Raw genomic sequence first — 252,599 nt, 5'->3', positions numbered from 1 at the left:
AGCCTCGCTGCCGGCGGCGGCCACCTCCGGGCTGCTTCCCCCCTCACGGCTCCCCCCCGGCCCGCGCCGCCGAGAGGCCGCGGCGTGCGGGGCGGGCAGAGCGCAGGGGCTGCAGTGGCCGGCTGGCTGCTGCTGCTTCTCCCTCCTCCTGCCGGCGCCTCATGTGCCCTCCTCCTCCCGGGACTCTGCTGTCAGGTCGCCGCCGCCGCTCCAGCTCCCCGCTCTCCAGCGGCGCCCGGGGACCGCTGCGAACCCCTCCGGCCGGGCGGCAGCGCACGTGCGGCGGTCGCCGGGCGCTCTCCGCCGCCGCTGCCGGGCGCGCGCGGGGCTCCTGCGGCCGCGCAGCCTCCTCAGGAGGCGGGGCGGCGCGGACACCTCGGGGCTGCGGCGCCGCCCGCCGCCGGCGGGGCAGCAGGAAGGGGCGGGAGGCAGGGAACGCCGCCGGCGGCCACCTCGGCGGCCGCTGGCTCGGTAGTCGCAGCGCTCCCTTTCCCGCCCCCCGGAGGCCATTACCTCATGGCCCAGCCCTGCCGCGGAGGAGGGGCCGAGCGTCGCCCGGCAACCGGCCCCTGCCGCGGGACGGGCTGGGCCAGCCGGGGCGAGGATGTCCGCGGGTGGCGGGAGAGTTTGGCGGCGTGCGGAGCAGCCCGAGCGCGGCCGCGGGCAGCGCTGCCCGCCGCTGCTCCCACAGCTCCCGGGACACGCACAGCCCACCTGGGCTGGCTCGGGAGGCGGAGAGGGCAAGAATGATTACAGGATGTGTTAAACAGCAGAAAATCCTCAAAGGAAGTATTTGCTATGAATGCCCCATATTCAGGGAAATGTCTCAAGTCCTTTTCCACTCTTTTTGGGGGTGCCCCGCGCCAGGACAAGGAGCAATGGCCATAAACTAAATCACAGGAAGTTTCAACTCAACGTGAGGAGGAACTTCTTTACATTGAGGGTGGCAGAGCACTGAACAGGCTGCCCAGGGAGGGCGTGGAATCTCCCTCACTGGAGACATTCAAAACCCTCCTGGATGTGTTCCTGTGTAACCTGCTCTTGCTCACCTTGCCTTGGCAGGGGGTTGGACAAGATGATCTACAGAGGTCCCTTCCAAACCTATCCTGTGATAAATGTAATAATTATGGGGAAAAAAAAGGGGGGGAGAAACCCAGAACAAATCAGGACTTCATATATTTGTAGCTCACAGAACTATTTATTGGAGGAAGGTTTGACTGTTTTTGTCCACTGGCAAGGGAGGAATAGAACTGCGTTCAAGGTCACAGCTGGTACGACAAAAAAAAAAAAAAAAGTTGCAGTCATGCTGGTGGTGACAGGATTCCAGAAGCATGGAATAACCTCCAGAGAGTGTAAATGAATTCAGAGCTTGACCCCGAATAACCCATAGAAAGAAATGATCCAGCCCTTCACAGATGCAAACAAAGAGAATCCCTGATGGGAATGTATGCTTTTGAGTGGCAGAAAAGAGAGGAGAAATATTGCAAAGGGCAACAGGATTCTCAGGCAGCCGCCTTCTGAGCAGGCGTGTCTACAGAGCAAATCCCCTGCTAGTGATGTAAATGGGGCATGTGAGTCAACCTAAAAGCTTGCTGCTGCTGCCAAAAGGAGCAGGCTGCTCTCCCCACTTCTCCAGTGGAGGACCCAGGTACTCCTGGTTTTCCCAAGGGCTGGTTCTGCTTCTTAGTGAGTGACTCAGTTTACTAACCTCACACAGAACTAACTTTATTTTTTCCTTGTTGGTTTTCTGCCCTGTTACTGAACTGAACTGATTCACCCTAACATCACAGAATTATGGAGTAAGCACAGAAGATGAGTTGAAACCATTAGTCTGGGAGGAAAGGGACCCACCCCTCTGGTAAACTTGCACTCTTAAATCATCTCAGTAGTCTCATCTAAATCCTCCCTAAAATAAAAAGTTCACGTTACTGCTAAGAAGTCTAACAAAAAGGTTGGTGCCTTCCACTTCTCACCCTTAGCTGAGTCCTCCCATTGCTTCCTTTGTGTTAAACCTTGAATACGTGTGACCCTTGGCAGTGAGCACGTTAAATCAGGAGGCTTTAAAAAAGGGTTGTTTTCTGATTAATAGTGAAACAGCTAACTCTGAAGTCAGATGAGTGACAGAGGTTGCACAAGAGAGGAAACAAGACTGCAAGGTTGCAAAAGATGGATGGAGCCCCAAAGCAGCAGCTGGGAACTTATTATAATGTGTAACATAAGGCCCAGAAAGCAGTGAGGACTAATGGTCTGTACAGTGAAGGAGAAGTAATTTTGCGGAACAAAAGTTTTCTCTGTGCTTTACATACTATAAATGAGAAGCAGAGTGGTAAAAAAAAAGAAAAAAGCTTTCAGTGCCAGAAAAACAGGGGAAGACACAGAACAGAAGCACCTTGGAATCCAGCCCAGGAAGAAAATCAAATGCTGAGGGAAAAAAAAAAAAAGAAAAAAAAAAAGAGAGAAGGCAGAGGAAAAACCAGGAAGTAGAAAAGTGAATATTCGCACCAAACACAGCAAGAAACAAGTGTGCATGGTTGTAGGTTTCTTATTGAGAAGAACCAATTGACCTGTCACGTCTGTAAGGAACAAGGATTTGAGATGTACTGCTGAGACTGAAAAGACTTGTTAAAGTGAGCAGAAGTCCTTCACAGTGGGAGAAATGGCAATGACACACACTATTTACACTCCAACACAGTATGTAGAAAAGAGAACTTGGGACTATGGGGTTGCCAAGCCCTTGCATGCTAGGTGTGCATCTGTACACTGGTCATATGGCATGGTAACAATTGTTTGGTAGTGCTGTGCCAAATCCTCCTGATGATTTTTTGGTCTTGTGGTGCTATGGTGCACATAAGCATACTCCACTGCATACTCCACACCAGCTCAGTTTATCCACCTAATAATTCCAAAGCTGGCAATTGATGCAGTAACCAAATACTTGCAAAAAGTTTCCTAGATTTCTCTGCTCTCCTTCTGTTTTCATTATCTTTTCCATTTTCTCTCTCTTCTTGATTTATCATATATGATATTATCATCACATGATATTTTCATATTCATTCTCAATTTTGCTTCCTTGATTACGTCTCTAGAAGAGACTTTATTTCCACCCTGCTAAAATACAGGACCTTTCAAACGTACTTTTCAGCAAGCATGCTGTTGTTTTTCATGTAATCCTCACCATTCACTGTCTGTAGAACCTCCTTTATAGGCCCTGTAGAGTAATCAAAGAATACAATAAAAGCTTTAAAAGCATTTGAAACCAGTTTAAGAAATGTCTGATTAGTTTGCCAGCTGAAGACTCCAATTGCAGCTGCAACTGTGGGACAAACGATTTTAATCTCAGAGAACAAACTAATTCCAGTGGGCATTAACGAGTGTTTGGAGAGAAAAAAAAAAGTCTCTAAAACATACCCTGGGTTTCTGAATAGCTGCCATGGAGTTAAGAAGAAAGGAGTTGCAGTGCTTTCTCTTTTTGTTCTTCCTGCTGTTACCTGGTGTTGCTGGCCCCATTTCTCACACTTTTATGTCAGTGTGAACTAAGTAATGCTGCAAATTCATTAAAAATATCTATCAAGTGTCCACATAACACTGCCTTTACAACACAGTTTCTTGTTTAAATGGTGCTTTTTTGTAAGGCTGTCATTGCTTTTACCTGAATCCGTATCAAAACACACAGATTCTTGCCAGTTGTCTCACAGAGCACGTGAAAATTAAAAATGTAAGTACTTTTGACTGATTTTTTCTTGGTGGATGTTTGGGGGTTTTGTTTGTTTATTTGTTTTGTTTTACAGGATGTTATTCAATGCTACTTATGCTGGAAGAATTAAATCAGCAGAAAAGCTTTTCTTGTTCAGAGCTTTGTACTTCTTTTAGCTAGCATCAGGCAGCACCAATGCCTTCCCCTTCTACAGCTGCATCTCTGCTGGAAATTTCTTTCCTGTATAGGGGCTGCATCCTTCAGAATTATGGAATTGGCCTAAAGCATTATTGTGACTGTGACCTAAGGAGAGCTGATGCTGATTTGAGCAAAACCACATGGAAAATGAGAGGCTAAATAAAAATAAAATTAAAAAGTAACTTTATGGACCAGCTAAAGCATAAACACAAGCTGAGGAAAGAAATAAAATGAAGATGAAAAGATTTTAAGGAGAAAACTCATAAAAATTTTCTTCATAGTGGATCATAAATAATAATTATAGCAAAAGAAGCATTATTCCAGATCTTACAGTTTGAGAGAAAAAAAAATGGAGGCAAACAGTGACTCAGAGGATGGGGTTTTGCACATATTTTGCATTAATGAGATGCAAGCTGGAATAAATAGTTTGTAAAGCTCAGATTAGCATTATAAGTGAAGTCAAGTACACAAACAAAGAGGAAATGAAATGCTAGATAGTGGGATAATGATAAATGTGCCAGGCACACGTTTTGCAAGAAAAGGAAAAAACACATGTAAGTAATCAAGCAAAGTCAAATGAAAATTACACCATGGAATGAGGATAATACTTCTGACATTGTGAATTTTAATCAGAAAGCAAAAGATTTTCTGAGTATACAGTCTGAATCGTCAGAATATGCAACATAAAAGCCACTGCTTGCTGCTGAAACAGTGAATTTGTATATGTGATAAAGAAGCATGAATCTTGTGTGAGTACAAACTGCTGGATGTACTTGAAGAAAATGGGATGTTCTCCTGCCATGTTACACCTAGAACAGATGAAAATAATTCAACCAGCATAACATGCTTTACACACTATCTATTGCTTTAGAACAAGAAATGGTTTGATTATTGAAATACACACAAAAATAAATAATTTTACATAATCTCAAAATTACATAAGCAGAATGGTAGTCACTGAAAAAAACAAAATATTAACAAGTCCTCTTGTGCTTCCCTGTCTCAGCAAGACAGTCGTCATCATCTTATTTTGGAAGCCAGCAAGTAGGCTTAGGTGTTGAGAATGCTGTTAGTAGTGAACCTTTCAGCAGAAGAGTATCAGCTCTGCCAGCCAGGCTCACAAAGCCAGTATCAAAGCTGATTATACTCAGGAATGTGATATGAGAAATGCCTGGCAGAAACTGTGTAATCCATTGCAATTAACCCCATCTCCATAGCAGTTAATACATACAAACAAACAAACAAACAGACAAACAAAAAGGAAGTTGGTCCTGACTGCAGTATCATATACAGAGCAGTTGTTGATTTCCCAGGGAAACCCAATTATTTTGGGAAGGTAAAAATACCTGGTAATATGCCAACCTTTAAAGGTATTAATTTAGAGAGTATTAAAATTTTCAGCATATCTCACATCTCTTTCCAACCTTAGGCATATGCAAAGCACTGAGACCATAAGAGAGAAAGAGGAAGCACAAGCATGGCATACATGTAGTATTGGAGACCTTGTGAGTTGATCCAGTGAGGTGAGGTTTGGAGCCTTTTTATCTTACAAGAAGCCACTAGTAGTTTTTTTGCCTCACCAGTGAGGCAAAACTTTGAACTACCGCCTCACCGGTGAGACAAATTTTGAAACATTATTTCAAAACACAAACTGTTTGTAATAATGTTTCAAAAGTGTAAAGGACAACGCTTTGTTTGAGAAAACAAATTTTCAAACAAGAATCCAAGAAAGCACCTAAGAATTTGAAAAGTCATTGTTATTTCCAAATATCAGAAATATATGATACTAAAACAGTAACATTTGAATTTATTTAATGAATTTGAGCTGGACCAGTAAGTACAACAGACTTGTACCAGAAAACCAAGGCGACAAAATCATAGTATCATATCAAAATGATATCATAATCACATATTAATGTTACCACAGAAATACAAAAATAAAGAACAAAGTTTCACTCAAACAGTAAAAATATGTGCCAGTTTCAAGAGGACATTAGAAAACAATCTGAAAATAAAAAGTACAATATAAAGATGTGCCCATGTACACCAATCTGCCAAAAAAGGTCAAACACCAGAAAAGTGGCTCTGTGCACTTCCCAGGAATGACAGCACTGTCAAGCAAATGGAACATAAGAATATTTTATTTGAGCAACTGAATCATCATACCCTAGATGCCGAGAATAGAAATTCTCTTGAGAATGGGGTCAGTCTGGAATGGAAATAAACACCGTGTACTAACAAGATGGGATAGAGCATGAGTAATCATGATATCTGAAAAAGAAAGAAAAGCTAGTACATATGGCGAAATAAAACAACTGTATAGCATTTTCAACAGGCATTAGAGCACACTGAAGAACATGTCTTACAAAACATGGAAACACATGTTAAAATTAAAGGCTACTGGTCAGACTTTTGAGAACCAGGCAAAATGTCAGAGGCTTACGCAGTACCCATTGAGGGTAGAGCAGTGAAGTGTTTAAGCATGCCTGAACTATGTGCTTGCAATCACGAGATCTCAGTTTGCCTTAAATTAGATCATATATTTATTTGAGAACAAGAATTTGATTACATCTGACTGTCCCATCTAATAGCCAGGCAAATAGCAAGGCTGAGTTTGCTGCACAAATTGCTAAGAGTATTGAAATGGTGCAAACAAGACAGAGAATATTTTGCATTCCGTTCTTGAATGCTGAAAATATTTCCATAGAAAAGTTCACTGCAGTTGAGTACAATGCTTGAAATCATGTTAAGTAACAGGATAAAGGAGTAAGAGACTGAAACAATAACTAAAAGGCCAAAGATAAGAATCTTTTAATTACCACCCTGATCTGTATTTGTAATACTTTATTTCTGCAAGATTACTCTCATACCTGAAGCAACATGTTTGAAGAGAGAATCCTCCATTCTTTCACCAAATCAAAGGGAAAATTCCCCATCTGGAGTATATTGAAACTGTGTACCCAGGTTGTAAAAAACATGCAGACATGTAATGAAATATGTATCAACAATAAAAAAGTGCCTATAGTTCCCAACAAGGAGGAGTTGGAAAAAAAGGTGATAAAAGTCAACATGTCTCCTTATGTTTGCCTTTAATTATACTGAAATATTTTTCATCATGGAGACATTTAATTTCAAAAGCTATAAATCTCTGATTCAAGTGTTACTAAACTTTTTAAAATGTTTGTTTTAGTATGTTTCTCTCGCTCTATTTTGTAGTGCTATTGCCACTATTATATGAAGATTTCAGCAGACTTCATTTATGTTAAAGTTCATGTAACCTCACTCCCCCAAAATGGGGTATTTACCCCCTTTGCAGAAAAACAGTCTTAACCTGGACTAATTTAACAGAAAGTGTAGATAGGATGAAAAATGAGAAATCTGGAAGAAAAGACAGTAACTTGATAGTTATTGTGGCTTAGTTTTATCTTCTTGGACCCGGACAATGAAATTGACTTATTCTAAGATGTGCCATTGAACTGCTGCCAGGGCTTGTGTGCAACTGAGCTAATACTCTATTCTTTCTTCTTTATATCAGTCATTCTTATCACAACCACAGATAAAATACACATTTTTTTTGAAATCTAAATAAATTCCTCTTCAAAGCATACTTTTCTTGTGCTTATTAATAGAAAGTGATGTCTACTTACGCATTTGGTTTATTTATATCTAGTCAACTACTCATTTACATTAAAAACAGAATGGAAAAATTATCTTACTTGTGCAGCTTCAAAGCTGTAGCTTTATTGATAAATTACAAGTCACCTCTGCAATTACTGAAAACTTACAGTGTAAAATGGGACAGAGCACCTATTTTCTCAGCCTGTCTTCATAGGAGAGGTGTTCCAGTCCTCTTAGCCCTTCATGGCCTCCCCTGGACTTGCTCCAACACTTCCATGTCCTTCTTATTTTGAAGGCACCAGAGCTGGATGCAGCACTCCAGGCAGGGTCTGACAAGAACAGAGAGAACAGGGACAGAATCACCTCCCTTGCCCTGCTGGCCATGCTCCTTTTGATGCAGTCCAGGATACCTCTGGCTTTCTGGGCTGCCAGCCCACACTGCTGGCTCATGTTGAGATTTTTGTCAACAATAAAGAGGGGTTTTGGAGTTTGTTTTTTTTTTTTTTCCTTTTTGATATTACAGGGGTTTAAAATCATGCTGAAGTCCCCTCGAGAGTGGGAATAATAAAACTGACCATCTGTTATGCTGCCTAGAAGAAACATTGACTCCTTCCTCTAAGTGTACCATTTCTTTTTTCAGTACTGGTTGAAATGCATCAATAGGTTCAAATGTGTTAGGAGGTCAAAATAAAGGTGAGACAAAATGAGAAAAAAACGAATTCTTTACAGCTTGCTCTAGAGCAAATGCTTTTAAATGTTTTGTAGAATCACAGAATGGTTTGTGTTAGAATCACAGAATGGTTTCTTTTGTAGAATCACAGAAGGGTTGGATGTGTTCAAAGACCATCTAGTTCCAACCCCTGCTGTGCCCAACCCTTCACTATACCAGGCTGCTCAAAGCCCCATCCAACCCGGCCTTGAACAATTCCAGGGATGGGACATCCACAGCTTCTTTGGGCAACCTGTGACAGTGACTCACCACTCTCACAGCAAAGATTATTTTTTTGCCTAATATCTAACCCAAATCTACTTTCTTTCAGTTTGAAGGCCCTTGTCCTGTAACCACAGTTCTGGATGTTGCCCAAAAGAAAAGGGATTTTTCAAGGGCCTTACAAAAACAAAAACAGACAAGAAAAAAAATGAAAACAAACAAACCAACAAAAAATCCCAAAAAAAATCAACAAAAAACCAACAAAAAACCAAAACCAAACCAAACCAACAAAAAAAAACCCCCAAAAAACCAAAAAAACAAAAAAAAAAAAACAAACAAAAAAAAAAAAACAACCAAAAAAAAAAAAACCCACCCCAGATCCCCAATGAAAAAATGAAAACAAGTTCTTGAAAACAAGAATGAAAAAACGAGTGAAAACTCCACGCTGTTGTTAAACATAGAAAACCCTTGTTTCAAGGGCTAAATTTTGTCACAAGAAAAGCATCCCTCAGCTAGGCGCTTGCAGAAGGGCACGGCAGGGCTGAGGACGCCATGTGCTGTGTGACTGCGGAGGTTGCCCAGAGCAGCCCCCCCAGCACAGGCTGCCGGCGGCACCCGACCGTTCCCGACGGCCGCGGAGCCCCCGGTGCTCCCCACATCCGGGAACTCCCCCTTCCCCGCTCGCCGCCCGGTGGTCCCGCCCTGACGTAGGCGCCCCTTGGTCCAATGGGACTCCACTCTGCTTCCGGCGTCCGGCGCCGTCTCCTGGAAACGGGCGCGGGGTGGCGACCATCCGAGTAGCGCGCGGGGGTGCAGGGACGCAGCCCGGTGGGATCCGGCGGTGCGTTCTTCTCCTGGAAACGGGCGCGGGGTGGCGACCATCCGAGTAGCGCGCGGGGGGTGCAGGGACGGAGCCCGGTGGGATCCGGCGGTACGTTCCAGCCGGAATAAAGGACAGCAAAACGCTCCGGTTCCCGGAGTCACCCTGCCTGCTGAGCCGGTGCTTTTCCCGCTTGCCTGTATTTTGTGGCACGCAGGGACCAGTGTCCCGTCCGGACACTGCCTCCGGGGCTTGGGAAACTCCGTCCCGGGGGCGGGGCTCCGCCGTTTCGGTTGATGGCGGCGGCGTGGCCGTGATCCATCCCGCGCCGCTCTACGGCTCTCGTTCCCCTCCCTTCCCGCCGGCTCCATCACCGGCGCAGGTACGGCTGTCGTTCCTTTCCTGCTTTCCCGCCGAGTCCATCACCGGCACAGGTGCGGCTGTCGTTGCCCTCCTTTCCCAGCGGTTGCATCCCCCGCACTCAGGGGCGGCTGCCGTTCCTCCTCTTTCCCGCTGGTTCCATCCCCGCACACAGGTACGGCTGTCATTTCCCGCCGGTTCCATCCCCGCACACAGGTACGGCTGTCATTTCCCGCCGGTTCCATCCCCGCACACAGGTACGCCTGTCGTTCCCATCCTTTCCCGTCGGCTCCATCCCCGGCACAAGTGCGGCTGAAGTCCCCATCCTTTCCCAGCGGATGTATCCCCCGCACACAGGTGCGGCTTTCCCATCCTTTCTCGTCGAGTCCATTCCCGGCACAGATGCGACTGTCGTTCCCACCCTCTCCTGCCGGGTCCATTCCCGGCACAGGCACGGCTCTCGTACCTTTCCTGCTTTCCCGCCGGGTCCATTCCCGGCACAGGCACGGCTCTCGTACCTTTCCCGTCGGGTCCATTCCCGGATTCCCGGCACAGGCACGGCTCTCGTACCTTTCCTGCTTTCCCGCCGGGTCCATTCCCGGCACAGGCACAGCTCTCGTACCTTTCCCCCTCTCCCGCGCGCGTTCGCGGCCGTTACCCGGCGGAGCGCGCGCGCCCAGCGGTCCCTCACCGCTCCCTCACCGCTCCCTCACCGCTCCCCCCATCCCTCACCGCTGTCCCACGCCATCCCTCACCGCCCTCTCGTTCCCTCCGCCGCCGTCCCTCGGCCCGAGTGCGGGAGCGGACCCGGGGCAGGGCTGGAACCCTCGTCTGGAGCTCCCCCGGGACCCCACGGCCGCCTGTCCTGCGCTGCAAGTGTGTCGGGAGGCGGCTGTGCTCCGCGCCCGCCGGGCAGCGCCTCAGGCCTGACAGCCCACGGCAGAGCGGGGAGCGCAGGAGATCGCGGGTCGTGCACGGGCTGCTCCGTTCGGAGTGTTTGGCCATCCCCTCGTAAAGAGAGGGAACAGCGTCTCCTTGGTGTGCCGGTCCTGTGTCCAGCCCAGAGCAAATCCGTTCCCTCGGTGCCTGGAGGCTGCCGCTTTGGGTGCTTCTGTGGAGGTTCACACCTGCTTTGTTACAGGTGGTGGCTTGGGAGGCTTCCATGATGGCCTTCTTACTCACCTTTTCACCTTTTGTATCAGTTTATTTGATCTCTTTTTTCTTTATCTCAAAATCCATGTGTTTAAAGTCCGTTTTGTGTGTCAGAGGAGCTGTGGGTGTCCCATTCCTGGCAGTGTTCAAGGCATGGTTGAACGGGACATTGAGTACAGTGTTCTAGTGGCCCACAGCAGGGGCGTTGGAACAAAATGATCTTTAAGGTCCAATCCAACCCAAGCCATTCTCTGATTTTATGATTCTAGGCTCCATTGGTTTGTGTGCTGGAATAAAGGCATAGCCATTACTCTTGAGAATCAGAGACTATTCTGTTTTCCCTGTAGCCTCTTGCATTTTTACAGATGGTACCATTTAGAATTTGTATCTACTAGCCAGTCTATTACTTTTTGAATAAGATCTTTGGAAGTGTAAAATTCACCTTTTCAAAATTTTGATCACATGTCCTGAGAGGAGGTCTTCTGCAAATCAATTATATTCAATCTTTCTGGAAGTATGGAATCCCTATTCATGGTAATGGGGAGGGTGACTACTATACATGAACGGCCATTAAATTTGAAGGCTTCCCCTTTCTCCTCCTTTCTTTAGGTTTATTTGCTTATGAGACTAATGCCATGTTTCCAGTCTGTTGCCTGTGAAACATCCTAAAGCATGGAGAACTTCGTTTTGTATGAGGAGATTGGAAGAGGAAATACAACAGTTGTTTATAAAGGAAGAAGAAAAGGGACAATTAATTTTGTTGCCATTGTTTGCAGTGATAAATGCAAGAGAGCTGGAGTAGCAAACTGGGTAAGTAATAGGGTTTCTTTTCCTGCTGAATCTGGGAAAAAAAATACAGCCTACAAAATTCCGGTTGCACAAGTTACAGAAAAGTGCCATGTGCTGCTTTAGATGGAGTTTGTCACATTTAGACCAGCTTCTCAAGATTTTAAGTTCTTATTCTTTAAATACAGTCTCCTTTTAATGTATATATTTCTTCATGTGATTTTATTGGTTTTTAGATTGCATGCATTAACACATGTTTACGGTCTTATTGTTTCTGTGATGTGTTAGTGAACTTGTAAAAATAGTTACATGTGGTGGCTTGCTTTATTTAGTTATTGGTTGTGCAAATCCAGGGGTAGCAGTAACTTCCAGTAAACAATCAATTTCTTGCTTAGCAAGAAGAAATTATTTTTGATGAAAGAATATCATTTAAGCTGAATCAATTCTGGTTTGTAAAACCTTGGAAAAGCTTTAAATATGATACTGTCTGGAAAGGAAACTGATACAGTTATACAGTTCAAATATTTTATTTTTCCAGTAGGTACGTTTTGTTTCTGTAGTGGGTTAACCTTGGCTGGATGTCAGGTTCCCCACCAAATCTGCTCTATCACTCCCTTCTTCACCTGGACAGGAATCAGAAAATACAATGAATGGATCAAGATAAGCGTAGGGAGAGATCACTCACAACTTGCCTTCCCAGGCAAAACAGACTCAATTTACGGAAAGTAATTTAATTTATTGCCAGAGTAGGATAATGGTAAATAAAACCAAATCTTAAAACACCTTTCTCCCACCCCTCCTTCTTCCTGGGCTCAGCTTTACTCCCAATTTTCTCTCTCTCCTCCCTTGCCAGAGATGCAGGGAGATGGGAAGTGGGATCAGTTCATCAGATGCTGTCTCTGTTGCTCCTTTCTCCTCGTGCTCTTCTCCTGCTCCAGTGTGGATGGGAGCATCCTCCACAACCTTCTTCAGTGTTGGTCTTTCCCACAGGCTGCAGTTCTTCATGCCCTGCTCCAATGTAGGTCCCTTCCATGGGGTGCAGTCCCTCAGGAACAGGCTGTTCCAGTGTGAGTTCCCACAGGGTTACACATCCTGCCAGCGACCTGGCATGGGCTTCTCTCTCCATGGGTCTGCAGGTCCTGCCAGGAGCCTGCTCCAGCACAGACTTCTGAGAGAATTGCAGCTTCCCTCAGGTTTCCACCTGCTCTAGGAAACCACCAGAGGCTGCAGGTGGATCTGTGCTCTGCCATGGACCTCCATGGGCTGCAGAGGGACAGCTTTGCCTCACACTAGGGGCTGCAGGGGAATCTCTGCTCCAGCTCCTGAAGCACCTTCTGCCCCTCATTCTGCACCGTCTGCAGGGTTGTTTTGTTGCACATTCTCACTCCTCTCCCCTGCTGCTGTTACATGGGAGTGTTTCCCCCCTTTTGAAATGTTATCCTGGAGGTGCTGCCACCGTTACTGGTGGGTTGGCCAGCAGTGGGTCAGTCTTGGAGCTGGCTGATATTGGCTCTGTCAGACACAGAAGAAGCTTCCAGCAGCTTCTCACAGAAGCCAGTCCTGTAGACCTCCCCACCTGGATACCAAAACCTTGCCATGCAAAACAGATACAGTTTCATATTCTCTCTTATTGTTTCAAAAATAATTTTTGGGAACTTTTTTGTTCTTAGGAGTGTATTGGCCTTACAAATCTCTTGGGGATGCCTTACATGCTACTCTAGCAAGAAACAGACTTCTGTAGATATTAGGCCATGTAGGTATTATAGAAATACAGATTTTCAGGGTCTCTTGAATGGTTTTCTTTGTCTGATAAGATTAAGAATGATGGAAAAGCTTCTTTTCACTTCTTACTGTATTACCTCTCATTTGTATTATTATTGAAAAAAAAAACAGTAGGAGTGTAAGTTTGACTCTAAATTTGGATTTCTAGTTTATTATTTAGTGGTGCAGGGAGGCTAAATAATATTTATAATTTTGAGTTGGGAATTTACTAGGTTTTTTCCTGTATTTTAAAAACAGGTGAGGTGGGCAGAATCTGTGAGGAAAGTTATCTTTTCTCAACATACATGTAACACTAAAATACTTGAAGAATAATGTTAGTGCACTAGGAAAGGCAAGAGAACAGGTAGCTAATCTAGAGTAGATTGTATTGTTTCTTGTTCCCATTCCTCAAGTCCATATAAATACATTTATGTCTTTCCCCTACTTAAGCATGTTGAAAATGTCACTCTAGGTTCGTCTGACTCAGGGACTCACACATAAGAATATAATGGCATTTTATGAATGGTATGAAACAAGCAACCATCTCTGGCTTGTAGTGGAATTATGCACAGGTAAGATAAGCTCAAAGGCAAATGTTTATAGAATGAGTATTTATAAGAGACTTCTTGCAGCTTCTCTACAGCAAATGCTTAGACCTTTGAAAAAAGTGTAATTATCTGATTATTAACTTGAGAATCCTGTTTATATATAAAAGTGGTTTTGCTCTTGGAAACATTTTTAGAAATCAATTGAAATCATGCTTCTCTGCTTCACTGCATTCATCTTTGAAAAGTTAGTCGAGTTACATAATGCTGGTTTTTAGGAACTGAAGAGAGAAGGCTAATCAGGGAACATAAAAGCAAATTGTGAATAGTCAGAAGGTAGCTCAGTAAAAATTACTTGAGAAATTTTCTAAGGACTGGCAGCTTTGGCATTCTCTTTTAAAAGACATCAAGGAGCAAATCAGTTCTAATGACAATATTATTCAAATAAATTTTTATTCAAAGGGCAATTCAGCAGCTAAAGTGAATGATTAATTTTTTTTCCTATTCAGTATAAGTATTTTGATTTTGATGTTAAAATTATAATTTGGAAACTGAGAACCCAGAACTGCATTAAGTTGTTCACTTAGTTTTGATAAGTTCTTATCAATCTATTAAAGGAGTCTTGTAAAGCTTTCTTTAATTGTGATGACTACATGTTTTAAACTTCTGACAGCATGCTTTCCTCCATATGGAAAGGAAAGAAAAGTGAGCCAATATGTATGTGATGCATGTTAAACTTTTGGAGTTTGTTTAATAGTAAAAGTCTGTGTTACATGCAGCCTTTTTATTTATCCAGAATTCTGTTTGAAAAATTACTGAAGAAGAGAACTTACAAGTTCTGAGAAAAAAAGTCAGGTCATTCTTTCAGTGATTAAAAGTAATTTTAATGGCTCATATGGAGGCTTTGGTCTACTTGCTTAGTCTAACTTTGGGTATGTATAGACAGGCAGCCTTTTAATGTTGAGCAATTATCAGGTGTTTTACCTTGCAGTTTTATAATTTGCTGCAAGGTGAGTGTCTTGGAGCTAACTTACTTAGAATAACATGTGGATTTATTCTTAATATTGTTGAGACTTGAAAAATACTTTTGAAATATAGAAGATTTCTTTCACTTGTCTCAAAGATAGTTTCTGTTATCAGATGCAAAATTTTTCTGTGTTGCTGGTTTCACTGCTTTTTTTCTTTGTGTGTTTTTTCTTTGTGTGCCATAGTATGGAAACAGTTTAACTGGTCTGCCCTTAGTTTTAGCAATTGTTCTTAGAAGTTGATAGCCTGCTGTTGGTATTATTTATTCTTTTAACCTGAGCAGCAGGAATCTGGTTAAGGAATTTTAATAAAAGCATGGAGTACTATTACACTGTGAAGTGACACAGTTTCTGGATTTCCTTTTTCCCTTCTGTTTCCTTTGTAAAATAATATTGAAGTAGTTTTGAAGTCATGCAGTCAGTTTTATTCCAGATAAAGGTAAGATTTTGTCACAGTATTGAAAATAATTTTTGTACATCTTAGATTTTGTAACTATTAGATATCAATAAATATTTTTAATATCGACTGATACTGGTTTTTGATTGACATCTTTTGAAGTTTATGTAATTGGGCATTACTTGTGTGACCCCTTCTTTACATGCACTTGCTGACCTTGTGTATTTCAGGTGGTTCTCTAGAATCTCTCATTGCTCAGGACCAATGTCTACCAGAAGATGTGGTGAGAGAATTTGGTATTGACCTGGTTACTGGTTTATATCATATTCATAAGCATGGAATTATCTATTGTGAATTGAAGCCTGGAAAGGTGAGGAGGGGTATTATCTATAGGACACTGGATGTTACTTTTCACGTCATCAGCATTTATTTTATTATTTGTATTTTACCGTTTGGAAGAAGCTTACCTCACTTGTGAGGTCAGTTGAGTTTTGTAATATATGTGAAGACAATCAGAGACAAGTCTGTAGCTTGAATATTTTATTATAGAATTGATTTCTTTACTTGGTATATATCTGATACAAATGATATATTCCTTTTGATTTGGTGTACTGGTTTAATTTAATGAAAGATTTTAGTTTTCTATCCTTGGAGACATACATTTGTTATTATTCTATCATGCTGCAGAATATTTTGCAGTCATAGAAAATGCTAATGATGGAGTAAATTTAACTAAAGTTTCTTTGTTAATCATTTTCTATATTGTTTGCACATACCATGGAAATTATCATCTTGTTCCTGTATAAAAATACAAGTCTTTATGTAGTTTCTCATTTTGTGTATGTCTGTAATTTATGTAAAGGTTTGCTAAAGTCTGTGTTTGTTTTTAATTCATGTAGTCACCAGAATAAAATTGAGTATAATAAAAATTTTTTGCTTAATAGTAATTGGTTTTGACCTTGATCTGTAAGTGATCAAGTTGCAGTTTTGTGAATCTTTGGTAAAATCTTCCATGATTCTACTCAGTTCCTGTCATTTGTGGACCCAAAAGCACTAAAAATATGTGAGTTAAGCATAGTGTAGATGACTCAGTAGTCTTCCAAAGAAGAGTGCTGCTGTAAAGTGCTCATTTCAACAGAAAGTAAAATGCTAAAGTTAAGGCTTCTTTTGTGCCCTGCCCCCTGCTTCTGGCTGAATGGGCTATTTCTCTAAACAAGGTTTTTTGGGATTATGAAGTTAGTTTCGAGACTAAGCAGTGACTGGCCAGACTATTTCTCTAAACAAGGTTTTTTGGGATTATGAAGTTGTTAGTTGCGAGAATAAGCAGTGAATGGCCAGAGAAAACTGTCATCGGACAAAATCTGTGAAAGTTTCTGCTAATAAAATGAGAAAAATTCCTTTTTTTTCCCCTCTCAAAGCCCTGCTTGGTTTTACTAGACTTGCATTTTCCTGTGCAGTTTTACTCTACTTTAACTGTCTTTTCTCTAGTATCATCATTTTTTATTTAGATTTAATAATGAGTAAACAAAAGTACACATTGAACCTCTTAAGGGCTCTATTGGAGTACCTTTGGTTATAAGAAGAAAAACAGTATCGGCATTAAAAGAAAAACTTGACTTAAAAGAAAAACTTCAGTGTTTTTGGTTATAGTGATCCACTCTATGTACTTAAATGGTTTGAGATTCTGATTATTTTTGTAATAAATTATTTTATGTTGGAAATGTCAGTTTTAGTATATAATACTTGCATATTGGATTTTGTTTGTTCTAATAGATTCTACTGGAAGGGTCTGGCACTTTGAAATTCAGTAGTTTTTGCCGGGCTAGAGCAGATGGTGAAGACTTGGAAAAAGTTTTTGCTTTAGCTGGAGCTGAGGAAGGTGAAGATATTAATGAAAACAGTCTGCAAAGATACTTTAAAAATATGGATCAAGGTATGAGATTTTTACTATCCAGAATTAACTTACACCAGAGACAGAATGAAAGTTGGAGTATCAGTGATTATGATAAAGAGAAATTATTTAGAATTAGTCCTGTTTTGTCTCTGAAAAAAATTGAACTATGGAATTATTTATAGACTTTTGAAAAGATTGTGCTGCAGGTGCTCTCTGAAAGACCTGGAACTAAATTCCTGTAAGTTAGAGTTAAAAGTATAGAGAAAATTCGGGAAGTACTACACAGAACTACTGCTTCTTTGATTGGACACTGCACTGCTGTACTTTCAATGTCCTTTTTGGTGCACATGGTCTAGGCTATTTCTAGTTTGAGGTCAACTCTTTCACTACTTTAAAAATGATAATTTCATTTTAAAGTCTGAGAAAGTTACTGTGCTTCAGTTTCAACAGGCAAATCCATGCAAATGCAGTAGACTGTAAATACTATGGGGTTTTTTTCATTAAATCAGAAACTTGGTTTTAATCTTCTGAATCTTTTATTAGTCATTACCTTGGAACATCTAATAGACCTCTGTTTCTAAGATAATGATGTCCCATATATCAGTTACTTTTATCAGAAACAAGAGAGTTCTTTGTCATTTTTTATGAGAACAAAGAGAACTCTCCTTGCTGTCTCCTTCTGAAATTCCACACTGGAAATAGTAAGACCAAGATCAGATCTTTATTCAGGAAGAAATACAAATCTAATCTCTTTCCTGTTGCTCTTTGGAACAGTTTTGATCTGTATGGTAATGACCTTTTGTCACTTAAAAAAATAAAACCCAAGAAGAAAAGAACCCAAAATAAACTTTTTAAGGGGCTATGGATTTGGCACTTTTACTGAGTTAGTGTAATTTCTTTAAAGATTTTTGAAAACTGATGTTAACTACTGTAGAAATAGGAACTGTATATTTTATTCCTGTATCAAACAAAAGAGATTGTGGATAAGCTGCTATAATTTAATATGTGATGTTTTAATAGTGTTTTAGTGGTAAAAGAGCCATAACTGTTTAGATCAGTGATTTCATTGGCTAGCTACCTTGGTTTTTGTAACAGCATTTACTAAGTTTGTGAAGGTTTATTTCTTGGGATAGCTTTGAAAAAAAGAAATCCCAAATCTAATGCAGTGTAATTATTTCTGTTACTCACATTAGAATGATTTAGCATTCTGCTCAAATTGCTTGGCTCTCAAAGCAAATAAAAAATTCTTTGCATTAATCACTATGTTTGAAAAGTGCAGCACAAGTCAGTTTGGTAATTGAAGTGAAATAAACAACAAAGTAGCATATATAATCCTACATAATCCAGTGAAAGTATAGCAGAGAAGTTCCTTGGAAACCACTTACATTTACTATTTCAGTTTTCTTTTATGTTGAGTGAAGATAATCTATAGCTCAGTGAAGTTTGACAATGTATAGACAAAGTTTGACGTGTCGAAAAAGAAGAATGCTGAATGAAGAAGCAAAGTGTATTAATTATACATTCTGTATTTTCTAGGCTTTCCGTTATACACAGCTCCTGAAGCAATAAAGGGAGACAACTTCTGCAAAGCCAGTGATCTGTGGTCCCTGGGATGTTTACTCTATGAAATGTTCTCAGGTTGTAAGTTTGTAAATCTATTTAATATCTGTGATAATGGAAACATAGTTCATCGTGCCAGAGTAAATTCTTCTGAACTTTCTAGGGAAGTTAGGACAAAAACTTGAGGCAGGTTTTGAAGATTTCTTGAAGAACATAATAACTGTGCTTAAAAGACAAAAATAAAAGTGTCTTTATCCAATAATCAGGTAAAACAATACTGTTAAATGGTCCTATTGACAACAATACTAACCAACATGTAGGATATAATACTATTATTTGAAATTATGGTAGCCCTCAAATTCTGATGGTATAGTGGTTTTTACCTCCTTGGTATTAAACTCTGTGTGCATTATTTTAATCTTTGAAAGAGAAAACTGCCTCACTATTGTAAAACTAGAGTAATTTGGTTCCCTTCCCATAAAGCACCCATTAGCTTCAGCTAGAAGGAAGCTTCATCATAGAAGAGAATTACACTGCAGCCTTCTTAAACCTCAAGCAAAACACTGATCTGTTGGTTCAACACAGTAACACAGATACAGAGATTTCTGTCTTTTCCTGTTGTCTCATGTCTGATTCATACAGGGCAGTCATGGTTATCTCCATCAAGCCATCTTTGGTGCTTCTTCTGTCTGTAGTTTCTTTTGCTGCTCATGATGAAAGAATTTAAAAGAGGTTTGAAATTTAAATTGACAAGAAAACTTGATAAATAGTACTCAGACTGAGGTTGTTTATTTCTTTGGATGCTTTCTCAGGAAAATGAGCTCACGATAAATCATTGTACCTTGCAACCATTTTGAAGTTTGTCTGACCTGTGAAATCCACTTCTGTTTGCTTGTAGGAAAACCACCATTCCTGTCAGAAAGCCGTTCTGAATTAATTGAAAAGATTTTATCTGAAGATCCATTGCAACCAGGACCAGAGAGTAGGCTTCTGTTATTCTTTAATGGATCAAGTCACAGTAATACTTAAAAAGTTAAAGCTTTGGTTTGCCCTTTTTCTTCTGAGGCTTGTTGCAGGAATCAGCTTTTTGTCCAAAGTGAATGTTAGCAATGCCTTCCTGTGATAACTCCCTGTTAGTGATGGGTGCTTGTTTCCCTTTTCATGGTGACATATATAATTTACTTTTAATTGTAAACATTGAATCTACCTTCTGGGGTGGAATGGGTGGAATTTTTGATCTTGGTCATTCTGGGCATCAGTGTTATTCGCAGAGATACTTACACATTAGTGGCTCTTTTTCAATTCAAGCAGATTTTAGCTCTATTTAATTTCTTCCTGGTGGCTATCTGATAATTGGAGGGCACTTTTTTTTTAAAGTTACAAATTAAAAAAATAATTAAAAAATTATTAGTTTGGTGACGGAGCATTAGTAGTTTGTTTTGGGTTTGGTTTTATTTTGAGGATTCTTTGAAATGCAAAGAGTGTATATTTGAGATTCTTTATACATTGAGATTTGTTTTCAGATTAAATTACTATCAAAAAGTTTTTTAGCATGATCTGTAGATAATAGTGTTGTTTACACTGGGGGATTATTGCTTTTGCTGTCCAATACTGATCTTTAGAGCTTTTCTTTACAGGTTCTGCTTTTCACAAATCTTCTGCTGAGTTCATCAGTTTGCTTGATGGGTTACTTCAAAAGGATCCTCTGAAAAGGTAAACTGCCTAATTCATGACAACTGTTTGTATTGTCACCTCTGCAGAAAATAATTATTATGATACTGTAAGTATAGTATTTTGTAGATGACAAAGAATGCAAAAAGAATGTAATCCCTTATATAAAACAGCAAACTGCTTTTTCTTGGATGAAGATATATACAATTAATGTTTTCATTAAATGCATATTTTTTTGTGTCTGTATCTGGTGCTAAATAGGTAACTTTGTAACAAAATGATAGCCGGTTTAGAATTGGATGGCTTTGCTTTTCCAGAGCAATGGGCGCATGTATTTCATTAGGATTTAACTTATACCTGATACAGTTCCATTGTTAAATAATTTAGGGCTATAAGTTTTAGGGTATGTCAGATAATTTACATTGACTCTGCAGTTTCCTTCATTCTTATTCTCATACCTCTCTTGTGTGAATTTCCTATTATGATTTAAGGCAAAAAGGTTTGTCCTGTAAGAAAGCTTACTTGTTGTCCAAGAAAATCAAACAATGGAATTAACTGCTCTGTAGTGTCACTGTGTTCAAAACCTAGTCGGGCATGTCTCTGTGGAGTTGTACTTAGCCACTGCTTTTACAATTTGTTTGTTGCTTTTCCAAAGGCTGAATTGGACAGACCTATTGCAGCATCCATTCTGGAAACGATCCCTTAGCCATTGTGATGGTGGTTCTGCAGATAGACAGGGCGCAAGCTTGAGGTACTGAAAATTTGAGGAAGATTTCTCTTAGTAACTATAAGCAAAAATATTTTATTGTCTGTATATTTTATAATTTTTGAACTTTTCTTAGAATTTTCATGAGATAATGAATGGAGTTTTACACCATTCACTAGGTGGTTTTGGATATTTTGGAATTGTATTATCCTATTAGTTTGTTGCACAGTCCATCCATTTTCAACTGACTCTTTCCTGCTGGCCTTAGAATGTGTTGAAATTCACTTCTAAGCTAAATGCTCTCATTTTTATTTATATTTTACATAATATTGTTGTATGATTCTGACTTAGATTTTTTTTAATGCTTTTCTAGAATCTTATAAATATGGGTCAGTAAATTTTTTTTGTTTGCTTTTATACATTATGCTTAGAGCCTCACAAAGCCCATCAGTGTAACATCTTAGAGCTATGGTTCAGCCTTATAATCTTGCAAATGCAGCTGACCCATATTCTTTGCTTATGACATGATGCATTAATCTAATAGTGGAGATTTTTTTCTATATATTTAATACTCTACACTGCTACATATGCAGAAACGCCCAAACCTGTTGTGGTTTTTATGTATTAAAAAGTTAGTTTTCTTCTAGACTCCTGTCGCCTTGCTGGTTTTTGTGTTTTTAGTTTTGAATTAGGACATTTAACATTGTTTTTTATTTAACTTTGTTATAAATGTTTGAAAAATACTTCAGGTTTCAATCTGGGGAACTAATGTCAAAATAGTTTTAGAATTCGGAGTGGTTTTTGTTATATCTACTTCAATTTTCTCTCATGTTGTTTAATACCCATTTCTGGTACCAGTGCTGCAGTATTTTTGTTATTAAGGTTTCTTATAGTTTGAGATACAGCTCTTTGTCTTCTAGTTGTATTACTGCTTTTACCTGCAAAAAAATTTTATATTCAAAGTTTATACTGTGAACTAAGATTTTTTTCAAATTTTAGCAAGATTTACGTCAACATCCTGATAGTGCTAATTTTGGGGAATTTTAAAAGAACCAGAGGAACCTTAATCTCCTACAAAATATTGGGCTATTTGATCATACTCTTGAGGTTTTTCTAAGGCCTCTGAAATATCTGGTGATGTATGCACTCACTGACAAATATGACAAATCTAAAACATTGGCTTGACATGCAAGGAAGCTCAATACTCTCTCTTCCAACTGTGAGGCCTATGTATCTGTTTTCTTCACAGTGTGGGTTGGATTAATATTTGATATCCTGGAGAGACTTCATTAAGGTTTTATGACCCAGTTCCATGTGAATAATACAAGGACATGTTAAAAAATGCCCAAACAACCAAAACCAATAAAATTGCATTCAAGTGTGACAGTAAATCATTCCACACACAAAAACGTGGTTTTAATCTTGGCTATGGACTTCATTATAGGAGATAGGTATCTTGTGACTTTCTCCTGTGAAGGTTAAAATGTCTGTAATGCTTTTAGTATTGCTTTAGTATCTCATGTATTATGGGATAACAATTTAACTTTTTTAATGTCTTTCATTTAAGTTCTAATAATATTTGTCAAGTTATTTGCTGTAAACTTCTTTTTCATCATTGCCATTACCAATATAAAAAGTGTGTGCAACACATATTTAAAGAGTATATAGTTCTAGGAAATGACAGCTAAACTGTATGCGAACAACTGCAACAGATAATGGATATAATAATTTTTTTTAATAATCAATCCTCTTTTTTAAAAATCTGTAATTAATATCATTTATTGAACAGCAGAGAAGACACAGAGTCATCAGTTTTTTGTAGTGCCAAAGAGTCAGTGGATGATCATGAAAATATAGATAACCCGTCATCCTCAAGGGCAGGTCTTAAACCACCATGCAATTCTTTCAAAATAGGTAATATTGCTCATTTTTTAATTTTTTAAGCTATTTTATCAATTCTACCAATATATTTACTCCCTATGTTTTATTTGATTTTCACCTGTGAATGCAAGTTCATGTTCTCTTTACGGTAGAAACTCAGACGGAATTGCGGCCCAAAAGTGTAGTTGATGGTGAATCAAATGAATCCATATTTCTTCTCAGGTATGAAAACCTCCTTGTAATCCTGTATGTTTGGTGTTGGTTTTTGTCCCTTCAAATATTTTATTATTATTGCTATAACACAGTGTCTGTGTTGCCTTTTAAATTTTCTATTACCAGTTAATAAATACTAAAATACATTTGAAGAGCTGTGAAAAGCAGTGTGTGTACTTAAAGTTTATATGACTTTCTTACCCTAATTTTTGAAAGTAAAGCTTTGATTACTTAACTCTCTGTCTAAACAGAAAGCTCTGATCTAAAATTTGGTTAGATCTCTCTCTCTCTCTCTCTCCCTCTCTCTCTCTCTTTCTCTCTCTCTCTTTCTCAGAGTACAATTGCTTAAAATACATAAGAATAAGCATTCAATGTATGATCTGTTAATAAATTCTTCCTGCAGCTTTTCATTGCAAGGTATTGGTAAGAGTCTATTGAGTACCATATGTGTATTAAGTAAAAAAATAGTAATTGATTTAACAGTGATTTGTTCCAGTTAAGCCCTGATTCTGAAACTTTATACTAGCTTTCAAGCCAAGAAGATTGTCTAGTGAAATACTTTTCTTGTCAACATCAAGCAGAAATATTCCAGTTTGAAAATACTCTTTTAAGCTTCTTGCATAACCTGAAACAGGGCTTTTGTACATCATTCTGTGTACAAAAGTGATTTTAGTTGGTTTTAATAAAGTATTAATTATCATCTCACTTATAACTTTTATCATCACAGCTAAACATATATCATTAGTAATTTCAGGTAGCATTTAATTTAGCAAGCTGCTCAGAAGACAGGCTACAATGGTATTAAAAATGTAATCCAAATAATATTTTTAGCAATTTAATTTATTTATAGGTACATTAAATATAAAATTTGAAATGTAATGCAAACAAATTAAAAAATATCTGTTCTGAAATTCTCTTTGCTTCAATGATATAACTTCTGAAAGCAGTGTATGTAATGTCTAGTAAAGTATTAAAACATTGAAGTGAAAGAAACTTGCTTGCCTGGCTCTTGGCATCAGAATTTAATTAGCTCCTGGGGTGGTTAATCAGCTTTTAACAGCAATGGCTTTTTCTATTTGTGCAAATGGAATAGATCTCATTCATTTTAAGTAGTTTGATTCAGCAATCTCTTGTTTTAAACTGAAAAACCATCTGTGAACTGAAAAAATAGGTACTATTATCTGTATCTTATATATGAAAGCAAATTAGTTGAATTGATTTGAAAAAAATATATATTTAACAAATCTATACATTTGGAAGCATGTGTCAACTTAGAATCATTTTTCCAGCCTCCTCGCTAGAAATCATGGGATTGTTTTTGTTTGTGAACTAAAATTCCAAGCACATTCTGATACACTTTTTTACCATAAATTTCATGTGTTTACCAATATTTCATATGTTTTTATGTAGGTAATATTTTAGCATTCCTTCATTGTGCACTTTAAATTTAAATTTCTGTTGAGAATAGATGGAAGATGAGAAGAGTTATGTTAACCATTTGACTGATTTTCTGAGGGTCTTTAATTTTGTTTGGTATTTGTATTTTTAGTTTAGTTGTTTTTTCTAATAAAGAAATCTGATTTACAACTAAATGTTTCTATTACTTTCTGCTAATCAAGAAAACATGTTCCTTTGAAGTTGTGGGTTTAACTAGTTTCCTGGCTTGCCAATCACGATAATTCTAAAGTTGATTTTAAATGTTTTAATTTAAATTATGGTGTACTATAAACCCCATATTCACTAGCAGCATGATGACAATTGCATATTTGCAGTATGCTGGTCTTTCCTTTCTTAATTTTCTAATTAGCAGACAAAATTTTAAAAAGGAAAAGCAAAAGGTAAACTCAGTTCACAATGATACGCAAAAATTAGGAAGTTTTTAATTCTCATTACTTAGCCAAAATTTGGCTGTAAGAAGAGAACAACATAAAATAAATGGCAATTTTTTGTCAAGGTAATTTGCTTTGTATGTTTCTTTTATTAGGAGTTAAGACAATAATGGTTTAGCTCCAGTTTGTACAGTCATTATGGCTGAGAAAATAATCAAATTACATTCATTTAATAATTACAACAAAATACCATGTTTCCTTTTCTAACCAGCAAAGAAATCCTAACTTTGTCAGAACACATTTTAAGACAGAAAATTGGTGTTTAATTAAAGGATCAGGCAGAACATAGTGTAATTTATGTTAGTCAGCTTTGAAAATTTGCTATATGGCATGAAAGTTTCAAAAGAGCAACAAAAAAGTAGTTTGCACTGAAGCTTAATCTGTAGTCTTTATTAGTTTTTGATTAGTTTTTTCTTTCTTTTGCTGAAGTTCTCGTCCCACACCTAGAACTAACTCTGCAGTAGAAGTATGTGATGCTACTACTGTCCCAATCAAAAATTCTTCACAAGGAGATTCGTGGTTGAAAAAAGTGAGTAAAAAGTTTACACTGAGGTGTGATGGTATCTCTACAGTTAGAATATTAACCTGAAGTCTGTGGCAAAGTTAACTTTCTTTTGCATCCTTCCATAATTAAGTGTGCCAGTTGTTTGAAAAAATACTTGCAGAATTTCAGAGGTAGGAGTTAAGAAAGATTCTTAGTGTCCTTTTTTTTTTTACCCTAGTGCATAAAAGACAAGTTGTCTTCTTTCTTCTCAGTCTACATTTTGGCCTAATAGTTTTTCTTCCAATATGTTTCTCTTACCATAATTTGTAGTTGGTCCTGTTTGCTATTATTTAAATAAAAAACAAGTTAGAATATGTTTCCATGGCCAGATGGCTTGGTATAATGTTGAAATTAAATATTTTGTGAATAAACGTGATTAACTCTTTTTTGGTACAAAACAGTTTTTAAAAAACTTTGTTCTTCTTCTAGGCTGAAAATGTGTGCTCAAGTCAGCAGGATATGGAGTCAAAATTGAAAGAGCTCATTTACACTGAATCTGATCTTGTCGTGACACCAATCATTGACAATGCAAAGGTATATCAGAATAAAATATCCAATTCAGGAATTTGTGGTTGAGACTTTTTTGCAGATAAATTTTTAATCAGGGTGAAACTCCTTTCCTGTATTTTATAGTTCTCATTTTAAAGCAGTTCCACCCAGTTATCTGGCAAGATCTCATGCAATTTTTTGGCAGTCTTTATAATCCTATTGTGTTGTGTATTTGGAAGAATGAGTTATTTTGGGCTGAATAATAGTATTAAATAATATCTTGCAAGAAATAGGAGCTGCTAAATGCTGTGTTCAGTGCTTTGGTATATTTGTTTTCTGATAACCCTCTTTGATATCTGTTACTTAAATGAACACATAACTTTGGTTTGTTATACTCTAAAACAAAGTCATCTATGAATCCTTCTAGATTAGGAGTTAGACAATTACAGAGTAACATTTGTTACTCTTTAGTGTGATAATGTTTCTATTCAACATAAATTTATTGTCCCTCTTAAAGAACACCTGAGGTTGCAAGAAATGTCCATCCTATTTCTGTTGTATGGATTCTAATGTGCTAACAGTTTGTAACAAGTCTCCTCTTTACAGTCAAACCTAATCCACACTTAGGTTTGACTGTAAAGAGCAAATAAAAAAAGAATCAGTGCTCTGCACTGCAATGACAATGTAATGTGTATTTATAGGTAGATGTATTAATAGAAAGAATGATAGGCAAGAGTTGCTTTCTCCTTTTGTTTCTGTGCCAGAAAAAATGAAGCAGTCTTAACAACTTGACTCAGTAAATTGCTGTTGTGGGGAATGCAAGATTTTTCCTTGGAAGTGAGCATCTAAACTCATAGGAATGTCTTACAGGTTTTAGTTGCTGTATTGCTTTAGTATTAACAGTTCTTTTGGTTTGTTTTAATGGATTTCTTAACACTTTCAAAAAACGAAAAATCTTACATAAGTAACTAGCAAATAATATTCTTTTAATATGTTTGGGGTGAGAGACATTGTTTCTAATGGAGACTTTTAAAGGTAGCTATATGTTTGAATGCTACCACTGTTAATTTCTCAGTCTGTCTCAGGACTTTGACACAAAGCCCCAGTCCACTGCTTCTCTTCTTACTACTGGTATAAGAGATGAGATTAGGGGTAGGTGCACATACTGATGTGCACATGTAGACTAATCTCCTTAGCATGCAATGCCAGACTCAGAATTAATGCAAAATAGCCCACTAAGTTCCAAGGATATGTAATCAGAGTCACTGCCTGCTTGGTGATGACTCTGTAGTCTGCTTTTCAGACTTAAAGATGATACTGACACCTGGTAAATCTGAAGAGCTTGCAATTTAATCTCCTGGAAAGGGATTTGCTAGATGCTGGCAGAATTTCAAAAGCTGAAATGTCAGCTTAAATTGTAAAATTTCCCTGTGTTCTGCAGATCTGTGGAATTGAAGACCTTTTTAAGAAAATAGCTCTCTACTTAAGCTTAGACTTCTTCTGTCAAAGGTTGAATTCCATTACACAGTTGCCTTTTTAAAAGTTCTTTATTTATGAAAATCACACTCAAATGTTCAGTTACTGAGCAGTCATCCAATTTAATGATCTACAAGAAAATTATGGTTTTGCAGGCAAAAAAATCCCTATACCTTATTAATGATTAGCTGTTGATAAAGGACTTTTTATATTCACGAGTGGTTTAGTGTATACATGTATTTACTGTACGGAAATGAATTGCTAAAACATTTTATGAGCTGTCACCTGCATAGTTCCTTTTGGTAGCTTTTGAAACCCAAATGCAATTATTTTTCTTGCGTACAAGTAAGATAAAAATGTAAACTGAAAAAATCCTATAATTTTGTAATCCCATTTAAAAATCACTTAAATGGAAATACTAGCAATATAATTATATAAAAAAACACAGAGTTAAATCTCAGATATTTGCTTGGAAGAAAATACATACCAGAAAACAATGGAAAATTCCTCAGTAATGAGCAGTAGCATGTACACCCATCCTGTACAAATTTTGCATGTTTGTATTCTCACGTTCAACTACTTAGAGATTTTCTAGGAATGGATTAAAACTAGTTGTAAGATGTTTGGGTTTTTTTCCAGATAATGAAGCAAGTACCAGTTAGATTTGACCCGAAAACTTTACATATACCAGCATATTCAGGTATGGATCTGCTGAAGGTTCTAACAAGCTCTGCATGTGCTGCTGTAACTCATTATTGCAAGACCTGTAGCCTGCCCATGTAAATTATACATGGTCACAGTTTCAGAACTCTTAATTATTCTGAAAGTATTGTTGTGTATACAATGTTTTTAGCTTGACCAATTTTGAGTAGTCTTTGCAAGTACAAACTCTTAAATGATATTCCTTTCTCTTCTGCTTTCTTGAGTTACAAGCCCATGCTCAAAACTTTTGCCATGAGGCAGTCATCAGTGTTTAGTGTAGGAAAACCAGCGTATCTTTCTTCAACTGAGAGATTTAAACTGAAATATTCAACCAAATATATTACAGTTTGACAAATGCAGGCGAGCAAGTGAGAACAAGATCTTAAAATGTGCAGTGTTTATCAGCCACAATTCTAGGCAGCCTTGCCAGTCCCACCTTTAATCATGAAATATTGTGGCACTTATGTCCAAAAGGATAATGTGAAGTTGTTTGAGGTTTGTCTTTCTGTTGTTAATTTTCAATGTCTAGAAATATTTCTGAAAACTAAAATCAGCTCATTGTCATGACTGTAACAATTGTTCCCTTGGAACATTTGCTCTAATCTTTTTAAGAAAAATACTGAACTGTGCTTGAAGAGTTACATCAGTCAGATATGTAGTCCTTCTAGAATTCACATAGCACCTCTTCCTAGGCATAAGAGTTCATCTTTCCTTTCTATAGAGTATGTATTTTGAAGAGTTAATTTGTAGAAAAAAATTTATATTTGGAAAGGAACACAACGTCCCTCAATCTCCCAGTCAAGACTGTAACCAAAAATACTTTTAATTTGGTAATTGAAAAATGATCAGATTCCACTGTGTAAGGGGAATATTATGTTTCATATTACCTTTAAGTAGTTATCACACGATGTTCTGATGTTTAACTCGTCATTTTTTATGGTTGTAATGCTTTCAGAATTGTAGCTTTCTTCTGGGCAACTTTCTGATTGTTTTCGAAGATACTGAATTTGACTGCTTGTCAGTAAAGATTAAAGACAATATGAAAAAATTTAAATTAATACCTGAAAACCAAACCTGTTTTCACCTCTGCTAATGTATATTTACCTGCATTAGAAGGTGTTACTGAGGTGCAAATTGGGCTAAAAGTTGGAAAACATGTTTTTAAACAGTCTAAACTGGAGCATATCAGATAAGTTATTAATAAATAACTACCAAAACAGAGGGAATGTGTGACTGCTAGATTGAAATTAACTGTTGAGACTGATAAGGAAGTCTGAAAAAAATCTCAATTCTTGTGCAGTGGTCAATTAATTGAACCATAGGGTATATCTTCATTGTTCATGTGACTTGGTTTCTTTGTGCTCTTTCAGAAGTCATCCATGTCCTCATTTGCTAAGGCTTAGCTTGGTGGATACCTACCTGAAGGAGTGACTATATGTGTTTTCAGTTTATTTATTGTTAGTAGATTTCACTGATTTTCGCTAGGTTTTGCCTCAAATTTACTTACAGGAAACTGCACTTACTTATTAAGAATTAGTAATGATGAAGGACAACTGCTACCTTTCCTTAATATAATGCCAATAAATGTTTCCTTAAATGAAGGACTTAGCAGGTTTACTCTTTCAAAAATGTTTTGAGGCTTTAGTTGCTGAATTTTCATCCTTTATTTCTCTTCTTGCTTCCTTTTTGATTTCTGCTATCTTTAGACATGAATTCTAACATTTAGTATTTTAAGTCCTAAAATCATAATTAGATTCAAACTTCGGAACTTACTTATTCATGGTGATTTTACTTAGCAGTGTGCTAAAGCCCTATTAAACATCCACTATCTTTAACTACTTGTTTTCCTCTCATGGTTAGTTGAGAAGTTGTCCTCTATGAAAGATGTGGACTGGAATAACTTTGTGAAAAGAGTGTGTTCCCTGCTTGAATCCATCGAGAAGAATACAGGAGCAGCACGTTCTAAACTGAATTTACTGTACTATCTGTGCACTTTGGTTGTCCACAAGGAGATTGCAAACAGGCTAATTAGCTCTCAGCTTGTAAGTAATAAAGCTTTGAAGTAATCAACATGGTTTACATATTTGCCGTTGTATCAAAAATTAGCTGCTTTTAGTTATATTTGAAAAAAAATCAGTGGTGTACTGACAAAAATATGATGTTGATTAAAGTAAAAAAAAACCTAAAAAAACCCAAAAAATTACATGTTAGGTTTTTCAAAAGAGCTGAGGAAAACTAATTCTTTGTCTTAGATTTCACATACTTTTACATATAGTTTTGTTGTAATGCGGAAAATGTTGGAGTAAAAAGTAACCTTTATAAAGAGTGTAAAAAAATTTATAATGACAAGTTAGTCTTTGTAAATCATTAAGTGGCAGAGGATACTGTAAAGAGTTCATGTATGAATTATTAAATTAATTTATTTTGTCATATGTCTGTAAAGAATAGCAAGAAAGCTCTCTAAAGAACTGGCAGTAAAATTTTAAGTAAACTGGCCATCATAGAGTGACCATGCTCTCTGAAGGATCTGTTTTGGGGTTTCACGTTTCAAAAACCATTTTCTACCAGACAAACAATTTTTCTAATATGCTCCATAGTGATTTGACATATTTCTTCCAGTCTTACATGTGCAGAAGAGAAACATACTTATTTCCCCCTTATCCTTATATAAAGATATTACAGAAGCTACCCTAAGATGAGCACTTTTCATTTTTTTTAATAGGAAGTAAACTACTTTGCTCTCTTATATTTGTAATAGGGTACCTAAGTTAAAAACTGAGACATGTTATTGTTGGATATAAGATACTAGAGGCAAAATTGCTCTACCAGAAATCTGGATGAAGAGCATTTAGGTTGGAAGCAGTGGTAGGTCTTATGCTATAGCATGGAAGGTGTATTCTGTTATCACTGGAGCATTTGGAGCAAGGGGAGCAATTGTCCAGTAACTGAATAGTCAATTAACAGAACATTTTAGAAATTAGTTAGTAATTATGCAGTTTGGTTCTTAAATGTCTGATTATATATGTTAACATTCATTATTCTGGTATTTGCCAACTACTTTGGTACAGACTCACAAAATCATTTAATATTTGTTTTATAGTTAATAATTTGTTTAAAAATAAATAATTATAAAAATTAAATAAATAACAAAAAATAAATAATTTATTTTAAAATAACTATATGATGATCTCTGTGTTTGTAAGTGAAAGAATCAGACCTTTTTTCTCCAAATAGTATTATTCAGAATTAAAAAAAAAAAAAATCTGACATTCAGGTATATGTTTAATAGTTTAGTTTAAGGCAAAAATATAGAAAAATATTCATATTTTTCCATTCAGGCTTTTTCATTTTTATTTCTTTAATCAGTGTTTGCACCATATCTGCAGTATTTGTCTGTGATAATTCTCTTAGCAAATGTTATCCAAATACATTTTTATGAAATTACTGATATTTTGATTTCTTGTTTATCATTTGGAACTATCAGATCATTGAAATTCACTGATGTTTATTTGTCTTCTTTAAACTATAGTTTCCTATGTTGATACAGCAGTTGCGTACAGCTGCCAACTGGGATATGTAAGTAACAACTATTTTAAATTAATATGTTCAAATACAGACTTGTCACCGAATTTTACTAAAGATATTTGTTAAAAGGTTATTTGAGGAGTTTTTTAGCCTGTCAGACTGCTGTGGTATCTGACTGGGTGTATGATGATATAAAATTGAACCTTTTCAGCATTGAATTAATGTATTAATTCTACAGCACCAAAGATTATAGAAAATCTCTAAAATTTTATGTAGATAACATAGAACTTAGTGTATCAAATAGAGTTACTTAAAATCACTGAATAGAATAACTCCATACCACAACAGAGTAAAAGAACTATAATAATAACAACTCTTTTTTCCCCCATACCTGTCAGGAATAGTTCAATGTGATAGTGCCCTCTGCTGTTTATTTCATAAACATTGATTTTATTATTCCAATTTTTTCCATGTTAATGAAACATTGAAAACTGATTTGCTGATAGAGGTTTAATTTCTGTTTTGTCAGCCATCCTGAGAAGTCTAATTATCTACCTCTAATATAGAGGTTTTCTGTATTATATAAATACTGAACATGAGCATGACTATTAGTAATCCTAACAAACTAAAGAACCTTCGCATTTCAGAACCAGGGAAAGAAATGTCTTTATGCATATATTTACTGCTAAAATGGCCTGAAACACTGAAATAACTTGTTGATACAAAGAAAACAGAAATAAGAAGAAAATATGAGCTGTAAATAGGATGTCAAATTTTTCTGCCCTTAGCAACCTGTGTAGATTTTAAACAAGATATGATTGTTTTTGTAGTATTTTATAAATATATTTCCTGAACCTACAAAATATTTATTTGATACACAGACGTGCAAACATTGCTCGAGTGATTGGTTTACTGGCGTTACACACATCTGAACTTGAAGAAAATGTACCTGTTTCTGAGGTAACTTTCCTTTTTTTTTCCCAGCAGGGAGTTTTTTAATGCTTTTACTATTCACATCAGAAGCTTTCACAGTGTTTTTTGTGTTGACCCCTGCTTTATTTTTAACTCATATGTGTAAAGTGTAATATAATCAATTAATTAAATGTATAAATTTACAAGCTTATTCTATGCAGTTGTGGTTCTAATCTTTACTAACCTATGATAAAACTTCACTACCCAGTGATAAAACTAGCATTTTTCTCTCCTTTTCATAAAATCAAGTAGTCACAGTCATACTTTTGTGCATGTGGAAGAAGAAACTGTTGACACATTTGGTTATCCTGAAATGTAATTATTGTAATTAGTATAAAATAGTACAACTGATTCTTAGAGATTTTTTTTCAAAAAAGAATTTATTGAGATGGGACTAATTTGAGGTTTCTCACAATTCTTGGAGAATGTGTGTAACGAAGGGGAAGTAATTTTGTTTGGAGAAGAAAAGCATTTTTATTTCTTGTTTGATATTACATGGTCAGTAGTTGACTTAAACAGGAGACTGGTGAGATTAAGTGTCTTACTGTCCTTTTCTTGCATGTGACACATGCACACAGATTGCAAAATCTTGACAGAATGTGCTATTTAATGTCTGTTTCAAGTGTGACTGTGACATCATTTCTTCATGAGGTGAAGCCACAACTTCAGTTTAGTGGGTGTTTGAATGTAAGACCCAAACTGCTAAACACAAGCTGTAAATATGCCTGCATGCTGTGCAGATTTGGTGTAGAAAAATACAATTAGTGGTTAATACCTGACTCTTTTGGAAATGCTGCTAAGGAAGTTTTTGCTGGTTTAATTCATTAATATTCTTTTTAATGAATATTAGAAATGATTGTGATTATCTTGCTATGTTGCCATTAATGTTGCCATTCTGTAGTGAAAGCTGAACTCAAAATATTATTATTGTTAGCTAGTGTTTGCTGTTTGTTTTGTGAAGTTCCAAAGTGGGGCAAAAATCCCTATATTACAGTCACTGAAGTTTGGTAAAAGTCTTTCAATAGTGACAGTTTCACAGCAATTGAATTCCAGGTCACAATTTAAGTATGCTCTTTTATGTAGCAGATTTCTTGTGATATTTAACATTTTAATGTTAAAATACTCAAAAGTAATTTTGAGATGTCCATATGGCTTTTAGCTTCAGGTGTTTATTCAGGTGGTTAGCAGTAATATGTTTAGCAATAAGTAAACATAACAACAGCTAAACATATTTCCATAGCTTCCTAGTTTCCATCAGAAAACACATACCTGAGTCAGCTTTTGTACTTAAAAGCAATAGATTGAAGTAGTTATATGTCACCACAGGCCCCCATCTGGGTAGTAATTAGCATTGACTCCATGATTCTCAGAAGGCTGATCAATCACTTTATTATTCTATACTTATTAAGAAACCCATCGCCCTTCCAGACAGTCATGATACAGGTGGACACAGTTGGTCCTTCCATCTAAACACCATCACCATTGGCCAATTAAGAAACCACCCTTTGGTAAATCTCCATAACACATTACACATGTTCACAACAACAGGTGCAGCAAGTGAAGATAAGAATCATTCTTTTATCATTTTTTTTTCTGATCTTCTCATAGCCTTCCCCAGGACAATGCCTGGGAAAGTTGTGCCTGCTGCTCTCTGTGGCCTGAGAATTGCTCTCACAGTTATACATTGACCTGTAATATTATTTTGTTCAAAATGTTTCCAGTGCTTTTTTATTTGAACATACAAGTATCCACAAATGGAATTTAGCATTTTTAGGTGTATACATATACATCAGGAACCAAGTTAAGTCCAAGACCAGTGACATTTAAACTGAAGGACTAGAATGGAAAATTAGCTTTCATTTTAACTTTCTGGCCCCATTCTTATGTTAATTAAAATTAGTTTTTATATACATTCATTGAGAAAATAAGAAATTTAAAAAAAATTAACAGGTCTGAGTTAAAAATGCATCTACTGTGCTTTATTTAATGACATTCATTCCAAATTTTTTTCTCTCAAAGTAATATCTCTGAACAAAAAAAACCATTTTATTGTTTCCACAAAAGTAGAATGAGGAAAAAAACCCATTGAATTCTAATATTTTCATGTGTTCAAATTTATTTTTGCATATATAATGTAAAATCAAATAACTGTAGGCAGTACACAAAACTCAATAGTTCATTTCTAGGAAAAATAGGAAGGAGTAATTTAGGAATTTCTCATCTAGAGATGTATTCCCCTCTGCTCCCTTCAGAGGAATCTGTGGGTTGGTTGAACATTCCTGTTAACTGTCAGCTATTTTATATGGTATGATCCTTAAAAAAACCCCACCACAAAGCAAACCTTTCTATCACCATTATATACAGCATTAAGTACAATGCTGTAATTTATCCTCTCATATGAGCCAACTGATGCTCCAGGTAAAGTTTATTGGTGGCTGTTGTGATTTGGGAAATGTTAGAATCAAGTGTCTTGAGCTGAACAACACAATCTAAAATGACACTCTGTGATCCAGATCTTACAGTCTGAAGATATAGGAGATCTGTCTCTTGGTATGGCTTTTTGTGTTTTCTTTCCTCTTCCATTCCTAGTACCTTCTAATTTGATTTGATAACTGCTTGATTTTTTGACCTGTTAAATAGAAATGATCTCCTTCAGCTCCTAAAGTGAAAAGGCAATTGAGAGCTTGTGAATATGCGATTCTGGAATTATTTTTGCTCTATATGTGTACTGTGCTATTTATATCAAGCTTTCTTTCCAGTTGTTATCCCTCAGTCATGGCCCCTTTGCAGTTTTTTTGTTACCTCATTATACAGTCATCACTTACTTGTGATTTCTTTTGTACTTTCAAAGCAGCGCAGGACCTGGTAGAGACTCGTGCAGGTTGGCACTGCTGGCCCTTGCATATTAAAAAGATAACTCTTTATTTCTACCCCCTACTGCCTTCTACCCACTTAGACATTTATTTAAGGATAGTTCCTCTATCCTTGAGGTTGAATCTGTACCATTACATTTTTGTTGTTGTTGTTAAAATGGTTTTATAAATAGTAGTAGCATTAATCCCTAAAGAGGCAGAAAACACTTTAGGAAAGAAAGAAGGCTCAGCCTCATTCTACAGGCCAAAGTAAATTTTCACATAATGCATGGCAAAAGCCTTTAATTTATTTGTCTTTGAAAAATTAATGTTTTGTATTTTTAAGTTCTTTTTCTTCAACCAAATAGGCAACAACAGTTTCCTTTGAATATAACCAGCAGAGGTCACTAAAACACAAAATAAAATGCAAGTAAATGACTGTTTTACAGACTAGGGAAGCGTGGAACTATGTACTATCTTTATTCTGCTGATGTATTCGAGTATCTAGGTCATACTAGAAAGAATTAGAATAAATGAATATTTATATCTATTGATCTATTTCCAGTTAAGCATTTTTAAGAAGTATATTGCATTGATTAGAAAAAATGACACTGATCTTAGAACACAATAGGGGAAATGATCTCTTGTATAACTGCAGATGAAGACATTTTATGTGCAATTTCTTCTATTGTGCAAGTGCAAGAAATGATTTTAATAGGTCATATATTTTTCCCTGACTTAATACAATTTTTTCCTCCATGGAATTGCCCTTTATAAATCTGAAACATAATTTCCTCTTATTTATTGCTAGTTATCTTAGGAAAACACCTGAACTTTAAAGTTTTATTTTTGTATTTAGATTTTAAAACTGGTTATTAAAATTCAGTGAAAAAAACCCCATTCTTTCCAGGATTCTTTTCTTCATCTTACAGGAAAAAAATTCTTCCACATTTAGGAATTCTTATTTTGATGTATATCTAATTTGGTGTATTTATTAACAGAAGCTATTGTCCTTCCCTTTCTGTGAATATACTGGGCTCTCTGCCACCTAGGATGCAGCCACTCTGATGTGACATTTCAGACTCAGTCTATTATTTTACTAAGAGATGATACAGCAGCTTAACAGTTTGCCTCCATGTCAGGGAGCAGTGTCCTTCTCTGTCTGGAAGGACACCACCCTGGAGTTGTTCTCTGTCTGGCCTTTTTGGTGGCAAAATCTTTTCCTTACCTTTCTCAAATTTGCTAAATGGGAATATCAATCGCACCCTATGGCCTGGGCAGTTGTGCCTGTTTTTTAACAGATCTCGAGTCACTGCTCTACTGAGTATTTAAAGGGTTCAGAGAACCTTGTGCAGCCTTCACACTGCGAGCTTCTTTGCAAAGCCTTTGGCTTAATGTATTCCATGGCCAAATTAATGAATTACATAGCCCATGAAGGATGACAGCATATCAGAATACCTCCATAATACTGAGCTTTGATTCCTTTGTCAAAGTGGTGAAATATCCAGATTTCTGTTTTCATCCAAACTGAAACTCCATATAATTTGAGCCTTTTAATTTCTGCCTTTTTATTAAAGTGCAATTTAGTGGTTTTTTTCCATAGCTGGAAAGCAGCTGTATTACAGGTGTAGTTTTATGACCTGTAACTCTTATACATACTCTAGCCTGGTCATTGTGTCTACATTGCTCAAGGTCTACAGTTTGTTGTCAAATTCTTACAGAAAGCCAATTTTAAGTCGATTTCCTAGCTTACCTCTCTGATAACTCCTGTTTCTAGGCCTGTCATGTCTGCTCATATTGTAGTGATTTCAAATAAAAATGGTTTGATTTGGCCATTTATTCCACACCTATTTAGTTTTAATGTTGTTTTATTGTAAAATGAGTTTATAAGAATTATTATAATTTTACTGTATCCTTGTTTTCTCCAAGGGCCCTTTCCTTGCTTTGATCTGATATGTCTTACATGGAAAAAAAAACAACATTGAACAAAACCCACCTGAATTTAAAAAATCTGTAGTCAGGAGATAGAATCTGTGGAGAGTGTGTGTGTGTGAGTATTTACACATGTTCATATACACACATATTTTGTAACTCGCTTAAAACCTTACAGTTATCTTTCTGATATAATCAGGATTGTCACTTAATATTTTGGTAACAGTGAGAGGGTTTCCATTTAAGTTTTTTGAGTGACTGCTAGTAAACTTTCAACCTATATAATAAATTTATTCTGTTTATTTTCAACAACCTGGTTCATTGAATTATAACTTGCATACTTACCTGGGGCATGTGGCAGGAAAACAAATGAAAAATTGACATTTCTCAGGTAAATTAATAGAAACTCATGGTGTGTTTGAGAAAAGTCCTTCTGAATTAATAAACAGAAAATTGAAATATAATTAAATTAACAGTGAATATATCAGCAGGGCAATTCTGGATTATTGGAGAAAATATTAAGACCTTTTATCATAACTGAAGATCCTTCTTTTTCCTCTCTCAAAAAATTATTTTTATCAATCCAATTAATTTGGCTTGCTTTATGTTTGAAGTCCAAAGCAGGCTAGTAGTAGAAAACAAGGAAATTTTCACCTAGGAAGGAGAAAACATACGTTGCTGATTGCAGGATTAAATAACTTTTTGCAATTTTCTTAAACTAATTGCCTGACTGAAGCAAGGACCAAGGACTCTACCATTCTAAAGAGATTAAATCACTTTTTGCAATTTTCTTAAACTAATTGCCTGACTGAAGCAAGGACTCTACCATTCTAAAGGTATTTAATTGACACTGTTTTCATAGTCCATTAAATTTACACAATTTTCTTTGATGGGTGAAATAGTACATTTTTCCATTAAAATTATATCAGTGCTGTACCAGTAGTTACGTTTACAGTTATTTTCAATTTAGTTCTTATGATAGTAAAACTGCTGTGTTGTTTTTAATTTTTTGTACAATTCTGTTATTTTTGGGATGATGATCTGTGCCTCAAGGATCCTTTCCTTCAGGAGATAAATGTTTGTGTCTGGAAGTGATATGTATATATGTCATATTTGTCATACACACTGGAGATGCGTTTGGGGTGTGAAAGGCTGGATGAACTAGATGGAATCGAGTTTCTGTAGTTAAAATAACTTAGCAGGAACATTTTTTTTTTTTCCTGTGGAAGATGTGAAATATTTGCTTTCCTTACATTGCTACAGTGTCACCAGAAGCACCAAATACAAACAGAAGAAGAAATGTGCAGTTGTCATTCTGTTCATGAGCAAGAGAGACCACATGGAAAAAAATTTGTGCCTAAGCTTCTTGACATAAAACATATTATTTTTTCTATTAGCTTCAGAAGACACATATCTGTGTAAGGCCTTAAATATTTCCTGACATTACTCTGATATTGTTAATGTTTGCAAAGTCACATCATATAATATTGCAATTCTTTGTGGCATGCTGTAAGTTCTTTTTTTTTTAATTTGATTTTGACATAGCTGAGAATTTGGTTTTAGTATATTTTTGGTACTTTAATTTTCTTTTACATCAAGCAACTTTGTGTCTATGGAAGTTGTTGTACAATTTGCACACTGAACTGTTTAGTTCTTAAAACAATGTGCATACCTTAAAGAGCTAACCTGAAAGAGAGCACTTCTTCCACCTCCATTTGTCTTGCACTTGTGAATTGATCATATCATAGGCTAGGAACTGAAGAGAATAATCCAGCCTTTTCCTCTAAAGCACTTGCTTGATTGACACTTTTAGGCTACAGCATGTTTTTGTGATAGAGATTGCACAATGGTGGTAGATGAAAAGCCTAATTTCCTGCTCCCTTCTGATTACTGCACTAAAAGACACTCAAACCAGGCTCAGCGTTAGGCAAGATCACTTGTATATTAGTTGTAGTCCTAGCTTTTCTTCTATGTACCAGACCTTTTAGCTATCATCTGGGGGGAAAAAGTTATTTTAGTATGAAACACATTTAAAAAAGAGTTCTTTAGGGAAGAATTGTTGTTTTGTCCAGTTTGCATCTTCACTGAGCAGAATGAAATAACTTGCAGTACTCAAAGGGAGCTAATTTCAAAGAAAATTTGTGGAAAATCCCCTATAATTTTTTCTTAAATATGAGATATTGTAGAAATAATCAATTATACATATGAGATATATGTAGAAATAATAAATCTAAAATATTCTACGGGTATATTTTATTAGTGGGCATTGGTCTTTGAATGTTATCAGCAGGGTTTCTAAAAAGTGGATAAAAGGCCTGCTGCTTGGAAGAAGACGATTTAGAGTAACTTCAAATCAATTTATGAATAGAGTAAAAGCGAGAAAGAGGAGAGAAAAAAAAAAACCAAAAAACGGAAAATACCAGTTCCTTGGATGGTCCTGCCAACCCTTATTCTGTGGCAACTGATTTCCAGTTTGAGTTTGCATTTTTAGATGTAAACCAGCTTCAGCTGGTTGCCACTGACTTGAGTTTTGAAGGGAGAAATCTTTGCTTTTTAGGCTCCTAAGCGATCTTTTTCTTTGCTTGACTTTCACAAAACTGAGAACAGAGTCTCTTTGCTGTTAGAGGCAAGCATTTTTACCTGGTCCTTCTTGTGATTAAAATGCTTCAAACATAAGAGCTGGGGTAGAAATCAGATGTATTCATGAACATCTGCGACTGAACTCATGTGATCATATGACTGTCATGACAGATTGGGAGAACTAATAACATTTTTTGTCCTTAAAAATAAACCACAGCACACAAGCAAAACTCCAAAATTGTTAAAAGTACTTTTACATCCGCTTTTGATTTGTTGGTAAACATACCTGAGTTATAATTTTATTGCTTATATTTGTTTCTGATTTTATTCCTTTGGGAGCTTGAATTGGTTCCAAAGCATCTTGAATCTCCTTTTGAATTCATGATGTCTGGTTTGACTATTCATCTACTAAGACCTCTTCCTCCACCAGTTGCAGAAAAATTGAAAAGTTATGAGTTTTCATAATGAGTCAATTTTGCATTGTATCCACCTGGAAAAACATTACACCTCCATGTTATATTTTTTCCTAGAGGAGTTCTAGAGGAGTTGCAATATGTTGTTGTTGTTGTTTTTCTCCCTACATTCTGGACAGCATTAATACCACATCCATAGTCTGGTAGTCAGATTTCTCTTCAGTCCTCCTTACTTCATGACCCAGTTTGAGTTCAGAGAAAGCTGGTAGGTTTTTTTTTGTCCTATATCCTTTTAAAGATGAGTACTTGAATATTACCCTAGATTCTTTTCTGGTTAGTGGCACTAAAACCATGGCATGCTTTCTCAACCTAGCAAGAGTGCTTTTCTCAGAGGAAAGTCAGATTGCTTTGCCATTATTTGACCACATTACATGATGCGTACTCGCAAGAAAATGAACTAAAATATAATTTCCATTATGCTTGAGACATAGATAGCTTTTATCACTGTAAGGGTTTTGCAGAATTACAAAGATATTTTAACTTCCACTAATACTTGCAGACAATCATATTAATAGATCAAAGATGTAGTAATGTTGGAAATATGTGCATTGCCATTCTACTACTTAAGGTATAAAACACCTTTTTTGAATATGCTGTAATTTTCACTTCTGGACACTTGAAACAGCAGGGAAACTTCTGGATACAGCTTGAAATAGATTGAGAATCTGCCACAGGTAATAGATTAATTCTACACACTATTGTTGTAAATTAAGTCAACGACTGTCCAGATATGACATTTTCTTCTTTCTTTTCTTTTTATGACTATACTATATCTGCTCAGTTTGACAGCTAGGGTGAAAGGTGTAGGTAATTTATTAAATTTAAGATGCTTTTAATAGACAGTGTAGGACTTGCAGTTCATTACTATTTATTTCTATGAAAGGGAAAATATAGGCAGGTTGAAAAGAAAAACAATGTACTCTAGGTAAGAAGGAGACTTTGTCAGTCCATAGTTAAATCTGATTTTTCTGTTGTGCATTTTCCCACATAAACTTTGTTGCTTTCTTTACCTAAAATTTATACCACCCTTTAATATTGAATCCAAGTGTCCAAGCAGATTTTTTTTTCAAGTCTTATATTTTTTGTTATGAAAGGATGAAAGAATAATTTAAATCTTGTGCAAATCAGTCTTGTCAAGATTAGAAGTGTCTTGTCAAGAGCAGGAAACAGTTTTGTCTTCCTTGTTTTAGGTCATTTAAAATGTGTTTGTGAAATTATGAACACGTTATATTATATAACATTAAATTTATTTTATAAAAATATTTTTATTTCCATATAAATGTGCTTATAATACAGACAATACATCACAGGTTCCTGTTCCATAGTTTCCATTGCAGAGGACACAAGAAGATCTTAAATAAGTTATTGGCACAGGCACTCTGCTAGTTCAGTATGTGACATAGTCAGTGAACCCCATTTCCTGCACTTGTAAAATATTTGATTATTTAATTGTGTTCAGTGAAAGGAGGGAAATCACAGGGCAATTCTGTACTCTGTGTGCTCTCTAGAGAAAATGAGGCCATTGTCTGAATGTGGTAAATAAAGTCTCGTATATAAGAGATTATGAGTGTCATCTTTAATGTGTGGTGACTATTTCATGTTCAGTGCCTTCTGCCATAGTACTTAGTTCTTCTTATGGATCTTATTACAGTTACCAAAATTAACCCTTAATGGAGAAATTTATTGTAATATATGAAGATAAGTACTGTAGAATTTCATGCTACTTCCGTTTCTCTTTTACAAAGATGTAACAATTTTAGCACAAGTCAGTCACTAACAGCTCAGATTTCTTCAGACATATCTTCACTCTTGTTTAATAAAAGTTTTTTTTTCAAATAAAACTTGAATTTATTGCAGTGTTGACTAGATTTTTGGCAAGTTTTTTTTAGTGCACAACAAGGAAAATTACTTTTTAATTTGAATTTTGTTAACTCAGTTTTACCTCTTTTTTCATTCATTTTTGAGGAAAGAGAAGGAATTGGATTATGATTACTTCCTTTTCTTATCACTTTAGAATAAAAATAATAACTAGAATATCTTCAGAATAAAAATAACTTGTCGTAGAATCTTGGAGGAGAGTTAGAAACAATAATTTCTGTTCACCAATATGAAATATTGTTCTTGGATTTAATCTTCATTCATTTTAAATCTTAAATTCTTAATTTTAATTACAAACAAACAAAAAAACCCCAAAACAGAAGATGGATAATCTACCCAGTATATTTAATGTTAATGACTGTTTTGTTAAACTTCAATTGAGCGGTAAGGCAGCCAAACAGAACTTGTGAATATAGTAAATATATAATTTACTACACACAAAGGTTAATTCATAGTTCTATGTAATAGAATGTAGGATTTAGAGAATTGCAGGACTGCACACATAAATGTATTTAGATAATGTGTCATCAAAATTTCTCAATATATTAACCAGGCTTTGAGAAAACTAATATTGTAGGTGCAAACCAATATTAGTATTGATACAGGGTTGTCTGCTGGTTGAGATTTGTCATTAAAACTGGTAATTTTGTGCAGACTGCCCTGATCCTGTACAGCAGATGTACAAATTGATTTGTACTTTCTTCAAGTTCTGACTGCAAACAAGTGTAAGTTAGGTGTCATGATGGTTTGATGTGCCTAGCTAGTCCCTAGCTGGAAATATTGTCAGCAGCTTGTGTTATCATATAGTTCATCAATTTTGTGTAGTTAAATACTATCTCATGGTGGGTTCACCCTCAGTCTAAAGAGGTGAAGTTGAGGGATGTTAACTGGGTATGTGTAATCTCTGTTAATGCCACAGTGACATAATAGTGACACGGTACTATTAATGGTATTGATTCCACAGTCAAAGAAGTTCTCAAAATATATTTCATCACAAGAGCAAGAATAATTCTGTATAGCTGTAGAAAGAAAATATAATAAAGGTGAACATTATGTGTTCATCATTTAGTGCAGAGTTGCACTTGAATCAACTTGACTACTGCTTTCTCATGATGACATATTTAGCATATTTGAAACCTACTGATACATTTGTTTCTTAAATATGAAAGTAAAGCTCTCTCTGGAATGGCAGGCTAATTAAAGTTCCTGAATAAAATTTGTAGAAATGCTCTGAAAACAGTTTAAAAAACCAGTTAATGAGCAGAGCACTACTTTTAAAAAATGGGGAGAAGGTCAAAGTTTGTTTAGTAGATTTTTTGCTTTGATTTGAAGACTGCATATCCAGTTTTGATATGATTTTGCTGTACATAGATTGGAGTTATCAAGCTGCTAAGGTCAGAAGGTGAAGTAAAACAAGGGAAGTTAAGGATAAAAACTCCTTGGTGCTCCAAAGAAGAAAAAGTGCTTTGCTGCCAAATACTTTTGCATGGAAAAGTGATTTCTTACTAGGTCACCTGCACAAGATGAATCAAATTTTCTAATTTCCTTCCATCTCATTTTTATAAATAACATATCTATCTATCTATCTATCTATCTATCTATGCACACACATGTGCATATGTATAAATGCTTTGCATACAGAAGTGCATGAAATACAAAAAACTACAATTACATGTCCAGTTCTTACACAGTAAGTCACCTGTAAACTTAGAGATCAGTAGACAAATCTTAAATAGTTCTTATCCTTTGATATGATATCTACACAAAAGAAGACATCATTAGAGGTTTCTTGTTGTTTGTTCTTTTTGTAACCTAGTGGTGAGAACTCCCAGATCTTCTGACAGAAACACAGGAACTGCAAGTAGGCTTTTCTTTTGCTGGCAGATCTATTTCTATTGTCCTGAGGGAAATGAAAGAAGAGATAGCTGATAATTTGTCACCTTGACTAATTCCTTATTGCATTTTTCTCCATATTGCATATATAATTTTGGAATAATTATTTTTTCTTTCCTTCAATGCTTACTAAATCCCTTGCAAATGTCTCTTCAGCATAAGTGAGGAGTGCATCAGTAAGATGGCATTTGAGATAAAGCTTTTTACCTTTAGCAGTACATTTTGCTTGACAAAATACATGAGTTGATCTATTGATTGATTTTTTTTTTTATTTTAGGCAATTACACTTTTAACCGAGCTAATCAGAGAGAACTTCAGAAACAGCAAATTGAAGCAATGCTTTCTACCAGCACTTGGGGAGCTGCTTTATCTCATAGCCAGCAAGGTAAGACTGCAAGTGATCCTTACAAATTTGGCAAATGTGAAAAAAATTCCCATGGAAAACTAGACCAAAAAAATCAAATTACTTAGTTATTTGTACAGTCAACAATTTCTTATCATGTCTTCTCTAACACTTACTCTACTGTAAGAAACATGCTAATCCAATAATTTACTTCTTCGGAGATTAATTAATCAGCATTTTTCAAATGTAGAATTTTAATTTCATAAAAGGATTTAATCAACCACAATAAACATTGCTGGCCTCCAAGTCGCAGATCTAAGGGTTCAAACATCTACGCTAGAGATGATGATTAAATAGGATGTATGAGGACAGTCTATAATATCAATAAATTAATATATTATTGTATGTATATGCCTAGTCCATAATAAATCTTATTGTAGCATGGTTGGATTCACAGCACAGTGGAAAAGGAAATGAAATTATCCTGACTAATTTCAAATGGGCTTGTGTTTATTCCTGGTTAAAACTGATTTAAATCTTCAGTCTAGAAGTAGTAGATTTGCATTAAAAGTAATCAGAGGTTTTTTGCAGAAAAGAAATACTGTCAATGTTAAGAATTGGAGTTGACAGATCCCTTAAACCATCACATATGTGTTTCCTTATTCTAAGAATAAAATACTCTTTTACTTAACAGAAACAAAATGTCTTCAAGAAGAAGTATAACCTTGGCTTCTCTGAAGCCTTTGTATTATCTGCATCATCTAATAGCTCTGAATGCTGACATGTTTGTTTAACAAGGCAGTTGGTAATGGAGCAAAAGTGGCAAATGAATTGTTACTTTGGCTTTAGTTATGGCTTTCTACTGAATTTCCAGGTTTTATTTTCTTTATCTTCTAGCTCATTTGCATGTTCCACAAGATGTAGTAGTTGCCTTGGTTTTTGTAGAATAACAAGCATTGTCCTATTTTTGTTGGACAATTGCCAAAGTATTTGTCAAATACATTCTCACAGAACTTATAATGTGAAATTATGTTCTGAAAAAGGCATCCACAGTCACAGTTTATATGTTTTAATACTTGCTCGGTTTCCTCAGGAGGAAAGATTTCTACTTGCTATCATCAAACAAATGAACTTAAAATTCCAACTTGAAAATTGCATTTGGCAGGAATGTTTTGCATGGCTTGATTTTATTTTGAAATTAAACTCTGATAGCTTGAACAATTCTGTTAACACTGGTTGTATAACACCAGAATGATTTGCACAGGTTTTTCCATCTGAAAATGTGACCTGACAAATTTTTCAGTCTGTGTATGAATTTTATAATGTTTGAAGCATTACAGCTTGCATATGAGTGACAAGTCTGTCATGTTTCAAGGTTGGTCATACATACACACAAACACACAAATATTAATGGGTTGCATTATGTTATAGCTAAGAAATTAATAAGAGTATAGGAACAAATATTTGGACACATATGAGCTCAAGACACCATGTCTTGGTAAAATTTCAAAAATATCAGTGTGATTTGTATGCTTGGAAATACTAACCATACAATTGGTTTTAAGAAAAGCACTTTTCTATACATATTTAACTTCAGAATACTGTAGCGTTGTAGGCATTTTGTAGCTCATTAAACTGTTAAACAGTAGTGCTGAATGACCTTGCCAAGATCATATAGCAAGTCAGGGGTAGTATAATAAGTGGAAACAAAAAGTTTATTGCCAACTTATATCTTTAAACAGCAAAGCCTTATGACTTAACTAATAAAGAAAAATAAATCATAACTGCCTCTAATTAATTAAGGACTATACGCTTGGTTTTTTTTTAGTTTCCATGCATTTTGTGCTTTCTCTGGCGTGTTTGATTGTTTTATCAAAGTGCTAAGTATTTTCATTTAAGCTGTAAATTTTTGAGGGCATGTCTGATTTTATTTATTAATTTATTCCCTCTGGGGTTTTGTGAAGTGTTTCTAGGTCCAGCCACAATTTTTATATGAAATAATGGTAAAGTTTATTTCTTTTTCATGTTAACATTTGGTAAATAATAAATTATCAAATATTTCAAATCAAATTCAGCTGTTTAGATGGAGGATGATTAATGAGGTAAAATATAAGATTACTGTTTGGACTTCTATGGCTCAGAAAATTCTGGGAAATGTCCAGATAATCTTAACAGTCCTGTGCATTCCTAAAGTCTGATATTGTATGTGTACTTGCTTATGAGATCTCATAAGTAAGATCTTACACTCCATCTCTGCATTTTTATTCCAAACAGAAGCCAAGAGCAATTCACAAGTAGCATGAGCAGACTCCAGGGAGCATGTTCTCATACTCTTGAGTGGATTGCCTTGGGGGAAAACTTTCAAGTTCTATGTAATATTTTTATTAATTTTGTGTTGTTTATGTTATTAGGGTGCAGAACCTAAAGTTTAATCAAAATCAACATGGGCTGTGAGCAAAAAGTAGGAAGATTCCCCAGTGTTTGATGATCTATTTAAGTTTATTAAGTGTCAAATGCTGTACGTTATGTTTATGTAATTAAGAACAGTACTAAGGTTCATACTCCCTTTGCATTTTTAAATTTCTAAATAGAGATTAAACCTTGCAGAAAGTCTCTTTAATCAGTTTGAGGAATGGAAGAACTATTAATGTTTTAGGATTGCACAATTTCTTAAGCCTTTTTATTTTACATCACATTCAATATGTATGGTTACAAATGACCTTGAAAGAATTTCTGGTTAAATTAGGTGAATACAATGAGAAGTAGATCCATGCCAGTTCCACCATAGATTGTCATTTTAACTCTGTTTTGACTCTTAGTCTTGTCCTGCCTCTTCCAGGACAAGACTGTTTGAAAGTAATCTACCTTTACTTTCTTGGAACTTGGGCTGTGTTTTCTTAAACTTACAATGCCTTGGAAGGCAAATGGTGATTACTTGTCAGCACATTCTTACTCACATAAGATGGAGGAGATAGAATGAAGTGGATTTGATGTGTCTGTTGGATGTCAAGCCACTCTTGTTATTACGGTTTATATTGTCCCATACATCCTAATACAAATTAGCAGAAAAAAAGCTTACAAATGGGATATTTAACAGACTAATTTTCTCTCTAGCTATATGTGGCAAATAAAGTTTTGTTTTCAATAAAGAAGAAAAATTAATTTTACTAGACAATTCAGTAATAGTCTTCCATGCTAATGTGCCACGCTTTAATTAAAGGCCTGATGTTCATATTGTATATATGTTGAATTACTGTAAGCCACACAGAAATCAGCAAATTTAGAAAGTATAATTTATTTCTGCATCATTAGCCCCCACTTTGCCTATCCTATCCCTTTTATTAAAACCAGTTTATTAGAATGCTAAAAATAATTTGAGAATATAACTAATAGAGTTCAAGAATTGTGTAATTTCTGAAGAAAATTACTGTTTGTCATCCTTTGTCTACTTACTAAAACAAGTTTCTCATGATTTCATGGCCTGTCATCTTCACATCGTCTAATGCCTATTATTTCTCACTTTCCCAAAAGAGGCTATATTTTTTCCTCTTTCTAATAGCTCTGTTATTAGCCTGGATATGGAAGTTATTGCAGTTAAATCTCAGTGATATCCAAGTGTCCCCTTTTAAATTTAAAATTTTGCAATAGGCTATTGCAGGGACAGAGGGACGTGAAGTTCACTTGTAATGGAAGAATTAAGCCCTAATTCAGCTAGTAATTAGCCTAACAGGGTGATTTCAAGGAAATATACAGTAAGATCATGAAACAGTGTTTATATGTACGGAAGGCTATAGCCTACAGTAAATTTTCTTAAACACTTGGTATCTCTTTGTATGGCTTTGAGCATTTTTTTCAAAAGAAAGTTGACTTTTTTCTTTTTACCTACCAAAAAAATTAATTTTGTTTTAAAGACAAAGACTTCTGCTCTTAATAGTCATTTATCTCTCTGAAGTACTCAAAATGGTTGAGAGGAATGAAAGAACAGACACTTTTTTGTGTCTGTATGAATTAGAATGAATTGATGAAATGCAGAAATATTAGGACAAACTCTGTTATGGATTTTGGAGACTACTTAAATAAGCTAATGATACATCAATCTCTGTGCTGCGCATGAAATAACATGAAATAGTAATAATGTCCTGAAATTTAATATACTTGATTGCATATGTTAATTTGAAATGTGTATAATATGAACCTTATTAAGAACATCCTACCCATTTTTTATGTGACTGAGATTGTTGTGATTTTTTGATTTAATCAGTTGTGCCGTTGGCTTCATTTCAGGAGGAAAAAGGGGAGCACCCCAGGGAATGCTGGGCTGTTCCCTCAGCTGCTTACACTGTGCTAATGAGGTGTCTTCGGGAAGGGGTAAGGCTCTTTCATGGTCCTCAGTAGAATTTCTCCACAGTAATAACCCTTCAGGCATTGTATGAGGATTGTAGCCTGCAGCATTGCAGTACCTTGTCAACCAAGCATTGCTCTTGAATTTAAATAATCATAAGACCATGACCTAAGCAGGAGATTAATGCAGTGTTGTTCTCTGTACATTCAACATTTATGTATTGCTGCTTGTGTTGGGGGAAATGGGATAGTAAATATAAATTACTGTTAATAAATGTGAAATTTATTAATGATGTAGGCATCTTTTGAGAAATGTTCTGACAGTTTGTGCTGTCCTCTTGCAATCTGATTTTCATACATCTTTGTAAATTTTTGAGCAGGATTTAAGTTTCTTTCTTGAAGTGGATGATATACAGTTTTTTAAAACTGCATTGTTATCCTACTGACTTGTCAGCAGTCTTTTGAGGCAAAAAAGTAGTAATCAGGTTTATTCTCATATGTGTGCTTTACTATGTTCTTCATTGGTTTTGGCAATGGCTTAGCTGTGCTAGAAGAAGGGAACAAAACATGCATGTAGTTCCATTTTGAAAATGAAAAAGAATTGAGTGGAGGGTTTACATTCACTGTTTGTATGAGACCACATTATTTTTGCCCAAGGCAAAGCTCAAGGCAGAAAACATGTCAGAGGTTGCTAGAAGGTGGAAAGCAAGAGGAAATACCTTTTTTCCTTCCTTTTTGAGCTCTTTATTGCCTACAGATTGTGATTAATAAAGGAAGAGCCTAGATGCATTTTAATATCTTCAAACCTTCATGTGACCAAGAACACAAAACTAGGTTTGTATTGTGTACAATTTCCAGCTCATAATTAGAGTAAGATGTCACTCTAAGGCACAGTAGTGAGATGCTATTTAATTATAAATTTAGTAATGGAAGACTTGCTGTTTCTGAATATACACTGTGCAGAAACTAAATCAAGACATCCATAAGACACTAATTTATTCCTACAAAATAAAATCACTTCTTAGTCCTGAAACATGTCAAATTTTTCTTATTAATTTATCTTGATATATTTTTTCTTGAAAAAATGACACAAAATAGAAGTACATTTGCTACGCAATAGTTCAAATTAAATTTAATTAAGCATAAATTTAAAATTATGTCTAGGCTAGCCAACTACTTCTGTGCACTTCTGTATTTTCTGTTTGTGAGTATGCCAATTTTTAATGTATATATATATATTTAAAACATGTTTGAAGCTGTAAAACTCTGCAAGAGTTGAGGATGGAATGGACCTCTGGAGGTCATGTAATCCAACCTCCTCTTCACAGTAGGTCTAAATAGATCAGGTTGCTCAGGAACTTGTCTGTTTATGTCTTAAATGTCTCTAATGACTATGGTCCCACAATCTCTGTCAGCAATGCCTGCACATCCTTCGTAGGAAAAAGTTGTTACTTGTTTGTGCTTGGAGTTTTCACTCCTGGCCATTGCCTCTTGTCCTGTGGCTATGCAGCTCTGAAAAGGTTTGTCACCAGCTTTTTGCTATTAAAAGTCATAAGTTTTTAATTCTTATATTAATAATTTTTATAAAATTATATATAATTACATAATGAATTAATTGTAATTGTTCTAAGCCCAGTTGTGAGTTAAGAAAATTTTACATCAGGACGTTTGCTGAAGTGATTATGGACATATTGTCTCGGTATTTATGAAAATGGCAAACTAACTTTTTGTAATAAGGTCTGAAGTACCACAGTGCATTGCATATGCATTACAAATACTCACTTCTAGTTTTAATTTCCAGTTAAGAATCTTTATTTGATGTATTTAATAAAAATTCAAGAAAATAAAACCAGCTCATGTCATTAAGTATTATGGTTTATATAGTTTTGATCTTTGTAAGCTAAGTTCACTGTTCCTGAGTTTTATTATGAACTACTCTGAAGTGTTCTTGAACTTCTGAAGTTTTATAAGATTTGTCATTATCAAAGCAGAATTGCCCTCTGAAACAGAACAATAGAACAGGAAGAAGTTTGAAATAGGTGTATGTCCCTTTTATTTGCGTATAAAGGAACAAAATGTTCAGAAAATGCAGGTAGTGTCATTTCCACATACCTTCTGTGCCTGAAAATCTAACAGTGATAAAAAAGTGTATGGGTCAATGAAAGGAGTTTTAGGGTGATGGAAGCAGAAGATTGGGAAAGCCTTTTATGTGTAGGGGAGCACAAGTTCAGATTTCCTGCATTTCAGAGTTGTTAACTTGACATAGAAGCTGATTTTCAGCTCAGGCAAAGAACAGTTGATTTCCATTATGTGTCAAAATAAGGGAATTGGTACACTTATAAATAAGTAAATGATAAGCTTGATTTGACATGTTTAGTCTTGGTATAATGTTGTGGTCTGTCAGAATGGATGTAGTAAATGTTCCAATATTTATTTGCTAATCTTTTCCAACAGCTGTTTCCAACGGTGGAACAAAATGCCTGTTCCAGGCATCTGTATTTGTTTAAGTTCAATTTCTAAATGTTTGTGTGCAATCTTTAAGATAGGAAGGTCCTGATTTCTTCTGCTAAATTGTATAACTGTTAGAGTTCCTATGTTATCCAGTCATGGAAGATGCTTTCTATTTCAGAAAGGATATTCCTGTTTAATAGGTACCTATGTGAAAACCATTTTCCTTTTATGCATTTTGCTTCATTTATTCAAAACCTTGTCCGTACATCCAGAGTTGTCCCAACCCAGGTGCAGAATCTGGGACTTGCCCTTCTCAAACTTCATATGGTTGGTCATTACCCAGACCTCTTAATTTGTCAAGGTCTCTCTGCAGGGCCTCCCTGTCTTCAATGGGGTCAACAGCTCCTCACAACTTAGTTTCATCAGTAAACCTACTTTAAAAGGATCATAAAATATTTTATCCTAACTTCTAGTAAAATGAAGTTATGCTATTTTTTGGTAGTATGTTTGTTATCATAGTGACTGTAACTTCAGTGCTTCCAAAATTTTTGCTGCACTATTAAATTTATAACAGTCAGAAAAAATATCCAGTAGATTCAGTTATTTCAAAAACATGGAAGTAGATTTTTTTGTGATGTTGATTTCCAGCCAGTCCCCCTCCCTGCTTCCCAATTAAAATGTAAAGACTTGATTAAAAAGAGTTTCTTTTTAGTAGTTTGCAACTTTTTATCCTTCTGGTATTTGCATTTTCACTCAGGGCTCTTTTCCATTAAGCATCCCTGACTTCACTCAAAACAGATATATCTGCAAGTGTTCAACATGACTGAAAATTAGGAGCTTTAAGTGCACTTTATAAAACTAGTTGAAACCTAAACCTATTGAAAATAAAGTATGTGCTTCTTCTTTTATGCAGTTCTATTCATACTTTTGGATTTCATGCAGTTCATAATGTGGACAGAGAGTTACTGATATATGGAACTGCTTTACTCATATCTTGAAGATCCATTTCTGTTCATTACAATAGCTTATGTGCTGGCAACATCACTGGATGACCCCTTTCCTTTAGTTAAGAGGACAAATATTAGTTTAGATCAGGCCTCCCTTGCAGACAGCTAATTAAGCAGAACATGGTGCAAGTCTTGTTGCTTAGATAGTGCTCAGGAGCAGATACCAGAGGAGCTGAATGGAAGGTCTCAGATGGCAGAAAATAGAATTAATTTGGCAGCATCATTGAGTTTTAGAGCACAGTGATGATGCATGACCATTTTCTAGTCAAAGTAGCAGGACAGTCTGGAACAGGGTATAACTCATCTCATCAGTGGCTTGAAAGGAAATAAAGCACATGTTCAGGACCAAATTTTGCGAAAAAAAAAAGCTGTAATTGTATCTGGAAATTTGTTAACATTAATAATCCACTATATGTTCCTTTGATTATGATTAATTAATGGGATTATAGTTCATTTATTAAGTGTTTATGCCTGCTTAAATTAGGAGTGGAGTTCCAACTGACAGTCTTAATAACCACTTCATATGTAAGACAGACTTAACTTGGCAATTATGTTTCAGTTACGGATTTGATTGTTAAATGCATCAATTTAGTCAATTTGATAAATGCATGTATTTTTCCCCTAACTGTACCCCCCCCAAAAAAAAGACTGAAATGCAGAAGCATAATTCACAGGAAAAAAAAGATTAAAATTGGACATTATTTTGATAAATGCATGTATTTTTCCCCTAACTGTAACCCCCCCCCCCCAAAAAAAAAGGACTGAAATGCAGAAACATAATTCACAGAAAAAAAAATATTAAAATTGGACATTATATATAAAATGTTTTAAGAACTTCAATTTTAGTAAACATGTATGAGTATCTGTGTGTTTAGGTCTTTAGTAGGTCAAAATAATGCAATATTTTGCAGTAATCAAAACTGTAAAAAGAGATAAGCCTAAAGTCTCTTTGGTTTTATGGCTGCAAATAAGCAGGAAGACCACAGAATTCAGTGGATTTTTTAATATAAGAGTGTAACGACTTTAGATGGAAATTGACTTTGGTATTTCTGTTAAATATTTTGAGTAGAGCTGCAGTTCTTTGGAAGAACAGGAAGGATTATAATGAAAATGATGAATACAGCCTTACTCTTTTTTTGACAGCATTATACTAAGTTTTCAAATATTTCTACATCTAAAATCTATATTTTAGAGCTACTAAGTCAGTGGAAGGAAAAATGGATATTGAATGTATTTTAATGAAGCATAAGTTCTCCCCTTCTGCAAGTTCTACCCTTTTGTACTACTTTCTGAAAGGTTTAATTATCTTGCTCACAGTTGTTGGTGGCTCTGATTGTAAAGATAACTCTCAGAAATCCAAAACTTAGTAGGCTAAAGTAGAGATCAATTTAAGAAAGAAATCAATTAGATATTATGATGAATTATTTGAGAAGCCAGACTATAAGGACAAATTGAATTATAAAAATTATATTAAAATTCATTCTTGCTAAATTCAAGATGCTATTAAAGACTATTGTTGAGACTTCACTTTTTTTGTAGTTCAAGACTGAGATGAGGTGAGGCAATGCACAGCCAAAATAACACCAGTGATTTATCTTCCAGTTAAAGGCTCTGATTTTAAGTGAAAATTTTTGGGTTAGTACTAAAAATATAAAGGATTCTGAATCTCCTATGGAAATTTAGGACTTCTTGTAGTAAATGGGACCTAATAGTTTGTCTTAAGCAGTGGTCAGGGTTGTCTGCTTAGAAGGGAGTTATGGAACAACTTAATTTACAAGAAGTCTTTATTCAAAAGAGTCAACAAATCCTGGGATAAAGACAAAGAGGGTTTAGTGTAATTTTTTTTTTCCAATGTAACTGAATATCTCATAATTGTACTATTTAGAGCATGTTCTAGTAATGAGTGTTGACACAAATTTGTTCATTTATAAAGCACTGATCATGGAGCACCTTTAATATAACAAAAGCTTTTAATTTGTAAAGACTACATTTAATTTGGGGTGATTATTTGGAGATTAAAGGTTTTGTATTAAATTATGCTCGTATTAAATTGTTTTTGCAGTAGAAGAGAAAGTGGGGGGAAGTATGACCTGTGAACATAACTTTGTGATGAGGTGAGGTTTCTTGAAAACTTTTGCAAGTATCTGGAAGACATAAGAAACCACACCAAGACAATATACATTGAATAAAATGTGAACACAGGCAGTAATTTACAAAGAAATTAGAAACATTTGCAAATGCATTATCCTCCTTCTCCTTCCTACAGGAAGAGCGGGTAGTGAACCATATAGCAGCAAAGATAATTGAAAATGTTTGTACTACTCGTTCATGCCATGCACAAGGATTTATTACAGGAGAAATTGGACCTGTCTTGTGGTACCTTTTCACACATTCTACGGGAGATTCTTTGAAGATAACTCCTATTTCGGTAAGGAATTTCCTTTTCTGGTAGTGTAATGCTTTGGCCTTTAGTCTGAAAAACCTTCTGAACTGGAACTGAAATGTATTTGAGCATGTTTGCAGTAGGTTTGTGTTTTTTATATTTCAGACTACATTAAAACATATTTGAAAAATTTCTGAAATTGAAAAATGCATTTATTACAGTTCAGTGCTTAGGAATAGTTCTGGTGATTCATCATTTTCCAGAACATATATTTCCTTATGCTGATAATAATGAGTTATGTTTAAAAATTTTAACCTTTCAAAGAATCTATTAAATTCTTGCAAAATTGAAATTTCTCTTTTTCGATGATGTTTCAAACGAGAATTGTTTATTCTTTTTATCAAAGACTAGTTTAGAAGTATTAGTTGAATTAATCAAATTTCTTTTAATAAAATTGTCAGGGCCTAGTCTTTGCCCTGAATTTTTAAGGCAATATAGAATGATAGCAAGACAAATAAAGTGATGGTATGCAAGGAGAAGGTTTGGAACAAAAAGATTTATAAGGTAGAAAATACTTAGCAGGACTGTGAATTTAACCCAAGAGCATGTAGTGACAGGACATGGGGGATGGATTCAAACTAAAAGTAAATAGGTTTAGATTAAATATTGGGAAAAAATTCTTTATTGTGAGGGTAGTAAGGCATTGGCACAGTGCCAGTTTTCTCCAGAAGAGTTGTGGCTGCCCCATTCCCGGGCAGTGTTCACAGCCAGGTTGGATGGAGCTCTTGCTTTCCAGATGGAAAATGGTAGAGTCACAGCTGCAGCAGTATGCACATAGACACATCTAGCATAAAGGCAATAAAAGAGAGATAAAGGCAATAAAAGAGAGAAATAAAAATTCATTTGATGCGTGGCTGAAGAGGTAAGTGGTATAATAAATTTATAATTAAAAAAATATATTTATTGATTGATTTTTTGTCTTAGTGTATATATGTGACAGAGTCTTGCCTGTAATATAAACTGCTCAAATATTTGGAAAACGTCTTGACTTTTTAGAACAGGAAACCTCTTTAGTAAGATAAAAACCTTTGCTCTGTAGCATCTGAAATTCTTGGCAAAAACACTCTTAGAACTTTCATAGATACAAAATAGTCTGTCTCTGAATATGTAAAGTGTATGTGTGAGTCTGGCTATTAGGCTGCTTTTTTAGAAAGTGTCTTTTTGAGACTTCACCCATTTGATCTGCGAGTTTTATGCTTAGATCACAACTGCCTGTATGGGAAAAGGCTGGACATAACAGTTATGACTTCCTTTTCTTACTGAGTTTTTTAAGTAGCCTGCTCAATCCTCTCTCCTATCACTACTTTTGCTATAAGAGTTGTTTTGTATAATGTACTTTCTACTCTTGCCAATCATTAGACTGGGTAGTTGTTATTTGTTTGCTACTAGGTCATAGTATTTTATTTTTTTTTATTTCTTTCAACTCATGATGAAAATTCCCTCTTGTTTCTCTGCTATCTGCTTGGAGAACTTCGCTTTGTCATTTACCATTCCCTTGATTCCTACAGCAGACTCCCAGCAGCCTTCCAGGGCCTGCTCCATTTGTAGGGGCCAATTGGCCAGTTATGGCTACCTTGTGTACCACAGCAAACAGCATATTCTGGAGAACCCGTCTGTCTCAATGGCATTCAGACACTGAGCTAAAAGAAATCACAGGAGGAACTATCAGTGGGCTTTTTTATTATTTTTTTTCCTTTTCCCCTCCTGAAAACTCAGTTTCTTCTTGGACAATACAGTATGCTTGAGGTGGGCAGAGCTTTTTTCCCTGCTCAGTAATATGCAGAAGTTACATATTGGATTGTCAAGAATAAACTTGTCATCAGTGGAGATTCACTACGGCTTTCTGTAGCTGTGGGCTCAGAGATTACTGTCATCAATACCACATGGTTTGCTCACCTTGCCCTTGGATGATTATCAAGAGACTATGAGAGGAGTGGGTTGTTGTTTGTCCCTCTGTATCCTTTGCTTCTTTTGAAAACCCAGGTCACTGGATCCTCCCAGGTTCAGGTGAACCACTAAGAAGCCTTTTCTTCATCACAGTATTTATGCTATGGGTATCTAGCCTCTTTTAAGCACTACTGATGAGAAGAGAATTTTCCTGCTGGAAAACCTGGAAAGTTGCAAAAAATGTGTAAGAGGAAGGTAAAACCTGAGGAGCTTCTTGTAGCCTAGTTTGCTCCCCCTTTTTTTTTTTTCTTTTTGTGTCTATTGAGAGCTACCACTATGTACTAGTCCAGTGAGGCTTTATGAATTGCTCAGTGCAGTTGGTCAATGCTAGTGTTTGTGTGATCTTTTCCAAATGAGTAGACTGAAAGTATCACAGATTGTGAGTTCCTCAGTTCCTTCACCTCTGGTTCCTGTAGGTGTGATACAGCAGCCTGATTTTTATGGGCTTCTTGTTCAGCTAGGCCTGTTAAATGCAGTGAGTTTTACTGCAATATTTATACTCCAAAGTTGAATCATCTGGCAGTCATGGGTTGACACTGGGACGTAGAATGAATTGGTTTTGCCAAGCTCTTACTTCCCGATTATTTTTCTTGTGTTTGAAATCTTTGTATTATAAAATAGATTAGTCTTCAGAAGCTACTCTAGAAGCCATCTTGCAGATGACATCTGTTAGGATGAAGCGGTTTGTTTTAGGAGGTCATGATAGCTGCAGTTACCAAAATTTCCTAGAAAAACTCAGCTGATTTTTGGGACATCCTTTCAATAGCAATTGACAATCTAAGTAAGAAAGATGTTTTTTATCATTCTGTTACCTTTTCTTTCTCAAAGTTGCTTAGCAATGTGTGCTTGGGTGTTGATACCAGCATTTTAAAAAGACAAACGAGTGTGCACATGAGAAAGATGTTTTTTATCATTCTGTTACCTTTTCTTTCTCAAAGTTGCTTAGTAATGTGTGCTTGGGTGTGTGCTTGGGTGTTGATGCCAGCATTTTAAAAAGACAAACAAGTTGAGTGTGCACACTGAGATCTGCTAAGGTAAAAATTTCTTCAATATTTTATGTATATCTGTGGTATAAATGTACATATGGACAATAGAAACAAAACCCTAACTGTTCCCAACTAATGTTTGTTTCCTGTGAAGGCAATAGGCTTACTGGAGATCATACTTTTCCCTTGTGTACTTACTGAAATTTCAGTCATGCTGGAGGTAGGGCTTCTTCCAAATTCACATATTGGAGAGCTTTGAATGACAGCAGCTATGAGGAGAGTTGCAAGAGTAAGACACGTTTATTGTTTTATACCCTTGATGAAACTGCTTTCTTCTAGTTTTTCTGGTCTTCATGGAAATTATTGCTATCCATGTAGCTGAAGCCATCTTCTTTTTCAGTCAGATCGTTTTACACAAGTGTTATTGGGTCTGAATGGGCTTCTGGATTTTCCCCTCCACAGTTTCGGGGATTGTTTCCTTTATCAGAAGACTGAAGTTTAATACTTTTATGAAGTGAATTAAACAAGGAACCTTCTAAAGTAGGATGCTCTAAGGTGATACTTTAATCCTTTTGCTGCTTTGTAGTGAAACACTAAACTAAGAAGTAGGTAAACTTATTAGTCAATGCCTGATATAAATCATGGTTGTGTATTAATGCTGCTGTGGCATTTAGATATATAACTTCATTTGCTAACAATCAATTGATATTGAAATCTAGTGCAGGAAGATCTTTTCCCAGCTAAAGTTGTGGAGGTTTTAGTGCTTTGCTAACTTAAAAAATAAAATACTAATGTATTCTCCAGTTATAATGTACTGTATAATTTCTACATTCATTAAATTGTTGCTACAGATTTGTAGGCATTTTTATCCTGCATGACCACAAAAATTGACATCATCAGTGTCCTATTTCATTTTATTATGCAGTCATTCCTGCCTTATTTGAATGTATCCTGAAGAATTTATTCTTAACTGACATCTATATTAGAATGTAAAAATACATTTCTGTTAAGAAATATGTCTGTCATATCTTGACTTGGAGTTAGCAGTCTGTCTGCAAAGTGTATCAGCAGTAAAGGACTATGGAATTCTACTTATGATTATTTCAATCAATAATAAAAATATATCAAGGAGATTCTCTGTCTTTAGTCTCTGGAGTCAAGAAATGACCCTTCACTTTGTCCTGCCTATCAGAGGTGGCAAATTTGGATTGTGTTTCAGTATTTTTTTCTCACTTTGGAGTCTAACATGCCTCAGGTAAATATCACAGATTTTGCCTGTAGGAAAGCTGTGTCTTTTTATCATTTTGCTAGACTCAGAAAAAAAAATCTGTAAGATGTCACAGCAATATTCTGACAAGCTCAGCAGCAGGAAGAATATTTCTTTCCAGTATGCTGAAAGTTTTCTAATTTTTAAAAAAATAACTTAATATTTTGTTTCTAGGAGATAACTTTTTCTGCTGGAAGAGAAGTAACAAAACATAAGCTACTTAAATGGAAACTAATTTGGGAAAGCTCATGCAGTCTTTTTTGGGGATTGGGTTCCTTTGTTATTTTCTTAAGTAATTTGTATTGAATAATTTCTTTCAGAGACTTGTGTATTGCAGATTCTTTAGTGCATTCATTTTCAAACTTGAGAGTCATGGAAGATATCATGAAAGGGTGAATGTTACTGAGTCACATGTAGCATGTAAGACTAGAAGGATATGGCAGAGATGATCATAGAACCCTGGAGTATCTCAAGGTGGAAGTGACCAATAAGAATTGTGAGGCAAAGGTAGGAGCTGCTGAGAGAAGAGGTGCTGGTTAAGGCTCCAGCAGAGAGCAGGGTTGGAGAAGCCAGTTCCAGGAGAAGTTCTGCTGAAGCCTTACTCTCACTAAGAACATTTTATGTTCCAAGACTGCTGCCTGGAGATGGTGGTGTGAGCTCTAGTCTTGCATCTATCATCATCTGTCTCCCCTTCCTGCTCCACCACCTTTTGACCTATCTCCATCTGTTTTCTCCCAGTATTGGATCTACTGAAATAATTTAGAGTTCTTTGTACTCTATTCCACGTTCAAATTCTTCTGCTTTTCTGCTGAAGTGTTAGGTCCATTTAGCAGAGAATTCTGTGATGTACCAACTAATGGGCATTTAAAGCTTCTCCCCTTGGCTATTGGTGGCTTTTCTGCTACCTCCAAAGCTGCAGTATTATACTAGAAGACAGCCTATGATGTCTTTCCTATGAGGTTTGCCTGGAAGTAATCTGATGGCCACCTTTGTTTGGCAAGATTTATAGCAGAGATCTAAGGCAGTGGAAAATCAGCACACACCAAGCTAGCTCCATGTTGCTTTGGCACACCCCGTCCCTTGGTCCCAGCAGTTCATTGGTAGTATGACCCTCAAGGATGCTTTTGGTGAATACACATACCTCCTGCCCACTCATTTTGAAAACTCTGAATAGAGGTGAAGAGCTGGATTGTTTCCTGGGAGAAACAGAGCATGCTGTACTAAGGAACTGAGATTGAGTGTCTGTGTTTAAAAAGAGAGCAAAAAAAAAATAAGAAAAGTAAAAGGCTGCAATCGATGTGGTTCCTGGACCAGAAAGGACAAGAAAGAACAGGAGCAGAGTAGATGAACAGCAACAATAAAATGTCTGTCAAGTTTGTGATTTACTCTCTTTTATGCCTCTTTTCTTCTTTTTCCTTCTATTTTAGTTTGTTTTGAGTAATATTTCTAAGGGCACTGGTGAACTGGACAGTTTCTGATGTTCTTATATGGAAAGCTTTTCTCTGGTTGTATTCTGTGTAATTGACTATAGTTTCTCTTAAATGAGACCTTACTATTGAGTGCACACTAAGTAAACAGCAATTTCTTAGTGTAGCTGGTCTAAAGAGAACAAAGATATCATAAATATTACTTACATTTCACAAAAGGGAGTCACCATCAAAGTTTCCTGAATACCAATTCAGATTTTTATCTGAATCCAATATTTGACATAAGCTGTTCTTCTATGCTAACAATATATTCAGGCCAAACAAAAAGAAATTTTTAATGTTTAAGTAAGGAGTCTTATTTTCATTATCTGGTGAGAACAAATGCAGTTACAGTATCTTCAGGGTTGCATTTTTACAGGTATCAAAAGGAGATTGATTTGGGGATGAAGCCATCCTGAAGATTGTTTGGTAATGTTTGCTAGGAAATAGCTAAGTTAGTAGACACTGAACAGGTTTGTGCTTTACTGGAGCACTGTCAGTATCTACATTTTCTATTAAAATTATTTTAATCACTGATACTTGAAAATCAACCATTTGGAGAATAGTTTGCAAGTTGGTTATGTTAATCACTGTTTCCTAATAAGTACCTAGATGTGAAGTAGTATCTAGAGCTAAGGACAGACTTTAGACACTGAAATACTACAAACCTCATTATTGTCTATGAGAGGGAGAGAGAAGATGCCCACCTTTATAGGCGCCCATAAATACTGTGTCATATGCTATGTCTGTATTTTCTCTCCCTGCACTCCTTTCTAGTACAGTGTTATCTGATGCTGTTTGTATTCCGTGCTTGACAAAAGACTCAAGCATGGGCTGTGGTGCTACATCATTATTGTTCTATAGAGGAAAAGAGTTATGTGACTTTTTGATGTGGATGTTGCTGTATAAAATATTTGAATTTCAGATGCACAGAGTGTATATCAATGCATTTAGAAGAATTCCAGGTCTCTAAAAATAAGTGATCTTTTCCCCTAATATTTGTCTTAAAAAAGAATCTGTATGCATTCCATATATTCCTAAACTATTGGAAAACTTACCACATGCTTTTATTTTCCAGTATTTTTCTTGAAATAATAGTATCATTAATTTTTTTTTCACTTTTGTAGGCTTTGTGCAGAATTACTCGTTCCTCACCTAATGCCTTCCAGAGTGTCATTGAAAAAGTGGGATTAACAGCTGTACTAAATTCCTTGGCAAATGGAATATGCAAAATTCAGCAGTACATGCTTACGATGTTTTCAGCAATGTTGTCATGTGGGATTCATCTGCAGAGGCTAATTCAAGAAAAGGTTTGACTTCAGATTAATATTTAATTGGCATGGAATTTAATGAAAGGAAAAGTTAAAATTGACACTGCAAGTGGTTTTGGGTTTTCAAAATATGTCTCGGTGACATTTGCATATCTAAATAGCAGGAAATGAGAAATGTGTTTCTTTTATATTTCTGTTTGTTTAAAATCTAAATTATAAGGTGTATAGTTTTTCTTTCTTTCATGAATCTTCAAGAAATTATACTAATAGGTGTATAAATTGTTCCTGCAGCTAGGATTCAATTCAGAATACCCTACTCTGACCATAACTGATAATGGGCCCTAAGGAAAATCAGTAACGAATCAGTAAAGACAGCTATTTGACATAGATCTCTTAGACATTTAAAAGAGAAAATAAGGAGTGTCCTGATTAAATCTGAAACTGTGCTTTGTGCTCTCCTTAAAGGTCCTTAAGTCAATTTGTAAGTGAAATATCTTGCAGAAATTAGCATTTTAATACCTTAGATTTTTCTTATTAGTGTCACTGAATAAAACAACTGGTTTTGGTTTATGTGTAATATAATTTTTGGTAGAAGTGGTTAAATTTTTCTATTTTGATTCCCAAATTATTTTGTATTTAGAGAAAGAGTGTTTCTTTTTTGGAAGTGTATCTGCATAGTTCATAAATGAAAGTAATAATCTCCCTCTATTTGGAAAGGATAAAAACCACAAAGAAAGAAGGAACTGTAGTTCTGTTTTCCTCAGATACTCTGTTGTAATGTATGTTGTAATCTGACAATCATCTTGACGATAATAATCTGTTGGACATTAGTTGATAGAGTTTTATTTCCCTACATATTGTTTTAACAATTATATTTAAATTAAAATATAATCCTGCCCATGTGGACTGAAATCACTCATTCTTTTCCTAAAATTAATTTCTGTACCATGTCAGAATTGCCAGTGTGTTTTTGTGAGTGCATGTCAGCTGGCCTTAAACTTTCTAGATCCCACAACAACAGCGCTAATAGGTGGCAAATTGTCCTGTAATGCTGCACTGACAGTGCACATTACTGTGAGTTGATGGTCTAGTCAGAGGAGCATGGTCAAAAATCATTCACTTGAACATTCAGCAAAAGAATGCAATGTGCAGCTAGCCTATGGCTACAGCATGATGTTTTCTGTGAAAAATTTCTTGTTTATGTAGGACTTACATTGCTAAAAGAAATCCCATACTGATACTGAATTTCTTACGGACAGTGGCTAGAATTCCCTTTCTGATACTGCAGTTCTAATGGGCAATTCTAATCAAATTTTACGGATAAGAAAATTGAAATTCAAACAAATGTAGTCATTCTTTCAATAGCATATATCAAACTAATGGTAGAAGTGGGAATAGTGCCCAAAGCTGTAAGTAAAAACCACTGTACTGTAAAGTAGGTCTGGTTCTATCGCATGTGCCCAGATTTGGTAACTGTACCTGCATTATAGCTGAGAAAAACTAAAACCTCAGAGAATGTTTTTTGGTTTTTTTTTTAATTGAGATTACCTCAGTTCGTTAGAACCTGGTGGTAATAACACCCAGGTTGTTGGTTTGATCCTTGTGTGAGCCATTCACTTAGGAGTTGGACTTGATGATCACTTCCAACTCAGAATGTTCTGTGATCTGGAAATTAGATTGTAGGATTTTGGAAGCTGAAACTAAATTTCTGTTTTTCTTGAATAGAATCTAAAAATGCAAACATGCTCCTGTATTGAATTTCCAGGTGCTATCACATCACATGGAGTGATGTTATTTTAGCTCTGAAAAACCAAATTTAATAGTCTATGCATTTTGCAATATTTCATGCTCATGGTGCCCAAGTCCCTCTTAATGAGAGAAGGGAAGAGTGAGTACTGTTGGCCTACAGATTATTTTGCATTCTGTAAAATTCTTGTGTAGCTCAGCTTAAGAGGCAGAAGGACCTCAGTGTCACACAGAAGGTAGTGACAAAGAAGTGACTCTGTTTAATATAGGCACAAGCAACATATTAAAAGATACTTAAAGATATAAATTCAAGATAGAGATAATTTAGCTTTGTGTATGTTATCTGGAAACACCCTTAGGTTCTAAGAATTAGGACTGCCCTTGTTTTCTTCAGTCTTCAAGAACAGTAGTAAAAACCAGTAAAAAACAGTAGGTACGAAACAAAAGCCAGAATTGCAGTTCTGTGATCATCTACACTAATACAAAACTTCAGAGAACTACAATAGCCAGAAGGGTCTGGGTTTTGTACCTCTCTGATACCGAGACTTTTAGTTTCCTGTTTTGGAAACAAAATAGTTGAAAATATGTTTTTAAAATAAAACATGGAAAAAGAACTCAAAAGCAAGAATCTTGAACACATTATAGCAGTAGATTAAAAAAAACTCCACTGCCAATTACTTTCATCTGGCTGTCAAGATTCACCTTTGGATTAGTGAAAATCAGTCATAGCTTTTTGAATGCAATTAGGTCTTCCAAAGGTCAGATAATGTGGCAGGGTGGTTTTTATTTGGTTTCTTTCTTCCTCAACTAGTCATAAGTAAAATAACTCAAATACTTACAGCAAAATATTGTCACAACTGCATTGTAAATACATTCTAAGCATTGTTCTCACGTTTCAGTAACAGTTTTCAATTCTTTATCTTTTACCTGAATGTGGACAAGTAATTACCACTGTAGATAGTTTTGTCAATATCACTAAGAATGAATGAAAAGATATCTTTAACAAAATCATTGTAACTGTAAACTTATAATACGCAGATATTTGCAAATCATTGAAGGGAAATTTGAAAATACATAGCAATCTAACAAATGTTTGCTATTGTAATTTCTGTTCTTGTATAGTGAGATAGTGGTCTAGCTGTTTTCCTGTTGTGTAGCCAATTCAAAAACATCATTGCTTTTGTTTTAAACTTGCTTTGCAGTATTACTCTCTATCCAATATAAAGCCATAATCTTGTTGCAGTGTGTTCACTTGAAATGAAAAGATTGTCCTGTCCTGTGGAGTCTCCATGGATACATCAAACATTTGTAGGGGAAGGAGGAAATATAGAACAGAGAAATGATAAATAATGTATTTGGCAGTATTTGAGTGATTTTTGGCTTTTCTGATACACTAAGTCCTGCAGGTCAGCAAAGATGTGCTTAAAGTTTTCTTTGGATAAACTTTTGCAGTTTTGCAGTCCTCAAACCAGCCAGAAAAGCAAATTCCAACAGGCCACATTTATTTCTTAAACCAGATTATTAGAACATTCCCAGATAAGTCTGATGTAACTAATTTTAATTGTCTTAACCTATGTTAACATGGGTTAACCCAGGTAGCATTGAGATAGTCTTGCTTTCCAGAGTATGAGGACTAAAAATAGATGTGCTTTGGCTTGTAATTGCGTGTGTCTTTGTCGTGGTGTCCTTGTGCATGGTCTATCAAGTCCATTTATGCTCGCACAGTCATTGTTACATTATATAAACTCTTTGACTATGTTTGAGGTTTTATGGGATTTCTGAATATAAAAACTTTGTTGTTGCTGTTGCTTTGTTTTTCCAACTAAAAAAAAAAAAACCTTGAAAAACCAAACCTTAATTAAAATTCAGCCTTTTCATTTATTAGATTGTAATTTAAGAACTTGACTGCTGCAAGTTCCTACTGGAGGAGCTACAAGCAGTGGTCTGTGAGCTGTTGAAGTGTTTAAAGCAGTAAACTTTTAAATTCCAAGACTGAGAAATTCTTCTATTTATGAAGTAAATTATGAAGTACAGCAGGACAGTTCTAGAATAATTAATAGCAGTTTGTTTTTTCTGGGGTTTCTGTAATTCCTGAATGACCACTGCTTTTGAAGACAGGGTTAAAGTTGTGTCAGAATAAAATCTGATGGTTTCTTGGACAACTCTTATACTGCTGCTCTTTTTCCATTCTTGGTAAAGATGTATAGTTAGTTGTTGCCAAGGATGTCTCTAATAAATTACAATCAGTGTTGATTTGCAATTATTCAGTCAGCAAATGAGGAATTTGGACAGTAATATCTATGTTAAACGCGCATCACACAGCAGAATTTTTACTTTGTATATAACATGCATACAGTAGTCCTGTATCCTATAGTGTCACTGCCTTGAGAATTTTTGCATAGAACCAGTTGACACAGTTTGTAAATTCCAATTTAGTTTTTAGTTCTGATTTTGTTTATCCTTCTTTCTTTTCAAGTCCTAATTTTATTTTTTCCTTCAAAAGTTGTTGTTCACTTTCTGAACTCAAAATAATACTAGATTAGATAAGAACAATCAGAGAAGGTGGAAACAATTTTACCATCTATTTGGAGCATCTGGTATAAAATTTGGTATCTGATGTAGATAAGATTTTATCTAACTAAGGTGTAGTTTTTAATATTCCTTCATGTAAGGGAATGAATAGCTAGAAAATCTAATAATATTTGTGCTTAAATACATATGTATTCTGAAAATAATTCAGCTTTGTTTTAAAATAAATGTATTAAAATATCCTGTTTATGCTTATGGTAAGCCCTTTAAAAATATAAATTTTATAATCTTTTGTAATTGATTTCACACTATTTTGGATGTAATACATTAAATAGTGTTTAATTTTACTTTATCACTTATGAAGATGTTCAAAACAGCTTAACACTTGGCCAGTCTTGAACAGTCTTGAATTTATTTGTTAGTGTTTTATGGATTTTTTTTCCTATGAGTGACATGAAAATGAGCAAACTTCTAAGTGTATACAGTCTTACGATACAGTGCAAGTAACCTTAATGTCTTTGTGTTTATTTCCACCAAGGATTTTGTGACTACAATTACTCGTCTACTTGAAAGTCCTTCAACTTTTATTCGAGCAAAAGCCTTTCTGGTCTTGCTACAAGTTTTAATTAATAACAGGGAGATGTTGCTCCTCAGTTGTCAAACAAGGTAAGGTGATAATGGAAGATAATCAAAGATATTAAAGTTATACCTGAAATACTTGAAAATGTGTGGTATTTTTGAGCCAGTGTTTTAGAATTTAATTGTTTTGTGTGTAATAGTAATCCTTTTATTCATGAGATTATTTTGTCTGGATCATCAGGTGACAGTTATTCACAAGGGGAAATCATTGTCTTGCAAGGAGAACGTCTTTTAAATTAACTCGTGGTCCCAGTGAGCATTTGCATTTTTGTGTGGGGCAAAAGATATACTGCAACAGTGAATTGTTGGTATGGTGGGAAAGCAAAATAAAAAGTTCTGCTATGTACCTTCCTCATCTTGGGGTTTGGTATAGTTCATAATCTCTTCCAGATAGTGACTTTCAAGGTAAAATAATGTTTTTTAGCCATATGTGTTGTGGGAGTGATTTACATAATGACCAATAAGTTCCTGTGACTTTTACATGAAGTATTTAATTCTGCCATGTTTTAGAACTCTTTGCCATAAATTACTGAATCACCAGGGAACTGTTATTTGATTTTTTTTGTCTTCTGTTGGGACTGAAGCATTCATGTATCAAAGAGGAGCAAATTAAAATATGAATTGTCACCATGTTTCAATGTGATCGGAGAAGTAGGATTAACGAAATTTTAGTTGGGATTTATATCTTCTACTGTTCTGTAAGAAGAAGAGTAAAATGAAGTGTAAATGTAGTTTTTACAATATTGAAATAGAGCAGGTTTGAAACTGAAAGTAAAAAAGGATGAAGCTTGTGGGTAGCTGTAAATCTAACTATATCTATAGCAAATATAACATATCTTATATTCATGTTTGAGAAGAATTAGGGTGCATACATTGGGGTTAAAGGAAGGGGCAGATGAGTTACACCATGAAGCCACTGTGAGAGAACACCTTGTGGGGTGATAGCATTATACATCTGTTCCACCACTTGCAAAGCTGTAGGTATGCCAGTATTTGTAGAATCATGGAGAATAAGTACAGAATCCAAGGGCTTTTCCATGTGTACCTTTTTACACTTCCAGAAACGTTCTATCAGATTATGTGTTCTGGTTAGTGAAAAATGCCCCTAATGATTTGTAAGCGACTTTTTGAATGGTTACATTTTTAGTAACTCCTGCTATTCATGTGCCCGATGTACCACATAGGACTCTCCTGTGTGTTTGGGGAAAAGTCTGACAGATACCCTGCACAGACAGTTACTGCTTGTTTATATATATACCTAAGATACTATGTGAAGGAGAATAATAATAATAACAACTTCCGTGATTTTCTTGATTTATAATGCTTTCCAACCAGCTATCTTTTTGAAGAGAATGTGTTGTGAATTTGGAATATGATTTTGTATTATGACTTTTGGCTTTATCCTGCTGTTTTATTGTCACACTCCAGACAGGGCTGATTAGACACCAATACATGTAATACATTAGGTAAAACAATAGGCAAGCCTTATAGCAGCTTTATTGAGCTGATAAAGTGTTTTTCTTCATTTGCTGAGTTTTCTTTATTATTTTTCTTTAGTGAACAGCATTTCTCATGTCAGTATAGATAATTTAAAACCTTTCTCTTACATCCAGAAGGTAAGATAGCTACAGAGAGGAGAAGTGACCCATTAAATCTGGGGATAGTTGCATTCATAACATCACTGTATAACTCTGGAATAATCTTGAACACAGCAGAGATACTGGATACTCATTGACATATAGTATGGAATTTATTTAGATGTCTTCAGTTATCTGACAGAGAAGTTTCTTCAAAATTAAGACTCAAAAATTCTATATTGCTAGCACAGGAAGCAGAAATCTATTGAAAATATTTGATATACATGACTTCTCCTTCTGGAGATGTTTGATTTGAGAAATATAAAGAGCCTGTAGTAAAATGTACATAATTCCTGGTAAAGAGTTTGTCTTAAGCAGCTGCAGCTAAAGCCTGTAATAGGATTTATATTGCTTTGGATGATAAAATCTGTTTATGATAATTATAATCAATATAAGGCAATTTTTCAGTGTGCATCACTTAAAGAATGATGCAGATGATAAAACAATAATAACTGTTTCATGGCAACACTGCACTGAAAAATGCTTTTGTTTACTTTGGTAATTACACTGGTTTTGGCTGAGTTAGTGTTAATTTTCTTCATGGCAACTGCTATGAGGCTGTTTGTGCTGAAAACAGCCCCCTGGGCCTCATGAGCATGGGGACTGCCTCAGGGCCAGCATCCCAAAGGCCTTGCTCTGGAGAGCAATTCTTCCTTTATTTGGCAGCAAAGTTGGGGCAGGGTTTGGAGTGCAAGTCTTATGAGGAGGAGCTGAGAGAACTGAGGTTGTTTAGCCCGGAGGAAAGAAGGCTCAGGGGTGACCTTATCACTCTTTGTAACCACCTGAAAGGAGGCTGTAGCTAGGCAGGGGTTGGTCTTTTTTTTTCCAAGTAATGAGTGATAGGACAAGAGGAAATGATCTTAAGTTGTGCCATTGGAGATTTAGATTTGATATCAGGAAAATTTTTTTCACTGATAATTCAGACAATAAAATTCTGTTCCCACCGGTAACCTTTGTGATATCTGTCCTTGGAAGTGGTTTTGGAGCTGAAAATGCTGTGCCATGTGAGGAAAATAATAGTTTAATCTGTTTTCATTCATCTTATTAGGAGGAAAGGGCATGGGACAGGGAAAAGAGGGGCGAGAAAGAAAAATGGAAGGAGTAGGGAAAGAGGAAGTGGAAGGGAGGGGTAATGGAAAGCTTATTTTAGCTCTGCTGGTGTTACCAAAATAGATTTCCCTGTGTTTTTCTTCCAGTGTGTGCACAGGTACCAGGAAATAAAAGGCAGTAGAAGTAGGTACTTGCTGAAACCCCTTATTATTGCAAGCAATAATGATGCCTCAGGGCTGGGAACTTGAGAAGTATCCAGTGTTACAAGTCTTAATTCCTGGAATACAATCTTAAGACTACCTGCCTATTTGTTTTTACTGTTTACAGAGTCTATTGGCTTTGGCCATGATATCAGCAGTTGCTATTCACTTTTGGAGTATTTGTACACACAGTCCTCCATACATGTCCCTGTAATGCCTATGGATTAGCTGAGTTTACACAATCTGGTTGCAAGTTTCTTTTTCTACTTCTTTTCAAAAGTCTCTACTTATTCAAAGAGTAAGGAAGCACCTTTATAATTCCAAATAAGAGTGGAGAAACAACTGATCCCAACTGATCAAAGGGATATCCATACCACATGGCCTCATGGGGGAAAGAAGAAAGGAATGGCAGGGAAGACATTAGGAGTGATGGCACTTGTCTTCCCAAGTAACCATTACGTGTGACGGAGCCCTTTGTTCCTGGAGATGGCTGAATACCTGTCTGCCTATGGGAAGTGGTGAATGAATTCCTTGTTTTGCTTTGCTTGTGTAAAAGTTCTAAACTAAAAGTTTTTAGTTCTGTGGATGAAAAGTATTTTTTATATATATATATATATATATAAGAAATGTAATTTTGTAATTTTGAAGTGAATTCATTGTTCCACAACATTGAGACAATTCACCTGTTTTTTCCTACCTGTTCCATGGTAGGCGATTACAGTTCTTCCACATGTGATACAGTTAGAGACCCTTTAGACTGAAGTAGCACTTGTTTACTTACACTCTGCAAATTAATTTATTTTGCTAATCACAATGAGTTTTCTAGTCTCCTTCATTTCTCCTTGATTTGCAGAGGCATGCTACCTGTTCTTCAGGGAAGGGATATCCTGAAGTTTTATTGAGGCTGTTCATTTCACCCTTTTCAGAGGTAGCAGTAATTTCTGATTAGTCTAATTGAATTGTTCTTTTTGTATCTAGATGGTTTCAAAGAATTTCTTAGGTAAACAGAGACTGACTTGGAGATTGAACTTCTCCTCCTAAAACAATTTATTCAAACCTCTTGTTTGCTACTGTGTGCAGAGATGGACCCTTGTGGAAGTGTCCATCATCCACAGGGTAGTATTCCTGACACATTTCACTCTGCAGAAATGTAACCATGCATAATGGCATAACCTCTGAGCAAAATCTTTCTCTGTTTCCTGAGGCCACATCCCATATTTATTAACTTTTCAAATCTTATATGTGCCCTGAAAGGAAAAGCTTTGCCTGGAAACCTACTACAGTCTCACATCTAGCATAGCGTGTTTGCTTTATATGTCTTAAGATTGATCTAGAAAAGTAGTGACAAAAAGAACTGAAAAGCTTAGTGCTCAGTCAGGTGGGGAAACATGGAAATGGAGGGCAGGAGGAAACAATGATCTAAGTCAGTGATTCCAAGGAAAAAAAAAACATCTAGCATAGCATGTTTGCTTTATATGTCTTAAGATTGATCTAGAAAGGTAGTGACAAAAAGAACTGAAAAGCTTGGTGCTCAGTCAGATGGGGAAACATGGAAATGGAGGGCAGGGGGGACAATGATGTAAGTCAGTGATTTCAAAGAAAAAAAACCCCCAGCAAGCTGGTATCAAATTAAAAAATAGAAAAAAGTGATGGAAGGCAAGAAGTAGAGATTGACCTATCTATTAGCATGATATGCCATCTGATATTACATCTCTGTAAAATAAACAGTGTATCTATATTAAATATCTTTTTAAATCTTCCTCATTTTCTGTTAGCAGAGATTGACTAATAACAATAATAAATAAAAATAAAACTAACAAATAGTCTTTGATTTCTTGGGGTAAATGGACTGTATATGTCCTCAGAGTATGCATGACCTTCTTTAGTTTCAGAAGGTCTGTCATTCTCTGTGAACTTAGTGTCTTTTCTTCATATTGATGATCCTGTTATGAGAACAGATCTTATTTTTTTAAGTAATAGACCTCATTCCCCTTCCTGTTACTCCAGACCATTAACTCTGGAATTTTCCCTTTTCGGCTCCACTCTTTCACTTTTTTTTTTTTTTTTTTTTTTTATTTCAGAAAACTTGGGTTGTTTTGCTTTTTTAGTGTAAAATTTCACTTACGGCCATATCTTACAACACAGACACTTGAACTTAATTTTTTTTAAGCCAAACCTTTGCTTCATAGACAGTGGTCTCATCATATTTAGCTTATTTATACTGACATCTTCATATTTTATCATGTACTGTTGAGTGCAAGACAAATGTGCCACTAAATGAATTGAATAAATGTATTTCTATAGGCCTGGTTTTGCCCACTAGAGAGAACACTGAGATTCATCAGGGAATAAAAGTAACTGATGAATTGTTCTACGTATGACTGAGGAATTTGTCAAAGGAAAATAGAGATGCTAATGCTTTACTGCCTACAGAATTTATATCTGTACGGCTTTCTTGATACAATGTTTAGTTGAACCGAAATATCAGGGAAAAAATAGTTATGCATATTTTTAGAAAATCTATGTGAAAGACAATTTTGTGAAAGGAAGAACAACATAAGGGAGAGAACTCGTTTATCTTTCTCAGAATAAATAAACCTACTTTGTATCCTTCTCAAATGTGATTAAGTAATAGAACATGCTTTTATAAAATAAAAGAACCTCCTTCACCCAAAGAAATAAAACCACTCATGTTGAAGTCTATTGGGCCCATTTTAAGTAAAACTCAAACAGATCTAAGTGTGTTTCCATATATAGTCAGATGATTGTTAAATCATGGAAGTGTTTTCTTTAAAAAAAATTAATTCAAGCTCTGATATTTTGTCATTTTTTTAAAGTTAAATATTTTTAGAATAAAAATTACTTGGTTGTCTGGAAAGGCTAGAAGTCCATTCTATTTAAAGCATTCAAATTTTTATATTAAAAAGTGTAAAGCTTATAAAAGTAAAATTCTATTTGTAGCACAGTGTCAGATTTTTACGTAGTTCTTTTCTAATAGACAGATCAAAATTCCTGTAAAATAATGCAATTTCCAGACATTAAAAGAATTAAAGATGTCCTCATGGTCTCTGAGAAGAGCAGCTGAATGTGTTGCATCTGGGCTGTTGCACAAGTGAAAAGTAGTTACTCACTGGGTCTTTTGAGTTCTCTTTTTGTCTCTGTAGAATAGGTTAGGAAGGATAAGAGTGCAGTATTCAATCATATGTTATTCAATCAGTATTCAATCATGTGTTATTTAGAGACACAATCCTGTAAAATATATTCTTAAGTAGTTTTTACTTTGTTGACTATATAATCTTTTTGATAGAAGGATGTATTTCCTAGTAGCCTTGTTATGAACACTTGAGGTAAATAAGTAATTTTTGTAGTTCTGTAAAAGAGCATTGATTATCAGAAGGGTATTTAAAAAGATAGTACTGAAGTACATACTTAAAATCCAGATAATGGATTTCCCTCACCAGTGATTGATGGTGCTTTGCACAGGACCCGGAGGGAGTTCGAATGTGAAACAAAGATGTCAATAGTATGGCCCTAAAGGGAAGTCTGGCCCTTCTGTCTATTCAAATAAGCATTTTAAAATTTTGCCTGAAGCATTCTGTTACAGGTGTATTATTAAAGCAATGTCTTGTAAGTTAGCCAGTGGCTAATAAATCAGTTACCATTTCACTGCAAGAAATGTCATTCTTCAGAATGGCACAACCACAGAGTACTTACCAGTTGGAATGCATGCACTGAGTTTGTATTTAGAAATCATGAGCACCAGATTTCTAGAGACAGGATGTAAGACTAGTTTGGGCTTTTATCTCTTTCAATATGGCTATTCCAACTAGTGCTTACATTTTAATAGGCTGCAGTGTGATCTGTGTAGTATGATTTTTCTGGACTGAAAGATTGATCTCTTGTTACGTTGACTTTAATTATGCTTTCTTTTGGAATTCTTATGAGTTGAAAATTAGTGTCTGTAGTCTTTCACTTATATTGCACATATTGACTACCTATTTCAAAATAAAGTGGATTGTAAAATTAGTCTCTCTCTAAGTTTGCAGAAAGATTCACTCCTTATGTTAATGTCACATAGTCATTTAAACTAGTTGAGTTGTGCTTACTTAAAGTAGCTTAAGGGTTTCTTTCCTTGACTCAGTAATTTGTGTTGGTTTTAGAGTTGATTAACAGAAAAGTCTAAAATTTCAACAAAATTGCAGAGCCAAAACTAATGTATCATCTTCATTGTAATCACAGATACCAGAAATGTCTGGTTCAATAGTTTTTTTTGAGATATAGTGTTATTTTCTTTAGTATGAGAGTTAATGTTTTGCACTTGTTTAAATGTAGACTCATGATGTATATTGAAAGAGACAGCAGAAAGACCATGCCAGGAAAAGAGCAGCAAGGTGGCAGTGAATACCTGTCAAAATGCCTGGATCTTCTCATCTATCACATTGTGCAGGAGCTGCCAGGAATTCTAGGTAAATTCAGTTTGTTAACCAAACAGATCTTACCTTTGCTTACTCTGTCAAGAAACAGGTATCTCCTTATGTATGCAGGTAGAAAGACTGTATTTTCTGAATGCATAAAGATGGCATGATATCAGCTTCTTGAAATATTTTAGATATGTCATGATCAGATACTTTGTAGGAATGCGTGATTTCCTGTATGAATGTTTTGTGTTTGTGGAATGGTAAGCCTCACCAGCTCAGTCAGGAATGAAGCCCAGAGGTACAAGAAATCTTATCAATGTTCTAAAGATATTGTAAAATCTATAAACGTTTTGCAATCTAAGAGCAAATTTGACCCATAAAGCAGAGGCCTGGGAGAGATGCAACAGGGCGTATCTCTGAGTATATGTTAATTGCTTACACTGAAATTTATATATTGAGTATTTGCTACAGGCAATATTTCTGGAAAATTTCAGCTTAGATACTTCAGTTGTTTTAGATGCCTGAAACCGATTTGCTCATGCACAAGGTTTATTTTCATAAAATTATTTTCTGATGAGATGATACCTGATGTATTTTTCATCTTTTCTACATTATCACTAGCATATTGAAAATGTAATGGTAGTACTGCAAAGGTTAGTAGACCTAAATGTCATGCTGCTATTTTAAAAGAAACTTTACTTCCTTTGCTAATGCAAATTTTTGCCTTGCTGAAAACACCTGATCCCTTTTTTTCTAACTAAATATCAGGTTTGCATATTGACTATATTTCAGGATGGAAGTCTCAGACTATAAATGTTTGAAGCACAAATTCACCTCTTATTGTTTATGTATACTATATGCAACTGATGTAGTAGACTGATATTTCCTCAGAATCTGAAAGTTTCAAATACATAGTTACTATTATGATACATCAATTGCTTAGACATGTAATTACTATTGATTTACAGTTAGAATACATTTTTGAGAACTGATATCAGGCATAATTTCTACACTTTGTTTTCTTTTCCAAGCTGGATCTGTGTATTGATTGTTTTCTGTAACCTGAAGTTCTATCTCTATATTTGTCCATATTTGTCAGTAGTCTTTTTCTTTTCATTGCTGTATGATGAAGGAGCATGTACTGCTCGAGGTAGTGAGAGCTATGGGCACCTAAGACTAATAAATAGATTTGAAAATTGAGACAGTGAAAAGCAGTTTAGCGGTTAATTTAGAATTAATCCTACCTTGCTTTTTTAATATGTATTCATGTAAGCTCCTTACTGATCCCATCTTCTTCCACCAGATGTAGCTATAAACCAAATAGATTAACCAGTTGTAGAAACTGACCTTAAAGATACATTTAAACAAAAGAAATAAATCTTTAATCTTATGGTTAATTTAAAAAGTTTTTGGTTGTTGTAAGTAAGAAAGTAATTTTATTTCTGCATTTATAATATTTTACCTGTTTTTAGGAAGTAGATATAAATTGTTTAGATCATGCTAAAATTAAAGATAGCCATATCTATTTATGAAATGCAAAATTGCCAAATGTTATGGTTATGTATTCTTTAAAATATAGAAAGAGAAATTGTTCACTAAATCAGTTACTAAAAAAAGATTGTGTGTAATTCAAAACAAAAGGTATTAATGAAAAAAGTGTTGTGTTTTATGTATTTGAAGAGTTTTAAGCAACACTTTCTTTTCTTTACCAGTGAATGAGTCAAATCTTTAAGGCCTGCTTTAGTGCTAGGCTCTATCATTTCTGCTTATATTGAAAACTGAACTCCATGGGAACAGAATAAAAGCATTGATATTATTCAACATGATTAAATTCTGAGTTACTGTGAAAGGAAAGGCCATTTCTGGCCTGAAAAATCATATAAAATATGGAGTACCATTCTTTATTTGTTTAACATATATGTGAATACCCTTTTACAGTTTTGAGCAGCCATCTTTTTAGGGGAAAAAAAATATAACAGGTGGTCTTTCAAGACAGCATTGGTATTTTCAGGTTATAGGGACAAAATTTTCCTTCTTTTTATATGAGCTAATTTTTCTCATGCTGCTTCTGTTCTTTATTCCACACAGAAGAGGTCTTGCTTTTTGTAAACAATAGGAAGCATTCCACAAAGTTAGCATAATGTTCCTTGATTTTTATATGTCTCTTCTGAGTCTGAAGCATAATTTTCACTATTGCCATTAAAATTTTGTTAGCTTATGTTAGCTAAAATTTTGTCTGAGGTTTGTAATGGAGGCCCCTAAGTTCTCTCATTGATCTGTTGTTATCTCTTTTATGAGAATTCCTGTAGATTTAGGTCACTTGTGTCACAGTTAAATCAGTGCATAAGGATGTGTGTGTGCACAGCTGGTAGAAGGATCTCTTTTCTTGGTGGAGAAGGATGTTTGGGGTTTTTTTTTTCCTGCTGAACTGTGCTGCAGGGGAAACATGCTGCTTCAGCATTATGTCACCCACTAATCTTAGTTCGTTCAGTTCTTGGTTAACTGAAAGCCATGAGAATTTCACTTTTTACTTCACTGAAAATAGAACTTCATCCACATAATTTAGCCAGTATAAGTCCTCTCTGCCAAGAAGGGGTAGTTCTATCTTTACTTCAACAGTTACCTTATACTTCTATCCTCACTGTTTTGCCAGAGATGACCTCTGCCTGTCCCTGTAGCCAGAGTAGGGAATTGTTCTGGTTGAAGACAGAGCTAGGAAAGAAGTGCTGGATTCATCATGAACACTACTTCTGGCAGACAGAGAAGACAGGAGTGAACAGAGACTACTGGAACAGAGATGTTTTGTATGTCATTTGCTGTTTAGTGATGTTTTTATGTTGGATCAGCCTGAAATGCTGTTTTCTGTAGGTGATATTCTCAGTGCCCTAACTAATGTCTCTGGACGTAAGCACCCATCAACAGTTCAGGCCAAACAGCTGAAGATGTGCCTTCCTATGATGCCTGTAGTGCTTCATCTTGTGACATCCCAGGTAGATTCTTGTTCCCCCAAGATTTGTTACACAGAGGACAAACTCTTACAGTTTCCCAAAATCTGATTTCTGTCAATCATGATCAGAATGAGTAAAATAGAGGTTTTGTTAATGTATAGATTTGTTGATGAGTATTCCAGCTATGAAGCAGCATTTGATAAATGTGCATTCTGTAACAATGGTAATGACAGAAACAAATGCATATTTTGTCCTCTTTTTTTGTTTTTCTTAACATGTGAAACAACTTTTTACTTTTTCTGGTCATAAGATGTGCATTTAATGTAATTTTTTTTTCTTTGGCTAATTTCAAATAGGTATTTCGTCCCCAGATAGTCACAAAGGAGTTTCTTTTCAACTATGGCATCTTACTTGTGAGTATAAAATACATGTTAAATATTTTTACAAGATATACTTATGCATAAAATTTTGAAAGTTACTTTAATGAAATAAAATTAAATTTCTAAATTGGAGAGAGAAGTTTATTCGGAATGTATATTTTAAGCTTTGGTTGTATTCAAAACTTTCTATATAATCAGAAAATATTTTCTGTAGTAATCTATTTATTCAAAGGGAAACTCTGTACATATTTGATAAACTGAGAATTTCCTGTGTGCTTTATTTCTGAATCACAAAGTTTATTTCTAAATTACGTAGAATATTCTCTCTGGAATTTCCTACTAGTATTTTATGAGCAGAAATGAAAGAGAAATTGTAATTAATCTGTATTTAAGGTATTGTTTCTTCTTGTCACCTTTTATTTCTTGTCAGTACTTCTAAACTGTGTTTAGTTTATGGAAATCTATGGAGCTAAGATACTGAACTTATGTTGACATTTACAACCTGTTTCTGACATTACCCATAGAAAACAAACTTTTTAGCTGTGCCATTGGATAGTACAGGAGAAATGAAGTAGTACAGTTCTAACATAATTTCCTCATATAAAAACAATTGTTTATGCTAAATGAGAAAAAAGGGATATTCTAAATTGCATATCAGAGTTAAGCCAATACTTTTAAGTGCATGAGTTCATAAATGACAGCTAGGTATTTATCTCCAAATAGCATGAAGAAATGGTTTGCTACAAACAATTAGATTCAAGTTCTCTTTCTCCTTTGACTCTTTATTCCAAGAAAATGGGGTTTAATTTAGCTCTACTAAAATATTTGTGTAAAAATTAGCATTAGAATGATGAAAAAAAAATTGAAACTGTAGATGTTGAATTACAAAGCCCTTTCTCCCTTTGAAGCATTTCTAACTAGGCAGTAGATTTATTAGTAGTTTTCAATCAACCTTCTAGAAGGTGAAATTCTTCTGTCAACAGTATAGGTACAATGAAAGTTTTCTTTTGATGTTACTCCAGGTTGTTTGAACTACTGACTGAGGAAGTCAGGCTAGTTATAATAGCACAGCTTTCCTCTGAAATCAAGGAGGAGCACATTACTCAATGTATCCTATGTCTTGTCCTGTCTCCATTGAAAAAGGCAATTCAGGAACTTACATACACTGTTTAAATTTGTACATGAAAAATGGAGGGAAAGTAGTATATCTGAAAAATTAATATAAAATTTTAATCCATTGTATGTAACTGTGTTATTATATAACTAATATAATTACATCTGGAAGGGTAACTATCCATTCTATCAGGTAACAGCGTACTCTGGAAATTTGAGTTTAGCAACATTCCCACTGACACCTATAAAGGGACATTCAGTCATTACCCTGTACTTTTTCAAAATACTGTGCTACAACTGAGGCCCCTAAGACATTAGCAAGGCAGTATTTTTGTTTATTTTGTTCTTTTTTTCCTGATTTATTCAATAGTCTTGTTCTTAACAGTAAGAAATTATGCGGAGTGGAAAGATGTGTGCTTGGGATCTGGACAGAAAAGAAGAGTTATTTTCCTGTAGTGGTTGTTCATTGAGAATTTTTTTTCATGCTGCTTTGAAGTTACTTCCATCATCACTGTAATTTTCAGTAGTGTTGAGCAAAGAAATTGAGAGGGAGTCAGGACAGTCCTTTCATGTTTTCTGCTGTGAACAGAAGTACACAGAGGACACGCCATGCCCACAAGGCGCAGCTAATAGCAGGCTCCTGATGGTGTGTGCAGGGCATAGACTCACTCCTAGCGATATGCACATACACCATTTCTCTCCATTGCTTGAAAAACCCCAGATAGTTGCATTTCTTTAAATCACACATCTTTGTCCTGTGTTTCTAATATACAATCAATAAGCATTAGTAGCCAGAACAATATTTGCACCAACTATTTTGATGTTTTCAAATCAGTCTTGAGACTATGGTTGTATAAAACTGTCTAAAAATGAGCAAACAAAATTATTTGCTCCCTTCCAAATCAAGTTAGACAATACCTAGTAATTTTCTTCAAATTATCAAGAAGATAACTTTTTTTTATAGAAGCACTTATTTTTTATAACTCTTTCTGAGGTGCTTTTAAATAATGAAGTATATAATTGGTTTCTCTTTTTTTAATTAGAGAAGAATCCTTCAGATGTTTCTTACATATTGTGAAAAAGATAACATATGTAGAAACTTCTTCCATTTTAATATGTAATAAGGAAAATGTAATTGGTAGTGAAATATACAAGAATGCCATTTTCCTTAATTTTACATTAGTAAAAAAGAGCATACTACACATTCTGCTGAGAATTTTCCTTCCTTAACAAGTCTTAACAACATCTTTTGCATCCAATGAAATAAACAGCTATGCATAAAAATGAAAAGAGAAGAACAGTGGGTATAATTGTACAATATTTACTTAATCCAAATTATTAATATTTTATTAATCCTGTTCCTTAATATGATGACTAATTTAGGTAATTTATAATAGAAAGTTATATATGCATTTTTGCATGTTCTCCTGAGTGTAACTGCATCCATAGCATGCATTGTATGCATGGAGATCAAAAAGATGGTACAATAACAGAAAATTGCATTTTCTGAAGGGTCCTTGGTCATTTTAGTGAGTTATTTTGACATAGCCACAGCCAAAGTAGTTCAAAGTTTTCTAAGAAATTACAGTTTTCTGTTAACAGTGAAAACATTTAATTACTGTCTATTTAGGCTAGAAATGTTATGATTTCTGATACTAGTCAGGGCAATAATCCTTACTGTACTCCACATTGAAGATTCTAAGAGCATTAGAGACTTGCAAAATTATAGCATCTAGATCATTGGTACTTTCAGTTTTAGTTAATTATTATGAATGTTTATCCAAATGTAGGTACAATTATATTTTGTATTTACACAGTTTTTCAAATAATTTCTTGTTGTAATTATTCAGTAATTATGCTTTTTAATATTTTTTCCCAAAGTGTTTTAACATAAATGCTGCTTCTTTTGCAGGAGTTCATCAGATCAATAGATTCAGGAGAAACAATCCTGGATAGAGCAATAGGTGTGGTAACCTATGTTATTGCAGTACTTTTAGACACAGATATTCTAACCATTGAATTTTATGAAGGAATGTGATTACTTTTACCAACAGGGCAAGCTGCATCAGAAGAATTGATTAAGACTACTTTATTGACCTTTGAAGCAGTAACACAGCATCCCAGCTTGCTGATGACCCATCGCGTGACTGTAAGTCTGACGGCAATTTAAATAGTTGCAGGCTGATAGCCTAATTCAATTTTAAATAAAAAATTTTGAAGATTTAGAAAGAGTTTAAAATATGGTTTAAATATATTGTGGTTCTATTTGACAGGAAAAATGCTTAATGTTTATAGAGAATTTTCAAAGAAGCAGCAAAACATTCAATTTACTGTATTTAGTTGAGAAATTAGAGGGAGAATGTGAAAAACTTAGAGTTTAGAAATAGTGGTTCTTGATTCTGAGTTTCTTCAACTTCAATGAAAATTTGTTGCTATATATTAGTGAAACTACCACCACTATTTATGCTTTCTACATAAACATGCTTTTAACAACAACACCTCTGAGGATTGATCCTATTCTATCTAGATACCAGTAGATATCATATCATGTCATATCATGTCATGTCATATCGTATCATATTATATCATATCAACTGATGAGGTCGTCAGTAGCAATTATGGTGTTGGGGTTTTTCTGTTGTTGTTTGTTTACTTTCTTTTTTAAGTCTAACAGATTTCTTACTTAAAAATTTCATTAGAATTATCAAGCATACTGTAAGCTTCTTACATCACTGAGTTTTGTTTTCTTTGAAGTTCTTGGCTAAAACATTATAATGTGAGCTAAGCTATTTGAAGGCAGAACAATTAAGTTGTAAAATGGTTGTCAGCAAATCTGGAGGTCTGAATGGTTAAATCAAGGTTTGACAAATCATCATAACCTGTTCCAATGCCTTTTTGTGTTCGAACTTTCACCAAATTACAATCCACAATATTTGCTGAGATGACCATTTGATTCAAATTGAATCTTATGTGTTTGTATTGGAATTAAGTTAAGGGCACACACTCAATATAGCACTTACATCAAGAAAGACATCAGCAAATAAATAAGAACGAAGGATGTTAGGCATTGTGCTAGGTAAGAATGGGTGATCTTAGAAATCAAATGGTTTTAGAAGTTGAATCCTAATTGGTGTGTGTGTTATTTGAGGATTTAGATAATAAAGTCTTAATAAGTGAAAATAGTAAAATGAATCCCAAATATGAATTGGAATTTTAAAAAGTTTAATAGGATTTTTTTCATGAATGCTCACAAGAGTGGTATTCAAGAAAATGATCCTTATGCAAAAAAATCTAACCAATTAGTAGTCAGAGGGGAAATAGTACTGTTCAATTTACTTTAATATGGCAACAATGTCCTAGAAATTAAATGTTAGGTGTAGGTGAAGTATGAATGCCTACTGATATCTCCCTACGTGCCTGTCACCCTGATTCTTACTATATCTGTATCCTTCTAGAATCACCTCTGTTTTAAAAAATAATTGCTTTACTTTTGTGAGTTACCAGTGTGTCTTATATTGACAGATATATGTACCATTTTTTATGAGGGTCCATCAGCACTGACTGAAATTGTGATACCTTGTGTCAGCGCATGAAATGAAATTCCTCTACCTGTTTCAACTTAAATGGTCTGGGGAATTTTTCTGGAAGAGACAATTCCTCTTTACAACTCTTCTTCCCCTGTGCCGATTTCCACATTTAGCAGAACTTTTTCCTGAAGCCAGAGACTATCCTAGTCTCTGTTGGGTAACCCATGGGTCACAGTAGGGGAGTTTTAAAGTATCTAGATTTCTGGGGAGCAGTTTACTTCAGTTCATGTATAGGAAGCTTTAGATGTTTATTTAAAATCCACCTCAACATATCAGTTATGTAGTTAGAGATACAACTTTCTTCCTGACCAGTGATTGTCCAGTAATTCTGACACATACCACTTTTGTAGTTTCCCTGGTTTAGGTATAAAATTGTATCCTTGTCAATGCACAGCTTTTTTTTTTCTTCTTTTTTGTTTTTTTTAAGAAAATCTGTTACTTCACTCATTGACTTTCATAAATAACAGTTCTTGCTAATTTAAAAGAGCCCTCTTGACACTCAGCAAATAGTCATTCAGACATAAAATAAAGTGGAGAAATTGCCTTGCATTTTGTATGTTAAATTCAAGAAATTGTCCATTGTAATTAATAATCTCTAACCACATCTGCCACTAGTGGTGCAAACAGTAATTAGTTTAATACTATTTACGAAGTCTAGTGTGCTAATTATACTTGAATGTACAGCATACATTACTTTAGAGGAAAGTGGTACTTCATCTTCTATGATGCATACAGACTATTTTTGGAATTGCTGTTGCTCGAGGGATATCTTCTAATTGCTGCTGGCTGAGCATGACTTGAATCTATGAATATAAATTCCAGCACACAGCAGAATGTTATGCTTTTTTAAAATGTTGAAGCAAGACATGTTCAATCTTCCAGATCAATATTTAAGTATTACAGTGGTTAATAGGACACTCTTTTACTGGAGTGAATTTGAAATCCTAGGCTGAGCTAGGAAGGATGAGCCTGGATTGCCCATTTAGTCCAAGTTGTTTACAAGCAGGAATTTAGGGAGTGAAGCTGGGTGAAGGCCAAAACTTTCTTGAGAGGATGCAATTTTTTTCTACTCTTACTGTGACATTGCTTTAAAGTCTCTAATCAGAAATTAAATGCATTTCTAATAAAATTTAATTAATGCAATAAAAAGTGGGGCTGTAATGAGCAAGCAGAACCAGAAAGTTTTTCATTTGAGTTCTGTTTTTAGTTTAACTAAAGTGAAAATTGTTTAAACTAATAGGAATTTAAGAGCAGCACCTCAGTTTCATCCCCACTTTGAGAAGAATTACTTGTTCTGGGTTTTAGTTCATGTTTGATTTACTTTTGTATTCATACTTTTAACAAAGAAAATAAAATAAATTGTGGGTATTTGTGGTTAAATTTCTGATTACCATCAACCTGAAGTCAATTATTGAGGAGATTAATTTCTGTGGAGACTGACTGTATTACATATTGCAAAGTGTGATAAAGTCAATGGAAATTAATTGACAGTGCTTAAATGAAAGCCAGCAGTGAGCAGTAATTTCATTTTGCATGCAGATGTGTGCATTTCTACAAAATATAAAGTAAAGAATAACAGTAAGTGTGACTTGGTAAATTTTTACAAAACCAGATTTTCAGGTGTGCAAATATGATGTTGAAGATCATTAAGAAGAGTCTGTATAGACTGGACTGAAATATTAACCTCAGTTTCTCAAACTGGTACAAGTCCAACTCCTTGTTTCTTCCACCTACCTAAAATGTGAAAATACTTACTAAATTCAGATACTAAGTATTATAATAATATTGATTTTCCAATTTCAGTTAAGATTTAGATATAATTAACTGGAAGGATTTGTGCAGACTCTATAATTTGCATTTTTCTATTTTGTTTAAAGTACATTTATTTGCCTGAAAAAAGGACATGTGCAAATTCAGAGCACTTAAAAGAGTGAAGAAGCTCATGATGGCAGATGATTCCTGTGGGAGTCCTTTCTATACTCCAAGTAGCTCCCAGAAGTAATCTGTGTACTACACATATAATCTACCCAAAACATTAAAGTTCTTCTCTGGTTAAGGCCAGAGTTGTCAGCAGTGATTCTCTTCCTCAAGGTTTTAAAACTTACTTTTAAAAATCAGACCAAAATGAAAGCACCTAGAACATGATGAGTTGCTTGATGGGAAGTCAAGGGAAAAGTCATATGGCAGGGAAACCTACTGTTTGACAATATGGGAGTTATTAGTTTCAATAAAGATGACAACACAAGGGTTAGAAACTTTTGGAAGTGTTTTTTTCTTGATTCAGCATCAGTGTTCTTCATCCACAGGCTATTCTAATCTAACCACTGACATCTTCATTTTGTCAGTGTAGGATGTGACTATATGGACATATTGTACAGAAGTTTTTCAATCACATTCCTTTTTAAGTAGATTAAAATACTATACTGCATGTGGCTTTCTGTCTATTAAGCTAATCCAGATGACATGAGACTTCTTCATGAAACCAATTCTCTACTAATTGACATATTGAGTCAGTCAATCAGTTCTGTCTTTTCCCAGAAGAAAAAAGCCAAATCCTCAATGAAGATTCTGAAGACTTTTAAAAAAAAATTACAGAAGTGTCATCTTTCTTCCCAACCCATTCTAACATGCATTAGGTTATTTTTTCTGTTACATTTTGAGAGATTACTGATGATATTAAAACACTGAGGAGTGTGCTGTGCTTCGAGCAAATGCTTTGAGAAGTTTGAAGGCAGGAAGAGAGGTGATTTGGGGTTGGAGCATATCTCTCATGAGGAACAGCTGAGGGAGTTGGACCTGTTCAGCCTGGAGAAGACAATTGAGATGAGACCTCATTAATGAGTAAAAATATATAAAGGGGGGAGGTGGGGGGGTCAAGCAGATGGAGCCAGACTCTTGTCAGTGATACCCATACCTCACTAGTCAAGTTTTCTTTGCAGAAATTACTCAACATTATGGAGGCAGATGTTCTGGTTCTGGATAGAATACTTGTATTTCCGAAAAGGTTTTGAAAAAGTCATGCACCAAAGACTTAAAATTCATTAGTGGCCCTACCGTCTTACCCACAAGCTAATCAACTTCTAACTAGTTAAAATTTGCTGAGTGGAGAATAGAGATCCGTTTTTGAAAATTTAGGTATTTTAAGAGTGGAGTCTTAGAAAGGTTTGTTGGAAAATGTGCTGCTAATTCCGAAAAGGAAATGAATAGGAAGGCGACAGAACTGACTGATGACACTAAATTATTCACAGTAGTGAAAATTAAAACTGACAGAGAAGTTGCAGAAGGGTTTTAGATTTGACTGAAAGGAAAATAATGACATGCAATTCAATACTGATAAATGACAAGCAATGGACATGGGGAAAGTAATTTCTACTGTACATATGCACTGTCAAACTCTAAACTACTTGTAACTCCTGGAAGTCTTTTTGGCATTATTTTTCTATGGAAATGATAGCTTTATACTAAGCAGTGAACAGAAAGACAACTAGATTATTAGAAATGACTAGTGAAAGATGAGACAAAAAACCAGAAAATGTTGTGCCATGGTGCACTCAGGTCTCAAATACTGAATGCAGTTGTGGTCATTCACTCTCAAAGGGAATGAAGTATATCAAGAAAAAGTACAGCTTGATCATGCAGGAAGGGTCTGAATACAAAAGAACTTCATATTGGAAACAAAATACTCTGTAGTATTATGGCATGAATGGCATGGGAAAGACGAATTGGAAATAATCATTCATGCTTTTTTAAAGTAATAATATGTGGGTATCAAGTTAGCTACTCTAAAAATAAGCAAGGATATTCCTTCATAAGGCATAATTGAAGTGTAAAATGCAGTGCTATTAGTATTGCACATGCTAACAGTATAAATACAGTATAAAAGTATAAATAACTTTAAGATAGGATGGGACAAAGATATGGGAGAAAAGGGTAAACGCAAAAATACAGATGCAACATCAGCTTAGGAAGTTTCTTAATTCAATAGGTACTTTTCTAGAAACTAGATGTGTGTTTTATGCTTGGTTTATTTCTCATACTCTTCTTCTACTCCATTCCAGCTGTCAGAAACAGGATTACCAGGTTTGACCTATGTTTTTTTGGTCCTGTACATATATATTGTAGCTGGGACATGTGAATGTAGTGTGTTTGGAAGTTTCTAGAATTTCATTGCTGTTTTGTGTAGATGACACCATGGTAGAAGGCAGCATTGCCTTGGAATGCCAGCCATCATTACAAAATTATGCAGTGGTGGTTTTGTGCAGCTAGGGATGTATAATGAACTGAATGTCAGGCTATTTAAAAGGTGGTGGGAACTCACCTAGAGCTATAATCACATTCAACCTATTTAGTCTGTTTAGACTTAAAATTAATTTCCTTTTTTTCTTAAGCAATCTTAGTGATAAAGACTGAGACAAAAAACCCTGTATCTGATTTATCTTCATGCATATACGGAGATTTCATTCCACTCTGATATCAGCAGCCATTCAAAAGATGAAGAAATAAGTCCTTGTTTGAATATTCTTCTATTTATTTTAGTGCCAAAATACTGGTACCATCTTTCTCTATACATAAATGACAGACACATTTGCAATTTACTGGTGAATTTGTTAAAAATATTTTATGCACTGTTGCGCCTCAGATTATTTCACCTCAGTACTCATATACAAAGTTCATACATTGTTTACAAGTTTATATACACATTAGTGAAAAACAGTGACCCAAATGGCATGCAGAGAAGATTAGGGTTGTGGAGTTAGAAAGTATCTAATTTAAGGTTCATTTAACGTTTAATATATGCTTCCCCCTTCAGCATGTGCTTTCTGATGTGCTCTTACATAATAAAATAATTTTCCATAGGATTAGTTCTTCATTTAGTTGATCTCCCCACCACACTGAACCGACATGAGGCAAACATCTTCTATGGAGAATTCCTTTCTAAACAGTTTGTTTACTAAAACTGAGGTTTGTGTTAGAAAAAGCTCAGAATAAGCTGCTACAGTCATTTAAGAATCTTCTTTAAAGATTCTCTAAAGAATCTTCTTTACAATGACAGTTGAAAATATATTTATCTTAGGAAAGACTTATGACTGGATTAACTACATTCACTAATGTGGAAAGACTACTGTTAATGCTAGATTAAAGTGATAAAAGATTTTAAGTTTTAGAAATTGAAATTGCATCGTATACTGTTGTATACTGTCATCTTAATTGGTATAAGTCTGAATCAATGCTCCTGCTGTTGAGTGTTTCATAATATCCAGGGACTCTAGGTTGGTTCAGATAATCGAGAGCTACTTCTTTTCCTCTCTTCTGTTTCACACCTTTAATTTGCCACTCACATGTGCTTCTTCATTTGAGAAGCTTTGCAGTAGTTGAACTGGTTTCTTGGACTGAAAGGTCTCAAGTATACACAGGTTTTTTTCCTACCTCACTGGTATGTTATAGCTGATGCATTATCATTTTTAGAACAGCTTAGAAGACTGCACTAATTGAGTTGTTGGAATGCAGTGCAGTTTTATTATTTAACCAAAAAGACAATGAAATATTTAAAAATTATGAAATGTTACAAAAGTCACTGCATCTGATATATAGCATTATCTATATAGGTATAAAGGCTATTTGTACTTGCAAGAATAGTTTGGCTTCCCTACCTCAAGCAGAATCCTTTTACTTTTTTTATTGAAAGTCTGTAACAAAAGCATTTTGTAGTAGTTTTTTTCAGAAATGAAAAAAGCTAAGGTAAATGAGTCCCTTAATGTGAGAGATTGGTTTAACAATCCACCAACCAGCAGTGAAATAGTTGCTAACTGCAGTTATTGCTGGCTAGAGGCTGATATCAGTTATTGACCCTTTTCATACGTACTTTCAACTTCTATAGATGTTTCTTATTAGTAGCTGCATGTATCTACAGAAATTTTATCTTCTCATATTAATTACTGAAACAAAACACATGGGAAATTATAGCGCAGTCTTGTTATGCCAAATCCTGTCCATAGTGCAGTGAGAATCTACACAGCAATTTTCTTTGTGTAAGTAAATCCTAGGACAAGGTGTGCATCCATGATACATGCCTAAAAATTGCAAGGCTGTCCATCCATCCTCTTCCCAAAACCCAAACCTGTCTAAATAAATTATATTTTAACAGTGATTTAAGAATTAAAAACTCTCTTATAGAGAAGACTAATAATACACTATTTTTGTAACTGAGCCATAGCCTAGTTTATCATCAGTTGATTTCAAATGGAGCTAAGCTGACTAGTGCTGTGACAGATGATAGATTTGTAATAATACCCTCATGGACTATAAAAAGTTGACTGGATTGTATTTTTTATCATGCAAGTCTTTGGTAATGTAAATTTACATTTTAGTGGAGAACTGTGTATTACTGAAAAGAAGTCAAAATATTTTCAATACTCTATATTAAGCTTAGGGACATTTCCTTAGAGGTAATACATCTTTTCTGATGTATTTTAATTCTATGCCTTTCTGGTTTTGATCTGAACTCTATTCAATGATTGGTTTGTAGATTAAAGCATCAGGATTAAGATACTCTAATACTCTTTTTTCTTAATATCTTACATCTGCACTGAATTCTGTACTTTAAATTAAAAGTCCCTGTCAATGAATTATATTCAAGTTATTGGTTTTTCTATATAAAAGTACATTAATGTCTGTAATTGTATGGCAGTTTACCAGAGAACGATTAACTTGGTGGCTTTATAAGAGTGATTATGGCTGAATTTCCATGATTATTCAACTCTTTGTTTAAGGGCTCTAGCAGCAAAATAAACATAGATGATAGTCTATCTCTGTTCTATCTTTTCCCTCTGTGAATGATCTAAGCCACATCTTTCTAACTCTCTGTTTTAGGTTGAAGACTCTATTGTCCCACCACTTATTTCTTTGGTCCACAGTCAGAATGGTAAGTATAAAGACATATAAGCTACAGTTTCCATGAATTCCACAGTTTGTTTAAATTAATTTTCAGTGTGGTTACATTCTTGGCACCTTTATTTTCAAGTGGAATGGAGACTCTTCAGCTTGCGGTTGCTCTCAGAAACCACATCAGTGCTTTTAAGCCACGAAGTCATGGGTGAGGAGAAAGGGGAGAGCCTCAACTCAAACAGCAAGCTTCTGTCTCTCATTAGGGATTTACTGCTTCCTCAGTAAGTATAATATTGCTCCTGTAATGGGGAATAACTCAATATGCAAGCCATTTTGACAGTATATTTGTTTTAGCCATCCTTTCTATGTTTAAATGACTAAGTCAAAAGGGGAATAGCAATTAACTGCTGCCAGAGTTCTTTGCCCAACATCTCCTCCTAGGTTCATTTTGGATTTCATATGCAACACAAACACAACTTCTGTGTGACACTCATTTATGATACTGTGCCTCTGGCTACTTTTGGAGCAAAACAGGATTCCTTCTAGCTTTTGGGCTGTGATTTAAATACTTCTCTTTGTTCTTCTAATAAAGTCAGAACATTCTAACTACATCTTTTTTGTCTATTTTGGATATTGTACCTTTATTTAAGATGTTCTGAAAGTGTATGGAATGACATAGAAACTTTTTTTAAAGGAACAGTACATCAGGGATTAATCCTGCATGGTCCACCCAGAGGCTATTGCCTCTAAATTGCTGTCCTTTCCTGCTGCCCCAAGCAGCAGAAAAAACGTACAGCAGAGTAGATGAAACTACAGCCTGTAGGCCAGATACGGTCTGGAACTTCATTTACATGGTTTTGGGTCAAATGAAGCCTGTCTTTTCATACTAACTTGCAGTTGTGCATAAAGAGAGCTCTCTTTGTTATGCACAGATTGACTGAGCTGGTAACATCTGTGAGTGGAGGGAAGGAACATGAGACAAGTACAGTAGTGATGAGTCATCAGTTGTATTTTACATTATTCTAATAACGCTGCAGTGTATTTTCCTATGTGGTCCTCAAAAGTTAGTAATGGTCAATACTTAGCTGCCCTAAGTGAGAAAATTGTTCACCACCCCTACATTATATAAGTGGAAAAAGGCTGGAGGAATGAATGTTGGATTATGATCAGAAACCCGGTGTCTTTTCCAAATATGAGACTTTCTCTGCTAATTGAGTAATGTTCTTACAGTTTGAGGACCAAAGTTTTATCCATGGAAGGTGTGTAGACTTTTCTCTCTAACAGAGAATTGGATGGAAATCTTGCAGTTCTGAAGAGAAACTTACTTCAATACCTTCCTTCAAATTTTTTTCCTCTGGGAAATGTAGGATGCATCAGTACAAATTAAAATGGCAACTGGAAATATTATTTTTAAAATAAAGTATATTTTGTTATTAAAAGCTGTCAGATAATTTTCTTCAGATACAAGAGACCTATAGTCAAAGGAGACAGAGTTCTATGCTTGCTCTGAAGCTTCCCCTTTGTAGACATGTCCATCTTATACAATGTTTCTCATTGAACAGGGAGATGTGTTTGGAGGGATATGTCATGCTAATTACAAACTAGAAGGAAAACAGCCAATTGACTTTTGTCTCCAAGCTTTCTAGCTCAATGGAGTGGAAGGGCTTTTTGGCCTGAGACTAAATATGATCCCATGTTGGGGACTTCAGAGACATGTCCATCTTATACGTTTCTCATTGAACAGGGAGATGTGTTTGGAGGGATATGTCATGCTAATTACAAACTAGAAGGAAAACAGCCAACTGACTTTTGTCTCCAAGCTTTCTAGCTCAATGGAGTGGAAAGGCTTTTTGGCCTGAGTAAATATGATCCCATATTGGGGACTTCAATTGTACCATCTTAGCATGTGCTGTGTGGCAGATGTATGAAAAATGGTCTTACAGCAGCTCAGGATCTTGAATGCAGGGTTTAAATAATTCCTGAATCAGTTTCCCCATCTCATTAGTAGAGACGAGAAGGAAGGAGTTCTGAGAGTCAGTGTAATCTACTTGTGAAGATAATGTAAAGCTCTATCCCAAGAAATCTCAGAATTTCTGTGGTTTCTGAAATCTCTTGAAACTGAGATAGAACATTGGAGGCTGAAGAGCTTTTTGCTGATACTGTTTAGTCTTTCTGTTGCTGGGTAAGGGATGGGAAAGAATCTGACTCAGCTGGAGGACAGTCAAAAGAGGGGGGGATGTGATGGTCATTTGTTCATGGGCAGTCTGTGGAGGGAAGTAGATATTTCCACTCTTTTTGAATCTACTGAGAGCTGTTGAATATGGAAGGGAGTGACATCCAGTTTTAATATGGGATGTTCTTTTTAGGGAAGATGGTAATCTTAACACATTTGTGTGTATATTTTATTCCTATGGATATACTTCTCAAATTAATTTGTTTAAATGTAAAACTGACCCTTGAAATAGATTGTGGGTCACTATGCATAAAATATAAGTAGACTTCATTTTGAGATAAATGCAGGAGTGCAGTGATTACTATTTTTTCTCATCTTCTGCATCATCAGTAAAGTGGTAATTCCATTAAATATTTGTGCATTTATAGATCACAAAGTTAGCTTCCTCATAGGATTTTGATTAAATTGAATGAAACTGTGTCATTAAATTTCAGTTCATTGAAAGATTATTTTCCTGAACATTTCATAACCAAAATGAAACCTGCAGCTATAGACAGTGAATAGATGGCAAATGCTTTATGTCTAGATTTTTTAATCAAAAATTGAAACATCAGCTCTATTTCATTTTAATTTCCAACATTCCTAGTTATCTAGCATTAAAAATTGAGCCAGAATCAGCAGAAAGAGAAAAATGTATAAATAAAGTTATATTTCATTTGAAGGTTTGTATAGCTTGTTCTCAGTAGACTACCAAGCCAGTTCTGAAATTATGAAATGCAGGATACTTGACATAATATTCTTTTTTTAAGAGCTTAAGAGAGTCTACATCCCTAAATCTTTAGTTCCTTTTGTCAAGGTTGTTTAGAAAAGATTGACAAAATAACTCCTTACAATGTAGTACCTGAAGTTCACAAAACCCTTATAAAATGCCCTCTACAGCTACTTGTGGGGAAATAGAATGTAGGAAAATAAAGACAGTGTAGAAAGCAATCTCACTCCTGAGGAGTTACAGCTGTACTAATTATCAAAGATTAAGATTAAGCCTGCCCTTAATAGGCCACAGCTGTGTCCAGTAAGGATTAGTGCTATAAAAGAGTGGGTTAGCTAGCTGAGAAGTGGGTTGGTGTTTGTTTGCTGTGCAGAGGAAGGAGTTAGTGTGGTGAAGGGCTGCCTATGAGAAATCACTGAGAAAGTATGGGACTTTTGCAATAAGATAACAGCTACAGTCACTAAAGTGTTCTGTGTTAAGTGGCAGTGAAATAATTTGATGACTCATTCATTTAAGAAAGTATCTTGAGCATGGCATATTTTCCCTTCTGAGAAGATTCATATATTCATAGCTCCTAATGGACTTTATTTAGTCAATGTGTTTATATTAATTGCTAAGACATTGACTCTAGTTACCCATGTTTTCTCACATGGCATTTGGTTTGATGGATCACTGCACCTTCCCTCAGAAATATCCTCTCCTAGTATTGTCTTGGGGGAGGCGAGAAGAGAGTTTCAAGGAAAAGGAAGTGAAGTGAGACTTTTTTATTTAACCTCAAGAAACTAGAATGGTAAGTAATAATAGTGTCTCTCAAGGGTAATACATAGAAAGCTTAAAACTGTTAAGGTGGAGACTGTTTAGGGATTATGTTGATGTATGTATATGAACAAGTATATTGCCAAGTGTCAGATTTTTAAGTGTGTATGGCTGATTCATTTGTTACTACTGTTAGGAATTAGTTTTGGAGACTTAAATTCATGTCTTATCTAATGAAAGATGACTTCTGGCATCTGAGTCGTCTGATAGCATCTTTGCCTCAGAAGATTTAGTTATGGACTCTGGAAAAAAAAAATAAATTGCAAGTCCCATTATGTTTGGTAGGAGTATGTATTGCTCATATGTAGGGCTCTTGGAATCAGTGTCTACTAGAGTATTACAGTATTGTCCTCTTTTATTAAGAGACTTTTTATTGACCAGTGAGAAATGGTTTTCTTTGGGGAGCTGGAATCTGTTCTTTGTAAAAGAGGGGGTTTAATCACTAAAGACCTGAAGCCAACACTGACTTCTAACTGATAATTTTGTATATCCTCTAATGTGGTTTGCAACCCTACAGTAACACATTGAAGTATGTAATAGCCATGATGCATGCCCATAGGCTGTGTGCTTGTGTGTCATTGTTAGCCCTTGTGAGGGAATTCCCACTGGCTACATCAAGACTGCATGGCTGGTGTGCTTGTACCTCCTCATCATAGGCAAGCAAAGCATCTCCCTCTAGATTTCCTTCCTGCACATGTCAGAGTGCTGAGGTGCAGTGCCTACACAGAGGGAAAGAGCTAACACATGGTAGGTACATGCTAGTGTGAAGGTGGTGGGAAGTGATCCAGATTGCTCAGTTCAGACAGCACTAGGGATCTCAAGGTGTGGAGTAAAATTTTCAGTGATTTGCATGATTTCCCCTTCCTCTACCAGAACCGTACAGTTTATTTTTGTGGAAGCATTTTGTTGCTCATAACATGGTAACCTGCCATGTTTTCCTACAATTCATACTTTCATTTGTTCTTGATTAATTCTTCATGGGTTTTTTTTTGCAAATTAAAAGATTTACACTTCCTGTTCTATTACATCCACGTGTTTGGAGTAGTTGAAATCAGACTGTGTTTTGACATAGTTTAGTCTGTGATTTTCTATGCTTGTATATTCCTCATTTCCATCATTGCATCCTACTGCCATCCACATACATTTGTGTTGAAATACAGTAAAATTAGCCTCGTGTGTTGGGTGGGCATCACTAGAAGGTTAGTAGCAACAGCAAAGTCCATTTTGATTTACAGCAGCCTGTTTTCCCTTACCAAAGATTTCCATGAGGTGATACTCAGAAATGTTTTGAAGAGGTTTTTCTTGGTTTATTTTCTGTCACGACACTCAATAAACATTGTTTTGAAATATTTTATGTTCTTCTGATCGATATGACTTGGAGAATGAAAGTATGCTGCAGTGAAAGCAATATTGTTTGGAATCTGAGATAAAATATAAACATCAATGTGTGTTTAAATTAAAAAAAAACACCTATGTATACAAAATATAGAGCTTAATAATATATAATTTGGTTGATCATATTCCTAAGCACCCCATAAATCTTCTACCTGATATCTTGAAGGTCATTTACTACTTGTCTCTTGAAGAGTAGAATTTTTATGTATAAAATAATATAGATCAATAAAGAAGTCTTGCACCTCTAGACAAGGTCAATATTCTATAAATATATTTTACCATAATTTATAGTTATAAAACATATAGTTAAATACATTCATAGTTATTTACAGGTTATATAGTTATATAACCTGCAAATCTATATATGTCCGTGTATACACATAGAAGCATGTGTATATGTATTTTATAATTCTCTCTCTAAAAATGTGTTCTCTTATTAATGCTGCTTTTAAATTTAATCTGATTCTGGTTTTAAACTACTGTTTCTGAGTGAGTCTTGTTTCTTGCTTTGTACAATTTGAAACAGCCTTGTATTTCAATTGTAGTTATAAAGTTTGGAAATGGGAAATGATACATTTTTGGTATCAATTTTTGATGTGTATCTCTTGACATTTTCCCCCACTTTTTTTGCCCGTTTCCCACCTTGCCTTTCAGGTATGAGCACATTCTGCTGGCTCCAGACCCAGTGCCAATGTATGCTCTGAAACTGCTGGTGGCCCTGACTGAGCGCAGCCCTGCTTCTGTGAGGTGATACAACTGCACATTCTCTGTTGCTCTCAGTTCCTTCTGTTTCAATTTCTCCTTTCCTATTAGGGATCAGCAATAACAGCTCTCACTGTTGTTCTTCTTTGACTAGCACTATGATTTAGAAAAATGATTGGGGAGTATTTTTTATAGGACACATATCTTTTGTTTCAATTTTATATGATTCTGTTTTTTCATCTGGATTTAGCCAATGAACCACTAGAAACAAAATCTGAAGAATTTTAACATTAAAATTATCTTTAAAAATGTAAAAAAAACCCCAAAACAAACATAAAACATTATTAACATTGTTGTTCAACTAAACATATTTGTGACTAGGACAAAGGTGGTGTGTTTGTTAAATGTTTACACTAGTCAATGCACTTGAAAACTGGTCAGTTCACCCACAAATATATCTACCCTTAAAATTCCGAAATACTAATTTTAATTTTAGGTATAGGTAGACTCACTATGTTTAGAAGTATCTTAATATCTCTTCCTTCTTGTTCCAAAATTTAGACTGTGATGGACAGAAAAAAAAACCAAACTGTGTCATACAACTTAAACTGTGTGAGTTTATAGTAATAAGGAAGGATCTCTCTATCTTCCTGGATATACTCGAAAAATGTGGTTATTCTTGTCATTGACCATTGTCTATTTGTGATGTCTGATAGTGTTATGGCTCAGAGGTTGCTAAGTATTGTACTGTCTTGCTTTGATTGATTGAAATGAGCACAAGGAAAAAAAACAAGGACATTTAATTTGTTTTCCCACTTTTTATTATAAAAGATGAAACACCCTCTTTTAATCTTTTATGATGCTACAGGGAATGGTGCTTTAATATGCTAGTAGACTACAAATTAACTAGGAAATAGGAAGACGTGAGATTTTAAAATGTTTTGAATTGTATAAAACAGTTTTAATTGTAAAGAAACTGTTTCTGCTACTGTAGAATTTTATGTATTCTAGAAACAAGTAGAACAGCTTTTCATTTTTAGATTTAACCCACAGATATTCTAGTACTTTAAGAGTTATGAAGAATACTTGCGTAACCAGAATGCTGGTTATGTTAGCAGCACATTTGCTCTTCCTACTGAATTTGCTTTATTTGAGAAATCATACATATTTGCCATTATGTATGGCACAATCTACCAATGTAGGTAGATTGTGGATGCACACTCATCCTCATGGTCATCTGGCATTGCACAGCATTTTTTTTCTTAATATTATTCAAGAGCAGCTGTGGATATTCAATGAAATACTATAATTTGAAATACCAGTATGTCCAGCACTCTTACTTAAGGACTGGCTATTGGATTCGAGATTCTAACCCATCTGTAATTGTTGTGTTTCTCAAATACTTTACAGGTCCTCTTTTACTTTCACTAAATCATGTGTTTGGCTAGGTTTCTAAAGGAGCACAGTTTAGGCAATTCCCTTGGTCTATCTTTTTCCGTATTCTTTGGCTTCCCAATAAATTTTACAGGAAGTAGCCAATGCTTCAAAGCACGAGAGAGGTGAATAATATATTCATCGTCATACAAATTGCTGGTGAACAAAATGGAAACCAGGGACATGCTATGGTGAATGCTATATCACAGTTGGTTCTGTTTTGGTTCAATGAGTAGTTAATCAGTATTCATGAAGCTCAAAATTACTCAAGGCATATGCTCTTTTTTGCTCCTTTCATTAGACAGATAGAAAGTATCTGCAAAAATTGTGATGGGGAGTAAATAAATAAGACTGGACACAAATCCTGTGGGATTTAATTTGTTCTTGGTGGAAAAATTGTACTGCATTTTAGTACTGATGAGAGTGATGTAAGTCGCTGCATTGAGTCTGTGTGGCTTCTTCAAGCTTTCATTTTATGCATAATGCCTGGTTTTTAAGGATGGATTCTTTCTCCTGCAATTTTAAATGAATGAAAGTGGAAGTAGCAAAAAAGATTTAAAAATGATGAAATGTTAAATTAGTATTTACCATGCTGTTGCAATGTCTTTTGAAAATAGTTAATAATAATATTATTTTGATGTAAAGAGTGAATTAGGAGTAGGACAGGGGCTAGTGTGCTTCTGTTTAGTTTGTTCCATATGATAGCTTGTTCTCAGACATGTTCACCTAACACATTCTCACTTTCTTGCTCTCTCTTTATTAATTCTACCAATTTTCTTGCATCTCATTCTTCTTACCATCATCTCAGGATTTACCTGTGTGCTCCCTGATAGAGGCATCTGTGTTTGAGCAGTTCTTATTTTAGCACTTGAAAAGAGACAGATGCACTCAAATTTTTTGTTTGTTTCCTTTTTTTCATAGTTGATACTGTAAATTAGCTAAATTGTGATATCAGAGGACAGAGATTTCATCTTCCTTCTACTATTTTTGGGCATTTCTGTTTTCTATTACAGGTTGTTTGTTATATATGGCATAGACACAGATACTAAAATAGTTATATTTTTGATGTTTTTTAAGCTTATGATAAAATACTGTAGTTACAATACATGTTTTGAATTCCTTTAATTAGCATTTTATAAGAATACAAGAAAATACTTTGTACTCTTTGCCATTGCTGCACCGTTGAGGTAGTTTTTAATATTCTCTGTTGTGGGAGCTCTTCCACTCCATTGCTTTTCAATTTAGCAGTGAAAAACTCTAGTGATATCCCATTAGTGTGTTGCTGAATTAGATCTCTCACCAACATAAGTTCTCTCTTGTGGAAGATGGTAGCTTTAAAAAACCCCAACTTTAATCTGCTCTGTGGACGCTTTAAATTATTTGGACATCTGATCATGTGAGCATCCACAGAAAGAAAATCCAGAAAAGGATGAGTGTTTTCCTGTCTGTTTTGACCTGAATGGGTTAGAGTATAATTGAATCAGGTACCTTTTTTCACCTGCTTTTGCATCACACAACAATTGCTGTCTGATACAACCTTACTTAGAGTTTGTTTCTAAGAAAATAGTGGATATTGGAGGAGTGACCTTTGAACCAAATTTGTCCATCGGTTGCCTGTTTTATACTTGGCTCAAAGCAAACAGTCTGGCTTTAAACCTTCTAGTAATATTCTGTTGTGGCTTTCCTAAATACCTATTGTCTTGTCTTCTTCAAGAATTTTTAGTGTTTTGTGGCAAGAAAAATCGTGACCATTAAAACCAGTGTGAGAATTAATAGCAGAGTTCATATTTAGCTATATTGAGAGCGTTGATTTCTAAAGAAATCACTGATATTAAGTTAAGCTTCAGTTAATTATTAATTTCTGGACTACTGTAAATTTGCATTAGTTTTTTTTTCCTTTGCGTTAATTTCTCTTGGTGAATTGTAGCTGTTTAAAGATTTTTTGGAGGAGTGAAACTTCTCACCATGGGACCAAATGTCTGCAGCAGGCTGAGGTGTGATTTAACTATGCAAAGTCTGCATTCAGAAAGAACAGTATCATAAGTAGTTTGTCCTTTTGTGTGTTTACCAATTTAATGTATGGGTTATATGTATGGATAGGAAGTCAAACACAATCTGTAAAGGGTAAGGGGTTTTTTTGTTCCTGCTTTGAGTCTTTTATGCTCTTTGCTTGGTCTGTACTGATCAGATTGCTAGGTTTTTTTCCTAGTACTGAGGAGTTTATGTGAATTTCTTTGTTTCTCTTTAAACTATGATATACCTATTTAATATACCAATTATATATATACACCAATATACTGATGTTGTAATAGAATCTATACTGTGCTACTTCAGGAAACTTTTACTGGATCATGATTCTTAAGCTGCCTTTTTGCTTTACAGGCCAATTGTGAAATGTAGCTGCGTGCTCTTAGGCAGCCACTTGTCTACCTTTAGTCAGAAAGTCATAGCATTTGGTGACATTAATGTATCTGAAAGCTAAACCTTCTGAACTATGGAGTCTGAATTTTAGGGGTTGCTAAAATAGACAATTTTGGTTTCAAGGAAGAGAGACAGTAAAGGTAATAGAATAGAAGTGGAGGCAATGTCAGATATTGTATCAGATAATGATCATGGAAGTGGGACACATTCCAGTATTCTATTAAGGGCATTTCCTGAGGGAGAAACACCTAACTAAAAACTAATAGTAAGGCACCCTTCTTAGATGTGTGATGAAATCATACCAGGGGACCAAATTAAGTAACCTTTCTCACCTCCTGTCCTTAAAAATAAATCTTCCAGACAAACATTGGGCTGCACTAAAAAAGATGAAAAAGCATCGGAAACAAAAACAGGAAGGTGATGAAGAGCAACAACAAAAAAATCTGCTCCTTCTAAATGCCCCAGATCTAGTACCTGTGAAGATGATAGATGGATCAACCTCGTATGTTCCAGCATATTGTCCTGACTAATCAAAGTAACTGTCATAGTGTCTTTGGAATCATCCAAGAATTGTCCAATTTTCAAACTTTCTTTATGCTACTTTTTGTACCTATGCATTATCTAATAAAGACCATTAAAGGCACTTTTTAGGGTCACTGTTAGGAGTAAGTTGATCATCTTTTCATACACTGTTATGATCTATATCAGTGTTTAGTTAAATTTCACTATATTCTGAAATGGTCTAAATTCTTTACCCTTGATTTCAAAAAACAAACAGTAAAAAACCCCAAACAAAGCCCAAACCAAAACCAAACTCTTTGAAGTTCAATGTGATGTTTTTAACCATTTGCTGGTGTTGTGCATAGATTGTCTTTGAACCTGATGTAGTTTCTTTGCCATTATACTGGAGGTCTAGTGCTTTAGTGCTTTCCTTGATTAATATGGGCTTATGTTAATTGCTTTAAAATACTTTGTTCTTCTCATTCGTCATTTTAATTACCTAGTTTAGGGTTGAAATGCTTACTTTAAAAAGTAGGTCTGTTTCCTTCTATATTACTTCTCTGGTTTTATGTCATGTTTTACTTTCTGTAATGAATGTGAATAAAATAAAATGGAGTTGTTCTGATAACAGGTAAGCCTTAGGGCCTAGTCCACCTCAACTGAGCAGTAGAACTATATGTTAAAAGTGTACAACATTAGTGAGAAAATCACAATCCAGATGGATGGAGAGAGATTGCCAGAGGATTAAACTGTTTTATTAGAACTTTAGGGAATGTTTATATAGATTTAGAACCCGATTTTGATTATGCTAGTTTCGCATCTAAGGAAATTGAGTTGTAAAAACCCAGATTTTCCTTTTAGAGAAGTAGTGCTAATATAAAACAGCACAGAATTTTTATGATCTTGCTGTTCCTATTGTTTAGTGTAATGTTTGCATATATGCTGCTTTATCGAAAAACATTAGGCAGGAAGACTTGCCCAGAAACAGACTCTTGAAATGTTAAGTTTTGTGTCAGCTAATAACACTGTTGTCAAGTTGCACATCATTGTAATTCATATCAAAGGCTGTGGTCAGAGTTCATCATTGCAAGGGAGTTCTCATAGTCTAGTCATGTACAGACTGTAATATTAATCACCATTTTTAATGTAAAACACAAATCCTTAGTGTTACATTTTATAAAAGCTCCCCTTTAGTAAAGAAATAAGCTATTAACCTTAAACCTGTAATTTTGTTTCCTCTTTCGTGTTGCTGATCAATTACTGCATCTAACTTGTAAAAATGTGAGAGAAATATTTGATGTTACTGTTAAGTGAATTTTTGAAAAGTCATGTTGGAAGGTTCAAATGATGTAAAGCATTAAAAAGGAGCAAATACCATTCATTTTTGGGGTTTTTTTACTTTCAATAGTGATTTTTTTTCCTTTGTAAATATAAGTACCGAATGAGGAAGAGCGAGCTGTTTGGGCTGCTACAGCTGGAGCTGCAGACTTGAGTGAATTCAGTTCTGCCATGAATTGTCTGTTCAGCGTGAAACAAATCTAAACCACTGTCTAGTCCATTCTCTTGTGTTCAATAGTAGGTGCCCAGAGAAGACTACAGGAAGGAGTCAAGTGCATGGGAATACAGTGGAGGCTTTCTTAGCCACCTCTGAGGTTTTTTTCGGAACCCATGTAAGATGATGTTGTGTTCTGTAGATGGTAGCTATTGAGGAGTAATCTTCATTTCATTTATGTGGACTGAAAGAGATATTTCACAAGTCACTTTCAGTATAAATAGTTATTCTATAACATAGCCATGTGTATATAAAGATTTATCATCTTCAGGTATTTTCTTTTTATTTCTTTGTGTGATCTGATCACTTGCCATTTAATTTTGTGCCATCATCTTACAGTTAAGAAGCACGCTACTTCATAAATTTCTGGAATGTTTTCTCCTTTATCTGTCTCCCTTAGCCTATGTAATGTGAACAGTGACGCCTATTTTTAAAGAGCCTGAGTAGGGTTCAAAAATCTGTCATGGATTTGACATTTCATCCCTTTAAAATTAGTGTCTTGCTTTGTGTGTCCACCAGTTCTGTTCTGCAGAATAATGTCTACTCATTTGTTCAGCTTAGAATGTAATACCCAGATTTTCACACCCTCCCATCCAACTTTTCTCTAGAGATTCTCTCTGATAACACATTTTCTGTCTTTTTAAGGTATCAAACCTGTAACAAAACTCCTTTTGTGTTTAGTGTCCTGGAGTAGGCTTTTGTATTGCAAGAAAGCAATTTTGCATTTCTTAGAAAAACAGATCTCGCATACTGTTGGAAAGCAAAATTGGAGGCACAATCTCATTCAGAAATTTGTTAGTATATTAAAAATACACATTGTACTGATAGCAAGTCTCTTAAAATCAGATCACCAGTTATTTTGAGCCAGCACTGCTTATTTGTATATAGTTTTAAATGAAATGGAAATAGTGTGGTTATCTGGTATTATCATTTACGTAAGTATATCATGATGATTCTGTATGTTTTCCAAACAGGGTAGGACCTAATTTAATACAAATTATGTAACAGTCTATGAAGAACCAAAATAATTCTGCTTTAGAATAACATTCTATGAAATAAATCCCATAGCTAAACTCCTCTTTCACCAGGTTTAAAACAGTTCCTTTGTAAAACTATGTAATACAGCAATGAAGAGTGTGATAAAGTCACTCTCTCGCTTGAGCACATATATGCAAAGTTGGGATAAATCAGTTTTAAGCTTTGTCTTAATGCAGTGCTTGATGTGACTTTATGCTTTAACTAAGTTATGTGTATAATTTTCTTTCAAGCCTGCAGCTTTTTATTGTTTCAGTCATGGGTTGGCAGGTGACCTTTAAGAACAGACCTATTGGCTCTAGTTTTGTTTCAGCTTATCTCAGCAGAAAGTATAGCTGACTTTGTAATGCTGTAACAACCAGGACCACTTCCACTGTTTGAAAAAAAATTGTTTCATAATTTACCTTCTACCACACAAGCATTTTTCTAGGTTCCAAACTTGGTTCTAAACTAAACTAGTTCTAGGTGCCTAAACTAGGATTGCTTAGCTATTCTTGGTATTTGATTGTATTTTACTGCTAATGTGTCCACAGTTTAAATTCTGCTTATGTAGCAATGTGAGCAGCTTTTGCTGGGGTAAGTAATTCCAATAAGCCCTAAGAGCAAGTAGGCTTGTTCTGGCAAAACTTACTTTGTCAGTGTGATTGCTATTACAGTAGCTGCTCTTTTTGGGAGTCTGTGGTGTTTAAATGACTTCCTTTACATTCAGTATTGTTATATCTACATCAGCAAAAATTCTGTTTTGCAGGCATAGACTAGGCTTTTAATTTAACTAGTAGATTTGGCTCTGGAAATTAACCTCAAATATAATAAATTCTCCTATCTATAATCCCAGGACTCTCTTATGACCTGGCTGTGTCCAAGCTGCCATAACTGTCTATTTAAGGGTTATTAGATGGCCCACAGGAGATTAGCTTTCATGTTCTCCTGACCTATTAAAGTAATTTGTTTCCATTGCATATAGAAAAAAAAATTCCCTCAATTTAATAAAAAGAAATTGTCCTTAAATTTAAGCTTCTAAACTTAGAAATAATGAGTTTCTTTCCTTACCTAAACTTTTTCCCTCTGTTGAGTGTAACATTTCTGTATGCAAGAAAAAATGAACACATTACTTTGAACAAGGCTGTTACTTAGTTTTGTTAAATGTGGGTGCATAAAAGGCTTTTATGTTTTGTTATATTTTGTATTTTGTTATATTTTGAACAGTTTAGTGATGTGTTGTAGACCTTGTCTCCAGGTCTGCATGCCAGTACTGTACAATGCAACAGATCTTCTTATTCCCACCCTTAACTCATATAGATTCTGTATCATAAAATCATTATTACGTTTAGGTGAAGGGAAGGATCAGAGAAATAGAAAAACAGTATGAAAAAGTAAACCATTATTCATACATAATGCATATATCTGTGTTACTTAGAAGTAATCCTGAGTTATTCATAGATATTGTTGTTCTCTAAGCATGGCTTTCATTCCTTATTATATTTCCTTTACAAGACATGATTTCAGCAAATATGAAAAACCAGGACTCTTACAAGTAATATTAATCTAAATGAAGCATTTATTTTATAGCCTTTGGATGTCTGTTCTAGCCCCCTCTAATTTCTTTTCATTAAGTTTGTAGAGGAGAATGTGAAATTCCTTTTAGCTGCTTCAGTTCACTGTCTAGTATTTTAGCTTATACTATCCATAAAAATAATGCCTTCTCTTATCTTGTTGGAAACAAATAAAAGCTCTCAAATGGAACTGTGTGATTCTAGGTGTATATGAGTTCTTTTTAATAAATAGCTTACCAAACAGAATCAATCTGATTATTGTTTTACAAGAAGCCAATATAGAGTTTTATACAGTAAAGCTTCAAACATGAAATTAAATACTTATTTTAGTAAAATATAACTGCTGTTTATTCACAGTGAACTGTGTAATATAACTTGGTATTTTTGACTGACATACTACTGGCAAGACAACTTTGTAGAGTTGTACACTGAGATCCCAGACATGCTCTTGGTGTTTGAGTTCTACATTTGTCACGTGGGCTTCTTAATGTAGTCTTATCTTTGCTGTGTCACAAAGCTAAACCTACCAATTGTTTAAGAAGCACTTCAATGACATTGTGGTGACACAAAAAATTTTTGAAGCACACAATTGGGTGTTCTCTGTGGTGTTTAGTGAATAGGCATTTAGTATAGTGTGTAAGAAAAGGTGACAATCATTCTTCCAATTAGACAATATAATACAGTAAAAAGCGTGTAATCATGTGACTCATATGTCATCATAGTGTATGAGACAAACATGCTTTACGAATACAGTGTTTTGTGCTCCAACAATAGAAAACACTGAATTAACGTAAAGTATTACTGATTTTTGAGATTTTTCTTTCTTTCAGCATATGTATGCTGGGTCTTGTCTGATTTTGAAATGCAGAAGAATATAGGTGACTGCTTTTGAGCCACTACTACTCAGCATTGTCAAGTATCCGACAAAAGTATCATGTATAAATATGTTAAACCCAAGAAGTTAGTTAACGTGGCATTCTTTAAAAAAACACAGCATATTTGTAATTTCATTGTGTGCTGAGTCTAATTCAAACAGTTAATGCTGCACTCTGTTTCATAGTATGTATAGTACTATAGCTGTGTTTTTTTATTAATTACAGCCATTAAAAAATGCCAAATGAATTGCTGTTCTACCCACTTGAAGCAGACCTAGAAGTAATTTCCAAAGCAGTACAACATTGCTGTTTCTATTTAATATCTGAAATAGAGGTCATTTTTGTTGAGAGGTAGTCAAAGGCTAAGGTTCTGGGTCATGGATCTTGGCAACAGCTATTCTACTGCTCTGTTCCTCTTGTGAGTTTAGTGTGTTAAACAAGAATTCATTTCCTCTGTTATTAAATAAATCTCAAAATATGTTTTTACAGCCTCCTGGAAGAAATCCATCTTTTTCCAGTTCTTTTCCAAGTCATCTTGGTAAGAAAAATTTTTAATATAGATATATACTCTAATAGATAAATGTCCTATCTCCCAAATCATATCTAACAAGTAAGTTTCATTAGCAATGTTAATAAAATAATAAGATGTTTGTAAAATCAAATGGAACAGTTTAACAAAACAAAAGAATCTTGACTAAGCAGACACTGGGGAGGTTCTCACCAACTAGTCCAGCTGTATAAGATGTTTCTTCAAGATAAGTACTTTTTTCTTTCTTGAATCAAAAAATCCCCTAAAAATAGAATTAATGAGCTTGATTCTTAATTAGAGCTATATATTTGCTGAGTCCATACAAGAAATGCTGAGGAAGTTGCATTTCATTTAAGTGCATCAAATACAAATTTGATACTGTTGGCATGATAGTCTCAAATCCCACTATTTGCTTTTAAAATTTTTTTCAACATAAAGTATCAAGGATGTGATTTTGGGAGGGTCACATGTGGAACTTCCATCCCTAAATAGACTCTGCCACTTATAAAGGTCATGAAAACTTTTGGTTTTGTTTCTCTGAAATGTTGCAAAACAAATATGTTAATGAAGAGAGATCTTTAGGCTAGTTTGGAAGCTGGGTACTATGCTATCCATTAGCCTTCTTATTGTTAAATTCCAGTCTCTTGCTAATTTTTTTAATTTCTAAGCTCATGGAGTTGTATCAGGTAAGTGTCCTGTCTTGTAAGCATACCCCTGATGAATACCAAATAAGCATTATGAGTAAATACACATTTATGTAATGCAGACAGATTGCATACTTGCTTTTGTATCATTCTTGAAATTGTCTTATTCAGGGTAAATGAGATTCATAAATGGGATTCTGAATCAACTTTGATATTCCTTTCTTAAATTTTAGTATTTTAATCTTCACTCTTCCTTTACAGTGATTTATTTTACTGCCTATCATTTTGAATCTCTTTAATACTGCATACCTAGATAAGCTATTTTTTATTAACGTAACCTTGTTAGTGATGATAGATTTTTTCCAGCAGCATACAGAACACAGGCTTTATGATATTTTTTGTACATATATCTACAAATCACTTTTTGTTATAAGTATTGAGAATAAAACCATACCTTTCACTGTGCTTCACAGATAATTTTGACCTAGGATGAGTATAAATTTTAAGTATTAATAAAAGAACTCAGTAAAATATGGAAGTAAAATGTTTCATATTAATATCCCTAAATATTTAGTTAATGTTTGAAATATCTTCAGGTGCTAGAATCTTGAAATTTAAATATATATATATATATATAAAAAAATGTCCACAAAACAATATGTGAGTCTTAAGCTATGAGTATTTGAACATGGTTATGATCTTTCAAAATATTCCCAGGTATTGAAAATTTTTGTATAATATATCTGTAGTCATGGAATTCAAAATGTGTGTGTCATATAGTGTAAGTATGACAAGCTGTTGTCAGTCATAAATGCTTCCTCCTTACCTCTCCACATACAGTTTGACCTCTCAAGTTCTAGAAATAGTTCTGTGTTTTTTTAGGGAGTAAAGCAGTTTAGCTCTCAACTGTCTGCAGTTGTCTCTCAAGGTTTCACAGCTCTCTTGAACCCCTATGGCTGTCTTTGAGCCTATGGTTGGAGTTGGGGAAAAATCATTTAGATTTTAGGGAAAAAAAATTCCCCTTTCAACATGCTTTGTTCAGAGAGGGCACCTGTAACTGCTTCAGTTGCCATATACAGCATTTGAGCTTTAACAGTACACTGGCTGTGAGCTGTGGTCTTGTTTGGATCAAGGGATGAGAGATGTTAACAACAGAGACAGAAAAGGAGGGTGGCAACCCCTTCCTCTGTTTTTCCTACAGAAAACTGAATTCAGGAAAAGAGTGGTAGGCAGTTGGGAAAACTCAGGAGCCAGGACTAAATCAGACTGGAAGGATTAATCATTTGGCTGCTTTTCTTTTGAACAGAATAGATTGAACAGGACAGATTAACAAACTTCTTCATTACAGGTTTCTGAAACAATTTTCAGTCATATGGGTGAAGGGAGTTGCATATAATTTGATTCCCATTATTCTCCATAAACTAGTCTTTGTCTAGGATTTTACTTTTATCGGTTTCAAGGATCAGGACAAATAGTAATGTTGAGATCTGTGTTATTATACATACTTCCTTATCAGACCCTAAACTATTGAATTATGCTTCAGAGTCAATACTCCATTTTATTCTGACAGTAATTTAATGTAGAGCTATTACTATCGTGCTCATGGTTTATTACTAGTACCTAGTGATTTCTATGCCAAGACTTAATAGCCAATATGTATTTTCTGTGTATCATTAAATATAGTTCATGGGTTTTTTCTGCAATGCAACTGACAGTACGTTGACTCTGTTAGACTGCTCCTGGAAATACTGTGGGCTTAAAATTGAAAAGCATTTCCAGGAGCAGTCTTTGTTTCTAGGCTGTGCTGCAATCCAAGTGGGATTGAATGTACTAGCTTTAATCTACCTGGCACAGTAGCAAGGACATGATGGCTTGCAGATACTGAGCAATTCACAAGAAATAAGTTTTAATATGACTGCTTTACACTGCTCATCAGTGTAGAGTTATATTACCTCTTATACTGCACACTACCTGATGTTGTGGTCTAAGCAGTAACACTGAGATTTGGCAAGTTTTTTTATCCTCTGTCATCTCTCTGGACCAGTTAGATCTCTGAATTCAAAGCATAGGAATAGTATCCTTTCATGTCACTTATGACTACAATTTTGTAAATGTTATAGTTGCCAAGCAAAAAGACCTGGATCAGTGAAAAAAAAAAATCTATTACTGTCTACCTAAAAAGTTGTTCTAAGAGAATAGCCTTAATTTATCTTCACCTGGACTAGGGTTTAGTCACTGAGTTAATTAGTAAGAGGCTTTAAATAGAGTTCCAGTTCCCCTGGAAACCCTCTGCACTCGTTCATCTCTCAACACTCAGTTGCATTTAGGAAATGCACATTAATGATGTGGTTTGTGAGTATGTGAAAAACCTGAATACAGTTCTTCATTACAGAACTTCAGGGTGAATTTCATGGTTTACCTGAATGCAAATTAATTTCATAGTGCCATGATCCCAGATTCTGATGCTAGAGGTTACATAGATTATAAGTAGTCCTACAAAGCAATATGAAGGTGTGACTGCAATATGAGTAGACATCAATCTTGCAATAATGTCTAATGTGGTCTGTGAAAATGTAGTGATGTGTATCTGTGGAAAAAATGGAGACATATTGATAATTTACGAGTATTTTCAGGACAGTAAGGGATTGAACAGCAGAAGAAAGCTGATATCATAATGTGAAAAAATTAAAAGGTTCAAACTCCCCTTGGCAGCAAGATTAAATATAGTGAACTAAATTCCATGGTTATGTAAATAATGCCAAAACTTGGGTTGATATAAGGTATAAATATGAAATGTTCTTGTTGAATTAAGAAGTGGTTGTAGCAGGAAAAGCTGCTGTGGGATATATTTAATGTTGTGCTTTCTTACTGCTTTTTACTGCTACATCCTTAGTATTTTGTTTCTAATTATTTTGCAATGTCAAACCTATGCCATCTGCCTTCAATATCAGTTTATAATTTACAAAGTATTGATTTTGATTATTATGCTATGATGCTGGAATGAGATTGATAAAGGATTTGGAAGTGTTTACAAAAAGTACCTTTTTTTTGTAAATTATGGCTATTTGTATTTTAGATTGCTACCAGGATTTTGCTGAGTAGCAAGCAATGAAGTTGACATAAATGTTATTTTTTGTGTTATGTTACTTTTAAAAGGGTAACATCATAAATATTAACTGGTCTTCACTTAGTGTTATCTGAATGTAAGCTGTTGCACAGAAAAGAAATTCCATGTAGTTGGTGAAATTCTATTTTTCTGCTGCTAAGTTTTAAAACTAAAGTTAATGATGCTTGTGATTAGGAGCTCAATGCTACTTTGTTTTTAAATCCCAGTAGTCAATTCTATGCTTATCCTAATAAAATTTCTGATGTAGCTTTTAGTCACACCAGCATATTATCACAGCCATCAGTTTTTGCTGTAAGTTTTTTCCAAATTTCTGTATCTTAGCAGCCAGTTAAAGTTTAAGGCATATTATTTCAATAAAAATTACTTTATCATAAGATTAAAGTTTACTGTTTAAAAATATCTTATTATTAAATATGATCTATAGTAGATAGTGTGTTCATGTCTAAACTGCACAGGCTATTCAAATACAGTGGTTGTTTTTTTTTATATTTTCATTCTATTCTTAACACAAGCTAGTCCCCCTCTTCTGTTTGCATTAGTGAAATAATTAAAATTAATTTGAAAATTACATATTTTAAATTATTTTCCTTCAAATACAGTGGAATGTTCTTTGCATGAAAATACAAAATAGATTTTTCTTTTGCAGTCCTCTTTGTGTATTTTTGTTTATTTTTCTTAGTTGTGTATAGGTTTGAAGGTTTTATGCTGTCTCTGTGTATCTTGGGATGGTTGTATTGGACATCTTAAATTAGAGGCCCATATACAACTCATGGTTTTGTAGATTACAGTCAGCCTATGCTTGGGCACTCAAAAAATGCTTCAAAATCATTGTTATGGTGGCAGTCACCCGTCCTTTTAGAAGGTGTGCTTTGCTTACTTTGTTGTAATTGCAGTTGAAAATAGAGTTCAATATTATCAGTAAGGGAGAGAATATGAGCTAAGCATAATTAAAAGAAAAAATGTAATAGTTACATTAAAAATAGATAAACATGTACTTTAAAAGAAGAAGCAAGCCATGCCAGCTTTCTTGTGTAGCAACTTCTTTCCAAGAAAGCTAACAATATTGTGGAAATTTTGTCTGAGTAGAGGATACATAGCCATGTATAACTAGATTCCTTTGATATAGTTAGGTTACTTTTTTTTTAGTTTAAAATAATTCTAACCAAAGTATTTCAAGTTAAAAAAAAAGTTATGAAAAATAAGTTGTATAGCATCCAAGTGAAAGCAATGGTTGGATTCTTTATTTCATTTTGAATTTTAATAGGAGAAAAAGGCCACAGGAAATGGTTATGGTCAGAGATGCCACTCCCTGTGATTCAGTTAAAGTAACAAAGCCATCCACTTAAAATGTTTTAAAAATAATAATTGTTTTATGGAAATCTTAACCTGTGACAATACTATAAAAATGAAGAAAAATAATACTGGAGAGGAAAAAGAGGAGCCTCATCATTCCTCTTTTGTTTAGTTTCTACTTTCTGGTGAGGGATTACAGTCATATATCATTTGAGGGAAGAGGTAGAGGTATTTTGCTGTCTAGCAGCCACATGGATGATAAGTATAGAAGAACATGGATCAGAGGTTATTGCAGCATTTAAAGCATTCGTTTACTTGTGTCTGTTAAGGAAAGCACCTCCTAGTCCAGTGTAGTGCACATCTTGTTGGTTGTCTGAAAGAACGGGAAGAATGTTTCTAACTCTTGCAAGTACTCCTAAGCCATCCAGGATGAGTACTTGAAAAAAAAAGACTAGGAGACTCTTTCTCTTATATTCTGTAAAGAGTACAAGTTTATGCTGTGGAACTCATCTGCTGGAGAAAATTAGCATAGTAAATTTGGCAAATAATAAAAGCTCTAGCATGTAGGGTGAATGGGCCCTTGGTCTTCTATGCTGTAAATGAGCTTTGACCTAAAGTCAGCTCAGTGCTTGCATGAGGAGATTGATGCTGATTGATGGCTCTGGACATCTTGCTCCAGGCTGTAGTCATACTCAATCCTTAATTTAGAATCAACTCTCTAGTAGAAAAATCAACACAAAGGTATCTGGGAATGCTTAGTCTACATGTGTTTTAAAGATCAGGAAATACTATTTATTTTAATACCTTAGTGTGGGTTATTCCTATTCCTCTCTGTATATTTGATGCTGTTACAAACATGTTCAATGCAATGGCTCTTTTTGGTGTATTTCACAAATTCATTACTGCTGTTAGGGAAAACCTGCATTTAGAAGGTAGGTGAAATTAGATTCTAGAAGTGATTTTTCTGGCTTCTACAGGATGGACATTAGTTAGAAACTTTAAATGTATCCATAATGAATATCTCTGTTTTTTTCTTTCTCTGAAGTATGCACGTTTTCTCAAATCTGCTATATTTAATAGTCAAATTTTATGCTGTGGCAATGTATTTAAAACTACTATGACAGATTAGGTGTGTAATCTGTGAGGATTTCTGAAAGTGAAAATGCCAAAACCCTATTTTAATGGGTAGTTTATAAAGCAAAATAATTGTTCATTTTGAAAGGCATTTAATATCCAAAGATGGGTTTAGGAGAAACTAGTGAAAAAGTGTTGAACTGTCTTAGAATTTATGTATTTGGAATGAGGAAAAAATTACAAGATATTATTTAAAAAAGATAAATGTAATGCAAGTGTAAAATTTACTATGAGAATGGTTTAAATCCTTTCCAAACTGACAAATTTCTTACCAATGCATTGAAGTCTTGTGTCAACATTCAGTAAGGTATTATGTTTATTCTCTTTTTAATGTAAAATCAAATTAATAGGAGTGCTTCTATACACCAAATAAGACACTGTAAAAGGCACTGTAAAACTACCATATGTTAATTTCAAATTTTCCAGGAATCAAATATGGCTCCTCTGGTAGGAATGTTAGGATTTTTCATTACCCTATTTAGTTGCTTAAGCACTTTCAGTTTTAGAATGAGATTCCTGACACTACTTCTCTCTTTTAAATTGCTGACTTGAAAATAGTGTATACTTAAAAGGGATAAGCCTGCACATCTGAATTTGTCCTCCTGGAAATAAACATTTCTAAGTGGTGCTCTCCTGAGAATTTTCTATCAGGAAGAGGAATTCTGCTGATAGAAAGTTTTATTTTCAGAAACAGATTATTTTTTCTTTTGTTTTAGTGATCTTTAAGTCAGGAGTTTCTGAGGAAGTGTTTATACATATAAATGATTAGTGCTGAATTGGTTGTTAATCTGTTATGGTCAACTGATCCCTCCAATTATTAACACTGTACATGAATGAATTCTTAACAGTTATTCATGTGTAACTATTGTGTTCCTAACAGATGACAACAAAATTATTAGAAGCCAAAATGCTTGGTATAAACACAATTTCTGATTGTGATTAATAACAAGGATCCATGACATTTGATTTCTTTCCCCAGATGTCATGTGATGTGTGGTGGTTTTGCTTATGCATAGAGCAATCACAGAACAATCACATAGATTGTCTGCAGTTGGAAGGGACTAGTAAGGATCATAGTGTCCAACTCCTGCTACATTCGGAACTACCTTAGTAATCATACAACTAAGAGTGTTGTCCAGATGCTCCTTGTACTATGTCAGGTTTTGTGCTGCAACCACTTCCTTGGGGAGCCTCTTCCAGTGCCTAGCCACCCTCTCAGTGAAGACTCTTTTCCTAATGTCGAATCTGAGCTTTTCCTGAATGCAGCTCCATTCCATTTCCTCCTGTCTTATTGATGGTGACCAGAGAGAGATCAGCATCTTGGCTCTGCTGCCTCACTTGAGGAGGTCATAGACTGTGATGAGGTCTCCCCTCAGCCTTTTCTCCTCCAAGCTAACAAGCTAAGTGACCTCATATGCTCCTTGTAGGTCTTCTCTTGAGACCTTGCACCGTTTTATCCACTCTTCTCTGGACATGCTCTAATAGTTTGATGTCCTCTTACATTGTAGTGCCCAAACCTGCCCCCAGCACTCGAAGTGAAGCCACCCCAGCACAGAGCAGTGGAGGACAATCCCCTCCCTTGCCTGGCTGGAGATGCTGTCCCTGATGCCCCCCAGGACATGCTTGGCCCTCCTGGCTGCCAGGGTGCTGCTGACTCATGGTCAGGTTGTCATCAGCCAGGACCCCAGCTCCCTTTCCATAGCACTGGTCTCCAGCCCTTTGTTCTCCAGTGATAAGGTCAACAAAAGTTCCTTTTTGCAGAGGCATTTTACTGTCAACGATGGAAGAAGCATTTTGTTTTTTCAATATCATTGTGATTGTATGCTAGACTTTCAGCGTTTGCTACAACCACAGAGCTTAAGAGTTGTCTGTGCTGCAATCAGTGTGTGGCAGCAATTCGTGAAAATGTCTCCACCTAACTCTGAGCTAACAATTGCCAGCTTTAAACAGAGCAGGAATTATTTACTTTCCATCTATGACATTGAGAAAATTATTGTTATTGGGGTTCGATACTGGGTTTGAATAGTATTAGTAGCTGGTTTTCAGCCTTTCTTGTAGAGTTGCTTGAGTTAAATAATTTTGGCTGTCTTTTATTCAGCCTTCTTTTTGAAGTAGTTAAATGTGTATTTTTTACAAATATTTTTAGAACAAGTTCATGAAAAAACTGAGAACTTGAAGTAAGTGATTTTTGGGATGAAAAATGGGCTTGTTGATAGAATAGTGAGAGAATTGAGAGAACTGCTTCCTATTCCTGCTGCTGATCCACATTTATCCTTAACTCTGGGAAAATTGTATAACCCCTCCTTTTCAGCATATGCTTGTTATGCTTCTGGCCTTTGAGTGTCCAATGAACACCTTTACTCTGAGAAAACTCAGCAATTGGTTCTCAGCGTTCTGAAACTAAGCTTGTTTAAGATCCCAGCTGGACCTTATTCAAACAAAATTCTTTAATGATTTTTTTCTTACAGTAAGGTGATGTGTAAACTATAAATGTATATCACAAGAACATAGGGAAGATGAATTCATTAATACTTAGAAAGTATTCAGGTTTTTTTATGAGAAGCATTAAGTAAATATGGGCAGCCTATTTTATGCCTGTATGTCTGAGTAGATCTATCCCCAGTAGAGTTGCTGATGGAGAAAAGTGAGAGGAAGCAGAGCCATCCTTTAAATAATTTTAATAGTATAAATTAGTATTCTGCATAATAAAATGGAATTTTAAAAAGGGAGAAGTATTGATAAAGCATATTCTTCTATCATTCTCTTTCTTATCTGCAAAATTACTTTGAACCAGTGCTCCTGTTAGGGGAGGGAATAAAATTATTTACTAAATCACCTGGAGTGCCACTTCTGAGAGAAAAATTGAGTCCACAGCATTTGTGACAGCATTATGTTCCTGTATAGGAAGAAAATTCAGCCACTTACGTCTTAAAGGAATTGCTTTCTAATGCTAGACACTAATATTTTAGTGTGTATGCTACCCTGCTGGGTTGGTTTTTTTTTTTTCATTTTATATGCAGTGCTAAGGGACATAAGAAAACTCATGTATAAACAGTATTCTTATGTGTTTGTTAGTAGTTATTTATTTATCCTGTCCTAAAAGTTGAAAATTTTACAGATAATAAATAGGAATCTAAAAGGCTGTAGCAAGATCTTAAAGCTAGCTGTAACATACTGGGTAAGAAAATCACAAACAGGGAGTGAAGTTCATAGGTATCTGTACCTTGCAAAAATAGTGACCATGATTACTACTGATACTAGAACACATTTCTGAGTTTTATGATGTTGTGACTGTTTTCCATTTCTTTGATCTCTCTCTTCATGTTATATATTACTGGTCTTCAATAAGCAGACAAACATGTAAAGGTGGGTTTTTTCATAAATGTTTCTGCAGTAGTCCAGAGTAGATAGTTATTTTGTGTATTATGGTATAATATCTTACAAGTTGTCTTTTGAAAGAAAATATATTCACAATTTCAAAGAAAATGCTGTTACAAAGTAATGATCACTGTTGTTCCTTGCATGGCAGATCTATGTATTTATCACATGGTTACCCTGACCAAGAACAGTTCACAATGTTGCTCTAAGGTAACCTGGAGCTCAGCTGGGGTCTCTGGTCTTTTTGCATCTTCTCTTGATTAGGACAAACAGGGTGCTGCAGGGATGCATGGTGATGATGCAGTTTAAGCTCTTTTCAAAGCAATTAATGAGTAACTGTAACATTTATCCAGAGTTATGGTATGAGGTATGGAATGATCCCTTCAGGGATGACTTAAGATCCAGCAAAATTTTTTGTTTTGGAGGTCTCTGCACCTATGAAGGGTAGAGCTTCTGCTTGTTACTGTGTGCTGGCCCTTGGCTGTTGCTTAGAATCCACAGGGTTTGTCCTGTATTTAGAGGATTGCCTGTTGTCCTTTGGACCATGCTGAGTTCTGGTAGTTGGCACTTCCCTTAAACCCCTCCCACTACAAATGTGGTAATAGTGGTTATTCTGAGCAACTTTTAAAAGTTAGGGTTTTTTGGAAGGCTGTACTTGTTTGGAATACCTAGTTTTCAAATACTCTGTTCAGAGAAAATATTAAAATATATTGTAAAATATGTACTAGTGCTTACCCTGAAGCTTTGACATCTTGGAGCAAGCCCACCCTGATAACCAGGAGGTTTGGAGCACATGGCATCCATGGAGAGGATGAGAGAATAAGATTCATACAACCTTTGCAAAGAAATCTTGAGGGTATCTTTTTCCTGCCTGTAGCAGCCTCATGGGACAGTACAGAGAAGATGCAGCCAGACTTGATTCAGCAGTGCACAAGGGAGGGACAACAGGATGAATACAAGCTGGAAGATAGGAAATACAAGCTTGATATAGAAAGTTTTTGCTGTGGAGGAGGGTGATCAAACACTGGAATGAGAGGTGAGAGAGATTGTAACATCTCTGTGCTTGGAGAATCTATGCAGCCTGAGCCAAACAGCCAGCTAGACTGGAGAGCTCCAGGGGCACCTTCAACCATATGTTATTCTGTGGTTTGATTGTCCCAGTCCATCTTCCTAAAAATCAGCCAACTGGACAAAAATTACACCACAGGTTATCTCCTAGCATTGTAGCTGCCATACAGTGAGCTTTATTGAACTTAGAAACATTAACTTCTCTAGACTAGGATCAAAGTCAGTAGTCTTTCAGGTGAGTTTGGGTTTCTGAGCTCTTCATCTTTTTCCTGCTTCCTAATAATTTGTATGGTTTGACCTTTATGTAAGAAAAGTGGATGAACTGAAGTGGTAATGCTTATTCAGCTAGCTTGGCTGTCCTCCCATTTCTTCTTTATCTGAGCCATCTACATTTTATGCTGCATGAGGGTGGTGTTTTATGAACCAAATCCAAGGCAGACTGTAGGTCAGGGTTGAATGGATGGGTGTATAAAGTCACTGTTTCTCTCAACTTGTTTTGTCTCTCAGTACACACGGACATTTATGCAAAGTTATCTGAAATGAGTTGTGTGGTTTAACAGTGTTTTAAACAGAATTTTTAAATTTTGGGATTGATTAGTTTGACTGTTATTGTGGAGAAATTTTCCTAATGATTATATTTTTACTTACAGTGCTGCTCTGACCTTTAAGGAAACATGCTAACTTCAGCTTTCCACATGACAGATAAAGCTGATGATATTGGATTTTATGTCTTGGAAAACAAGTTTACTTAAATGTTAACTGAGACCTTTTTTTTTCCTTTTTTTTAACTCTATGAGCTTTAAGACAGTTAAAATTTGTAGAATATTTGAACTGGGTAGTAAGAAGACTTTTATAGTATTTAGGTGAAGAATTATGTGTGAAAAACCCCCCAAACTTCTAAAAGTATGGAAAATACATGACTTTTTGCACTGATAAGGAAATTATTTTTCTTTTATTTGTCACTTTATATTGATAGAAAACTTTAATAAAAATACTTCAGTCCTTCATTTTATAGTACTTTGTTCTATCTAGCCCTTCTATCAGGAATGATTCTGTTATTGTTCCCCCAGTCCAGCCTGAAGGAAGAGTTTAAAACCTTTTTCCATGCTCACTGAACACTTTATCAGGAATTTCATTTTAGATGACAGATCAGTCTGTCAGCCTTGGGAACTTAAGGCAGAAGGGTATTGAACTTATGTTCCTTAGTGATGGATTTCACTGACAGCACCATGAGCGAGAGGTCTGGACTGACCATCACTATGGACAGCCCTAAGGCTTGGATAGAAACTTATGTTCTGCTTATGTTCTCTCCCTCTCACTTTTTCAGCAAACATAGTCTTTTAAGAACTTACAGAGTTCACAGTGCAGAGGTTTTAAAGCAGGGTTTTCTCCCTCTCAAACAGTATTTGGTTTGGTTGGTATTGGTTTAGGTTTTTGTGTAGTCATAAACCTGTTCAGCATTCACGTATTGTTTCATCACACTTGGTTTGTGCCTTTTTTGATAGAAGTTTTATGGATAACCTCCAGGATCTTGTGATTATTGTGTAATTAAAATCTTCTCAAGTTTTTTTGACACCTAATACTACTCACTTTCAGTTTCATTTGCACCCCTTTTCAAAGCAGATATGAAAGCTGTATGTGTTCTGAAGTATTGCACAATGTGAGACTGCTATCTAGGGTCACAGCTCTACATGTGCAGTCATGCAAGATGTGTCGCCATTATCACTCAGGAATGAGATATTGTGGTTAGATAAAAACAGTCTAATAAAAACATCTGTTTAATCCTTTGTCCTCGTCTGGAAAACTGAGTGTTACTCATTGTAAGATGAAGTATTGCAATGGTAAGCAGAGAAACAGAGTATATGTTACTCCATGTGTGGATTTTGGGTTTCCCATCTCAAAATGTTCACAGTAGAACTGCAAATAGTGTAAAGAAAAAAACTAGAGATGCTTCAAGGTCTGGAAAGGCCATTGTGAAAGAGATGATCCTTCTGTATGCTTTAATCTGAAAGGTGGTGGTTGACATGTATGTACCATAGTCAGGTGAATAGGGAGCAGTATTGCTGCTCACTGTCTCCACTCACACAAGATCTGTATTATAAGAACTAAAGAAAACTTGCAGTTGGAATCTGAAAAATTGACAAAAGGTTAATTTCTTTTTCCTGTAGAGTTATGTTCAGCTTTCAGCTCTGCTGGATGGCATCCTCAGTTTACTTGAATTAAAAAATAGAACGGACAAATTAATGGACCAAAAATCCATTGAGAGCTGTTATGTGTATAAACTCTGCATCTGGCTCAAAGTCCTTGGGCTGTGAATTCCTGGAGGCTAAGGAAAGTGTTCAGTATACCTGTATGTCAGGCTTCTTCTGTTGTTGAGTGTTTTAGATATGTTGTTAGGGTAGGTAGACCTTTTATTTGAACTGAGTCAGATTCTGCTTTATATACTAAAAATAAATGCATGGGAACATTTCTGTATTGTGAGATTTTAGTTACTAGCTGAAGAAATTTGTCTTAAAATTCCCATTTTTATTTGAGAAACCAGTTTAATTTTTTATGACTTAAACAGATTGACTTGTTTTCTGAAACAAGTTGTTTCTTAGAAAAATTAGCTAGTTAAAAATACACAGCTTTGAGTTATGAGGTTAATTTTTGGTCTGTGCTGTTTATTTGGCTGGCTGTGGAGTTAAAAATTCACTCTAATTTGGAGACTTCACAAAGAAGTTTGGATTTTCTTTAAGAATTAGTATTTAGCCATTGTTTATGATCAGAGTTGTCAGTGTTTAATGTAGCACATTTTTGCAGAATTTTTATTACATCAAAACATCACTCAGTCATTATAATTAGACTATTTTCCCACTTAGGGAAAAAATATTTAGGAGGTGGTTTGGGATGGGTAAAAGGATAATTGTGCTCTTTTTAAATTAGAGATTTAATGATGGCATCATCATCTTCAGAATCCATCTTACTTCTGTCACACCCCTTTCCTCCAAAAGTTCATAGCATTTACTGCCTTTCTCCTACATTTTAATTTAAGCAATGCAACTAAAGTGGTTAATCTTCTAGATTGGTGACTGGTTCTGCTGTGAATAAGATTAAACAAATTAAATTCTTTATCTTTTGTTGTTCATCCTATCCTACTTTTATCAGTAACTGATAAATCTTACCTCCCATTCTTTAAGCTTTTTTCCTATTCTCAGTCTTGCAGTACTCACATCTTGGACACATTTCATTTTGTTTATTTAGTTCTTTTCCCATAGTCAGATTGTAATTTTGTAATATTCATATATATATATGTATGCATGGGTGTGATAAATAAACCCATATATGTGTGTGTGTGTGTGTAACAAATAATTTCTGTTAGAAATCTTGAAGTCTTTGTTACCTTGTAAGTGTTCTTTATACTGTATTGTGCGATGGAAAGAAGAAGAAATGTTCCTGGTCCCAAGAGCTCTGTGGCAGTTGATTGCGAGCAGCAGAGGAGGGAGTGGGAGAGCAGCCTGGAGAAGCCAGCAGGGCTACTTCTGTCTGTAACTGCTGGCTGGGGCACAGCCCTGCAGCATTCCCTCACTCCCACCCCACTCGTGGGTCACAGCTGAAGGGCGCGTGGAGACCTATGGAAGAGGAGAGGCTGTAGCACCACAATGTGGTGCAATGCAAATGTGTGAAAGTCGGGTGCTGTCAAAGATTATTTCTAACATGAGACTTCACAAGTCTAGTACCAAAGTGTGTCCTCTATGAACTTTAACTATCAAGTTATAGGAAGAAATCATGACCTTACCATAGTTTCTTTGAATTTTATGAAAAATTTTAAATGGATGATACAGAAAGGAATCACCAGCAAAGTTCATGCAAAGTGATTAATGCCTACATTTAAAAATTAATTTATTTTTGCTGTACAAGCAATATCAATGCAAACTCTCACTTCTTCCACACTTCATGTTTGTCAGGCTGATTAAAAGCAAGTTGCTGATTTATTGTTCCTCCTAATGTAAATGTCAAGACAAAGAGAAAGCATTTAAGGAAAAATGTATATTGAAGTAAATCTGAGATACATGTTTTTCAGGGTAAGATTTAATGATTTTGTGACGAGAATTTTACTGTGACATGATCGCTGTTCTGTCAAACAGCTGAGGTACATCTCTTAATCCCATCTAAATAAATATTGGCATAGGAATGTGGCAGTTGCTGACTGTACCTTTATTGACCAGCTGGATTCTGATGAGTAAGGTACTGAACTATTGTGTGCTTCACAATGGAGTTTGTAAAAGAATATTGAATGTCCGTGAAAGGTTTCTGGCTGGCAGGGGTTTCCACATTATGCATCTGAACTCTGATCATTTATCTAGAAATTTGTCTGGTTTGGCCTCAGCCATGTATTCTTTATGCATTCCTTGGGTTAATGCCTTCCTGAAGAGTTTGTATTGCAGGGTGATAATTAGATTTTAGAATGTCTATCTTCCACAAAGCAAAACAATTTAAATCTTAATATTCTACTTTTTACTTTGTTTTTACTTTGTTTTTTAGTCGTTTACTCATTGTAGTAGATGTTTAGGTTCTAAATATATTTTGTTTTGTATAATGATTTTATAGGCAAGCTTAAAAATCATTGCTTTGCTAAGGTAGATTCATTAGCCATATGTATGCAAAAAGATTACATCTACCATGACACAATCTTAGTTTACCCACTGTAACTTTCTAATTACAATTATAATAGAGCATAATCTCAAAGACTCAGCTGAAATTTTGGTAATTTTTTTTCCTTTCCTCTCAGATTTCTCTTTTGAGTCCCCTGTTTATATTACAACGTTCAATTTCTGCCCATTGGATCTTTTGATCAAATATTTCTTTACTAATCCTATGGGTACAGGAAGCAAAGTTGTGCCCTACAACTCCTTCTTTCTGTTTCATATACTGGGTTCCTTTCAAACTCCTGACTACCAAATAAGATAATAACCTGCTCAAACCTTATAATGCTAAATATGGTGACTGCAGTTTAACCGGGGGCCCCAAATTTGGGGGCCCCAAATTGATCCCTGTGGCAGATACTTAAGCACTGCTTGGTGGGTGACATTGCTTTTAATTTTCTGTGGCTGTCAAGTTATTTGATATGAAGTTTGGCAATAACTAAGGTCTTTACAAAGGAAAAACAGATTTCTTTCAGTTACCTATTGGAGTAAAGTGAGATATTTCTCCTTGGTGCATATTTAATTTGACTAAAGCAGAAAGGATGAGGGCTGATAGCTCCTTTCACTGCTGCAGAGAGCCGGGGATTATTCTGTAAACAATCCATTTCTGACTGTATATTCTCAAGTTCTACATTTGCTTGCCCTGTGTCAAGTTCTGGAGCAGGATTTAAATTCCCTGCACGTAGCTATCTTTAGGGCTCACATCTGGATGGCACTGCAGGAGCATATTGCTGAAAGCAAACAGACCAGCAGTTCTGATGGTAACAATGGAGTCTGAGAAAATACTGCATGCATGTATAAGGTTCCATTAAAAAGCAGAGAGTGAGAGGGATGTCTAATGCAGTCCATTTAATGCAGAACTCTCCAGAGAATCAAGTGGGGATTATGCCTGCTCCTGTGCTTTTTAAAGACTAGTATAGAGGATGCTTGTTGGGCGAATGGTATCTCCATAACAGACGCTCTGATACTCATGAATACATTTCTAATTATATCTTAATGATCTCAGCCACAAATAGGAAAACAAAAATCTTTGTCTCCCTGAGTGGTTACCTTAGTGGCTGCAGGATTGGCAAGGTTTAGATTTTCCATCTCCTCTCACTAATCCCAGGGGGCTTCATTGTGAGAAATGAGACTTGTTTATGATGGTGAATTAGATTGCTGTAAAAGGTTATTTCAACAGACAGTTGGGAAATCATAATAGAATAATTTAGTAAAAATGGGAGCTAAAGTATGCTTAATGAAACATGATTAGATTTAATTTTCTTGCTATTTCAATCATTAAAGGTACATTATGCTTTCTCAGACCTCATTTGGGCTCTTTGCCATGGACCCACTCTTAGTAACAGACTGAAACTTGCATGTTCCATTAGGATATGAAAATGGCTAATGATACTCTAGTCTCCTCTCCCTGGCTTTTGTAAAATTTCTGTTACCAGGTTTTCAGCTATATTTTAGCTGTTTTCCTCTTTGATCCTTTTATTCTCTCACATCTATTGTACACATTTTTCAGTATGAATAACTGTTCAGGGAGTATAGATTGAATGGAATGAAGTCAAAGACTAATATAGCTACCTAATAATTGTGAGGTGGCTTATTATGAGTAATTAAAAATTGTTAATTTAGTTATTACTAAAATTCTGTGTTCTAACAAAGTTAAAATTTTAATTTCTCCATCTAAAATATGTTTCTGTGCTGTCTTAATCCAGTGGTACAATTCTTGGGGTTTTTGTGGACTTTTTTTGTTTGTTTTTTGGGGAGATTTTTACTTGGATTTTGGTTTATTTTTTATTATTTTGCTTTATTCTTTCCTTTTACACTGCAATGACACATTGTGTGCCACCACATATGGGCTAAAATTTCTGTCTGGCCTCTAGTGTTATTAAATTTAGTTCTTGATGATATTTTATGACTCTCTCTTAGTATCAAAATGCTACTTTGATCTAAAAATATCCAACTGCTTTTCAGGCTATCAATTCATATGAGAGTAAAGCTGCTCTTTGCTGGTAGACAGCTTGGGTAGAGCAGCAGAACCTTGCTGATCAGCTCAGTGGGAAAGAGCACCAAGGTTGTGGGGCTGAACCCTATATGGGCCATTCCCTTCAGAGTTGGACTCAGTGATTCTTGCAGGTCCTTTCCACCTCAGAATATTCTGTGATTCTGTGATCATGGCTCCATTTCTTTTCAGGATTCCAGTCTGTTTTTTGGGGGAGGAAATACAGGGGTTATTTCAGGGTTTCATTATGTTATTCCAAGTTGGATGCATATTTCACTGGGAAAGGCTTCTTTTGTTCAGGATGAATTTTCTGCCTATACTTGCATGGGAGGTAAAGGAGAAAGGCAGATCTCAGGGTAGCCAGTGGCATGTCAATCAGGAATGCTTTAGGGGAAGGGCCCATGTGCAGATCCAAGTTCAAAATCATCCTAGAGGAAACGGCTGACTATGGGTTTCTGAAGCTCAAAATAAATATTTTGACTACTAAGCGAGATGTTTTACTAACATCTTTCACCATCTCCTACTGAAGTTGATTCAGTTTGTATACATTAAATTTTCCTTGTCACAGAGCCTACTGATGATCTTTCTGATGGACTTTCACTAAAAATGAGGAGAAATGAAAAAACTGAAATCCTCTACATTTCTTGTAAGATAGCAAACTGCTGTGGGATACAGGTGGTGTGATAACCTAGCAAGTGTGTCATGCACGCTGGGAATGTTTGTTTGAAGTCTTAAATATTTAAGGAAACTGAAAGTCTAGCTCCATTTTGAAACAACAGAGAGTCTCAAGTCATCGATTTTTCAGCACTGCTAAATAAGTTTCATTTGTATTTCGTATGTCATAGTTGAGATACGTTATAAGAAAATGTGTGTATGTTCATGTGTCTGTATATACATATTTAATGGATCCTGTCTTCCTTATAAAGTAATAAATATGAGTTCTCATATAATCATTTAGTGCCTGTTTACCACTGAAATGAAGGTATATGAAGGACAAAAGGCCCTCACACTTTAGGGGGGTTGAAGGCACTTAGTTACACTCTGAAGGCAATGGTATCTCCTATCTTTACAGGCAATAATTGCCTTAACAGTGAGGAAAATCAGGTTCAATTCAAATCTTTCTATGTCCTACATATTGATGACGGAAATATATCTCTGTCATTAAGTGGAATCTATTTTCATAAGCTATAACAATTTTCAGACCTGTATTCTTAAAGTTGATTTCTTGAATCTGTAAGTAGGTATTTAAATAGAAATTGCTTGGGGAAAGAGATGGGGTGAGACCATGAAGAAAACTATAATAAATTACTTGACGATTACCCTGGAAAGATGTGAAAAGAGAAAAATGCTGTTCAATACATTCTTACCAATTGTAGTAACAAAATGCAGTATAACTTCCTCTGTCTTTGAGAAAGTGGGACTTGCTTAGAAGAGCCCCCTATTTTGCTGAACTTAGCCATTTCTGATTCTGTCTTTGAACCATCTGTAAATTTCTGACTCAAATGGAATAAATTAAATGTGATATCATATTTAGCAGCAAGAGATATACTTTTTTCAAGTCATAGCATCTATGATCCAGATACTGTTTCACAAGTACTTATGAGAAGCAGAATTGGCTTCCTTTCCTTGTGCTCTTCTAGATGCGAGTTAAGTTTTTAAATTGTAAGTTGTGCCATTTCTCTTCTTTGCAACGTAAGAATTGACTTTAGAACAGGTGAGAGTAAGAGTTTTCAGAAGTGGTGCTTGGTTGTGCCAAGCAAGTGCACAGAGTGCTTCAGGGAGTATCAGTGGGGTATCAGGTGACCCTGTTGTGCTGAGTGACTGTAAATTTTTCAAGCTGTCTACTGGCTGGTGCTATTGAGACTGCCATCATGGGAACAAGGCTCAGGCTAGTCCAAAATTAATCCAAAATGGCTATATTCTTATTTATATACTCAGTGGAGCAATTACTGTTTTTTGTCTTTTCTTCTCAGTTTAATATTCTGAGTGGTAAGAACTAAATCAAAGAACCATAGAATAGTTTGGGTTGGAATGAATCTTTAACTATCCTCTAGTTCCACCCCCCCTGCCCTGAGCAGGGATGTCACTCACTGGACCAGTTTGCTCAAAGCCCTATCCAGCCAGGCCTGAAACAGAGGGATAGGGCATCTATAACTTTTCTAGGAAAACCTGTGTCAGTGTCTCAACACCCTTGTCGCAAATAATTTCTTCATTATATGCAATCTATATCTATTCTCCTTTACTCAGATCCCATCTTAAATTCACAAGAATAATGATCAATTAGCACATAAAAATTTATTATAAAACTCATATTGTAAGCATATTTTGAGTAATAATAATTGCTGTAAATGCTATTGTTGTTAGCTGTCATTTCTTTCTCCATTTTACTTCTTTCTCATCAGTTCTATTTCAGATGCTGTTCTGTGGCCTAGCATCATCAGACTGTTGCTGGCTAAGGGAACAGCTGTCTTTCAGTATCCGTGAATTCCTGTGACTGACATTGCAATTATGCTGTTAGTATTTTATACAGCTAAAATGAAGCTGTCACTTCATAAGTGTGTTTCTGAAATGTATGTACCTGAAATACAACCTACTAAAGTGAACTTTGTGTTCACTTTTTCTAGGGTCACAGATAGAGATAAAATAAGAATTAAATGCAAAGCAGGAGAAGACAAATTAAAGAATAAAAATCACAATGTAATGAAAAAATGCTATTTCTGTCCCAGACCAACCTAACCAAGATACATACTTTGTCTTTGGTTCTGGTGCCACAGGCATAGCTAATATAAAAGCAGACTCTGGAGATTCTGGAAACTGCAACAATATCCTGGGAAAATTTAAGCAAGGAGAAGGTATTGTCATTTAACCTTGCAATTCTCTCTTTCTAGTCTCTACATGAATTTACTTGTTCTTTTTAATTTTTCATCTTCACTACATCCTGCTCCTTCTGGTAAACAGTAACAAAGCAAAATTATGTTACTCTTGCACAGAATTTAATTAGAGAATGGGGTTAGTGGCTCATTTGTTGGACACCAAGTTAAGCTGATCTGTGGTTTGTATGTCTGTGGGAGATTTTGGGATAACAGTAAATTTCCTTCCTGTTGTGTATACAAGAGAGACAGTATTTCTAGTATTTACATAGAATAGGAAACTGTACTTCCTTTTGCTATCTTTTTTATTATTATTGTTTGTTCCAGTTGAGAAGTTCTCTGGCTGTGAATACAAACTGCTCCTTCCAGATGTACCCAAACATGGCTCTTAATACCAGATTTATTTCCTTTTTCCTCTGAAAGTGATGAAGCTTTTGATGGCCATATAAACACTGTATTTTTAAGGCCTGGATTGTAAAAATACCGATGTTTGTAAACTGACTTTAAGAGAGGTAGCAAATACTTCAAGCCTTACTTAGCTTAAATATGTGTATCAAATCCACTCAGAAGAGTTTTAATCACTGTGGTGCACACACAGTTAGGATTACTCTGAATTCTAACCTTGCTCCACTATCATAGTTCAGTTCTGTTGTGTTCTTATTCTACTGAATCCACCTCAGCTCCTCTTATATTTCCACAGCCTGGATAAGAAGAAAATACATCAAGTTCTTGAATAAGTACCAAGATAACACTCAGATGATAGTGTGTTTGTGTAATACACATACTGTTTATCAGGAGCATTAACTTGAGATAGAATTGGGAATAAAAATTATATACCAATAATTTATGGAAGAAGAGACTTTATAGAGATAGTTTGTCCGTAAACTCCATTCCTGTAGTTCACAAAGATTCTGTAACATACTAAAACTGGGGTTTTTTTCTGGATTATTGGTATTTAATAATGTGATTATGGTAACACATTATGATAAAGATTTGTTAATGTCCATGGTCCTTAATTAACTGATCAAGAAAATTCCAATCCAACAAACCCAGCGCATATGTTAGTATACTATGCATTCTAATTTTTTCAGTGTTTAGTCATCTGGAAACAAAAATGCTGAAATGGAGGAGATACCCAATTCTATAATCTTCTGCAGTGTCAGAAGGAAAGGACAAGACTAGTGATTTTGAAGTTGCTGAAATTTAAGTATTGAATCAATCATGACTTGTCTCATCCTGACCATGAATATTAATCACAGAAAAGTCATGCCAATTAAAATCTCCCTATAATATTTCCTTAGAGTACACATGACTTTCATTACCAAGCAAACAGACTTACTGTTTAAGAGATAGTATTTATAGCACCACAAAAAAACCCACTGTAGTCATTAATAGACTCAATAATTTTTTTTACACCTAATAAACACAGTGTTTTGCAATGTAGAGTTTTCATTTGTAGCAATCAGTTCATAATTTCTCTTGCCTTGACTGCGTAGTGTCCTAGTAGGAATATAGTTTGCTTAGAGTATAATTGGACAGAAACATGAAAGAAATGCCCTATCTCTCATGGGATAATAATGCTGGCTGTGTTACTTTCTAGCATTTCTGCCAGTCTGTTCACTGAGGAATATTGTTAGTGCTCCCCTGTTTCCAGCCATGTGGTTTGGTGCCTTGGTATCAACTAACAGATACAGCAACTCTAGGAGTACCTTGAGTGGGGAAAGGCTGGAAGATGAGTTTCCTAGGACCTCCATGCACAGTAGGATGTGTACTTTGAGCTCAGTAGATCAATAGCTGATAGAGCCTGGTTGTTGAGTATGCTTGTTTTTCAAATACATGTCTCTTGGGAATATGCAAAATCTATATGACCAGGTGTCTACAAATGAGATGTACAGACTCACTGTAAAAAATAAAAATATATAAAATATAAAGAGAATTTCCTAATGTCTTTCAGACTAGTAATCATCTACTTAAGTAATTCCTAAAATAAGTAATAATAGAAAGTGAGGAATGATGTGTTTGAAGGTGCCAAATGTAATCAGATTATACAATGATTCTAGCAAGAGAAGATTCAGCAGACATTTCCTTTTGATTTAACAGCTCTTCATTGTTTTCAAGTTTAATGTAACTTGATAAACTAGTTATCAACTTTCTCTGTTGCGATTACAGATTGAGTAAATGTGAATGTGTGGGGGAAAAAACAACGCTTTTCAAAGTAATTAGTATTTTGAGGGTAGAAGGCATAAAGCAAGGCATAAAGTCAAAAATATTAAACATGCAAGTGTGCTTTTCCTGCCCCTTTTGACAGCTTAAATATATCTCTCAACTCACCTAAATTGTGATAGAGAAAAGCATTCTTTCCTCATTCAGATAGGTTCAATTTCCCTGTACTTCTTTGTCAGCCTGTGGCTCTTCATTCAACATCTTTTTCACCAACACTGCTGGATTTTAACTAAGTCTGTGAGTACAAAGAATAAAACATTCACTTTGAGATTAAGAGGGACAATGGATTTTTTCTTTCTATCCCTTTTTCTTCCTTTTAAAAGTATAGCTTTTCCAGTCTTGGTTTTTTTTTGGTCAGGATTTTTTTTTCAGTTATGGAAAATGTCAGGAAAGGCTTTTCACTCCTGATTTTGCACTCCTCTAAAGGCAGCGGAAACTGAGTCAGGATCAGTTTTTGCTTTTAAATACTGCTTTAGCAACTAGTTAGCTATGGATATGGAAGCAGGTTCTGAAGGAGAAGAGACAGAGACCCATTTCATAACAGCTGATGATGGATTAATGAACAGAGTATAGGAGACTTCTTTCCTTGTGGTGGCAAAGTGTCTTTTGCATCAAAGCAAAATCCATGTAGAAAAATATATCCACTCATTGTTATCTGTCATTCTGAGTTGCTGAAGAAGTAGCTTTAATGAATGCTGGAAATTCAAGTCTGATAAGTGAATATTTTGGTATGGTAATTTTTGGCATAATGTTTGATTGCAGCTCCCAAGTGAGTTTGCAGTTCAAATGATTCCCTGCTACTTGAGACTCTCCATTGCATCTCCAGATTTATAATTCTAAATATGAAGTTACTGCTGTGGTGGTAGCTATTACTTGTAGAGTTTCATTTCTTCAGAGCATACCAGCATGAATTCTTCCAGAATACCAGAATTCTCCAGAATGAGATATCTGTATAGATTTTTTCCATACTGTCTGTTCAGCTGTATGCAAACTTTTCGTTTTAGGAAACCTCAGTGTTATTCACAATGAATAGTTCTAATCCTCAGGAAGCTAATTTGCTTGGCTACTTTTTTCTAGGTAATGGGGAAGTTTGTTTTTATATGAAATTGCTTCTGAGTGTCCTCTCTGTGAAGAAGCCTGAATCTGTTTGAGAGAGGAACCTACTCCGAATTCCTCTGTTGATAGTAAAGAAAATTTTCCACGGGAGTGGAGTTCTTTCATTAAGGTTTTTAAATGCAAAAGGATAAGCTTTGAGGTTTCATTGCTGCTAGAAATTTAGGTGCAGTTTTGTAGAAAGAGGAAATGTTGCTCTATTTTAAGAGCTGCTGCTGAATTCCTTTGCAATTCATCTGTAGCCATGAATGTAAGATTGTGAAATTTTGCATTGCCTGTTGCAGTGGGTATTAAAACAAAATCTACGACTAATTTTACTGCTTTCTGTTGGTTGATGCTTGACATTCTAGGTTTTCATTAATGGTTTCCTTTCTCCTTAGTTAATCCTTCAAAATCACTACTTTTCCCCTATGCTCAATTGACTTTGCCTAAGCACATATTGACTAAAAATGCAAATGCTCTTTATTTTTCAATATTCCAGCAGGAATTTCTGTGAAAGTTACAAGACATAAAATCTTTGTGTGTGAACTGATTATGTCACTGTTGTGATACATCTGAAAAGTATGGTCATTCTAGAAACTGGTTGTCGGATTAGTTGCTCCTTTTTGTGTGACCATACCCAGAGGGAAATATTTGCAAATATTAGTTCTGGTTGAACTGTACTTTTGAAAAAGTCTGATTTTTGAAAAGCAAAGTAGCAAGAGATATGACTGTTCTTACTTCTGATTTAGATAATTAATAAGGAAAACAGTACTACCTTAATGTTAGAGATCCATATTTATATGCTTTCAGTTTGTGCATAACTGGTCTTATGAATCAAAAGCCACAAAATGTTAGAGATGAAATTAACCAAAGTTTCTGATTCCCTGTTTCATAAAGTAATAGCAAATCAAAATAAGTTAGCTTGAATGCAATCTTAAACTATCTTTCTGTAAATATCTCCTTGTTAGCATCAATGTTTTGGTTTATTTATTCTCATCTATACTGTGACAAAGAATCACCAGATAAGAATGGCATATTTTAATAACTATAATTTGAATATGGTTAATTTCTATAATTTTCTTCTTTCAATGGATTTAGTGTAAGAAAAATCAAGCCTCTATATTCTTATGTCCCCTTACTTACCTAACTTGTGTTCGTAGATCACATATAAGCTTGAGAAGGAGAGTGTAAACTTTAATCACTCTGATTATATTGAATGAGCAGGAGTACTGTGGTATGTAGTGTAAGATTTAATTACAGCACATCTGTAAACGTAGCATTTAGGGCTTTCTCTTCTGGATTCTTGGATACATAATTAGCAAACATGTATGTGGAGTCTCCCAAATTGCAAACCTCTTATCACAAGTGCAATCTCTTTTGTTATCTATAATGTAATTAAAATACTGTAGTTTGCCTAGTACTGTTCTAAGTTCTAATCCCCTTAAAGGAAGAGAAAAGGCAGCTTTAGTATCTTGCCAAGATTCCTACTCCCTCTTTGCTAATTCACACCCGTTTACCTAACTGGTTTAAATAAATACTTCAACTGATTTCTTTTGTGAAAGTACAACCCTTCAAAATTAGAATGAAAAGTTTAATGGCCTAAATACAGTTCAGTCCTATTAGAAAAGCTTGATTTATCTTCTGTGGTTTCTTTTTTTTTTAATGCTAGTATTTCCTTGTTATGCCCTTGGTATTTCATAGCTGTCCTTTTTAAGCACTGAAGCAATTATTTTTGAGAAGGCTGATTCTTCAGGGTCCAGTGCTTTCCTGCTTTTCATTCGCTGAAGCTGTACATTTTAATGAAGTTGTTTCATCTATGTTGCCAAACACTAGAATTTTACTGCTTCAATTCTAATTATCTCTGCTGGCAAATGCTATGTTTTATTAAAGCTGTCAAGTGCACTGTTCATTAAATGTCCACAGTCGGTGGTGCTGTGCACACAAATTAGATCAGCTTTACTCCTTGATAGATTATGAAGTTAAATATTTTTATATAAAACTCTAAAATTGAGTCTAACAGCAATCAGTGATGGCTTAGATAAGTAAAACATACCTGTAGCTTCTTGGAACCTAATATCTTGTCAAAACCCATCATGGAACATACCTTAAATCACTAGTAGTACAGCTGAGTATACCATTTGTATGATTATTTAATCTGTTAAGATACCATTTTCCTTCCTCAAGATATCTATATTGCATCTTGGATTCTAATTTGTATATATTTAGGGTAAGATAAGTTTTGTTATTTATGCTTTGATCTAAGTAGAAAACATCAGTGCTGGTCGTTTAGCAGAGGGTTGCAAAGTGCAATTGATGTCCATTAAAAGCAAAAATGGCTTCATTGAAATGTTACTAACCTGGTCAATGTGAAAGATTGTTATCATAAATAACTAACAGCTTCTCTTCTAACTGCATATCTGAGAGGGGAATTTTACTAGAAGGTGTTTACTTCAAATATATGAAGAAGTAATGGAAATATTGTATCTGCAAATAAAATATTAGAGTCAGATCTCATTTTGACATCTGGGGATTTTTTTGCTTTTGTTAATTTTGTTTTTAGTGTATGTATTACTATCTTCAGTATTGGAAATAGTAATTCTTGCTATTTAATGTATTGTTTTCTAGGTGTTCTTTAGGAGAATGAATAAGATATTGTAATGATAGACTACCAGATAAACATATTATCTTTTGAAAATAATGTTTTTCTTATGTTTCAGATATCTGTAGGAAAGTAAATTCAAATTTACTTTTAGTACTGTGGCTTTATGCTGCCTGTTTCCTGTATTGGTTACCTTACCTTTGAGGAATCTGGTGTTTATACTTTGCAACTTTGCTTTTGAATTTATCAGGCTGTATTTCAAACCTTCAGAGGAACAGATATTTATTGTGTTCTTTATGGAAATCATAAATAACATCTCAAAACACTATGTAAAGTAAATACAATTTAAGAGCTCTTGGATATATTTTTAAGGCTTGGGTAAGAAATTACAATCCTTCAAAAGCCTGTGAGGCACTCTTCCTTGTCTCCTTTTATGATCTATTTTAGAACACTATTGTGAATAGAAAATTCATGTAACATGAAGTTGAATAGGACGCTGTATATGTTTATGTATTTAATTTCCTGTTAATGTATTATACCTTAATACATATATTTAATGGTATTTGTAGGAAATAATGCATTTGTTTTTTTCAGTACAGAGACAAAGTATTCCTTTGACTGTATTGAAGAGCTGAAGTGATTTTTGCCATCTGAAATGCATAACTTAGACAAGTTTCATCATGTTCAACTTGAAATTTTTTTCAGTTGTCAGACAGGAGATGGACCCTAATAAATGGTGTATCCTGTAGCAGTGAAGTAGTTGACCAACACTAATATAGTGAGAGATTTGGTGGGAAAGGGATGCATGGAATTTACCTAAGTGCATGTGAGAAACCTATGATGCATGAAACATGCCAATTTTTTTCTTAGTTGATATTTTCACTTCGGATGTATGTATCTATTTGGCTTTGAGTCTGAAAATTGGGCAAAATATTTCCTGAACCTTCTAGGGAGATTTGAAAAGTACTCAGGCTTGTATTTACATCTAAACTCAGATTTGTCAAGGCTTTTCCTATTTTGGATTCTTGGAAGTTATCTGAGTTATTACTGTCCCTCATGTGCATGTAAATGCATATTGGTTGCATTGCCTTATCCACCCTTTTCAGCCTGGGTGTGCAAGTGTAGTGAATATAACACAAGAAAATCAATTTCTTTATAAACCTTGGTGCCTTCCTCTTCTCAGTGTAGTCTCAACAGTTGTGAAAAATCACTTAAGCAATCTTCAAACATAAGAAAGGTATTTAAAAAGTGATGCAATTCAATACAGTCATAGGTCTTTAATGTGTCTGTGAAATTATGAATGTATACACAGAAAACGAATAGACTAATGGTTGGGTTATCAACCTGAGACTGAAAAGAGTAACAATAATGCCATTAATAAAAGAAATATGCAAAGGGAAATATTTCTGGTTCTCAATATATAAAGATGAGGTTGATAATGTTCTATGCCATTTTAAAAAGTCCTAACATTTTAGACCTAGATAAGAATTGGTTTAATTTAAAAGAACATAAGAGAAGTTTTGGTCTAATGTTGTAGAACAGGGTCCCTGAAACTGATGTTATCTACTAAGATATTTGGCTGGTTTTATGGTATTTTAAATGTTGAATTTTAAGGGATTGAGAAAGTATTGCTTTTGTATTATCACATTTTTTAAGCGAATAGTCTTCTAACCTTGCAAAAGGAATACTAGATTTTTTTTTTTTTACTGTTTTGTTTTGTTTTTGCAGAGATACCAGGACAGTATACTTGGGAATACAATGCAAACTGTAATTGCCTTACTGAATAATATTGTTGCTAACAAAAGTATGAACATGATGATACTCTTTCAAGAAGGTATGTCATCTTTATCTTTATTCTCCTTTTTTCTCAGATGTTTCCCAGTGTGTAGCATCTGGCACTGTGTGAAACTAACTCCCATCTATTTAGATTTTGTAGTGGTTGTTAGATAATCACATTGTAGCGGATGTCCTCCTCATCACTTCCTCTTCCTTTCTTACCAATTTGATTACAAATTTAACTTCTAGAAAGTTGTTCTTCTAAGGAAATGGGCTTACAAAAGAATTACTAATTGAAAATTACATTATGCTTGTGAAGATTGGCTTGGGAAGGAAGTCATGGACTAGAGTACTGACCATAACAGTGCAGAGTGTAGAGAGGCTTCTGCAAATTCTTTCTTTTCTCACTGGTTAAACCTGTCAAAGGATAAGTTGTACAATATTTGTGCACACTTTTAAGAAATAGCTTCTGTTCCAGTCCAATGATGTAGACTAATGGGGTGGAACCCAAACTGATTATAAAGTCTTAGTCTACAAATGATTGCATGTCTTCATGAAATGTTTACCATCTAAGTTGGGCAATAAAACACTGGCACAAGTTGCCTGAGAGTGCTTGGATGCCCTGTCCTTGAGAGTTTTTAAGGTCAAGTTGGACAGAGCACGGAGCAACCTAATAGAGCTGAAGATGTCCCTGCTCATTACAAGAGGTTTGGACTAGATGACATTTGAAGGTCCTTTCCAACCCATACTGTTCTATGATTCCATGATTCATTTCACTGTGCTTATATCCAACCTCCTTTTTTTTAGAAATTGGTTCTGAAGAAAAGAATTGCTATTCTTTATAAACCTTGCTAATTGAATCTGCTATTGGAATTCTATATAAATTACAAACTTGTTTAGAGACATACATTTTGATAGCATTTCTTGTGTTTATCATGAATGGGTGACTGACATCTAGCAATACAGGTCTTTGCTGCTACCATTTGTACTATTTGTTGGTACACATACCAGCCTATGAATCCATCAAGGTAGGTAGTAGGAACCACGTCCTCATTTCTGTAATTAGCATAGTTAAAACACTGACCCCGAAAACAAGAGAGCTGAATTCCTGAACCTTTCTAGTCTTAAGGCATTGAATGGGCAATGCCATTATTGAGGAGACAAACTGGAGCTTGATATCGTTGCTAAATAATATGTTCCTGCCCTGTGTTGCAAATAGATCTACTAGATCTACTCTGAAGTTAGTGGTGCATTAGTGCAGAACAGGGCCAGGAAAAAAAAGAAAAATGGAATAGTATGACTAATTTAGAAAGGGCTGGTTCATAGAGTTCTGATTCTTTGGTTATTTCTCACCAAACTGCCTATCACACTTAGAAGTGCTTGGGGTTTCTAGGGTTTTAGATGTATGTGCTACTTTTACTATCTTTAGGCACATCTGCTCTCTGTCAGGCAAAATCCTCAGCTGGCATTGACCTGAGTTGCAGCAGGGTAACTTGTTAAAACTGCATAATGCGAAGAAGTTTGTTCAAGTCCCACAAGCATTGTAACCACGTAATTGGCATGCCTTACTTAAAGTAATACACTCTGCCTTTCTGTGTGGCAAATTAGGTGCAAAACTGTTTAAGAGCGTGGCAGAATGCTTCCATTCCCTAAATATCTCTTCTTTATTGTCCTACAGAGCAAACTCCTGTGTGCTTTTTATGCTACTGATATTATGTCTGTGCTCTTTCGCTTCTCATCTACTCCAAAAATAAAACACATTTCTTCAGTCATGCTAGTTTCCAAATTAAGGAAGCAGGATAGAAATATTGTTTAAGTCTTTTTCTTGTTCTATGTCCTAATGACTCCAGTAATATTTCAGACTAATACTGATTAGATAACACTAACTTGGCCTCACTGAACTTCAGCAACCACACTAGAGAAAGCAGCACAGCAGCCAAAAATAATTTATCTAAGTCAAATGTCCCCATCTTCTCTCATCCCTTTTCCCCACTGGGTAATCTTCAGAGTACTGAAAACCTGGATTTTGGCCAGTGCTTTATTGATTTAGGGCCTAATTGTCAAGTAAAGAACTTCTAAAATTTGGTTTGCCAAGGATGTTATGAGCGTATTGATCTTGTAATTGCAGCCTGTTAGACTTTCTTTGAGTTAAAAGGGGAGAGAAGTTATTCTGTGTAAACTGGAGGGCTTTATATCCTTTGCTTTACCATCTGTAAATATATAGTGTTCACATCAAGAAAATACCTCAAACTTCTGCTGCCATATATTTGGCATTTAACTTCTCATTTTTGAATTACTTTTGTGTGATGGAGAGGAATGCAATCTAGTGAAATGAAAACTGAGCTTCCTCTTGCAGAAAAATATCCTGGAGTCTAAGTAGAAAAGTTGAAACTGAGTCAGTAGTGCACATTTGCAGCCATCAAGGCAAAAGAGGTCTGAGATGAGAAAAAACCCCTCAAAAGTTGAGGACATTGATCATTCTCCTCCATTCATTGTAGTGTCTAGTTTTGAGCTCCAAACTATAAGAAAGACATTGACAAGCAGGAGCAAATCCAGAGAAGGGCAACCAACATGTTTAGGAGAGAAGACCACATGATGTGTGCGTTTCCAGACTCTGCCTGTAGTATTATATGAATGTATTCCTTCCCAAGTGCAGAGCTTTGTATTTGCCTTTGTTAAACTATAAAAGGTTTCTGACAGCCTTTTTTTTTGAGCTCATCAGCTTCTTGAGTTCTTTCTGAATCCATCAATCCTTCATCACATCAGCTGCTTTCTTCACTTCAATGTCACCTGTAAACTTGTTGAACATACATGTTAATACATCCTATTAACACTGTGTCTGTGCTGTTAATGAAGGTATTCAACATTCATGAGCTATTCTTCTGTGTTAAAAAAAGGCTGAAGACTATTATAGTCAATTTCATAATTTCATCAATTTCCCTTATTTCCCCTTTACAGTGTGATAATTAATTCATGTATATATGGAGCTTCAGAAATTAAAAAACATAGATAGCGGCTGAACATCAGAAGGAACTCAGGTTAAGTGGTCAGTCCTGTCAAGATTTTTGTATCTGCAAGTCAAGACATTAGCAATGAAGATTTTTTTGATTTTGTGCATGCCTTTCTTCCGCTGCCAAGAAGCTGTATTTTTGCAGACAGATCATTTAGAGATCCACGTCACTGTTTCTTTTTGTGCCTGTTAGCCTTCAGAACTCTCACTTGCTCAAAGGAGTTGTATGAGGTGATAGATTTTTTTTTTTAAAGGGCTGTATTTACATGTTGAACTTTCCACTTTCACAAGAAAATCTTGCATGATAGCACTTTCTGCGTTTCTACTTCTGTGATTTCCTGTTATTAAAAATTATATGGTTGTGTATTTCAGCAACTTTCATAGAAGGTGGATTGCCTGGTATTAATTTCTCTCTTCCCTGAACTGTGTCCTTTTGTGTTAAAATACATCGGTCATGTACTGATAACCACTTAAAATTTTAAAGGTGAAATGGAGAATAACGTATGCAACTGAAGTCACAGAGGGAATTCAAAATGGCCTGTACTTATCAGCTATTAAACATTTGTTCTGTTAACATTAATGACAGTTTCTATTTAATAATCAGAGAGGAATAACATGATTCAGTTTAATTACTGGGACTGGAATTCAATAAGGAGAGTAGGATTAATATAGGGTCCCTTGTGAATAGTTAAGGAAAGATATTAAAAAGCCAAGACAATTGTGGTCATTTTCAGGAAGGTCTTCTGAGAGAGTGACGCTTATCCTCTCTTCCTCTGTCTTGGCTTTTGGCTGCCAATCTTTCTTTCTTCCCTTTCCCCATATTTTGATAGTGGTCAATTTTAATTTCACTTTTGAGAGAGCACAGAGGTCCAAATATGTATTCAATATATAATAATCAGTATCTGATGACAGAGACCCAACTTAATGATATAATTTAGAGAAAGACAAAGGCCTCATCAATTAAATATTCTTCACTAGCATACAGCAAATAGAATAGTGCTATACATGACATGTACAAAATATAGATATGTACTTGTACATTATATACTGTAAAGATCTATTAATTAATATGTCTCTGTGGCCTTTTCGGTATTCACTTCCCATTTTCTTTCTAGGATGCCTGCAGTCTCTGTTTTGGGTTTGTAACCACTGAGTTTAATGGTGTGTTGGTCAATGCCTGAGGAGAGTACCTATGAAATGATCCCATAGGCTCAGTCAGTGCATAGGAGCAACTCACACTGGAGGGTGTGCTTATAGTTGGGTGACATAGGACAAAGCAGCACCAAGCTTTCAGAAATAAGGGCAGGGAGTCATCAGTGAGGAAGATGGTGACTTAACTGGCATAGAGGTAGGCAGAGATACAGGGTACAGATCTGTATGAAGACAGGTATTTTTAGTTCTACTGGTCACGAAAAAAACAGCCATACATTACTTTGTGTCTGTCATATTAAAGGGTTGACATTTGTTGACTCTAAAATGAAAACCCTGTTCTAGATGCTAAGATCGAGTTCCTAAGCGGATGTTGTAGGAGTACAGTGGTTGATCATCTGTGTCTATAGACAGGCACTAGAGCAGTCTACTGAAAAGACATATGGTCTCAAAGATGTGTGTCTAGTGACAAGCACTGACATACTGACAAATTTATACATGACACAAACCACGAAGTCAGGGTTGGCTGCTTGATGAGTGAGTGGTGTGAGTGTGCAAGCTGCTTCGTTATGTGGATGTGATGATTAATAAATAGCCAAGTGCACCACAGCACCTAATGTAGTGAAATTCTTGTACTCAGGTACAATTAACAGATATATAAACTTTTTATTTTGCTTTTAGTTCCATCTCTTTGCTTTTCTTTTTTACTTGTGATTTTTGGGGTGGGGGGGTTTGGTTTATTTTTCACAGTTTGTACAACTATGTGAAAACCCAGAAAAGGTTGAACCGTTGTCTAGTTAGCAGTGCTTTCCAGCTCTGAGTATGGTTTGTCCATGGGTAGTATTCAAAGGCAAGAAATGCCTTCATTCTAACTGTTGCATCATTTTGTTTATTGGAAGAGTTTGGGTATATCATGTTATATTGTAGAGAAATGTCTTTCAAAGGCTTTAATTGCTTTGCAAGGATCTTCATTTTGAAGAAATGAACAAAACATCTTGTTAGAAAATAGATCTTAGAGGCTGCAGTGGATAACTTCTGATAGTCTGTCTGCAGCTATTTATTCCTGATAATGCATCAAATTTATTATCTTTATCTAAAAAGCTATTTTCAGCATGTTTCAAAAGTAAATCCAAGTTTCCACTATTATTAAAGGCTGGTTTATCAGCCCAGTATTACTTATGAGTGAGTTTACATTTTTAACTTTTCTGAATCCCATTATACTCCATAAATCAGTCACCATTTTTTTAATGATGGTCGTGTAAGGAGATGATTTATATATAAAGTTCAATACAGTTATATTGAATTGAATTACCTTTCCCAGACTATACTGCTGTGATCTTGTGTTTGGCTACCCTACTGAAGTAACTACCACTAGCAGAGCAGAAGCAGAGATGTTTATCTGAATGTTAAAAACAAGTTTCCTGAACTATATGTCTTAATGATGTTGAATCTCAAAAACTAAAGTAAAAGGGGTATTATGGGGTTTAGGGCAAATAAAAAATAGCCTTTGAGTTGTGTGAAAATGTGACCACTATTAGTAGTACATGGTACTTTGAGCAGTTTGTGTAAAACCTGAAGTTCCTAAGGACCTTTGGTGGAAGTGTAGAATGTCAGCTACAGCAGTCATAATATTCAATATCATGCTTAGAAAGCATGCTAGGTGCTTAAAGCAGGGACAGTTATTAAAAAGAACAGATCTGCAATAAAGTTTGTAGTCAGATGATCATAACTCATTTGCACCTCATGAGAGAAAGATCAGCTTTCATGCTGAAGTATCCTTATTCATCTTGTGGTCCGCTGCTTTGACTTTTAGTCAAATGTCAAGGGATTAATTAGATTTCAAATATCTCTGTGTGTTGTATTGTTAAAGTCTGTTAAATACCTGCATATCCAAAAAAATGACACTCATGAGACTAACGTCCAATTTCAACCTTTTTCTTGAAAAATAAAGGAAAAAAAATGTCTTTTAAATACACAGATCTTTACAAAGTAATAGTTATTACTACCATAATGATGGCTATGAATTCTGAGCTCTCTAGATAGACCCCAAACTTCTTCAACTCACCTAAACCTTAGGGAGGTTCCTTTCATTTCCTCAGGGATAATTTGATTTCATCTTCAGTCTCCAAAAGACATTTGATCATGGTACCCATAGCACACTTTTAAAGAACAGTTAGTAGCTTCTTAGACAGCTCTCATCACATCACCAGTGTTCATGAAATTAGACAATAGACTGCAGTAAGTTGATAACCCAGATCTTCCTCCTTGCTGCATTCACCTATGCAGTAATCTTAACTACAGTGCAACACTGAGAAGGCATTGGTGTGTCATTACATGTGACTTGGAATTTAGGGTAAAATTTGTAAAAAAAAAAGTTTTTGGAGTAGCTTTTCAAAGTTGCAGCATTTTCTTCGAAGGTGGGAGAATTTAACTATGTCTTAAGATGGTGATCAAGAAGAGGAACATGGATTAGTCATACAGAAGAAGTCTGCTTGCAAGGAAAAGGCAGAACTTAAAAAATGTTATAGAATACATTGCTTAAACTAATATACCCTTAAAAAAAAAAAAAAGTAACAGCAAATAAAACCCACAGACTTAGCCCATGAAGAAATGAGATACACATTTAGACTGGTTCTGAAGTAATTTACTCATTCCTTACTAGGTTCTATTTTTTCTTAGGAGTCTCCTGCAGAAGTTTAACAGGATACAATATAGAACTATTGTAGGTACACAGTTTGTGGCAGTTGTGAGTGGGGCTGTGGCCGAGCCTCACCCCAGTGGGTACAGCTGTGCAGGTCATGTGAGCAGCACTGACAGCAACGAGCCATGGAGTGCCCAGGGGCACTGACCAACCACAGGGGACAGAGGGCACACAGGTGCCGTGCATCAGCATGAGGGGTATAAAGGCTCTGCTGAAGGACAAGGAAGAGCAGATGCTTCTGGATGCAGCCTTTTGATGTGGTAGGGTGTTACTCTGTTTGGCTAAATGCTTAAAGCTTTCCGAAATTGTATGGTGGTGCTCTGCATTGTGGGTGTCTCAACTGTGACATATGCTGCAACAAAGTATTTGTTTAGTAACTGAAGATAGAAAAGGTGTTTTGTGGCAGTGCTTTATATCTGCTTGCTAAAAAACAGTTCATATGCAATTTATTGTGATTTGGAATAGAAAGATTGACACGGAGGGAAGATCAGGGAAATCAGTAAGAGTGAAAACCTAAAAGCATTTGTTTTGTATTTAGTAAATGTTTAGAAACAAAATGCTCTTAATTAAATCAATATAAAATAAGAAATAATTTTAAAATAGAAAAAAATATATTATTTTGTCTGAGTAGTTCCGGTAGTGCACCTTGCAGCCTCTGCCATGCAGGACATAAGCCTTTCACAGCTCCTTGCCAGTACTGTATTAGTTAGTTCAGCTCTTGAGCACAGAAGTGTCTCTGTGAATATCTAAAAATAGTAGTCCTGTGTTGTGTCTCTTGTGTTCACTTGAGTTACAGTTTATATGAGAATTCAATGGGGGTTGAGCCTGAAGAAGTTTATTCTGTGTTATGAAGCTCAGAATGCTTTTTAGTAGTATTAAGACATATTTTTCTGACCCAAAATGCCAATCACTCAGATGGAAGTGTGTAACATCACATGGGTAAACTAAGAAGCCTAGTATCATAAAAGATACGTGGGAATCATGTCAAAATAGCATGGTAGTAGTGATATCTTTGAGGGGAAAAAAGCCTGTGTCATCCTGTGATATTCATCAATGCAGCCATCTGAAAAGGATGAAAATAGAAATGGTAATTGCTGCAAGGAACAGTTATGCCATTCAAGTAGAACCAAGCCTGTTGTTGTTGAAAGTCATACCCATAAGGCACAAAATGTCACAGCATGCTTGCTAGAACTTTAGAGGATAAAATAAGTGAGTAAGGGCTCAACAAGTTGTTACATCTTGTCTCTCTAGTGCTGTACTGTAAAAGAGAACTGGCATTTTTGTGGCTGGGATAGGTGTCCTGATGCTTTCTATACCTGTGGCCAGCCATGCAGATCATTTTGCAGCATAACTGGCTGCTTGAGCAACCTAAGATGTCTCATTTCAACACGTAATTGATGGAAAAGAGAAGAATAATAACAAAAAGTATTCAAAGTCCTGGAATTCCATTATATTCTCATCTGAGAGGCTTTATGCAGTCTGATTGTACAACTGATCAGCTTAGTTTAATGATGGGAGGTCAGTTCAATAAATATAGAAATGTCAAAGCCTAGACTGCCTTTAAATTTCTAAGATGCCAACCATAATAGACATTTTCTGTACCTGTCTGATACTTAGACAAATTTAAGGTTTTGACTGAGTGAATACTCTGATTGATACTACTTGGAGGCAGAAACCTAAATGGAGGAAGTAACATTTTTCATTAAAATGAAAGGCATAGATTTCCCATCAGGTTGAGGTTGTAGGTATCCAAAGGTTTCCTGATAACAAACATAGGGCTATAAACCGGGAAAGTCTTCAAAGCCTTATGCTCCTTCTCACCCACTTAGCCATGAAAATGGCTTGTTTTTTCCTCCTTTCTAGAGACTGTGGTCTTTGCATTTACTCTAGGTACTGCTTTTCCTGCAGTTTGAGTCAAGCATTGTCATTTGACATCATGCTAGTATTTCCATGAACTGTAGTTCAAATAATATGTATTAGCACTAGTGGATTGGGTCAGTTTGAGGAAAAATGTACAGCTAGGTAAGCATGTACCTATCATATTAGCTACAGGTTAAATATTGATAATACAAACAATTTGTTACAGAAAATAAATTAAATCTAATTATGATGATATCCCTGTGTATCTTGTCAGATATAATTAGTAAGCTGAAAGGTCATTTTAGGAGATGAAATTAAAAATGTAATTGTATATTTGAAAGGAGACATTTTAAATACAGTTACTGTATTACTACAGCCATAGGTTGTAGAGCTATCACATATGTTTTATTCTAGGAGTTAGAACAGTCTCAGTATGAAAGCAATGTACCACTGCCAATTTGAGGTAAGTATAAAGTCACAAAACTACAAAGTACTATACACAAAATTAAACTACATCAATCATTCTGTCATAGGGAAAAGGCTCCTTCAGATGCACTTGCATGATCCTACTGAAAGAAGTTCTTTTTGACAGAACCAGATCTATCTATTGGACAGATAAATGAAATCTGAGGTTTTTCACTGCTTTGAAGAATGGTTTGGGGTTTTTATTTGTTTTGTTTTAAATGTCTTCAACAGTTGTCATAGCTCCCATGCAGCCAGATGTTTTTGTCTTCTAAGTTATTTTCAGGAAAACTGTGCACTGAATAGAGATGTTTAAACCATTTGTGGACAATTAACTTGACAATAATTTCCTCTTTAAATCAGAAAGGGAGTTGTATCATAATGGATAAACTGAAGTTATTTATATTTTTTAGAGCCTTTTGAAGTTCCCAATTTTTACACAAATATAAAGCAGTAGCCTATACTACTTGAGACTTTTCCTGTGATGTTCTTCCTCTTCCACTGAAACATTTTTATATTTTTCATTTTTTTGCCTAAAATAACGTTGAGATGCAGTCTTTTTAAGATTGTTTTCTTTTGCTCTTCAGGATCTAATTTTATTATATTGTTTAGCTTAGTTTTTCCAAACATTTTAAGTTACATTTTAATGTGCATTTTATATTCAATAACTCATTTCTATAGTTAAATTTCTTTTTAAGTCTTTACATGTGGATTTTACACCATCTTAAGGCAGTATATATCCAGGTGAGTGTTTGTGTTCTCATAAAGTTATTTAGACAAGTTACCACTCTTCAACTGGTAGGTTTTCCTGTGGCATTTGATCAGTGCCTTGTAGATCTGATAGGTTAACTAATATTGTGTGTAGTTACACATGATCATTTACATTTTATAGCAATGTATCTGCATGTAGCCAGTTTTTGTAAGTCAGCTGATGGGGGAACCTGTTTGAGGTGCGGTTGAAACTTCTGGCTGAGGGGCAATGGTTACTTAAACTGTGGTGACAAAAATATAGATGTTTACCTGATGATCCTATTTATTTTTTTAATAAAATACATTGCATAAATGTAATCCAAACTTGTCTATCCATGCTTTAAAAAAAATTATCTCATCTTGGATTAAGCTTTTTCCTAAATGAACCAAGACGGTATTTATGTAAGATGGGTTTATGAAGACAAATCTGTCAGCAAAGGCATAGGCTTGAGGACATGTCATGGGTTTCTGATCTTAGCTTTAAGCAAATCAGTTTTACTTTTCTCATAAAGTGGCCCTAACTTGATAAACATTGAGGAGTTTTGTTTTATAAATAGGGTTTAAATGTTTCCACAGATGTCTACGTGTTGTTAGAAGATACTGCATCAGCTAGTTGTTCCTTTGTTTTGGTTGAGGAAAACACTGTTTCCCTTTAAATTTTTCAGATTAATGGGAGAAGAAATAGGATAGTTATATAAAGTCTGAAGCTGTTTTCTGTCTTTCAAGAGAATGGAAAAACTGGAAGATTTTTCCCCTTTACCACCCACCTTTGAAAAATAAGAAACTTCTTGTTCACCTGCACTGATCCAGTTTCAACTTGTCTTTCCTGAGGGCCATTCTTTCCTTATTTATCATATTTCAGATTGGTTAATCAAAAACCTCTAATCCCTATTCCACTGAGTCGTGGGAAAAAAAAATCCAGTAAACTGTTGTTAATGGATTTATTCACACTTTTAAAAGATCATATTTCCTAGCTAACATGTCCATATTGTGACATAAAATTTTTAGCCGATGATGTATCCATGAGATACAACTTTTTTCCCTGGATGACAACAGAACTAATGCTACTATATGTATTTTACTATATGTATATGTAAAGAGTGAAAGAATAATAAAATTTTCCATGATGGCTGAACAGGCTTTCCAATACATATTTTTGGTGAATGAGCACAGACAGATATCAAGTATTTTGATCCTATCATTCAACCCAGAACTACATGAATTGTGGGTTTATGACATTATTTATTATACTAGAAGAAAAAAGCTCAAACTCTTACTTACTATGCATTTGCTTCTGAAATTACTTTGAATGTTGTTAAGAGAACATGTGGTTTAAACAGCAACACTAGAAGATTAATTTAGAGGTAGCATTTTTTCTGTACTGTGAGCAAAAGTCACAAGCAAGATGATGAAAAGGCAGACAGAATACCCAAAGGAACAGAATTTCAAGGCAGGTTTACAGGTTTTGACAGAAGACATAGGAAGAACAGCATTGCTTACAGGACTTTGCTTGCCTAGGCTATGGGTCAGGCAGTCCCTGAGATCAAGACTGTGCATTATGGGACCAGTCCAGATGCAGAGATACCCAGCCTTGGCTGCGTGCAAGAACTGACTGCACACTGCTGTTGTGCACTCTGAAAGAAAACCTGTGTTCATGAAAGGTGTGCATGCAGTCCTGCACAGCATACAGTGCACAGCAACACATCCAGAATGCCTAAAATGACAACTCCTGGCAGTAACTTCCTCATTTGGTTCCATGGACCTGGCCAGTGTGGGTGCTCCCAGGATCCCAGGCATCCAGGATCCCAGGCTGAATTGTAGTCACTCTCCCAGTTTGGTACAGTATTCTAGCAAGCCAAATTGTGCAAAATGCTTAACCTCTATGTGCCCTGAAATTGCTTGTCCTGAAAATTTAACTACATATGCCTCTCATTTCTTGTGTTTACTTGCTGCAGCTTCTCTCCAGTTCTTGCATAATTTGTTGACAATCCAGTTCCTGAGAGTCCTCCAGTTTTCCCAGCAGAGCTGCATTTACTTGACACAGATCCAGATTCACTAGGTCCAGGCTTGACTTTTTCTAGCCTACTTAAGTCCCTCTCTCTAAAAGCACAGGGCATGTGCATTAAGGCTAGTCAATTCTCTATTTCTAAAAATGTTGATGAACAAAGGCAAAGGACAAGCTAGTTTGAACAGAGGAGAGTGAAAATTTTGAGCATGTCTCATCTATTTACTGGTTGGAGCTGCATATTGGTTCCATCTGGAAAAGTGTGCATTCCTGTAATGAAACACATTGGGCATCCCTATATCTGTTTGACATGCTAACTGTCTTGCTGAAACAGAAGTCTTTCTTCACATAAAGTGTACTAAATGTGCCATGATACCACTATTCTATAGGGTATCTGTTACAATCCTGAATCCTGGATGGGAGCAGTGACCTGTGTTGAATTTGTTGCAGAGTATATTGCCTTAGAAAATGCTGTGGATATTACTTTTTTTGTTTCAAGCTACAGTTAAATTTTATCATGCTTAATGTTTGTCTCTTCACTTGGGATAACATGGAGGGGAGAAACAAAGGAGCATGAGTCCTTCATTGCAAGCTCCCCTTTTCTCCCCACCTCCATTATCTTGTCAAGCTGAATTTCTTTGTCTGAACTTGCTTTCTAGAATCAGTGGTCTGGGCATAAGCAGGCTGAAAGAGAAATATAGATGTGTAGTGTGATGTAGGTGCATAATGGTACTGCCCAGGGCACATAAGAAGTGAAATATGAAGCACAACCCGGGGCAGGGTGGTGAAGGCTCCTTGTGTTGAAGCGAGTTGGTAAACCTACTGTGATCCTGTAAGTATGTTAATGCCTAAAAACCACCTGTGCCCAGCAGAGCAGGCATTGTAGAGAAAATGGAAAAGGTTCTGTCATGGTTTAGCCATGGCTGGGGTCTGAGCACCACACAGGCATTCAATCAGCTCTCCCCAGTGAGGGGAGAGAATTGTAGGCATAAAAAAGTGAGAAAAAACTTGTGGATTGACATTAAAGTAATTTAATAATTAAAAATATATCTTAAGAAGAATTTTTAGTATTTTAAGTAAAAGGGAGAAAAAACCAAACAAACCAGGGAGAGAGAAAAATAAATGCAAGAAGGACAAGTGATACAAATGAAAACAAATGCTCAACACCAATTAAACAATGCCCAGACAATCCAGGAGCAGCATCTACCCTGCCAATCTCTCCTCCTCAGTTCTATCGCTGAGCATGGTGCCATATGGTATGGAATATCCCTCTGGTCAGCTGTGTCCCCTCCCAGCTTCTGTGCACCTCCAACCGGTTTGTTAATGGGTGGGGTGAGGAGTAGAAAAGCCTTCCACTCTGTACACGTGCTGCTCAAGGATAACCAAAACATTGCTTTGTTATCAACATTATTCAGCGCAAAACCAAACCAGAGTCCCACAGGGGCTAATATGAAGAAATAGCATAGCCCATAGGCTAATATGAAGAAATTTAACTCTATCCAAGCCAAAACCAGTGCAGGTAATAACCAGTGCAGGTATTAAACCAGTGCTTGCCTATGAAGTTTCTCCTGCTACTCTGTTGCACATCTTCACAAGGCGCACACTTAGATCCTGGCTGTCTAAATCACCTTTTTCTGTGGCCATCTCTCTCACTGTAGTTTTATCAATGCTTTCAGCCTCTTTTTCACTTGTGAAGAAATTGGTTGCCCTCAAACAAACCCATGTCCAGATTCTCAGTTAAAGCATTGGATTAGCAGCAGGATTCATTTCAGTTTGTTGCTGGGGAGGGCAGTATAGTTCACTGCTTTTGTTTTACAGCTGGGTGGTTTGGACCAAGACAGCCTAATAGGCCAAACCATTCTGTGTGATCTCCTTCCAGAGTTTATACGGAAGTTTTGCTGGGAGCCTGAGCCAGCCCGTTCACACACAGACACAGGCTTCACTACTCCCAGCAACAGCTACCTGCATAAAAAAAGGCATGGGTCATTCACAACACAGTGTCATTACAGCCATGTTCCTGTTCTGTGGATCCTCTTAAAATAGGGGAGAGAGATATGGAGCACAGGAATCAAGCACATGCAGGCTTGCAGTGCTTTCAGAGCCAAGACTGCCTCCTACAGTTCTTTCAGAGCTTCTTGATTAAGTAAACTGAGCTCTGGTACCAACTGACTGAACTCAATGTAATATTTTGTAGTCAGGATAGTTGGGATCAGGTAGCTGTGCTGACAGAAAATGGAGGATCTGTTGAACTAGGTTGTACCAATATCAAATATTAGCTAGGGCACTTCTGGTATAGCTAGCATATAGCCAGTGACAGCATGATCTCAGTATGATGGGTTCCAGCTCAAAGATCCTAGCGGTAAGGTTGAAAATCATGAATAGGTCAGAGTAGAAAAAGCATACCAATCAAACAATACAAGATATATGTCTGAGCCAGTTAACGAGAAGAGTAGCATAATCTGAAGTGAATAGTCAGTGGTTGGATTTTAGAGATTTAATCAGGTGTGTCAATATTGGTATGGTCATATGATAGCAAATAGCGGGTCTGCTTGTCAAAGTTATCCCAACACTTATTTGGAAAACAGTTGATGTAAAAAAGTAGGCTTAAGGCAAATGTAATTTGGGGCTACAAAATATAGTCTGGTCATAAGGGCTAAACCAGATTTGCTATCATGTAACCTCCTGACCTCTGTTTAAGCCCTTTGATCATTTAAGTGCAAATACACAAAGGCTACCTTGGACAGTTGCAATTACTAGTTATCTGTTTTCACTTCTGTTGGAAACGTAATTGATGAATAACACAGGATGTTACAGGAAACTGTGGCATATAGTCAATCCTGTTGTAATAACCAGCAGCAAATTCCACTTAGGGGATACTCTAGCCTTTGCTCTTGTTCTTTGGTGCAGTTGTAACAACAGTAAAAGACTTAAAAATCCAAGTACTTCTACTCTATGTTTTCATCTTATGGCAGACTGATGTAAATAGACCAATAGGAATATAAATAAATATTTAATATCTTCTCTTACAGAACATGACTTTTCAATAGAGAAATGTGTAGAGCTTTTCCGTTATCCTTTGCTGAGTATATTTAGGAACAGTATTCAACCATGGGTTATTTCTGCTACTTAGAACTGAATACTTCAGAGAATTTTCTGAAGCCAAAGTTCATTGGTCCTTATCACTCCCAGCCCAGGGCCTCATGAAGGCCAAGCTAGAGTAATTAAAGCTGTTGAGTGCTGTCAGTTTGTGACAACAGTTTACAGCTGTATCTGTGTTCTGAGGCTGTTCACATCTGGTCTTTTTAACAAAACCACATCTATGGGTTTTGTTAAAAGGCAGCTCTCTAAATTTGAATTTGGTCTCTCAAGGATTTTGGTAGAAGAGAAAGTTGATGCCAAAGCAGAAGTGTGTTAAGATATTTGAAAGAGATAAACAGGGTTTAGTCTTGTGTGACAGAAAGTCTATTATTAAAATAGAAATATCTTCAGAAGAGTTTCTAGCTCTAAATTAAGCCCAGGATATAAATTCCTCTGTATTTTATCATGTGGTAATTGTTGCAGACATGGTCTTTCAGAGCAATAAGTCAAAACTCTTTACTAAATCTTTATGGTCTTCAAATCTTGCTTAATGCACAGCATTCCTAATTTTACACAAATAACACATTTAATTTTTAGCTTTTGCCATTAATTTGAGAACCTCATGCAGGCTTTGTTTTTCTAGAAAATATACACTATATGCAGTGAAGTGAAGAACTTTGCTTAGCTTTTGCCATTAATTTGAGGACCTCATGCAGGCTTTGTTTTTTCTAAAAAATATACACTATATATAAACTCACAATGTGCAAGCAGAAATTCTTCCATGTAGGTGTGAAGTAGCAACTGCTAATATCTCAGACTGGCTTTGAAAGAGGTTTTAAAGGCTGTTGTCTCTCAAAGAGTAAATTGTCCTGTTAGATATTCCTGCTCCTCATGCAGATCATTAAAACCTCCTGTTTGGAAAATCTTCTAGGTATCATCTACTTTCTGTGTGACAAAAACCAAGGGCCTTTATTTTAGTTGACACTTCGTAGGAATGAAATAGGGTGTATTGAGTTTTGACTTGAAGTATATCATGCTGTAGAATTATTGTGATTTGTAAAATGAACTACAATCTCTTATGTATCTCTGACATGTGGGGAGACATATAACTGAAAAGTTGCTATGACGTTTGCTTAATAACAGCAATGATAGTCAATCCAAATAACATGATTTTCTCTACTGAAGTCTTGGTTTATTTAATTTTTGTATTTTATGATGCATGGTTGTGCTTGCAGATACTGCACAACTGACAGATGAAAAAGCTGTAGAAACAAAAATGCTTAAATCCACATGAAAAGAATGCAAGTTAGGTGTTTAATGCATGCACAGTTGGTGACAGAAGTATTCTAAATGTATACCCTGGGAAGCCACTGTATTACCTCCACCTCTATTCCTCCCTAGGTTTTCCAACTAAAAGGGTCATTTGAGTGTGTAAATCTGCTTTAGGTAAACCAGGGTGCCAGCAGCATTGTATCCAAATGAATCAAAATTGGCTGTTCACATAAGACACTCTTAATGTGTTATCAACTCTGTGAATAGATCCTCTGAATAGTGTTAAAGTCCGTAGTTATGTAGTATTCACTCATAAAAAATGTAGAAAATATTTATATTAGGTCCGATATAACTAGAAAGCATTTGAATGTTCTTATAACTATTTTCCAAGGGAAGTTACTTTCTGATCTCTCATTCCATCCCTGTTGAACAAGTTCATGTTTCATGAATTGTACTCCTGGGAATTAAGAATATCTTGGTAAGTCTTGACTAGAACAAAATCCCTTACTTTCAGAACTTTGATGCTATATACCTATATGTGCTGTGAACTGAGTTTCAAACATCTTGGATATCTTTTCTGAATGAATTATATAATGGTTGAGTCAATCTGACACAAAAACCTGAATTCAGTTTAAATTTTGTCGCAGATAGGAAACTCCTTTTTTTCTTTTTCCTTTTTTTTTTTTCATTTTCAAAAGCAGCAACTCATCAGGAACTCTCAAGATATCAGTCATTATACTTTCAGAAATACTCTTCCTCTGTGTATGTCATTCTTACCATGTCTTTTCACAGAGAACAACCACAATCTAGCCTGGTTTAACTAATTTGTTATCTTCTATTATTTTTATATTGAACAGTCAAGCATATTCAACAGTATGTGATTTTATTATTTCTAAATTGTCCAAGTTGCATTTTCACTATTCTTTATTACACTCAGATACTTATGAAAGAAACCCCCTGGTTTTCTATCTTTTAGTTGGCTAATCTATACACCTGCTGGTCTTAATCAACTCTGTGTTTGATCCATGGATTCAATTATAGAAAAAAAGCAGATTTCTGTGTTGGTGGGATTCTCTTAGGTTCAGAAGAGCTTTACTCCCTTGGGAGTCTCCAATTGTGCAGTCTTCTTTCACAAGAGAAAGTTGCAACCTCTAAACTGCCTTCTAACAATAACAGCTAAACACTGCCAGTCCAGGAAGAAGTAAAGTAGAGTTATGTTGTGCTTTGACTTGAAGCAGAACCATATTGCTTCTGAGAATGCCAGGTCTTTATTCCTCTCAGGCAGTCACACTCAAGATGACATAGAACCCCCCAATCTGCTTTCAACCTAGCTGTAGTGAAGGTGATAACTGTCTTTTCTTCCCTGGTTGTCATAATCCTTTCCACATCTATTTTCTTGTGTACGAGGGAAGGACTGCCTGCTTGGGCACCACTGGTGAGTGCTCTATATTCCATGTGTGTAGAAAAAGCTGAGCCACTCTTCCCAAAAAGGGAAGCTCTGGAGAGCCTTGACCACTTCAATATGATAAATTCAAATGAGGTTTTTGTCCCTTAAACCTAGTGATTCTTTCTTCACTCATAAAATGTCCAGTCATTCTACCAGGGCTAAGAATATTTTGCAAATAGATGATTTGCAAAATTTTGTTCTTTAGATACTATTCATTTTTAAAATCAGAATATAAAATAATTTTCAGGGCAGAAGTCATGCAAGTGATCTGCTCAACAGCCAAATAACTGATTTTCCACTTTCATAACTCACTAAATTTTGAAAACAGTGGTGATCTAATTTTCTATCCTAGCTTATTCTTACCTCAATATTATTATAGTATTAACACAAATAGTTCCTAAAACATGAACAGTAACAAATAATAACATTAAAAGCAATGAACCTTTTTTAAAAATGCCATTACCCTAAAATTACCATTTGCTTTATGTCAGCTATTTTCAGTTCTTCAAAACAGGAAAACTTAATTAGTAAGGCTGTGATGTAAAGAATGCAAACTGAGTCCCAGATTTATGTAGGTAAATAAGGTTTTATGAAGAATCTTGATGTCATTATGGAGTATCTTAACTGCTTAGTTATGTTTACTCACTCCTGTGTGAAAGAATCCATCCTGTGTTTCTACTTAGCAATATTTTTGAGTTTTAGCATTAAAATTTAAAATATTCGAAAATACGGTTTCTATTTAATCTGTCAATATTGTTGGTCCACTCTGTAAGTAAAAGAAGGAAGAAAGGTCTAATGCATGTACATTTGGTAATATCCCTGGGGAGTCCATTGTGTAGGTGTGGTACTAATGGGAAAAGAGGCTCTCCAGAGAGCAATGTGCAGAGAGGAACAAAGAGAAAGCTTTTTGCCGGACTGAGGGTTTTGCTGCTGGCTGCTTGGCTGCACGGTAGCATTGTTCCGAGGAAGTGCACCTGCTCTAACATTTTCTTCAGCTGGAAGCAGACAGGTTTGTTGAATGCTCTAATTGCTGGTAGGCATGAAAGGATTGCCTAGAAGATTGCTTCCTAGGCTGTCCTTTGATGTTTCATATGATTTGGAAGTGAAGATTTCTTTTCCTTTATCCATCTTACTAATAGGTGAGAATAAAAAAAATCTCCTTTCAGCTTTCATTCAAGAAGGTATCATGGCACATTCAGTGTGATTAGCTGTATCATGGGCCAAAAGACTCCTTTTATCTTTTGAAAGGTGTGTAAAACACAAGCATAGTCATCACAGTCCACATTCATAAAGCACTATTAGCTACATGTTCAGTTCATTGCAAGGGTCTCTGGGCAGGAGAACTACTGTGCTGTGAACACTAGGTTTGTCAAGTGTTGTAAATCCATGGCTAGAAATTTTGGATACAATCCTTTTAATATGTATGGTAAATCTTGGACCACAGTTAGAAAATGTTCTTTGTTTAATTCTAGTTATGTTAGTTTATAAACACAACAATTCTAATACAAAATGCAAGTTTTGCCTTATTTTTTGGAAAAATTGGAATAGCAGAGAACTGCAGTGAGGCTTGATAGTTTGAATCTCCCCCTTTTACAGATAAATACAAGGCATGACTTATGCCCTATAAAGTCTTGTACTAAATTCAGATTATAACTAAAGCTACAAACAGTATGGTATGATATATTTTGTTAGCAGAAATATACAAATGAATAGAGTAACCAAGAAGACTCTGTAACAGGTTAAGTTTTAAGGTTTTATTTAATTCTCTTACTAGGAAATAGCTAGCTGAAAAATTATAGTGCATTATTTTCACCCATGTAAACTGTCACTGGCAGCTTTCTCTTGAGAGGGTGAGCTATTGCCAGCATACTTGGAAGCACCAGAATACTTGATTGCAGGTTGCTTGTCCAGGTAGAACAACCTTCCTCAATTGGATTTGGTTTAAGTCTCCTTGATGATACGGATTTTGTATTCAGATCCATCACTTGCAAAGTTCAGGAGTGGATGAATGTGTGCCTTTTCAACCAGAGCCTATTTCACTTTCCAATCAAGAGCTGAGAATTTATGCATAAGAAACCTATGTCTATTATATATGTCTCTGAAATATAGTTTCTGAAATCTTTAAAGATACATACTGGTTTAGGCTTTATTGAGGAAATTAAATTGTTGTTCTTTAATCTGTTGTAAAATCTGGGGGAAAACCTTCAAGATATCTTCTGAAACTTTGAGATATGTACGTTATTTTTGTATTATGATTTACTGAATTATTAATTCAATTTCCTTTTTATAAAATTGCATATTTTTTCCAAACGATCTGTTTTGCAATTCAGTTTTTTGAATGCTGAAACATGTCAGTCTTGAACTTTATAGCTGTCTTTTGAGCAAACTGGTTACAGTGCCAGTGGTCAAGACCATTAGACTTCCATGGAGTTTTGTCATGGTCACTGTGAATTACAACATCTTCTCAAATTTCTCTTCTAAGCACAAAGTGTGTGTATTTTCTTTTGTGCTTTAAGCAAAGAGTATATTTATATGTCTACAGCTGTGGCCTCTAATTTTCATTTTGTGACATGATGAACTTTTTTAAAGAGTATGCCTGGAACTTTATTTACTTGGCCAAGAGGTCAGTCTGTTGCTTTTGTCTGTGGAACCAAGTGTTTATCAGGTTTCTGTATGAATCACACAGCACATTAGGCACACCAGTGTTTAATTCTAGACATCTTTATAATAAAGTTTGGATGTGCTATATTTTCCAAAAGTATTTTAAGTCCAAGAATTTTTTCCCCACAAAATTTTCAAATTTGGTTTGCATATCTTTGTACATATAGCTCTGTGTGAGCATGTATCTACCTAAATGAAACTCATTAGTTCTGATGTTTTAGTTAACTAGGTAAACATGAATATCAGGTGTTTGGAGGCAGGAATGCTAATACATATACCCTTAGGATATAAGCACTTCAAGAAAATGAAATCTAGGTGATTATGTTATTCATGTCTCAATGGATGGGGAGAAGGTTGAGTGTTGGCTTCACCCCGTTATTCACCAAACAACACAAATGAGTCAGCTCTGAGCCTTGAGCTGGTACAGCCAAGGGAGTAAGCAAGTGGTTCTGTTAAGAGATGAAAGGAAAAGGATTGCAGTCATAGATCCTGGTGTTTTGTTCACTACTAGTCAACAACATTGTTCACTCCCTAGTCAACCCTATTAGTGTTGTGAGTTATTACTGCCTAAAAAATTCTTAGTGATGATCCATGCGATGCGATGCCTGCTTGTGAAAGTGGCCTTCTCAGCAACCATCTCCAAGTCACTGTCCTACGGGTTATTTGTAAGCCATCTGGAAAGCATGGGATGACTCATTCATTTTGATGTGGCTATGGGTTTTGTGGCCATAGACAGAGAGAAACAATGTGTACTTGGTCATATCCCTGCAGGCAATTTTTCAGACTTCGCTTTGATAGGGACCAAGTCTTACTGGACTGTTTCCTTAGGTTTATTCTGATTTAGTCTGTTGAAAATAGTTGTAGACTAACCACTAGTTTTGTGTTGGGTAGACATGCAATTATGTCTTTTTTCTTCTTTGTGGGTATTGGTGACATCACTTAAATGTGTCACTGTCAGATGTGTGCTATCTGATTTTTGTATGAGGTGTACAGAGCTGCAGCAGAAATTTCACTTTAAAAAAGGAGAAGGAAATTAAATGTGTGAGATTAGAATTATTTTGTTTTGAGATCTTGGTTTATTTAGACAAAACTCCAGGAAATTCAAAGCTTGTCCTGAGCTGTCATCCATCAATAAACTATTGTGAATGAATAATGCTAGTAATCATAAAACTACAGAAGATGTGAGATAGAAGCAGAGTAAGAGTCTTAATGATCTAGAACCATAACTATATTGTAAATGAAATGTATTTATTTTCCTGAGGAAAGTATTAACAGTGAGGAATAGGAGAAGAAAATATTTTGTAGGAAGTTTAGTTAATTGACAGAGTATCTTTCAAAGATAAAATAGTTCAAATCCCCAAAAATTTGACTGTTCTCAAAAACTGAATGGTGTAAGCACATAATGTGCTCTACAGTGTCTCATATAAATCATGGGTTGGTATTTGTAGAAATATATACAATGACTTTTAAAAAGAGAACTTGTATAAGAACACTTTTTACTTCATTGAAATCAGTGAAATACTGAAGTGTTTTTTTGATGCCATGGAGACCAGAAGCTAATATACTGATACACTGCAGTGTTACTACATATGTGCAGCCAAGTGAATTGCAAGTTTAAAGGATGCTTTGCAAAGATATTATGGTTTTGTTAAGAAAGAAAGTATGTTTCATCCTTTATGAATATCTGAAAGAAATAGACTAAGATCACATCTAATGAACTCAGTCACTTTGTATTTGAAAGTAAGAAAGATTCTGAATTGAATCGATATTGCCTTGAATTGAATTATATTGAATTGGATTATATTTTTCTGCTATGTCAATTGATTTATAGTTAGTCAAGCTACAGGGGCTGATGCTATTGAATTCTAAAGGAGCTTAAAAAAGACTCCTCCAAAACAAGGAGATATTTTCAGGAAAGTTTTTACTACCATCAGTAAAACAAATCTTAATAAGATTTTATTGTAGTATGCAATATTTCATTTATAATGCTCTTCTGAATATATTCTTTGTTAAGCACAGCACTGTTTGATTCTATAATTAAAGTATATGGGTACAGTTCTAATTTATGGACCAGTGAAGAAACTTTAGGCTCAGTTAAGAAGCTCTAATTTCCATCTTGAAGTGTCACTTTGTAACAGCCTAGAGAAATTACTACATTCTTGTGACTAGGGGTGTTTTGAAAGAGACTTGTGATCATTCTACAGAAAAGTTTAGGATTCAAAGTAGATTTTAATTTAATGAATCCATGCAGTTAACAAATTTGATTGTATCTATTTTATTCTCTTTATGAGCTGGTCCAAACAAAATAGAAGAGGAGATAATTATAGTAATTCAGAAAAAGAGGAAATGTAATAAATATACATAAAGTATGTAAAATTTGTTTTTATCATAATCTATTTTATCTAAGTCACCTTCCACACTGTTCTTGTCCTGAAAGCCTATTTATTTTTTTCCTCTTTTTTTTTTAATCTCTCTTTCTACATAGGACTGACTCATCACGTCTGTAATCTCCTAACAGAAGCTGTGGCCCTGTACTTGGAGGCAGATGATAAAAGGAGCACCAAGACAGCAAATGTGCTGCTTCTGTCCTTACTTGACATTTTGCAATACATGCTGACATATACAGCAAACATTGTGCGCCAGACTTTGCAGGTATGGGATTTACTCATGGGGTCTTGACTATCTTAAACAATTTTTTTAGATAACTTCCTATTATCCTTAATAACGAGACTCTCACTATTCTGATGTTATGAAACTTTTAGTGTAGTGAAAAGTCAATTTGTCTTCCAAGTTACTGTTTGAACCACTACAAGTCATAGCATTGGTGGGACTTCCTCTTCCTTAAAAATGGAGCACAAAATACAATTCAAAGAAATTTCACATAACCCTTTTAGTAACACCTGAATGAAAAGCATTTGTAATTTTTTAGACATTATGTAAATCTAGCAAATATTGCTTTTCTTTTTAGATGATCTGCCAAATTTTTAAGTTAGTCAAGTGGAAGTGACTTCTGTATTTACACTGCAAACAACAACACATATTCTTCATGTTAGGCTTTTTATGTTCTTGGTATTATTCACTGAAGAACAGATATTTGTCAGGTGAAATATATCTAACGGAAAGAAATTCAAAGGATTGCTGACAGGTTGTAATTCCTTGCGGGATATGGCTTCTTTCCCCAGTCCCTTCTCTGCAGGTTGTTTGTTTTTTTGGTTTTGTTGGGTTTTTTTTGGGTTTGTTTTGTTTTGGTTTGGTTCTGTGTTTTTTGGTTTGCATGGTTTTGTGGTTAGGGAGTTGGTTTTTTGGGGGGTGGCTTATTAATGTAAGAAGGTGTTGAAAATTGAGCTTTTTTTTCTTTTTTCTACATAGATTTACACAAGCAGCTATGTTATCAACCACATTTCACTGCGAGGTTTTTGGTTTGGTTTATTATATGTGATGATATAATACCTTGTCTTTTTTAATTCCTCTATTAGCAGGTTCTGTAATGGTATTTTCATTTAAGGATCACTTCATCAATCAAATTTTGTAGGCCAGTTGCTTGTTGTCATATTTTTGGCATCGCTCCATGTAATCGTAGAGAGCTGAATTCAGTACTGATACTCCATACAGCAGTGGTGAGGCAAATTATTCTGGAGGACACATGAGGAGAGAGGATCTTGCACGTGGATTGGTAGTATTGAATTGATGGGTTTTATTTAGATTTAAAATTAAATCTATTCATTCAAAGCCAAATTCTGTTCTGGCTTTACTTGAATATAACAGTTGATTGATGCACTGAAACTCCAGCTCGTTTTATCTCTCATCACAGAAGTCTGCTTTACTCTTAAAGTCTAATGAGTAACAAGGAGCAGCTGGAAAACTGAATTTTGAAGCATGGGTCTATTCTGTACCCATATATTAATTTTACAGTGGTGTTACTTGTCTTGGCTTATGTGTCTTGACAATACTCATCACAAGATCCTTGAGAGATCTACATCAGTACACATACCGTATTGAATGGTGGCCATTAGTTATTGACTACACAGTGTTCCACTATTCACGTGTCACTAAATGCATCACAAATATTATTCTTGGACTGTTTTTATAGAGATGTTTTAAGTAAGATACCATTTAAATCAGAACTTGTAAAACAGAATCAAATCTTGTATTATCCATTCTGAGACTTGTCTTTTACAGATGATAGTACCTTCACTTGAATCCTTTTTATTATACTATTTCATGTGTATGTTTTGAGTAAGATACCATTTAAATCAGAACTTGTAAAACAGAATCAAATCTTCTTGTATTATCCATTCTGAGACTTAAGTTGTCTTTTACAGATGGTAGTACCTTCACTTGAATCCTTTTTATTTTACTATTTCATGTGAAAAGTGATAACCTTATCCAGCTGCACAGGCAATACATATCACCACTTTTCCATTGCACTGAAGTACTTCATGATGGATGGTGCTGATAACTGTATCCAGGTTCAGGAGAAGAGTTCGCTCCTTGTCGTCCAAGTACTTTCATATTAATTTGCACGTCTGTTTTGGAGAAGTTTTGTCATATGTCCCAGAGGTGATCTGTCACATTAGCTGAAAAGAATTTGAAATTTTAATTTGGTATATGGACTCTATTTTGTGACTCTGGCACAGGTTGCCCAGAGAGGCTGTGGATGCCCCAGCTCTGGCAGTGTTCAAAGCTGGGTTAGATAAGACCGGGAGCAACCTAGTCTAGTGGGATGTGTCCCTTTCTGGGAGTGGGTCTGGGTGTGACTAGATGATCATTAAGGTCCGTTCGAACCCTTTAACATTCTGTGATTATAGGATACTACAACTTAAAGTAGGTTTAACAATTGTATAGTGTGTATCCTTCATATAAATATGTAATTTCTTTAATGCTGTTGTTCATTCTTTTTCCAAAGACACTAATATATAAAAGTTTAAGAAAGTAGTCAAAGATTTCTGATGGAAGGTGTCTATCTTCTCATCCCTGTACTAAGGAGAAAAAAATGTTTAAAATTCTGCTGAATGAAGGTGGCTTACTTTCCTTTCTTCATTAATATAAACATTCCATTTTTTGTCTTCTCTGCACTTCTTCTCCTTCTTGCCAGGTCATTGTGGTAAGTCTCAGAGACAGACATACCAATATGACTTATTGCCTGCAGAAACAGCTTTTCAGTTCTCTTTTATTTAGAAACCCTTTCCAGAAGAAAGGTATTATCCTTTCAACTCATAAGTATCAACAGTTTGGACAGTAGTAGCATCTGTCTCAGGGAACTTGCTCCTCTGTTCACCTAACCAAATGGAAATCTCCAAGTATTACAGTTGGACAGTGATTTTTAGGATTGAGCTATAAATTAAACACAATACAAATTATTTTTAAATGTGCTCTTTAGACAAAATGTTTATTTTTCCTCTAGCAAATTGACTGTATAGGGTCATGGTCCAAAGCTGGTGTAAGGTAATGATGTTAAATGAAAAGTCCTGCAAGCCAACCTTTCAAGAACCCAAGGGTCATAAATAGCACTGCTTAGGATAGTAGTATATCTTGATGATGTGGGGATGACAGTGGTCAGAATTACAAGTAGTAACTGATCTTCTTACTTGAAAAGTTTATTATTACAATTTCAGAAATAATTTAAATTCTAATGTATTATGAATATTTCAGGATACGGAGTAAAGCAGGCAGGCAAAATTGGACAATATTGCTGAGAATCCTAAATTTTCAGTCACCTTGATTATCTTGGTTTGAGGTGTCTTTGCACGTACATTTCATGGCATTTTGCTGAAGAAATGTCATGCAGGTCAGTATATTCAGCCTGTACAGAGTGGCACAACAGCGTGGGTCCCTTTGCTTTGTGCTTATTGTCACAGAGGGAGCATCACTGCTCATTGGGAACCCAGGAATACTTAACTAGAAAAGATGCACAAGTTTCCTTCAAATTTCCATTCACACTTCGACCACTTAATAGACCTAAATTGTTCTTCATAACAGAACAATCACAAGGGTTGCTTTTGATTTCTTTTCTCTCTTGTTAAGGCACAGAAATCTGGGGCAGGAGGGGACACGCAGGCTGCCGAAGACCTTCTGCTTATCAATAAACCTCTGACGGACCTGACTAGCCAGCTTATTCAACTGGTGAGAGTTTGCTTGTTTGTAAGCTTACGGAATGTTGCTGAAGTTGGAATTATGCAATTGAATTGAACGTATTAGAGCTCTCTTTACTAGTTTTTAATTGTTTACAAGGTCCCACCTAGTACTCTAGCACTTTGTAAGATGTTACAGGTCACAGTGACTTGCAGGTTAGCAGTGATGTCAGAGTAAGTCTGTTTGTCCAGAGCATAGAAGTGGGATGAGGGGCAGACTGCAGGTTCTCAGTTTGGATACATATATATAGCCAACATTTGTCTTTCAAAATGACTAGTCACCACTGCATAGGGAAAGGATGGCATTCAAAATTTGAGTCTAATAGTACTGCTTCCTTTAGAGAAGTCAGTAAATGCAAAATTGGTTTGTAGCGAGTGATGCATTTTAATATTATTTTCTAGGATTTGAGCCTTCTGAGTTTTCTCAAGGGTTTTATTTCAACATAATCCTGAAAGGTTTATGAGTGGGAGTGGTCCCTGTGCTCTGTAAACATCTTTGAAGTGTGTCTGTTTAAAGGCAGTCCTTTCCACAGTTTACTAGATGTACAGCACTGCATTAAAATCACAGAGGGCTGCATTGTGGCCCTAATGTATCCCATCAGCTCAATCTCTGTCATACAGAGATCTATATTTACTCTGTGTGTAATGGTTTGTAGCAGAGGAATGCTTTTTGAGATGGACAGTGCTTTTAGAGGCTGCATCAGCCTGTAAGTCAACATAAAGCCATTAAAATGGTATGTGAGAATTTTGGTGTATCACAGTATCCTTTCCAGGATATTTCACTTTGAGGTGTTTCAGATTCACTGAGTTCTCTTCCAGACCCTTTTTTTTTTTTTTTTTCATTAAAATAGATGATTTCAAGTTTTTTGTGATATCAGTACTGCAATCCTTCTACTATCTTTAGCACTGTCATCTATTTTAGGGAAGTGTGTGATTCCTTTTTTATTAATTTTTGGCATTATACTTGGTGTTAAATCCTCCTTTGGATTTATTTAAACCAGCTATTGACAAAGGCTTTTTGGAAATGTTCTCTGAATGACCTAAAACAAAGTGACTGAATTTCAACTATTTAATATTTCATCTTTATAAATTATTTTAATTTATTTTTATTGATTTTTTTTAAACTGCTATATATAATAAATAGTATGACATGAAGATATGCAAATGTTCATTTAAAATGAAGCTAGTCATAAGTTTAAATTTTTAAAGAACAGAAGATTAGAGGCCAAGCTTTAACTCAACCTATACCACCTGGAAGTCTTTTATAAGTTTTTTAATTAAAGGCTAGGATAATTGTATAGTTAGCATGTACTGATTAGATTGTGACTTGTCCTTGCATTTCAGAAGCGTGGCTGTAAATTACCAGTAGGTTTTGCTTTGTTCTGTACTTCTGCAGATTCTGTTTCAAATGCTTGTTCTAAATCTTCTGATTTTAATATACAGGTAATAGATAATCACCACCACTGCCACTTCTTTAGATAGATAGACAGACAGACACACACATTCATACATACATATTGTCTTGTTTTGGTTTGGTTTCAGTTTTGTGAAGATTCTGTGAGTGAGGGCTTTTTCTCTTGTTTGGATATGTGAAAGTATTTCAGTTACGTTTGTTAAATTTGATTTTTCACATTTTCTTTCCCACTGCTCTATTAAACATTTCCTGTTAAGCCTGGAAGAGTTTGAGCAATGGAATAATCATTTTAGCATTTAGGAATCGCTTGTTTAAAATGGTTTATGCTCTAATCTCTTTAAATAGAAATAGATTATTTGTGAAGTCTTGAGCATGTCTCAAGATGTGTGTGCTCCCTACTCCTCAAAATGCCTCAGGCCTACCTAAACTGAAATTCTGTGAAGCTGCCAGTGGTTGTTCTCTGTATTCATTGAGCTGTGTGGGTACATAACCTCTTATTGCTGTTTTGAGGCATTCAGTTCTTTGTGAACTTGATTTTCTGGAGATAATGGAGGACTTATATTTTGAAGTAACAATTGCTTTAAAATATAGAGTTTTGGGGTTTTTTTGCTTTGCTATTTCTGCCTATCTTAGCATATTTATGGTTTCTTATAGTCACTTACATAGTTTCCTAGTCACATTGTTTCCTAGTTTCCTACACACATTGAATAATTGTTTTCCCTCATTAAAATGTGTACCCCTCAAGTAGATTATTTCATGTCTCATTTACTTGTCTTTTTATTTTGCTCAAGTTCTACATGTTTTTCTCTCTCAATAATCCCTCAAAAAAATCAATGTGAGTTAAACTTCAAAATGTCAAAATCTTTGAATCAATTTTTCCCTTCTGTGTTTGTTATTTAGTCTGTCATTAAAGGCATAGCAAAGCAAGTTTTGGAAACCTAGATTGCATTTAAATGCAACTTCAATGATTTAACAATGCAAAAGGATAAATTATTACAAACTCTGTCATGCAGGAAACACTGAAGATATGGAGAATTCAGTATTTAATCCCAAGATCATTATGACCATAATTGATCAATAAGAGGAAAAAAATTGAGCATTTAGTCTTCTTCTTGACAGTTTTGTGTTTAAAAGTTAATTACACTTAGCTTTGTTGGGTAATGTTTCTTTGCTTGATGTAAATTTAATTTGAATATTATTCTGAAACCTGCAGCAATTGAAGAACATACAAAGCACCTTCTAATTTTTTTATGCACCCATTATACTTAAAAAAAAAAATACTTTTGAAATCACTTCAGTGTGGATTTTCACAAAGTTTCTGAAACCATGCCAGTACCTATAAAAATGAATTTTGTTTTCTGTAGGTCCTAGATTCAGTTCCTAGGTGTAGATCTTCCAGTCATTTCTGAAGCCTACTAGACTGCTGGGAGAGAACTTTTCTTGACTTCTGGTGTGAGGCTTCCTCATTATAATATTACCAGGAAAATTTGCACTTGATTTCCATGCTCCTTATGTTACCATTGAACATCCAGTTAGTCATGTCCAAATGTGAAGAGGATAAATGTGAAGCATCAGTGCACATGGATGAATGAGATGGTCTTTTCTGTGCATTTTTTGTCTCTATATTACACTGACACTAAGGCTGTGCCCAGACTTCATTTTCAGAGTGCATGGAGTTATTTGCTAATGACTAATGAAAATAACTGCAGAATAATGATTACTGTAGAATTTTATTTCACATGTCTTTCTCTAGGAATACAGACTGTTCTGTGGTCAGAGTGGAGAGGCATATGTTTATATCCTATATTTGAAGTATTCTCTTATACAGAGCTATCCTAAAAACCAAAAATCTCCTAATAAACACACCAGAAGAAAGAAAAAAAATTTATTACATGCACAGACTTTCAGAATGGGGATTTAGTTTCTCAACAATTAGCCTAGGTTAAAATGAAGTGAATATACGTATATATTTCCCTTAGGCAGGAGAATGCTACTAAGTAAAAATATAATTTTTTTAAATTTAAAACGGTGCATCTTTACTAATGAGAATAGCATAGTAAAGCTAGCAGATTAATAATGTTTTGCTTTTACATTTTGTAAAATGTTTGCAAAATCATCTTCCCTATAGATCCCCACAGTGCCTCCTTTACAGCATGTTCTGTAATCACATTAGTGATCTAATGAATATCTATCTCTTATCGTAATAAACTCTCTATGTGTATAACCTCATCAATGCACCAAAATAGTGTCCCCTCCGGGTAATCCAGGCAATTTCATTGTAGCTCTAAAATTAGATGCTCTAACAATTCCAGCGGTGTGAAAACTGCCACTTCAGCTCAAATGATCACACGTTTCTTGCAGTGGTTTGCAATTCATGAACACACTGCAGCTCAGTTTAAAATGATGCATTTTTTGAGAACAGACTGCAGAAATATAGATGTGAAACAAGAGGAAACGTCCTGCTCTTTACTACATTAACCCTAAAATACACAGATCAGGTTCCATCTAGAAAGGAAAAGAAAATAGAATTTTGTGTTATAAGCTTGTTTACAGGAAGTTATAACATGGCCATAAAAATTAAGCAAAGAGTAATACACTTCTTTCATTGCACAGAAGTCTTGTCATGAGGTATTATTTTTTAAAAAGTGAAAAATAGATCTACAATTTTCAGTTAGAGAATGGCAGAATTTATGACCTTAGCTCTTCAGTAATTTATTTTAAGGTGCTGGATTGTCTTCAAGCTATGAACTAGCCAAGAATATTAACAGCTGCAAGAGAAGTACTGCTAACTTTTCTACCTTGCTGAAGGGCTGAATCCATAATCCCCTCTAAGACTGAGAAAGGAAAAGGAAACTTCATGTAATTATGAAATATTAAGGGGCAGATATCTTTCAAAGTATTAGTTTTTTCATGGGCTTCTATTCTCCTGAGAGAACAAAAATTATTAATGAATTTCAAGCAAATGTTCTTCATACCAAATTGAATTGTTCTGATTAGAAAAATAATCAGAATGCTGTTCCATTTAATTAGGAGATGAACCATCCATCTATATTCATTGTTGAACAACATGATTGTTTTTCCTGTTATTATTAAACATGAGGTATTTACTTGAAAGCTGAATTTTCATTCTTGATTTTCTGTATTTATAGATATTTATTATATTTTCAGCCATTGGTTTTGTTTTATAATATTCTTTAGATCCCTTACTCTTTATAACCAGTACTAACACTGACTGGCAGCCAGTGCTAAATTTCAGGTTACCAGCTTACAACTTTTGACATCTAAATCACTACTTGTCAGAAGTGAAATGGTGAAATGGTGAGAGTTACAGAGAAAAATGCTGATGTGGGCATACTTAAATAGGGACATTGCTGAGAGCTCCTCTTCTACCTTAATTATTGATGACTTAGACTGTAGGCCAATGATTCTCACTCCCTCCAGAGTAAATATGGCCTTTCCTATCCCAAGGTTGTTTTTCTCTTCATACAAGACCAGTCTTGTTATTGTTTTGCTCTGAGTTTTCCCAGGGTAACAGCAAGTTGCTCCTCAAAGTCTAGTTAACACCAAAGCTCAAAGGGACTCTTGGAAAGCAGAGGAGCAGAAGATCCCGAAATACAACAGTGGGGTGTAAGACTTGTTTTGCATTGGTGATTGAGTAATGTGATGTCATAGCTGGCAGGTGTTGGGAACTGTGGAGCGATACTTGGAACATGGTCACTGAAAAGCTCTGAAGAGCAAGACTATATGATGCCAAGACAGATTGGATGGAAAGTTTCCTTTCATTGGGTTGAAAGGGTTTTCCTTTCTCTTGTTGGGAGACAAAGAATAACAGCAAGGATGAAAGACTGGGCATGCCAGGAGGAGAGAATCAAGGCCCAAGCAAGGCCATTGGTCCAAGCACAGCTCTTCCTCCTAGGGCAACACTGCCTCACTGACTGGGTGTTCCTGCTGCAGTAAGCCTCCTTTGGGAATAACACTAACCAGCTGGACTTGCTTGTTTGCTTCCTTGACAGTCATGGTGTTGGCAAGAACCGCTGAGGTTTGTAGTGCTTTATGGATTTCTTCACATATGTTTGTTGTAGGAGCAGTCCTCTATGGAGACTGACAGCTTTCCGCTCCTCTGATATTTAGTGAAATCTTGGAAAAACCCTTGGAATCAGTCTCACTTCCAAGTATAGCTGTTGTGATACTGACTAAACATGGGATTTTTGTGCCTGTGGAGCCCAGGGAATTAGCCTCTACTGAAGTACCCGGACAAGGATGTATCAATGACCAAAATTTTCACTGTTTTTTCATTTTTTACCTTTGTTTAGCCAAGAAACATTTGAAAATTGAATATAATCCTTGTACTGTGATTTTCTTCAGGGGGTCATTGATGTAGCTGCCTACACTAATCTAGAAACAGATTAACTTGGAATGCTGCTTTTAGAAGGTGTGAGAGACACATTAAAAAAATAGTAGTTGTCCTTCCTTTGTCTAATGGCATTTTATTTCAATGAAGGAAATAAAAGTTGTCTTGAAGTCCCAAGCAAAATCAGCAGATTTTCTTTTCAGTTTGTTAAGGATATAAATGGACAAATGGAATTATAAACCTTGTTACTATTTATAGCTTTTCCTGCTCTTTGGGTTTGCTAATTGTGCTGATGATGTTATTAGAGAAGTCTGGATCATGGAAAGGAAATAATCAAATATGTGGCATTTAGATTGGAATGAAAAAAAAACCATATAGCAAAACTGAGGAAGAAATAGCTGTTGTGGTCCTGTCACTTGCATAGTATTAGGTCAAATAGAATGTGATATGTCTTGGGGCTATATATTCAGAGATTTCATCTCAGTTCAGTCTGTTTTAAACAGCAACTCTATGAAGCTAGTAGAAAACAGGATTGTATTTGCATGGAGATCCCTTGGGAATTGCTGCTTGAATATTTGAGAGATATATGTCTGATGATGTGTTCAGATTGCTTTAAAGTAACTGTGTGGGTTTTCCTCAACATGAAAAAATTTAGGAATTTCATACTGCAAATTAAATAAGTAATCATTATTGAAATTATTTGGCATATTACATAAGTGTTTGGACAAATTGGGTTTTTTTCCTCCCTTTTACTTTCTGTAAAGATAGTCTGTTTTACTGTACTTTTATCTGGCTTATTTGGTGTAAATGATATTTTTGGAATGAAAAAAATGAATGGGCATGATGAAGTGTTTGGTTAAGACTATCACTGACATTTTGTTCGGGTCATAGATTATAAGGTGAGAAAAAACTATTACAATTACTTTGTTGAGGGATATATATAGACAGGAAACTTTCCTAAATTAATTCCTCATTAGAGTAAACAGTTTTGGTATTTTTTTTAGAAAAAATTATTCTTGTGGTATTTGAATTGTCTTTGATGGAGAATCTGTCTCAGTTCTAAGGAAGTTGTTTCAGCAGTTAATTGTTCTTATTAAAGAGAGGAAGAGAAAAAAGGAAATCAAAGTATTATCTTTCTTCTAATCTGAATTGCTTTGTCTAAAATTTTGAGCTATCATCTCTTATCAGTCCTTTTTCAGGTAAAGGAATTAACCTATCCTGAATTTTCCCACATATGATTGAGAGGATATGATCAAATCCACTTTAACCCTCTCTCTGATATGCTATAGACACTAAATTCCTTCAGTTCTTGGCTATTATGTTTTCCAATCTGTCATCCTCTTGCCTGTTCCCAAGAAACCTCTATGATTTTTTTTCATTAGTGTTTGTGAACTCTGTGCTGACACTAGACATTGCATTCCTGTTGTCATTCCAAAATGTCATTGTCAGTGCCAAATATAGGCCTAATATAATATCTCTACTTGTTATTTCCAGCCTGTACTTTCAGAAAATATGTAAATAATTTTGATTATGGTGTTATATTATCAGAAGCTCATTTAAAGATGATCTCTAGTCATGTCCCTAAATATTTTTTGTAATTTTGCTTCCCAGAAAATAATTTTCCATCTTACTGCTAGAGCCTGCCACAGTATCTGATCTTCAAAGGGGTGTAGAAAACTTAGAATTCAGGAAAATATTTCAAATCTTGAAAAAGTACCTCCTAATGTGACTACTTAAAATCCATTACATAACTAGATAGCCTGTGCTCTACTTCAGGATTTAGTAATAATTAAATGAAATTTTATGGTGTGCATGATATAGAAGATTAGACATCATGGCTGTAATGATACTTTTTCCTATTGCTGCCTCTATTTAAAGTAGAATAAAATAACCTAGCTGGGAGCAACATTTCTGTTGCTGTTATAATGTAGCTCTAGATAGACCACTTGACAGAATCAGAGTGCAGATATTGTTATATTGCTGCTTAAGAGTAGATATGTTTTAATTATGTTTTCATCACTTCATTAAACTTGTTTTAGTGGAATTCTGAGTCAATCAACTAGAAATTATTCTTTCCTGTCACAATGCAAATATTAATACTCTTCCAAATCCCCAGTGAAACGCAACTTTTCTGAAATCGGAATTTGATTTTTGTTTATTCATTTTTCATTCATTTTTAGCTTCCCAGTGACGACACTGAAATATTTTTGAGTGCCTCACAGAGCTTATTATTGCTGGTTCAGCTGTATGGAGGGAGCAATCAGGAGAGTATGTCTCCAGAAAACATGGACAGCTTTGCTGAAGTACTGAAGTCCAAAGAAGATCCACGAGAACTTAAGCTTTTGTTGAAAATTGTTAAGAGACTGGTGAGTTAATATCAAACCTTTTCCAAATTCTGTGTGTTTCTTTTATATAATTTGATCATTTTATGGGCTGGATTTTTTTTCCCTCTCAAGGGAAAAAATATTTTAAAATAATTTTAAACCAAAATATGCTAAGTCAAATATCATGTCTTTAAATTCCACTCTTCTGGAGAAGATAGCTTTCTACACTTAAAACCTCTTATGAAAATGATGCAGGAATTCTCCTATTTCAGCTAGCCATTCAGCAGTTTAAATAACTCATGCTATTTTTACACTTGTTTAGTAATTCAGCTCTGTATGCTATTGAAACCATTTTCTGAATGCCTTCTGAAAGAACTAACCTTGTAGCATTAAATATCTGTTCAGACACACAGTGGTTTATTTCACAGTGAATAAAAGGCTATTTTATACTTGGAATAGGTTTGTGCATGGGCTGTTGAGTCCTCATTCTCATGGAGCTATAGGGACCACTTGTGCTGGAGTGGCTGTGATGTAGAAAGCCAGGCAGTGGCAATCATGCAGGGGCTGCTTCTGGTGCTGATGTTGACACGTAGAAGGTTCACTTCTGTCCTGCTCCAACACAATGGAATGACAACAGCTGATGTCTTTCAGGTAGCTTAGGAAGGAAATCTTTTGGTATCTATAGCATTCTCTCAGATAATACAATAGGCTTTTATCTTGAAGTGTCTTAATAAGAAGCTTTGCCTGCATTGTCAACAACCTTGCATTGTTTGAGTACTTCATCCTTTACTCTCCAAAAGCAGGAGCTTTCAGTTAAAAGAGGATAACTGCCCCAGTGTAAGAGGCAGGAGATCCTTCAGTTTTGCAAGTGCAGTGCTGACTACTAGAGTAAAACTGTAATCCATGGTAGCAGGAATTAAAAGGGAGCAACTCCCTTGTAGAGATTTCAGAGCTCTTGTCCTCTTTCTCCTGCCTGCTGTACTTACATCACAGGAAAGTAAGCACCATACCCTTCTTCCCTGTTTTGCCAAGCCCTATCTTGCCCTGAAAGAAGCATGAATACAAAAAATTGAAGTTGATATGATGTTTAAAATTCTAAAGATACTTTCTATTGTTTTTTAGCTTGTACCTCTGCTACTCTTTCTGAATAATTGTTATGATGCGTAGAACGGGCTTTTGCTTTTCTCCAAAAGCAATATGAGTAAAAAGGCAACAAGGTGTTAGAGAAGGGAAGAGAAATGAGGCTGCAATATACATGTCTAGATTATTTCATTTTAGAATAGCTACAGACTTGTTTATTTCTCTCCATTTTGAAGCCTAGAGTTCAAAAGTTAACCTAGTGTGCAGGATACTTAACACGGAAACTTCTATTGACTATTTTAAGAGAACAAAGCTCTGCAGTCACCTTTTGAACCTTGCAAGTTCCTGTACTTTAGGTTCCAGTTCTCTCCTTTGTATACCTGGTACTTGTTATTTATAACATCAGGCATAGATTTTCAGTAATTATTGTAATGAGATCATGCGATTTCTTTTGAAAGCAGGGTTCATAGATAATTTGACAGATTATTTAATAAATCATATGTTATTTCTCTAAGCCTTAAAAAGTCCTGTTCAGAGGAGATTATTATCTTGTCAAAATTGTCGTAATCACAAAAGACATTGAAATATAATCATATCTACTTAAGAAGTATTCAGCCCACATCAGCTGAATTTTGAAGCCTAGAGCAGTGTTTTTCTTTTTATATATCTGAGCAATATTTTAATAGAGAGATCAGTATGCACACCAGTTTTCATTGTTGAAAATCAGTGCTTATACAGAGCAACTTTTCAGTTTGTGGTTACGTTGATTTTCCTGGTACAGGAACAGGTATTGCTTATACCACAAAAAGGGCTCCATGTGGTTGTGCTACAGATGCCTTTATAGTATGTATTGCTGGAAATATGGAAGGGCATAGTAACGTGACTACTTAACCTTGACTCAACTGTTTTACATGACTGCAGCGATCCAATGGAGGCAGATAACAATTTCAAAGCCTTCAGTTTAAGGCATATCAGGATTTGTTGGTGTACAAGATGACATCTTAACCTTGATGAAATGGAATCTCATATCTATATATTGTTATAGTTTAATGATCAAACCACTGTGTTTTATCTCCAGTGTGTGGAAGGTTTTTTTGAAAAAAAGTTGGATATTTGAGTTTGTTATGTTGTTTTGTTCAGGTTTTTTAACGATCATTGTCAAATTTGACCAGCAAATTGACTGCGGGGCAATACAAATTTCTTGCAGCACTTTCTTCACTAATTGTTTTCCTACAATTTTGTTGCATGCATTTCTTAAACAGAAATAAAGATATAAGCCAGACTTTGTACAGACCTCATACTGAAATCACTATGAACACACCCTTTTATAAGCTTTATTTTGCCGTAAAAAGGAATCATTAGGAGAGAAAATATGTTTTGAGCTAACTTCTGTAACTGTGTAAGTAAAGATCATCTAAAATCTTTAAAGAGGCAGCACTGACTGTCTTGTTTCTGTTTTCTTTGTAATTACCTCTTAGCTTTCAAAGCTTTGGGCTCTGTCAAGCACAGGTTAACCCATTGTTTCACAAGAATGTTCTCTCACTGCCACTGATAAAATGAACAGAAACTGCATAAAATTATTGAATCAAGCAAAAGGATTTGGAGGTTTTTTTCCTTCAGCCTTTGCACTAACTCTCTTGTTCTGATTGCTTCATCTTGGGCTAGACAATGCTGCTATTCAGATATACTTAATCTTTTTTAGAAGCATTTTTGTAACTGATTGATGACATCAGAAGAATGATCTCTTGCTTTTTTAATTCTGGAAACCTCTCCTGCCACTTGTCATGGAAATCGCTATCTCATCATTCCATCTCTTCTGTGAAGAGATAGTGCATCTTATTATGAGTCCAGTAAATTACCTAGATAAAAACTTTTTTTTTTGTGTGTGTGAAGCAGAAGAAATTTTTATTTGTGAAGCAATTAGTTGGGGTTTGCCTGCTTTACTGAGAAGTTTTTAATTTCTTTTTTCCCCCAGAGGGAAAATATTTCCCTGCCATCCCAATTTATCATCTAGTATGTAATGTAAAGGCAGTTTTTATAGAACTAGCCAATATCTTTCTACTGGACCTGTAATCACTGTGGGATTAGAGCTCAGTACTCACAAATAAATTATTTCAGCTTCAGAACAAGAGAACACTCTTTTTTACTTCCATGTAATAATAAGGAAAAATTCCTCTGAGAAAAACTAGTAAATATTAGGCTTTCCGTTTTTACAGTGAAGAGGGAACTTTTGTTCCTTGACTTTTCCCTTATATACTTGTCAGAAAGGAGTTCTACCTTTTGAATCACATCTTTTTCTCCTAATTGTCTTTCTAGAATCTCATTTTCACTAATTTGTGTTTCATAAGTGTCAAGAAGTTTTTCTTTTTTTTTTTTTTTTGTGAGCAGCTAAGACATTTAGGATGTCATCTGCATGTCCTATACCCCATGGGGATATGTATAAGGATTTGTCGAATCATTTAGGCTATGTAGTAAAGACATTAAGGCTAGAATGATAATATATGAACTATGGTGAAATTCCATAACATTCATTAACTTCATTGTAGGACTATTGAACTCTAATTTCATTTCCCTGCCAATTTAAGTCACAGCAAGAGCATCAGTATCTACCTGCAGGCAAATTTACTACCCTGTTTCAAATGTACCAAAGCCTGGGGAACCACTGATCGCTATATCTAAGGTGTCATTCAAATCATGCAGTCCTTAAGTGTTTCTGTCATGTAGATTAGTGATTGTATCATTCTCAGTTTTATACAAAGATCTGCTGCATTTGCTTCTCTAGAATAGACAGCTCAGTGTTTGTAAATTAAAATATATGTGTATATTTTTACTGCAATAGGTCCCAGATCAGATCCTTGTTACATTAATCCCTGATCATGCATTATGAAGGCATTTAGAGCTTGGAGAGATACACAGTCCAAGCACACAAATGTTTGATTTACCCTAGCAGTTCTGCAATCCCTCAGTAAGTTGAACTTAGGTTTGCTCCTCAGTAGATTGCCACTAGTACATCTATAGGGAACTTCCCTCAGAAGGTGACGTAAAATCCCAAGAGTTTCTCAGACAGCTTCTCTTTTGCAGCTTCAGCTCCAAGGACTCAGTGCCAGAAGGAGGTGCTTGTGCAGCAATTCCCAGAGGTCTTAAAAGACTACATAAGCCTGTTGGCATATCTCCTGCTGAGGAAATGCAGCACTCAAATAATCTCAAATTAGCTGGAGAAAACTTTTTATGCATCTTACTCCTGATCTGAATCTTTTAAGTGGCCCATGATTAATTTCATTAGTTGCTAAGATAATCCATAATATTCCATTGCTCTAAGGAATAATTTTGTGACAGCTGTGGTTGTTAGACTGTGAACACAATACTCACTTGTGGGTTGCTGACATGTATAGGTATACTCACTATAAACAATCAAGTTTTTCTAAAATTATACATATTTTTTAAATTTGGATTACTTTTACAGAAACAATTCCTATTCTTCATTAATGTTAATGTCTTATTTTCAAGTTGTTACCAAGCCTGCATCCCTTCTTTACAGACAATCTTTTGTTGGCTTCAGTCTGCAAGAGTAAAGTTTATAAGACATTACCTTTGCATATATGTTAAAAGGGAGAATTTCATTAGATACAAGCAACTTAGATTCTCCCAAATAGGAAGAAGCTAATCAGCATTAGGGTACATTATGAAGATCATAACAGGATGTGTTGCTCAAAATCCTTTGAAATAAATACATGGGAAGGAAAATGCACCTTCACCCTTCCCGCTGAGTGGCAAAGCTCCATAATCACCCTGTCTCTAGGGGCAAGTGAGACTGTTCTCCCCTCCTCCTCCACTGGATTTTCATCTGGTTGCAAAGTAAGCTTCTAAGTATGGCTTTTTGAGCTTTGCCTATGGTTTGACCAAAATACAATCTAATAACACTTTTAAAATAAAAAATGCTACAGTGTTCCTGATGACTATGAATAGTCTGCAGAGGTACTTGTGAGTTAGATTGCTGGCAATTGCCAGGCCATTGCCATTGTTCAGGAAGCAGTACATTCAATTTTACAGCAAAGATTTTTAAAAAATTGGTTTAAATTACGCAGAAGATGATTGCAGCTAATCACAACTACTGTAATACGATTTAAACAACAAAAAACCAGTTATTTAAAGAGAATTATTATAACTGGTGTAATTTTTAAAAAATCATTGTTTGATGGGCATAGTTCTCTTGTGGCACAGCCCCTGTGTAGCACTTCATTGTTTACCAGAATGAAAATTGAACCAATACTGATTAATTTATCTGAGTAATTCATTGTTCAGGAAGCAGTACATTCAATTTTACAGCAAAGATTTTTTAAAAATTGGTTTAAATGATGCAGAAGATGATTGCAGCTAATCACAAGTACTGTAATACAATTTAAACAACAAAAAACCAATTATTTAAAGAGAATGATTATAACTGGTGTAATTAAAAAAAAAAAATCATTGTTTGATGGACATAGTTCTCTTGTGGCACAGCCCCTATGTAGCACTTCATTGTTTACTAGAATGAAAATTGAACCAATATTGATTAATTTATCTGAGTAATCTGAATTTTTTTGTTGTGTATATCTTACCAAAGCTTTGAACTTCTTGTTCAGTTTCTAATGTCTCATGAGCTCTACCAAATGTTCATGGAAATGAAATATTGTAGTTCCACCATTAAAACTTGATAGAAGGTTGGTTTGTTTATTTTTTTGTTTTAAGCTTAGTGAAGCATTTTCAGTAGCTGGGAAGGAAAACAATTAATCAGTGTGATTTTTGTATAATCAAAACTTAGTAATATTCCAGTTTGTTGTCATGCATTCTACAAGCAATATCAGGTACTAAGATATGTATTATTTCATCTATAATTATATACTTGGTATTAAGGATAACCCAGCTTTTCAAAAAACACTTTTTAAAGTTCTTCATGAAAGTGGTATTTGTGTGTGTAATAATACTTAGGATATCCAGATGTGAAAATGATCCTGAAGTTGATTTGCATTTAAGATCCCCTGGTATTCTTTATTGTACTATATGTGGTTAATTTTACCTGGCCTAACTAGATTCTGAGTACTGAAGGCCCAGACACAGTTTTTCACTATAGGTCTCATAAGAATTTTCATTTTTAATCTGAAATTATTAGCTACTGTTTCACCTTAGGGGCATGTGCATGTTTCATCTGTGTGCCTGACTTATGGAGTTTGTGATGGGCTAAATTCAGGCTCAGTTATACTTGGAGAAACACATGCAGGGTTTTCATCATGCTGAGTATTAGGACAATATGTTAGCAGTGCCCTTGGCTTACTCTTTTTTTGACATTTGCTTTCTATGCTTTCTACTGGAGGAGAGGGAAGAATAGTTTGATATTTAGATGTACACATTTGGTTAGAGCACTGATATAATTTTAATAGGCCTTTTCCTTTTTTAATGGCCTTCCTTTTAATTTACCTTTTTGAGTTTTACAATAACATTCTTTCAGTTTACCAGAATTCTTAAGCACAGCAAAATTAAATACTGATGTGGTTTATTCCAGTGTCTCTCTTTCTGTCTTATTAAATGAAACAGAATGAGTATCCATAAGTCTCAGTAAATGATGCAATCCCTGAGAAGTTAAGAATGCAGTTCCTGAGAAGTTAAGAATTCTTCTTCCGTCTTGTCACTTTGGATCCTGTTGAAAACCTCTGTAGCTCTTACCAGATTGGAGAAAACTTTGCTGGTTTTTGACCCAAAGCTCTGCTTTTTTTTTTTTCCCTGTTTTTTTTTCTCTTCTCATTCTAAAAATAAATATTTAAATCTTGATCAGATTTTCCAGGGTTATGGGATCATTTATTTCTGCCTACATCAGAATCCTGTTCTGCTGAGTGAATTTAGTATGTCTCTGATTACAACTGCTGCATCAAATGAGATGTAGAATAATATCAGTTCTGTGGCTGAGAAGGCTATGATGGTGAATGGTAGGGCTACTAATTCACTTTATGTGATATGGTTTATATCCCTATATATCTCTAACTACAAACACAGTGTATCTTCTTTTTTGTGTGTCTTCAGATACTCTTAACTCTACGTGTCAAGAAATTTTTAGCAACTGTGAAAATCAAAATTTTATTTTAATTGTATCTGAGATGAGAGATATTTTTTTAAACTGCTGATTATTGGAGCCCCAAAGCCTGTTGTATCAAAAATACCAGGCTTCATGGAACCTGTGCTAAAATCATGGTCCTCGCGTAACATTTTGCTGAAGAGAATCTATTAACACCAATCAAATAGGACTGAATTATTAAAAATCTTCTCTCAGCTTGAATTTTAATACCAAGTTGCACATATTTCCATGTTCTGTAGCATTAATGGGAGCATATGAGCTGTAGGTGCTGCTTTCATTATTATTATAACTGAATTTCATTAGTGGGTAGACTGGGACCTCATTGTGATTATCTCTATCCAAGCATAGTAAAAAATAATTTCTTGCTCCAGAGAACAATCCAGCTTGTTTCCAGTATTCAAAATAGGATCAAGAAATGGCCTGAAAGTGACTCTTCCTAATAGGAAATATTTTGACTCAAAATCACCATTCTGGGTAAAACTGATCATTGAGCAATGATCAGTTCTGTGCAAGCAAGTATGACTGTTTGACTAGTTCATTACTAACATAAAAGATTCTTGATTTTATTAAAAATTTAAATTCTTATGGTCACAGGAATATTTTAAAGTCCTTAGTCTTCATGTGATGTTGTTACCAGAAACTAAAACAGCTTTGGAAGATTTTGGTTGCCAGTGTTGAAGATGAGATACAGTTACATGTAAAATGGTTTACTGCTATTTTTTGAAAACTTATATTGCAAACCCTTCAACAAGACCTCCCTTTTTCATTACATCCAGTCTCTTGCTCAATTTTCTTGCTGACAAGTTTAGTGAAGGTGAAATAGTCTGTTACATTGTGTCAGGAAAATTTTGACTATGATGTACCAGCATGAAATCTAATGTTGGAATTAGATTCCCTACTGAAAAGTAGTGCTCCTTCCTTTGGCTTCTAAACCACCAGTACTGGACAATCAGAGTAAAAGGTATTGACATAACCTCTTTGTTAATCCTCATTACTCCCTTATTTTCCTTGCTTTCTATTGAAAAAATATTAAAATAATAAAACTGTTGAAAAAATCTGTTGATTTTTAAAATATATTTCAACTTATGCACTTTTACAAGGCATCCAACAAACATGACCTGTGTTTCACTTGTCTGTACCCTTGCTGTCTTCATCCTCTAAGGCTGGAGCATTGCTGAAAAGCTGGTGCTTTCCAAAATCTTGCCACGACCAAATTTGCAGCTCATACAGATCTTGATTTTCTAAAAGCAGTGTGTGGATACAGATAAACAGGGATTATAGTTGGAGTGTTTTTATTGGAGAGGGAGACATTCTTTGGCCATCAGGCTGTGAAGATAGGGGACTCTGAGGCACATAAATTGGACAAAGGAGACAAAAGGCCTGACAGGGAATTTCAGATGTAGTCTATCTGTCTGATGGAACTGTGACTAAAAATATAGAAGTAGAACAAAGGTATGCTGGTTGTGGCAATGAGACCAGGCAATATGACCATTTAGAGCAAAATGAAGGCACTGTTTTGGAAGTTAGAGATTGTTGGAAAGATCAAAGATGAAAATTACTTTAGAAGCATCAGTCAAAACATAAGTACAATGGAAGAAAGCAAAATACTTTTTTTTTTTTTTTCCCTGGATATCTCATGCATCTAATGTCTGGTTAAGGCATTTGTTAACAGCAAGTACCTACTTCTAAGGTTCCTCAGCAGAGATGCAATGCTCATAGGCTAATTCCTGGCAATGATAATTGTGTCTGCACTTTATGAACATGGTGCTGCACAATTTCAGATGACTGTGGTCCATGTAAGGGAAACAAGGTTGTGTTTAAAAATAACATTTGTGTGCAGTGAGATGAGATTTTCAGTCGATTTCTACAGTAACTGACCCTCCTCTCCAAGTTCAAAGTGTTTCAATCTAGCATCTTCAGTGATGTAACATCAACATTTTAAATTATGAAGACTCTAGTAGTTAAACATTTATAAAGTGCCCAATGCTGTCATTCTTTAATCTATTAAAATGTAATGTTTTTATATGAACATCATTATAAATTTATAACAAATGTAATTTGTGGTGATGCAGTGTTCTATGGGCTGCGAGTTACTGTCCTAAATTTCACACAGCAGATGCTTTCTCTGGGATGCAGTGCCTACTTGATAAGTTCATATGATGCTGCATAAGAATATCTCACTATTTGCATTTCAGCTGTACTGTGCTTGTACAGCTTGCTTTTTTAGACCACTCAGGTGGCATTTTGAGAGTGTTGAAGTTGACACACAATTCCCAGTCTTGTCAAAAGCTTATGATTACCTAAATTCTTTAATTCAATAAAAGAGTACTTCTTCCAGAAAAATGGAATGTTCATTAGTAATGAGTCAACAGGTGCATGTAATTTAATATCGTCCAATAGTTCCAACGATCTAAAATAATTTTTAATGAATTGTATTGGTGTACTTAATTGCAAGAGAACTGCTGTGGAGCATAACCCCAGTATACTTTGAGAAGTCAAAATGGTACATTCCGTAGTGCATATTTTACCTCATGGATGAAAATCTGATTTTTGTGCTGTAAATCCTTGGAAATTGTAATGTATATAGTTACTGCATGTTAGAATCACTTCAGAAAAAGATAATTTAAAGCAAAATCTGCCCTGCTTGTGCTAAACAAAATGCACATATAAAAATCTGCCATGTATACTGGATGTGATGCATATATATGTAATGTGTGGGGGGTATACTGAACAGTGGAATCTACCAGACTAATAATTTAAACAAAAAAACCCATTATTTGTAACTACAATTTACTATTGTCCCATTTAAAAATAGTAAAAAGAGTCAAGGTAGAATACCCTTTGCTCACTCTGACTGAGTGCTTCTTTAGGGCTTTTCATGCAAGGAGCCTGTGCTTCCAGGGAAGTGCCAGCACAGGGCTCTCGATGTGTGCTCTGGGCAGAGGTTTCCCTGCAGTGGGCTTGGGGAGATAGAAAGGCAGAATTTCCCAAGGGAGCTTGGGCACAGTGCTGCTTGTCCTGAGTGCTAGAGCAGAAAAGCTCTGCAAAGCTTGCTAGTAAAAGCAGCATTTTGTCAGCTGTAAAATTTTGAGTCCTTGTTGAGTAGCTGTGTGTCTCTTATTTTCCTTAGAGCAACAGTCTGCACAAAGCAGGTTAGAATTAAAATCAATGTAATATTAATCTAGAATTAAAATCAATGTAATATTAATCTTTTACAATCAAATAATTCCCATGGAAATGAGTATATTAACACAGCCTCATACTGCTACTTTTCTGTAAGGTACTACCAGTACTTATATACTATAAAAGGTAATTTTTAGCATATGTGATAAAACAGCAGGCGTGCATAAAGCATAAAAGGAATTGTGGTTTATAAAGATCAGGACTCTTGTAATTTTAAGCCATTAGTACATTTAAGTATTTGCTATATAAATGTGGGTGTATTCACGAAATGGCACACAGTATTTATTTTCAAAGTCCATAACTCTAACATAGCTAGGAGTAGTTTGTGCAACACATATCAGTCAGTTATGTGAGGCCTTGACTCTGCTAATGTAGCAATATTTCTTTTCCTTTGGTGAGGAAAATTCTTATTGCTGAAAAAGAAATTACAGGTGTCATTGAAAGACCTAAATAATCTGCCCTCAGAATTGCTGGAGTGGACTGTTGCTCCACTGAGGAGCTCTGATGGCATCAGAGAGATGCTCATACAATTTATTCATGTAATTGTAGTTCCAAGATGAAATATATATTACATTTTGGAAGTGATGTTATTTAATCATAATTGATTTTAGAATCTTCTAGTCTCTATATCACCATTATATTTTATAGGATCTTTTTCTTGACATGTCTTATTCTACATTTCCATCTCTAGTTATATGGTTTTGATTTTTCACTCCATTCCTTGGCTCCAGATGCTCCTGGGTTTTTTTCTTGAAACTTTTTTTTTTTTTAAATGAAGCTGAAAGCAATGGATGTTGGAGATTGGAGGACCAAAATTATTAAAATGCCTTCTCTTGTCTTATATTTTGACCACCAATTTTGCAGATTTCAGCAAAATCTCATTTTCCCTCTTGCAGCTTCATACTTCAGTTTTGCATAGCTATTTAGGATCTCAAGAGCACATAATTGCATTAGCATACTGTTATGGGCTTGTGTGTGTGCACCTATTAGGCTTAGATACCTTTCTGTAATCCTTTTAAATTTTCTCATTAAATTATAATTTATCCTGTTTTTTATATTTCCATCTACATAATGGCTAAAAGTTTTTAAAATTGCAAGGATTTAAAATAGTTTAATTTTCCAAATTTATTAACAGAGATTCCTAAGGAAATTTAATTTCCTGGAAGTACTTATTACTTACTTATGAATGTCAGGCCTACAAAAGTTTCTCTGATTTGGCTGCCAAAATCATTAGGCATTCTAAGTCCTAGTCCTTTATTTTCTCTTAGGATTGAAAGAAGAGACCAAAGAACTCATGAGGAACCAGAAATACTATGGGATATGAAGCATTTTGTTTAACAGTTTTAATTATATTGAAGTTCCTTCAGTTGTACGTTTCAAGAAGACAAAATATAATGAAGTAGGATGCTGTGATATGAGACTAAGTTATGTGGGAAGCCTGATAGTCTTGGGAAAAACAAAACTAGAGTCAGTCAGCTTTTGGGTTGTGAAGCTTGTATCTTTTTCCTCACCTCCCTTTTAACAAATTGTTTTAAATGGCAGATGAACCCAGTAACAATGTAATCAAGCTTTTGTCCCATTAAGTTCAGATGGCTTTGAAATTAGGTGAACCAGATTTGTCTATCCCTACTAGAAAATGAAAGTATCCGAACATCAATCTACCAAGATTGTTTTATTCAACTTTTGCCTAATACTTGTAGAGTACTTCAAGAACTTAAAAAATTATGGTACTTGGATGAGATGGTGGAATACAAATGTAATCACTCTGACAGTGATTTAGTGACCCTGGAACATCTGGGAGTAAAGCCAGGTGCTGAGAACAGTGGCAGGAGGTGGATTGGAATGTGAAAGGAGCAGCACTGTCTAGTGCTTAACACCTGTAAGTGAGAAAGAAAAATAATGATGTCTTGCAATGGGTAGAGGTGAGAAATATAAAGGAATGATGAACACTCTCTTAATATCTTGGCAGCACTGCAGTTCTAAATGTAATTCCCAAACAATATGGAATACATTAGATTTTGAGTGTACTGCATATATTGATTTTAGTGTCGTAAGAATCTCATGTCCTGCTCTGTATAGCCCATCCCCTGCTGCTTTGATCCAGCTCCCCACCCAACCTACTGGGGTTTAGCTTGCAGCCTTTCTGTTCTAAAAGAAAGGAAGAAAAGAGGTTGGAGGTTGTGGTACTTCTCATGTAGCTTTTTTTTTCCCCTCTGATGAATGGGGATGTATCTCCCACTCCGCTGCAAAGAAAATGGATCAGAGCTGGACTTTTATGTTATGATGTCCAAAGCGGGGAATGTACTTCACTGAAGCAGTGTGTATTCAGAAACACTGTAAGGAATGAGAAGGGGCATCAAAACCACCATGAATTATAGTATCATCACTGGATGAGGTGTTCTAGGGATGTTTTCTAGCCACAATCACATTAATAGTGAGAATAGCAAGTTGCTTGAACCCTGATCCCAAAGACTCAATAATACAATATTTAGTGGTATCGTGCTGATGTCACGTGGGACACAAATGCTATAGCCCATCGATTTGTTTTAAGGAGAGCAAAAGGAGTGTTTCTCTTTCAAACAGAAAACCAACCAATGTACATTATAGGACAACTGTTGGTCCTGCACTAATAAAGCAGCTGTAGGTGTGGATGCCTCTGCACCCCGCAGTCTTCCCTGAGCCTAACTGCTCTGCAAGGCTGCCAGTGCAGGTGCGCTCACCTGTGCCGTGTGCTCCAGCATCCAGGTTCCTCCATGCAGGAGGGGCTGAGCTCCAGCCAGACCTGAGACCACACTTGCAGTACAGAAAGTCTGTGTGTCTGGTCTAGGGACCAGGGCAGAATTCAAGCATCACATTTGTGGCTCAAGCTGTGGTCTTGGTTTTATCTGGAAACATAAGACATGTAACTAGGAGACTTAAGACATGTTAACTAATCTGATAAAAAACAGAAGTTTGCATCACTTGGTTGGCTCAAAGTGCTCTTTATTTTTAATTGTTCCCTGGACAACTATCCCTTTTTGATGCTGTATCTTACCATTAGTCAGAACTAAAATAATTTGTCAGACTAGTGCAGTTATTTCAGACCAAACCAAAAATTTCTTAATACTAAGTGCAGAAAAAAAGGCCAGGAGAGAAGGGAAACTTGTTCATACTTAATTATATATGTCCAGATGTAAGAAAGACCAACCCTTAAATTCAGCGATGGTGCTGGAGCTGCACATGTTGGCTTTCAGTTCACCACTGCAACAAACCTGAAGAAAAATCCAGGGAAATGGGTTATGGGTTTCTTCCATAATTAATATATTGCTAGATATAATGTTTGAAATATTGAGGTGCTTTATGAGAGAGTTGTCACAGCTTTCATATAAAAATAGAAAAAATCAAATCAAGAAAAGTATAATATTTACTGCCACTCAAATGGCTTGCAAAGCTCATTATTTTTGTGTTATTTTCCTGGCATTAATCTTTTCACTAAAACTAATGTGGTTGAAAATAGAGGGATAATTAGCATTAGCCCATTTATGAGAAACTGCTAGTGACAGAAACTTATTTATTGTTGTGTACAATTAAAATATGATGTGAACACATGAGAATTTACATTAAAACAAGATTGCAGCTTGTCAGCAGTTTCCTTTGTTCAGCTGTGTGTTTATTAGGCTACAGCTGCTCACCTACTTTTATATGACTTTATAGTAATAGCAACATGTTCATTACTAGAGATGTCTAAACCAGTTTGATTCCACAATATACAAAGCAAAAATATATCTGATATAATCTTTGTTAAAGAATTAGATCTGGAAGTAAGATTATATACCAACAGGAAAAAAGTACTTTCTTGTTTCATCTCTTTATTGTTTTGTCTTTGTTTGGGTTTGGTTTTTTTTAATTGATTCCTTGCAGTAAGTGTTGTTTATGCATAGCACCTAGGGTGATTTATGTAGATTATTTTGCTGCTTTATTTGGACAACTTCAGTGCATCTGCAAATAAACAACTTGAAACCTGTCAGAAAAAAAGCAGACTTTTTTTTTCCCTAATTCTGTCATTATACAAAGTGATTTCTGCTGCATAACAGCTGGTATGAGTTTATGTATTTTAGGATCTTTGGGACTCGTAGTCCCATTATTAGGAATTTCAATATTATATTCCTTGGCATAGATAAACCATGGTGGGAGGTCATAGCAAAAGACACTTTTCCAGCTCCTGTAACTGGATGGGTGGTATTTCAGAGTCTACAAAATAGAAAGCAAAAGTTTTGTCTGCCATTAGTACCCTGCTAACACACACCATACTGAAGGAAAGCAAAGCAAAAGGCTTCTTTCTTTCTGGCTGGGAGGAGATGTGATCAAGTATAGAGGAGCTGGTGGCAAGTCCCAATAAGAAATTTTAAAAGCAAGTTCTAGGAACCTTGCTACGCTGAAAAGTTTTGTGCTTTTGGGAGCAAAATGGGATTGTCATACCTTCAGTGTATCTAGGGGCTGACATACCAGCACTGTTAACTTGGGCTGAATGATTCACACTGTTCTCCAGTCAGAGAAAATATTGGTCCTGTTAATTTCACAATTTTGTTTTCTGTCACTATGTGCAAGTCTAGCTACTGTATGAACTTTCTGAGAAGATAGGTATCAACTTGATCATCTTTCATGCTTGCTCCATGTCTCTTATAGCTGTCAATGTTATTTCTGTTTAGAGGGTTTTATTCCTCATACTTAGAAGTGTGTATAGACACAAAGTCATAGTCCATGGCTTAGACCAGAATCTTCTGGAGCAGAAGGAGGATGAATAAATGAACAAGCACTTTGGTCGCTAACAAAATTAAGACTTTAAGCATACACTTCAAGTTATTAATGTCATTGATGTGAACAGAAAAAAACTGCGCTTAAGTATTTTCTTCTGACTTTTATGGGAAGAAAATTTCCTCTCTTCAGCTTGTTAGTATCTTTTAAAAGTTTCTTTGCATCCCTACCACCTCATTTGTTACTTTTGCTTCAGGTGGAAAAGTAGCAAATGCTTACTTGTTTGGGAAGTGTTCAGATACTGCTAGAGTTATGACAGTAGGCAGCCTAGCATGTTCTGCAGTTGAATGTTTCCTGCTTCTTTAGGATGCACTGCTTCAATTACTAGTATTTTTTGTGGGGAGTTTCTGAGGAAAGGGATTTATCTTTCCTTTCTGTTACTTCTGTTGTGATTTTGTTTGGAGAAAATTTTCCCAAGTCCCATGAAGTCTTACTGCCCTGTATGAACTTTTAAATTTAATTTAAATGCCAGGCAGCACTTACAACTGTGGTCTAGGTTCACTTCTGATTTTAATGTCATATTTCTGCTATTTCTTTTTATCTAAATGTAAAATCATTGTCATTGGTTTAAATGGATTATGTTCTCATGAATTATTATTTCACTTACATAAAATAATTTATGAAAGAATATCTTGATATTCTAATGCAAAAATTATGGTGCTTGTGGTTAACTGATTAGAGGTGTCAATAATTTTCTAGAATTATACCACTTACCACATAACAATCTCCTTACAGTACTTCCTAATTCTTATCTCAAAACCATTGAGCTGAATATGTGGGCAGACTCTTCTGCATGACACTTTAGTGGTTTGTCCTCTGATGGTATTTTTACCGTTGCAGCATTAACTCAAATTTGATTATTAATTTTAAAATGTGGAGCAGCTCATAATGATCATTGCACACTCCTGTGAAGTCCCAGAATAAAAATCCACAAATTTTTTAATGTTCTTATGTTTGAAAACTGAGGTTTATAAAACCCATAGTTTTAACATTGTAGAAATCACCACTTGTGAAAGTTTAATCATAGATTTAAAACTGACTGTGATCTAAAGCAAAGAGGGAAGGAAGAGGAGGTGCAAGATAGAAGACAGGTAGAAGTATCCCTGTAAAAGAGCATCTGAGCTTAACCTTGAATAGCAGAATTTCTTGGTAGGGATTTGTACTATCCCTTCTGCATACAGAAATGAGATAGGTATGATACTCAAAAAGTGCAGTCATATCCTGCAGTTTTCAAAATAGCAAATTAATTTTATAGTGTCATTGAACCCTGGAAGAATTAGACATAGTTCTTGGAAGCCTGAATTTTAAATAGTGTTAATTAAAATGTGACCTAATATCTTTTAATTCTCCGTTGAATTTGTATTTTTTCTTTCATGTTTTTATTCTATCACAGGGATTTTTTTTTAACTCCTCAAAATCCACTTCTCCTCATAAATGTATCTGGTATTGATTGGTGTGCTTCCACTCAAATGGCCCAGAAATGCAGATAAGAGAGCAACATGAGATGGTGTTATGAGAGGTTTCATGTATGTCTCTCAAGAAATGCATCCTCCACTTATGTGCATGTTTGCAGTGTCACTGAGGAGGGAGTCTCATAGGTTTAATCCTTTTGATTTCTTACTTTTTTCAATCTGGATGAACAATCATATCAAAGTAAGATGTTTTGGCTTGTTGAAGATGCAGATAAATAGATTTGGTTCAAACTTGGGAACTGGCAACAAAACTCAAAGCCAATGTTAATTTTCTTACAGTGTTTGTGAAAACAGTAGTGAATATTGATAGGATACAATGTGAGTCAAATTAATCTTTTGTGGTGGCCATTAATAAAACAGTGTTTCTCTTTACTGAAGCTGATGTCTGTTAGGCAGAATATTTTCATGCAAGTAAGAAAAGTTTCAAGAAAATAAGTTAATGTGTTTGTCACAGTTTACGTTTTTAACAATTAATTTTCTTTTTGATTTTGAATGGCAGAATAGCAGTTGTAGTACTTCAAAAATATTTAAGACAAAGTACATTTCCTTTACATACCTTCTCCTCTAAAGTTTTTAGGCTTGATGTACCTCAAAAGCTGAACACAACTTTTTGGGAAGGAAATACTTAGTGTACGTATTTGAATTTTGCAAGTCTGCCTTTCTGATCCTCATTTTTATGTATGTTTAACCAGTATTGGTAGATTGAAGAAAAGGACTCAGGAAGGGGATCAAGCTAATTGAAATATCATTAGAGGGAAAAAGTTTTAGCAGAAAAGATAAAGTCTTAATCCTAAATGAAAGTTTTGCTTCATTTTTATATGTATTTTAAACACTGGTCCTTTAAGAAATTCAGTCAAACTTTAAACAAAAATTGGTTTTGTAAATGGTGTACTAAGACACCTCATAAAAAAAGGTTGCAGTGCAAACAACCTTGAGACTTTCAAAGCTTGATTTTGTTCCATTATTATCATTATGGTTCTTATATCAAGAAGGTAGCACATTTTAGCAATTAATCTGTGCTAACAATTCTATGGATCTGTGTTAATGGATGGATCTTCAGTAACTTTCAAACTCCTATTTCTGTCATTAGTCAAATGAAGGCTACTTGTTTCTGTATGACCATTTTTGGCCTTCAACTAGTGAATTCTAAGCCAAATGTATTATTGTATATGTGTGGATATTACTGCAAGTAGAAACTGGAGAAGTCATTGGGTTTCTGATAAGATGAACCAAACAGTGGTTTGCCCATGAAAACCATTCATCTGAAAAAATGCCAGAGAACCATCTCTGTAAAATATCTGGTTTTTGCTGAGGTAACCATTTCAAACTACCTGTCTGTTCATTTAGATGTTTCACCCTTTTGTACATCAGTAAAGGAGGTTTCTTCTTGCCTTTTAACATAAGGTACTGAAGTATTTATTGTAGCCTTAAGCCTCTTCCAGCTCCTGCATAAGAGGTGACTAATCTGAACAACAGAGGGCGATCCACCTTTCATTGTGCAGGGAATGGGAGTCAGCTCTCTAGGGCCATCAGCTTCCACATGATGTTTTTGGTGATGCATTCAAACTGGGCTGCAGTTGCTGCAAATCTTTTTCTTTTTTCAGACTGCTGCAACTTGGATATTTGCTGCATAAAATTCCACATGATGTTTTTGGTGAAGTGATGCATTCAAACTGGGCTGCAGTTGCTACAAATCTTTTTTTTCAGACTGCTGCAACTTGGGTATTTGCTGCATAAAATTCTGGAGGAGTTAAGTTGGCCAGAGTACTACTGTGTTCACTCTGAGCAGAAACTGCACTTTATAGCAAATACTACATAGTGTCCCCCTTGAGGAAAGAAAAATGAACTTTTCTAGACTTGGTCAAGTGTGAGCCACTTTTAGCCTGTGACCCTTGAGGAAAGAAAAATGAACTTTTCTAGACTTGGTCAAGGCAATTGTAACAAGAATATGTGAGCCACTTTTAGCGTCTGCCTGCAAACACAGGCTGTGAGAACAGCACATCTTTGAGAACAGAGGGATTGAATTGTGTGTATCAGTATCTCATTGCTTATTCAACATGCACACACAAGAAAACTCGCCTTCAGTTGTGCAGCTTTTCCTTAGGCTTCCTATTTTCAATACAGAGACTACTAGTACAATTCTGAATCTGACCACAATCCTAAGAAAATACTCCAATCCAGATGCTTAGGTTCCCAATGCCATAGTGTTGGGCTGTCACTGGCACAGAATGAGGCAGCATGATTAGTGTATGGAGAGGACAGAAAATAGTGGTTGCCTGTGATTCACCCTGTATGACTTTTGGGTGACAGTTGGAGTCTTATTCAAGATCTCAGATTTTTATTTGTAATATTTCAGACTAAGTCCCAAACCATCATTGACTTCTAACCCATCTAAGGACCCATTCTTCTTTGCTGGAAGCAGTTGGTCTTGTCTAGTGAAAACATACTAATCTGAAAGGTTATTTTTGTTCTTGATTACTCTAACTTGCTCAATTTTACATTCAGAAAAGTGAAACTAATTTGGTTTCTGTTTATCTCACTTCCAAGCTTTTTTTTTCCTTTATCTCTACTTTTGGAGATTTTGTTTTTCAAAAGATGCCACCAATTTCAAGCAACAAAATTGTTTAAACTAATATTTCACACTGAAGCTTCTGTAAATTGTTTTGATAGTGTCTAAGTGTTTTACTCTTTCATTTTTGGTTGCGTTAGCCAAAGTGACTATTGATAGAATCAGAAATAAAATTCCTGATTCCCAGTCCTACAATGTGACCACAGAAAATAATGCTATGTTAAAAAGAAGTTTAGAGCAATTTAGAATAAGGGTCAGGGGGGAAAGGCATATAAAATTGGTGTTAAACTTTTGGATATAGAGTAATAATCTTTACAGATGCTGTTGGACAGTAAGTGTTGTCTATTCAATTATTGGAAGAATTGGCATGCAAGAAGATGAAACTTAGCAGAACTAAGTTTTTGTTTACTTTCAATAGGAAATTACAAGTAATCATTGAGATCAAACATACATACTGATCCAAAGTGCTATTATCTCAAGCAAAATTGAAATAATGTGATTTCAATGAACCTGGAAAGATCAGCAAATGTTAACACAGTCCTCCATATTCTCTTATGTTTATACCATTTTGGTATCTTTTTGAAGAATGATATGAGTGTTATAGGGAAGAGATTTTAATGCATATTCTGGTGGGATGAAGACTTAAAAACTATTTCAGAGAAGGCATCCATCAAATTATGCGCACTACAGAACAATAATATTGTATCTCTTACAAATAGATTTCATGCTGAGATACCTTCATCTTAGTCTGACAATTGAGATGCAAACTAGAGATTAATTTGTATTTTGAGAGGTTGTTTCACAAATATGAGAAACCTGTTCATCTTTTTTTTTGCTAGTGCAGCTCTGTTTGGTTTGTTTACAATTAACCACTTAATAATCTTCCAAGGCACAGATGCTGCATGAAATAGGCTTTCTTATTTATTTAACTACTTTTCATGTTCACTAGATTAAGGCTGAACCTGTATAAACAATTAGTGACACAGCAGAGCTGCCCCAGCCTGTACAAGCTAAAAGGTTCTGCTATATTAGTCAAAAAATTCCAGCAGCAGGGAACTTCTACATCCTGCTGAAGTTAGTGGTCTTAGAGCATGCTTACTTGCCTTGCCTGATGAGGCCCACAAGTTCAGTGTTCCTGTTTTCAGATATACAGACCAACTGGTACTTTGTGATAATGAGAGAAAGCTCTGGCTGAAATATAGAGGTGCCAGTAGAGTTGGCTGTGTTTAAAGTGTGTTGTGACTTTCCATCTACTTCTCATTTTTCTTTATCATGGATTTGTAAATTGAAAATATGCAGTAGGTCTACAACAGTGTTTTAAATATGAAAAGCTTTTAACAGCCATTGCACTATTGTGGTTGATAAAGCAAATGGGAATTACAGAAGCCAAACATTTTGGTCAATATATCTATGTTGTACTCTGATAATGGATTACATTAGCAGAGATGTGTTCAGAAGGCCAATCTGAAGATTGCCCATATTGACTTGTGAGGCCCCCTGCTATTCCCATGGGGAGAATATAACCACTTGGAGAGGTGAGAGGGTTGGGACTGAGGCCAGGGAGACCAGCTGGCTGGGATATGCATGGGCTGAATCAAATATTGTCAGACTTAAGAAGCAATGTTTCTTCATTTGCACAGTGATGTGTTTACAAACAGTAGTTAGTTCCATTTTTATTGAATGTGAAATATTCTTCTCAACCATGTTCTTAGAAAAACAAAACCTTTTTTATTACAATAATTAATTCCTCCTTGTGTCAGTCCCTTCCACCCACACACCCTGCATATACGCACAGTAATTTAACATGACATTCAGAAAGAAGAAACAAACACCATTTACAATCAAGACATCGACCTGTGTTTTAAAATTCAGATTATACAAGTTCAGTGCCTGAATTTGCATAGAAAATGTCTGGTTTGCATAATAACTTGAAAACTATTTTCCTTCTTTAGTATTTGGTTTTTTAACTCCATTTAGTCGTAGTTCTTTCAGTAAGCTGCCAAAGCATTTGTTCTTAATTCTGGTTTGGTTTTTTTTAATTCTGGTCAAAATATTTGGTTTGGTTATATTCCATCTTCTAGGATTGCAGTCGGGTCTTTTGCCGGCATCTGGCATCTGATTTTAGCCTGCTCTTGTCTTTTTTTTAACTGATTATTTAGGTCTTTCTGGTGGAGTTAATAATGGAGACTGGGAACTAAGTTTGAATCTGAGATTGTGCCAAGTACTTTGTTAGATCAGAAAGTTAACTTTGGGGTATTTTTTAGAGGACTTAGTTTGTAAGGATTTTTTCCAGCCTGTCATAATAGCATTGCTACGTCCTTTTGTTCAGTCAGCAAGGATTTTGTATGTATGACACACTGTAGCCAAACTGTACTCTTCTCAGAAACATGTAATTAAAGATGTCAGGAAATTGTAGGTTAGTGTTTGTAAGAAGTCCGGCACATGGAAGTAACTTTGACAAGGCCTGTTGGTACTTAGGATTTTCTTTCTCTCCATAGATAATGCTTAGCTATGTAATTACCTGCTTTGGAGAAATAATTTGTTTTCATTCCTTTCCCTTCAGTATTTTTTTCATAACTTAGTGCTTCAGTGAACAATGTTTTTTTTATGCAGGACAACAAAACTGTAACTTCAGAAGGGAAATACTTGCATGCCTATGAACAACCTAGTCCAAATACAGTACTGCAGGCTTTTCTGCATTTTACTACACCTTACTACAGAGAGGCATTATAAAACCAGGATTGATTCAGACCCAAGGATTTTAGTTATTCAAAACAATTCCATCTATGAGAACTGTATTCCGTAGGAAACAGTAGACTTAGAGACCATACTGATTAATTTTGTATCCTGAGGAGATAAGATAGGATGAGCTATCAGGTTATTTAACAAAAGTAAGACTAGTATCAAAACAATTCCATCTGTGAGAACTGTATTCCGTAGGAAACAGTAGACTAAGAGACCATACTGATTTATTTTGTATCCTGAGGAGATAGGATGAGCTATCGGGTTATTTAACAAAAGTAAGACTAGTGCAAGGAAATGTATTTATTTCTCTGAAAGGACATGGGGACTAAAGAAACATCTGTAGGTTTCATTTCACTTGGGAAATAGCTAAAATATTTAACAATTTGTCAGGTGTAGCAATCCATAAAGTTACTTGTTATTAGTAGTTAAAAGGAATGAGGAGGTAATGATCCAGATTTATTAAAGCTCAAGTTTAAGTTAAGTTTGGAGTGGCATTCAGATGTAAATACTCAGAATTTCAACAGCTTTTTTTTAGGAGAAGTCACCTGCCAGAACCAGAAACAGGTTACAAGTTTGTATTTGTAACAGATCAGATTTCATTTAACTCCATTGTTTATTTATCACTGCAGATATTTCTGCAAATTGGATCTGAAGTTTCTGTGTAATGTCTTTTCTAATAGGTTTTTATCAGAACAGATCAGAAAGTAGTTATGAGTAACCAAGAGCCAAAGATATGAGTATGTTTGAAGAGAAGTATTGAAAAATATCCCTCTGTCCCACGAGCATAATTCATGTCAGAGCAGTGTATAAAAATCACTACTCTGAGGTCTTGTCATGCCACACTTAAAAATGTTCCACTGTAACTGGGTTGGCAGAGTTGTGGTGCAAACCCCCCCAAGTACTGATGTAGCATATGCTGAGAGAAAAACCTGGTTTTGTTGGCAAAGGTAGCAGCTGCTTCAAATCTCTGAGTGACATAAGCCACCTGACAAATGCGCTCTTATCTCAGTCTAGCTGTAACATAAAGCATAAGGATCCAAATAACCTGCTCCATTGAAAAACAAGCAAACAACCAAATCCCAGAAGTCCCACCCAAGGGAGACAAATGTTTTGAAACAGCAACTACTGGAAGTTAAATCAGCATTTAGAAAGATGCTGGCTTAAAAAGACAAATGGTGCTGTATACCTAGCAGAATATTGGTGTGCTGCCATGACTTTGAGGGGACCTATCTGCACAGTTGGAAGTAAAGGTTTCCTTTCCATCTGATATCTCCAAAAATTATTTTCAGGTTACAACCAGAATTTCCTCCTCTGCTTAATATAACCTGCTTTTGAGGCTAATTTGAACTTGCTGTGCCAATTTTGTATTGCAGTGAATGAAGAACAGTCATGATTAAATCATCAGGCTGGAAAAATGGTAACACACAGTCTGGTGTACAGCAGTATCTCAAATCACTGAATCTATTTTTGCAGTGACTGTTAGACTGAATATGACATGAAATTAAAAATTTTATTTCAAAAGAAACACAGTTTTAGCTTCTACACAAGTCAACAAGTTTATATAAAGACATTGAGGGAACAGTTGCTTCACAGTTATCTGTTAACAGGAGTGGAGAAATAAGAGGTTTTTTAATGCTAGGAGTTTTCATAAACCAGAGTGTGATTTCACAAGATTTCAGCTATCACAACAGCTGAAAGGGAGTGGGCTGACTCTTCTCTCTGGCTCTTCTCTTCCTGCCCCTGCCATGCAGTTCTGTCTTGCTTTGCAACAGCTTCTGTTGGACCAGAAGATGTGCCAGTTCCACTTGCTGACCTGGCAAAGAACAGCTGCCACCCCAGGTAGTTTCCTGCCACTTTAGCAAGCTTTAATGTGGAATTGGATGACTGCTAAAACCCATCTCTTTTTGTAATAGCAACGTCATAATTTATATAAAGTGATTTAGTAAAGCTGGGCCCTTAGGGTGAGGTTTCACAGGATGCCTGAGCTGTTTTTGCAGCTTGCTGCTGTCAAAAAGAAGAATCCCCCAGGTACACATTTCTTACTGCTTTCCCTGTGTTTGGTGCTGCCCCGTTTTTCAGCTGGCTCAGCTCACTCAACTGGCAGAAAATGAACCCAGCAAAAGTGTGAACAGCTTTATATCAGTTCAGTGAACTGAACTGGGAGGTATCAGACAAGTGCCAGAGCCAGCATGGCTGTGGACTGGCACTGGGTAGACTCAGCGGGGAAGAGGAGAGGAGGGAAACCTCTTTCAGCAGCAGAGGAATGCAGGGTTGGCTCAGCTGGCTTGTGAAACCATGTAACTTCACACAGTAACACAACCGTTTTCTCATTGCGAACATGCATTCTGGTATGGAATTAATTTTGAAGAGTAAAAAAAAAAATCTTCTGTCATTCTAAGATACTAAGAAAATATATGCATTTCCCCCCCACAATTAGATGGTCCCAAATCAAAGGTGAAAGAAGATAAATAGAATTGGGGTTTGGAGGTGTTTGGAGCCACAGACCATCTACGCTGTGAGTAAAGGAATTTCTGTTTGTTAAATTTTTTATGCAGTCTAACACTTTTGCAAGGAATGCTGAGCGTCCCTGTGTTTTTTCCTTGAAATGGGAGGAAAAAAAAAAAAAGGTGTTTCTGTAGCCATTAACACCCTAATTAACACCTTACTCTTCTTTCAAATGAGTTGGTAGGAGAGTTGATGGAGCTGTAGCAGCTGGAGGCAAAACTTTCTTGGCGAGTAAGCTTGCAGCATGAAAGCGGGGAGGGGGAAAATCATAAGGAAAGAGCTTGGTTAATGTCCTGAAAAGAGAAAGTGTAAGAAATTGAAATAGGGCAATGAATAAAAATCAATATTAAAATAGCAGCGGCTGGATCACTGCTGCTATCACTTGGCGTGTGTTTGTTGGAGGCAGTCCTGCCGCACTGCAGGCTGGAAGGAGGTTTGCCAGCAGAGCTCCTCGGGGGAGCCTCCTCCTCAGCTCCCCGGCAGAGAGCCGCCTTAACTCCATATTCAAAAGGACATAGTCACTGGGGCAAGGCAACTTTTTGTAGGGACAACTGTGTCTGTGGGAAAGTTCTTGCCAACATTGTTAATGATACAGTTTCACGATTGCTTTAAGCCAGCCTGTGTGTGGGCTGGCGTCAAAAAGGGAGGTCCCAGCCATGTGTTTCTGCCGCCTCTCTGGTGCCAGTGTGAGCGTGAGTGGTAAACTGTAAAACTAACCTAGGGAAAAAAGCATGGGAGGGGTTGGCCAGATCGCATCCCTGATTTCTCACCATCTGATTGCACAAATGCCAGCGCTGGCACTGGGGAGGTTGGCTGGGGGGCGGAGGAGAGAGAGGCCCTTCAGCTGCAGCTCTGGCTCGGGCTGTTTGACAGCGATGGAGAGCGCACAGTCTGAGGCAGGGGGTGGGGATTTGTTTCATTGTTATTATTCTAAATGAGTCATATCATTGTAGCACATTTCAGGATAGAGATTCTGCCTGGGAGGCGTTCGGTGCTTAGGAGGCTGGCTGGGCTCTGGCTCCATGTAGGTCAGCGAGGAGTGCGGTCTCCTGTTCCCAGCATATCGCTACAGCTACTGCCAGCAGGAACGCAGGGTTTCTTAATTAATTTTGCTCCGCGTAATACAGCACACACCTAAGCCTCTGATGGAGCGCAGCCATAGTTTCCAGTTTAACAATGTATCAAGGCGTGTCATTAATATACAGTTACATATGCTAAGTCCTGTCTTATGTAAGCAATAACACACAACAAGGTGTGTTTTAGTCAGCCAGTGTGCATACATCTTGGATGTACTGGGGCAGCAGTGTTGCTGAGGGCTATAACACACCCAGGGTGTGGGTGTATTAGCTGACTAATCCACATTTTGTAGTGTTACTGTGCTTATTAAATATATTGAAGGGGAAATTTTAAAAGTAAATTAGTATCTGAATTATGAAGAATCAACCCACTGCTTAAATGAAGTTAGCAAAAACATCTCAAAGAAGTAGCCGAAACTGCAGGGCTACTTCTCCCTTTGAAACTTTGCTTTTTGTTTGTCTTCCTCACAGGTAGCAGCCCGGGGTAGTGGTTGATTTGGCTGTGGAAACAGCTGGTGCATGTTTCCTGAGCCATTACTCCCTCAGATGCTGCCATTAATCTTGGTGAAGTTGTCCTGGTCCAAGTCTCAGCTTTAAAACTGCAACCTATATATAAGGGGGAAAAGGTTGATGGAAACTAATGTTCTGTATATTCTGATATCCATATTTCTGAGGTTTTTTCCATGTATCTTAGGAAAGAAATTTTTGCCTTCATATTTGGATATTGAAATTTCAGAATGATCAATTAATTTGAAATTGAATTAGTAGTTACCTGCATCATGTGTAGGTTTTGCCAGATTTTGCTAGATGAGGTCTTAATGATGTGCTATTTTCAGTTTATTGAAGGAGAGATATAAGCTCTGAGTGACACAGAAAGTGACACAATTCAGTTGGGGTTAGTGTTCTCAGCTTTTTGCGAGTCTGCACTTTTATCTCAGATGTTTCTGCACTGTATTTTTCAGCATGCCTATAGACAGAATTCAGTTTCCATCTCTGCAACGTTTCCTTCTCTGAGCAAGAATTAACATGTTATTGTCTATTTTTAAAAGTACTGGGTTTGTTGGGTTTTCGGTCCTTTTGCAGTTTAAGGATTTTAATTCTTAAAGCTAATGTTGATGATCTTATACCAACACCTGCTTTCCTTCAACTCTGTAACTGGGGAATTTTCTTTGGCTCAAGGAACACCTATTGGACATCCACTGTTGACCTGATGCTAAAATGATTGCTGTCTGTTAGCCACCCACTTCTCAATGTATCAAGGATGCCTGGTTATATTAATTTGACTATTAATATTGTCTTAGAAATTAAATAACCCAAACAATAGCCTTCCATTCCCCCAAAATCATCCTAAGAATTCTCCCAAAACTTTATTTACCTATTTATTAAAACAAATTTCTGATGAAACTTTAAAACATATTATTATATAGACTTTGTCCCTCGTTTGACTACAGAAAACTCAGAATTGTTCTGCTGATGTCAAAGCTGATGTCAGGATAGTCAGGAATATACTTTTCCAGTAAAAGTGCCCAGGTGCAATCAGGTATTGTATCTTGTGTGGTAACGATACGCCTGTGCACAAAGACAAAAGAAGTTTCACCACCGGGTAAAGCACAATGTTTAATTGCCTTTAGTTTACCTGTGCAGCTGACAATTCAAATACGTTCTTAGCCTAATTACTGTGCTATTTTGATATAGTTAACCCAACATTTTGCTTCTCCTCTCCATAGTTGGTTGGTTCAGGTTTTTTTTCCCCCCCCACCCTGTACCTTAGGCCTTGTCTAGGTTCTACAGAACTTGCCAGACTTATACATGGCCTTGCATGCCTTGGCCTAGTTCTTAGTTCTTGTAGGCCTGACCTTTGTCCACTGTTCAGAGTTCAAATAAATAATATAAGTGGCTGTTATATCTGTGAATCATAGCATCATTTAGGTTGGGAAAAAACATTGAGATAACCAAGTCCAACCATGAGCCCAAGACCACCAAGTCCACCATAAACCATGACCCCAACCATCTGCCCAGTTTCTGCTTCTACTAACACAGTATTTAGCTGGTTTGGTTGCACAATAATTTTTTTCCTTCCCAGTTACCTAAAGTATGGTAATGGGTAAGCTGTTTTCCTACTGTGAACATGGTGCTTCAGAAAACACCACCTTTACTACTTACAGCAGGATGATGTAGTGTGTGAAGGTGTTTGGTTGTTTTAGAAGTCTTCCTGGAAACCACAGTTAAAGAAAATTGTATCTTTCAGAATCTTGTCTTTTATGATCTGTCATCCTTAGTTAAGAATCCTTAACAGGCCAAAAAATAAAAACTTAACTCCAATGAATGAATAATTTCCCTAAGCAATTTGATAGCAGTGTTAGAAGCAATCCATTTTTGGTAAAGTCACAAAAACTGTATTTCAGTGACAGAAGGTGGAAAGTTATCTTAATTATTTATCTTCAGTCATGGCAAAATTATTGTAAGCAGATATAAAAGAGGAGTAGTTAGCATCTACCTCTGCAGCTTTAGAAGTGGAAGATAAATTACAGCCTATGTTAATTGGAGCTCATTTAAACATGGTGCAGAATGCCATTATCTGTGTGGCATGGCACTATGGTTCAAAATCAAAATTTACTTAAAAGAGACTATTAAATTTTCCCCCCAGAATTTTAGTTCAGCTCCTTCATTTATCTTGATAAATTGGAAAGTTGGTGTTTAGGAGAATGAATGAATGAATGACTAAAAAATTGCTTGCTATCACTAGGGTAATTTACATAGTTTAGAACAAGCCACTGACATGGGTATATTTTTCCTGCCCAGTGTAGGTGTGAATCCTCAACCAAAGTTATTACATGTTGTAATTAGTTCTCCTGTATGTGATAGTAGTATTAATGGATATGATTTCACAAAAAAAAATTATATTGACTTGATGAGATCCCTGTTGATTTAATTTTATCTCTAAAAATAAGTAAATCTCCTGCAGAAAGTTTCTGTATTAATTCCAGTTTATTCTACAACCTTGGAAATTATCTAATATCCCAGTAACTGTAGTAACTACTTTTTTTTTTACAATTACTTTGATGAGGCAGCTATCAACAACATGAGTAACTTGATCCAAGGGAAAATAATTTTATTTGAGAAATTTGTGAAGACTAAACCTCATATGTCTGAGTTTTGCTTGGACAGATAGGTAAGGGATAGCCCCTCATGGTGTCCATCAGTGACAGGCTCTTCTGCTCCTCAGTCCCAGCTAAGGTGAGGCTACAATAGAGAAACTCTTAACTCTCAGTAACATTATATCAGCAAAACAATTCAGCACAGACTCATCACGGAAAGTTGAAATAAAGAGGTGTAAGTGGGTTTGAGACTGTATCTGTAAAATATTTTTTGCATTAGAGATGTTATATCACATATAGTTAGGAATTTATTATGAGAAAACTTACAATCTGCATATTTATTGTGTTGATTTATTGCTCTTGGTATTCCATAACTGATTGCTTGAGAGTATGAAACAGTGTACTTGGGCAACACTCCCACCACAACCTTGCAAATTATGTTGATTTTTATTTATCTGAATTTCCTACAAGAGGAGTAAAGTTGTAAGACCAGGAGAACCATTGTTCAACTGCAATAGAAAAAGGGGAAAATTTCTGGGTGTGTCCTTTGGGTCTGCTCAGTGCAGCTGAATGGTAGTGGGCAGGAGGTGCTTTATAGCCTTTGTGTCCTGCTATTGAAACTGTGGTAGCAAGAGACACATTTAAACATCTGTCATCAGTCTTATTCTAGTTTGATTTCTAAAATAATAGAGGGACGGGGAAGATAAACAGCTGTGCTGGGAAGTCTTTACAGCAGCAGAATGCTTAGGAGAAACATTGTGGTGATGCTATTGAGACAGAGCGTACTTAAAAGCATGTTAGCCACAAAGACAGCAAAATAGTAATTTTTTATTTTGTCTTGTGACTTAGGGATTAATATGGTATGGGTGGTTGCTTATTATTGGGATTTTCTGACTTTTTCTGTTGTATAACAGTTGCCCGTAACTTCAGGATGTTTCATCTGTGATTTTTCATAAAAGGTGTTGTCCTTATGAAACTTTCATAAGCTATTCTTGATTAAATTTTCAGTTTTCTGGAAGATTACAAAGAGGTATTAAGTTGTTATTTTATCTGATTGTAGTTTTAAAAATTCTAGTGGCTTTTGTTTAACTCTGCTTTTCTGAGAGCTTGCTGCCTGTGGCAAGAATTTGACTTCTGTTTTGACACTGTGGCTTTGCCATCCATTGAAATCTTTCCCTATTTGAAATGTTTTAAAAGCTTCAAACCCTCAAAAAAAGGTGGCAGCTTCTTAAGTGCTCGTTAAAGATTTCGTCCATATTAGAAACAAGTATCTGGAAGTTCTGTTCTCCCTGAGTATGTTAAAGCTTCTTGCAGTAAGCAGCTGGTTGTATGGTCCCCCAACAGCTGCTACTTCCATTTAAATGCTGCATGCATCATCCCAGTCTGAGCCTGAGCCCGCACCTTATCTTCACCACTCCTCAGTGTAGTAAGATTGTAAGTATGCCATACCTAAAAATAAATATGTTCCAGTATAGGGCAAGGGAGTGAAGCAAGAGCCTGCACTTCATGATTCTTGCTTTGGGCTAAAGTGAAACAGAGCTACAGAACTGACAGTAGAACTTCAGCTTTCCCAGTATATTCTGGGTCACAAGAGCCAATGGTCTGGAAAATGTAAATTTAATGCCTGAGCTAATGTTTTCATGCCTGTTGATTTATTGTGATCTAATGTTTGAATTCCCACTGGTTGGTCTTCTTCATGGTCTCATGGAATCAAAGCAACAACTGGAGCAAAGTCTGTGTTTTAGCCAGCTCTTTAAAATGTGCATTTCATTTCTTATATGTCTATTTTCTGTGCTTTGTTTAAAAGTCTGTAGCTGAAAATAAAATTTTTCTTAATGTTTTAATCAGTTTTAAAAACTGATTCATTACTGAAAAGTTATAAAAATGATAGTTGACAGATCTTTCAGTTATTCTAGATGGGATGCTGTGGTTGTATGCATTACTGTTAAGCATAGCTCATATTTGTTTAGTGCCCGAGTCTGACAGATATTCAGGAGCTGAGGGGTACAACCTTGGGGTAGTTGAACAAATTTCGGTGAAAATGAGGGCAGCTGAGCAGTACAGCAGGGTTGAACCAGTTTTCTCATTGGAAGAGTAGTAGAATGTTTCAAGTTTATGGCATAAAAGTCTTAATCATAAGGCCTTCTGAATGTCATGTTAACGGTGTTTTGTTTGTTTAGGGGTTTTTGAGGGAGTTTTTGATTTAGTTTGATTTAGTTTGATTTAGTTTTCTTCCACGTGTTTTGTTTGTTTAGGGGTTTTTGAGGGGGTTTTTGATTTAGTTTGGGGGTTTTCTTCCAAATCTATAACTCATGAAAATAATTTTCAGCCATTTCAGACACACCACTATAAAATCCACTAGTGAATTTGGCATGTGATTTATGTTTATGCATAGCTTTCCTTTCTAGGAAAAACATTTATTGATTTGAGCACATACTAGGTGCCTCAGGTAGTCCCTCTGTGATTTTGCAATTCTTAAACACTGTTAAATATGAACATAATTTTTAATTAGGTTTCCTCTGTGCTGAACTTTCTGCAGCCTGGTCTGTTCTCCATTACTTTGCTGGTCAGAAGTTGTTGACCTTTAGATTATGCTGCAAAATCCATCTGTTGCTGCAGGCTTCTGTAAAGAGAGATGTAAAGAAATATTATCTCCTGTCACTCAGCCATGTAAACAACTTGAACACAGCGGCTCAGTTTCCAAGATCTGAGTTCATTCAAAATAAGGAGGGAGAGGAGAAGCTGTGAACCAGTGCTTCCTATTCACTGGAGAATCCTTTCTCAGCTGTTGTGCCCTACTAAAATGCCATTGTCCTATTTTCAAATCCCCCTGCTCTCCATGGGAGAAGCTGCTCTGTGGATAACCCTAACCACTAATTAAATCCTCTCCTGTGATCTAGGAAGAGAAAGGCCATAACCTCCATTTGCTTATCTCTCTGTGCCCTCCCCAGTTGCCAGCTTCCAGCTTGTTCTTATGGCAATCTCACCCAGGAGACTTCCTTGTTAGCAATCTGATATTTGCACTTTTTGTTATGTACCCATCAGATATCTATTTCCATACCCTAACCACTCTTTGACATTTCCCCTAATTTAATGTTTTCTGTACCACAGCCTTTAAGCCTGTCTAGAGAACTTACCCTCATTTTTCCCCCAATGTTGGTTGGTGATGTACTCAACAAGTCTTTGGTTAACTGATAAACTACAAGTTACTGGCCCTAATGTGTTTTAAAGATGGTCATTCCAGTAACTTTTACTCATATAAATGCCACTGATGTGTCTGAAACTTCTGAGTCACATTTAAAGTGAGACTGGCAAATAGTTCTCCTAATTATAACGAAATGAGGTTCTTGCTCCTTCACTTGCATTACGTTAATTGTCAATGCCTTTTAATTATGCAAATTTTTCTCCATTAATCTGGTAAGCACACTGTACTCAAGACTATTTTGGTTATGTTCTCAGATGTGTTTGCAACATTTTCTAATTTTAACTTCCTGTATTTTATTATTCTCTCAACTCTAAACCTGTGATTTCTGTTTCTCATTGAAAAGCTATCATATTCTACTTTTGCTGCACTGGCATGTCCTATGGCAATAATATTCTTTAATCTGTTGTCTTTATTAGAAGCTTTTATTTCATTTACAAAATGAGGAAAGGTTCTGCTTTTCTTGGCTCTGAGCATCAATTCAGAGGACTCCTACAGTATATACAGTATACTACAAAATTATCCTCTCCTCATAGTTTTGTGTATCTTAGTCCTTTCCACTGCCTATTATCCTTTCAAAAAGTGCTTCCCAATGGTGCTCACATTAAACAAGAGCAAGTACACCCATAATTTGTTCTCAGAGTCAAAAGCTAGATATGCTGTTATGATATATTTGTGTCCTTGTCATAGATATGCTACAAATACATGGGAACATGCTCTTCAAAAACTTTTCTCATTTCTGTTTACCTGAGCAAATTCAGAAATGGCACCATACAAGAAATGTCACTCTGAGTGTCAGTTCTGAGGACAGTCCCTCTGGTGTATGAAATTTTTGGATGGAAATGTGCCAAAGGATGGACACAATTAGAAGGTGTTTCATCTCCAGGAGCTTTACCCAGGAAACATTTCAAGGGAAATTATGATAAATAATTTCAAGCTGATGAAATAGCCTTCCTTCATATGGGGTGTCTATCAGAGGACTTCGTATTGTCTGCAATCTTCTATTTGTCTTAGAATATTTATGTCCGTAAATATTGTGGTGCTAAAAAAGCTTGTTGGAAATGTGTGGTGGTAATTTACTGTGTTGTGGTACCAAGTTAATTAGTATGTGTTATTTAGCAAAGTCAGACATCCAGGTTATACTTTGAGGTGTGTACTTCTCAAAAACTTGTCTCATAAGAGACAAAGATGCCACTCTTCATGTTTAGGGGTAGTTCTCATTAATAGCTCAAATGTTCACCAAATGAACATACATCATCTGCAATGGAGGTAGTGATTTATCACTATTTACAAAAACAACGAGAAATTACTGTAACTTTGCATATGAATTCACTTTCTAGACTGACACAAGAAGTATACTTCTGAAGAAGAGGAAAAGTCTTGGGCTTATACCACAAAGACCACTTTTCAGACTTCTGATTTTTGCCTGTCACACAGTTTGATCATCTCAATCTGGTTTTTCAGTATATAGAATTGTCTGAAAAAAATTAAGGTGTTACAAAAAGATATTTTAGAACAATTTGACTAATTGAGTAATAACAGGTCAGCTGGTCCCAATGGTAATTGTCCAAGAAATTGTTGAGCCTGTAGTTCTGATATGCAGCCTATCAAGTAAACCATTATCTAGACTAACATTTTTAAAGGGCTCCAGGGATCATTCTGGCAATTAACTCTGACTTCTGTAAGGCTAAACTGTTAGGCATGATAATAGGGAAAGGATGGGTAAACAGAAAGATAAATACAGTGCATTACGTAAGAGTCAATATGATGTCTGTGGAGGGAAGTAATTCCAATTCCTCCAAATTAATAGTGTATGAAGAATTGTAACCTGTTATAGTGGACTGGGAGTTTGAAAAGGCATTTCTTAGGGCTTCTCAGGAGAACTTTCAAAAGCAGCTGTGAGAAGCCATGAGACTGAGAAGCTCTTCTCACAGATTAATTGTAGCTTAAATGGCAGAAAATAATAAATGGCCAGTATTGTGCCATAAATGTAGGCTATTTTTGTAAGCTCACCAGGATCTTTGCTTTGCAATGTATTCATAAATTAGCTGGAAAAAGAGATGTGGAATGATGTGACAAAGATTTTTTGATGATACAGAATTATTCAAAACTAAAGCTGATGGTGAAGAGTTGCAGACAAATCAAAATATTGATTGAATGCGTGACAGAATTGCGGTAACATTCAATAATGAATATATTGCATAATGTATCTAGAGAAAAATCCTCCTAACTCTTATACAGGCCTGGAGGCTTGCTGAAGTTTGATTTAAGAAAAATGTCCATGAAGCCAGAAATTATTAAGGTGCTTCCCTGTGGCTGGTCAGGCCCTTTTGTGGACTGCTACCTGGTGTAATGGGCACAAGCTCCTAAATTTGGCTAAGGTCAGCCTTCAATCATTGTTACAATAGCCAGTCAGATGAGATACGCTTTGTATCGGCTTGTTGGAAGTTTGGGCTTGATAGGAAGGAAATATCTTTTCTTCATAGTGCAGGTGCTGGTATGTAGAGAAGGTATATGTCAGTCCTTGTGCTGCAGCAGGAGGAAAAGGGCCAGTTGGTGGAGGGCTCTGGCAAGTTGTCATCTAGTGCCTAAAATTGTTGTCCAGGAGCCTAAAGGTACTTGCCTTATCCATCCTTGAGTGATAGAAGAGTGTAAAGTCTTGGTCCAGAAAGACCACTGGGCCGAGGCACATTGATGACACATCCAACTTCTTTGGGAGGAGATTGGAGCATGTGCACGCATCTACTCCTTGAAAAAGTAAAAGGGTACTAGGAAGCCTCTTAGCAGCCTCCTGGCAGAGAATTACACACCTCCAACAGTTCCACAGGCAATGCAAGAAGAAAGGGTTCTTTCTTATGGTGTCTATGTACACCTTTTCTCTATGGATCCAGTTCATTCTGGTTCTTGCCAAGCCTTGTGGGATTGACCGCAAATGGAGACTGGGAACAGCTGGAGCTGTAAGAGGAGGTTTAGGCAGGGAAGATAACACTGAGTGCTGGTGTCATTTCAGAGTCTAGGTGAAGACCTAGTTGGAAGGCAGGTTGTCTTTGCTTCCTCAGATGACTGAAATCACACCCAAGACCTTGATTTTATTGAAAGGTGGCAGCCTAGTACTTGTATGGATTTTTTTCTGGCATCTTCTAAGATGGTCTTTTCCTTCTCACCAACTGTATTCCAGAGGACCATATCCGGGGCTTTCTCAAGGACTCAAGAGTACTGATGTTAGTGGTTGTTACCTTCTTATATCACTGACTCTCCACACATAGGCAATGAATGCATCAGTGACCTCCTGTAATGATGTGAAGGAACCTGCCACTTCATGTTTGCTGATTTTGTTCCCTAGAACAAATTTCCAGCACCAGGTCATAGATTTCTGTGGGAAGGATGGCTGGGAAAACTGGGTGTGGAATGATCAGGATACATAAGGCACAAGGGGAAGAAAGTAGGAAAGGATTAGCTGGAGAAGAAATGGTATCTTCTCTCAAGATGTCCCTCTTTATCCCTGCTAAGGAACATTTTTTGTGTTTGGTGGCTTTGGTCAGCTGTAACATACCTGCTGTAAGCAGCATCTTCGAACCTACTGGAGCTTTTTGATAGTACTGTGAAGGAAAAGTTCTTTGGATAATCAGCAACTTCCATTATTTAGAAGGACCACATTCCTTCTTCCTGGTCCGAGGGACAATCTCTGTACATTTGTCCAGGGACTTAGCACAGGAGAAAGCTGTTTTCCCTGGTAAGACATGAACTTTATAGAGGGATCATTTGAAAAACACAACAAAGAGCTTACCTAGTCTTCCCCATTCCATGTAGTACGACCAGCACATGGCTGGGTCTTGCTCTGATAGCTTTGTTGGTTGGTTCCCCTTGTGCATGTGGGTGGTGAGGAAAGTTCTTGCAGGGAGAAGAGGCTTGGATTATGGGGGAAAAAAGCACTTTTGGGGAGGAAGAAAAGAAAGAATAAGGCTGTATGAGTGGAAGAGGTTGTGGTCATGCTGTGTCAATTAATGTGTGCCCAACCCACTGATTCATATGCAGGTAAGATCAGTCCATCTGCAGTCCATGTGCAGGCTGTGGGCTTGGTTTGCACGGTAGCCATTTGAGATTGATAGTCCTGTCATGTACCAAGAGCAAAGACCTTGAGGCCAAGGAGGTAGAGACTCAATCTGACCCAGCAGTCAGCACAGAGAAAAGGTAATATGTCATACAGCTGATCTGTCACAAATCCAATTAGTAAACCAAGAATCACAGTAATAAGAGTTGCAAATAGTTCATAGGCTAAAGAATGTTCACACAAACAAAATGTCTGTAGAACAGCTATGACTAGTTAGTTAATTAAAATGATAGATTTACTGTAATTTATGAGTGAATGAAACCAGATTCTAAATTCACTGAGTACGTAAATGATTGGAAATGATTAATTGGCTTTTATTAAATGAGAGGGAGGACTACAGAGTGCTATGTTCTGAGCAACTGACATGTGATAATGACTGCTCCTGCAGAAAAGCATAATAGAAAGTCATCTGAGTCACTCATTAACATCCACCACTGCCCTTTCTGTAAATTGTAAGTCATTAAAGCCCAATATAGCTACTCTGGAACTTAAATAATAATTTTTACTTTACTAAAATGTTTTATTTGATTTTACTATAGTAGTCTTAGAGGCTGAAACTTATTTTGAGCAGTTTGGGGAAAATAAACCTGATCCAGAAAGCCAAAGCCTTGTCTTATATTACTATATTAAGGAATAAAAATTATTTTAAAAGTGTTTCATTGTCAATTCCCTTCTTAGTTTCACTGCAAAGAGTGATGATTTTCCTGGCAGTTCAACATGTATTTTCTAAGAATAGAGTGAGAACATCACCTCATTTTTTACAGATCATCAGATGTCCACCAGTTGGGGGAACTTTGTGTTGGGTTGAATTTAAATTAGAAGTTTAGATGTGAAAGACTCAATATCTCATTAGCAGTCCCTTGATCCACCCAGTTCCCCTGGGTGCTGTTTTAGAATGATAATCCCAATCATTCTTCAAATCTTTACAAGCAATCTGTTTTAAGTACAACTCTCAGAAGATAAGACTTCCTGCTAGTTAGTTTTACCAAAAAAACCCCCCAGAACATCCCAAACCAAAAAAAGCAACACAGGTGAGCTAGGGGCTTTGATCAGACAGGTATTCTTTTTAAGTCAGATTTAGTAATTTTAGATTTTGTTTCTACATGTCTTATACTATGCTAGGCAGTCATCCAAATATAGTATTAAAAAGGGTTACAGAGCTTCAAAATGAACCTCTTAGACACTTTAGATTGGCTTGAGTGCTTGAAAAGTGCAATAAATCTTTTCTTTAACGTACAAAATTATTTTTATCCTGACATAAGGGTAATCCCCAGGTACCTTAAATTTACCAAAAAAGGATCACCAACTTGGTTCAATCAACTATCCTCCAAAATATTCTTTAAAATTCTGACAAAATTCTCTGACAAAGCACTGAGACTTTCTTTAAAAGTCTCATTGTCACTATCTGGCTTAAGATAATAGTTTCCTTAATAGAGTGCCGCTCATGTTGCTTGTTCTCTCTGTTATGTGGGTCTTGGCTGAAAGCTGGATTTGCTGGTGTCAACAGGAATTGAGTTTATTCCTTTTCCTGGAACAGTAATGAGATCATCACATCAGCTTTGTGCTGTGACGTGATTAAGTTTGCACTGTGACTCATTTACCTTGTCCTGGAGGACAAAGTTGTAAGATTGGTGGGCATAGGAGCAAAAGGCAGGATCTTGTGGCAGGCATCCAGGTGCTCATTCTGCATGTGGAACCACTGTGTTTTTAAAAGAATACAGTGTAAGAGTATGTAATGACTTCTTGTTTAACAAGAATCTCTCTGCCTGCATTTCTGTAACTGTTAATATTTAAATTATTGACCTAATCAGGTTAAGTGTAGGGGCTGCAACATCTAATTTTAAGGCACACCTTGTTAGTGGTAATTGTGCAAGGGCAAATGGAAAACACTGGTGTAATTAGCTGCACATCAGCAAAAATGTCAGGAATTTTCACTTGAAACCTCTAAAAAACCCCAAATTGCTTTATTAAGTTAGAAATGCTTTATTTGTAACCTGTGCATATTTATTATGAATACGTTAATGTGATAATAGTGCTTTTTGATTTTTTTTTCATAGTCAAAGTGAAAATGAGAGGGGAAAAATACCCAGTTCACAGCCTGATTAGATCATAGCTGAAAGCTGGATTGTGGGTAGCTGGTTTTTCACAGTTTGATAGGACTGTCTTTTCAGCTGAAGCCAAGACTGCTGAAGTGACAGTGCTGTAAGTCAGGTGTGAGTTTCACAGCCCGATCTGTGTGGGCAAAGTTTGTCAGAACCTTTGCATGCAACAGGGTTGCCTTTGGTCAGTGCTATCCATTCCTTGAACACTACGTTCACCTATGAGATAAAAGCAAAAATGTTTAAAACAACAAAATGTTTGTTCCTCTGCTCATACTGAAATGGAACATATTTTGAGATAACAAAAGTTTTCTCCCTGAAAGACTTAATCCATATGTAATTCATGATTGAAGTTTAACTTGTCTCAGCAAGCATTTCATGGCAAAATAAACACAGCATCACAAAGCTGGTTAACATTCAGCCACAGCTGCTGGCCTCATATTTATTAATTTATTTCCCTAGGACTTGCTCTGCTCTTTTAGAGAAAAGGCACTTCCCTAATTTTTTCTCAGTAGACATTGACTTCTAGGCTGTTTGTTCAAGATAAGCATCAAAATGAGAATGCAAAGGTCAGTCTCTGCTGTATTAGAGAGTTACAAAGAGAAACCGTCAGTTTGTCTTCCAGAGAATGCTTTCCAATCCAAATTAAATTACTTGTATAGGATAAGGGTTTTCTTTGGAAATTCAGCAGATTTTGTGTTTATAGGACTGACTCTGCCTTTACTGTGTACTTTGCTGAAAGCTTTCTTTTCATCTTTCTGCCTCTTTATCTCCACCTTTTAATGACAACGTCTGTGAGCTCATGCTTAAGGCTCTGAGATGGTGGCAGCAGCAGAGTTTGCCCTGCATGGTCCACCACTGCCTCTGCTTCACTGTCCTACTACTCTGCTGTCCCTACTCCACAGACCTGGAAACCTGTCTGAGGCCAGCATTTGTGCAGTCACACCTTCATTGGCTGTTCCAGCTAAATTGAGAACCAGAGAAGTGAGATGAAATCTGGGATCTTATTCTCCCCTTCATGCTTTGGGAACAGGAACCACTGACAAAAAAAAAAAAGGAGCAGACAGTTGGAACACGGATTTTTTTAAAAAAATTTTTACTGTAGCAACTAAACCAAACAAAGTCCCTTTGGACAACATAACTGCTGACATATCTAATCTCAATTAAAATATGTTTTATAAAAATAAGGATGCATTAAAAACAATCCATCATGATGCCATCAGAGCAAAGGAGTCGAAGAAGCTGTTGCTTGCTCAGTTGGAAATTAATGCTACCTTTGCTGAGATAAGACAGCCACCTCTATGGGCTCTCCCATACAGAGAGAGCTGTATGAGTATTTTACAGTGCAGACTAAAATAGATCACTGTAAATCACCAACAGAGGTGGTTCAAACCAGCCCACTTAACACTGCCAGGTAGTGAGTACGTATATACACAGGTTTCACATTCTAGCTAAGTAGTTGGTAATCTCTGGAACTCCTTTAGCTGAAGTGCTTGTGATTGCTTGACTCTTTACTTAATTGCATTATTTTAATTTAGTTTAAATTTGTTTAGCTACACAATGGAGGAGATAAGCTGGAGTATCTGTGGTAACAGTGCCAGATAGAGCTTTCTATGTGGAGAGGATAAACAGCTTAAACAGATATTTTATAAATTCTACACTCATTTCTTGACACTGTGGTATGTTCCTCCTTCCCTTGTCCCACTTTGGCAATCGCAGCTGGGCATTTACGTTGGAACAAAATTGTTCTTGCCATGGCCATGGCCTGCACAGACAGCCAGTCTTATTCCCCTCATTCCATCTTCTGTCAAGTATTATGCAGAATTGTCAAGCATCACCCTTCTTCTTATACTGCTAGGGATGAGTTGCCAGCTACTTGAGTTTTATCCTTAAATGAAATGAGTGTTGGTCTTCCCTGACTTCTACAATTAACAGTAAAGCATTATGTTGCCATTCATGCCAGTAGTTAGAGACATCACCTTGGACTCATGGCCTTTGGATCTTTTTCTTCTGTTGTTGATAGAAGACTGCCAGGTTAAAGACTGTGATCCTAACATAATGAGAGCACTTCATGTATGTGTGGAAATGGCAGTTGATAAGAAAAGATGAAGGTGACTGCACAGCACTGTGCTGAAAGAAAAGGGTGATTTATCTTCTCTTTGCAAGTTTCTGCTGGAAATCATTTAACCTTGTCTTAAAGCCCATTTGTTTTTTGCAGTCACAGCAAAGAAACTCCACTGTGTTTACATTCATCTCTGTTTTCAAATATAATTATAAAGGACAATAGGATGGTTTTTTGTTGGAGATATCTTCAAGAATTTCTCTTATGCACAGGAGCTAAATCTCAACAAATTGAGAAAAGCTTAAGAAAGCTCCCCCAGGAACCTTCTCCTGCCAGTCCAGACAGCCAAGAGTGAGTTGAGGCAGAAAAGAAAATTTATGTGAACTCATTAAATCAGTTGTTTCTTGATGTCGCTAAAACAGCAGGGCTCATAAACGATGAAGTGTATGGAGTCCAAACACAACTTAATGAACAGGCAAGTGTTGACAAAACCCCAAACCCAAATGTACTGACGACTTGTGGTTATCTGCAGTGTGAGACACAGTGAGGGAGGATGACCTCTGAAGTAGCTGTGAATGCTTACTCACAACTTGGCCTACTGAACCATTCATTCTGTGTTAAGTATTACTATGTTTATTTGGAATAAGTAGTGTAAGTCTGTAAGTATATGTGTGTCTGCGTTAAGTGCACATTTGGACTGACATTTTGATTGATGGTTGTTTTCACAAATGACATTTTTCAGTCAATCTGCAACAGGTGCTCTTTAATGACACTGATCGGGATGGGAAAATCAAAAATGGGATCTGTTCTTAATTTTGGAGAGCAATAAGAATGAGAAGTCTCTATTTCAGTGGCTGGTATACTGCAGACTCAAGTCCCTGGAGGAAGCTACTCACCCATTTGTTCAGAACATGTTCACTTTCTGAGGTACCCCCACAGCAATTATCACTGTGCTTATTTGGGTACTGGGAACCCAGTATGGTTATGAATAGGTACAGGAGCTGTCTGAAAAGCAATATTACCATGGTCAGCAATGAGAAATAGGATCTTTTCACACAGACAGCTGTTTGGCCTTGGGTTGTGTAGTGAAACCGGCAGTTCTGAAACCTGCAACCTGTTTATTCAATTCAAAATTCGAGGTCATTGTAATTCCCAATGACTATCACTGTTGTTTCATTATGGAGCCCTAATTCATTGTTTCTGTGGGCACAAAAGTATTGCTGGACTCATTTGGTGTTTCAGCGCACTGTAATTTTACATAGTGCAATACTGTTGAGATTGCCAAGCTGTGTCATCTGTTGGGCTCATCACTATTACTTCCTTTTGACCTCCTCTGTGTAATTACACATGAATGACTGCCTTGCTGCTGTAAAGATACATAAATGCAACTGGACTTGTTAAATGAAAAACAGACTGAAATTGTTCTCTCTGAGGCCAGTGCAAGCCAACAAGGTAGCTGTTTGCTCTCTGCCAGGCAGCCAGAGCGATCTGTCACATGACAATAAGCAAGTATCAATTTCAGAAGTCCATTTGTTTTTGTGACAGTTTTTACAATTTTATGGAAATTGAACCATTATATAATGCATAATTTTTCTCAGAAATTGGTGTTTTATAGACTTACATCCCTGTTCAGTCATTTACATTCCTAGTTGCATTTTACATGAAGTATAAATACACTGATCCTTTTTTTCCCCCAGTAATAAAAATCTTCAGAGCGTTTTTCTGGATTTTGGCAGGAGGAGGGGTGGTTTTGTTTTTCTCCTGTATATACAAGACTGTCCATGTTTGGTACTTAAGGAAATCCTCAAGGTGTCTGAGTTTTACGTGTCCCTGGAAATCAAGTCTGTAGGGGCTACAAAGGAACTAATGTTTGGTGCTTTAATATTTAGCTCAAAATCATATTTCAGAATGATTTTTCTAACATGATTTTGCTACTCTTTTTATTCTTTACAAATGAGTTTTTCATAATCTGTGTTAATTCTTAATTTAACTCATCCTAGTCTTGCTTTTCTTGGAATAGTGAATCTAATTTATCAAGCCAAGTTGTAGAGATGTGTAATTGTTGGAGTCTTGTGTTCAAGTCCAGATTATGGCAAATGTGATCATGAGCCATCTAATTTAGTTTCATCCTTCATGGAAGTTGATCAATGCTATATAGAGGCGCTGCTCAGGCGTGGTTAGGGATTTCACATACTAGATCAGACTTGAATTGCACAGACAACTTGGACAGCTCTGTTCACATCACTCTGCCTTCATCAAGGCATAGTAGGCTTTTATCTTTATGAGGAGCATTTTAAAGCAGGACAAGGAACAATGTCAGGATGTAGGTATCATTTTTTGGAGGCTGTATGCATTAAACTTCAAATTCCTAACTTGGAATTGAGACTTCTTGGCTGTTCCTAGGGGTTTGCATTTTTTGGAGGCTGTATGCATTAAACTTCAAATTCCTAACTGAGACTTCTTGGCTGTTCCTAGGGGTTTCCCCAGCTCACCTGAGCATTGCTGCATGGCTGTTAGACATAACAGCATTTATTAAATTGGTAATTGCTTGGTTGCTTGCATACTTCTCCTCTATGGTAATTTCCATTTAAAGGTCAGCACTTTCCAATATGTCCCTGGTTCTCCTAATAGTGAGAAGATGAGTTATCTGTGGTAAAGATTCTTATCCTTGCAAGAGTGTAAATGCTTGAAATTATTTGAATTATCAAAGCATGTGTGGTGGGCTGACCTTGATTGGATGCCAGGTGCCCACCATGCTGCTTTATCACTTCCCAGCTGGACAGGGGAGAGAAAATAAGATGGAAAATCAATCATAGTTTGAGATAAGGCAGTTCACTGAAGCAAAAATTAAGGTTTGCATGCACATGGGTGTGTAAGTGAAAGGTCTTGATTTAGCTGTACTAGATGGACATGAAAAGAACATGTATGTGAAAGTAAAGAAGGTCATCCCCCTAACCCATGGAGTGCATCAATGAGAGTTTGATAAACTCCAAAAAAACCTTTGCAGCTAGACTATTTCATGATTTTACAGGGAGACATAAGGATTGAAAAATGTTGAAATTTAAGGATCTTATTCACAGATTGAATTATTAGGCCATAAAAGACACTATTGCTGGAAAAAGAATTATGGAAATCAACATTTAAGAAGTATTTGGAATTTCTTGTTAGAAGCTATTTTAGGAGAAAATCTGATAATCTGATTAGAGAAATACTGTGAAGGATATTTGAAAATGAGAGATTCAGAGAATGATTAACTTGAGAGGAAATATAGATGTGCAATCAATCTGTGTGTTGTTTTAGTGTTTGTTCATAATTATTTTTAGTTTGCTTTGCTCCATGACAACCAGGAGCCTCTATAACAGCTCCTAAAAGAACATAAATGTAGGATCTGAACTGTGGTAATAAAAGATGCTTCCAGTGGATTTCCCTGTTTTTTTTATAAGGAGGAAGTTACAAGAGACTACCAGGGTGAGGTGTACCTGGGAGGTGGTGGTCTCACCTGATCCAGCAAGGTGAGGACAGGGAGCTGCTGGGAAGCTGCAGGACAAGGGATCGAGGGCTTGCAAGTTTTGTGTAAGCTTAGTATGTGGCCCAATTTGGCTAAAGCTGGTATTTGGGGGCAGCTGGGATCATTGTTTGGACAGAGCGAAACTGGTCTGAAGTAGGACCTCAGGGAGTCGTTGACATGCAGGTGACAGATGAACCTGTGCTTGCAGATGATGAGATCACCAGCAACAGAATGGCAAGTGCTTATTTCTAATGCCATGTAGATGTTGGGCTGGCTTCTGAGCATGCATAACTTATCAGCACTGCAGCCCTGTGTGGAAGTCTCCTGCGGCACCTTTGAGCCATGGTTTGCCAGACAGAACTGCAGTTTACTTTTGCTAATAAAGCTGTTGTGGTCAGCTGGTTGTATAATGGATGTAAAGAGGTTGCCTATCCAGTTCTGTTAAGTCAAATATTTTAAACTCACTCATTAAAGAGGGTGGAAACTGCAATAATGGGTATTTTCTGGATTATAGAGACATTTCTGAAAGTGAGCTGAGAACAGCACTTGCAATAAAATCAAACTTTAAAAATCAAACAAGACAGAGTACCTTCTGTTCAATAATTACCCTGCAGTTTTATGAATCTTCTCTTATGTTTAAACAATGCCCCTTAGAGTTGGTAATTTTACAACAATCACAGAGCATGCCTCTGTGTGCAAAATACATGTGCTGAAGGGCAGAGAATAGCCTCAAAGTGAATAGGTGTCAAGAAACATCCAAAATCAATTAACAACCATCTATCGTGTGGGAGACATTCCTTGTCTGTCTGTGAATAGTCCTCGAGCCAGTGTGGCACTCAGACTGCCGGGAAACTGGGACGGTTCCAAGTTACCCGCAGGAATGGCTTTGAACTTAGAATAAACCTCCACACACATATACAAATTAGAAGAAAACAAAACACCTCCAATGAAATCATGGCCTTATCAAAATCAAACGGTGTTTGTTGACTTCAGTGGAACAAGAATTTTATCCATAAAGAGAAAAAAAAACATTCTTGAACTCTAAAATCAGAGCTTAGCTGTCTGATGTAGCGTGGGGTTGATTTTTTTTTTTTTTTTTTTTGGTCACAGATACCTGCTTGTTTTCACATGTATTTGCAGGATCTGAAGGCCACAAAGTCTTTGTAATTGTGTGTCTGCAATCCCTGACTGTGATATGCTTGCCAAAGCACACCTGGAACACTCATGCTTTTGTAAGTTTCATTTCTTGTTTTTATGGTCCAGCAGCATTGCTCAGGCCTGTTCAAGTGACTTGGCAATTAGTAACATAAATATAACTTGTCCGACTTGATTTGTTCTTCCCACACACACATTCTGTGTCTCTCTCCAGCTGGAACCACGTGTAGAGAGAAGAGTAGCAAGGAAACAATGCTATGAAAGTTTTTATCCTTTTAGAATGAGCTCTCCTACACTATGGAGACCAAAAATAACTTGTGGCCATTCTAGTGAGTGTATGATATCCTTATAAGCACACTGCCTTTGGATGTTCCTCTGCTACACCAGCACATCCTGGCTAGAGTAACCATTAATTTTCATTTAAAAACCTGTAAATTGGCTGCACCTTAGTGCTTTAGAGGGTCCTATCCCACAGACTTGCTGGGAGCACATGTAACTAATGCCAGATTAAACACCTCACAAAACACCACTGTATGTATCTGGGATTTTCGTTGCTAGTTTTAGTTGTTTTGCTTTTGTGTTTTAGAAAGTTGCTGCCACAGATGTAAAATTGCCCTGATAGCTAGAGTGCTTCCCTGTAAATGAGAGTTGGTGTTTAACTTCTGCCTGGAGAGCCATGTTGCCAATTGCCACCCTGTCCCTTGTTATTCGCTCCCTGTGTGGGAGCCATCCAAGCCTCCCTGCCTCTCCCCACCCAGTGGAAACCCTGCTGCAGCAACACAATGCAAACACTTGCTTTGAAAAGGGGAGAGGACTGCAGGAGTCCAGGACCCCGTAGCCTGCTGTGGGGGCACTGAGAAAAGGTATTGTAGTCTGTGCTGTCTGGGCTGGGAGCTTTCACTGGCTCTGTTAGCAGTCTGAGCTCCAGAGAAGAGAGTGAATTTGGGTAACTTCATTCTCAACACCATGTTTCCATGCCCTTCAGAAGCAGCACTCCCCATGCACTGTGCAGGTATCTGGATCCCTGCCCGGGATTCCTCTTTGTGGCATCATAATTAAATGTCATTATCACAGCCTCCGCTTGATAGGCTCCAAATGCTTTATTGGGTCTGGCGCTTCAGTACAAAAAGGTAAGGCCATGTTACTTTGTAACTCTTTGTAAGAGTGTGCAGGCCTCCAGAAGTGAGAGATCCACCTGATCTGTCATGGGAAATAAACACTGCCAGCTTAGTGTATATGTTTGGAGAGCAATTTATAATGAAATAAATTCTTATATTTAATAAGTCCACAGCCAATGGATCTGTTAGTTTTAGTTCACCTGTGTGAGTCCCTAGTTGCAGTACTTTCTGCGTTATTGTGCTCCTCTGTTGAGAAGGAATGGCTCCATATTTCTGGCCACATCATCATGAGTTGTGAATAATAAACCAAGCGACATGATTTATTCAATTACTGCCATGCTTGTGAATAGTTCAGCATTGACAGCCTGGGAGGAAAAGTACTGTTGAATGCCCTGGGATAGGCAAAAGATGGGTCACAACACTAGAAGGTTCTCCCCTGAAGCCCAGGCATTGTGCCTTATTTATGAAGTTACTATCCCATTGCCTTATTTGCTGAGCTGTCACATCAGCTATAGCAATGTTTTTAACACCACTATATTTCTTGACATTTGTTCCTTAAAAAATGGGAATAAGGTCACACTAAGCAGCTGTGAATAGCCATCAACTTTCAGTCACCACCAGCTTGGATGACATTTGAAACAGTAGCTTTGGTTGGGGATGAAAGGCTCTGTGTCCTCCTGACAGTGCCTTCAGCCAGTCAAAGATGGAAGTAGGAATGAGAAGTCTGAGATGCATATTTAAAATTGCAGGAACAGCACTTACTATGAAGACATTATTTGAAAGAGTGTCTAGAGGGCAATAGGAGTATTCTCGATTCTTTAATGTTTTTAGTCTGGAAACTTAATTTTTAGTATTATATTTCATGTCCTACATAGGGTCCTAGTTAGTCCATAGAAAAAATATTACTGATTGTTTTTACTGCAGTATTAGCTGAAGGCACAAGTTCCATTCACAGAAAAGCTTCCATCAAGAGATAAATTATTACAGCACCACAAGTTCCATTCACAGAAAAGCTTCCATCAAGAGGTAAATTATACTTTATTACAGCATGTGTCAATATCCAGGTGATGCTGACATTGGACCTGGGAGTATCTGGTAGTTCTGATAAACCAGCCCACAGCAGCTTCTGCATTACCCATGTGGCTGCTCTCAGCCTGTGCCAGTAAAGTTGAGCAAGAACTGAGTACCTGTAATTAGCTTAATTATATTAAATTTTGATGAAAATGTAGGAAAGCATTGCTTTATAAGGTTAAAATATGTGTGTTTGGAAAAGAGAAAGAAAGAATTTGTGAGAAAGGGGTATGTTTTGAGGTGTCTTGCTCGTATCTGTGTATACAGGCAAGGTAGTAGCTTGTTGAGCAAATGGTGAACATCCCCAGCAGTTGTTTCTTTAAGAAGATGATACTTGAAGCTGAATATGCTTCTAAGACCTTTCTTCAACCAAGAAAAAGTTTCCAATATAAAGCTCCTTATTTTTGCATTATTTTCCAGTTTACTTCACAACATCAAGTTTATGGTTCACTTGAAACCTCAGCAGAGAAGAGTTTCTTTCTCTTTAAAATGGTGAGAGAGTAGTTTACTGCTGAGGAAATTTCTTTCTGTTGTAAATCACAAAATGTGACTTATGACTAATCAGAGAAACCAGTTCAGCATTGTCAAACCAACCTTTACAGAAGTAATTTGCCCTTAAGTTTCTACGCTTTCTTGAAATTTGAATTGCAAAAATGCCTTCTTAGAGTAAAAATGAAAAACTCCTCCGTTTATTAGTGAAGTAGACATTCCAGTGGAAATGTTTTATATTATAACTTTTCCTGCACTCATCTTTAGCGGCACCATAATATCTGAATAGTTTTCTGGAACTTTTGAAATATCGATTGTTACGTATCAACCATGATATTCCTTATGGCTCACCCTTGTTTAACAGCTGTTAAGATTGATGAGAGGAGAGCTGCTGAATGGCTGTGGGCATAATAAAGAAAAGTAATTTTGAAATTCTTGTTAAATTGCAGTGAGTGTACAACTAAACTGAGATTTAATTACATTCTTAATTAAAGGAATAGCTATTGATTATGTCATTGAATCTGTGTTGCAGCCAGCCCTAACAAATAGCAATATTACAAGAGTTCATTAAACTAGTTGTTAAAATTCCAAATGAATGAGAACTAGAACTGGTGTGGATAAAAGGTGCAGCAATGGTGGGTAGAAGAAAAAGATAACCAAGGGAAAAATACATTAATTTATCAAATTTTGGTGAATGGTGGTTTTATGTCCTATCATAATTTATTATAACCTATGGAACAAAAGGAAGATGAAACTGGAACAGTTTTTAAGTAAGAAACTTGAGTAAAGTTTCATCTTGAAAGTGAACAGTGATTTCTCACAAGCTCGTGTGAAGCAGGATGTAATCTGTGATGTGCAAGGGACCTTTAAATTACTTAGGGAGCAATCAGATCTACTCAGACTGAGATAAAGAGCAAATAAGAGCCAGTGATCAGAGCATGGGGGTGCTGACAAAACGCATAGGCAGCTGTGGCTGAGCTGGCTCCTGGGTGCTGGCAGCTCACCCTGTATTCAACCTGAAGTTTGCCTGCTAGCACAGAGTTGGTCTCCTCCCAGGCCCATGGGTGCCTGGTGGTGGATAGGAAACATTTTTGTGAGCACTGGTGAGGAAGAGCTGGTGGGGAAGCCCCAGCCACCCATGTAAATCTGTGCAGCCCTGTTTGGTCTGGGCAAGTTCTCTGTGGGCATGGGTGGCACTGCCAGCTGGGCGGGTTGGTTCTTCACCAACACCCCTTGGCTTGGATGAAGCTGGTAGTTGACACTCTCAAGAAAATGTGTTCTAAATTTGAGTTATGCTTAATTTAAATGAATGGGAGGCAGCTCATGCTGATCCTTTCCCTTCTTGTGCTTCCACTTTTACTGCTGAAAGGATCTTACTGAAGCATTTTGTTAGCTCGGGGAGTAGCCCCTGTGGAGGGACACCACAGGAGCCCATTGCTCGTGGCTGAAAGTTGCTCTGCACAGTGAAGTCTAACAGGGAGGTGATGAGATGATCTCATGGGTGTTTCTGTTTGAGTCTTTTACAATTTCTGTGCATATAAAGCCATTTTAATCCTTTCTATTCAAATGTGTTCTATGCACAGAAATGTGTTCTTAATAGTGACAACAAGGCATGCTGCAGCATGGGCAGGCTTATAGTCAGACCCTGTGACTCAGTTGGACTAAGTTGTTGCTTGAAATAGATAATTTTAGAATTAAACCTCTTTCTTCTTTTATAGTTGAGCACATTTTGAATGTTCTCTGTATGATGTCATTGGCTGTTTTTTGAAGAGACCTTGAAGGTTGTACAAATGGCAGCACCCAAAAGTTAGGATGTAGTAGAATGAGAGATATCTGTAACCTTTATTTGACCTGATGGTTTTATGGAGCAAGATTCAGTCCTAGTGACCTTCCCTCCAAGAGTGACCTCTTGGCTTTTTAAAGTGCGCAGGATAAACAAGGGCATGAATGTGGAAAGCGCAAGGAATGTGGCAGTAGCTGGTGAGGTGCAGGGAAATGTTTGGTTGAGGCATAACCATTCTTTAGGAACACAAAGCAATATTTTGTGGTGAAAATACTTTTCTCCCTGTGTTGCTCCTACTATACATGGTGGTGTTCTCACATACAGAACCCAGATTACAAAACATTTTCTGTGTCTAGCAGGTAACATATAGAGAAGACTGGATTTCTGAAATACAAACTGAGAGAATCAGATCTAAACCTCAAGAGAGTAAAAAGGTTTAACCATCTGTAATCAGGATTTACCAGTGATTTGTACTTAGGTAATGGCATCACTGTTTTTTTTTCCAACACACAGGATATGTTTTGGTTTATTTCAGGCAGGTCCCTGTTCCCTGTAAGTGCTAAACTACAGGATGTTACGATTATAGATGTAGTGACACTGCTGTTGCAGAATCACTGCTGATAAATTATGGTGGGATGGCAGGTGTAAATATAGCTTCTGTTGTGATTTAAGAGTGAGATGTGAAGGCGTGTTGCCCAGATGCTGGATCAATGGTAAATAGAGCCAGCCACAGCATGCTAAAGCTTACAAGTCCTTGCCAGATTTTGGGATTAGAAGTTATCATTTCTAGCGTTAACTCCTCCAGTGTCAAAATAATCAGCTGGTCTGGTCATCCCCCTTTCCTTTCTCTTCAGCCAAGATTTATTTACCTTTGCAAGCAGGAACTGACACGCAAACCAGTTTTTTTTGAGTAATTTATTGAGATACAAGAGCTTTTCAGCAAGTTGCCAAGTATTCAGTGTCTGTTCAAACTACAGTGCATGAGGCTTCATGTCGTGTTCCTTATGACCTTCCTGCTCACCTGCTTAACCACCAGGAAACATGTGGCTCTCTGGAGCTGTGTAGTTGTACTACTTAAGGATGGAGAAACAATAAACCAGTCTTTGTAGACTCATGTAATAAACCACACCAGCAGCAAAATCAGCTATAATCAGGATTCATTTGACACAAAAGGGCAAACAGCTTTGGTCACTCCGCCCCCTGCTCTGTAGGTGACAGTTCTGTGCAGGTAACACTCCTAAGGAGGGATGAGGGGGTGAGAAAAATTTCCATATGCAGTTGCCAGCTTTGCGGTGATTTTAACCTGGTTTCTCTCAAGGAAACCCCACATGTTCTGATCTGAGGCTGGTAGAAGCTTGGTTACTTTTTCCCTGAAGTGAGAAATGAAAATAACTTTCTCCCCAAGATATCCCTGGGATTCAGACTGAATGGGGCTTGTATTTGCATTGATACTAAGGATGAAATCAGGATTGTCAGACTGTGATATGTGAATTTGCACACATACAAGGACTCAGAGTGTGGGTGGATATTGTTAACAAAGCCAAGATATTTTAGATGGTCTCTGCCTAAAATTCAGTAAAAGGGACTTTCTCATCGGTGTCTTCAATGTCACATTCCATTTACAATTGTAATAAATGCTGTAACCTGTTTCCTTCTCTCTTATCCCACAAAAATGACAGAGAAGAGTGTTTTGCTAAGCCTTTGGTAAAGGTCCTTTCTTTTTGTTCCAGATAACTTCAAACAAGAAGCACTTGGAGAGCCTGAAGAATGATGGCGATGCTCTTATCCAGGCTCTAGAGAGCCTGGTCCAAACTGCCAGGTGAGTTCCCTCAGGCTTTTAGGAATTTCCAGGGGTGATAGCACTTGCCTCTTCTTTTGTCTGCATCGGTCTTCTGTAATTCTGTGCAGTAAGAGCTTCTCAGGTTTCTGTCCCTGGCCCCCCTCCCTGCACTGCTCTCCTCCAAAGTCCTCTCTGTCAGAGCCTGCGGCACGCTTTGATCCCCAGCTGCTGCACAGTCCGGCTCTGTGCGTGTGTCGATTCTATGGATTTTTTTTTCTTAATTTATTATTTTATTCCAAACCTTGGTCCCTCTGTCAGGGGTTCCTGGCAGAGTGGGCTGCATGCACAATGCAACATTTGTGCCCCATGTTAAGGGAGCTGTGGTTGATGCACTTGAAATCTGATTCCTTTCAAATGTTCGGCTGAAGAACAGAATTGCTTTTGTTTAAGAGTACCTGTAGCTTCTGCAGAAGGCATGAGACTTAGGGGAATGCCATGGCCTTCTCTGCAAGAACAGAGGTGCTAGTCCCAACAAATGGGCCAAAGTTTAGCTCATCTCCCATATACTTTTCCTTATCTAATCCCCCTTGGATATATGAATGAATGAATGGCTGTTCTCTGCCTCTCAAAGCAAATTCTGTGTTTCTGCTGTGGGGTGTTTGGCTTCATTTCACTCCTGGTTGAACTGAAATTCATAGAGAAATTGTAGTTCCAAGGTCAGTTTTTGAAACACTAAGATAATCTTTGCTGTGCTCTTTGCCTCTCAAATGCAGTCTTTTGGGAAAACTGGCTCCTCAACATTATGGCAGTGTGTACTGTGTGTTGGAAGGAAGGGGGGATGTGGGCAGACATGGAGAGGAATTGCTGGGATGTGGCAAGTGCAAGAGAGGCACACCAAGGACCAGCCAAACCTGTAGAGAGCAGTCAGCATCCTGCTTGCACACTCAGCTGCTGACTCACAGGGTTTTGTATGACACATTAAATTATCTCACTAAAATAAAATGTCAGCTCTCCCCAAGGGAGACACAGGCACCACCACTGAAAATGAGAGTGGGGGAGCACAGGGTTTTCCTCTGTTAGAAACAACTTTCACTCTGTTCACTCTGTTTGTAGCATTTCAGCATTAGATGCACCAGACAGCCCAGTCATTGTCTTTGAGTTCTGCTTTTCTGGCTTCCTCAGTAGCCTGCTACAGTCTGTATGTTTCTGTATGCAGAAAAACACATGCTACAGAGCCCAAATCAAGAGCATTCACCCTAATTTAACACAAGATGCTCAGTAGAGCAAATTCCAGCTGATGCCATTGAGGACTGTTATGATGCAGTAAGGTGAGCCAGGTCCCTCTGCTGTGCCAAACTTCTGCACTGTAACAGCAACAAGAGAGCCCCTGAGAGCTCATGGATTTTCATTTCCCCTCCTTCCCTTCTTTAGGGAACACATGTCCCTATCCATTTGCCTCTAGAGGAGGCTGAGAGGGACTGAGCCTGGTTCTTGGGGCAGTAATGGACTCAGACATGCATAAATTGGCAACAGATAGGCAGAGGAAGTCTGGAGTTAGGAACCTTTATCAGACTTAGCTGAATGGACATTTATTTATGGACAATGTAGATATTCTGCCTTCTCCTCACATTTCTTTGTGGCATTTTTCCCAAAATATTCATTGTGACCTGATAATCTTTGTCTCCTAACCTGTGCTTTGGACATGGTTAAGGAGCCTCTCTGTATCTGCTGCAGAACTGGAAATATTTTAGAGGCAGCTACAGCCAAGATCCTGGATCTAAGCCATCCTCGGGGTACTCTAAACTCCCAGGCCCTTCCACGCACATATTACCTCTGGTTTGAATTGCTTGAGGAGTGTTTTTGCTTTGCTCATTTCTCACAGACAGGTTTCTAATCTCTCCCTCTTCCTGTGTGTCAGAAAGGAAGTGTGTCCAGCCAAGCAGTTGAGTGCTAAGAGAAGGGCACTGGTTGGATTGAAAGCTGCTTTCAGTGCTCCCCTGCTGCCCTGTAGCAACCTTGGATTGTCAGACTCTCTCTCAGTGATGCTTCCTGAGCTCGTTGGAACAGGCAGTTTTAAGAATGACATGACCAACCCATTTTGCTTAGTAACAACCTGGAATCAAATCCATGCTTTAAAATGTGAGATCATGTACATTTATTTTTCAGTAAAGGCAGTTGCTAAGATTAATTTGTTTCAGATAACTGATTTAAACTGCTGCTTATTACAACATTGGCTTATGTAATGTGAACTGATCATTTGGATTTTCTGGTTAGCTCTGTATTCCCAAAGTGTGGAGTACTGGTAGATATTGTCATGAGCAGCAGTAAAGGAAGTTGCAGATTGGTCTGCTGATGTCCTTTCTAAGCTATAGATGAGGGATGGGAGTCCATAAAAAACTAAAAAGACTTGATTCTGTAGACTAGGAATAATATGTTAGAGCCTCTGTTCCAATGCTAGGAAAAAAATATGTTTCCAGAAGAAAAAATTAGGCAAAATCTATATAAGACCTTAGGTGAGGAAGCAAAGGGCCCCAGTGCAGCGCTGTGGTTGGAAGGGCAGTGGGAGGTGCAGGAGGTGGGCAACACCTGGAGTGGAAGTGCCTGCCTGTGCAGAGCAGTGCTGGAGGCAGAGGGCTCTGTGTGTGTGAAAATACACCTTTCTGCCAAGCTGCAAGTGTGCATGTGAGGTGTCACAGGGTGTATGATAAATTCTATCTGCCTTTTTTTACACAGGAGGTTGAGTGAGGTAGCAGTTACTGGGAATCTGAGCTGAGATTCATTTCTACTCAAGATTTGCTACAGGGCAGAACCACTGGTTAAATGTTACTGCTTAACAGAAAACCAGGTAGACAGTGCAGTTAATGGATACTCAGAATTTTCTAGCATAGATAAAGGCAAATGTGGAATTTGAAGAAAACATTTTTTTCTCCTGAGGACATCTAATAAATGTTACTGTTTTTAATTTCTAGCTCTCACGTTGACATTGCTGTTGCCTCCTTGGCATTTGAAATTCTGAGAGCAGTGGGACATGAAAATATCAAGACTCCTAAGTGAACAATTTTTGACCAGCCTTCTGAAATGTGCAGGTTGTGTACCCTGCTCAGCACCTCGGTCCTGCAGGAACATCTTCAGATGAGCTGAGCATTTAGCAATCTGAGCTGCAGCACATGCAGAATTTGGGCTGGCTCAGGAAGGGAGGGAAGCTGGTTCGGCAGTGGGGAGGGGGTGATTTGTTTTTTCAACCCGGTAAGGATGAATTCTTGGTTACTACTTTGCTATGCTGGCATTACATGATGTAGCTCAAGTATTTGATAGTTTGAAAGTGTAAATGAAATAAATAGTAGAGTTACTTCACAATATAAAGTGTTTCACTATTTCAAGGTAGTTAGAAATGCTCATTTATCTTTGGGACCAGGTGACTGTCTTGGCTGTTCATCTTACGGGGGTGACCTCATGCTTGTGACTGGCACTAGAAAATGCCTTTTTATCAAGACAGACAATATTGTTCACCTCAAGCAACCACTACCAACCACTGTGATCACACAGACTGTGTGTGGTATGTAAGGATGATAGATGTTACCCGAGTTTCTACTCGCAGCCTTTTGTGTGCCCCTCCTTTGCCTAGCACTGCACAGCTTAAGCTACATGGGTGGATTGTTCTCAGCTGCCAAGGCTCCTGGCTGCAGTTCTTTGAGAACAGGAGTGATGATAACCCTGGCAGTTTGTCAAACCCCCAGTAAAAGCTGGTACCCTAGAAAAGGTCCTCTAGAGCTTGCAGATCTCACAGTGTGTGTAGTTAAATTCTTCTCCACATGTGCTGTGGTTGATGTCTGTCAGTCTGTCAGTGCACCCACCAAGCACAGGTGCCTGTGGCAGCTGCTGCTACACCCCTGCTCTTGGACAGCCCCGTTACCCAGAGTATGTGGACGCAAGCAAACAGGCCCAGGTAAACAGTTTTCACCTTGTGTCTTACAGGAATTGTTTTCTTACATTACTTCAAATACCGCTATCTTTCAGCTGGAGTTACTAGAAAGAGGGACAAGTGAAGTGCTGGCTATTATTTGTTGTAGTGTTTTACAGTAGAAGTCGAATAACCCAAGTGTGGCTGAGAGGAACAAAGCTGAGTTCCTTGTGCGAGTCCTCTCCCTCTGCAGCAGAAGGGGAAGCAGGCTGCTGTGGCTCCCTTCAGCTCTCAGCATCTTGAGCCAGGAGTCTCTGCAGCAAAGCCTGCTCTGATCTCCTGCTGGCAAAGTGCTGCCTGCAGTGGATGTGCCTGGAGTGCTGCTCCCAGAGCTGGTGACAGCTGCACGGAGCACACGTGCAGTCTGCGGCTGAGCGGCAGCCTCAGAGCCACATTGTCCTCTCGCAGTCACACAGGTGCTGCCTCAAGGGAAGCCACTCACACACAGGTCTCGTCTTGCACAGCAGCTGAACACTGAGGACACCTGAAAAGGGCTTGGAACCAGCTGAGAGCTTGTGGGCAAAGGGATCTTTCACTGTCCCTGAACAGTGCTGTCACTGTCACTGGAGTGCTGAGGGCACCTCTGAGGGGAGCTGAGGCTGCTCACCCTTTGTGAAGCCCAGAGAGATGTGGGGCTGGCAGGCCTGGCACCAAGTGGAGCTGCCTCACATCTGGCTGGACCTGCCCCATGCTAAGGACCCTGCCAAAGCAAAGCAGGGGCAGACTGGTGCCTTAGAGGACTGCAGCAGGAAACCTCCAGGCTATAAAGGGTAACTACGCCAGAGTGGGATCAAAGAGGTAAATTATTCTTGGCTCCCTCCACTAAAGCAGTTGTGCAAGTCCAGGACTATTTCTTAAACACAAATACATTTTGTGATCTGAAATAATCTGACACAGAATGAATTAAAAGTTTACTTTAATTTTGAACCATTTTATAACTGCATTTTTCTCATGAAGCATCTGTATCACAGCAGGCTACAATAACTTTGGGATAAAAGGCAACTGGTAAACTGTCCAATACAAGGTTCCAAATAAACAGTTTTTACTGGCCCCTACCCAGACATATCCCAGATAAAGTTTTTGATCAAAAACATGAAATAGATCCACCTGCTTATTTTAAGCATATTAAAAAGGAAACTAATTGGACCATTTCTATTTGTCTAGTTTTTTATACAAAAAGGCTACACAATGTTACACTTTATTCAGAATACAGTTAGAGCGATTATGAATTAGTGTTCTACACCTTTACTCAATCCTTAAAAATTAGAAACTGCTGTAGCATATTCACTATAACTTAGTACTACGAGAGACTTTAAAAAAAACTAACAACAATTACTGCAAAAAGAAAGGCTACTTCCAAAGCAAGCAAGGTCAGTACCATTACAGAGATTTAAAAAAAATAATAAATTTTTAACAAGCAAGGCTAGGGTTTGATAAATTCCATCTTGCAATTCCTTCTTGTGCATTCTTCGTTTCTTGAATCACTCCCAAAATCCATTTGTATTATTACTCCTCGACCAAAAAGGACCAGAACAAAAAGTTTACTTCAATTGTTCCCATAGGAAACTCAGCTTGGTTAGTGTGTCAGGCACTTTCTGAGATACTAGCCCACCCCTCGAGCCCTCTCAGCAACTCTACAGGCCAATCAATGCAAGTTCACTCAGATGATACAGCTGCAAAGAGAAAAAACACAGGTGTCAGTGCTCCTGAGTTGTGAAGGGCTGCTGTAACACATCCAGACTGCATGAAGCCGGTGCACAAGATGTTACAGTTAATTACTTCCACACTTCACGGCAGAAGTCAGTTTGGAGTGTGCTCTCTGTGTGTTTCCAGAGCATTTATTCGTTACTGTGGCACACTAGGACCCAGTCGAGCCAATCCCTCCCTGCCAACCAAGTCCTCAGTCCAGTCAGCTGTTTTTCTCTTTTTGTTTTGTTTTTAAATTCAAGGTTGGAGCTTCTTACCTAAAGGATGATTTACAGGTCAGTATCGAACCAGGCCAACTGATTACTGTCACCTGGAGGCAGCCCATCCATAAGGTCCTGGGCATGGCCAAGATCTGGCAGACCATCAACTGGGTAGTCAGCACCAGGGTGGTGGCCACCCATTTCATGTTCCATCATAGGGTCCATACCCAAGGCATCCTGACCGTATCCGCCAGAGTGGAAAGAACGGTAGCTAGGATCTAAGAAAGTTAAAGGTGGCAGAGGGAAAAAAAGCATAATGTTAACAGATGTTAGATGCATCAGAAGCTGCAAGTATCAGTGTGTGAGGAGATCGTGTAGCCATCTAATTGTTTTCTAGTTCAGCCAAGTTCAACACAATCTGGTGCCTGCCCTTAACAGCTATTCCATTGTTCGGAAAAGCCTTCCAGTAGGATTCTGCAGACAAAGCACACTGCAGTCAGAAGCACGAGCAGATTCCAGCCAAGCCATTAGTCTGCACAATCAACAGTACTAAAATTCAACAATACTGCAGCAAAACCAGGCTCCGAGACTGTCGACTCGCTTCTGAAAGACTAGTCAAAAATAGCTCAGAATCCTTAGGGAGAGGCTTGTGTTCAAATCTATAGACACTCACAGACTAATGCATTCAATACCAGCTTTGTTGTTTTAAAGAAAAACTGCACTATTGGAATTGTCAAGTCCATTTGTAAGGAATGGAAAAGATTTCTGGAAACAACAGCTCAGCAGGAGGTGTTCCCACAGGACTCAGACAAGAGACACTGGTTTTGCATGTCCACACGGCTCCCATTTCAGTGCTGCCAGTGGTGTTGCAGAAATGGGTTATTTGAACTGGCAGTTCCCCATCTGCCTGTCAGTTTGCAATACCTTGCTGAAGAGTAAATTCACTCTTCACTCATTTGCAGTTCTCCTTTAAAACCTATGACTTGACTTCATCCAATTGAAAGTTTAGTCAAGGGGAACAGAAGACACGTACCATCTGGGCGGTATCCAAGAGGCTCTCCCTGGGCAGCGATATCCAGTCCGAGATCCGCTGTCTATGTGGAATTACAGAACAAGGAATTACAAAACAGTTTTAACATCGGGTCTTTTGGCCAGCACCAGTTATTCTGAGTTTAAAAAGCTGTAAAGCTTGCCCCAAATCCCTTTGAACAACTCCTCTGCAGTGAGCACTGCAGCACTGCTGTCAACATGAGATGCCTTTTTAGCTTAAGTAGCTGCATCCAACATGTAATAGCCAGATTTAGGAATCCACAGATCACTGGAAGGAGGGTTCTGTCTGGAGTGAAAAAGATGGGGGAGGTCTAGGAACACTCCTCAGCTACACCTGTCCAGATCCTGAAAGTCAGATATTCCCAAGCCAGCAACAGAGCTTTTAAAGAGTTCTGAATGGGAGTTTCCCATTTGTTCAATTACAGAAGTAAGTGCCTGCCTGGATAGCAATTGTCTAATTCAGTCTCAAAGAGATATTCCATTTTAGCTTCCCTCCATCCATTCTTGTGGTAGATAGAGATTTTAGGAAAACAGAAAAATAAGCACTGAAATAGTACAAATTAAAGGCTACTGCCCCTTGTGTAGTAGATACATACAAGACAAGCTAGGTTCCTGAATAATTAAAGGCTACTGCCCCTTGTGTAGTAGATACATACAAGACAAGACAAGCTAGGCTCCTGAACCTTAAGAATTTGTGGGAAGACAAAGAATGAGTGAAGCTTTCCCTGTATCCCATGCACACAGATTGACTTCAGTCTCAATTTACTGTGTAGTCCATTAAAAATGAAAAAATGCCATGAGCCTGCAAACATCTTCAAGTCTGAAATCTCAGTTCTCAGGACACGTTGAATTCCCAGCCCAAGATTATTAATCCTGCATTGCTGGCTTGATAGAAGCCTCACAGGATATGTTTTGTATTTATGCTTCCCTCATATCACTCATGTTTCTATTTTTGCATCCAGAGTTCATCAGGTTTTGACAAGCAACACAGAAAAGTACAAAGTTCTTGTATACAGCCAGCTTTGCAAACTAGCAAGCATAATGAGCATTACACACTTCAGCAGCAGCAGCAGAGAACAGACTGTTCCTGTCTGCCAGGGAAAAAGCAGCTTGAAGGCTGCTTACCACAGGTTCACTGCACCTGAACACGGAGAGTAAAGAAGGTACAGCCACCACACAGCTGGGCAAAGCTGGAGCTGTATCACTGATGGCATCTACACTTCATTGGTGGAAGGAGGGAGAACACAGAAGTGAGCTCTCCCTGGGGAACTGCTAACACAGGTGACAGAACTCACCTCGTTCCAAGCCATTGGCTCGGTCCGGAACAGGGAGCTTGTCAACTCAACAGAAAGTCTCTTCTTGTAGTCCTGAGGTTTGTCCTCAGACATTCTGAACAGCACTGCAGCTGCGTAGGTTGCTGCCGAAAGGAAGAGCAATTTTAGCAGAGGTCAAGACTTCTATCAACTCTTCTAACACAAGTATGAAACCAGCCTTAAGTTCACTTACCAACACCCTCATTCCTAGAATGAAGCAGTTCTGTTAAAGGAGCAGTTGCACCTTCAGCTTCAATTGCTTCAGCTGCCTCCTTGTCTTGAGCCAGTTCACAAAGTACACCAGCAGCGACTCTCTGGATATTCTCGATGGGAGAGTACAACAACTGCAACCAAAACACAAAGGCACTTTGAGCTCTTCAGCACACTCTGACTTAGCAGCTCTATCCAGGAAGTGCAAGAGCTGTTTTATTTCTTTTCCTAATATGTATTATAGTGCTGCCTTGAGCTCTCACTTACCTGCACAAATAGTGGAATGGTATTTAGACCCCTGATTACAATTCGATTATGAACATCACGTGCAAGAATGTGCAGGGCTCCAGTGCAGCCCTCAACAATTTCTTCCATGCGCACACCCTCCTGGTTAGGGAGAGAAAAGACATTTTTGAATTTGAGATATTGCATACTCTCTTCTTGAGTGACTATCAAAAAGCCAACCAGCAGTTCCAGCTAATCATTTAAACTCATGCCCTGCATTTTCCCCCTTCCCCTAAATGGTGGCCTTCAGACTTAACATCCTTGCTACAAGTCAACCCAGTGTACCCACCCAAATTCAGCAGCGAAGCATCCCAGGGGAATGCCTCGGTAGCTTTTATTATGAACTTTCCCTCTGATAACACCATATCTTTTTCTACAGCCTGGATTAGCCTGGCAGTTACTAAGCTGGGAACAGCAGTTACCAGCAGCAAAGAGGTCCCTTCTTGCCTCTGCATGAGTTAACTACACTCTTGTACTAGTAGATGCTGCTTCCATTCGCTGTGCTAAGCAAACCCCTCCTTTGTTAATGTATTTAACAGGATACAAAAATCCAATTGAGACTGATCTTGTCACACCGACCTGGGAGCCAATGAGATAATTATGGAGCCTGCACAACTTCTCAGTACTTTGACAGGTCTAAGCACCCTTGCAAATATGCAATAAGCTGTGACAGCATTCCTAAAACCATTGTTCTGAGAAGGAGGAGGGACTTCTGGTTTCTTGGTAGACAACTACTTGCCTTGCCAGAGTAGGCAGTACTAGAATTTCTGTGAGCTCTAACATTCAGAATTAAATGCTCAAGAGGTTCCTAAAATAAGAACCAAGGTTTGTTTTATAATCCTGATTTAAGAAAAATCTGAGATCTGCTGAGACAGATCTACCAGCACACAGATAATAATGTGAACTAGAGCAAATGAGACAACAGTTCTTTAGCCCAAGCACCGCAGGGCTGAGGTGCACTGACAAACGAGGAGCTGGAGAGAACTTTGAGAGATGCAGTGTCAGGGAGGGCACTCACCACAAACTGCTGCTGTGTCCCGCCCATGGAAGTGCGTCGCTGGGTATCCTGGTGTGCTCTAACCAGCAGCTGCACTAGCCTGGGAATAGCACCTTGTTCACGCAGCGGGGCGTGGTTTGCAGGACACAGGGCCAGGTTGCGGATCAAGCCAACAGTAGCCTGCAGGTAAAGAACAGGTGGAGAATAAGAGAGCAGTAGAGGTGTGCTTGCTCTTAGTGACTTCTTTTTTTAATCAGTTCATCTCAAATGTTTAAATCTCTTAAGAGAAAACACTAAATTGCTCAACTGGAGCAACTTCTCCAGCAGAAAAATTGTATCCCCAACACCATGGAAACAAAGAATTTTTCACTTTTAAAGTTACATGTTAAAGAGCAACAGTTTTCAGTTTCAGCTCTGCCAGCTTTTAACCATTATTTACCTTGATCAAAGGCCAGTGTGAGGGCGGGTGCAACAGCTTTACCACCACTGGGAGCCCGTAATGGAGACGAACTGCATTTTGAGCCATCTCAGCCTCTTGGTGTCTGCTGGTGAGGTGACGGAGCGCACAAATCGCAGGTTCTGTGATGTCTTCCCTGTCTCCAGCCCGGAGGACTGTGCGCACCAGAGCCTCGATGCCACCAACCTGGCACACCATCATCTTGTTCTTGTAATTGTTGCAGGTAAGGTTAGAAAGGATGCCAGCAGCACAAGTCACAACATTAATATCATCTGATCCTAAAAGCTGAACTAGAGTTCCTAGAAGGCCTTCCATGCCCTCCTGTAGGAAAAGAGGGAAGAAAAAGTTGAGTCTTCTTTTTCACTACGTTGACTTTTGTTCTTCATCTCTCAGACAAGCCCTTTACCTGCTTTGTTGCAGCATCTGACAGATTTCTCAGAGTCCAGAGACAGTTCTGGACAAGACGCTGGCTTGGATCTGTGAGGTGGAGCCCCAAAGCTTGCATCCCACCTGGAAGATGGTACAGATTTGACACCATTACTCAGATTTGACACCATACACTGATGCTCACCTTGTGAGCAGTCAGGTCCTTCTCTTCCTTGACATCTAAGTGCAAAATCTCATAAACTTTTGGATCCTTCTTGTCAATATCACAATATGGCTGGGGCTGAAGCCCTTCTTCACATACAAAAATAACAACCCCCTGGAATTCCCTGTGTGACACTGGGCCTTTTAAATGTGTGCATACTCTCAGGCATGCATCCTGACAACACTCAGCCGCTAATAGTTAACAGCACAGTGGAGTTACTAAAAACAGCCACCCCTTTATACTTCTTTATACTAAAGGCCTCCAAAACGGGTTATAGCCTTAAGGAACAACCCAAGTCCATTTTTTGATGCTGGCAGTTTCTGTCCTTGGAGGAATGAACTGATCCTAAAGCACTGTGTAGATTTTTAAGTTAGAATGAGTACAATGTACTTACCAGCCTCAACAATAGCGGGTTTGTTGCTGGAGCAGACTGACAACACCTTCAGCACCCTACTTGTGGTCCACAATAGTTTCTCGTAAGTATAGGTCCTCATTATGTTTACTAAAGCCTGGGGTCCGCCACTTGCCAGAATAATCAGCTGAAAGACAGCAAAAATAATATTTGTCTGCCACTTCCTACACATGTCAGCAGGTAGTAAACGTTGCTAGCTTACACCCTTCATGGTTACAGTTCCCTAAAAAAAACATTCCCATCTGCTTATGTGGACTGTAAGTTTTACAGCCTCACTGTAAGCACAGCAGCAATTCCGCAAGACAGTTCCCGTATGCCTCCCCTCTTGCAAGGTCAGGAATAACTGGCAAAAGCCAGTGGCACGTGGCTGAAGATTCAGAGTCAGGAGGTCAGTACACAAGAACTGTCAGCCCATTCATCACAAGCTTGCTCATTTTAACTACTTCAGCACCAGAGGCACCTACCTTACTTTCTTGATTGCCATATGCTAAAATCTGAAGGCAGTCTGTTGTGATGGCCAAGAATTTGACGTTTGTCTTGTTGAGCAAGGCCACCATTTTCTGCAGCCCACCAGCGAGACGGACAGCCATCTTGGCTCCTTCCTGATGCAACAGGAGATTGTGAAGAGTTGTAATGGCATAGAACAGCACAGAGTCCACTGGGGACCTAAAGAAGAGAAAATCCTCATGAGTACCTGCTCCTAGCAGACCCAACTGCAAAACACAAGTACTGCCTCAGTGGCGCACATACCCCAGCATTTTAACCAAAGCAGGGATGCCTCCTGATTTGAAGATTGCCAACAAGCCTTCACGGTGATGTGAGAGGTTGTGTAGTGTCCCTGCAGTGCACCGGGCTGTCTCCACGTCGTTTGTGTTTTGCATGGTACGTACGATGGCAGACACCATCTGAGGAGATCTCATAATGGCGTGGCGAGACGCTTCCTTTTTGGACAGCTGATGAACCATAACTGCAGCCTTGTTCACCACCACCTAACACAAGCGTTTGAATAAAGTTGTTAGTTTTAAGGTCATTGAAGGTGTCCCAAAAGCAAGCTCTACCCAGGCAAAGAAAATACGTACCTGGTCCTCATCATTCAACAGTTTGGTCAGTTCTGGGATGGCACGAGTTGCAAGTTCAGCATCATCTTGGTAGTTTATCAAATTAACAACAGCATGTTTTAACATCTGGGATGGCTCAGCCAGGCGCTGCACGTTAGTTGGATGAGCTGCATCAAACTGTGTGGATGGAATCTGCATTCCTTCATCCAGGGTTTCAGGGAACATAGCTGCACGCACCCTCTGAGCTCTAGTCATTGCATACTGGCCATCAATATCTGAAAAGAAGGAAAGTCATAATAATCTCAAACTAGGGATAAAAAGCTCATCATCCAGACTGGCAGTAATTGAGTAGTTAGGCTTCTGTATTATTAAACTGCTTGTCCAAGCAAAGTGGTGTAATAGAAAAGGCCTTACCTGCAACTTGCTCCTGGGTGAAGGACTGAGAGAATCCCTGTTCCCACTCATACAGCACTTGTGTTGTGTCCACATCTTCTTCTTCAGGATTTCCTTTGCCACTCAAGGAGGGAGCAGTTGTTGTGGCACCAGAATGGATACCAGAGTCCAGATATGACTGCTGCTGCCAATGACTGACTGCTGCTTTTCTGTCTGGCTCCATTGCCATATCCAGCTCCATCAAGTCAGCTGTAAGAAATCATTGGTGAACAATTAAGTTTAGTTCAATTACGCCAGAATATATTAATCCTACAACAGATGACAGAGATTTTAAATTAAAATAAGCTGTTATAAATAACTTCCTCAACCCAGCACTACAAGTAAGCAGCAACTTTAAACTGAAGCTTTATGTTGAACCAATGCAGACATGCAAAGCTAAGTGATTTTGAGAAGTTAAAAACAGAGGGGTAAGGAGTCTTCCAAATTCTTGTTACAGAAACTGTAATGCATTATGTACCTTGAGTTGCCATGTTCCTTGCTATGCTCCCAGAACTCTTTCTTTCACTCTTTCAGAGATCCTAAAAAAGAGCAAGGTTAGAACTTATTATACACTAATCAGAACTAGTAAGACAGGATTTCACATTAGAACACTGGAATTGCAAAGTAAGACTTGGCACATCTTGCCATTTCATTACTACAGTGAGTATACTCAAATGCTAATTAGCAAACCCCCATGGACAGACATGCAAAAGAACACAATGTACCACCCAGACTTCTTCTGTCAGGTTATGTGTAAGACATTCTCTCAGAACTGCAAGAGAACAAGAATTGAAGACTGACCATGACAGAGCTATTTTTCACTCCTCTACCTCTGCATAAGATGAAGTCCAGATATTAAATTCCAGAGGTTGGAAATGCCACAAAGACAATGCCTAAATGTCACACTTCCTCATTTTCCTCAAAGATTTAGAAGGTACTATTTAGAAGATACTAGAAAAACTGTCTGATACAGGGCTACAACATGAATTTTCATGGGTAAAGTTTAAATGACCATGTAAGGCAAGTTGCACAAAGACTACCTAAAGAGTTATAACTGCACCTCCTCCTTTATTCCCTCCCTGTGCCATAAGAATAAAGGCTTCTTCCTACAAAAAAACTCTTCCTTGGAGTTAACTAAGTTGAACCAGTGTTATTAAAAAACAAACAAACAAACCTGTCCTTCAGTTGAACACACATTGAGTCCCCAAACTCACTTTTATTGTTTGCACAGAAAACCAAGGTAAACGGGGGCAAAGAGGCTGAAATATGATCAAATGCCCTATATGAATTTTCACTATGAACCTCCATTTGATATCACCAAACAGTCTGGAAGTATTTGTACCATATGTACCTGTGTCTTCACTAACCTAGAAAGAGAAATTCGAGGCTACAGCTCCACAACAGGTCACTTTTAATTAATTTGCTCCCCTTCCCCCCCCCCCAGTCCCACACTGTGCACAGACACAGAGCTGGTGGCAGCCTATTCTGGGAGCCATCCAAGCAGAGACATTTGCAGTGGGAGCTTGTGCAGGGAGCAAAACCATCTCTTGCAGCAATCAGCTTTCACTGTGCTGTTAGGTGTTAGAGCTGTGCTGATCCAAACATTCCTGCACAATGAAGTAAAGGCAGTACACTGATCCCTGAAAGGACAGATCTGCAGTGCTGCGTCAGGAGAATAAAGTCCACCTGAGTTTGCTGGATTTGTGTAAAGACAGATCCCCCAGTTTGAGAATTTCCTTCAGAAGCACCTTTTTGAAAATCATAATTAAACCGAGGGCAGGCCTGCAGTTTAAAAGTCTTACTGGATAGGTGGGACAAACTTCTATTTCACTGACTCTGAGCCAGCTGCAAGATACTCCAACAGCTCCTGAGCAATCTTGTTGCTTGGCTGTACGAATGCCAGTGCTGTTTGTCCTGACTGCTCTCCCACAACTTTTGGCAGCAACCCTTCCCTGGCTCTTTTAAAATGGGCAGCAGATCTGCATCTGCAGCAGAAAACAGCATTAAGCTGATATAACACATTACACAACATACAATAAGCATCCTGCTGTGCAGCTGGAAACTCTAAAGTGGTCCTTCTCCACAGCCTGGAAGAGACTGGCCAACTCAGAGTCTGCTCCTGACAATGGGCATGCAGGATGTGCTGAAAATACAGACGCTTCTTCCAGACTTCCTTACCCATGGATTCTTCCAACATGCTGTTAGGAGTTTGAGAGTAGTAGTGGCAAGGGGAAAGAAAAACTTAAGTCTCGCTGTTCCGTTCACCATTGATTAAAAAATTCTAATGAGTAGCTAAGTTGAGCAAGTGCCTATACAAAAGCTTGATAGCTCTTTGCAGGTCTTCTGCATTACTTTGTGAGTTCCATTAACACCTTCCAAACAGAAAGGGAGTAGCAGTAACAGTACAATTTGTATCTTTGCTCCCTGTAGTCCTCACTCTAAGTCAGATGCGACACTTCCAATAAAAAATTTGGCATGTTCTAGCTGCTATATGAAATTTTCAATATGCTTAGCACAAAAAAGATTTATTTTTACCATAAACTTTCCCATCTCCTCCCATCAGGACTATGCTAAAAAAAGGATCACCAAACTGGTTTTGAAGTTGACTGCTTCATCTACCACTATGTTAAGAGCAGTGACTATGCTTTGAGACATTTACTACCACCTGAGATTTCCATATGCAGTAAGGGGCTAGGGAAGAACATTTATAATTTTCTCCACTGCTGAATTCTGCATCAATGAAGGCAACTGGCCTATAGCACCTGCACTCTGAAATTGCTGTTTCAATATCAGCAGCCTGAAGAGATCAAAAGAGCAGGTCTACCATTAGGTAAAATGGAATAGACCAGAGTAGCCACTGAACAGCAGCATTCTTCCAAAACAACACTGAAGAACATCTACAAAATAGCAATGAAGAATACTAAGTGTTCAGAAATGCATCACCAGTGACATTCAGTCTTTGGAATGCTGACCCTTGATCAGCCTGCCAGCTGCATCTGCAAGTTCCAACATCCTGATCTGCATTTCACACACCTGTAGCCCCCCAGCAATTTCTGGTACATTTTTTTATTATTTTGATAGGGAATTGGGTTTAATCCTAAAAGTTCAAACTAACTGCCAAAAAAAGTAGACAGGGTCTGGTTTCAGGTTTTCTGCACTTAAACATTCTCTCATCTTTTCCTTCACATTCTTCTGAAGTTTCAAAAAGGGGTAAACTGAGTCCAGGCAAGCTGCTGACTTTGTTTTCCTGCTTGTCACTCTCAAGGTTAACCAACACATTTGCAAAGGGAGCGACACCACCAGGCTTGCCCTACAAACATTTGTGCTGCTCATTTTCTTGACAAAATGGATCAGTACAAGGTCAGCCAAACACATCTCAACCATCAGGAAGAGACAGAAGGCCTCAGTATACTTTAGAAATAAACTTCAGCACAGCTGCAAGCTTCCCCATTTTTGAAGGCTAGCAGGCACTCAGAAGTGGGAATTCTGATAAATATTATGTTATACAGTTCACATGAATATACTGCTAGGACTTATGGGACTCTTCTCAAAAAGCTCCTCCTGCCACATGAGACCATCCACTTGCATAGCAAGCATCATCAGCTTGGGGTTTAAATGAAGGTTGGGGTTTTTCAGACTATGTATTGAACAACTCATGTGAAGATCAATTCAAGACCTTGCACTAGGCTGTATTACATGGCATCTGCAAGCACAGAAGGCACACGAGCTAATAATTTCAAACTACTACAGAAGACAATTCAATTTCCTTGATTTTTAAAAGGAATTAAAGAAGTATTAGATATTATTTCTGACCATGTGTTTTTATTAGATATTAATTCCTGATTCTGGAGAATAGTTAGGCACATGCCAGGAAAGCCAAGAAGCCTACAGTAGTTCTGAAATCTGACCAATTCTCTTCTTCAAGATTGACTCCAATTACCCCTGACTGATCTGATAAGCAGTTCCATCCTCACCCCTGCCACTTTTTAAAGCGAGTCAAAGTCTGCAAGTCTACCATAAACCCTTTGTTTGAGAGCAGTATGGTACTAAAAGTTGCACAAGAAACCCAGACTGATGCACCCAAACACCAAGAACTGTTGCACACAAACACCCCTCCTGACCATGTTACCCTGTTCTTTGTCTCTGTCTCACCTGGGCCAGGCCAAGCACCTTTAAACCACCCACCAGTTCTGAATGACACATTTGCTTCCACAGAACAAGCTGATCATCTTCTGAAGCCACAGCAGTTAAAAATGTGTATCATCTACACACAAAGGGAGAGAAGCACCTGTGCTGAAAAACAGTTTTTCTCCAAGTGCTCTGAAGTCCTTGCAACCATTCCCAAGGCATTACTGAAAGCATCCTTTGGGTCTGATTTTATAACTGGTCTCACCTGCCTGCCAATCATGTTACCTGTGTATCAGCTTTACAAAAATCCATAGCCAAAATATACAGGCAACAGCAGTTCCACAGCTGGTAACACCGGAGAGCACTCATTTCCATGACCCAAGTCCTTGTATTTCAGTTCTTAATGTAGCAGAGGCTTCCTAATTAACCTTAGTTTTCAAGTTGGGAATTTGAAAAATACATCCAATTAAGGAATTAAAAAACAAATCAAAACAAAACAACCCTTTTTAATCTTCCCCTGGAAGCTGTTAGCCTGTTTTCTAGAAACAAAATACGGGGGAGGAGGAATTATTCAAGTAAGACAATACTGACAGTGGAAATACCAGGAAAAAAGCTTTCATGGTATAAAGGCACTTTAGGCAGGAGTGGTTGAACTGTCTCTAAGCAAAATTTGGTCTAAACTAAACCCCAGATACAAACACTCTTGCAACAGACAGACCTACTTCTCCTGATCTTTCTCCTGTGAAGACATTATTCAAACTGTTGTAAATGTCTATTCCTTATCCAAAGGTGGAAAAAGTTCTCTCCTCCCATATCCACCCACAGGTTCTAAAGAAAACTGAGAATTTTTATCTGGCTGTATTGAGCTCTGGTAAAAGTACCTTTGTAGGTAATTATGGAGATCCTTCATGTACCAGATGCTTCAGTAAGATTGGTGAGAATTCCTGGAAGGACTGTTTTGGTGTTGTGTTGGTAGGAATGACAGCTGGGGTTTACAATTTTTTGCAAAAAATAAAAAAAGAAGAGAAAAAGAACAGAAGACACTTTATTTGAAAACAGGTACAGAATGTGCTCCAATTTCACTCTGAAGATTGCATTTTTAAGATATTTATTTTTCTTGTATAAAGATACTGCAGAGGATTACAAACAACAGTTTTCCTGGAATGTATTTCCATATCTAGTAAACAAATACTGAAGAGCATTCCCACATTCTCTCCAATAGCAGCATTTGCAGTCCTCAGCCACCTTGTCCCCTCTAAAAGAAACAGCCACATACAGTGAGTGTAGATTATTTTGAAGTTGGTTATATGCAAGTATTAGAAGGCCTTGACTTTTGGGAAATTGGTCACCCATCAACACTGACTTTTGCACACCAGTGCTTTAAGGGTTTGGATGGACAAAAGCTACCGTGAAACTCACTGCAAAGTGGCTCTTGAATAATGGTTATGGACTGTAAATTATTAAACATTAAAATTAAACAAAGCAATGCACCACTTGGATATTTTTAGAGACAGAAAAATTAAGGTTTACCTTTTTATCAGTACTAGGAACAGGAATATAAAACTTCATGTATTTTATATTAATGTCAAGTTATCCCTTCTGCTTTTAATAGGGTGATTTTTAGTACTATGTAAAAATGTCTTCAGGTGGCTTATGACATTTCTTCTAGTGGAAGAAACTTAGACAGTATGTAATATCAAAAGGAAACAAGTCAAACCATGCAGTCTTTTTCCTCTAATGGGGGAAAAAACTACAGGCTTTCACAGCTTTAAAACTTTTGTACTTTTTTTTTTTGTTGGGTTACACGGTAGAAACATTCATCTATAGCCTTCACTACTACTTCAGAAGAAATGCCATGGCAAGAGATGAAGCAGTATTACTACATTTAAGCGTTGTGCCAAGATGTAGCAACTTGAACTATATCAGAAGTTCCGCTGAAAACGAAGAGCTACCAGTAAACTTGACCTGAATGCCATGGCATGTGCCCACACTGAAATCCATCTTACCGATCCTAGACTGCAGCTGAACAAACTGAATTAACTATATCTTGTGGCAAACTGCTCTGGTTGCTCCTCCAAGCAACACTTGTAGTTAGCATCATTCCCTCCAACCACTAAGCTATTGTTGCTTAGTGAAGTATTTCTCCTCTTTGCAGTGATAAACTCTGTATCCTGTGTAATCCATCCAGCTCAAATTTATCCAAGCAGGAATACTTCAGGCAACACATTCTACTGATGCCTGCAGAAAGTTAGAAGATACCTTGCAAACAGAAACACATTCTATCTTAGATTTAGCTGATCATGTCATAAATTAAGACTCTGAACCCAGAACATGCAATAGTGTTAAAATGGTATTTAAATTCTCTTATTAAAACTGAAAGTCTAAGGGTTTGTTGTTCCCAACAAACTTCAGGAAATTAAGAAATCTGAATATCTGCTTCAGTGACCTCAATGGTTAAATGGTTCCAATTTCTCAGCCTTCAGCATCCTTAAGACATGCTGGAAGAGGCAAGAAACTAGCTCAGATAATTCACAGATTTAAAGTGGGAGAGGGGTGCAGATCTGCCAATGCTCACTGCAAGTCACCTCTATTTCAGCCACTCTTCTTTGCTGCTTCATTTCCAATTCATTATTTCCTTTTTCCTTCAGGCATCCCAGATTGCTATTATATCAATTGTCCTGGCTTCTCAGCCTTTGTCTTTGGCCTTAGAAATTATCTAAAAATTCCTTTCTCTAACAAAGGCAGAAAAACCTCTCTACACTAGCTTTTGTAAGGGTTGGTTTTTTAATAAGAATTCACTTCATGCCATGCACAAAATAACTGAAAATAGAGAGGCAACACATTAGGTCGGCAATCTAAGACCAAGAGTAGAGTTTCTATTTACATGCCCACTGGCTAAAGCAAACAACTTTCTTGCTAGACTTCTCCAAGTTGATTACAACTGCTTGATGGAACTGAAATGCAGGCAGTCTGGTAGCCTTGACTAGACTTAAACACTGGGTTAGCTGGATTTAAAAAGAGAACATGGTCCTCAAAAAACGTCTAGTGAGGGAAAGACTTAGGTTACAAGTTCCAAAAAATTCAAGGCTTGTTTTGGAGTCTTAAGCAAATGTAATAGAGGAGGGAAAGGGCTTTACAGAGCTTTACAACAGCTGTAAAGTTCCAGTCTCCAGACTTCACCTCTGGAGCACTACAGAGCGTTCTGCTATGACAGGACACTCACCTGTTTTACCTTTCCCTTCCTCCTAAAAGGAAAAGCAGGCTAGTAAAGAATCATACCTCCTACCTAGCTTGCAGTGTTCAACAACTCCTAAGTTTCAAGTGCACTTGAGACTATAATGTAAGTGTAGCAAGAGCCACATTTTGTTTTGCTCACTTTGCTCACCTGAAGTACAGAAAGCCACCCAGAATGTGGGTATTTTTAATCAATAGCTGGAGAGCAACTTGGCACGGACTGAACAGTTCAGGTTAACAAAAGGTACCAGAAGTGGAGGTCGGAGATTTCACTCTGGGCAGACGGGTCTCTTCCAGCTGCAGCCCTGTCTGTGCTGTGCTCTGAGCAACTAACACAGCATGAAGGCACTAACAGCTTGTGCAATTCATCAGGGTCTTCACAGGCACTAAGGTTTAAGTACCCTTTTAAAAACAACCCATTAGAATTCTCAATAAAGCAAGAGCTAACAGTGGTCTGAGAGCCACTGTCAGCCAACAAATACCTCAGATAACTAGAGTACAAAATGATGAGAACTTGGAAGGGAATTCAGAACAAGCACATCAGGAAAGTTACTAAAAAAGAAATAAAAGTTCATCCTGGCACCGATCTGCACTACCATTCCAGAAGATGAACTCTGAAACTGTAGAACCTGCTAGGAAGCCTCTCCAAACATGAAGCTGGCAATATCATATAAGCGTTTTCCTTTTGAAAGAAAGGAGATGCATAGTACTTCCCTCTTTAGGACAAAGATTTTAGAGAAACTCTGGTAGAATTACAGACTAATGGGACACACGGATATGTCTAAATGGACTTGGTAGAAGTTACCTACCTACCACCATAATTTCTGATCAGTAGTCCCCTACATAATTTTGCCTGATGTGGCCAGAGGCACACAGCTGGGCATTCTATGCAATGTAAAGAAAGCACCTCTTCACACAGTCACATACTCTTAATTAAAGTCATACTGCAGGAGTTGAAATTTCAACTGGAAATTTGAACACTGGATCTCGTCACTTCAGAAATTAAGTGTTTGGACCCACAGCACAGTAATTTTGTCCTTTACCTAGAAAACATTCAGGAGTTACAAGAGGTCTGACAACCCAATCTTTTACATTCAAAATCACAGGCAACTATATCAGCAGCTTCTAACAGCGTCTACAAACAAAACACTCTTTCTAGAAACTTCTAGTTGCTTCTAAGAGCTAAAAGCAGCAGCTGCATTCAAGTTGACAAATCATCAGGTCATGTTTGAAAGTAATTATTTAAGAGAGCTTTTCATCAGCAAGTATACCAGAGCACTTCCAAAAAAAAAAAATAAAGTGAAAGCAAAAACTTTCACTTTATTAGTTGGCAATATAGGTCTCAAGCACCTAAGGATCTTCCCAGCAAGTATACCAGAGCACTTCCAAAAAAAAAAAAAGTGAAAGCAAAAACTTTCATTTTATTAGTTGGCAAAATAGGCCTCAAGCACCTAAGGATCTTCTTGACTGTCCAAGATGGGAGCTGATCATAATCTTAAATGTTATGATGTGAAAACTGCTTCAAATACAACTCTGGTGTTACACATCCAACTTGAGAATGAAAGTAATGAACTTCCTCGCATAATGTACATATCAATCCCCTGACAGCAGTTTGTAGCTCAGTATTAGAGGACTGGTATGACAGTTTCAAGTTTATGAACTTGCATTAAGTCATAACAAGATTATCAACCCAAATGCTCTCATGTCTTAATTATTTTGACCAACTAAGTACCAGCACCACAAACAAATAACTTGAAACAGTTACTAATCACTTCTGTTCAGCAATGGATTTGAGATCTCTGGGTCACTGGCACACATTTCCCACTAGGATTTTGTGCAGCATTCACTAAGTTTGAGCATCGTCATGGCTGGTCAAAACATTGAGAGGAGTTCTATTATCACAGCCTAGAGAGCTCCCATCTTTTATTTGCAAGACATGGGTATGTACATTATGCATACTCCCATCTTCCTTGGTTAGGGATGAGCCAGTGTTTCTATCCAAGGTTTAGTCTGCCAGTAGGACTCAAGTAATAAACATGCAGTGGTTTACAGCTTTTGGTCCATGTACCTGTACTTATCACTGAGTAAGGTGACTAGTAGAAAGCTGACAGGATGAAAATTAATTCTTTAATCTTACCTAGTCACATACCAAAAAAAAAAAAAGTTGCCATTGTGATCATTTAGAGACAACATATGATAATTCAGACAAGTATTATACCACATTCATTTAACACTCAAAGTTCAGGGACAAAACCACTGCCAGCCCTCAAGTTTCCCCGCCCACATGGTTTTGTGTATCAAAAAGACAATGGTTCTGCAGGCATTTAACGCAATCATGTGCATCACTCACAACACACTGTTACAGAAATACCCTTCCAGCCTGTTTGTGCATAACTTGAAACACTCACTTCCACACCAACACGAGAACAACTCACCAAACCATCTCTCTTCCAGATGAGGAAGTATCTACCCATAATCCAGTTTCCTCTTAGACTGCAACCACACAGTCAGCCCTGAACTTGGATGTTAAACATTAATCTCTACAGTTTAAAAAACCAGAGTGATTAGTCATAATCACACTGACAAAGTACTTATGAATCTGAAAGTGGCTGTCTTTGCTCATCTGTCAGAATAACTCTGTATTTACAATAAGGCACACCAACACTCCAAAAAGGACTGTTTAAACAAACATGCTAATGAAATCTGACACTAAAAGATGTCTCTTCAACCCACTCTTAATTAAGGCAAACTGATAAGGGAGCTGCATTTAGCAGCACCTTTAGGATGTTAAGATTTCTGGCCACTGGAGGGCACCTGAATTGTTGCCAGGACAATACAGAACTACTTGCTACAGTTGCTGCAGAGTTGGCAAACTTCTCCAATTTATACAAGTCTATTTAGTGTACTAAGTCAGCCCAGAAATGCTGGTTCCAGCAAATACATGTACAGTGCACACTGTGCATTTGCCAACTCCAGCAAAATCCAGCTACCTCATACTGGTTTTTAAATGCAGCAACATAGAATATGAGATTAACTCTTTCACCCTTCTACGTCAGTCCTCAAACAAGGCTCCAGAGTTAATTTAGTATTAAGTAACAGAGCAAGCACTTCACTTCTGCAATACCAATCCAGCCAATGTACACTGTTTCCTAGAGTCACCCTGGAACATGAACAAAAAGTTCTGCTACAAAGTAATGTGTGCACCCAAACTTCCCAAGGCAACGAAAGCACAGGATGAATTTGCTTTCACATCAGAGTAAACAGACTCAGGAGGTCAGGTATCTTTCACCTGCTCCCCTCATCTACCTGGTGTTCCACATAGACAGAAATGCCAGAATTAGACTTCCATTAGTTCTCTCCCTTGCACTTGAAGTTACCCGTCAGTGAAAAAAGAAAAGCACAAAACCCCAAAAACTGAAACAACTTTTCTGGCTTTCTTCTCATAAGGGGCAGCACAGGCTACACAGGACCAGCACAGTTTAACACAGTACCCTCCCCAGCTAAAGCCTGATCACAGACTCCAGCAAGTTTTACCAGGGAATCAAGTGCCAGAAATGGACAGTAAGAGTTAACCACTGTCAGGCTGCCTTATATTGGCAAGTCTAGCCAATTCAATTGGTGCTTAACTGGAAAATCAGAATTATTGCCCTTCCAGGAAAATAATTTTATCTCAAGAGACAAGAAGAATCACACACAATACTGACTGCCAAGTTTACCATTTCTGGGTTCCCACCCAGTCAGCCAGCAAGGCACTGGCTCAGAGTTTGCAAGTGCACACTCTGAGGACACAGGAGCAAGTCACAGCTGCCTGCAGAGTTTCTCACAGGTTTTATCACGCTTTGTGAAGTATGATGTTCAAGATAAGGTCAGTCCTGATTTTCCTGCCATGGTATGCAGGCTACCACAGTCACAGAACAAGTTTTGCTGCAGGCAACTGCATGATAACCACAACCCCAGCATTACCAGTTCAACTATGAATTAAGGTAAGTGATTTTGATTACTGCTGTATTTGCACACTGGTCTGCCTATGAGACAATTCTCTGCAGAAACATCCTTATCCAGGAGTTTCAGACAGCACATTCAGACTTCAGCTTCTGAGACAGAAGCCACCAGCAGCCATATTTCCAGCTCAATTCTTTCCACTTCCCACCCCTGAAAACACTGCAAAAATCAGAACACCACTAGTACTAACCTCTTGCCTTAACATCCCCAAAAGCTCAAGTTTAACTCTTCAGAACACGGTATTTCAAGATGCTAATTCAGATGTAGTTACTATAAATGGACAGATGTTTCAGAAAAAAATCATTATGTCTGAAGGGCAAGCAGGTTTCACAGCCAAGGTTTGGTAAACCACTTACTGACACACCACAGTCAGAGCAAAATGCTGGTGTCCAGGGTAGACATACACCACACAAAGAGCCCACTCTATTTATAGCTTAGGCAAGAAAAAGGGAGCTTGGGTTGATAAGGCTGTAACACAGCTGCTGGTGTCCAGGGTAGACATACACCACACAAAGAGCCCACTCTATTTATAGTTAGGCAAGAAAAAGGGAGCTTGTGTTGATAAGGCTGTAACACAATATTTGAAGAACTGATTTTTCCAATCAAGCTTTACTTTGTATTAAATCCTTGCTCCTAGGAGCTATCATGCATGGCACCGTCCTTTCCAACATGATGTTTTTATTTACTTCTCTCCTAGACCTTGTAAAATCATCAGCCATACACACCAAAGTGAACATTCCCCTGAATATCAGTTTACACCTAAAGTAAAAATATCTGAACTAACGAATGAACAAATATAACATTTCTTTAGAACAATCCCAGAACAATGAGACACTCAGTGTTAATTCTGAACTGAACAGCTGAATTTAGAGAGCCTCAAACTCCTGCCTCAATACCTAAGCAGCCTCATTTGCAAAAGTACCAGCCATTAGACAAACGACACAGCAGTCACATACCTGCAGCTGTCAGCACCTTTTTATCAAAAGTGCCCGATCAACATTAGGTTCCTGGACTGTTAGGTACTGAAACTCACATTATAACTTGGGCCAATACACACCAGTAAGTTTTGCCTCTTCGGCTTTTTTTTTTTTTTTTTTTTTTTGAGCCTTGCAGTAGTACCATTTTGTCATTCAGAAGCAAAATCCTAACTAGGAAGTTACTATGAACTTAGATCAAGAAAACCCCGACACTCTTTGAGCTAGTTTTCTCGTCTGGTCTTCGCCTTCGCCTTCACTGTAGCCTCAGCACATAAAGATCCTGTTTTACTAAAACCCCTCCTTGATTTCCGTCCGTCGACCTCAGCATACCAGCCCAGCCTCTTTCCATTCACCACTTGCATACTTTGGGGGATGGGAGGACCACAGATGTCTGGAATATACAGAGTGTCAGAACAATGGCTGCTCCATGAGAAAGAGATCAAGAAGTAGCTGATTACAAAGATCAACACTGCTATTCCTAAAGTCACAAGTGAGTTACCCCTGGTACCTTCATACAGTCTGTCCTTCCCTTCCAGTTAGGATAATTTTCAGAGAAGGTTTTTGGAAAGAAACACAAAAAGAAACGGCCCAACGTCCTACATCGAGTTTTTAACTATGGAAAAATGCAAGGCTGTGCTAAATTTAAGAAAACTTGCTGCTCTAGGAGCACCTAATCACGCACAACAGAGACGAACTAAGCTTTGTTTAAAAAACCCCAAACAAACAAAAACAAACTAAACCAAAGCCAAACAACAAACCACAAAACACCACACCGGCAGTCCCTGTTCCTAGAGAAGTAAGCGCCCTGGACAGTTCTGGCAGGAAGCGCGAGTTGATGCCCACACCTCGGGAGCCGCCGCGCTCCCCCCAGCCGGCCACGGGAAGCAGCGGGCGCTTCCCCACACCGCCCGCAGCCCGAGTCGTTCCCCACAACACCCTGCTTAAATAAAAAAAAAACTTAATTTGATCGCTCCCGGCTCCGGGGAAGCTTCATTTCGATGACACCCAGAAGCAGCACAGCCTCTCCAGCAAATATGCAATGCCACTAAAAGCGAAACCCCACAAGGCAACAGATTAGTTATCTCCCGCTGACTGCAGTGACCGTGATTAATTATATTCCGTACAAATAAACCCGTACCCTGCTCTCTTCCCCCTCCTATCGCCAAAGGGGATCTGCAGCCCACCGGCGAGTTAGTATTCCCTTAAAAAGGGAGGGGAAAGAATCTCGAAAATAATAATAAAAAAGGTCATTAAAGTACTCCGCGCTGTGCCGCAAACGAGAGCGGAGCCGGGCGCACGGACTCGCCTTTTCCCGCAGCCCGGAGCAGCCACCCCCTCGCCCCAGGACCAGCTTCCCAAGAGACACCTCGGGAGCCGCAGCTGCCGCTCCTGCGGCCCCGCAGCTGTCCGGACCTCCCGAAAACAAGAGCCCTCTCTCTTCCTTTCCTGCCCCCCCACCTCTCTCCCACCCCCGCTCCCCCCCTCCCCCAGCCCCGTCCTTCCCGCCGGGCACACCCTGGAGCCCCTCACGGCCGCGGGGGTGCCCGGCCCGGGTTTGCCCCAAGTTCCCGCCGGAGAAAGCGGCACTAACGTTGGAGGAAGGGAGAGCGCAGGGTCCCCCCGGGCTCCGGCGGCGGCGGCTGCTGCTGCCCGGGCGATCCCGGTCCGGTCCGTCTTTCCTTTCTCGTCCCCCCGCCTCCGCCTCGTTGCTCACGGCGGTGCCCCCGCCGCTGGCTCCCGGGTGGCGACCGTACGGGGCGGCGGTGTTTCTGTGCCCCGAGCGCCGCCGCCGCCGCTGCTCCCAGCGCCGAACCGAGCGAGAGGCTTAAAATGGCGTCGCTCACAAGGAGGTTCTTATAGCGAGCGCCGGACCCGGCTGTGTATCCTGCCGCCGCGGCCGGGCCCCGCGCGCGGCATTCCATAGGCGCCCGGCGCTCAGGGCAGGCAGAGGGAGGAGGAGAAATAGTGCCCGGCTCCCAGGGCGGAGGGAGACAGGGAGCGGGGAAGCGGCACGCGAGGGGGAAGGCCGGGCCAGGCGGCGCTGGGCAGGGCTAGGCAGGGCTGGCTGGGGCAGGGGGAGCGCGGCGGAGGCACCTTATTCCGGAGGTGGGAAGGAAGGATCAGAGCTCCCGGCTTGGGAACGAAGTTGCTGCTGCCCTGAGGGGTGTAGAGGCGGCGGGGGAGGGGATGCGACTGAGGGGATCAGCCCGGGGTCCCGCTTTGGGAAGGGAAGCGGGGGGGTGGGGGGCAAGAGGCGAGTGTGGCTCTCTCTCTCTCTTTCCTTCTCCCTTCCACCTCCCCGTTTAATTTGGAGTTTCGTTGTCTGAGGTTTTTATTTTTTTTTTAATTTTTTTTATTTTTTTTAAATGCACGGCACCAACTGTAGCGAAACTCCGTCTTCCCGGACGGCCGCGTGGCCAAGCCCGGGAGGCGCTCGGGCTGCTGCGGAGCGCGGGGCCGGCGCTGAGACGGGGCCGCCGCCGAGCCCGGCCCGCCGCAGCCCGGGAAGGTGGCGGCGGGCCCCGCTCACGTCGGCGGAAACGCGCTCCCGCTCTGCCCTTGTAAATATTTGTCAGGAAGCAGTTGCCAAAGAAAGTATCTCGTTATGCAATTTTTTTTTTTTCTTTTTAAATGGGAGAAGCGAACTTCCCTCGCCCCCCCGCTCGGCTCCAACACCTCCTCGTCCCAGCCTTCCCTTCGCTTCTTTAGCGATTCGTAAAAAACAGGAAAATAGGAATTGCACAAGGTTTTTTCGCGGCGTGTGAAGGCACGTCCGCGGCGGCCTCTTCTCGGCGTGCTCGGGCTTGAACAGCAGAGTGTTTTACAGACTTTCTGCGTGCACCGTCTTGCGATGGCAAAGTCTGTGTTTAACATACCAGGAGGGAAAAATACATTCACACCTCCCTCCACATGAAACAAGGACCCGTATACACAACGTGGTTATGGAAAACATCCGTTGCCAGAGAGAAAGATGGATATTATTTTGCTCCCCCCGCAGTATAAATTTGCTTTGGCATGGGCTAATGTGGGAGATTGAATTCTTGTTTTGCTTCTTGCAGCCTCTTGTCCCCCACCAGCCTCTAGTTTGTGCAGCTCTTGCAGCAGGGAGATGCGCGGTTCACAGAGGGGCTACCTTCATGCCTGTTTTTTTCCACTGATAGTCCTGTTTTAAACAGGTTCTAAGTTTAGTTTTCTACTTAGAAAGTTGCAATTAAAGATTTGAGTTTTTCCCCCATTGATGAAGTGTTAGACTAAAGGAACTTCTTTCACAGTGCTGCTTGGTTTTCACGTAAGCTGCTTTCTTTTGAATTTGGAGCTTTTTAAAACAGGGGATTTCTCCTGGGCTGGGGGTTTGTTGGGAGGGTAATGTAAGGCTTGCTGCATACGACAGACAAGGTGGAACTGGTTTGGGTGACAAGGGGGCCACAATCCAGTGGGGCAAGTGCAGGAGAGGGGTGCCAAGGGTGGGTTAGCTGTCACTGCTCATGACATTGGAAAGGCAGTGGTGATAAAAAAAAAATAAAAATCCTATTTTCCTCCCCACTACCCCTGCCACTGCAGGGCATAGCAGTCATTCACCCACCAGCTTCCCTCTGCTGTGGGCAGCCTCTGGTGCCCACTAGTAAGGAAAAGAAATGCTAGCTGGACAACCCTGAAGCTGGAGAGTCAAGAAATGCAGCTTTCCTGTTTTCTCTTAGGAGTTGCCCATTTTGACAATAATGGTCAAAAGAGGGGCAAGAATGAGGGCAGCTGCTCGCAAGAGGTGGCAAAGAAAATTCTGCCAGATCAGGCCAGTGGACTGTGAGTGTTCATCACCTTCCTGGGGAGTTATTTGGTGCAGCTATGAGCAGAAGGACCTTGTTCTTGACACAGAAATTTGATTCCAATTTAAGATAAGAGCCAGAGAAAGTATTCCTGAAGATTGTCTTGAGCAATAAAAAAAGAGAAAAGGGTGTGGGGGGAAGAGTTAATTTCTTTGTCCACCTTCCTTTCTCAGCTGCCTTCTACAACCTTGAGAAAATCTGCTCTGCCTTGGTTTCACCCTCTGTAAAATAGGAATAGTAACACTGACAAACCCCTCCTTTTAGATCCCTGGATCAAAGGTACTATATAAGTTCAAAGTGCTGTTTCTATAGGGCATTATTGCCAAATTCACTATAAGCAATTCCATTGGGTACTTGATAACAACAGTAGAATCAGTCAAACGCCCTTGATGCATTGCATGGTCCCAGATACCTTTCAGAGCCTCTTTGTGTGCCATCCCACCCCCCGAGGTCTGCAGGGATGGGGCTTTTGGAGCCTGGATTTTGCAGGAGCAGGAGGGGTACAGTCCATGTCTCTGCTTCTGGCCCCTGAACTGTGGATCGCTTTTCTTTTTGACCTGACGAGGACAACTGGAACTAGACCTTTTAAAAACAGGTTTAAAACATACAACTTATATATATATATATATATATATAAATTTTGTAAGGCCTTTAGTACCTAATGATTAACTCTTCTTGATTTTTGGATGCTTTACTTTTGCATGAGTTGTTGTAATTTTAATCTCTATTTGTTTCACTGCAAAGTGATTAGGATACTTTTTGCATCTAGACACATTGCTTATAGAAATTTAGTTCATATCATCTTTGCAGTTTTTAGCTATTAGGTAGCTAAACATTTTCTAAAATTGTACCTTAAAAAAATCCCAAACCCCTACTTCAGAAAAACAAGTGTCTTAATAGCCGAATTGAAATTACGATTAACTTGTCGGTGTTCTCTCAATTATAAAAATGTTTCTAAAATACATTTAATATTCCTAATTTTTCTAAAATACAGTGTGCCAAGTTCCTCTATCAAAACAAGAAGAGTAAATGTTATATGGAATTATTACAGCGTGGGGCTTCATCAGTAAATTCACGAACAGTCCAGTTATTCTTCCTCTTCTACTTTTTTTTCCTTTTCTCCCCAAGAAGCACTGAGTGTGTCTGTGCAGCTTCAGAAGTTTCCTCTGAGCTCTTTTATACTTTAATAGGTTTGTTTTGGTGGCAGTTTACTAGAAGAATATGCTGCAGACATATTTTTTTTTAAAAGGTCAAGCAGTCCCCTAACATGTCCATTGTGTATCCTTGCAGTAAGAAATCCTCAGTGCAAAGGAGAGCTTCATGGTTGAATTTTAAAAGATAATGATTTAAATCTTTTTGTTAACTCTTTCTTTTTTCATCCTTAGCCCTGCTTTTGGGGAGTCAACTTTTAGTACGGTAAAAAGTAGAAAGCTCCTTAATTAAAAATAAGAAACAGTTAAATGTAAACTTAGATGGTCACCTTTCCTTCTGAAATCCCGGTGTTTAACTATGTTTGTAAGGAACATGGTAACAAATGAGTAGCCATGGTACTAATATGAGGACAAAGCAAAATTACCAATTACAGAAATATCTAGGGCTGTGGGCCTGAATCTTTGATTTCCCATATGGATCTTAAAAAATGTATGCATAATTGGCTTCTAACTGTGCATGCTCTAGGAACATATTCAAGAATCAACTACAGATATTTTTTTCCAGACACTGACTAGATATATATTCACTTGTCAGCAAAAAGATACATCATTCTGATGCTCTTAACCAGAAAGAAAAAAAATAAAAGTAGTCTTCTTCCAGCAAAGTGAGGTTGTAGTGTATTGAAAAAGTCACATAGTCTCACTTTCATACGGGAGCGAAGCGGAAAAGAAAGGGGGATGCTTGTGATATTTAAGCACTCTTTGAGACACAAGACTAATCAGTGTAACTTCTGCCTCATACTTGAGACCTACGTTTTATTAATGCACATCAAGGTCTTTACTCTACTAAAGTAAATAGCTATGTCATTCACGCTCAGTTTCAGTGGAAAAAAATTGTTCTTTATCGACAAAGAAAAATATAATTATTCAAAATAAAAACAATGGTGAGATTTTACTTTTCTCAAAAATTATGCCCAAAAAATGCATGTGTATCTCAGTGATTTTGAAGGAAAGACCCTACAAATTAGTAATAAATTAGTACAGAAAATATTAATCAAAAAATCTTGTTAACTTGTTCAAATGACATAAATTGGAGTAGTCTGTATACGTTGCTGCAAGCATGAGAAATAGAATTGTCATTGGCCACCAAATTGATTTTTAAAAGTTGTTCTTTCCCTTCCTGTTCATTTTGGATAAATGCAATATGCCTTAAAACTTCCTTCTTTAATTCAGTACACATTAATTCCTACAACAGTTTATTTATCAGGTATGTTCAGAAACTAAGATTAAAGTCTCCAGCTGATTTAGTAGCTGAGGCATTACTCATCAGAATATCTGATTACTGGCATATTAAGCAATGGAACTGACTAAACATGAAGCGTTGCATCTCCCAGTACGTATATTTTAATTACTACTAGACAAACAAATATCAAGATGGCTTTATATTCAAAATGTAATGCATGATCATGTGAGCAAAAAATCCACAATACTGATCAAAATGTTGTCATCATCGCATCTATGGCAGCACCTAAGCTTTCCTTTAAAATTTCTGTTTGCCCATCTCTTAGTGGTAATGGGTCTCACACTCCTCATTTAAAACAATTGCAGTGGTTTTGTTGAGGTACCCTGGCAGAAAAGACATCCAAAATCACAGGAAAAAGCAATACCAGTTGCAGAGGTGTGACACCGACCTCCTGCTTCCCTAATCAAACTCTGTCCACATGAAACCCCTGGTTTCCGAGAGTTGTAACCCTTTAATTGTCAATACTCTAAATACATAGCTGTACTTATATAGGAAGCTGTCTTTAAGAAGGTAGCTGATCTATAATTTTGCCTTTTTCTTTCAATAGCTTTAGGCCAGATTTCCTCATTTTGAGTAATTGGCTCTAATATATAATCTTAAAACATAAGATAGTAAATCATTAAGACACGATTTTTCTCTTCAGACCACTCTTTCTTAATTACCATGCAGTCTGAAAATATGAGATGATCAGAGTAGTAGTTTCATTTCAACAAGGCTGTGCATGGATTAGGGCTTCAGAATTTCCTTATGCCGCAGAAAAATTCCCTCTCCCTTCCCAGCTGAAAGCCCCGAGCAGCTGTAAACACCTCATGCTTTCTAGAGGCTTGGCTCCCCTAGCGCAGCCTGGTCATCTTACGAATCCACTGGTCAAACGGATTTCAATGACCGGTAATCAAAACTGTCCTTAAAGCCTGCAGCGTGGAGGTTGTGGTCGTAACACTTGTGCAGTTTTGGCAAGGAAGCTCTGCGTTTCTGAGCACCTTGGTTCTCGATTTCTCACCCGCGTGAGATATGGGTGACACCATACTCCAGGCTTGTTTACGGACACCGTTGGAGAAAGGGTAGGAGCGATGGAGACAACAGCTAGAAACTCCAACGCCACAACGCGATTACAGTATGTTTTCCTTTCCTTGCTCTTTCAATTCGCAGTAAATTTCATTCCAGCTCTTAGAAATCATCATTCTTTCCCCCTTTTTATTTCAAAATGGTTGCATATTTTTCATTCACGAAAAGGTTAAAGGCGTTTCCCCATCGCAGGAGGGATTATCTTACCAGAGGATTCTGGGACTGCAGATGTATACTGCGGCAAAATCCTAAATTCATCGGCAAAAAAAAAATCATTTCCAGACCCCAGCTGCTAAAAATAATAGAATTATAGTAAATCATTGATAAGATTAAAACATAAAGCCATTTTTACATTCCAAAGTGCTCTAAAACATGAGTCTTTTCTCTTAATTCATTTCTTAAATAATGCAAATTTTAAAGTAGCTTTTCTATCCCAAGCACGCAGCGCCATGAAATCGATAATTTTTGATCTTTTGGTTAGTAGGCAACATGGTGAGCTATTGCAGTGACTGCAGGCAGCAGACATGTTCTTGTCAGCTAAAAATTTTCATATTGTTTTTGAGTCCATGGAGATTTGCGGATGGGATACAGCCAGTTATAGCTTCAGCTTGCACTTTGCTGGGGGGACGTAAACCACCGCTGTTTTAGATGCATGTATAGATATAGATATATGTTTTAAAAACAAGAAGCATTACTGGATTTTAAACAAAAAATTATGTAAAAAGAATGGCTGGTGTGATTATAATCGCATCATGCAGGGTCCACGGTTTCCATTTAGTGAAATTTCGCAGAGGGCAACTTCTTAAGAACATCCCTGCTGTGCAGAGTGAAAAGCATGAACAAACCAAAGACAGAATTCATCTGTGTTTATATTTTACAGACAATGAAAAACCTACTCTTTGTATGCCTTTTTTTCCACCTTATTATTTCACGAAAACTGCAGCATTTTCCCCGCCCCCACCCGAACACTCACCACCCCAGCACTGCGGTGTTCGGTCTTTCTTTCTTTCTTTCTTTTTTTCCATCTCTTCTTCTTTTTTGCTTTCACAAATTCTGCACGCGCCATCTTTGTCTATTGTTACTCTTTTCTAATTTCTCTTGCCCATTCTCTTTCAAATCAGCTAATAAACAGAAGGCTAAATGCCTGATCAATGCTTATGTGTTATATGCTCCCCATCTTTTTTCTTTCTGAGAAATAAAATTTTAAAAAAGACCAAACCAACACCCCACGCCCCAAAATTTCTCTATTACCATAACCTGTTGTATACAGTGGTGATAAAAAACATTATTAACATAATAGCAACAGCTGCAGCCTAAATAGAAGCTATGAGATAATAAATGTGCTACAACAAATTAATTTGCTGCAGGTGCTTGTGCTCTGAACTGCGTAACCCAAGCCATTTCAAGTCTGAATACAATTATTATTCCCCCCGCATGCTAAAACAAAGTGCGGAGCAAAATGTCCTGTTATTATAAATATCTTGTCCTGTCCCCCGAACATTTTTACCATCAGCAAAGAGTGGAAGAAAGGGTTTTAACACCTTAGTAGAAAGCTGTGGCATTTAAAAATATTTAACAAGGCTTCAAGTCATGTCCAGGCTTGAAGAGATAATGTCTGTTTAGACATTAATTTGCACCTATTGTCTCTTAACCAGAGCTCTATAGGTAAGGACGCAGCGAGGTATTACATACGTGCAATTGGCAAGGCAGGGGCTGTAAACATCTCATTAGTAACAGATGCGTATTTGTGTGTGTTGGCTCTTCCATTTACTTCATTGCAGAGAAAAAAAAAAAATCTCTTTGCAATTTGGCTTGTATAATGAGCAGTGAACTAAGCAAGGATTTTTAATGTTTTCTTCTGGTGGTGAACTAAGCAGGGATTTTTAATGTTTTTTTCTTCTGGTAAATGTAG

The 252,599-nt window shown here is 36.9% G+C and overlaps 2 protein-coding genes across 3 annotated transcripts; one reads left to right on the top strand and one right to left on the bottom strand.

Annotated features, from left to right (window-relative positions):
* The first annotated feature begins 9,520 nt into the window (after window positions 1–9,520).
* Window positions 9,521–221,691, top strand: ULK4 (unc-51 like kinase 4). The gene is made up of 37 exons (XM_039715236.1): window positions 9,521–9,643; window positions 11,383–11,583; window positions 13,793–13,892; window positions 15,518–15,657; window positions 17,061–17,220; window positions 18,718–18,819; window positions 19,640–19,723; window positions 20,379–20,454; window positions 21,068–21,163; window positions 22,908–23,032; window positions 23,152–23,221; window positions 25,531–25,630; window positions 26,075–26,179; window positions 28,250–28,310; window positions 30,173–30,354; window positions 31,842–31,888; window positions 32,719–32,797; window positions 44,695–44,802; window positions 49,045–49,128; window positions 54,826–54,987; window positions 61,796–61,978; window positions 66,753–66,880; window positions 74,073–74,206; window positions 77,027–77,148; window positions 77,463–77,519; window positions 80,512–80,563; window positions 80,654–80,748; window positions 89,057–89,108; window positions 89,208–89,352; window positions 94,879–94,971; window positions 104,787–104,835; window positions 132,664–132,769; window positions 155,592–155,758; window positions 159,131–159,229; window positions 167,183–167,368; window positions 218,283–218,371; window positions 221,302–221,691. The coding sequence occupies exons 2-37, from the start codon at window positions 11,446–11,448 to the stop codon at window positions 221,384–221,386; spliced, it is 3,861 nt and encodes a 1,286-aa protein (XP_039571170.1). The 5' UTR covers window positions 9,521–9,643; window positions 11,383–11,445; the 3' UTR covers window positions 221,387–221,691.
* Window positions 221,692–223,192: 1,501 nt separating this feature from the next.
* On the bottom strand, window positions 223,193–245,287 carry CTNNB1 (catenin beta 1). 2 transcript variants are annotated; one of them, XM_039714986.1, is made up of 16 exons: window positions 244,936–245,285; window positions 231,482–231,542; window positions 230,986–231,213; window positions 230,593–230,846; window positions 230,264–230,502; window positions 229,978–230,179; window positions 229,496–229,640; window positions 228,919–229,022; window positions 228,495–228,833; window positions 228,077–228,235; window positions 227,041–227,160; window positions 226,757–226,907; window positions 226,546–226,667; window positions 225,234–225,294; window positions 224,258–224,478; window positions 223,193–223,966 (listed from the first exon to the last, which is right to left on the bottom strand). In XM_039714986.1, exons 2-15 carry the CDS (start codon window positions 231,492–231,494, stop codon window positions 224,270–224,272), a joined length of 2,346 nt encoding a protein of 781 aa, XP_039570920.1. In that variant the 5' UTR covers window positions 231,495–231,542; window positions 244,936–245,285; the 3' UTR covers window positions 223,193–223,966; window positions 224,258–224,269. The 2 variants fall into 2 exon arrangements, with proteins under 2 accessions (XP_039570920.1, XP_039570921.1); XM_039714987.1 differs by lacking the exon at window positions 224,258–224,478 and having other exon boundaries at window positions 244,936–245,287.
* Window positions 245,288–252,599: the final 7,312 nt, after the last annotated feature.

Source organism: Passer montanus, unplaced genomic scaffold (assembly GCF_014805655.1).
Source record: "Passer montanus isolate IOZ18808 unplaced genomic scaffold, ASM1480565v1 scaffold32, whole genome shotgun sequence".
Lineage (NCBI taxonomy): Eukaryota > Metazoa > Chordata > Aves > Passeriformes > Passeridae > Passer > Passer montanus.
This window is presented reverse-complemented; position numbering and strand designations above follow the sequence as displayed.

Bases quoted from the DNA above. Each gene is read 5' to 3' on its own strand.
- ULK4 (XM_039715236.1), top strand. From the start codon at position 11,446: ATGGAGAACTTCGTTTTGTATGAGGAGATTGGAAGAGGAAATACAACA. The intron at 23,222-25,530 runs GTATGAAAACCT...CTTTTGCTGAAG, and splicing joins GAATCCATATTTCTTCTCAG to TTCTCGTCCCACACCTAGAA. The intron at 77,520-80,511 runs GTGAGTATAAAA...CTTCTTTTGCAG, and splicing joins TCAACTATGGCATCTTACTT to GAGTTCATCAGATCAATAGA.
- CTNNB1 (XM_039714986.1), bottom strand. The intron at 226,908-227,040 runs GTAAGTGAGAGC...TTTTGGTTGCAG, and splicing joins CCATTCCACTATTTGTGCAG to TTGTTGTACTCTCCCATCGA. The intron at 226,668-226,756 runs GTAAGTGAACTT...TCCTTTCGGCAG, and splicing joins TTCTAGGAATGAGGGTGTTG to CAACCTACGCAGCTGCAGTG.